The 224,839-nt window shown below is 43.3% G+C and overlaps 3 protein-coding genes across 8 annotated transcripts; all 3 read left to right on the forward strand.

Annotated features, from left to right (window-relative positions):
* The first annotated feature begins 16,351 nt into the window (after window positions 1-16,351).
* On the forward strand, window positions 16,352-25,935 carry LOC130479411 (ferritin light chain, oocyte isoform-like). The gene is made up of 3 exons (XM_056851811.1): window positions 16,352-16,525; window positions 22,586-22,732; window positions 25,540-25,935. Exons 1-3 carry the CDS (start codon window positions 16,352-16,354, stop codon window positions 25,933-25,935), a joined length of 717 nt encoding a protein of 238 aa, XP_056707789.1.
* An 18,468-nt stretch (window positions 25,936-44,403) lies between these two features.
* On the forward strand, window positions 44,404-51,076 carry MYOD1 (myogenic differentiation 1). 2 transcript variants are annotated; one of them, XM_056851294.1, is made up of 3 exons: window positions 44,404-44,952; window positions 49,487-49,565; window positions 50,501-51,076. In XM_056851294.1, exons 1-3 carry the CDS (start codon window positions 44,404-44,406, stop codon window positions 50,776-50,778), a joined length of 906 nt encoding a protein of 301 aa, XP_056707272.1. In that variant the 3' UTR covers window positions 50,779-51,076. The 2 variants fall into 2 exon arrangements, with proteins under 2 accessions (XP_056707272.1, XP_056707273.1); XM_056851295.1 differs by having other exon boundaries at window positions 50,525-51,073.
* Window positions 51,077-87,104: 36,028 nt separating this feature from the next.
* On the forward strand, window positions 87,105-219,003 carry KCNC1 (potassium voltage-gated channel subfamily C member 1). 5 transcript variants are annotated; one of them, XM_056850870.1, is made up of 5 exons: window positions 87,105-87,725; window positions 199,697-200,630; window positions 215,040-215,228; window positions 216,096-216,165; window positions 218,530-219,003. In XM_056850870.1, the coding sequence occupies exons 1-4, from the start codon at window positions 87,156-87,158 to the stop codon at window positions 216,134-216,136; spliced, it is 1,734 nt and encodes a 577-aa protein (XP_056706848.1). In that variant the 5' UTR covers window positions 87,105-87,155; the 3' UTR covers window positions 216,137-216,165; window positions 218,530-219,003. The 5 variants fall into 5 exon arrangements, with proteins under 5 accessions (XP_056706848.1, XP_056706849.1, XP_056706847.1 ...); XM_056850871.1 differs by lacking the exon at window positions 218,530-219,003 and adding an exon at window positions 216,338-216,624; XM_056850869.1 differs by lacking the exon at window positions 216,096-216,165.
* The last annotated feature ends 5,836 nt before the right edge of the window (window positions 219,004-224,839 follow it).

Here is a 224,839-nt window from a genome sequence, read left to right on the forward strand (position 1 = left end):
AGCCCATAATACATATTTGTGGAAGACAGCATAGCCTGGAGCACCAATATGCTTGTCATTCCTCTTCCCCTACTCCCTACAGCATCATATCAGGTCTCCCATTTCTCTTACACCGAGCAAGAATGAAGATGGGCAAAGGAACAACTGCATCAACAGGTTGGAGGCACCACTGAAGTCCAGAAACAAAGGGTCTGCATGTTCTGTTTTTGACTGCAACTAACAGAGTTAGTCTCAGTAAACCCCCCTCACACTTTGAATTGATAAAAGAATGCCTGGTAGCTTTGCAAGCATTGGCCTGGACACAATTCACCATTTACAAGTTAATCCTCCTTGGTTAAAGAGCGCAAGGCCTGATAAAGCTTCTGTGCCCACTTCTCTGTTTCTTCATTGTCCACACTGTCAGGGAAAACCCGAAGAGCTAATCAGTGTGTAATTCAACTGGTGGCCAGGCTGTGTGACAGTACAAAGCTTAGATTGTGGTGCCATGGGTTAAGTCAGCCAGCTACTGTTATACTCAGCAGCAGGTGTGAAGAATGTCGCTTGGTAATAATTGTAAGTTACCACTGAGTTCCATCAGAGATGCTGCTTCACTCAACACTTAATGAATGTGTTTCCTACAGATGCTGAGCTAATTGTAAACTGCTAACTGCAAAGGGCTCTTCAGAAATTTATGATATTGCGTTGGGAATTGCTGCATGATATAAATGGGGGCAAAGAAAGTAAATCTCATTTTGACGGACGTTGCCCAAACCTTTCCAGTTGCTGTAAAGCTTCATTTTCTGCCTTCAGACCAGTAAGTCATAACATGTGACGGACTTTGGTGTGTGTGCCATTCTGGAAATGTTTTGTCTTTATTGTTCCTCTGCAGGAAAATGATAATGAAGTTCAAAATGCGATCTGATCAAATATTGGGACACAGGGTGGTCATAGCTGTACAACCTGGCTTCTCATTCACTATTTTAATGCATGACAATATTTAAAATGTGATCTGAGCAGTTTCCAATCAGCTGTAATGAGAAAGGTACATTTTTCAAAGCAGAAGCCACCTTGCTAATGGAAAGAGTTTATTAAATCTAATACTAAATGTGACATGTTAGAAAATAATATATGTCCGACAATCACACGCATGTGATTTCCAGGTTAATTAGATAGTGTAAGAATAAGACAGTGGTGATAGGGGCCCAAGACACCAATAGCTGTCCAAATGGCTCTGCATCCTCTATTCATTTGAAGGGGCTGTTTTGCTCCCTGCCCAATAATTTATTTTAATTTACTTGATTTTGGAAAGCTTGGTTTTTAAAAATTAACTTTTAATTAACATTGTTCTAGAACTTCAAGTTTTTTAATTTGATAACTTCTGGATCTTTAAGAATAAAAATCTAGCATGTTTTCTCAAGCTCCTGTAACCGCTATCATCATACCAGGAAAAGCTGTCTATGTGTTAGGCTGCTAACAAATGCAGAAGAGTACGGTCAGATACTTTTGGCAGCTTTAGTTGTACTGGGAGCTGAAAGTTTGGCATACACTTAAAAGAATCTGGTTTTAACTACTTCTATGGTTTTTTCATTGGGTTTTTAAAAATTGTCAATTGAATACTGTTATAACAATTTGTGTATCGAGTTCTCTGAGTTCCCAGCTTCTGTTCTAAAGCCAATTATTCTCTAGACTGTTATCTTACTGAGCTATGCCTTTCATAGAATCAGAGTGGGAAGGGGACATACAGGTGATCTAGTCCAACTAGGGTTGCCAGGTTCCTCTTCACCACTGGCGGGAGGTTTTTGGGGCAGAGCCTGAGGAGGGCGGGGTTTGGGAAGGGGAGGGGCTTCAATGCCATAAAGTCCAATGGCCAAAGTGGCCATTTTCTCCAGGGGAACTGATCTCTATTTGCTGGAGAATAGTTGTAATAGCAGAAGATCACCAGCTACTACCTGGAGGTTGGTAACCCTAAGTCCAACCCCCTTCTCAATGCAGGATTAGCCTAAATCTGGGAATTCAGAGAACTCTATATACAGATTGTTAGAAAATTATAATAATCTTCAACTGCCAATTTTTCAAAAAACAAAAAAGCCTCCCAGTGCCCAAGGGAGAACATGGCCCCCATGATGACAGGCATAGGGAAATGGCCGAGCAAATGCAGCAAGCCCCGCCACAGTTGCCAGGCATTGGGCAATGACAGTCATTTTGGCAGTTGGGTACAGGTGATGTTCTTGCATCCTTCCCCAAGCACTAACCTCCTCAGCCTCATCCATATTTCATACAACTCGCATACAAGCACACTCTTACCTTGGAAGTTTGAGATCTACCACTTACTTATATGACCTTTGACCCTCCTGTAGGGTTGCCAGTTCCCTCTTCTTGATCGGTGTGAGGTTTTAGGGGCTGGGGCGGCCTTGTGCGTGCACGGCCGTGAGGGTGCGATGACGTCACTTCTGGGTTCCCCCAGAAGCGCTGCATGGCCACGGCTGCTTTAGCACTCAACCCCCCACATTTTGGGTGTTTGAGTGCTAAAGCAGCCGTGGCATTGTGGTGCTTCCAGGGGTGACCCCGGAAGTGACGTAATAGCGTGCACATACACCGCTGCTCTGGAGCAGCTGGATGGATTGGTGGGCAATTGCCCGCCGAAACCACCCACCTGACAACCCTACCCTCCTGACGGATTAAATCTGCTGAGGGGCCTGGTGGACAGGGCCCGGGAGACAGAAATTGCCTCCCTGAGAGGAAGGGGGGGTCACTCCTGACTTGAAGCAGGCAGTGGTGTATCCACTCCTAAAGCAACCTACTCTGGATCCCGAAGAGTTGAATAACTACCATTCAATCTCAAATGTACCTCCCCAGGGATATTTGTCTGCCTCCCTCTATCAGTGTCTTCCACCAGTGGAGGGAGACTTTTGTGTTTCAGTTGGCATTACCTCCAATAGCGGTTATTGGCCCTCCTCCCTAGTTCTAGTGTTGTTTATGTGTTTTTATTAAATTATTTTATAATTTTAAATATTGCTTTTAATTGTTCAAATGTTTTAACATTTTAATGTGTGCTGCCTTGGGGACCCTGACCGGGCAGGAAGGAGGCATAAGTGTTTTAAATAAATATTAAATCATGCTGCAGAAGACTGACAGGGGGGTGGGAAACGAAAAGCTCTCTCTCACACACATACATCTATAATATCTGAGTTTAACCTAATTTACCTAACAAATCTTATCCTTACACCAATTATTCTGTTAATTTGCAATTTAAGTAATCAATGAATCTACTAGTTCTAAATCTTATTTCTCAGCACACAGAGTATTCATCTTTAGCAAGAAGTCATGGGCCTGCCAGGGATTACAAAGCAGCTATGTCCACAGTTCAATAAGAAAGGACCAATGCAAGAAAATATACCAGCATTTTATCAGTACTTTGATTAGCAGCTGATAATCAAGAGGTTTGAATGCACTCTTCTCTGCCCACCTCTCTAGAGAGCCAGCATGGTATAGTGGCTAAGAGCGGTGGTTTGGAGTGGAGGACTCTGACCCGGAGAACCGGGTTTGATTCCCCACTCTTCCACATGAGCGGTGGAGGCTAATCTGGTGAACTGGATTTGTTTCCCCACTCCTATACACAAAGCCAGCCGGGTGATCTTGGGCTAGTCACACTCTCTCAGCCCCACCTACCTCACAGGGTGTCTGTTATGGGGAGGGGAAGGGACGGTGATTGTAAGCCAGTTTGATTCTTCCTTAAGTGGTAGAGAATGTCGGCATATAAAAACCAACTCTTCTTCTTCTTCTTCTTTTTGCATGCATGACCTAGCTTGGACCTCGCATTTCTTATTGACTTCATTTTACTGTGTCTCTCCAATCACCTTAATAATTTCTTCCACAAAAAAAGAGAAATAATAAAACTTCCATTCTGCAGAAAGTCGAAGAAGAGACCTGGGCATCTCCCTTCTAACTATTCAATGGCCCAACTATAAGCAGGTATGCCATGACTATCATTTCAGTGTGCAGGTGGGGCCCATAAGAAGTCATATTTCATAATGAGAAAAATAATTTCTATATGTAAAAGACCAGCTAGGACCCCCCCCTTTTCCTGACATTTATGGTGCAACTCTAATCAGAGGGATGCCCTTCTAAGTCCACTGACTTTAATGGACTAGAAAAACGTAGTACTACAAAGGATTGGGCATGGGCACTGTTCGTTTTTTCCTTGCGCAACATTTTTTTAGAATGGAGTAGGCATCCATTACGGCAACCCCCCCCGCCCACAGCCGAGAATGGTACTGCCCAGACTCAGGCTTACCACCTCCACGAGACACATTAGGGGGATATAAAAAGCCGTTAATTTGGACAAGGGCCGGGCCCTTCCTATGGATGATAACAATGCCATTAAAACAGCTGCCAGAGGATGGATGAAGCACCTGCTGTGGAGAGCAGCAGCTGGAGTTCATTTTGGGTCCAAGGGTTAGGGCCAAGCAGACGGGCTGCGTGTGCACTAATCCAGCACCATCACCACCTCCACCAATGACAGGTGTGCCCTTGAAGAGGGAAAACTATTTGGGGAGGAACCCAACTTTTATAAGAAGGGCAAATCCCCAGCTGGCTTAATCAGCAGAGCTCCAGTTACTTCAAGGGAATTATAGTGACTTTCACCAGTAAAAGGTATGACCCATTCCCCTCCAGTTGCTGCCTTGCCTCATTGCTGTTCATTTTACTATATTGTTTCATTTACCTCTTTGATCTGAATTGTTTTTTAAAACATTTAATTTCTGTAAACAGTCCACTCTGTTTTACCACTGTTTTTTAGTTTAAAAGAATCACATTCTACACTAGAATTACTGCATTTGCTTTTCAATGAATGTAGACTCCAATTATTGGCTTCTTTACCTTTAAATGGGGAATTCAGTCTCTGATTTTGCATCCTAGCCTGATTATTGATATGTTGAAAAGGAGGTTGAGTTAGGGCGAAAACGCATGGTCGCTTTAGCCTCCTTTATTCCCTATTTCAGCCAGGATCGAACACACGCGTTTCGCCGAACGTACGTTCGATCCTGGCTGAATCCTGGCTGAAACAGGGAATAAAGGAGGCTAAAGCGACCATGTGTTTTCGCCCTAAGACAAAGAGCTTTGGAGTGAAATACAGAACATCAAATATTCCCAAAGAAGAAGGGGTGGGGGTGTAAGTTTGCTAAAAATGTGAATAGAACATCTGCACATACAATAAACTGAAACTCATGAGCGAGAAACAAATCATAGAGATCTCAGCTAGCCATTGGAGCTGTGCTTTTAAGTGTGGCTTAATCCGCAGCACTTCATAAACAATGCAATTAAATATTGACCTCCATACATTAAAAAGTTTCAGCCAACCGTTAATCATTATCTTATAGTGGTGGAAAGTGCTCCCAAGTTGCAGCTGACTTTGGAGACCCAATTGGGTTTTCAAGGCAAGAGAAAAACAGAGGTGGTTTGCCATTGCTTGCCTCTGCATAGCAACATTTAACTTCCTTTGTGGTCTCCCATACAATTACTAACCTGGGATGACCCTGCTTAGTTTCTGATCTCTGCCAAGATCAGGCTAGCCTGGGCTATCCATGTCAGGGCAGCTTTATCTTATAGATTTTTTTTTTAAAAAAAGGGATTAGACACATTCATGGAAGATAGTTCCATAATAGTGTATACTTAGTCAAGGCAAGTGGGGTGAACCTCCACATGCAGAGGCAGTAAACCTCTGAATACTACTGCTAGGAGGCCATATGACGGGAAGGCCTTGGCTTCTAGGCCCCTGTCCCTCCAGGACAACTAGTTGGCCACTATGAGAAATGGAAAGCTAAACTAGATGGTCCACTAGTCTGAGCCACAAATGCTCTTCTCGGGTTCTTGATTAGTCTATCTTTCAAAGGCACAAACACAGAGGGTAGTTGAGAAATTTGCAAGACTAATTGGTGGATGTTGTTTTGGGGATGGCACACTTAGACAAAGGGAACACCATCAATTAGCAAGTCATTATACCCCCTGGCATGTTTGCTGCAGCCTACCATGCCCATCCCTCTCTGATAAAGACTGCACAGTTCTGAGTAATTTGGAGAGATTAGCAGGTTCCAGGGGTTAACTGAGGGGTAAAATGTCACTCCACTTTAAGTACTTGATCTGGAGTATCCTTTCCTCTTCAGATCTTGGTCTTCCTAATTGCCAGTCCACACCAGCTGTTGCTCTCCCCAACTTGCCAGCTGTCTACCTCCTACATCTATGCCACTATTTGACTGTTAATGACTTTTTTTTTTCTAGAATGCTCCCCCTCACCTTGGACCTTCCCAGTTTTGCTTTGAGCAGAAATGCTTTGACCTTGCCCATAATCATTTCTACATGTAAAGTGAGAGTTGCAGCAGTTACTGGACATTAAGGAGGAATAAATCATGACATTTTTGCAGCAGTCTGTAGTCTCCAATACCTTCAAGGCTGGGATAACAAGCTAAACAAAAACTTCTACACTAGGAAAATGTTTGGTATGGAAAGTTTGCAAATGAAAAGAAGTATATCTGAATAGATTTACAAATGGTATTAGAAAAGAGGATCTTAAAAACAATAGACCATCTCTTAGTTACTAAGGGGCTATCAATCCCTAATTCACATCTAGTTGTAGTCATCAACACACTAGAGGTTGCCATCCTATACACACTTACCTGACGGTAACCCCTACTGAATATTGTGGCACTTACTTTTAAGTAGGCATTCCTTGGATTGGTTTGCAGACAAGCTTTGTCAATAATTCCCATAAGTCCCACCTTCCTTCCCGGGCTCTGAACCAATCCCTGTCATCTTCACCTTATTCAAATCCAAGTGCTTGTCAGTCAGTCAGAGCTCAGCAAATCCCACTGGATGGGAGGGGCTGAGCAAGCTTTATTTTTAAAAGGGAGGGGGAAAGTTTCTCTCCCCAGACAAGGAATTTGAGGCTCCGGATAAGGGTTTTATTGGGTTTTTAAGTGGGATTTGGGGTCAGTTTAGGGAAAACAGTTTGTTTTATTAAGACAAATAAACATCCTGTTACGGGCCCCACATACCAAACCCATGTGTGCTGTTTCTAGGGACAAGAGATCTGTGAGTTGAAAGGGCAACCTTGAACCTGAAGAGGATCCTGTTGGTTATGGTAGTGGGGTTCCACTGAAACCTTGCAAACTGAGGTAAACTGTCTGGAGAAAGAACATCTGGACATTTTTTAAAAAGGGCCCATGCACATGCAGATGTACCTGAGGTGCATCACTACAATATGGCAATAAAGATAATAAATCCAAATGTCTGACATATTGCTTTAATGAGTGGAGCTTTTGTAGTTATAAAATAACATCACCTCATAGTTGCTGATATTGAAGGCACACCTAGAGGGACCAGTTCAAAAGTTGGCAGCTCTTATCCCACATATACATAATATTACAAAAAAGATATTGTAATACTGAGTGTTTTATAGATAAATAAAACCCACCATACAGGACTGTAATAAGAACGAATAAGGGAAGGTATATGAAGCCCTTTGAAAAGTCTAAAGCCCCAAAGTATCTACATTTCTCATTCTGAACAAGGACCCAGCGTGCAGTTCAAAAAATTTGCACAATAGGCCACGTACGGATAGGGAGGGATTTTTCTACAGACTTAGGGGAATTGCTCAGTTTGCAGAAAAATCTGAAAAGTGGGAGGTGAGGGCTTTAAAAAACAACAAAATCTTGTGATGTAGCATCACAAATTCTTGGGCGTCACCTGGAAGGTTGCCTAGCAACCCAAATAAACATTGCCTGGATGGGTGTGAGTAAAGGTGGGTGGCTGCAGCAATGGGAGAAAAAGTAAATGGTGGTGGCGGCCAGGGGAGAAGATTGGAAATTATTCAAGAGGACTTTTTTGCACAGGTAATAGGACTGTACTGTGATGGAATGGTTCAGAAAGTTGCATTGGTTAAGGGATCAGTTCAGGACTGTGGCCTAAACTACTGTATTGTTGCCTGTCACTGTAAGTATGCTCCAACTATGTAGCTTCTGCACTATTTAGTGTGTCATGATTAAATGCTTATGCTTTCTTTCACGTTTGGTTCAGCTCTGTTTTAGATTTCGGCTTGCTTTCAGATATCTGTATTCCAAATCCTGTTGCACTGTTCATTGGACATCCCATCCTGTCGATTGTATTTGACTTGAACTACAGGCATACCTCATTTTATTGCACGTCCCTTTATTGTGCTTCACTGATATTGCATTTTCGAGCATGTCTATCAGCGCCATTTTTCCAACAGCATGTGCTCACTTCGTATGTCTGTGTCACATTTTGGTAATTCTTGCAATATTTCAAACGTTTTCATTATTATTACAGTACATTTTTTTACATAATGCTATTGTACACTTAATAGACTACAGTATAGGGTAAACATAACTTTTATATGCACTGGGAAACCAAAATATTTATGTGACTTGCTTTATTACGATATTTGTTTTATTGCAATGGTCTAGAGCCAAACCCACAATATTTCCAAGTTTTGCTTCTACGTAATCCACCTTGAGTCTCAGTGAGAAAGGTAGATTATAAACAAACAAACAGAGAGTACAAGGAGCCTTCCTGGACAAAAGAAGCTTGAAGAGTCTTTTGCTTCTGAGGAAGCGGTGGGTTGGTAGTGGTGCCACCGTTAGAAGAACGGCTCCCAGGGCTCCAATCCATGGTTATTAACTGAGAAAGGATATTGAGCTTCAGTGCAAAATAACTGAAAGAGAATTTGTTTGCCTGATACAAAAGCTGTTGTGGCCTTGTCTTTGGGGTATGGGTTTTTAAATCAGGCTCCTTCATTTTGTCACGTTTGTAACATTGAGCAAGAACATCGAATGGTTCAAGTTTCACAGGTTTCTATATATAAACAACAGGTTTCAGATTATCCAGCAAGGCTTGTTGATGAGGAACTCCAGGCACGGTCCACCAGGAACGTGTCCTGGGCATTGAAATAAATGAGAGAAAACCCCACAATGAACAATATAAACCCCCTCTCAAACATCAGCCCACCCACCCAAAAGTCCCAATATGGAAAATAGTAAAGGAGGAACAAGGAGATAAAAGGGACATCCCATTCATTCTACCTAATAGGAACACAAGTCTGACTACCTCTAAGAAGAAGATATTGTCTGGGTAGTGTCTTCAGTGTGTCAGGGTGCCCTGCTGGCTTTCAGAACATAAAACCCCAAGTAAAACAGAATGTCCTGTGAAGGCAGCAGGGCAGTCAACAGAGTAGCAAATAGTTCCTGTCCTGGGACAGAAACCACTGTTTGTAACATTACTATTTCCAGTTAATCTGTTCCTGAAACAGTTCTAAACCATCCTCAGCCCACAGGCCACTGCATCCAAAGCAAAGGGAAAAATCTTTTAGTACTTGCCCTGCGGTGCAGAGTGGTAAGCTGTAGTACTGCAGTCAAAAGCTCTGCTCGCAACCTGAGTTCTATCCCGACGGAAGTCGGTTTCAGGTAGCCGGCTCAAGGTTGACTCAGCCTTCCATCCTTCTGAGGTCGGTAAAATGAGGACCCAGCTTGCTGGGGGTAAAGGGAAGATGACTGGGGAAGGCACTGGCAAACCACCCTGTAAACAAAGTCTGCCTAGGAAACGTCAGGATGTGTCTTCACCCCATGGGTCAGGAATGACCCTGTGCTTGCACAGGGGACCTTTACCTTTACTTGTTTTACACATGGACTAAAACCACAACTTCTCCTTGTAAGTCACCTTGGGCCTCCTCTAGTAGAGGGGAAAGGTGGATTAGAATTTATTTAAACAAATAAACACGCTACCATGAAACAATCTCAAACTGGAAGCCCTCATGAGCATCTGCCTTTGTGAGTTGTTGTTCAAACGGAGCAGGTGCATTCAAGCTAGGGTTGCCAGGTCCCTCTTCGCCACCAGGTTTCCGGGTTGGAGCCTGAGAAGGGTGGGGTTTGGGGAGGGGAGGGACTTCAATGGCATAGAGTTCAATTGCCAAAGCGGTCATTTTCTCCAGGTGAGATGATCTCTATTGGCTGGAGATCAGTTGTAATAGCAGGAGATCTCCAGCTAGTACCTGGAGGTTGGCAACTCTACTCCAAGCCCAGATGGCAGTTTTTGGCTATAGTGGCAGAGACGTTCTCCTAAAGTATTTGTACTTCAAGGTGTGAGCTGTCCCCCAGCTCAGCACCCCTGACTCTTCTCTCCAATGGATTCTGGCAGGAATGAGGCCAATGATGTATGTAGGTGAAGAGGATGAGTGAAATGGGTACAAGAGAAAAGCTAATTAAGGCTTTCTTTCTTTGATCTTTATTGCAGTAAGGTGTAGGCCAGGGTCATAAACGTAGAGGTCAACCAAAAACTTGCTTCTCGCATAATGGTCAGAAACAGGAAAAGGCTTCTGGCCCTTTGGAATTTTGGCTACATCTTCCTGAACTTTCCCCCAAGCTGACCTCTTTGCTGCCTATACAAATATGATACTGGAACAGATATTTTAGGGAACTGCCTGACATAATTGACATAGTCACTCCCAAACTATGATACAAGGGAGGGAACATGGAAAAATTCACACACAAGACTAGGAAAATCTTTTCTGTTGCAATTTAATTGCCAGATTCTGGGTCATTTGTAGTACATATTGTCTACCTTATCAAATCAATTCTCATGTCTTTATTACAGAAAAAGCATTCTAACGTCCTAAAGTGATTACAAATCTGGTGATTCATAAGACTTCACACTGCTTTTGACTTTGACTAAGAAACAGTCTCTGCACCACAAATCTGAGCTTTGTAGAGCAGCTGCACATCTTCAGTGCCAAGTGGAGATGCGGTAAATAATCCAGAAAATGGACAGAACAACCATCTTGCAGCATGAAGAACTTCTTGAAAACCGGCAGCAAGTTCACATGGATTCTTGAAAGAAAAAAAAAGATTATGAACTATTTATTTTTCCTTTGCCTGGATATTATCAAGATTTGCAGCTCTCCTGATCAACGCTATTCTGCAGAATAAACTTTAAGGAAAACTTGTAAGGCAAAATATGATAAACGTGGGAAAGGTGTGATGGGGGGCGGGCGGGGGTGACCCAGTATTATCAGGGCTTCATCCTCACTACAGCAGAAAGACAGCAATAGCAAATGCTTCAGTTTGCCACCTGGATTCTGCGTGAGTTGTTTTTGCATTTGCATGAGAACAAAGTACAACTCAATCATATCCAAAGTGCGATATTTAAAAGATTTGGTCAAGCATTCCAATATGCACAATGATCCATAGGCAAAAACTCAGTGGAATGTAATGAGCTTGTACTAGCACTACCTTTTGAGGACCACACGTTAACTAGGCTGTGCTTCTCAGAAACTAACATAAAACTTTTTTTGAAATGCCTACTTCCAAAGTTATTAAATACCTGTTACTTTAATATACGTACGCATGTAAAACATCCATCCAGATAGCATATATGTCCTCGTTTTTTTAATCTCGGAAATTTCCTCAAACACCTGCCATTAAGGGTGTGCAAAACAAATTTTAGAAGGAGAATCTATCAGCGCAGTGCCAAGCATAGTTACTCCCTTCTAAACTCACTGACTTCATTGCCCTTAGGGGTATAAGGCTGTAATCATAAGAACACTTTCCAGGGAGTAAGCTTCAATGAATAAGTGAATATACATACTTAGGATTGCACTGTAAGATTAATATTTAAGTATTAAAATAGAACTACATACCTCTCATTCACTTTTTCCTATTTGAATATAAATATTTCATGTGATAGTTTCATGTAGTCACTGCAATAATTAAAGCATGAAATGAAATACAGATTTACACAAAAATAATTATGAATAAACTGGCAGGGAGTAGTATTTTTAATACAGCAAAAGGTTCAACTAAGTAAAAACTAAGTGAAGAGAAATTTATCAGATCTGAAAGCTACTTGGATTAATCACACTTCTAGACCAGTGGATTCTGAACATGCCTAAGGGGTTTTCCTTTTACCAATTATATGAAAACGTCAGTCATTATTACACATGATGAATTAAATAGGTTACTTCAAAACGTAGATTCTCAGCTGTTTCATAATGCACCTCTCCATAAGTATGTAAAAAGATATCCAAGTCCCATCAAATGTGTCAGAAAATTTTTCTGTAACGCACACATGAGGTTTCAGCTTAAGAGCAAACAGGCCAAAGGGAAATGAACGATTGCATGAGCCCACAATATGAGCTAAGCTGCAATATTTGATTGTCTCACTGTTCTAGTCCTGAAAGTCAACACGATTCAATTTTCTGACCAACAACCTAGTTCTAGAACAGGGTACTTAGAAGCTGCTAATGTCTCCCACTGCATCCATCCAGATCTGAATAGGGAGATCTGTCTGAGAACTTATTAGGTGGTTCTAAGCAGCAAAACCCCCAGAGATTGCTATCCTGATTTGTGTTGCTGTAACCACTAATGATCTGCCATCATGCTAGCATAGCTGCTGCTCATCATTATACATACGTACGTACATAAGTGTCATCAAGTCACAACTGACTTATGGGTCATTTTTTCACGGAGGTTAGGCACAGTTTCGCCTTTGTTTTGGCCAGCAGCAAATTTTTGATTATTCATGAACGCTTCGAGTTTTAGAAGAAAAACCGCGTCAACTCCACATCTTCTCAAACCTGTGTTGGTCCGTTCTTTGTGGTTGCTACGCGTTTTTTTTCGCTCCATGAAAAACGTTCCTGGGTTCGGACCAATTGTCCCTGCCCATGTCAGCTAATTTCTCCTCCCCTGTGAATGGTGATTGGCTGGGAGAGTTTCAAGCCCGGGGGACAGCCTCCCTCCAAGGCAGGACAGATCTCCCTCCTGCAAATCCAAGCCAAAACTCCCGTCACCCTTCTAAAGAGGGGCAGCCAGTCTGCTCTGGGTCTCCCTCCTGCCGGTGCGATCCTGTGTGTGTGTGTTGGGGGGGGGGGCATCCTGAGAGCAGCAAATCCAAGCCAAAACTCCCGTCACCCTTCTGAAGAGGGGCAGCCAGTCTACTCTGGGTCTCCCTTCTCTTCCTGGCAATGGATGGCCAAAGCTCTACGGGGGGGGGGGCACAATGATGACCGTCTGTCAGTCTGGGAAAGGGGGGCGTGGCCAAGTATGGGGGGGAACGGGGAGCATGGTAAATAGAAAAATTATATTAGGAAACCAGAGGGACTGGTGTTTTTTTCGGGCTGGGGCTGTGTCCAAAGAGGTGAACTGCACTGGGTAATCCGCTGGGTGGAGTTGGGGCGGAGTTGGGGGCAGGCATAAACCATGAGCTTTTCAGAAGGGTACAGACCAAACCGTTGTAGAATACTGCTTGCTTTGTTCCCATGAAAAACCAAAACTACTTCTGGATTGACGGGGATATGAAAACATGGATTTAAATCGCGCCCATGAAAAATAAATTTAAATAGCTTTTTTTTTTTGCTCCGCGGCAAGAGAGCATCAAAATCTTCCGTGAAAAGTGGGCCGTGGCAACCCTAGCAAGGGGCATTTTGCCTTCTCTCTAGCAACCCTCTCACTGTTGGGAAGTTTTATTAATCACAGTCATGTCAGTTTGTGGAAAATCAGAACAAGAACTGGCATAGCTACAGAGTGGGCTGGCTGTCAAATCTGTATGTGTATGAAATGGTTGCATATTATTAAGATCACAGAGACCCTCCTGATTGGTCCATCATCAAAGAAGCTTGTTTGGTGGGTACACAAGAGAGGACCTTTTCAGTGGCAGCCCCACGATTATGGAACAACCTTCCCAGGGAGGTGCGCCTGGCCCCTCACTTCTATCTTCAGGAGGAAGTTAAACACGGTTTTATTTAGGACTGCATTTAGTTAAGTTATTAGCAGCCCCGAGTAGTGATTTTAAATTTTGGTTTTATGTGTTTAGAGTATTTTATAATATGTGTTTCATCTATGCTTGTAAACTGCCTTGAACTCCGTAAGTAGGGTTACCAACCTCCAGGTAGTAGCTAGAGATCTCCTACTATTACAACTGATCTCCAGCCGATAGACATCAGTTTCCCTGGAGAAAATAGCTGCTTTGGCAATTGGACTCTATGGCATTGAAGTCCCTCCCCTCCCCAAACCCCACCCTCCTCAGGCTCCGCCCCCAAAATCTCCTGCCAGTGGCGAAGAGGGACCTGGCAACCCTATCCCTAAGGAAGAAAGGTGGCTAATAAATGTTTTAAATCAGGCTTGTCCAAACTGTGGCCTAGGACGGCTATGAATGTGGCCCAATACAAAACTGTAAGCTTATTTAAAACATTATGAATCAGCTATCGTTCGTGTTAGTGTATTTTATGTGTGGCCCAAGTTAGTGTTAGCGTATGTGCAGCCCAAGACAATTCTTCTTCCAATGTGGCCCAGGGAAGCCAAAAGATAGGATACCCCTGTTTTAAATAAAAATAAAAAATGTGTCCACATAGGCCCATAGGGGCTGTGTGGTGTTAAAGGGACAGGGAATCTCTGGTTATGGCCTCGCGGTAGCTTTTGGTACCCTTGCTGCAAGTGCACCAGGCAACAACACTACAGAAGTCTAGTGCCCAAGTAAGGCATACTAATATGGGGGGTTACCGCACTTGTATTCCCAGTGATGTATTGAGTTTGAAAAAGTTATAAAAAATACTGTTCGCACTTTCTATGTATTCCCAGCGATGTATTAAGAGTTTGAAAACGTTACAAAAAATACTGTTCGCACTTTGTTTGGCCCCTTTAGCTGTTAAGACGTTTTCCAAACATTTATAAGCCGTAGCATCCAAAAATCCTTTTAAAGCGATGTTTTTTTATAACATTTTCAAACTCTTAATACATCGCTGGGAATACAAAGTGTGGTAACCCCCCATGGTTTAGGAAGAGGGGAGGGAGAATAGTGAGGCTCATGCAGGATGCTAATCTAAACACGTCTCTTCGAGCCCTAGAGAGACTGGGAATTACCGCACTTTGTATTCCCAGCGATGTATTAAGAGTTTGAAAATGTTATAAAAAACATCGCTTTAAAAGGGTTTTTGGATACCACGGCTTACAAATGGTTGGAAGACGTCTTCACAGCTAAAGGAGCCAAACAAAGTGCGAACAGTTTTTATAACGTTTTCAAACTCTTAATACATCGCTGGGAATACATAGAAAGCGAGAACAGTATTTTTTATAAGCTACAAACTCTTAATACATCGCTGGGAATACAAGAGCGGTAACTCAAACTCTGTCCAGGACTATTATACTATTTATGCATGGGAGGTTTTGCCTTGGATTTGCCGCTGTCTAGATGCACATTAAGAGCCCCGTGGCGCAGAGTGGTAAGCTGCAGTACTGCAGTCCAAACTCTGCTCACGACCTGAGTTCGATCCCAACAGAAGTTGGTTTCAGGTAGCTGGCTTGAGTTGACGCAGCCTTCCATCCTTCTGAGGTCGGTCAAATGAGTACCCAGCTTGCTGGGGGTAAAGGGAAGATGACTGGGGAAGGCACTGGCAAACCACCCCACAAACAAAGTCTGCCTAGAAAATGTCGGGATGTGACGTCACCCCATGGGTCAGGAATGACCTGGTGCTTGCACAGGGGACTTTTACTTTTACTTTTTAGATGCATCCAAATTCTCAAAACTCTGCATGGGGGGGGGGGGCTTCTTGTTGAGTTCTGAGAATCTGGATGGGGGGAAATGTGCATCTAAAGAGCGGCAAATCCCAGGCAAAACCTCCCGTGCAGAAAAGGCCAAAACGATAAGCCACACACCCCCATGCAGAGTTTTGAGCATTCGGATGGGGGGGGGGGGAAATGTGCATCTGGAGTTCTGCAAAACCTCCCGTGCAGAAATGGCCAAAACGATAAGCAACCACCCCATGAAGAGTTTTGAGAATTCGGATGGAGGAAAATGTGCGTCTGGAGAGCTGCAAAACCTCCCGTGCAGAAATGGCCAAAACGATAAGCAACCCCCCCCCCCCCAAGGTGAGTTTTGAGAATTCAGATGGGGGGAAATGCGCATCTGGAGTTCTGCAAAACCTCCCGTGCAGAAATGGCCAAAACGATAACCCCCCCCCCCCAATGCAGTTTTTTGAGAATTCGGATGGGGGGGGAATGCGCATCTGGAGAGCTGCAAAACCTCCCGTGCAGAAACGGCCTTAATCTCCTCTCCCGGCTAGGGGGGGGGGAAGGGGGGGCATTTGCGGAGCGCCCGCGGCCAGGTGCGCAGCAGATCGGAGCGGCCCCGCCCCGCCTCCGCCCGGCGACCCCGCAGCTCCCTGGAGGGAGCGGCCAGGCGCGCTTCTTCCTCGGCGCGCCGCTCCCCAGCTCGCCTTCCGCGGCAGCCCCGAGCGGGCTGCGTTCCTCGCCAAGGGGAGGAGACGGCGGCCGGGGAGGGGTTGGTAGGGGAGGCGGGCCGGGAAGCCGCCGCCGCCATGGCCGAGCCCAGCCCGAAAAGGCTCAAGAGCGGCCTGCCCCTGTGCGCCGTCCACCGCCGCGGCGGAGCCCTGGGCCGGCGGGTGCGGCAGAGCTTCCCGGCCGCGGTGGAGGAGGGCTTGTGCGGGGTGGCCGCCGCCCTGCTGGAAGCCGCCTACGCCTTCCGGATGATGGTAAGGGTCGTCCCGCGCCAGGGCGAGAGCAGCGCGCGCCGCTCGGGGTTGTGGCCGCGCGCGGACCCCTCCTCCGGCAGCCGTCGGGCAGCGGGAGACCCAGGCGGCCTCCCTCGGCCTTGCGGCTGGCCGCTTCCTCTGACGGCCACCTCGCCTGGGAGACCCTCTCCTCCCCCCCTTTTTTAGAATCAAATCAAATTTATTGGCCTTTATGGGCATAAAAAAATGCATTGGCATAAAAAAAAATTAGAATCAAAAAAATTAGACTCATAAAAAAATTAGAATCAAAGCAAAGCAGACCTTTATGGGCATAAAAAAATGCATTGGCATAAAAATAAAATTAGAATCAAAAAAATTAGACTCATAAAAAAATTAGAATCAAAGCAAATCAGACCTTTATTGGCATAAAAAAATGCATTGGCTTAAAAATAAAATTAGAATAAAAAAAATTAGACTCATAAATTTTTTTAGAATCAAGTCAAATCAGACCTTTATTGGCATAAAAAAATGCCTTGGCATAAAAATAAAATTAGAATCAAAAAAATTAGAATCATAAATTTTTTTTAGAATCAAATCAGACCTTTATTGGCATAAAAAATGCATTGGCATAAAAAAAGAATCAAAAAATTAGACTCATAAAAAAATTAGAATCAAATCAAATCAGACCTTTATTGGCATAAAAAAATGCATTGGCATAAAAAAATTAGAATCAAAAAAATTAGAATCATAAAAAAATTAGAATCAAATCAAATCAGACCTTTATTGGCATAAAAAAATGCATTGGCATAAAAAAATTAGAATCAAAAAAATTAGAATCATAAAAAATTAGAATCAAATCAGACCTTTATTGGCATAAAAAATGCATTGGCTTAAAAAATATGTATGCATATTGAGGTTAAAAGGAGGTTTTAAAAAAAATTAACAATTGTTTTTAATTTTTATAGTATAAGACAAAATAAACAAATACAATAATAACCAAAAAAGAGATAAAAATAAAATACAAAAGAGGATCAATTCTAAAAGTATCAATTATAATTATACAAGATTAGAACATTCGACAAACCAAAAATACCCTTTTGACCCTCCACCCACCTTAAAAAGGGACCCTTCGCCTGACTTCCGCGGAAGTGTCTAAACAGTATTGTCGAAAGCTGTCACGGTCAGAGTTCATCGGTTCTTGTAGGTTATCCGGGCTGTGTGACCGTGGTCTTGGTATTTTCCTTCCTGACGTTTCGCCAGCAGCTGTGGCAGGCATCTTCAGAGGAGTCACACTGAAGGACCACGGTTTAAATTTCTTTCATTTAAAAGAAATCTCACTAGCTCCTTACCGGTGCCACCTGGGCAACCTTTCAAAAGGGGTTCAGTGATCTGTTCCCATAAGGGTGAGCCATGCTCACAGTGTAGCAATACATGGGCCACGGTTTCGACTTGTCCAGAGGCACAGGAACATAGCGTTTTCTCGTAGGAGACCTTGGCCTATCTGCCCGTGGTCCAGGCCATGGGGAGGAAATTTAGGCGAGCTTGCATAAAAAGGCGTCTCAAGAAAGGAGAGGTCAGAGTGTAAAAGTAGCCAGGTAAAGCGCTCGGGGTCATATGGATACCATAGGTTAAAAGTGTGCAAGAGTTTGTAGCTCTAGCAAGGAGCATTTGTTTCCCAATTCTAAAATTCTGAAGGCTTGTGCCTCATTAAAGTTTTTTTAGAATCATAAAGTTGGAAGGGACCACCAGGGTCATCTAGTCCAACCCCCTGCACAATGCAGGAAATCCACAATTACCCCCCACACACACACACACACCCAGTGAGCCCTACTCCATGCCCAGAAGGTGGCCAAGATGCCCTCCCTCTCGCAAACTGCCTAAGGTCATAGCATCAGCATTGCCGACAGATGGCCATCTAGTAGGCTGACCATATTTCCTCGAGACAAAGACGGGACATTGGGATGGCAATGGCTTATGTAATATTAGTGTATCCCTATCGGAGCACCTTTTCTATGAGAATTTACCCAGCCGTGCCTGCATGCAGCATAAGAAATGTCAGAACTGAAGGAAACAAACGTTGGAAGTGTGATGAGGTGCAAAACGGGACAAAATTGACACTTTAATTAAAAAGACGAGACGGCTGTGAAATACGATAAAAACGGGTCTGTCCCATTTAAAACGGTACGTATGGTCAGCCTACCATCTCGCCTCTGCTTAAAAACCTCCAGGGAAGGAGCACTTACCACCTCCCAAGGAAGCCTGTTCCACTGAGGATCCGCTCTCACTGTTAGACATTTTTTGCTGCGGCCTCCTTTACAAAGCTATGTGGTTCACTGGGATGCTTTCCCAATTTCTTTAATTCCTGTTCGGCACATAAAGTGATGCACATCGCTTGGTTTGAAGGGTTGCCACCGGGCCTAGAAAAAAGAATGTTCTGTCTTTAATATGTGATGGTATTTTCCAGTTCATCAATGCCATTAAAAGCATCAAGTGCCCATTTCCACATGGCAAGCCTCTATTAAATGGGCAAGATATTTTTCTCCAGGTTAGTTGGCACCCCTGCTAGTGAGGCGAAAGCATTCATAGTATCTAGGGTTGCCAACCTCCAGGTACTAGCTGGAGATCTTTTCTATTACAACTGATCGCCAGCCACTAGAGATCAGTTCACCTGGAGAAAATGGCCACTTTGGCAATTGGACTCTATGGCACTGAAGTCCCTCCCCTCCCCAAGCCTCACCCTCCTCAGGCTCTGCCCCAAAAACCTCCTACTGGTAGCAAAGAGGGACCTGGCAACCCTAATAGTCTTTCTATCAGGCAAAAATCCATGTAATCTTGTCCACACATGGCACATTTAAACTGGGCTCTCAGCTGCACGCTTTAACACAGTTAAAGGTTCAGATAGGTGTTTGTGCTGGCATGCTAATGTTGCATGAGAGCCGGCGTGCTGGCCAAATCAGATACTTTGCATGTTTTCATACACTAGAGATCCATAACCTGGCAGGATTGCACAGCTGCTTTGTGTGGATAGCAGACCAATTTAAACAAGATGCTGGTCAGTGCAGCCCCATGGACAGGCTTCTTTGCCACATCGGCATTAGGGTTTCCAGGTCCCTCTTTGCCACCGGTGGGATATTTTTGGGGTGGAGCCTGAGGAGGGTGGGGTTTGGGGAGGGGAGGGACTTCAATGCCATTGAGTCCAACTGCCAAAACGGCCATTTTCTCCAGGTGAACTGATCTCTACTGACTGGCGATCAGTTGTAACAGCAGAAAGATCTCCAGCTAGTACCTGGAGGTTGGCAACCCTAACTGGCATCATGTTTAGGGTTGCTAACTCCGGACTGGGAAATCCCTGGAGATGTGGAGGTGGTGGGTGGGGTTTGGGGAGGGAAGGGACCTCAGAGGGTATAATACCAGAGAACCCACCCTCCAAAGCAGCCATTTTTTTCCAAGGGATCTGATCTGGAGATCAGTTGTAATTCTGGAAGATCTCCAGGTCTCACCTGGAGGTTGGCGACCCTAATTCATGTTTAAAGCAGCCCGTCCTTTTTTAAAGTTACGCATACAAGGATGCAGACAATTCCAACCCTCTGGCCTAGTAGGCTTACTGTTTTTGCTAGCTTGAACTTTATCAAAGGAAGGTGTTTTGTGCATGCCAGCAGACACTTTTATTACTTCCATGTTCCAAGGCTCAGCCGTGTCCTGGCACTGAAAATAGGTTCTGGTCTGTCATAGCCCTGGTGAGTCATAGCTTCCATCTCCCATGACTTTCGTACATGATTCACAGCGTAAACTGTTGTGGTGGTCCTTCTTTTCTCATCAGCAAAAAAGCTGACTGGACATAAGGTAACACGTGTCTGCAAAATTAGTAAGCAAAGGCATAATCCAAAAATGCCAGTTGTGTAGCCCACCTGCTGTGCTGATAGTTGTAGAGCCTTTGCACAGTGTGAAGCAGTTGTCCCTAGCTCCACTTTAAAGCAATACACTATATTTAAATAATGTTTGTAACGTGCATGTAAAATAATGGGTCACCAATTTCTCTAAGGAAGTTCATAAACTGATAGAAAGTTCCTGCTTACTTGTGTATTCTTGTAATTTATGGTTTAAATACCTTAATTTTTGCGAAGTTCTTCACTTTTAAGAGATGATTCCTAAATTTTCCGTAACTATAAGGATTTTAATAGTGGCAGTTTGGGTAGTTGAGCTAATCCATCCTTAAGATTTTCCTTTGGGGGCACAAATTGAGTCCTTTTTCCAGTGAAGATGACTTAGATTACTCAGTAGGTGATAAGGTGACTCTGTTTCCATAAATATAAGTGCTGTCTTTGCAGAGTTACTGAAGTCTAAGTCCATTGATGTCAGTGACAGACTGGAGTTACTCTATATTGGATTGCACTACATATTACAGGAAAGCAGGTGGAATGAGAATGAAGGAGACTAGGAGTGGAGTTAGCTGGTCTAGGAGGGCCAATTAGGTGGTGAAAGAATTGTTGAAGCCAAATTCAGAACAACCAGAATGCAACATGACACAACTGAAGTAGTAAAGGAAGCAAAACTAGCACCAGGCTGAAGGGTGGTTATAATGACATCATTCAGCTTTTATTATATTCCTTCTTAAAAGAGAAAAGGAAGACTGTTGACAACATTCCACTGATTAAATATTAGTTGTTAATTAAAATGTCTACAGTCTCGGAATATGAATACATATTGTGTTCCCACAAACAGTGAGGAAAGGGATGGATTTTTATTTTACATATCAGCTGTTGAGTCTCTGTAGTCTCTCTTAGCCATTGGCTAAACTGCTGAGAGATCACAACTGCTGAGAGATCTGTAGTCTCTCTTTAGCCATTGGCCAAACTGTTAAGAGATCACAAAATGAGTATCCATCTTCTACTATATGAGAAGAATTGGTTATAGATTGGTAGTAAATGGTATAACTTCAATGAAGGAAGTGAAAAGTGTGTTTAGCTGAGAAAAAGTCTCTATAGGCGGTAAGTTTTGTTAGGTGAGAAGTCAGAGGAAAAGAAGTGGAATATTGGATTAGGAAGAGGGTGTGTACGAAGTACTGTAAAGTTGCTGCTGAGTTATGCTGACTCTAAAGGATTTTCAAGGCATGAGATGAACAGAGGTGGTTTGTCATTGCCTGCCTCTGCATAGCAACCCCAGTCTTCCTTGGTGGTCTCCCATACAAGTACTAACCAAGGCCGACCCTGTGTAACTTCTGAGAGCTGATGAGATTGGGCTGGGAGCCCAAGAGGCATGGTGCTTAAGGAGCGAGAACATAGTAGGCTGTGTGTTGGGAAGTGGGAATTTGAGGGATCGTAGCAATCTGAGTCCTGTATCTTGCATTATGGGAGTGGCATGGTTTATTCATGTATTTAATTCATTTATACCGTCTTTCTCCTCTCCACCATTTATCTTCACAACAACCCTTGAGGTAGATTAGGCGAAGAGAGTGTGACAGGCCAAGGTCACCCAGTGAGCTTCTATGGCACAAGTGATGATTCAAACCCAGGTTTCCCAGGTCCTAGTCCAGCCCCCCTAACCACTGCACCACACTGGCTCTCCTTGGTTACTATTGTCCTCTGGTTCCATCCTTCCAGTGACCTATGAATGCAAAAACTGTGTATGAAAGGCAAGATCTCATGAGAAGAACCACAGAGGCTGTGGAGGATGGGGAGGGGAGGTAGAACAAGCTTTGTTTACCCTATGTGTACCTAGCTTTCCTATGTGGGGAAAGCTTTCTGCTATAACAAGGAGTTGCAAAGGATGTAGCCATAGTGAGTTGCAGCCATGTAGCCTGATTCTTCTAATTTTATACTCTCCTGCTTCTTAGACATCTACATGTTTTGCAACCAACACTATATCTAATTATATAGCTGTGGCATCCTTCGCCTTCACAAAAATTTGCTGTTGAAATGCACCCTGATTCAGCAAGAAATATCTATATGCGTAAGCAGCCTTGTTCACTTATTGCCAATACAGCTGATTAAATATTCCAGGTTTTCCCCCCAGTGTGCCTGTGTCCTTTGTATATGAGCTGCAGTGAGTGTTTTTATTTTGTTGTTTGTTTGCAAAATACAGGGTGAAATCTTTGATCTCTCTGATATGAGTCTACCAAACGTTGCAAAATTCTTCTGGGAACAGGAAAAGGAGGAAAGGGAAGCAGCAGAAGTACTGATACAATACCTGCATGACCGGGGAGGCCTGTACTGTACCAAAGTTATCCAGGTATGTAGCAAATACTGGTTATCAAAATAGTATCTTCTTTGAAGACTATTCTTTCAACAGCTGGTAAACATCTTATTCTCTAAGTTTAATGATACAATTATCCTCAGTCAGTGCCTTGTTGATATATTATGTTTCATTGATATATTATAATGTTTCATTGTTAACACTTTTAACTTGTCTTGCTTTCTCCGCACAAGAACACTGATGTGCATAAAGAATAACACATGCTCTCTCTGTCTTTCTCTCTCTCACCCTGCTGTTTGAAGTTGCTGTTTACCTTGATAGATAGGGAGCCAGTGTGGTGTAGTGGTTAAGAGCGGTGGCTTGGAACGGTGGAGTCTGATCTGGAGAACCAGGTTTGATTCCCCACTCCTCCACATGAGCGGCGGAGGCTAATCTGGTGAACTGGATTTGTTTCCCCACTCCTACACACGAAGCCAGCTGGGTGGCCTTGGGCTAGTCACAATCTCTCAGCTTCACCTACCTCACAGGGTGTCTGTTGTGGGGAGGGGAAGGGCAGGTGACCAAGGTCCATCAAGTCCAGCAGTCTATTCACACAGTGGCCAACCAGGATGCTCTCTCTCTCCCAGTTCAGCCCAGACTGAAACCTTCCCCAGACAAGGTGTGTGCAGGGCCCACACATGTGGAAGGTTCTTGCCCTGTATTTATGTATCACCCTTCTCCCAAATAGCTCAGAGTGAAGTAAATGCTTTTTTACCCACTTATTTGGGTCCATCTAAGTAAGTGTTGTATCAATGAGACTTTATTCAGCTTCATAACAATATGACTTGTTACAAAACGGCCTAGAATTTCATTATCAGAAGCATACTTACTGAAAGATGCTTCTTCCTGTACTTTTATATATGTAGTTTAGTTCTCATTTTAATTATTTTTATTTTTTAATTGAATTTTATAGGGTACAGAATAAAAAGGGGGGAGGGAAAAAAGAAAATAATACAATATTGACAAGTCATGATCCGTGTCCAGGATAGTTCATCCTTCCCGTCCTACCCCCAGTATTAGCCTCTAAACCTTGTGGTCCTAAAATACTTATGACATTTATGCTTATTAACCATTCATTTAAGTTACAGTTCTTAACTGTCTGTCTAACATATCTCTACTTTATCTTAACCTCTTAATCTTCACATCTTGCTTAAAACTCATTTATGCTTAAAAACTGTTATACTCTAAAACTATTGTCTTCTTATACTGCTTATGTTTCTCCTAAATTCTTTTCCATTTACTATCACATCCACATATTCCATTCAGTCTAATGTTATCTCACATTTATAACTTCACTCTAACTTTAAAACTTACTATGCACACATATTTTGTCATCTGTATCTGTCGTAGAACGGTTGCCATCTTTGATTGTAGTCCTTGATCGTCTTTCTTTGAAGTAAGTTTGTTAATTTTGACATGGTTGCGAATTCATGCATTTTTGTAAATTATTCGTATAATTTTATAATGCTTTGGTTCTCGTAGGTTATCCAGGCTGTGTAACCGTGGTCTTGGTATTTTCTTTCCTGACGTTTCGCCAGCAGCTGTGGCCGGCATCTTCAGAGGAGTAACACTGAAGGACACTGTCCTTCAGTGTTACTCCTCTGAAGATGCCGGCCACAGCTGCTGGCGAAACGTCAGGAAAGAAACTACCAAGACCACGGTTACACAGCCCGGATAACCTACGAGAACCAATGAACTCTGACCGTGAAAGCCTTCGACAATATTTATAATGCTTTATTTTATCAGTTAGCCACCTTGGTGGCCCTGAAGAGGACTGAAAGACAGGGTATAATATTTGTTTTAAAATTTTACTTTTACAAAATGTATCAGCATCAGATCTTTGGTTGCTTGGTTGTCATAAAGCAGGGGTGGGGAACCTTTTTTTTTGCAAAGGGCCATTTGGGTATTAACATCATTCGGGGGCCATACAATAAATAAATAAATAAATAAAATCATTATTAGATATTTGTGCATCTTATGCAGGTCTACTCTAAATCCTACTCAAGTCCAGTCAGTGGGCTTACTCATTGGAAAGTGTCAGTAAGTTTGTCCTGCAGATGTCTAGTATCTTAACCTATTGGTGGCCTACCGGCGGCGGTGCAGCCAGGACGCGGGCCAGGGGGATTGAGCGGGGGGAGGGCTGGAAAGGGGCCCTTGGCAGGCAGGCTGCGGGCCAGATAAAATGACCCCTCCGCCGGTGGCGCATTCAGCACAGGGGCTGGGGGATCAAGCAGGGGGGAGGGCTGGAAAGGGGCCTTCCACCGGCGGCGCGTCCAGCACACTGGCTTTGGGATCGAGGCGGGGGAGGGCTGGAAAGGGGCCCTCCGGCGGCGGTGCGGCCAGCGTGCAGGCCAGGGGGATTGAGCTGGGGGGAGGGCTGGAAAGGGGCCCTCGGCAGGCAGGCTGCGGGCCGGATAAAATGACCTCACGGGCCGTAAAGGGCCCGCGGGCCGGAGGTTCCCCACCCCTGTCATAAAGCATAGAAGTGACTATAAATCTGGTTAGTATCCTGTGTACATATATTTATTTGTTATATTGGTATCCTTTGCTATCTCCAAAGTGGTAGCCCAGCTTTTTAATAACCTTGTGAGATGGGTTAGGTTGAATAAAGGTTGAATAGAGAGTGTCATAGCTGTACAGGGATCTGAGCATGGGTTTTCCAAATCTAACATTTTAGCTACTGATGTTCACTAGCTTTGTATGATGTTAATCAAATATGTTGGTAGGGGGAGAGTAACAATATGGGGAGGTGCAGTTGCTTTCTTCCCCCATTTGCAATTTTATTGTGCTATTTGTAATTCCAGAAACCACCCAATGTTCATATAAATGGTGTGGCAGCCGCTCTGGAAGTTGCCTTAACACAGTGGAAGATGCTGGCAGGCTATTTTGAGGACCTTTATGCTATGAGTATCAAGAACTCAGACCCCCACACGGCAGGCACAATTAAGAAGCAGTTTCTAGCACCCAAGATCCAGAAGATCAAGCTGATGGGAGATCTAATTACCAATGCTCGCAGGCTTAGGAGTGCCCAGGATGGCAGAGGTGACCTTGAGAACTATCTTATAGACCGCTTACAAAAAGAACTAAGGGTTGAGCCAAATTCAGAAGCTCACCGCCGTCCCCGTACACCACTTCAGAAATGTGCAGGAACTGCAAAGGGGGGTGCAGCTGTTGCCAGAGGACTTGCCACAGCAGAATAACAACGTAAAGCCAAAATACTCAGGGATACCTTGCTACCCCTCTCAGCCTCAGTGGAAAGGCTTGAGGGAAGCAGATCAAAGGCGAGAAAACAAATGGCCTCCCACTGCCTAGCAGTGCCTACTGCAGCCCATGTGCAGCGCACAGTCTGGAGTGTAATGTACATCCAGTTTTAATCAAGCAACTGCATTCAGGCCAATGGCAATAATGATACAAAATGACCTTTTAATAAAATATTCCTGTGAAATCACAAAGCCGATTAGATTTTATTCTTGTAATGATTGTTCAGATGGGCTTTATCTATATGGTAAATTCTATTTTAGTATATATAGTATATATTTAGTATATATTTTTATGCTAGCAAAAATGATTTTGTACAGTCACACAGCATAATATAAGAATGAAATTGTTTTTTTCTTTGTAGTTAGATGTTTCTATAAGGGACTTTTAATATGAGGGATTTTACTGCATATATGTCTGTAGTAGAAATAATGATGTTTAAGTTTTTAAAATCTACAATAAAGTTTTTTTATTCTGTTCTTCAAGAAGTGTGTATTGTTTTGTTGATGTGGATAAAAACACACATATAGGAACAAATGAATTTGGTTCACTTCGAGCAAATGTAATGTTTAGCCATGCTAAACCATGGTTAAGGAGAAACCACTATCAGGATGTGGAACCATGGTTTGAGATGGATTTGCAAATCATGGTAAGGTGTATTTGAACTAAACCAAGAAATCCAAAATACAATACTTTCCCCAGTATCTCTGCTTGACAGATGACAAACTGTGGTCTAAATAATGTATCTTATATCTTGTCCTAGCTTTGCCGTCACTGTATATTTTGGATCTTAACCAAGGGTTAAGGCAACACGTCATGGTTAGCATGAAGTATTAGATCGCTTTGTCAGCCAGAGAAATGAATTCTGATAGGTACATAAATTATATCTACAGCCTATACAACAGGCTTTACATATTTTAGCTAAAAGACACAGCTAAGGTATTTGATCACAACTCCCAAGGCATTATTTCCTGTGCCAGGGTCAGCCCTGGTTAGTATTTGGATGGGAGACCACCAAGGAATACCAAGGTTGCTGTGCAGAGGAAGGCACTGGCAAACCACCTCTGTTAGTCTCTTGCCATGAAAACCCCAAAAGGGGTAGCCATAAGTCGGCTGCGACTTGATGGCACTTTACACACACACAATGAAATATCAGCTCTGCCACAGTTTTGTGCGGTCCTTCCTTCAAAGAGCTCATGGTGGGTACCTGGTTCTTACTTCCCTTATTTTATCCTCACAGCAGTCCTGTGTGGTAGGTTGAACTGACAGATAGTGACTGGTCCAAGCTGGGTTTGTAATGAGGATTTCAATCTGGGTCTCTGCAGTTTTAGCCCAACAACTACATAAAACTGCCCCCAATCTTTTAACTGTAATAGTCTAGCTACATGTTATTGGTTCCTCTATAAATTCTATTACATACAGCACAAAAAGTCTCATAAAGTTCAATGGCAATAGACTGAAGGATTGCTTGAGACTGCAGTCTTGGAAATATATCCATTGAATGAAGTGGTACTTACAGACCAATTGAATTTTTGAAATGACTTTTACATTGCTGTGAAATGGAAGTAGGTTGTAATTCTCACATGGCTTTAGAATTGTGTTTGGATGATTGCCATGGTCCTCAGGCATTTTTAAACGTTTTGCATTCATATGCATACACCACTTTGCCAAGATAGTTGACAAAACAACAACAAAATCTGTATATAAAAAAGACAGTTGTGTGTTCTATCAAAACATGGCATGGCCAAGAAATTGAGCCCAAGATGAGGCTCCAAACATGAGAGGGCCATATAGATAGTTTGCCACTCAGTGGTTTTCACTGAATTCCTAAGGAACAATGTAAATATACTGTGATTTTGGATAAAGTATCGGAGGGGTAAAAAGTAAAGTAGGTGGCTCTTGTATGGAGCAGGGGGAGGCTGTCCCCCATCCCTAAATCTGGGTAATCAAATCCTCAACAGAGGAAGTATGCAGTAGCATACAATATATTTCTTTACCTGTAGATGCATCCCACTGACATAAAAGGAACTCTGAAGTTATTACCAATTCCTGGATCATGTTTACTGTAAACTCATAATCAAAATGATTACGGCACTTTAAAAATTAACATGTTTATTGTCACAAGAGCTTTCATGAACCACAGTTCTCTTCATTTGATGCAGGAAGTGCTACTTTAAGTTGGCATAATGATATATACCCAAAGCTACATACAACCGAAGGGTGGCCCTTGGGGAAGGGGAGAGTTATGGCAAAGAGGGCCAGAACACCTTAGTTTCTCAAGTCATAGGTGTGTTATGTTATATCGCAGAGTACATATGAAAACAACATTCAGCAAAATGTTGAAGACGTCCAATCAGAGTGGATGTAGCTGGTAAGGAATCAACAAAGCAGGATGACTACCAATTCAGCATTTTCTAGTGCATATTTTAAAATCTTACCCTCTGGGATAGCTGAGGCTGAAAGTATATAACTGACCCCAAGTTACCCAATAAGTCTCAAAATAGAATGGTCTTCCATACTCAGGTTTCTCTTATTTATTTATTTATTTATTTATTTATTTATTTATTTATTTATTTATTTATTTCTAGTCCACCTTTCTTGCAGGGACTCAAGGTGGATTACATATAGTGAGTCATAATGAGTCACTACAGTCAACAAAATGAGACATTCAGCAACAAATACATTAGGATTTTAGAAATCTGGAACCAACAGAAACAACTGAACCATAGCATAAGTATTCATTTGACACATTAAGCGGTAAAGAAATTACACAAATAGGATCCTACTACAAAAAGCTATACACAGCAGTATAGACCACAGTCCCAGTCATCTATCCAGGTAAGTTTGTCACCCATTTTGTACAGTGCAACCCTATTACCTGTACAGAAAAGCCCTCCTGGATAGTTCAGTTTTGCATAGTTTGTGAAAGGCCAGGAGAGTGAGAGCTTTCCTGACCTCAGGCACGCCATTCCATAAGGCAGGAGCCACAATAGAGGAAATGTGTATGGGCAGTTGTTGATTTTGCCCATTTTCCAGCTGGCACCTTCAGAAGCCCCTGCTGACATGAGAGAAGTTGTCATGGCAGAGCATAGGGCCGCAGATGATATCCTGATCCTACATTCTAACCACAGGCTAGCATAGTACAAATAAGCCTGACCAAAGTGATAATTACTTTTGCAGAAAGCTACCACAATTTCCTAAGTTGCCCAAGACTGATGGTATCAAGTCTGCATATAAATTCCAAATCAAGTTCTCGCTGAAATCTTCCTTGGAAAATCTGCTGAAGTGTATTGTTGAATTCCAGAGAGGTTGAATTGCTTCCCCACTGGTTTCCAAAGGTTTCCATTTTTAATGTTGGCTTTGTAACCATGTATTTTTCTGCATACAGACTAACCTCTTATCCAGTAAATGTGACACTGTCTAAAGATCCAGCAACATCAACCCTACCATCAGGGGTTCATTCATCTGCTCATCCCATGACACATGCTTTCATGTGCCAGCAGCGCTCTTCTGCCATTGTAACACTCCATGCATCTGACAAAGTGGCCTGTGGCTTACAGAAGCTTACGCCACAGCAAGTTTGTGCCTCAAGACTCATTGGCCATTTATGCACGGGAGGTTTGGCCTTGGATTTGCTGTTCGATAGATGCACATTTTCCCCATCCGAATGATCAAAACTCAAAAATAAGCCCCCATGCAGAATTTTGAGAATTCGGATGGGGAAAATGTGCATCTAGAGAGCAACAAATCCAAGGCAAAACATCCCATGCATAAATGGCAATTGTCATTTAGCTGCAGCAGATTAACACAGCTACCTTCTGGAATTTATCATAATCAAAACTCCTTTGTGAGTATTTTATTTGTTCACAGAAGTAATTGCATTTCTGGCACAGCTCAAATGTATCTGATGCAAAATATTTCCTGTAGCAGTGCTCAGAGGATTCAATCACATCAAGGCTCCACTATAAACAATATTGTATGAATATTATAATTAAGTTGTTCTAGACCAAGGACAACTTCTTTAGAGCTGGCCAGATTCATCCTGGCCAAACTGCTTAGGGGCTGGCACACCTCCCGGCACAAAATGAGAAGAGGATACCTCTGGGGCCTTTTTGTTATTATGGAGACCTCTGGGGTGCCCTCTTCGCTTCCCAAGGAATGCTTGCCAAGTTTAAAGTGGCACTTCTGATGCTGCTAAGCATCACATAGATAGCTGCTTCTGACTTGGCTGAGTTCCACGCAAAAATAAGACAACGTGCCTGTACATTAATGCAGAGGCCTCTGGGGTTCTCCAACAGTGCCAGGAGCAGCTCCCACCAAGTTGGTGGTATCACCACCGCCTCTGGCAAAGTCACTTGTGAAGTGCATGGTAGGCCAGGCACTTACAAACCAGCGAGAGAAGAGTGAACTACAAATATAAGGGCTGAGAAAGATATAGCCTGGGGAATGCCAGGTGGCCACATCCATGTTCTTGACCACATATCTATAATCTAAGCAGTAAAATAATTAAGAACACACACAATTTCAGATCATGGAACATCAGATCAGATGTATTCATGCAATACAGATTTATAAATACACAGAATGGGGTGTCTAAGGAATGGTTCTCTCACAGAGGAGGCACAGGGAAGCATAACAGCACTGGTGTGGGTTTTTTTTTCTCCATCTTCCCCCGGATCCCTAAGAGGGAGGCGGATCATTTAATCAAAAACAAAACAAAACTGGAGAACACAAATGAGAAGTGATAACCACACACACACGCTGTTGCCTGATCTCCCAGCACGTGATTGACTGAGGACGAATAAAAAAGTACTGGAGTAAAGAGCAAGAAAGGTGGACTATAAATAAATAACATACACAACAATTTCACTTGAATTAATTACTTTTGAATTCCTTTTAATCATGACACTATCAAGGAAGTTAAAGCATTATAAAGGGGCTATTTTCCCACCCATTGGATTTATGTAATGCTTATACAAAAAGTTGAGATAATAATTAGTATGAGAAGCAATACAGATGTGCTTTTGAAAATGTGGTACAACCACACTTTGATTAACAAACTACGTGGCTTATGCAACACATAGGGTTGCCAGGTCCCTCTTCACTACCAGCAGAAGGTTTTGGGGGCAGAGCCTGAGGAGGGCGGGGTTTGAAGAGGGAAGGGACTTCAACGCCATAGAATCCAATTGCCAAAGCAGCCATTTTCTCCAGGTGAACTGATCTCTATCGGCTGGAGATCAGATGTAATAGCACGAGATCTCCAGCTAGTACCTGGAGATTGGCAACCCTACATGTCATCCCTGGGTATCTCGGTGACAGATTCTTGACAGCAATAGTCCTATACACGTTACCCAAAATGGAGGATTAAGCCATCTGTTGTATTCGCACTGTTCACATTACAATGAATGTGCATACACATCTATTTGTAAGAAAGAGCTTACATGTATTCACTTGTTGGCAAACCTATCAATACATATTCAATATAATGTTCTCAATAAGCAAGGATTTGATACTTTGCTTAGTGTATTGATAAGGGAGTTGAATTTATTCATTACATTTATGTCTAGGCTTTCTTCCATGGAATTCAGGTGGTCTCCCAGCCTCCTGGGCCCAGGCCAGACCTTGACGCACTTAGCTTGAACTGTTGGAAATGGTGGTCTCGTTTACCCATGACAGTGTATAAAGGTAATAGTTAAATAGCATAGAATGCCCAAAGTTGCAGCATCATGTGCCTTCAGACCATGTTCAATATAGGACATGCCCAGCATGTCTTCATGAGACTGGCTTCCTTATCTAGACCACAAGATGACTAAAAATATCAATAAAAATAGTTCACAGTGGGTAGCCGTGTTAGTCTGTTTGTAGTAGTCAAAAAGGGCAAGAGTCCAGTAGCACCTTAAAGACTAACAAAAATATTTTCTGGTAGGGTATGAGCTTTCGTGAGCCACAGCTCACTTCTTCAGATCTGAAGAAGTGAGCTGTGGCTCACGAAAGCTCATAATATTTTTGTTAGTCTTTAAGGTGCTACTGGACTCTTGCCCTTTTTGACTAATAAAAATAGTGATCACCTAGAATTACTTCATGGTGGTTTAAGGATTATAGCAGGGGTGTTGAACTCATTCATTACGAGGGCCAGATATGACATAAATGTCACCCGAGTCAGGCCATGTGTACCATAAAATTTGATGCCAAGTACCAGAGATACAAACTTTATAGAAAACATAGGCAAAGCCAATTAATTATGTTACTTTTACTTAAAATACAAACATGCTTAAAACAATAACACTCTTTCAGAATTTTCTTTTATTTACCAGTCTTTGATAATTGACACCTTGGGACTGGGATGGGGGGTGGCTGCCTTGGCTGGTTCGCGGGCCGGATAAGAGCCTTCAAGGGGCCATATCCGGCCCCCGGAGCCTTATGTTTGACACCCATGGATTATAGTTTCAACAATTGCCCCCCAATTTGCAAAACTCTATCAATTGTTCAAACAGAACGACTTTATTGCATGGCCTTTTTACTAATGGGGGCGGGGGGAAGAGAAAAAAATTCCAGTCAAGTTCATAGTGATAAATCGGAGGTTATCAAGTGTTTGACTCACTGCATATATTACTGCCTTTGCTCTACAGAGCAGCTGGAATATATACGCATTATGGATATGTTTGGGGAGTCAACAGCAGACCACACTGGTCAGATCACTTTTCAGCACTGAGGCCCAAACAAGGTAGAGGGAGTACAGAATCAGAATTAGGCTTAGTCTAGCTAGAATTTTCTCTCTATTTAATAAATTAGTTCTTTACGATTGTTAACGTTTTGAACAGAAAAAAGCACTGCACAAACCCTTTATATTAATATTCATCAGATCCAATATTAAAATCTACAGTTAATATGCTGCATTATTAAAATGTGATGTATCTTTTGATAGCTGAATGAAAATGCCGGGGTCTACGATCTGTAACTTTTATTTTATTAAATTGATTTTAATTCTAAAAACATAACTCTGAGGGAGGGGGGAACCATGTAGACCACCATGGGGTTCTTGGAGGAAAGGTGGGATAAATGTAATAGATTTAAAATTCAGTTTTGTTTTGTTTTCTGTTGACCTTTTAGTATTAGGCAAGATATCTCTTGATATGTCTTCAAATCTTTTGAAATATAATTCTGTAGTAATAAACAGGATTTTTAAAAATACTTAAATTCAGTTGAATTAATATTGTACATAGGTTAACACCATCTGCTGAACTGCAGTGACTGATCATGAATCCAGTTTTGAATAATGTTTTGAATAATTACAGTGATGAGATTAAAAAGCTTAGGATATATACATCACAGCTTTAAAGCAACTTGTTCATATAGAAGAGGGCAATATAGCCAGAGGGGTTCATTGTAAGTAAGAGATTTTGAGGTTTTAAGGATGAATGAAAACTGCCCTCCTATGCTAGCAATGTTTCAACAGTTACTGTGAAGTAGGGTAGTTAATATATTGTGAACAGCCATATGTTAATAATCTTTCACTGCTCTCTTCCTTCTTTCTTAATAGCGGACTCATAGGCTTTACCATATGGACAGGAGAACACTGAACTCTTGATCTGACATAATGAAAAGAGAAATTGATCCCAATCATTCTCAAATAGGTTGTGCTAGCACCTGTTGTCAGGACCAATATGCATCCATTTTATTAGCATAACCCCCTACCATTTTGGTTTGCACTTGGCCAGACTGCCTTTGCTAGATCAAGCAAGATTTTATAGAAACTGTGCCAGCTTTTATGGAAACTCAAGTCAAAAATGGAGGTTGGCTTTTACCAGAAATGTGAGGAATGGGACAAGCCATTCAGCATGTCCGAATCTGAGCCCCCGAGACAACGGCTGGCTCCTCAAGGAAGGAGCCAGGAATGATGACCTTTAGCCAGATTAAGACCTTTAGGGGCTCTAAGCATTGAAAAGATTCTGGTCGTCTCCCCATATGCAACGCAAAATAAAAACAATACTGAATTGTAAAATAAGATGTAATTTTTCGAAATTACACAAAACCTACAGGTATGCTGAAATTAAAATAGGGTTTTTTTTAGATTTTCTTGATAGCAAAATTCTGAATAAGTACATCAAAGCTGACTCGACAAAGTTTGTCCGCTTCCACACACAGTAGGGAAACTGAATTCAGTCTGTCCTGGCACATTCTCTGAAGATTTTTTTTTCTTTTCAACTAAGAAAAAGATATTTTTGGGGAGTTCGTAATAATCAATGTTAGAAAAATATGTAGTATGATTAGGGTTGCCAGGTCCCTCTTTGTCACCGGCGGAAGGCTTTTTGGGGGGCGAAGCCTGAGGAGGGTGGGATTTGGGGAGGGGCTTCTATGCCTTAGAGTCCAGTTGCCAAAGGGGCCATTTTCTCCAGTTGAACTGATCTCTGTTGGCTGGAGATCAGTTGAAATAGCAGGAGATCTTCTGCTAGTACCTGGAGGTAGGCAACCCTAAGTATGATCTCTGCATTTGGAAATACAAACTGTATTCCATCTTTCACTATTGTGTCATGAAGATCAATGTGACTGAATTTTGTATTTCATTACATTGTGTGTATATTTAACAATGGAACTGCTATAGTTATCCACAGAGATTCATGCTCAAGTCAACAGGGATGTCAACTGGCTTTTGGGAACCTTGTGAATATTGTTCGTCATATAAATCCATTTTATTTATAAAAGAAAATCTACCTGGTAATTGTTTGTACACTTCACCTCTCCTCTTCATATGAGCCTGAAGTGTATCAATTACAGCATACTTCCAAAGGGTAGCTGTGTTAGTCTGCAGGAGAGCAGGTAGATTTGAGTCCAGTAGCACCTTAGATACCCTGGACTGCCAAAAAAACAAATCAGTGGGTTACAGATCAAATCAAACCTGAACTGACCCTAGAACAGGGGTGGGGAACCTTTTTCCTGCCAAGGGCCATTTGTACATTTATAGCATCATTCGGGGGCCATACCAGGTGTAGATCTCCTGGTGGGGTAAAGAGGCTAGGGTTGCCAGGTCTCTGGCCACAACCTGGAGGTTGGCAACCCCAGGGGAGGCCACGCAGAGAAGGCCTGGAGGGCTCCCCCGGTTCCCCCCCTTCCTGGCGGGAGGGCAGCCAGCAGTGGACCTGAGCAAACAAGGCGCCAGGGAGGTGCAGCCTGTGGTTGATCGGCAAGGGAGGAAGGAAGGAAAACAGAGAAAGAGGAAAAGGGAGAGAGGGAGAAAAAAATGGAAAGAGGGGATAAAGAAAAGGACGGAGGGAGAAGGACAAAGAAAGAGACAGAAAGAGAGGGAGAGAGAAAAGCTTTCCCCACACACACACACACACATGCCGGCCCCACGTGACCTGACACCAGGCTCCATGCCCTCCCCGCCCCAGAGTCCACAAAAGGCCCCCTGAAGCCCGATCGGCTCCTGCGTGCATGCTCTGCCACCGGGAGCCGCGGGCCTCTTCCCCCCCTCGCTGCCCAACAGCCGACAGGCAGCAAGAGGGGCTTACAGTGTGCCACAGTGGCTATAGGGGGCAACCTTGGGGGAAGCGTCCCTCTCCCTCCTCTCGCCGGCCAACAGCCGTCAGTCGGTGAGAGGAGGTCCAAAGGGCACCACAGCACCCCTGCAAGCCATGGCCCCAGGAACACCCTCAGGGAGGGCCGCCCTATGCTGAGCCTCCATGGCGGGGCCCCAGAGTCCCAAGGGCCACAAAAAATGTCCTCGGGGCCGCATACGGCCCCCGGGCCTGAGGTTCCCCATCCCTGCCCTAGAAGCTAAAATGACTAAACTGAGGCTGTCGTTATTTTGGTCACATTATGAGAAGACAAGAGTCACTAGAAAAGACAGTCATGCTGGGGAAAGTTGAGGGCAGCAGGAAGAGAGGAAGACCCAACAAGAGATGGATGGACTCAATAAAGGAAGCCACAGCCCTCAATTTGCAAGACCTGAGCAAGGATGTCAAAGACAGGACATTTTGGAGGACATTGATTCATAGGGTCACCATGAGTCGGAAGCGACTTGACGGCACTTAACACACACACAGCACCTTTTATGTAGTATACCTAACAAAGGGATCTTTGACTCTCAAGATTATACCTCAGAAATCTTGTTAGTCTTGTTGGACTCAAAGCTAGCAATTACAGCGTAGGGAGAAGGTAAGTGGAATTGTCTCTAAGATTCAATGCTGTTTCTGGTGCACTGCCATCATTCCTGATTTGATTGCTGGACTGGGCTTCTTCGCAGTTAGTATCAGGCAAGATATCTCTTGATATGTCTTCAGAACTTTTGAAATCATTCATCAAAGTGTGTATGTCATCTGCTGATGATGGACAGAGATATGCACATGTTTTCAAATCCAATTCTTTTTCTTGGAGCTCTTGACTTGTGCAGTGAAAGTGTTATAAAAATTTCACTCCATGTGGTCCGCATGAATAGAAACTCTAGTTCTTGTATCTTGTCTGCAACATTTTCTGCCTCTTGGATAGCTTCTCTCTTTTGTGATTGCTTCAGCTATACTTGCTAATGCATCCACAATCTTTGAGCAGGACTCCAGAATTGCACTGGTTAACACTACATGTGCCTCCCACCAAGTACTAAGGAGAGATTTCAACACATGATCCTTACCCAAATATGTCTTAAGAACTGCCCATTGGTGTGCTGAGGCAGAGAAAAATCTGTAAAGTGACTGAACTGCTGGGGGAAAACATATTGCCGCCAGATAACAATCAACAGCACTGTGGCCAATGCCATATAAGAAAAAAGACAAATCAAGTACATATAACTCAGAAGAATATAACAATAATAAAACATACATTTATTGCAACACATGATAGAATCTGATTTCCTCGCATCATTTGGATGATTGGATCTTTGTTAGTAGAACAACCTGCTAGTTTAGGTGGGGACAAGTAATAAAAAGAGAACAGAAAATGGGGGGGGAGAGAGAGTACAGTGTAAGGAAGTCCAACAAAGCTCTGATTGTCCCCATGATTTCTACTGTGATGCTTTTTTTAAAATATCAAGAGAGAGCCAGCGTGGTGTAGTGGTCGGTGGGATCTAATGTGGAGAACTGGGTTTGATTCCCCACTCTCCCACATGAGTGGCCAACTCTAATCTGGTGAACCGGGTTTGTTTCCCTGCTCCTCCACATGAAGACAGCTGGGTGACCTTGGGCTAGTCACGGTTCTCTCTGAACTCTCTCAGCCCCACCTACCTCACGAGGTGCCTGTGGTGGGGACGGAAAGGGAAGGCGATTGTAAACTGGTTTGAGACTCCTTAAAGGTAGAGAAAATCAGGATATAAAAACCCAACTCTTCTTCTAACCAAGAATCCAGAGATGCCTTAAAGACTAACAAAGTTTATTCCAGCATGAACTTTTGTGAGTCAAAGCTAATTTCTTTCGATGCACAGGAGTGTCAAGAAGTGAGCTATGATTCATGGAAGTTTATGCTGAAATAAATTTTGTTTATCTTTAGGGTGTTACTGGCTGCCAGTTTAATTCTGCTGCAACAAACAAACCACAGCTACCCTGCTGGAACTGAAAACTGCTTTCCTTAGATGATCCTTCTGGCCAAAATTCATCCCGGGCTATTTTAGGATATTGTTTACTGCGGAGAAGCACACATCTCATGTTGGTCCAGTATTCCCCCTTTTAAGCTTAAAAAGGCAAAGGTAGTCCCCTGTGCAAGCACAGGGTCATTACTTACCCATGGGCTGACATCACATCACAATGTTTCCTAGGCAGGCTTTGTTTACGGGGTGGTATGCCAGTGCCTTCCCCAGTCATCTTCCCTTTACCCCCAGCTAGCTGGGTACTCATTTGACCGACCTTGGAAGGATGGAAGGCTGAGCCGGCTATCTGAAACCGACTTCTGTCGGGATCGAACCCAGGTCATGAGCAGAGCTTTTGACTGTACTGATTAAATAGACAAGTAAGAAATTACATCCAAATCACAAAGTCTTGTATGATATTGTATGGTATGTTCTCAGTTCTTAGGACACTGAGAGCCAGTGTAGCGTAACTGACAAATGGTTTCACTCATACTAGGGAATCTTGAGTTTAAATTTACACAGATATCACGTCATGAAACTCACTGGGTGGCCTTAGGGAAATCACTTCCTCTCAGCCTAACTTTTCCAAACAGGCTTGTTATGACAATAAAATGGGGGAAATCTGTTATAGCTACCCTGGCATCCTTTGTATCAGACAGTTCTATTACGGTATATTAAATTTAAAAACAAAACAAAACATGCTTATTTAACATGTTTATACTTCATCTTTCTGTGGGCACATTTTCAATGTAACTATTCTGAATACTATTAAATCTGAATTGGAACATAGGAAATACACCCATATATTCACCCATTTCAAATTTCACCAAATTTAAAAATAAAGCAGATAGGGAACGGGAGAAGCTGTTTAGAAAGAGTAGGGCAGCATCCCCTAGTGGTTTATAAGTAGAAAGCAGTCTTAAACTAGTGCTGAAAATGATAGGTAGGTAGGTAATAACCAATTTTTATAACCTACAAAAAGGAATGAAATCGAAGCTTTTCCTCCATTTTCCCATGTGTTTATGGATCATTTAATTGTTGGCATTTTCATATAGATCACTCAAGTTTGTTCCTAGAGTTTCTGTTCAGTACATATTTTTGGACCACAAACATTGGCTTGCTTATATATACTCTCTATATAAGCTGATTAGGAGCCCCGTGGCGCAGAGTGTTAACCTGCAGTACTGCAGTCAAAAGCTCTGCTCATGACCTGAGTTCGATCCCAATGGAAGTTGGTTGCAGGTAGCCGGCTCAAGGTTGACTCAGCCTTCCATCCTTCCGAGGTCGGTCAAATGAGTACCCAGCTTGCTGGGGATAAAGGGAAGATGACTGGGGAAGTCACTGGCAAACCACCCCGCAAACATAGTCTGCCTTGGAAATGTCAGGATGTGATGTCACCCCATGGGTCAGGAATGACCCGGTGCTTGCACAGGGGACCTTTACCTTTTATATAAGCTGATTACAAAACAGTCAGCGGAAACACAACACTGATAGGCTATTTCCATGTATACATGTGTTGACACTTGCATATGCTGTACAAGAAGAGGATGGTCAGTGGAAAGTTGTATCTATTTGCACCTTCCTTGACATCACTGTGACTTCCTATGTCATTTTGACTGAGAATACTAGGGAGACTACTGCTTTGATATACAGTCAGCGTTGCACATCATGAGTCAGAGCAGATTAGCGATTAGCCATTTATTGCAGCAGATTCTTTTCTACATCTCCTTGTGTAGGTATGGATTCTTAGGAGACATACGTTACAAAAGCAAGGCTAAAGGTAACTAACGTAGTCAATCAACCTTAGCTATGACAATCATACTTAAGGACAATATTCTTCAACATGCAAGTGTGTCAAAAATAACACAATAGAAGCAAATTAGATACAGAGGAAGGTATCAAGAGTCGAAGACCACAAATGGAACACAAGAACATACCTTCCTCTGTTGTGTTATTTTTGACATACTTGCATATTGAAGAATATTGTCCTTAAGAATGATTGTCACCGCTAAGCTTGACTGACTACGTTAGTTGCCTTTAGCCTTGCTTTTGTAACGTATGTCTCCAAGTGTGATGTGTTTAGCCCTACTTTGATGGTATTATAATTGTGACATTATTATATATTGTTGGCCACTGTGCTGTTTTCATTTCATTGCTATAGATCCTACTCGCCTCCAAACATCTGGGAAAGTACCTATGCTGGTTTAGAAGTGCTACCCCCCCCCCAACCGGCCTGAAATGTCTGAGCCGCCGAGGGCACTTTCACACAGGCCAAATAATGCACTTTCAGTCCACTTTCACTGCACCTTAATGATCGTTTGCAAGTGGACTTTGCCAGTTCACACAGTGAAAGCCACCGTCAAAGTGGATTGAAAGTGCATTGTTTAAATGATTTTTTCCTTTTTTCTTTCTCTTTATTATCAATATTACATTATTATTGCTTATCAAAATATATTAAATGAGGGGAAAGTATAACACTAATTAACATGACATTAACATTAATAATAACGACTTATAAGGATTAGAAAATATTAATACAAAGGAGATACTAGATATTTGTAGGGAGGGAGGAAGTCGGTGGGGAAGTCAATTGTAACTAATTATATTTAATACTGAAGACATACACCTGATAATTTTTTAATTCTTTATTGACTCAAAGATTGGTATATAGGATGTATTGTCAAATGAGATGTACAGCAATTATTGGAAAACAATAAAAATATATATATATATAAAAAGAAGAAAGTGCATTGTTTGGGCTGTGTGACAAACAGAGCGAAGCCACCTGTTAACAAGTGGAGGGGGAGGGCACGGAGAGAGATGGGACTCGGGGTGGGGGAGACGCGGCCGGAGGAGGGTCCGGCGGGGAGGCAGCTGGAGCGCCCTTGAAGCCAGACCCGCGTCCAGCGCGCAGCGTTCTCCTCCGTCGCGCACGCGCGGTCGTCCCGATCCGTGGCCAGCCCCGCTTCTATTCCCCGGCTTCTATTGCCCAGCGCTGGCGTGGACGGTTACTTCCGCCTTCGTCCAAAGCCTCCCCCTTTTATTTCTCCCCAAGGGTTCAGTGGGGTTTCGACCCTAAGCGTGTTTTGCATGGAAATCCCCCCACCCCACCCCTTGCATTGGGCTTTAAAGAGCCAGAGCCTCTGGTTCAAGTGTAGGGTTGCCAACTTGCAAGTACTACCGAAGAAAAACGAGGCTCTGTGCTGTATAGTAATGTTTGCAGTGCAATATGATCTAAGTGTACTTACCTTGGAAAGAAGAATCCATCAGTCTATTTTGTATATTTGTGTATATATTGTGTGTATATATATATATATTGTTTGTTGTTAACTTAGAGTTAAGTATTCACTTGTCACCTTGCACTTTTAATATAATTGCATTGCATTGAGATTTGTGTGCTGGTTTTGTTTTCTAACTTGCAGGTACTAGCTGGAGATCTTCTGCTATTGCAGCTGATCTCCAGCAGATAGAGATCAGTTCCCCTGGAGAAAATGGCCGCTTTGGCAATTGGACTTTATGGCATTGAAGTCCCTCCCCTCCCTAAACCCCGCCCTCAGGCTCCGCCCCAAAAGTCTCCCACCGGTTGCCAATGGGGACCTGGCAACCCTATGGAAGGGGGGGGGGTTGTGCCATCTTCTGGGCATAGAGTAGGGGTCACTGGGGGTGTGGGGGGAGGTAGTTGTGAATTTCCTGCATTGTGCAGGGGTTGGACTAAATGACCCTGCTGGTCCCTCCAAACTCCCCAAACCCCTCCCTCCTCAGGCTCCGCCGCAAAACCTCCCGGAGGTGGCAAACTGGGACCACCTTTCAGCAAAGTGTGATGTCCTGTAAATTATGTACAATCTGTAAAACTGTATTTTTATTTTTTCTAAATTAGACTATCTTGGGAAGGGGGGGGATTATATTCTGAACAATGGTGAAAGGGGATGGGAATGGAGCAAAAAAGGTTGGGAACCGCTGGTTTAAGGCTGGGAAAGACATGGCTTTGGGGGAAAGTTAGTACCCGAAAAGCTGCCATTCAACTAGCAGCTTCTTCCACACGGGAGAGCCAGCTTTACTTCCACCCAAGCGCTGCTCCCTCCCAGACTAGGGGGATCTGTCATCGGAACGGCTGGCTCCTGGCCTGAATGGAGGTTCTTAATGCTCCGACCTCCTGGCAAGGAACCGTATGCGATTTCAGGCGACTTTTTGGCATTTGGCTGTCCTTTCCTCCTCCTAGGCTAGCGCAGTACATTTGGAAAGCCTCCCAGGTGGAGATTTGTAGGATGGCTGAATACACACGCTCAAACCGCAGACTCTCTCTCTCTCTCTCTCTCTCTCTCTCTCTCTCTCGCACACACACACACAAAAGAGTTTATATGCCAAAAGAAACACTAACTCAAATCGGAATTTCTTTTTTTATATATAAATTTTTATTATTTTTCTAAGAAGAAAAAACAAAACAAATTATAAAAAACAAAGAAAACAATAACATCAAAAACACAAAAATACAAACAAAGCACTTATACAACATTCAAAATTACCCCATACCGTATGAATTATAAAATACACAGTGCTCTAATACCCACCACCCACCTTAACAGTGTGTCCCACCACCAATAGACTTCCGGAGAAGTGTTTTGACAGTGTTTAAAATTATCTGATGCTATTATTACCATAAAAAACATCACATTGTGTCGAAAACCGGAATTTCGATGTATCGTCATCGGATGCTGGGGTCTGCAAAAGGCGTCGCCTCAACATTCTTGGAATCTCGTCCCAACCTGGTTTAAATCCAGCCACTGCGTTTTAATTGCTCGTGAACCGGTTTGACTCCCAATTTCCGTTTCTCGGTTTAATCTGGCGTCGGCGAAGCACTCAAGCGCCACCAACCGAAGCCAAGCTTTCGGACCGGGGAAACGACGGGAAAAATCGGCGTCGGGCAGGAGGAGAGTCCTCCCTGAACACAGATCAGGAATTTATCTGCACAGATTTTGTGTGTGTGTGTGTCCGAAACCCTCCCGCAGTTTGTCCAGACCGATGGCTGGGCATACGATCCTCCCAGAAGGTAAAGCCATTAACCAGAAGTTTAGAACGACAATGCTTTCATCTCTTTGTAAAGCGCTGCCGTCTGGAACCGGGCGGGGCTGGGGGCTGCACATGTTGACCCAGCCCTCCTCAAATCGCAGCAGCTTCACTGGTTTAAAAACAAAACAAAAAGCCCACAATTGCCCGGGGAGGTTTCGCCTTGGGTTTGCCGCTCTGGAGATGCACATTTTCCCCCATCAGAGTTCTCAAAACTCAACAATAAGCCCCCATGCAGAGTTCTGAGTTCGGGGGGGGGGGAGAAATGGGCATCTAGAGAGCAGCAAACCCAAGGCGAAACCTCCCGTGCATAAATGGCCAAAGCACCTTTGAGCTTCACTATTTCAAGAAACGTGGGGTAAAACGTAAGCACTTGCTTGACTCTGCCACCGAAATAAAAGTGCTTAAATACAAGCCGGCAGGGGCGGGTTTGCACACCAGCCGGCCGGAGAGGGGTGGGGGGAACCTTCTATACTTGAGGGGTTTCAGTTTATGCATATTGATGTGCAGGGCAGCAAATTCCATATATTTATGGAAATTCGATAGATAGATAGATAGATAGATAGATAGATAGATAGATAGATAGATAGATAGATAGATAGATAGATAGATAGATAGATAGATAGACACATATAAATATATATATATATATATATATATATTTCAAATTTTTGTTGTTTTACAAAATAGAAAACGGAAATAAAACAAAATCATTCTACAAATGCGATTCCTCCAATGGGAAACTCCACCAGGGGACCCTTTCAAACGAAAAAAAAACCCCTGCTACTTACATATTTAAGGAAAGAAATATTCCCTTAAAACGACTCAACAAATTGTTCGACTCGGGTTAGTTATTGAAAGCTCCACCGCCACAGATTAGGATTTTTAAAAAAATCAGTGTCGATTCCCACCCTTTGCTGCGTTTGTATTTTGCAAAAGATATTTTTCTTGACATAACGTTTTAACGAATAAAAAGCGGGTTACCTGTTCGGAAAATTAACGCTAGCCTTGAAAATATCTCCTAACGGTGCACAGCGGCATTCATTCATTCTGTAAATTATTCGGGAAGACTCAGGAGGGGGGGGGGAAACCCACACGCAAGGGAGGTTTTGCCGCTCTCTAGACGCCCCTTTCCCCCATCCCAATGTTCAGAACTCTGCCCGGGGGCTTATTGTTGAGTTTGGAGATGGGGGCAAATTCGCCTCTAGGGAACGGCAAACCCAAGGCAAAACTTCCGGGCATCCACGGCCCCGCAGGGCTCGAAAAGGAATTAAAATGCTGCTCGAATCCACTTTAAGGAGCCAAGAGGGGGGAAGCGCACGCGCGCACCAACCCCGGCGACGCTCGTCCTCCGGCTGCAAAACGTCCCTGCCCCTTTGGCCCGACGGGGGTCTTTGGACCGCCGCCCAATGGGGAAAGGGCTGCCCCCTCTCCCCCTCCTCTCCGTCCCGCCCCTTCGAGACCCCAGCCCCCGGCTCGGGGGGTCCGAGGGGATAGGCCGGCCGGGGGGGGGCAGAGGTGGCGGCGGAGGCATGCCCACCGTCCCTCCCTCCCCGGGAGGATAAATAGGAGCCGCGGGGCGGATGGCAGCGGGGAAGGGCCTCGGCCGCCCGTTGCAAGCTGGGCTCGAGGGGACGCGGGGCGATGCGGCCCCGGGACGAAGCCCTGCAGGCGGCGCCTCTCCCCTCCCCGGCCGGCCCCCCGTCCCAAGAGTGACTTTTGCCGGAGGGAGGCCTCGCCGCGGGGAGGGGACCCCGCCCGCCTCTCCGGCGGCGTCTCCCCCGGGGCCGGCCCCATGGACGTGCTGGGCCCCCTGGAGCTGCCCGAGGGCTCCCTGTGCTCGCTGGCGGCGGCGGCGGCCGACGACTTCTACGACGACCCCTGCTTCGACACGCCCGACCTGCGCTTCTTCGAGGACCTGGACCCGCGCCTGGCGCACGCGGGGGGCCTGCTGAAGGCCGACGAGCCCCCCGCCCGCGGCGGCCGCGAGGACGAGCACGTCCGCGCGCCCAGCGGCCACCACCAGGCCGGCCGCTGCCTGCTGTGGGCGTGCAAGGCGTGCAAGCGCAAGACCACCAACGCCGACCGCCGCAAGGCCGCCACCATGCGCGAGCGGCGCCGCCTGGGCAAGGTCAACGAGGCCTTCGAGACGCTCAAGCGCTGCACCTCCGCCAACCCCAACCAGCGCCTGCCCAAGGTGGAGATCCTGCGCAACGCCATCCGCTACATCGAGAGCCTGCAGGCCCTGCTGCGCCAGCAGGACGACGCCTACTACCCGCCGCTGGAGCGCTACGGCGGCGACTCGGACGCCTCCAGCCCCCGCTCCAATTGCTCCGACGGCATGGTGAGCGGGGCGGCGGGGGAAAGGAAACGCTCGCCCTTGACGCCTGGGATTGGCCTCTCCCGAGATGCGCGTTTTCCCCATCCCGATCCTCAGCCCTCTGCCGGGGGGGGCTTATTGGGGAGTGCTGAGGATTGGGATGGGGAAAACGCGCATCTCGGGAGAGTTGCAAAACCTCCCGTGCGTAAATGCCCCCCCCTCTCTCTCTGGCCATTCATTCATGGAAGGTTTTGCATTGGATTTGTCGCTCTATAGAGGCGCATTTCCCCCATCTGAATTCTCAAAACTCTGCACGGCGGCTTATTGTTGAGTTTTGAGAATATGGATGGGGGAAAGGTGCATCTAAAGCACTGGTTCCCAACCTTTTTTTTTGACCAGGGACCACTAGGACTTTTTTGTTCGGTGCAGGGACCCCAAGGTTCAAAATAAAAATTCCGAGAATTTGAAAATAAACTTTAATCATAACTGTTAAACATTAAACTTAGAATAATATTTGAATATATATTTTTATGATAGATAACTTTTAATTGAAAATATTAATTTATTATGGGTTTATAACTTTGTTTCGTGGACCTTAATTAGGTTCTCACGGACCCCTGGGGGTCCATGGACCCCTGGTTGGGAACCAGTGATCTAAAGAGTGGCAAATCCAGTGCAAAACCTTCCATGAATATCTCTCTCTCGCCCTCCCTCTTTCTACCTATCCCAAGCCCAGAGCGGCTGTCTTGGTCCTTTTATGCAGGGGAAGTTTTGCCTGGGATTTGCCGCTGGCTAGATGCTGACCTGGATGGCCCAGGCTAGCCTGATCTGGTCAGATCTCTAAGCAGGGTCAGCCCTGGTTAGGCTTTGGATGGGAGACCACCAAGGAAGTCCAGGGTTGCAGTGCAGAGGGAGGCGCTGGCAAACCAGCTCTGTGAGTCTCTTGCCTTGAAGACCCCATAAGGGGTCGCTGTAAGTCGGCTGCGACTTGACGGCACTTTACCCACGCACAGATGCTGTTATATTATTGCAAGTACTAACGTGCTGCCCTATCACATTAAAAATCCTGGTATATTGTCAGAGAAATGCCACTACAGGCTGGTTCACCTGTCACACTTCCTTTTGCAGAAATCACTGTGAACTTTAGAAAAGAAATACTTTACTGCCAATTTTCTGTTTCCTGCAAAGGAAGTGATCTCCATGTAGACAACTCTGTACAGAGCAGCCTTAAGGCTAAGAAGCAGGGCCTAAATTAGGGTCGCCAGGTCCCTCTTCACCACTTCCAAATTCTCAAAAACTCAAAAACAAGCCCCCATGCAGAGTTTTGAGAATTCGTTGTTGTTTTTTAAATAATTTTTTTTGGTGTTTTTTTAATAGGGTACAGAAAAAGAAAAGAGGGAAAATGGGAAAGGCAGAATCATTGGAATATAGCTGTTTCAGTGTCTGGATTGAGCCCCCATACACATTCTTAACCCCTTAATATCTGTTATAGCTAATCTTGTAGTGTCAAAGCTATTGGGGCTGCTAAATTAATCAACAATATTCCAAGTTTGTGATCGTTCTCTCACAATCCATTTTTTCAATAAAACTTACAATAGTTTGGGTTAATATACTCTCTCTTTGGTCTAAATCGACATCTGATTCTTTAGTCACTTATATGTAAGCATTTCTACTAGAGTTAAACATATCTGTCATAGAAGAATTGCCACCTTTGCCTGTGGTCATCCGTCCGAGTTTTGAGAATTCGGATGGGGAAAATGTACATCCAGAGAGTGGCAAATCCAAGGCAAAACCTCCCACACATAAATGGCCTCTCTCTTGCCCTCCCTCTTTCTACCTATTCCAAGCTTAGAGCGGCTATCTTTGTTTCTAGCCAAGCCTCTGTTCATAATGTGTGTGTTGTGTTAAGTGCCATCAAGTCGCTTCCCACTCATGGCGACCCTATGAATGAAAGTCCTCCAAAATGTCCTATCTTTGACAGCCTTGTTCAGATCTTGCAAATTGAGGGCTGTTGCTTCCTTTATTGAGTCCATCCATCTCTTGTCGGGTCTTCCTCTTTTCCTGCTGCCCTCAACTTTCCCTAGCATGATGGTCTTTTCCAGTGACTCTTGTCTTCTCATAATGTGACCAGAATATGATAGCCTCAGTTTAGTCATTTTAGCTTCTAGGGTCAGTTCAGGCTTAATTCGATCTATAACCCACTGATTTGGTTTTTTGGGCAGTCCACGGTATCCGTAACACTCTCCTCCAACACCACATTTCACAGGAATCTACTTTCTTCCTATCAGCTTTCTTCAATGTCCAGGTTGATTGTCAGGAAAGGAAACTCTCTCCTGCCCTTCCTCTTTCTACCTATCCCAATCCTAGAACGGCTATCTTTTTTTTTTCTAGCTGGGGTACTGGGCCTAATGTGTAAGATCAAGTTTTACCAAGTCTCCATGCTGGAAAAAGAATAATAGAATCCTAGAGTTGGAAGGACCCACCAGGGTCATCTAGTCCAACCCCCTGCACAATGCAGGGAATTCACAACTGCCTCCCACACACACACCCAGTGACCCCTACTCCATGCCCAGAAGATGGCCAAGATGCCCTCCCTCTCATGAACTGCCTAAGGTCATAGAATCAGCATTGCTGACAGATGGGGCACCAGTTTCTGCCAGCCGTTCACGAGTTAAAAGAGGGCAACTAATACGCTTGGTGGTATTTTCCTTGCTATTTGATCCCAGCAAGGAGATTGAGAAATTTTCTTCTAAGCGTTTCCTTGAACTTTAATTTTGGCTTCAGAAGCTAGTTTCACTGTGAGGAGTAAACCCGCTGACATGTGCCAAATTGCTCTTCTCTCACCTCTGAGTAAGCGAAATCCGCCAGCTTGAGAACCGGGCCCTCAGGTCAGATGGTGTAATTTCTAGTAGGCTTGAGCTCCTGTTGTTTTCTTAAGACCTTAGCAGTCCAATCCGATGGGTTTAGCCAGGTGTAACTCTGTTTAGGATTGCGCTGTAAACCACCCATCCATCGAACAGAGTAGGAGTTGATTTGTGTGAATACGCATGCAATTGTACTTCAAGGAGATTGCGCACTAGTAGGCAAGGCTAGGGGAAAAGGTAATTTTATTCTTAAGCCAAGGAGAACAGGGACTGCTTCTTTCTGTCACCTGAGACTGGAATTCTGTTCTGCCCCCAGGAGAGAGGGGGACCCTCTCCTGCAGCCTGGGGAATGGGAGGGCTTTTTGGTGTTCTGAGTTCTAGAAAAGAGATGCCCTAATCTTTGTTCCTGAGACATGCAAATAAGAGGAATAGTTAATTCCTTGTGAAATTAGTTAGAGAAGCAAATGTACTTACATTTGTTTGTCATTCCTCTCCTCCACGACAGCATGTTTAATAAAGATGGATTTTTTGAGACAGTGGATGATAGTTAATATTACATCCTGATCTCATTTCTTCCCTCCATTATATGAATAGAGGTAGTCCACAAATGGTTATTATATCAGTGCATAGCTGAAAAGGACAGCCTTGTGTAGGGAGGACATACAATAGTTTGGTACAAAGGCAGTGTGGAACAGGTGTTATTTGGTCATATCTTTGGGACTATAGTGGAGTTGTTAGAACTGTGTGTGTGTATAAAGTGCCGTCAAGTCGCAGCCGACTTATGCCGACCCCTTTTGGGGTTTTCATGGCAAGAGACTAGCAGAGGTGGTTTGCCAGTGCCTTCCTCTGCACAGCAACCCTGGTATTCCTTGGTGGTCTCCCATCCAAATACTAACCGGGGCTGACCCTGCTTAGCTTCTGAGATCTGATGAGATCAGGCTAGCTGTAGGTAGACTTTTTTGCAATTGACCCTAGCTAGATCTGAGCAAGGCTGTCAAAGACAGGACATTTTGGAGGACTTTGATTCATAGGGTCGCCATCAGTCGGAAGCGACTTGACGGCACTTAACACAAACACAGCAGTGAAATACAAAACAGTGAAGCTTATCCCTCTATTGTCTTTGTGGTTGGAGAAGCATTGCCACAAACAGCGCATGTGTTAGCTGGGGTGGAGAAAGCCAAAGATGGATGGTGTATATGAGCATGTGCATGAAAGAAAGATTGGGGGTAGAAAGAGATGGGCAGGTAAGGAGATGTAAGAGAGAAAGAGGGAACTGAGTCTGTTCTTTGGGAGGTCCTGGGGAAGGATTGTGTGTGGTACACTTCAGCAGTCACAGTGTGACCTGTGGACCTCTAGTTTCATTACATTCCTTCTCTTGATGAATAAGCACGGCCAGACATTGTGGCTGACAAGTGCATTTAAAAAGCAAATAATGTGCAGTTGCTGAAGAGAAAACATTTTAACGGTAGAAAGGTGAGGGGTATTATGCCAGGAAGGCTGCATATCAGCAAATAGGCTGAAGGATCATAAAACTTTTCAGGTGACTTGACTTACCTTGACATGTGATATTTATTGTTACACTGGGCTTTTGTGCAGGACAATGCGTGAATGACAAGTGCATGGACTTAAATCCCCATGTACACACATCTGGTTAGTCTGATCTCATGTCTTGTGTTGTTGGGTTTTGCTTCCAGCTGGATTACAGTGGACCTCCATGCAGCTCCCGCAGAAGGAGTAGCTATGATAGCAGTTACTATACAGAAACTCTAAGTGGTACGTATCTGACTTAGAAGTAACGTTTAACTCACAGTTGAGATCTTTGCAGCATACCTGTGTGTGCTTTGTGCTCCAAGTTACTCATCCATGAGTATCCAGAACTTTCTATTTTATATGAACCGTATTTGCTATTTTATATTACAAGCTTGGAACTCACAATTCTGGGAGGGTGAAACCACTTGAAAATCCCAACACTCCCCCTCCCCCCAATCTGGTCCCGGCTGTTATAAATTCTCGGGGCCTTGAGTAGGTCGATTTCCACTGCCTTGTTCCCCATTAACTGATTTTCATCTGCTGCCCCAGCATTCTGGCTCTCCTGAACTATTTTCAGCCCTCATCAGGCTGTTTTTACATTCTTTTTCATTGGTCAATTTATCAAGTCTTCCAAATATGTAGAAATTTTCCTGGAGAGCCCTTAATAAATAAAAAGTTAGAGGCTGCTTCCTTAATTTATTCAAAACATTTTTTATGCTGCATTGCCCGTCACTTAGTCTGTAGGTGGCCTGGTTTTGTGATTTTTGTGTGTGACTTTTTTAGTACTTTTACATATGAGTTTTCCCAGGAACTGTATTCTTTATGGTAAACAATAATCAAAACATTGATTGGCCAAACTTGGATCTAAATTTTTAAGTGACCTGGCCTGTGACTGCTTTCCAAGGCTTTTATTAATATCTTCCTTGATCTTAAGTTTCATGGGGTTGCTAGAGAAAAATGTTCCTTTAATAGAGGTTTAATATGTAGAAATGGGCACCTGGTAAATAACATCCTACTAAGCCTCTGTTAAAGCAACAGGGCGTCTTTTTCTCCAGGCATTTGGCAACCCTAAAATTTCTCCTGAATTGCTTGTGAAAACCGCATTTAGATATTAGTTTGTGTGTGAACATTTTGGGGTCCTGTGAAAAAAACTGCTTCTCCTTGGTGTTGCTTCTCAGATTCACTGATCTCCTTGTCCTTAGATGCAAAGCAAGGGAAGAGTTCGGTTGTTTCCAGCCTGGATTGCCTATCGAGCATCGTGGAGCGGATTTCCACGGACACCTGTCCCACCCTGCCCCCAGTTGAAAGTGGAACCGAGGGGAGCCCTTGCTCACTCCAAGAAGGGGCCAGCCTGAGCGACACTGGGGCCCAAATTCCTTCCCCGACTAGCTGTCCTCAGCTTTCCCAGGACTCTACCTGCAATAGTGCCAGCAATCCAATCTACCAAGTGCTATAAAGCCACAGTAGACACAGCGATTGTGACATTGGCTCAGAGGCAGCCACCAAATCAACTGGAACCTGCCTTTGAAAGACTGAAGAAAGACAATACAGTGTTATTCTAACCACTTTTAAAATGTATCTAATAATTCCTAATTTCAAGCTTGTATTACTTTTAAACACACTTATTTATTGGTTATAAACAAAAGTTATTTAATTTGTATAGAAGGCAGAAGTACGTGTATCATGAAATGGCCAATGTTTAACCTGTGCTTTTAAAAAAAGGGAAACCGTGTTCTTGAGGGTATCCTGAGACCTTTTGGAAAGAAAGTTAAAAACGGTCTTTCATTGCAGTCCTGTCCACAATTAGGAGGTTTCAATTCTATTGACTTAAGCGGCACGTTTGCGGCTCTTCTCTCCAGTTCCCCTCAGAACCATACACATCCACATGCATAAAAGGTTGTGGACCATTTTTTTAAATACTTATTTTGTATACTTGTAAATAAGAGTTGCTTTGCAAAAAAAAAAAAAAGGACTCGAACAAAACATTTTTATTGTATTTAATGTTGCTTGGTTTGTCGTGTCAAAACTTTAACTTTATATATTTATACAATGTGAATGCTGAGAATGTTTGCAACAGTATTCTAAATAAAGATCCTTATTTATAAAACTGCTGGAGTTATTCTGACTTTGGCTATGGATTCTAGTGTTGCATTCAGTATGGTGACAGCAAAATGCCTCTTATTTAGCTATGCTGTATGTGTATAATTGCTGTAAGTTAAGAGTCTGCAACTTTCCATAATCGTAAAGTAGATGAGGGAGAAGCATAGGTGCAGATGTAGCATATATTTTCAATATTTTGATGGCAGACAACCAGCTGAAAGAATAAGCAATCTGTGGGTTTTAATTAGAAAATAGCCCCACTGATTCCACTGGTGATAGTTGCAGTCCAAACTTCCAAATATTTTGACTGTCCACATGTTTCACTCCCATTCGTACCATGTCAGTCCAAGCCATTTGTTTTTCTTCTTTGCACTGGAAACCCTGGGTTAGATCTAGCAGCTTTCTCACTCATTCTCGGCCAGTTCACCTCCTTATAACAGTTCTAAAATAGCTTTCTTCATGTAGGTCCCATTATCCTCAGCATAGCCTTTTGGGTGTATGGTCAAAGGGGAACCAGTGGAAGAGTTGGTTGGATCCAACCCCCTTACTTTTCTTTTTGGCCAATGCTAAGGGATTCAAGGTAAACATGCATATATAAGTTTCTTTTATCTTAATCCAAAACCTGTTTACTCAGAAGTAAATTCCATTTTGTTCAATAGGATTACTTAAGATTGCAACCATGTAGCATGACCTTCTCAAATATAAGTTCAACTGACTTCAGTGGGACTGGTATTCTAGTCCGTACACTTAGGAATGCTGCCTTACAGTGCATTCCTAAGGAGAGTTACTCCAGTAAGCCCGTTCATTTCAATGGGCTTTGACTAGAGTAACTCTCTTTAAGATTGTACTGTGAGTCACATTTTAACAGTCATAAATGTATATATTTTTAAATGCAAGCACAAATGACCATTTGCTCCAAAGAGCTGATAGTGTAAGAGTCATGTTTGTACTAGTGAAACCTGCCAGCTTACCTCACACTGCCTCAGGACCCATTTTTGGGTATAAATATTGGTCCTTTAGCCAGTCGTAGTTTGTGTGTGTCTTGGATCACTGCATGCACACTTGCGTGTGGGTTTTTCCGTTTGCTCCTGGAAATGCTGGTCGTTTTCCTTTTTAGCACTGATTTCCCTGGACGTCCCTTCAAGACTGGTATTCACCCATCCCTGAAACCCTATCCAACTTCCTCCCTTTTCTCGTAGTGAGCTCTTATATGTGCTGGGTGTGTATGTTCATTGGTTGAAGTATATTGTTTTACAATTCATTATTTTTTAATGAAACCCATTCATTTATACAACTGCCTGCTCATTTGAGAGTTTTCATCCAGGACTATCCTGGTATACATAGTTTATAGATCCCAGTTACCCGCTCCCGCTCTCTGTCTCCAGCTAATTCTCCCAAACTTGTGGAGACTGCCTGCTTAGCGTAATGAATGGAACTGGCAGGAGGTTGATCTATATCACATCTTTTTTAATATATACATTTTGACTTGAGCAAAAGCAAATATTCTCCAATACCCAACATTTGCCAAAGCATTAAACTTTTGAATGTGAAAATTAAAATTTAAAATTCAAACTTGTCATTTGAGAAATTTTAAGAACTTTAGACTTACTGGTAACTATTGATTTGCTAGGTATTACATGCAAAATCTCACAAGATAACAAATGCCATAAGATACCATTGCATATCAATTAAATGCTTCAAATATGAAATACTGACATCAAATATCATTGGATACAATATCAAATATTAGGGAAATATTCAGAAAATATTTCCGCTGGAGTGTATTGGACGCCAATATTCACAGAAGAGATTTTGGGCGGGGCGGGGTGGCGTCATTACAGCTCTGCTTGCAATGTAGAATGCTCCATTCCACAGTTACATGGACATGGGTACAGATGATAGGTAACCAATAGCATGATGTTGTGAGAATACTCAGTTCCAAATGTGGGGGGACGGGGTTGACAAAGCCACCCAAGCGCACTCACAATGCAATACTAAACAGAGTTACACAAATCTAAGCCCACTAACTGTTTAAGATCGCACTGTCAGCTCTCACACCATGCTTGCATGCTTAGGATGGGGTGTACAAATAATTTATAGTTTATTCGGGGTTTATTTAGCATATCAAGCATCTTCCAGTGGTGCTTAAGGTGGCAAAACCTTTTGGAATATCAGGTTTTCAAATACTTTTTTCTTAAATATAAATCTCTGGTGCCATTCTGGGTGAGAACCAGGCTCTGCGGAGGTTATCAAAAATGTTTTTGGCTATAGTGGTTAAAGGATCGATTGATTTACCTACTTTATGCTCCACTTTTCTCCCCAACAGGTAGGTCTGGTTGAGAGTGTGTGACTGGCCTAAGGTCACCCGGGGAGCTTCCCTGGCAGAGTAAGAATTCAAACCTGGGTTTCCCATATCCTAGTCCAACACGCAAACCACAACACTATGCCGGCTCTCCGTGACTGAGCATAAAGATTTTTGCCATGATGGTTTACATGTCTGCCTCCCTCCCTATCTATGTCTGTCTGTTTATCTAGCCCACTCTTCTTCCAAGGAGTATGGTGTAAATGGTTTTCTGCTCCTTGGTTTTATCCTTACAACATCCCTGTTAGGTGGGCAAAACTGAGAAAACAAAATAGGTTAGACTTGTACCGTGTGAACATTGAGTGGGGGGGTTGAACCCAGGTCGTTCCTATGTCCAGATTAACAGTGTGTTCATGTAGTGTAAGAATTTCATTGATAATACAGTCATAAGTACTTTCACACTATGCGGCATGTTATATTCAGTGCTAGTCAGGGTTGTTTTTTAATTCATAAATAGAATATTTTATTGCCTCAATTCTTATTATTTGCTTTTTTCCCACCACAGCTACATGGATTGGTCAGGCAACTGCACATCTACTTGGCTGCTGCCAGAATTCTCACATTTCACATTATGACAAACTTATATTTTCCTTCAGGGAGACAATCTTCTACGGCAAAATTATAATGCATGGGATGGTCATAAACTGCAGAAATACCTGGGTTTGACACTTGAATCATAACTGCATTGTTTTCCTTTTTATTCTAATGTCTCCAAAAGCAACAGAATAAGAGAACTCCACAGCTCTGAGTCAGAATATTTGTGTTCGACAATGAACAGCCTTCTGCAAGTATTCCTGGATATTGAATTTCAGTGATTTATTTTAGCAACCTAAGATTCCACCGGCTGCTTCTAATGTTACAACAGAGAACATACACTTATCACATCCCAAAATAGGCTCCAAGTTAAAACACAAACGGACAGCTTCATATATACTTGCGCAGACAGAAAAAGCATGTCTAATATCACATATAAAATGCAGGGCGAGAGCTCATTTTGTCCCGATTCAGCTCTGGGCAGTTACATTGTTTGTTGCCTGAACCATTTGTGAGAAAATGTACTCTCGTCCACTCTTCCTAAATGAACTGCACCCACATTGCAAGACAGCACAGAAAATATCATTGGCAAAGTCCCCTGTCTCAGATAACTGATTGGTGGTATTGAGAATGTCTATGTGTTAAGTGCTGTCAAAATGTCCTATCATTAACAGCCTTGCTCAGGTCTTGCAGACTGAGGGCTGTGGCTTCCTTTATAGAAACAATCCATCCCGTGGTGGGTCTTCCTCTTTTCCTGCTGCCTTTGATTTTTCCTAGCATTATTGTCTTTTCCTGTGACACTTGTCTTCGCATAATGTGACCAAAGTACATTAGCCTCCGTTTAGCCATTTTAGGTTCCAGGGAGAGTTCAGGCTTGATGTGATCAAAAACCCACCGATTTGTCTTTTTGGTGGTCCACAATATCGTAAAACTCTCCTCCAACACCACATTTCGAATGAATCCACTTTCTTCCTGTCAGCTTTCTCCATTGTCCAACTTTCACACCCATGCATAGCAATGGGGAATACTATGGCATGAATTAACTTGGTCTTGGTCGCCAGCAACACATCATTACACTTAAAATTATTTTCTAGCTCCTTCATGGCTGCCCTTCCCAGTCTCAGGTATTGAGAATAGGGATTTTAAAACTTTTTGGTGTCAAGGACTGTTTACTTGGTCCATTAGGATCTTAAGTTCAACCACTGAGCTTCAAGCTGTAATAAATCAGTAACTTGTTAGATTCTGCCTCTGCTTCTTTTTCTTCCCTCACCATTCTACCATGCTGTCTGATCTTGCTTTCTTTTCACCTTGGCTTCCTGCTCTGATCCATTCTTTTTCCTGCCTGCCCCTCACTGTGAGTGTTTCTCCACCTTTTTCATCCTTCCTTGCCTTTTACATCCTCCACCTCCCTTGTGCCTGGCACTACTTTCCTTAGCTTTCTCCAGGCCATTGCTCCTGTACCCAGCCTCCCCATGGCCTTTCTTATAGATGTAAGTACTTACTCTTAGTAGCTGTAAGCCAGTGTGGTGTAGTGGTTAAGAGTGGTGGTTTGGAGCGGTGGAGTCTGATCTGGAGAACCGGGTTGGATTCCCCACTCCTCCACATGAGCAGTGGAGGCTAATCTGGTGAACTGGATTTGTTTCCCTACTCCTACACATGAAGCCAGCTGGGTGACCTTGGGCAAGTTACAGCTCTCTTAGAGCTCTCTCAGCCCCACCTACCTCACAGGGTGTCTGTTGTGGGGAGGGGAAGGGAAAGTGATTGTAAGTCGGCTTGAGTCTCCCTTAAGTGGTAGAGAAAGTCGGCATATAAAAACCAACTCTTCTTCTTTTTCCTCTCTCATTTACCTGCTTGGGGTGGGAAATTACCAAATCCTCAACCCCAATTTCCTGAGGAATTTAGTAGCTGGAGAAAAAATAGCCTCTACTAGTGATGCTCTAGGAATTTCTTCTAGTCTCTATGGTAAAGATTGTAGCAACTATGGAAGGCAGCCTAGAATGTCACCAGGAAGTGACATCACGTCTCCTTAAACTTCGCTCTCCCCAGACACTGCCCCTCAAACCTCCCAGCATTTGCCGTGGCAGTGTTGGAAACCCTAAGGCAAGTCCCTGAGCACCACTGCTGTTCACTGAATCACTGATTTAGAGTATCCAGCTAGAGATGTGTGTGGTCCACTTTGATTCCTGATCAGGCAGAGCAGACATGGGGCAGGCTACAGTTTATTTATGTATATATTTCTTCAGAGCACTTATATTTTACCTCCCTCCCCAAATGGACCCAAAGTGGCTCATGACCATATCAAAAACATTGTTTACTTGAAAATAATACATTTGGTTTTGTGGCTCTGGGTGGTTTAAAATACCTTTGGGAGCCTTTGCAAACATTGCTGCTAATATTCTACTCTGTGTCTGGCACTGGGCTATCCAGCTAAGAGGCACTCCTTTCAGAAAGGTACAGTTTAGAAGCATAAGAAACCTCAAATCTTTGACACAGCACTCCCCCACCCACCCCAAGACATGAATTAAAATATGTATGGTTTAAACGAGGATTATGGAATGAACAGACCGATCTGGATTACCAAAATATTCACTGCACTTTCTAAGGGTGCATTGCAGTGACAGCTAATCTCTGGCACCCTACTGACTTGGCCTACTCCACCCTGGCTCCAAACTTGACTAGTATTACCGTTGGCTTTGTTTGTCTTAATTTGTATGTTAACTGTCCTGGCAAGTATCAAGTAGGGTTGCCAGCAGGCATGGAGGAAAGTTCCTTCTCCTTTTTTGAAGACGCTTAAAGCGTATAGTTGTGCAGCTGAAGTTTTCATGGTGTGGAGGTGGATAATATCACATGGTAAATAACATCCCAAGAAGCCTCTGTTAAAGGGACAGGGCATTTTCTTTTCCTCCAGGCAGTTGGCAATCTAGTATCAAATTGCCTTCCCTCCAGTGTGCAACTCCAGTAACTTGGCTGTTGCTTCTCAGCACCACCACTCATTCCTCCATTCCAGAGAATAATAGGCTATTTTAGGAATGGCCCTTCATTCTTCGATGCCCATCTAACCCAATGAAGTGGCAAGTAACCTACTCCTTTTTATTCTTCCAACTCCCCTCCCATACAAGGGGTCTGATTGGCTGCTTCTGGCTTCACCAGTATACAAAAAGGGTAAACAGATGGTTGGCAGATAAAGGTAAAAAGGGACGTATTTAGTCTTGCCTATCACACCTAGGCCTCAAGAATATAATGAATGTTCTGGTAACAGCAGCACTGCCCTCATCTAACCTCCAAGCTGAAGATCTGTGAAGACTCATGTCAATCGTTTTAGGTACTTTTAAATTTCAAAGTTCGATGTTTTCAGCCCAGTCACAGTGAAGATTCACAAGATAAAGTTGTTTACAATCACAATGATTCATAAGTAAAATCTACCATTTTACTTTCAGAAATGCTAGCCTTTCAATAACAGTATAATAGTTTACGAATTGTATTTTGAGTCGACCCATCGTATAACTCTTAATCCACTGACAGATATTATGGCAAAATTGGGGTGCTGGAAGGGAAGGGGAAGAATCACAAGGTTAAAAAAAGAAAGAGAAGATGTAGTGTGTAGGGCTTAAGGACTAAGAAATAGAATGGACTAGGGCTAGGGTTGCCAGGTCCCTCTTCGCCACCGGTGGGAGTTTTTTTGGGTGGAGCCTGAGGAGGGGAGGGTTTGGGGAGGGGAGGGGCTGCAATGCCATAGAGTCCAATTGCCAAAGCGGCCATTTTCTCCAGGTGAACTGATCTCTATCGGCTGGAGATCAGTTGTAATAGCAGGAGATCTCCAGCTAGTACCTGGAAGTTGGCGACCCTAGCTAGGGCAGAGAAGCTTCATTCCCTAAACATATTTATTTTATTAAAATTTATATCCTGCCCTCCCCAGCAAAAGCCGGCTCAGCTGGGATACCTTCTACAGCCTCCACTGGTCTCTGAGTCTTCAGGAACCATTGGAGAAACTTTCCTCCCAAGACATGAGGACTCCCATGCTACTTTAATGCCTTTACAATATTAACTGAAAGCCAGACACCCTTGAAACTGGGCAACCATTAGCAATTCCCAGTCCTGAACATCACCTCTAGAGCATGGTAGCCAGGAGGCTGCTGGCAGTACGCGTTCTGCCCACAATATTATAATGAGTCACTTCATAATAATTGCCTAAGTGTTTTGAGCTTAGTAAAGGAGATTAGTCAACTTTAGAAACTGCAACAACACTCAGAGCGTTCCTGGTAATAGATTTAGCACGGGATTTATCCTCACATTTTTTTCCAAAGGTCAGGAATGCTGTCATATTCTGTATGAATATGATTGAAGCTCAAACGAGTATAGCGTTTTATGTAAGCCCCAACAGATGCTGCCAGTGTTGCTGAAATGTTGTGTCAGTAGGCCAGCAAAGGATGAACAGTAGGTAATGCCGTGTGCTATTTCGAGGATCCTGTATCAGAAAATCTGAAAGCCTGTAAAACCCTTTGCAAGTAGAACAAATTATCCCCTAAAACAGTGGGGGCCAATTATTTCGGCACATATGTTCTATTCAAGTCAAGTCTAACATAAGAGATTATGCCAGTCTAATGTTGTATTACAGTACATACCCCCTTCCCACACACACACATTTTGAGGTGGTTTTGCCTCTCATCTACGATCCATGGTACAGGTAGCAAACTAGCACCATGAAGTAGGCAGGAATACAGGCCTGACCGAATAACCTAAAGCCAAATCTTTTTGCTTTCCAAACATGCCACAAACGTCTAGATCCTCTGTCATTTGCCACTGTTATTCTACATGATAATGGCCTGTAGCCTAACATTTCAAGGCCAGAGTGATTTAGGGTTGCCAGGTTCCTCTTTGCCACCAGTGGAGCCTGAGGAGGGCGGGGTTTGGGGAGGGGAGGGACTTCAATGCCATTGAATCCAATTGCCAAAGTGGCCATTTTCTCCAGGTGAATTGATCTCTATCGGCTGGAGATCAGTTGTAATAGCAGGAGATCTCCAGCTAGTACCTGGAGGTTGGCAACCCTAGAGTGATTATATTCATTCAGGCAGCAATGCCAATAGGGCTGTGCACCTATGTTTCGGGTTCAGGGGGTGGGGGTTTGAGTCAAATCACCAGCGCCTGCCCTGTGCGAAGTCTGTGGACTTCAGAGAAGGCAGGCAGTGGGAATCTGAGTCAAATCACCAGTGCCTGCCCTCTGCAAAGTCTGTAGAGATTGACTCAGCCAGCAGGTAAATAACATAAGTATTGGGGGGGGGGGAGAGGGGAGGGAGGGGAAATGGCGGTGGGGCCAAAGCGGCCCCGAATAATGCCGAAAAAAATCAGCATTGTTTGGGAATCCGCTTTTTCAGCTCCCTTTTATTGCCGCCATTTTTTAAACCAGTAAAAAAACCCTGAAAAATACCAAAAAGGTGTTTTTCTTTTCCAGTTCAGCTTTAGCCAAATGCACACCCCTAAATGCCAATAGGCCACACTGGCTGTCATCAACCATTTTTGCACACAGAGACAGATTGGATACTGGAAAATATGCATGCAGCATCTTCATGGTAAGGGCAGTCTTTTTATCTGTACAGGGTGAAGGAGTCCTAGAGCGGAAAATAACTTTCCTGTTCCCAGTTTTGTGACCTGTCTTAGATGTTAGTTAGTTACAGCCCATTTCTGAGCTGAAGGTGGACGGACATGGCGGGGAAGAGGCGCAGCTGCGCCTCCTCCTAAGCCGTTTCGCATACGCCGTTAAACAAAAAAAAAAAGCCGTTTCGCTAAAAAGCAGGCGCAGCACCACTGTTCCCGGCGCCGGCGTACTGGGCCGAACTGGGATAGGAAACCGCCTAACCGGCAGCTCCTCCCCCTGGCCTTCCCCCGGCCCGCCCCCCTGCGCCAGTGCGCCCACTGTAAGCTGTGGCCTGCGCCATGGAGAGGCTGCGCCGATGGAGAGGTGAGATGCGGTCCCGCGGTGCTCGCCCGCCGGTGGGACTGGCCTCGCCACCAGAGTAAGTGCATGTAAATCCATGATTACACGCCCTTACACTGGCGGTGAAGTCATGCTGCCTCCTAAGAGGTTTTGGCCGGAAACCTCAGGAATGCACTGTTAATTAGTTAGTTAGTTAGTAGGAAGGAAGGAAGGAAGGAAGGAAGGAAGGAAGGAAGGAAGGAAGGAAGGAAGGAAGGAAGGAAGGAAGGAAGGAAGGAAGGAAGGAAGGAAGGAAGGAAGGAAGGAAGGAAGGAGCTGTGTATGAATATGTTGACCTTTCATATAAAATTGTATAAGTCTCACATACTATTATTAAAGTATGGTGAAATCACAAAATTCTGTTTCACCACACTGAGGATGGCTTCCAAAAGCATGGATTTGTTTTGTTTAGATATTTATGCTCCAAAGTGGATCCAAGGTGACTCACGACACTGTTGTGTTGTGCATTCCTCCATTTTATCCTGACAACAACAGCCCTGTGAGGTAGGTTAGACTGAGTAAAACCGACAACATCATCCAGTGAGCTTCCGTCTCCGAGTGGGGGTTTCAAAGCTGAGTCTGCCAGGTCCCCGTCCAACACTCTAACCACAACAGCACACTGGCATATCCGGTGAAATAGATGTGTGTTCATTTTGGTACATAATAATCTAAATATACACAGGACACATGGCAGGCCCCTGCAGGAAACTGCATCCTGTGTGAAGCCCTTGTAAAACTGTTTGGAAAGAAATGTACTATGATGAGAACAGCATAACCAGTCTGACTTTTTAATAGGGCTATAAAAACTGTACAACTTCGCCCTCTGCAGGATAAAATGTAGGATGCATCTGGGTTACATTATTTATAGCAAGTACCGGAAGACTTAAAAAATTATAAATCACTATGAGCACATTCATTCGTTTTTACAGGTTGGATCTCTCTGGAAAGCACCAGCTTCCCTCCTTTTAATTGCAACTAGTATATCTACACACTTTAAAAAAACGCATTTAGTCACATCTAAGGATAGGCAGAGATGGATAGACAAAGAAATTACCTCTGCCCCCCAATGCAGCCAATTACAAATATTGTAGAAGGCTGTGTATCCTGTCCTAAAATGCGAACTGTACAACCTATGTACATTTTTAAATTTTAAAAAGAATTTAAAAATGTACATAGGTTGTACGGTTCGCCAGGTCAGATTACGCATTGGCGGACATAGAGCCAGGGTCAGGGCTTGCACACAGAAGCGCCCATTGTAAGCCATTTTATCACCCATGGCCATTCTGATCATGACCTTAAATTCTTTGTTTTATGGCAGTTTAAACCCAGAGCATATCAAGCGCAGGATGTTAATAGAATCTTGAACTGCCAAGAGAGAGGCTTTATTTTTCTTTTCAAAACTTTGGCCCCTAGCGGCCTGAATACGGACTTCGACCTGTCCTGCTTTTTTATAGCTAGCCTGGCACTTTAAGATTCATTGTTCAATGCCGGTTTCAGCTCACAGCTGAAAGTACTTCAATTCGCAGTTGACTCACTCTCTCACTGCGAAGAATTTTCTGGATAACCCACTGGTCTTTTCTATCAATTCTTTTACACTCTGCATTCTCAGAATTTTGTTAAGATTCCTCTATACCATTTCTTTACTATTAATTTTTCTGATGAGATGTCTATAACGTTGCTCTGTCATATTTTAGAAATGTTTGGAACTCTGTGAAATCCTCCGGGTGCGGTTTCTGCTACCTTGAAGCAGTGGGTAAGCTAACTATGTCAGTTTCAAGCTTTTTAAACTTACCTTGAATGTGGTGATGTATGTATTCTCTCAACTCGGGTTTTGATTTCAGGATAGTCATGTTGCTTATTGTTATCAATTTTAGATGCACACTGCACCCGAATGGGATTAATCTATTTGTGATGGTCTTCTTAAATATCGTTGGTTCAGCAAACTGATGAAGATATTCGAAACGCATCTTTGCTACCCAACTTTGCTACCCAACCTTGCAATTGACTTTGAACTTTTGCTTTTGACCTTCTTCGTGATCATATGTAATTTACCATTCTGGAATTTCCACCTTGCCTGTGTAAATATTACCTTGCCTGTGTAAATAGTATTAGCCCTATTGTCTGCAATGAATGTTTAGCATATTTTTGCTTTCTTTGTTTTTTTCTTTTGGTTCTTAAGCCCTGCGAGGCATATTGTGTGAAATGAACACTTGTCTTTTAGGTTTGGTTACATAAATGAACATAATTTACTAGTAAGAGCATTGCTTTTCTTCTTAATTTTCACTCTGTATTCACTGAGCCACGCGCTGCCGCCTCTCCCTAGTTACAACCTGGAGGCTGGCAACCCTTACTGAAGCCTCCTGCAGCTCCACTAATGCATATCCCAAAACTAGTAACAAATAGAACAAATACACCATTAATTTTATTAAAATTTGAAGAAGTTTTTAATTGTTATACTAAGCTTGCCAACCTCTGGGGGAGCCTGGAGATATCTCAGAATTACAGCTGATCTCTGGGCTACAGTTGATCTCTGGGGAAAATGGCAGCTTTGAAGGGTGGACTTTATGGCATCACATCTCTGTGCAGCTTCCTCCCCTCCCCAAACTCCTCCCTCCCCAGGCTCCATCCTCAAATCTCCAAGAATTTTCCAAGCTGGAGGTTGCAACTGTAGCAGAAACCGGGATTCGTGAGGGGGGGAGAAAGAGACCCAAAACCGTTATCAAGAAAAACAGTTTTTATTCGCAGCTGTGGCTCAGTTACTCTAGCAAGCCAAACACTGAGCCCCGATTCTACTGGGGATCAGACATTTATCCAAAATTCACACTCTGACGAGGCACATCAGCATTCTGTGTTTATCTGGTTGTTTTACATTGTCTGGAGTCTGAGAGCTCCAGCAGTTCTATCCAGTTCCAGTTCTTGTTATTGTTCACCATGACTTTCCATGACTTTCCCCCCACTACCTCTAGCACACACATAGAGTTATCCTGCCCAGCAACAAGCTATTCCCTTGCTCTCTTAATACATTTCAGTACATCTACAGAAAGGAAAAGAGGTTATCACAAACTATTAAATCAGACTGCTTAAGTGGATCCTCCGCATTCAGGGGAAATCCATCTTGCTGTCACACAACCGTATGTTATACCCATGTGATGACAACATAGGCCACCAGATAGTATGTAGAGAAGGGGTATCAAACTCCATTGTTACTCGGGCCGGATATAGGGTTGACAACCTCCAGGTACTAGCGGGAGATCTCCTGCTATTACAACTGATCTCCAGCCGATAGACATCATCAGTTCACCTGGAGAAAATGGCTGCTTTGGCAACTGGACTCTATGGCATTAAAGTCCCTCCCCTCCCCAAACCCCATCCTCCTAAGGCTCCACCCCCAAAACCTCCCGCCGGTGGCAAAGAGGAACCTGGCAACGTTAGCCGGATTTGACATAAATGTCACTTGGTCGGACTGGGCCATGCCTTGCCAGCCCAGATCGAGAGTGGGGGCGGGGGGGGTGGCTGCCTCAGTTGGCTTGAGGGCCGGATAAGAGCTCTAAAGGGGCTGGATATGGCCCATGGGCCTTATGTTTGACACCCCTAATGTAGAGTCTGCAGGAATGCAAATGAGTGCCAGATAGGGTTGCCAACCTCCAGGTGGCGGCTGGAGGTCTCCCACTATTACGACTGATCTCCAGGTGATAGAGATCAGTTCCCCGGGAGGAAATAGCTGCTTTGGCCATTGGACTCTGTGGCGCTGAAGTCCCTCCCCTCTCCAAACCCGCCCTCCTCAGGCTCCGCCCCCAAAATCTCCAGGTATTTCCCAACCTGGAGCTGGCCACCCTAGTGCCAGATTGCTTGCTTGCACCCTTAAGGGCCTAAGGGCCCAGGAGGAGATGGTCAAGTTTTTCTCATGTGTGCAGCAGCACAGGCTTCTTTTAATGTGTGGCTGGCTAGGCTGGCCTTGTGTGTATCAGAGGATTTCATTGTTTCAAATGATTGCATGGGAGTTGGAAGGAAATGCATACATGAGAAGCTGCAGAAAACGTGCTCTGCTGATGAGGATTCACAAGACCATAACCAAGACACCAGTCATATCTTCATAAATCTGTGGAGAAATGGCTGCAGTGGGGTCTGTTCTAGGTGCGTGTTTAGAATCTAATGCACAAGACGGTGGCATGAATCCTGACAAGGCTGTGCAGACTCCCAGAATTTTCTAGACATAATTTAGTGTGCCAATTTAGCCCTAAATGGGTTGGGGCCACATTTATGTACCACTGCTAAGATCAACTGAAAATATCCCTTGATTATACATTTCATGCAAATCCAATACTAAAGCACTTGAACATTAATAGGGCTATATACATGTTGTTAATAATATATATGTATGTTGACTACAATCAATATATTAATGTTAGTATATTAATAATTATTCTAAATACAATATATATAATAAAATTTATATTTAGTGTATTAACATTTAATTAATGTTTATTACATTAATTTTGCTGTTGTTGTTAATAGCATCATTTCATTGTAATATTCTTTTGTTTTCCTGATATCCTCTCTTCTTACAGCTCTTGTCCTTTCTTTACCACTGCCACCCTTTTTACTTGGGTTTTACATATCCTCTCTTTTTGTATCCTTTTTTTCTCAAGAGATTTGGTGGCGGCGTTATATTCTGTTCTAAAATTGTTACTCACTTTAAGGAAATGTGACAAGCTAGAAATTGCAAGTACTTTACTTCGATTATTTTAGGATGTAGGGAATTGATTAACCAATGATTAATGGTCATTGATTGATTGACAGAGCAATGGTCTGGCTCATTTTGAAGCAGTTTGATAGTTCACTGTGTATGCTTGACAGGTCTGATCCAATTAGGTGTCCACTATCATAAAAGAATCTGGGAAGCCCTCCGTAACCTTCTGTAAGAAGGAAGAGTGGACTTTCTCTGTGTTAAGCACAAATACAGCTAGATTATTTTCAGCTATGCAATACAGGCTTTGCAGTTTCTCCTCCCATCTCCTTCAGAATGGATGAACACAGATGAGACTGTCAAAGGCCATGTGAAAGTTGACCAAGCCGGGTGATGGAAGGTGCTTTGTTCTCTGTCACTCTTCTGCAGAATGGCTAGTGATGGTGGAGTCTGACTAGATTGAGCGTAATGGTTACTTTGAATAATAAGCACTAGATGGCAGCTTTTGCATATAAAAATGAGATTCCCTTTAAGAATTCACTTGCACCTTTTGAATAGTGCAAGGATAAAATACAAAACAAAGCTGACAAGCAAAATTCTCCTGTTGAATTTTCCTTATAAGGTCTTGAGGCGATACAGAGAATGGAAATTATTATCTCTATTGCCCAAAGCTATTCTGGCAGGCTTAATTTCCTCCTTGATCAATTCTTTGAAGTCACTCTGTCTCTCTTAAATAATAGGGATGTGTGCAAATTAATGAATCCTCACTAGAACCGAGTTCTGTTACATTGAATCAGATGGTCATAACCTCCAATGATGAACTTCCTGCGCTGTTGGCAACATAATGCGTCTTGTTAATTTGCCACTGAGGAAAAGGACTTCACTCTGAGAAGGTCTGCTTTCCTCACTATACAAGGACTACAGGGTTGTAACACTTGGAATCAGTGGCGGACCTACATTTTCGAGACCCTGAAGCTTGAACGTTATGGGGGCCCCTTCACAACCAGCAACAATAGGGCAACATCCAACAAGGTCCAAAGGGCCTTGTTGCCCTTGCAAGGACCTTGAGGCCCAAATGATGGAGAGCAGGGTGGTGGGGTGGAGTCCTTGAAAATGGGCCATACAGTGAGCCCCTTCCCACCAGCAATGAGGTCTGGGTAACCGCTGTTATCTTCTTCAGTAAGGTTGTTCTGTGGCAGATGTATTGGTTCATTCTCAGGTAGAGAGGTAGAAGGTCATCAGAGGGGGCTCGTTCGGATAAAGAGGTGGAAATCTGATTTAGGGTGTTAAAATGCACAAGTGAGGTGAGTGCAGCCTGAATTGAGAATTCAGATGCCTTTTGTGGTTCTGATTGGCTCTAGCCTAAGGGCTGAGCTATAGAACTATGAAGCCATGCACCGACAAAGGATTTGAGGATCCAGCTGCCAAAATGTAGGCTATGAATAGATTCTGGTGAGCTCAGCAAGCCCATACAGCTGGGGGTTCCGGTGCTGCAAGCCCCTGAGAAAGTTTTGAAATTTGACCAGTTACAGGGACATTTTGAGGCCATATGAAATGGGTATTAGAGCATATTCTAAGGTCAATATTAAGTACTTCAGCCCATTGGCTTATGATTGTATCACTAAAATAGCCTGTTTTAAATAACACCAAAAAACCCCATTGATTTTGTTGAAAAATTCACTCATTTTTTTTAAAAAAAAGTTGCTTCAGGGCCCCTGTGGGATTAGGGGGCCTGAAGCTTTAGTTTCATAGTAAATCTGCCACTGCTTGGAATTATAAAATGATATAAAATGCTAAGTGTTATTATTGGGCTAATGTGGTGCTTCCTCCCTAGTATCTTGCTCCATTGGTCATGCTGGTGTCAGACTACTGAATGTATCTGATGTTTCCAAAGCCTTTAGTTGTGGTTAGAAAATGTCTCAAATTATTTACAGTACATCGGCCTTCATCTTCTGTCTCATATACCACCTTTTATGGTCACAGTTATGCCCCCTGGACACAGTACAGTCTAACATTATACTTACACAAACTCAATTAGCAAACTAAGCAAGATCACAGGCCTTTAATTCCTCCCTTTTTTGTCACAGGGTATGTGCTCATGTAAACCATGGCAGGACAGTTAAATATAATTTGTAATTCATAAATTCATAAAACTAATATAGAAAAAGGGAAATGGATTGGATCCCCATAATCTGTCAGTGGAAGGTCCTGGCAAGTCTGTATTTTACTCTCTATAGAAGTCTCATCTGACCTCAGAGTAGGGTTGCCAACCTCCATGTGCTACCAGAAAATCTCCTGCTACTACAACTGATCTCCAGCCGACAGAGATCAGTTCACCTGGAGAAAATGGCCACTTTGACCATTGCACTCTATGGCATTGCCCTCCCCTCCCCAAACCCTGCCCTCTTCAGGCTCCACCCCAAAAACCTCCTGCCGGTGGCGAAGAGGGACCTGGCAACCCTAAGAAAATAAGAACATGAGAAAGGCCCTGCTGGATCAGACCCAGGCCCATCAAGTCCAGCAGTCTGTTCACACAGTGGCCAACCAGGTGCCCCCAGGAGGCCACAAACAAGACAAGTGCAGCAACACCATCCTGCCTGTGTTTCACCGCACCCAAAATAATAGGCATGCCACTCTGATACTAGAGAGAATAGGTATGCAGCATGACTAGTATCCATTCTAACTAACTGCCATGAATACCCCTTTCCTCCATGAATATGTCCACTCCCCTCTTAAAGCCCTCCGAGCTGGCAGCCATCACCACATCCTGGGGCAGGGAGTTCCACAATTTAACTACCGGTATGCGTTGTGTGAAAAAATACTTCCTTTATCTGTTTTGAATCTCTCACCTTCCAGCTTTAGCAGATGACCCCGTGTTCTAGTATTTTGGGAGAGGGAGAAAAAACCCTACCTCAGAGAAAGTTGATTTCAGGAATGTGGCACCATGTACTTAATACCCATGTGGGTGAGGGGATGCACAGGAGAGGGGAGAAGAGGGAAATTACCCTTTCCCCTCCTCAGTGAAGCCACCTAGCCCACAACACTATTACTCAGTAAAGGAACTATGACCCTAGCAATCAACATTCCTGAGGTTGAATGAGACTATTGGGGGAGTGCAAAGCTGGAAAGATTCCTTGTCTTTGGGATCAGAGATGACAGGATCCAACCCAATGCTGCATGTATCACATGACCCTCACCTTGAATGTGTGTAAGCAAGAAGAGCATGGTGACTGACTAAATTAGGCAGATTTTCAGGGAGAGGAGTGATACCTGACATGCACTAAACACATTCATCCTATTTGAACCCCTTCAGTCTAATGAATGGAGGACCCTTGTTATCAGGAAAGAAATTGATTACAAAATAGCCACTTAGGCAGTTGATGGATCTGGCAGGATGGAAGAACCACAAAACCAAGCCACATGTCAGATGACCTGAGAGAGATAGCCAACAAGTCCATAGGTGTGGCATAGGTGTATCAAGGGTCAAACAGAATTCAGATATCTACAGAGCTGTCCAGCACAGAGGCAGGGCACAAGATCAATCAGGCAGGAATCAGAATCACTTGAACTAACAGTCTTCACAGTATGGACCAGCCAGGCAGAATGAAGATCCTGGAAGCAGCAACTTTATACCTTTAGGTGGAGTCTTATTAGACCTTTTAGTCAAGTGTTCCCTGTAGCTCTTACTGGGCCTTCCAGGCAGGTTGTGCTTCCTCTGCTGGGCATCTTGGGGAGCATGCTGTAGTGCAAGGGACATTAGTCCAGCAGCTCTACCTGAAAGCATGTAGCTCTACTAGCACATAGGCCAAGACTCTGGAGCTGCTGGTTTCAGGATCTGAGCTCAATGGCCTCATGGCACCTGTCACGACTACCTTTCCTTCGCTAATAATAACTGGTTCTCAAATGCATGATTCGTGGCTGCAACACTCAGGGATGGTACGTGTGTGCGTGTGGGACATTATGGAGGATAGCAGCTAGCACTTTCATTATCATAATGCTTATCAGTAGGGTCAGTGCGCGTTCATCATTATGCCAGATATAAATGGTGCAGTCATCAAGTGTAGATAAATCAAATGATGTACCATCATGTGTGAAACAAGCCTAAGATACATGGAGTATATTTTCTTTAAAGGGAAAATTAGCACCAGAAGCAGCTCATGGTAAGTGTGAATGATCTCAAAATAGTCAGCAAGAGAGTGTATTTGAACACACAGGAATTCCTCATTCAAGCACAGTGCTATTGATTTTGTTCTTCTTGACTTCAGATGCCATTTATACTTTGATGATAGCACCTCGGGGAGAGGCAAAGGAGGGTGCCCTTAAATGTTCTCACATTCTAAGACTCAACAGAGCAATCATAACGATCATTATTTCTTTCCTCTGGGTCCTGCCAGTTCTCATTTTCCATGTTTGTCATACTGAAGTGACTACGTATCTAAAGCATCACATGGGAAAAGCTACAGCATGTTCGTATTTCTGAGTAATTTATTTCACAGGGTCAGCCACTCCAGAGTCCTTACTATATCCATCTATATGTGTCTAACGGCAATCCTAAGCACGGTTACATGCTCTGTCCATTTACGTCAATGAGCTGCAAAGGCCGCAAATCTGCTTTGGATGGCACAGTATCAGTACCAGTAGGGGCAATGGGCAGGCATGGCCAAAAAAGACATTTTGGAATTCCAGAGAAAACTCTTCTTCCCCAACCAGCTCAGAAAAATAGTGCAAAGTTATCAGATCACCAGCAAAATGTTGACTTTCATCAAAGATGTAGTCCTATGTACACATAGATGTACAGGGCAATCCTCAGCAAACTTACAGCCTTGTAAGCCCATTGGTTTAATTTTTTTTCATGATGACTAAATTGCTTTAAAACTTTAGCCCCTCACCAATCTATCCTCTCATAATCATCCTAGACTTCCAATGAGTTTCTATTAAAATGTATTTGAGACAAAAACTGTACAGGTGGGGCTTTCAAGAGTTTCATAAGAAAAAAATAGATGGATCTCTACTCCAGAAGAGCTTATTGATTGATGCCAATTAATAGTTTGCTATTCTCTTACAAAATACATTATATTGCGAAGTAATTAAAAGAGAAGAGCTTATGATCTATAATTGGCGGAGGAAGATGAGGGGAAGAGATAAGAGTACCAAGGAATGCATGTAGGCAAATGTTTTTCTGCAAACCTGGGGGGCTTTTCAGGTTTGTAGAAAGATTTGTCTTGCTCATTCACAGCTCCTGTCACTAGATATAAGTATCTATTTGGCCGACTTGGCTATTCTTGTATAGACTTGAGGAGGGAAAGCAGCATGATATAGTCCAGTCTTATCAGATCTCGGAAGCTAAGCAGGGGTCAGTAATTGGAAGGAGTCCACCAAGTAAGACTCTGCAGAAGAAGGCACTGGCAAACCATCTCTGCTTCTCCTTTGCCTTGAAAGCCCCTTGCTGGGGTCACCATAAATAGGTTGCAACTTGATTGCACTTTACACACACACACACACACACACACACACACACACACACATTATTATTTGGAACCCAGAATGGCCTTATGAACCCTGCATAGCACCACCTCCACTCCATCTTCCAAGCTGCTGTTTAATCTTCTTTCTCCTAAGCTTGCTCACCGTTTTGTGACATTTTGTTAATCTTAATAATAGTATAACCCTCCTCATGGTTTTCCCCCCAAAAGATCCAGATTAACTTTACAACTAATAGCTACCTTTCTATTGTTCCATTCATTGCAGGAGATCCCAATGCATTTTGCCAGCTGTATATAATAGAAGAAACAGCTTTTCCTACCCAGCTGTACCTTGTTGAATGAAATGCATCCTGCTAGGAATGAGTTTAGTAAATGTTTTAACAGTGGGATGTAGTTAGGCCAAGTACATCCATTTTATTAAGGAATTTCCATTATCAGAAGCAATTGCACTATACAGAAGGAGCAATCAGGTTTCTTCTGAAAGAAGAGACCTCAGGTCACCTTCCAGAAAACTCCAACATTTCAGTCCACTCATCTTTCCCCAGGGCGACGTTGTTCCCCCACAGAAAACCTTTAATGAGCCACTTCTGATACTTCTTGAATTAGTAGTGGGTATTTCCTCAAGATAAGTGGGTACTCCCTTGCGTACGTTAATCCTCTTTTTCAGTACATTATCAAAATAGTTGCAATGACTGCAGGGCAGAACTCCCCCGACCCCACCCACCCACACACCTATTTCAGAGTACCTGGTGGGTAGCTGTGTAGTGAGCGTGTTTTTGTTGGTCACATTCCACACTCTGCAGCATCAATAGGGTTGGCAGGTCCCTTCTCACCATCGGAGGGAGTTTTCTTTTCAAATCTTGTGTGTGAGCGTTTGCACGTGAGTGCCACCTCGCAAGCGACCCTTTGCCACTCAAACTAAGAGTTTACAACCAGAAGTGCCACCTCGCAAGGAGCTTTAGACCACTCAAACTAAGAGTTTGAGTGGTCTAAAGCTCCTTGCGAGGTGGCACTTCTGGTTGTAAACCAGAAGTGCTGTGTCGGCGCGCGCATACACGATTGCCTGCCAGCCCTCAGCTGGTCGGCGGGCAGAGGGGCACGTTATCTGGGGTTTGCCCACCACCAGCGGGCACCTAGCAACCCTAAGCATCAATCTGAAAAAGTGGCAAATACTGTGTCCTGGTCTCAGTAGTGGCACTGCTACTACAGTATGCAGAGTAATGCTATTCGGTATCTCAAGTTGCAGAGGATTCTTGGATTTGGCATTTCTGCACAGCGAGAAAGCTCCCCTGTTTCCCTGACTCGTGCTGTGCTAAGGAAACGTTCAGAGTTGTGTAGGGATTTTAGCGGCATTCAGCAAAAAGAGCAAGAGAAGCTCAAGCTCACACACTGATTCATTTTTTTCAGCCCGATGCTATTCCTGTTTACTCAGAATGGTGTTCCCTTTTCATTCTTTCCTTCTGGTGTTTTAAGAGGATTGCACTTTTGTTTGTGCCTATGACTGTTTCTGTGTGCCTCTGTTAGAGCAGGCGAAGATGGAAGGAAACTATGAAGTTCCGACCAGGTTGTCCTGGGCTTCAGGAAAGGGCTCAAGAGAGAACATAAGAAAGGACCTGCTGGATCAGACCAAGGCCCATCAAGTCCAGCAGTCTGTTCACACAGTGGCCAACCAGGTGCCTCTAGGAAGCCCCCAACCTCTATCTATTTTTGTCTGGTGTTGAAAGGAAGATGCTTAAAGAAAGAAAGTGGGTCCGTTCAAATGATGTCCTAAACCATATAGTCCATTATGTTATTTTAATGTTATATTAATGTTTTGTATGATGGATTGTGATGGCCTTTGGCTGCAGACAATAAACTTTATCACATATAGTCCATTAACACAAAGGAAGCATATCATTTTCTCCGGACTGGTTGGTTTGTTCATGGACATTTTCCACTAGATTATAGCAGCATCAAACAATGACTTAGATGTGTGAATAACTCCACAGGCTGGGCAAACACTTGTCAGGGATGCTTTAGGCTGATCCTGCATTGAGCAGGGGATTGTACTAGATGGGCTGTATGACCCCTTCCAACATTATGATACTATAGAATCATAGAGTTGGAAGGGACCACCAGGGCCATCTAGTCCAACCCCCTGCACAATGCAGGAAATTCACAACTACCCTCACCCCACCCCCAGTGACCCCTTCTCTATGCCCAGAAGATGGGGGGGAACCCTCCAGGATCCCTGGCCAATCTGGCTTGGAGGAAAATTGTTTCCTGACCACAAAGTGGAAATCAGCATTATCCTTGGCCATGCAAAAGGGCATGAGAGCCAAACACTGATGCAACCCTTCCTGCCCTCCCTCTCATGATCTGCCTAAGGTGGATCATTCCATCTACTTGCATCATCTCAAACATGGTGTTCTTCATGGAGTCTATTTGCTCATTCATCTGTAGACAACAAGCACACAGTAATCAAGAGAAATCAGGAAACGAGCAGGCCTGAGTCTGAGCCAAAGGTGGCTGAGATGTGTAAGCCCCATGTCCCAGAAGAAGCAGGGAAAGCAGAAGCTCAGCTTGTTCACACTTCCGCTTTCCTTATTCCATCATATGCCATACAAACTGGCCCCAATATATTAGCAATTGATGCAGCACAAATAATATTTTCTCTCCTTCAATTCAGGTCAGGGTGCAACTGTCATTTATTCCTCCACTGTACTAAATATAGTACATGATCTGTTTGCAGGAAGGATTATAACAGTACCAGGTTGCATCAGGTTGCAGCAAGGAACAAAGAAATTAACCTTGGAAGCAGATTTAATTTCAATGAATCAAATGTCTCTCTTTAGAAGAGATTTTATTGTGGCCACAAGTTTAGTTCTTTCCCCATTTAACTCAAAATTAGATGAGTTGATAAAAATGTTAGTAAAACTGAGAACAGCCAAGCTATCAATTTATGATACCTCTTTGTTCCTTTGGTATATTTAACCCCTGATCTAACAGAACATTTAGGAGAATTTTGTCCTTAAGATGAAATCTCATTGAAATCAACAAAACTTCTCAATTACTTCACAGTCCTGGACTTAGCTGAAAAAAAGAGTTTCCTTTGTTTTCATTGTAAGTGCAAATTTAATATTTACTTCCAGAAAATAAAAGAAAGCAACAAGTGAACAAGGAATATTTGTAATAACTAAAATAATAATACTGTCAGCAACCAGTTCCATTTTTTTTAATTAAACTATGAAATTGTAAGTATTAGATGCCCCTAGAAATCCCATAGTTCTAGGACAAGAACATGCATGTTATGATTGAATTCCATATCAACTTATGACCTTTAAAGACACAAACTAAAGCCTATGGTAACAACATTTTGTTTTGCATGCGGGATAACATAGATTAAACAACAATAGGAGGCTGAAGGCTGATCCTTGGTTGAGATGGCGACTGTTGCAGACATCTCTCCGAATCTTATTGACTGTTGTACTTTTCTTACTGAGTAGTCTCCAAGAAGACAACATTACAGTTGTTATTTATTTGCTCTTATCTCTGGCGCTCCAGTGGGATTTTAGTTAAGCCTTTTGAGGTTTGGAGGTCTGGTTGAAGATAATTGCCCAGACCCAATTGGCTTTGGAGTTGCCCTTTGCTGGTTTTGGCCCTTTCTGTCTGATTGGTAGCAAACACTTGCTTTTGAGAGGCAGAATCTTTAATAATTATCTGAGACCTTTGAATGAGATCATCCTAAATTTTGGAGTGGCTTGACATCAGTATGCAGATGACATAAAACTGTATATTTCTCTGTATAAGCCTCCAGATGCTGCTGTCTCTGTCCTAAACCAGTGTCTGGATGCAGTGGTTGGGTGGACAAGAGAGAACAAATTGTATTTGAATTAAGACAAGATGGAAATTATGTTGGTCTGGAAAGTGGATGACCTTGAGGTGCTGGATTAGATGGTTCTGTTGTAACTGTCTGACCAGATGAAAGGTTTAGGAGTGCTGTTAGATCATGCACTACTTTTAGAGTACCAGATTGATGCAATTGCCAAAAGTGCCTTCTATCAATTGCATCTGATTAGTAAAATTTCCCCCCTCCTTGACTATTCTGACCTGGCCACATTGATCCATGTTTTCATAACCTCCAGATTGGATTACTGCACTACAGAGCTGTCCTTGAAGGTATCCCGGAACCTTCAACTTGTACAGAACGCTGCAGTGTGGCTGTTAGCTAGACTATGGTGATATGCCTATATTACCCCTGTTCTACAATTACAATGGCTAGCAAATTGTTTCCAAGCACAACTGATAGTGTTGCTAGTTTTAACCTTTAAAGCCCTTCACAAATGAGACCTTTATACTTGAAGGACCACTTATGTCTGTATAGACCCATCTACCCACTTCATCCAACCCAACCATTTTTATTGAAAGAGCACTCTTATCAGGATCCATAAGATCAATGGAATTCTTGGTGACTGCCCCCATTATGGAATGATCTGGTCAAGAGGGTAGGTGCTCAGGGCACCCACCCCAGTTCACTTTTATAAACTGTGGAAAGCAACAACTGTTTCAGCAACTTTTCATTTACTCAGTCCCAAATGAGATTCAGTATATTTCTATATGGACTTCTTTTTGGAGCCAAAAATACTGGAATTTATTATGTACTGTCTTGATAGGTTTTGAATTTTAGCTCGGTTTTCTGTATATTTTCTTTTTGTTTGTAAGCCACTTCAAATGTGTAGAGAAGCAGCCTAAAATCATTTAAATAAATAAACAATAGAACACAGAGGACTATTATTTTGCTTCCTTGCTTGTTATTATTGTTATTGTGTCATTCCATTGTAAACCGCCATGAGCAAATAGGAAAAGTGATATATAAATGATTCAAATAAATAAATCTCACACAACCCTCCCTGAAAAATACCTTATTGGTATGGGGAGGGGGTTAACCCATAAAAAAAATAGCAGCAATAAAAGGGAACTGAAAAGTGGATTATTTGGGGCTCCTTTGCCCCCACTGCCATTTTTCTCCCTCCCCTCTTCCCTTTCCCCTTACTTACCTGCTGGCTGAGTCAGATGCTCGGTGCCTGGCCTCTGTGAAGTCCGGAGGGGGCAGATGGCGCAGAAGTGACTGCTGGGCTCTACAGAGCCCAGCGTTCAGTTCTGTGGAAGGGATCTTTTTCAGGTTAGGATTTACTAAATTTGAAAAAAAAATTCAATTATTCAAAAAAGCCGTATTGCTTATATTCAGCTTTTTCGGCTTTTTGAAAATTTCCAGGTTTATTAAACCCGAACCTGAAAAATTCCGAAAAAGGTGCACAGCCCTAAACAAATCTACACAAATAAAGTTTCAGCAAAATAACAAGGAGATCATGGCATTAAAAAGAGATTCCAAGAATAAGCCTTCTAATCAAGGGGCTAAGGGGGATTGTTGGATAGTGGAGCATATAATGCAAATTTTATACATTTATAGTGGGAATGCAGCAGAGTGGTGAAATTCTGGAGTGTGATTGCTATGGTGATCTCACAAGGTATAAAAAAAGAATTACCTAAGGTTTTCCTGTCGAATTGCGTGGATTTTCTTCCGAAAGAAGTCCTTGAATTTGTGCTTAATGCAGTAACATCAGCAAGGTTAATACTTGCCCAACATTGGAAGAAAAGTATAATCCCAGAGAAGGATGAGTGGCTGGAGAAGCTGTCAGAGTATATTCGTCTGAGTAAACTAACCAGTCTTTTAAAAAGGTAAAGGTCCCCTGTGCAAGCACCGGGTCATTCCTGACCCATGGGGTGACATCACATCCCCATGTTTCCTAGGCAGACTTTGTCTACGGGGTGGTTTGCCAGTGCCTTCCCCAGTCATCTTCCCTTTACCCCCAGCAAGCTGGGTACTCATTTGACCGACCTCGGAAGGATGGAAGGCTGAGTCAACCTTGAGCCGGCTACCTGAAACCAACTTCCGTTGGGATTGAACTCAGGTCATGAGCAGAGCTTGGACTGCAGTACTGCAGCTTGCCACTCTGTGCCACAGAGCTCCTAACCAGTCTTTTACATGGCCCAAAGTCCAAAAAGTTTGAAAAATTGAATGTTTTTTGTCTAGAATGTGCAGTTAGTTTGAGCCTGTATATTTTGTTGTTTAAAAAAGAAGACTGAGAATTCCACCAAGTACAATATGCTTGCAGCAAGTTTATCATTTAGTTCATTCCCTCATTGACAATAGGCTTCATCCTGGGTAAATGTAAAATACCTGTATTATGTCACCTTGAAATCTGTAATGTTTGAATGATCCAGGAAGAATAGGCGTTTATTTTTGTACACTGGGATACAAGATACACCTGTCACCTTTATCCTTCTAGGCATCAATGTCCCCTGAGAGTAATTATATCCCTGCTGTGATACACAGCCCAAATGTCTGATTGGAATCTACCAACTATTGTACAGAAAAACAGCCTCACGTCTTTTCATTCAATCTGCTGCATGCTTTTGATGATTTGACATAATTAGGCATTGGCTTGAGATTCAATGACATTGTGCACTGACTGGAATAATTCTCCACTTAAACATGTTGCATCACTTAGCACATTGTCCGTAGGTCCATTCAGGGCCTGGTTTTTGATAAATCCCTATTCACTTTATTTGAACATGTATAATGTTTCGAATCAGTGTATTGATCAGTTCCCTGAGTTTATTCCTTGTCGTTTAAAAGGAGTCTTACTGCTAATGAAACATTCTGAATCCATGGATACATGGGAATTAAGCTTTGTGCCATTAAAGCAGAAAAGCAAGACGTAAGATTTTCTGGGATGTCTCGATGTCCTTGGAAAGGATGGCCGGAAGCAGCTCCAAACACAGGAATAAGTGCCAGTTGTGATCTCTCAGGAAGACATTAAGTTTGATTAACTCGCAAATTATTACAGGGAGAGGGAGCAAGGCAAGGCAGAAGGTGGGGAAGCCAATGTTCAGCAATTTGACACCCAACCTCCATAAAAGCAAGGATACAAATGATGAGTTGCAGGCTCCTTATTTGTTTCAGATAGTCGTGTAACCAAAACAGCCAACCACATTCTAAAGCAGGGATGGGGAACCTTTTTTCCGCTAAGGGCCATTTGGATATTTATAACATCATTCGCGGGCCATACACAATTATCAACTTAAAAATTAGCCAAAGCCCCAAGTAGGCAGCTGCCCCAGATGACCCCCCAGCACAGGCAAGCAGGCAGGCATCCAACCGGTGGCGCACTTACCCACCTGGTGGCACAGGATGGTCTGTTGCACCAGCCTGGCGTAGCTGTCCAGCCGCACGCCAGAGTTGCTCCTGCTCTGCATGGTCGGGGCCAGATTCTACAGCAGGCTGCTGCTACCTCTGCCTGCAGGGATGAAATGAGGACATGCTGGCTAAGAACTCCCCCCCCCCCCCGTGCATTCTGGCTCTTCTGAAAGGGGGGGGAGGTTCCTTTTCTCGGCAAAACAAAATCACATCCTCCTTGAATAAAGGGTATTCCTGTCCACAGGAGGAGGCGTATCACCAGTCTTAGATCCTTCTGAGCTAGAGATCTGCCAGGACTCACGAAGGGCCAGACCAAATGATTTTGCGGGCCTTAAACGGTCCCTGGGCCTGACATTCCCCACCCGTTCTAAAGATTAGCCAGTCAGACTGGGGACAAGATGGCAACGGATGAACAGCTTCCCCTAGCTGCTCCGTGGTTTTTACTTTTTAATTACATGTTAACTGATTAGGCTACTTTGTCTTCCTTGGATCTCTGGATATTTTGGATTAATTGGGTTATCTGTATCTTTATATGAGTTGAACGCTGGCTGGACTGCCTAGCGACACTGGTAAATTTCACAGCTGCTTATACAAGATTAGCCACTCAGAACACACGGAGTGACTGTCTGGGTTCAATAATTCGGTAAACTGACACTCCACAAGAATACTATTGACATTCCACAAGAATATTACATCCAATACACTTATTCAGTCTTACGGCCTGCACTTGAATAATATACTGATGACAGTTTCAGAGATAATTCACAGGTTCAGAACAATGAACACCCCACCCCAACTGAATATGGATATAGGATTCCAGTGTGGTGTAGTGGTTAAGAGCGGTGGTTTGGAGCGGTAGACTCTGATCTGGAGAACCGGGTTTGATTCCCCACTCCTCCACATGAGCAGGGGAAGCTAATCTGGTGAACTGGATTTGTTTGCCCACTCCTACACACGAAGCCAACTGGGTGACCTTGGGCTAGTCACAGCTCTCTCAGCCTCACCTACCTCACAGAGTGCGTGTTGTGGGGAAGGGAAGGAGATTGTAAGCCGGTTTGATTCTTCCTTAAATGGTAGAGATAGCCAGCATATAAAAACAAACTCTTTTTCTTCTCACTAGATAAGCTAATTTTCTGCCCCTGAGCATTTCCCCTCTGCTCTAATCAAACTGATTACATTTTGCATTGCCTAATTGATTTTTATTAACAGCTGATATTGTATCGAAATAAACTTGATTGATTGATTTTGCATTGATATAAATCATAGTTTTATATCAGTTCAGGTTAGAAAGATTATAAGCCCATTCCAGTTATTCACAAACAGTAACTTGTCCTAGAGATGTATTGACAGGCAGAATTGTTATGTCGTGTGGTTTGTATGCCTTTTGTTGTATGTTGTTGTATGTTTTATAATATGTTGAAAAAAATTAATAAAAATAAATAAATCATAGAGTTTGAAGGGGCCATCCAGGCCATCTAGTCCAACCCCCTGCTCAATGCAGGATCATCCTAAAGAATCCCTGACAAGTGTCTGTCCAGCCACTGCTTGAAGACTGCAAGTAAAGGGGAACTCACCACCTCCTTTATCTTATCCTTATCTCCTTATCCTTATCTCCCTGTCAACTTTTTAAAATGTACCTTTACAACTCCTACCTTTCTCACAGAATTTCCCCTCCTAAATAACTGGCCCTATTCAGGCTGTGTTTAGCTGGGGAAGCAGCCACTATTTTTACTCTGAGAAGACGTTTCACAGAGAAGGCCTGGTTTGCCAAACCCAGGTGCAGCCATGACTTGCCCTCCCTTCAATGATAATTGGAGAAGAAATTTTGAAAATCCATAACCATACGTACACGGAGCTATCCTATTGCTGCCTGTCAGACAGAGGCCAAGCCAAGGTAAGTAAGCTGAGCGGGAATAGGAACCCCCCTTTCCAGCACACTATCTGGTACTTCAAATTGGCTGTCGCATTCAATGTTACAAAAAAGAAGAAAAATTGCCGCAGAGGAGTCTGAACACCCTTTTAAAAAGGATCCCTCAGAGTACCAGTCGCTTGAAATGTATAACCGACCCATTCTTGAGCCACAATGAACTTAACTGTCCATGCTGCCGTCACTAAGAAGAAAGAGCCACAGCCTGGGGAAGCCATATCCATTCAAGTGAGAAACCAGAACAACAGAATATGGTCAGGAATATGACACTGTGGGTTGACTCCAAACTAAATGGGCAATTTCCACAGATTCCCCCTTCCTGCTGCAGACCTCTCTTATGTGATTCCTGACCCCCAGGAACAGCCTTTTGTGGAGACGAGTGGACTGCAGTGAACATAAGAACATAAGAAAGGTCATGCTGGATCAGACCAAGGTCCATCACTCTCCATACCACTCTCTCCATACCATGAACAATTTTATAGACCTCTATCATGGCTCCCCTTAACTGCCTTCTTTCCAAGCTAAACAGCTCTAAGCGTTTTAGTGGGAGGGGTAGGCAAGAAAGTTCCATTCAGCCTTCAGAAAATTTAGTTTGGATCTAACCCCATGGCAATATTTTAAATGGAGCTTTTTAAAATGAATGCTTACAATGATGGATATAATTTCCGAAGTTTGACTGGAGAAAGTATTAGGGGGTGGGGGAAGCAACTGTACAGTGCGTTCTTCTTTTTAGTGTTGTTTTTCAGTACTTCTCTTGACTGTGCAGAGGAGGAAGGAAAGAAGGGAGGGAGAGAGATTGATTTTCCACTTATAACTATCCTGTTTCTATTGCTCTTAAGACGGCTTTCTGTCCAGCAAGCAATTTTTTGTTAGATTCCACAACTCTACACTGTAGTCATTAATCTTTGATGTGAAATATTGTCAAATGCATTTGGTAAATCTAAATGTCCTAGGCTATATCCGCTGGATATCTTTGTTAACAGTAACGTCTTTAAAATCTTCTGTATGCCACTTGAGTCTGACCACTCCTGCCTGTAATATCTTTATTATTCATTTTAACGTAATTATGTATTTTATGTACCATACAGTGCAATCCTGAACAGTTGCACCCGCCTAAGTCCATTGAAGTCAATGGGTGTAGGAGGGTAAAATGTTTAACCCTGTTTCCACAAAACCTTTCCTGAGCAATGCTAAAGCTGAGAAATGTTCCATGCAGACTCCCAGTATAAAGGCTGCTTCTCCCTTGCCAGTTCAGGATTGACATTTCTGTCATTCAAGCAAAACCTGTGCATCAAGAAGAAACTAACAGGACAAAGATGGCCCAGCGGACATTTTTCTGTCAAGTATCCATTTCCTCACTGAGCTGTAAAGGTGGATTTTACTCTGCCTTGCCTGCAGCATCAAGACTTTTCTCGAGGCATTTGGGGCCTCAACAGTGCATCCACCACAGGCTAGAGTGCACAGCCATGTGACACCCACACACATATCCTTGTATATCAGACATGAAAAAGGGGAAGCTGAATTCTTTTTTTTTTTTAGATATTTTATTAGAATTTTAACAAACATACAAACATACAAATACACATACATTCACACAGTTTATACTTCTTCGGGGAGTCTATTTCATCTTACATTTTCAAAATCTTCAATAACAAACATAATCTACATATTAACAATTATATTCTTTTTAATCTAAATGTTAAGTTTCATATTCTGAGATTTATTTCTAACCATCTATCTTTTTTGTTCAACATAGTCAAAGTATCCTTTCCATTTTCGTTGGACTTTTTCAATCGTCTTTTCTTTCATCAAACTAGTCAGTCTGGCCATCGCAACGTATTCATCCATTTTTTTGTTGCCACTTTTCCAAATCTGGGGTATCTTCCAACTTCCAAGATGTTGCCAATGTTACTCTAGCCGCCATTGTCATATATCCAAATAGTTCTAGGGGAAGCTGAATTCTGACAGTCGACGTTGTTACATTTATGTGTAACCTGATTGCCTTATCCGGGGTGCATTGGAGCTTCAAGAGGTGTCTGCGTGGGCCTGCCCAGGTACCCTCTGATGCATGACCCCCCACTTTCCCAAGCAGCAATGAGTCCCAACAGCAGCCCTGCCGTGTTCAGTTTCCTGTGTGAGAGACAGCACTACAGATTTGTGGCATGTTGATAATACCTGTTTGTGGCATGTTGGTAATACCTGTTTAATTTACAATATTTACCTCACATCAGATACCAGAGAGAGAGAGGGAGAGCGGGAGGGAGGAAGGGAGGAAGGGAAGGAGGGAGGGAGAGAGGGGGTGGGGGAGAGAGGGAGAGAGAGAGAGAGACCTTTTAGCCCACCCTCTGCTTTGGTGCCTTTTACAACTGGTCATTCCCATGCGCAGCCACACCATCTTCCGATCCAGAGACCACCCCTGCAAGTAAATTGCTCACCAGGAACTTCTACAGCCCTAAAGGAACCTTCATATTCTTCAGTCATCCAGACTGGGGATGTGCATTTTTTTATTAACAAATGAAATAACAGAACAAAAGATCCTATTCATTATTAGGCCGAAAACAAATGCAAAAACATTCATTAACATTCATTAATATTTGTTAATCTTTTGCCTGGCTGCTTGGTTTAGAGAGATCAAGGAGATTTTGGTTTCAAAGGGGAGAAGAGAGAGTCTGGAGATAACGAAAATGACAGGGAATATTTCCAGTTAGCAAACAAATGAGAGACCCCCCCCCCCCGCCCCGGCAAAGTAGGTTTTTCTTTCTGTAGAGTGTTCACCAATTAGTTGGGGCTTGGGAAAGGCTTTCTTTATTCTGTATAAGCAGTGGCTTCCATTTGCATTGGCTGCTTTATCGGATGCTTTGCTATTTAAGTGGGCTTTCCCCCTTCCTTCCTCTTAGTAATCAGCACTAGTACTTTTAAATTGCCCCAGACATTGAGGCAAAGGCAGCAGAGAGGTAAAACTGTTGCTTGCGCTACAGATGGACAGAGGGAAAATGCCCCCACCATAAGATGCCAGGCAATGTTTCAGATTTAGGGAGAGTGGCCTAGGCAAGCAAGAAGGATTTGCTGATCTGGTTCCTGGGAAGGGTCGATAGCAGTAGCAAAGAGCCAGTGTGGTGTAGTGGTTAAGAGTGGTGGTTTGGAGCGGTGGACTCTAACCTGGAGAACCGGGTTTGATTCCCCACTCTTCCACATGAGCGACGGATGCTAATCTGGTGAACTGGGTTGGTTTCCCCACTCCTACACACGAAGCCAGCTGGATGACCTTGGGCTAGTCACAGTTCTATTGAGAGCTCTCTCAGCCCCACCTATCTCCCAGGGTGTCTGTTGTGGGGAGGGGAGGGGAAGGTGATTGTATGCCGGTTTGATTCTCCCTTAAGTGGCAGAGAAAGTTGGCATATAAAAACCAACAGTTTACCACGCTGCACCACGGGGCTCTCCCTTCCCCCATACATAATTTCAGAGCAAGATGCAACATGTGAGTGTTGCTGCAGCCAAATCTGACAGGTTTCTACTGCAAACACAACTGTAGTTACCAGTGGGGTCATTTTTCTCAGCACACTTCTCTCAGATAGATAGACGTGAACGTGTCCAGTGCTATTTTGCCCTAAGATCACATAAGTAGCCGAATAACATGCTTTTTTAACGGTTAAAAATGTAACTGGCCCTACTCCAGTTGTAAACTCCTTTACAACTATAAGAGCTCATTGAACTGAACAGAAAGGTATTTGCTGTTAGGAAGATTACTACCTCCTAAGTCAGTTTGAGCCCCATGGCGCAGAGTGGTAAGCTGCAGGACTGCAGTCCAAGCTCTGCTCACGACCTGAGTTCGATCCCGACGGAAGTCGGTTTCAGGTAGCCGGCTCAAGGTTGACTCAGCCTTCCATCCTTCCAAGGTCAGTCAAATGAGGACCCAGCTTGCTGGGGGTAAAGGGGAGATGACTGGGGAAGGCACTGGCAAACCACCCCGTCAACAAAGTCTGCCTAGTAAACGTCGGGATGTGACGTCACCCCATGGATCAGTTTGAATGGATGGTGGATGGGTACCCCAACCATTGTGGTATAGAAGAAAAATAAACCCAAGTGATAGCAGTGGAGCTGCCTGCAAGTGTATTACAGTTTGTGAGCTTAGCATGTTTTCCTCTGGACATTTCTGGTTCTTCTTGAGCTGCACTTGCAGTCTTTGGTTTGGTTTTGTATTTGTCTCGCATTTCAGTACTTTGATTCTTTCTAAAGCGCATTTAGGAGCTTTTAAAACGGTCCATAAATTGGAGGGAAAGCTAGGGAAACACCTCGGAAGGAATACAGGTTTCAGATGCCCAGAGATCCTTTCTGTAAACAAGTCATCTCAAGATCTATTGGCTTTATGTCCTTTTGTGTGCAAACGTTGGTACCATTGCAAATGAAGCAACGCCTGCCTGTTTCTCTTGGCTTCCAGCAGGCGAGGCGTGATGTACAAGCAGGGCAATGTGCCTGCCAAGAATGATGCCTCGTGGCCAATTGCAGCACGGCCATTGCCGCCGTTGGCCTTTGTGAACAATTGCCCCTACTGGTGAGACACAACTCCCATCAGGAAAAAAAATCCTGCTGCTTACCCACCTCGGATTCCTGTAGTGATGCCAGCGAGTGCGTGTCTGTGTATCTCACGCTATATTCAGAGGCAGAAGAGAAATGCTACATAGCTGATCTCTAGGGTTGCCAACCTCCAGGTACTGTCTATCAAAAAAGAAAACAGCATGGTGGCCAAGTTGATTAAATGTACTATGCTAATATAAAGTCATATACATGCATAAGAATAACAAAGGTATGAGCAGCAACATACAAATGCAGCTGTTGCATAAATTCAAATCCCACAAAATGACAAGAAGCCAAATGTAATGGTGTTAAGGGGACAAATATTAAGTAGAAACAGTGCAGCATGTGCAAAATAGGCAATTCCAGCTGTGATATAACAAGGGTGTCAAACTCAATTGTTACTAGGGCTGCCAATAGGGTTGCCAATCTCCAGGTACTAGCTGGAGATCCCCTGCTATTTCAGCTGATCTCCAGCCAATAGAGATCAGTTCACCTGGAGAAAATGGCCGCTTTGGCAATTGGACTCTATGGCATTGCAGCCCCTCCCCTCCCCAAACCCGCCCTCCTCAGGCTCCGCTCCCCAAACCTCCTGCCAATGGTGAAGAAGGACCTGGCCAACCCTATGATTTTTGCTTTTTGCTGGTGAACCGAGAGGGAGGCTGCTCCTCTCCCTCCCCTCGGCTTGCGTGGAATCGAGGGAGCTCGGCGCGGCCCTTCTCTTCGCCTCGCAGATGCCTTCGCCTCCCTGCTGTGTCGAGAGGCCAACAGAGCCAGCAAAGCCCCTTCTCTAACCCTCGCTATAAACCTGTACACATGCCTGGTTGGGTCTGAACTGTTTGTATATGTATGTATGTATGTATTTATTTCTATAAATGTGTGCAGGCTTAACATGTGTTTTAATTAACCACTGATGAAGGCCCAATAGGCCAAAACGCATTTGGTATGTGGTTACAGAGATCAACCCTAGGAAATGCCATTGTGCTACATACATACATACATGCACGCACACACACACACACATACATATACACAAACATACATATATATATATATATATATATATATATATATATATATATATATATATATATATATACACACACACACACATATCCACACACACATACACTCTCTCTCTCTCTCTCTCACACACACACACACACACATATATACACACACACACACACATACACACACGCACACACACACACCTTGGGTACCCAGCTTCTGTTTTCAGCTTGGGTTTTATTCCCCTCTTTTTTCTTCCATTAATCACAGTGCGCCGCAAGGCCGATAGGCACCCAGCTCCCCCAACCCGCCCACCGCCCCTCCTTTGTCCAGCTCAGGCCCCCCGCAGAAAAGCGGCAGTTCCGCGGGGCAGAACCTGAAGGCCGGCCGAGAGGGCGGGCAAGTCCACCGCCAGAGCCTGCAGGGGCGGAGGGGCTCGGGAAGGGAAAGGCTGGCCGCCCATCGGGGTCCTTGCCCAGCTGGGACGCCTCGCCCAGCCGTCGGGCTCCCTTCCCCCGCCCGAAGTCCTCCAAGAAGGCTGGGGGAGGGGGAGGGGGAGGGGACGCTGGCCCCTCCGCGGCCTCCCCAGGTTGCATTAGGACCCGGGGAGAGCCGCTGGCCTCCGGAGCCCCCCACTCACCCCCGCGCCTGCGCGCTGGCGAGGCGTGCGGAGCCCGGGCGGGCTAGGCTAGCGCGAGCCGCGAAGGCGAGCGGGAGGAGCGGCGGCCAGTCCTTGGGCAGCAGGCAGAGACGCGCCGGCGCTCCTCTCCCCCACCCGAGGCTCCGGGGTGGACCGGGCCAGCCTTAGCCCGGGGCCGGCTGCCGTCCTGCGGCGGGGAGGAGGGATAAAGGCGCGCCCCCCGCCCCGTCCCTCCCCGCCCCGTCCCTCCGGCCGGGAGGAGCTGTCCGTTTCAGCACCACGCGGCGCGCCGCCGGGTCGCAGCGAGGAGGGGGCCGCCGGGCCAGCCTGGGGAGGGGGAAGCGGGGAGAGAAGGAAAGGCCCGCGGGGGGACCGGGCGCTGCAGCCGGATCCCGCGCCCCTTTTGTCTGCGTCGGAGAGCTGCAGCCGGAGCGAGCTTGCATTGCCATCCCTTCTTGCCACCGCGTCATCACTACTCCTTTAGAGGCACTGGGGTTTTTTTTTGTGTGTGTGTGTGCATTTGTTGACCCCCACCACCAATTTTTAAATCCACCCAAATCTGAGGATTGCTGCGTGCCTCTTCACCCTTCCTCCTGCCTCTGGGACCCACCTACAGAACAATTGATTATTATTTTTTTGTGAAAAGGCGTTCAGCATCCTCATCTCCGCTCGCTGCGGCTGGGTATTTGCCCCTCTGTCTTCGTCCCGCCGTGTGTGTGTGTGTGTGTGTGTGTTTCTGGGTGGTGTCTGTGAAACCCTGCTCCGTCCCCCAGTCTCTTGTTGCACGCACCCCCCCCCCTCCGCCAGCGTCCCCCTTCCCATCCCTTTTTGTAGGTCAGTGGTGTGCCGCTGGATTCATTATTGGCAACCAAGAAAACAACCTTGCTCCCTGATACCCAGACGTACCTAGCTGACCAAGTCCCACAACCACTATTATTGGTGTCTGTGGCTACATTGCTTGTGTGTGTGTGTGTGTGTGTGTGTGTGTGTGTGTGTGTGTGTGTGGTGGGCTCCCAAACTCTTATTTTTAAATGATGCTCTCCTAAGAGTTTTGATTTGCCAATAAAAGGATATAAAGAACCTGGATCCGTCATTCACTCTCGCTGGGACTCGAGCCATCGCCTCGCCGGGCGCGAAGGGCACGAGGGGCCACGACCGTGGCATGCCCTTGACCTGGGCAGCTCTCGGCCAAACGGATACGGGATCCAGTTAGTGATTGATCGCCGGCGAGTGGACACCCCCTTATGCTCTTGCCGTGCGCTGCGCTCCTTTGGATGAGTCCACGACATGCCTGATAAGAGACGAGATGGGCCAGGGCGATGAGAGTGATCGCATCGTGATCAACGTGGGAGGGACCCGGCACCAGACTTACCGCAGCACCTTGCGCACCTTGCCCGGCACCCGGCTGGCCTGGATCGCCGAGCCGGATGCCCACAGTCACTTTGACTATGACCCCCGCACGGATGAGTTCTTCTTCGACCGGCACCCGGGGGTCTTTGCTCACATCTTGAACTACTACCGTACGGGGAAGCTGCACTGCCCGGCAGATGTGTGTGGACCTCTGTACGAGGAGGAGCTGGCCTTCTGGGGCATCGATGAGACCGACGTGGAGCCCTGCTGCTGGATGACCTACAGGCAGCACCGGGATGCCGAGGAGGCCCTTGACAGTTTTGGAGGGGCACCTCTGGATTGCAGCGCCGACGATGGAGACGCAGATGGCACTGGTGACTCAGGTGATGGCGAGGAGGAGTTGGAGATGACTAAACGCCTGGCGCTGAGTGATTCCCCAGATGGAAGGCCCGGGGGCTTCTGGAAGAGGTGGCAGCCCCGTATCTGGGCACTCTTTGAGGATCCGTATTCCTCCAGATACGCAAGGGTAAGCTGTGTGATCGATCGACACTCCTGATACTTTCTCTGCACACCCTCCAGGAAGGTCCTTACAATCCAGAGCTTCTTGCCAGTCCCATTAATGTTTGCATTTCATGCCTTGGATAGTCATGTATGGGATCCTGCACTTAAGAGGAGACAGGGAGGCATGCATCTTTTATGGCAGGCTCCACATGGGGGGCAGCACTTTGGAGAAAGGGCAGATAAAAGGGCAGAAACATTCTTTTCCATAAGGAGACAAAAATGTAGCAACGAGTGAACATCTCATTCCATTTTAGTTGTGTGTGCATGTGTATCTTGAAATATCCACTGAGATGCTTTCCTAAAAAATGGTTTGTTGTCAAGCTTTCTCTCTGATGCATACACCATTTCTTCTCAACAAGGTGAAGAGATATTTATTGCCGAGGCCACCTGATTGAACAAGTGAGCCTTGTATTTTGATTCTGTTGATTGAGACAGAAGGACATTCTCTTTCTAGACTGCCAACTCCAGTGCCAGATATGACACTCCAGTTTAGCCTTCAGTTTGGTAATTGCATTTTTTATTAGAATGAAGTGACCCATATTGGGGACATACATTTCTTATAGCAGAGCACTCACTCTCCATACCAGCAACTGGGGAGAGTAGAAAACTATTTCTATGCCAGGCCATGTCCAGACCATGGATCTATCAAAATGGGTACCTTTGTACATTAATGAAAGAAACTCTTGTGCAAAGCTAGGGGTGCATTATACTGCCTTTGATGTCTCCAGAAAAACAAACACAGATGTCACTGGAGACAGGACCAGTCTCACGATGCTGTTGTATAGATAAGTGGAGCTAATTGAGAGGATGGGTGGAAGAATGGAGGGAAAGATGGTCCAACTTTATGTGGTCAAAGTAATTATATACGTTTTTGAGGCTCAGTAAAAGATTTTCCCCCCCTCCTGATTAGGAAAATTTTGTTTCTGTGTGTAATGGAATTTTATTATATGGAAAGAAGAGAGAGCTAAAGGACATTTGGGAAACAGTTGTGTGGATGAATAGGAGCAAATTTGACGAGACCATCTGGACGAATAATTGGGTGCAGTGGTAGTGACTGAAAGCCTCAGGCTCAGCAAATATCTCAGAAAGGGAAACCATGTAAGGTTGGCCAACACATGAATGAGACATACTGGTGGACAGCCCTGGGACACATTCTAGACACACTTCTAGATACTTTCTCCCTTTTTTGGCATACGTTTCTGAGATGTCTTACTGAATTAGCAAGTTTGCATTGAAAGCTGTGGGTGCTTGAATGCTGTGTAGCAGAAAGGAGTAATGAAATGTTTACTGGTATATGGAACAATAGTATGGTTGAGCAGCTACTGTCAGATCCCAGAGATCTTTGCTAAGGGAACATGGAAGGGAACATGGAGGGAAGGCTGGAGGGTTCCTTCTGATGTCTGATTGGCTTTCTGTAATGAAGACAATTGTGAACATACATGCCGTATTCTTAGGAGCAATTCTGTTGTTGTTTTTCCCCGCTACCAATTTGTACAGACTAGCACTAGAGATATTCTGTTTCTATGACCAGTGCCTTGCACAATGATCTTTCATCAAAACAGATGGTAACTGTGGAGGGGCAAATGTCTTGCATACAGAAGGATCACTCCTGGCTATCTCTGTCTGGGATGATGCTGGGATGTCCTGCTGTGAAAGAACTCTGCCTGATACCCTAGGCAGCCACTGTCAGAACAGGCAATACTGAGCTAGAATTACCAACAGCAGCTTCTTACTATCCTCTGACTATAGATCAACCCAATGAAACAACTGTTGTGGATTTTGAAAGAGCCTTGCACGGGAGTTTGAAATGGGTTTTTGACAATGCTTGGCCTTGAATTCTGTTTATATGTACTATTGGTGAAAGAACTAACTGGGTCATTCTTGTTCTCTAACATTTATATTTTAACGTTCATAATTCAGATGGTTTTTTCTCTTGTAGGTGTTCTATTGAGCCATAATTTAATGGCAGATGTTAAGATCATGGATGTCTTCAACATCTATCTATTTAGAAAGCTATTATGAGGTTGGAGACTTCTGTTTAATTCATGACATTATGTAAAGGCTTTTCACAGTGCAAAAAAAATCCTTACCATAAGAAGTAAGAAATGAACATGTTTTACATTTAAAGCGTATAAACATTTCTGATAAACATGTTCACATGAAGCCTATTAAGATTATGCTAACAGGCAATTTACATCATAATAAAAACATGAAGAAATGGGGAACGCTTGGATCTAATGTCATAATTTAATGGCAGACATTAAGATCAAAAAGACCTCAAATATACTCTAGTTAGTTAGCCATGGGAAAAAAATCAATAGGCTCATTAACTTATAGACAATTTTTAAAACATCATGTTCAAATCATAAACGGTTAATCTAGCAAAGATATATGAGTATGGTACCACATATATGAATATGGCACCACCACCTTTCTGTATGGCACTTAAATCCTTGTATTAAGCTTCTTCAGTTTGTTACAAACAACTTAATATATAGCTACAACCAATTTCCATGTAGGATCCATTTGACTGTGCAGCTGAATGTGAGTCTCCTATTTATGAAGACTTTGTGGGTTCTGAAGCCCTTTGTGGGTTCTGGGGCTCTAGAACATCTATACTTTCTTTTTCTGGGATACAGTTAAGACCAATGTTTCATTAGTTTTAGATTTTTCTTATGCTTTAGAATTGTCAATTAAAAACATACCAGGTTATAGAGGAAGGTGTTTGACATTGAACAGCATACATTTTTTTTCCTTTCCTCACACCCCAAACTGTGGCCCTACAATGAACGAATGCCTTGTTTAGTCAGTGACACATATTAATGTGCAGATATGGTTCTGGGAACTGTATGTAGAACATATTTCAAGTCTTTCAAATTTGCTTAATGATCGATTCAACCACATGGGCCTGTTTTTCATCTCACACTGGGTGACCATAAAAGAAGGCAATAAGATTTAAAACTACTATATTACAAGTGTGTTTGGCTATTGAGAAAAGGTGTATTTTCAGATAGGCCAGATGGGTGGACAGGGTTTAATTTTAAGACCACAAATACTTTTCACATAGTATGGATTCACTAAAGTCTAGAAATAAGCCAATTCCTGTAATTTAATGAGTAAAAAGAAACATTGCAAGCAAGCACCTATAGAAGAAATAAAAACAAAAGGACTGATATTTTGGACTACCAGAAGGCCTGATTCTTCACTAGTATCAACCAGATCCCAGCTAGTGGAATTATTGGTTAGAGATGCAGCATACAATAAAAGAGAAATCTAATGAAATCATCATGGAATCAGGAAACCATATGCTCAATGCAGTGAAGTTCAAGACTTCTACACAGTTCTGCAACATCAAGATCCCAGTCTGCTTTGATGGTTTTGCAAACTGGAGGGCACCACTTATTTCGTTCAGAGTTCATAGTTGTCTTATTTTTGCAGGACTCTTTGGTACAAATGCTGAATGGTTGGTCTGAAATTTGTTTGTATAGAGAAGCGACTGGAAGCGACAAATGTTCCTCCTTAAGGAGTTTCAAGTGCCTTGCAGGTGCCAATGCAAAAGCAAGAGAGGGGTGTGAGGGGATGGAAACTGACCTTGCTGGCAGACCTGCCTGTGGTGGCTTAAACAAATAAAAATAATAAAAACAAAACATTAAAAGATATTAATTGAAATCGAGCATTAGGGGGGAAAACCTAACCCAGCATAAAAATGTAGACCATAAAAACAGACCACTGACAGCTTAAAATAACAGTTTCCAGACTATAATAGTATTAAAAGACCAACCCCTTAATTTAAAGCACATTAGAACATTGCTGGATGCCAGTACATAGTATCTGCAATGGTTTCCACTACGTTTTTGAGCATAATTAAAGGTGCTAGCATTCAGTAGAGGTGTGCAGTCAGAAATTAAACTCCAACCCAAACAACGCCATTGGCAAGCCTAATGCATGGTCTGAAGCCAAACAGATTTATCTCTGATATTATGGACCAGTCAGAAGTCTTCCAATCAGTTCTTCTGGTGCCTCGCTATGTGATTTCATTTTCCCAAGTAGTGGGAAGGGCGGTAAGGAAAGACAATGACGCAGAAAGTATATGTCTACCAGGTGGACCATCCAAGCCATTCTTTCTGTCAAAACAGGATAATCACGACAGGCTTCTTTGCAGTACATTTTCTATATCTGACAATCCTTGTACCATCTCACTAATTTTGGGAGGGCTTTCTGATTCTGTATACACGTGGATCTTTTTTGTGAGCTATGTTGTCCTCCAAACAAACAGGTGTTGCTCCAAACAAACAAGCTAACCCCTTAATGGGCTGTTTGGTTGCCTGTGAGGGGCCCAACTCCATTTGTTGGGTCTCTCCTTGAGTGCAACATGGTACAGTGCAGTACATGTAAGGACTGGACAGCAGCCCCCCCCCACACCTCCCTAGCCCCTCTCCAGTCACCCCCTTTACCTCCTGAGTCCCCCCACAGATCTGCCACCTCCACTCACCAACTGCTGAAATAACTACTCAGTGAATAGTTATTTCCAAAGTTTCCACTCCTTTAACTATCTTGGGCCAAGGACATAAAGGACATTAAAGATAAGCAGCAGCACCTTAAATTGAGTCCCCCACAGATCTGCCACACCGTTGCCACCTCCACTCAGCAACTGCTGAATGCAAACTGGCGTGAGTTGGGTAAATCTGAAGCTTGGCCTATAGGTGGAAGCTTGGCCTATGGGTGGCCACAAGCAGAAGAAGAAGTATTGGTTTTATACCCCACTTTTCTCTACCTTTAAGGAGTCTCAAAGCGGCTTACGATCATCTCCCCTTCCCCTTGTGAGATAGGTGGGGCTGCGAGAGTTTGGAGAGAACTGTGACTGGCCCAAGGTCATCCAGAAGGTTTCATGTGTAGGAGTGGGGAAACAAACCCGGTTCACAAGATTAGAGTCTGCTGCTCAAGTTGTGGTTTCTAACTGGTTTCACCTGCTCTGAGCTCATCTGGGGCCTTCTGCTCTGAAGGTCTTTTTGTATAGTATCCTCTCTGTGCTTGTAGACACTATGGTGTAGCTAGGGGAGGGGGTTGTGGGGGGCCTGTGTCTAAGTGGAAGAGCCTCTGTTTTACATGCAGAAGGTCCTAGGTTCAATCCCCACCATCTCCAGCTAAAAGGATCAGGTAGTAGGTGATAACGGAAGACTTCTGCGTGAGATCCTGGAGAGCCACTGACAGTCTGAGTAAACAATACTGACCTTTATGGACCAATGGTCTGATTCAGTATAAGGCTATTTCATGTGTTTTCATGTGTGTGTGTGTGTGGGGGTTAACCTGCTAGGGAAATCGTCTTGCCTTTGCATTAGGGTCGCCAACCTCCAGGTACTAGCTGGAGATCTCTTGCTATTACAACTGATCTCCAGGCGACAGAGATCAGTTCCCCTGGAGAAAATGGCTGCTTTGGCAATTGGACTCTATGGCATTGAAGTCCCTCCTGCCCCCAAACCCCATCCTCCTCAGGCTCCACCCCAAAAACCTCCCGCCAGTGGCGCAGAGGGACCTGTCAACCCTACTTTGCATAGAAGGATGGCCCTGCTCACCTTTGTTCTAGGCCCCAGCTTTTTGAATGGGGTAGGTTAAAAGGCTAAATACTTACATAGATCAATATTAAGTAGCTTGTGTACGATCTGATTACACCCCTGCAAATAATATCTGTTATTAACTCCTACAACTAGCAACAACAGCACCTCTGGCTGTTTTCATTCGTGCTCAGCACACGCTCAATCATTTCTGCATTGTTTACATTGTGAACATTTCATCAGGGTAATGTGTACGAGCAGATCCTTTTCTTCCCTTTGCACATTTTCAGAGCCAAACCCAGAGACCCCTCTGCTCTGTACATACAACATTCATTAACACCAAAGGGATTACTCCATGGGAAGGATTTGAATGACTGGGCAGCTTTGAAGTTGGAGGAGCCACTTCTATAAGAACAGGAACAGGGGACAGAAATGGATCCAGAGCTGGAAGAATATTCCAGTTGCCATTTGTGTCATGGACTCATGGCATGCCCTTGGGCAACTTACTAGCCCTTGGGATGGTTCAAAGCTTAGTATATAAACCTGGAAATAATAAGGACTTACAGTGGTATCCTAAATAAAGTTTCACCCTTCTAAATCCATTGTAATTAATAGGCATAACTCAAATTTGGATTGCAGTTAGTATCAAAAGGATCTTTTCACACACCACATTTTTAGATGAGATATTTTCAAAAACTTAAAGATGTAAAATATGCAGCAAACATGTGTTTGCGTATACCAGTGTGCTTGTCAGGGAGTTATGATGAGCTGCAGCTCATTGTGGCATGCCACATTTAGTTGCAAAGTTGGGTTTATTTATTTATAGTCCACCTTTCTCACTTGGAGTCAACCTGGATCACACAGAGTGAGTCAATACAATTGACGGATGGGACATGCAATAACCAATGCGATAGGATTAGCGTTGTAGAACCAACCAGAAATCTAAAAACAGAGCTGAAGCAAAACATTAATATTAACATGGCATATTAAATAATGCAAAATTCCATAGCAGTATCCTAGTTTCAGCAAGCCATACATAGTAGTATAGACCACACCCCCTGATAATTTTTCCAAGTAACTTTGTGAATCGTTTAGTATAGTGCAACACTGTTGCCTGCATATAAAAACCCTCTTGAATAATTCAGCTTTGCATACTTTATGGAAAGCCAGGAGAGTGGGAGCCTTCCTGATCTTCTCAGGCAGGCCATTCCACGAGATGGTGGCCACCTTGAGAAAGGCACGTGTATGGGTAGTCGTGGATTTTGCCCATTTTCAGGGTGGCACCTGCAGAAGTCTCTGCTCCGATGAGCAAAGCTGTCGTGGCGGTGCATAGGGGGAAGAGGCAGTCTCACAGATATGAGAGTGCAAGGCTATGAAGGGCTTTGTAGGTGATAGCTAATACCTGAAGTTGACCCCAGTGACTTATGGGCAGCCAGTGAAGCACCTGCAGGATGGAAGTAATATGCGTGCTCCATCTAGCACCCAATAATAACCTAGCTGCAGCATTCTGCACTAGCTGGAGTTTCTGAATTGATTTTGAGACCATTGCAGTAGTTTAGTGTCACTGTTACTGTGGATTCAGGTAGCTAAGCTGAGTTGAAGAAAACCTTTTTTGCAACTGCATTAACTTGCTTCTCCAGTAACAAAGTTGGGCCCAATATAACCTCAAGGCCCTTAACTGAACTCCATCAAAAGTGTGGAGAACAATGTCCTTCAAGATCTCTACCTTCCCTATCAGCATTACCTCTGTCTTTTCATTTGTACATGCATAAAATGTGAAATGGTGATTTCTTTATTTGGACTGCATACAGCCCACTTTTCAGCAATAAATGTCTCTACATAAAGCATAAAATTGCCTAAAAATTATTAAATGATCAAGTCAACCAATATAGAAAGAAACAAAATCGCAGCCCAGAAACCACCTATTCAGTTTGGACACAAAGACCTCAATAGACAATTCCCGTCTCTGAAGAGCCAAGACTCTGGAGACCTCAGTGAGTAGTTATTTCCAAAGATTTGTGGGCTGGAAAATATTTGCTCAGCAGTGGCCACAAGCGTAATAGCAGGTTGGGTCACTGAAAGATTCTCAGTGCCAGATTTCGGTGAGAGAACAGGCATGTACTGGAGAAGGCATTCCTTCAACTATCTTGGGCCAAGGACATAAAGGGAATTAAAGATAAGTGGTAGCACCTTAAATGGAATCCAGAAGCATATTGGCAGCCAATAGAGCTCATTCCAAATCAGTGTTACATGTGACCACCAGAAATTAATTTGTTTGCCACATTGTGGGCCAGTTGTCATTTCCAAACAGCCTTCAAAAGCACCCCCACATCGATTGTGTTACAATGAGCCAAATGGGAGGTCCCGTTCCCAGAAACGAAAGCAGCTCTTGAATCGGCCAAAGCTGAAAAAGACAGCCGGTGTAGAGGCAGTGGTAAAAGTGCTGAACTCAAGCCAGGAATCACTGGGTTTGAATCTCTACTTTGCCCATGAGGCTCACTGAGATGAGTTTGTTCCGGTTGTTCCCCTCACCTTCAGCATTTCAGAAAAACCTATTTTGAAGCTTGTTGAAGCATGAAACTGAATGCCTGAAAGTCTTACAATTTGCTGACTAAAATCACTTGCAAATAAAGGTTTTATCAAAGAATTCTGGATCTTCACATTTTGCTTCTTATATACTGGACCCAGAAGCTGTTGCTGATAAGTTTGTATCGCAGCACCTGGACAGAGGGAGGCATCTCATCCCTTAGAGATAGGGATGGGATTCATCCCCACCTCTGTGCAATAGTAGCTCTGGAAGTAGCCAATTTGAGACACAGCAAACCTGAAGCTAGGAGTCTTAAGGGGAGGAGAGGGTGGCCATCGAGACAAGCCAGCATTTGACCAGAATCAGAGGCAGAGGTTTGTACTGCAACTAGGGCTGCCAACCTCCAGGTGGTGGCTGGAGATCTCCCGCTGTTACCTCTGATCTCCAGGCGACAGAGACCAGTTCACCTGGAGAAAATGGCCACTTTGGAAGTTGGACTCTTTGGCATTACACCCCGCTGAAGTCCCTCCCCTCTCCAAACCCCGCCCTCTTCAGGCTCCACCCCCAAATTCTCCAGGTATTTCCCAACTTGGAGCCGGCACCCCTAACTGCAACCCATGCCAGTTACTTGCTCTTGGCTGCTTTGGCTTAGAGGAAAAGGCTCACTTAAGGGATGAGAGGCTTTCTCACATCTTCTGCCTCTTCATGCCTTCCTCTTGGGCATGTATTGTCAGTCTTTTATTTTACATTAAGTCTGTAGCTTGTATTTTCTTGTAAATTTAACTGCCACACACATTTCATACCTAGTAAAAAAGTTTCATGATTTTGCTATCTTTCTATTGTCTTATTTTAGTAAGGAATATACTTCTATACCAGCCTCAGTTTTAAAAGGCAATTAATTACTCAACAGCTTATATTTATGGTACTAGGAAGCAAGCAATAAACAATCATCAAGAGTACATGCGTTGTCTTTTTTTTTTTTTAACAATGTGAGAATTATGAGCCAGTCCTATTATCATGACAATTGCTGCCAACATCCCCATTAGAAGAATATGTGTCTCAGGGAATAGAGCAGAAGATTAGATCAATTGCTGTGAAATGGTTCCTTGAAAGATAACAGGCTCTAGGTTTCCAGTAAAAATAAAACTCTTTTTGTCAGGTAATCCAGAGCAGAAGTTAAACTTTTAAAAATAAAACAGGAGTCCAAAGGCAAATTTTTTTTAAAAAAGTATACATTTAAAATATTGTTCTATATGTGTTTGGTAAATGTTGACATTTATTGATGACTTTTTACATGACCAGGGAAATGTCAGGAAATTCTTACATTCACAAGGAGAACAATTCTTTGAGATAATTTGAGAACTGAAGAACAGTTACGATAAAACTGGCAGCCCATTCCTGAAGGGGAGGTGGATATGCCAACTTTCTCTACCACTTAAGGGAGACTCAAACCGGCTTACAATCACCTTCCCTTCCCCTCCCCACAACAGACACCCTGTGAGATAGGTGGGGCTGAGAGAGCTCTAACAGAGCTGTAACTCGCCCAAGACCACCCAGCTGGCTTTATGTGTAGGAGTGGGGAAACAAATCCAATTCCCCAGATTAGCCTCCACCGCTCATGTGGAGGAGTGGGGAATCAAACCCGGTTCTCAAGATCAGAGTCCACCACTTCAAAAAAGGGGAGGGGATGCCCCATAGGGAACAGTGAGGCTATGCCACCAAAAAAGGTGGTGCATCCCCACCACCACCAAAAAAGGTGGTGCATCCCCACCACCACTCAAGGGAGTGTTGCAGGGGCGAAAAGGCTCCACCCCTGGGAACCCCCCCACCCCATGCCGGCAGGAGCTTTCCCTTCTGAGAAACCCCTGCCGCCATGGCTGTGCTGGTAGCAGGGGCCAGTGGTACCCAGACACCAGCATGTTTGCCCCGTGCTGGCATAAGTGCAACATTAGTCTGCAGGGTCACACCACCTACTAAGGAGCTTTAGGGGCCCCCTTCAGGAATGGGTTCTAAGTGATTTGTGAATGCTGTCAGAATATTCTTATTAATTTCAGAAAACTCTGACGTTTATCAGTAACTCTCAAGAAATTTAGGTCAAATTTCATTCTCATTGGTATCCCAACTATGCAGAGGTTACCATTTATCAAGGCACAGTGGTACATGTTCAGAATAAACCCAACATTTATTGACACTGCCTACTGGCAAACACCAATATTCACCGAATTTCTGTGACATTCTGCATATGCCTTGACAATTTTTTTAATAAGAACATAATGTGCGGGCCTTCAGTTTTAAACTGTCCTCCAGGACCAAACTCCTTAAAAAATCCAATGAACATTTAATCCTTTTCCGTCCAAATCATGACCCAATCATGTTCTTCACAAAAATACTTAATTTTACCACTCAAGAATTTTTACCACAGCATGTTTGGGTGTTGTATTTATTCAAGAATAGGGAGCTGATAAGAAGGTTGAACGTAGAGGTTTTCAACCTCCTTGCTAGTACTAAATGCAAATACTCATTACCCTTAAAATATAATTTATGTAGGTAGAATATAACCCTTCATTTATTCAGATTTAATTTTATGATAATCTACTGATTTTTTAAAAAGTAAAAGCAGAAGAAAACTGGAGATCTCCTGCTATTACAACTGCTATCCAGCCGATAGAGATCAGTTCACCTGAAGAAAATGGCCGCTTTGGCCATTGGACTCGATGGCATTGAAGTCCCTCCCCTCCCCAAACCCCGCCCTCTTCAGGCTCCGCCCCAAAAGCCTCCCACCAGTGGCTGAAGAGGGGCCTGGCAACCCGACTGCTGGTGCGTTGTCTGTGCATATGTAGATAACACTATTTTGAGGGGATTTAAACCTCCCAAGTTTGGAGAAAAATCTCCTTTGTCATTGTGGGGCTGATCCGTGAATTTAAATATCCACAGACCGACCCTCATAAGGATATTAGTGCTATGATCTGGGAAGACTTTATATTACTATTAGCTACAGGACAAAATCCTACACGGGAAGCTCATTCCTGTGCCTAAAGGACAAAAGTCCTTTGGAGGCCAGGAAGGGGCTGCCCCGGCATTCGGGCCCCCTGCGCCGGCGTTGGCATTACTTATGCCACCCAGGATGGGCCAGATGCCGGCACAAAGGCCCACCGGCACAAAGGCCATGCCGGCGTCTCAGGGGGCGTTCCCGGGGTGTGCCGAGGGGGCAGAGCTGCCAGTAGGCCCGGCATGTTGGTGGGGAAAACGGCATTGCTCTCTGTTCCCAGTGGGGCAAAATGCCCCATTTAAAATTTTAACAGCCGGCGAAAGGACAAGTGAGAGCTACCACCTGTGTTCTCATCCTTTGCCCTGCCTGGTTGAGAAAAGTTGCCAGAGGGGGACTGCTTGAGCAGGTAAGGGGAGTGGTAAATCCTTAATTGAGAGCAGGAGTTACGCCACCCATGCTCAAGGAGTCGGTGACTGGACCTGTTCTGAAAATAACCCTCCCTGAGACCTACTGTGTTGGTGATCATGTAATTCTCCTATTTTTGTTGAGCTGGTCAACACTGATAAGGGCAGAAGAAGCCCAGGTCCTTGTTAAGTCCCTGTGAGTTGGTGTGCTGATTAGCCAGTCATCCCTCCCTTAAAAAACCCCTTTTCCAGTGCATCAAGGTTAAACAGTTTGTCTGCGTTTTCAAACTCAGAGTTCAGGTTCAGCAAGGAGGCAAATTTCCCAGGGAAGAGGGATGAAGCCATACTAAAATCTGAGTTCTGTTTGGATATAATAACTGAGCCACCAAGCAGAACAACCTGTGAGTTATTTCCACCAGCCATTTCGAATGATCCCTGAATTCCCTCATATCCAGTGAGAGGGAGAGCCCTCCCCCAATTTCCCCCCTGAAAAATTCCCCCTGGGGTGACTTGGCAAAAAAATCTATTAGAGGCGACTCCAAACCATGGTTTTTCATTCTGTTCCTAGCCCTCATGGCAGGAGCAAGGAGGGGACTGAATCCCAATGTTTATCCCTTTGGCATACGGTCTGTTCGATTGCTAAGGAATGTGCCAAGTTAGCTGATGTCTTTACGCTTTTATTTTCTCTTTGTCTTCGCAGGTTATGTCTGAATCATTTGTTTCTTCCCCGTTAGATCTGTATGTATGCCCAATTTTTTTCCGGTTTTTGTAACCAAAGAGATGGTTTTGCATTAACTCAGAATAAGTCATCCTCAGCATTACTACTTCAGGAAAATGAGGAAAGGGTAAAAATTTCTATCCCAAGTATTTTGTTTGTTTTTGGTAACATTAGCACATGGGCTGCTGTCCAGGGTCCTGGCTGACTCAAGAAGTGGACTGCAGCACATTTATTTGTAAAAATATTCTACAGCGGGCGACAGCAGAACCGCCCACCCACCCCCTTTTATGTGGTTCGCAGCTCTTTTTACACGACCACACCTAACGCAAAAGGGGACAATGTGGTGAATCCCTTTTGTAATTAAAATTACACTTAGGCCATTTATGCTTGGTAATTAGCATTGGGTTCCAGGCTTAATTGCCCTGCATATTTTTTTGAATTTTTCATGCTGAACTGTCATTCCAGAAGTGACCGCGAAGCCAGCGCATACCTGCTTCGCATTACTTAAGAGCCCCTTTAACGCGACCTTTGGTGTTTGCTCTGCCCCCGCCCCGAAAAATCCCCTGAAGGAACAATGCAAAATAACAGCGGCTCGTTAGCTATGCACATGCTAATGGCTATGCAAACAGGAATGAAGGAGCAGACGAGTGGGGAGGTGGACTTTCTCCTTTTGCATCGGGACCATGAATAGGCATTTTTAAGTCGCATTTTTAAAAAGAGCTTTGAGTGAGCATCAAAATCGACCATGCATAAATGGTCTTAGATACTTTTCCTTCATTGACCGGTATAAAGTTTCACTGGTGAGGCGCTGGTTTCATTCGGCTGCTCAGAATGCTTATTATCATGATTCATGCAATGTAAGCATCCTTTTGGTGGTTATCTGATAAGGAAACCAAAGAGCTGTGCTCATTTTTCTTCAAAAAGAAACAAATGAGTGTGTTGTACTACACTTAAACAGTAAAGACAGAAAGTTGCTGGACTGATTAGTCTCAGGAGTTTATTCTTTTGAAAAATCCCCAGGATATGCATAGCTTTAATAAAAGACCTAATGTAAATTTAAACCTGTATAGATTACTTGAAATGCTAGCTACAGCTAAGCAACCTAACAAACAAAGTAGGCTCTATGCTGTGGGGTATTGTTAAAAAACAAAACCAGCACACACAATTCAATGCAATACAACTATATTAAAGTGCAGAATAACAAGTGGAAAACTTAACTAAAGACATTCCAAAGGCCAGAACGGCTCATTACACTTTGAGCCGTTCTGGCCATTGGAATGTCTATGTCTGAGGATTGTTTTTCTGTACAACTATTTTGCCTTGAATGAATTTAATCAGCTGATGAAGCTTCCGGCGAAACGTGGATACCGATCTGGACGACACGTTCTAGTATCCCCTTCTCAGCTGTCTCAACTTGGACTGTAACCACTTACCTGTAGCATTGCTACACATATGCAATGCTATTAACATATGAACAATATTGGAAATACTTACCTAGAATGGATGTTGCTCCTTGCACTTTTGTGTATTTGTATATATTGTAAATATTAGTGTCTTTAGTTAAGCTACAGCTAAGCAGCAATAGATCAATATCTAGAAGTGCCCTGGAACTTCTTAATAAATGGTTATTTGGAAAGACCACACAATTTTTTCTTCTTTGCAAATAATTACTTCTGCCACCACCCCCAAGTATGAAAGCTGTGCTTCCGTTCAGTCCCTTATTCCTCATAAATGCAAATACGCAAACCAAAAGTAAAATGCAACTTTTAAAAATAATTTAATAATATTTAATAATTTAATTTAACAAATAGTGAAAGATCTTACACAGGTAACTTTGGTTGAACACATGAAGCTGCCTTATACTGAATCAGACCCTTGGTCCATCAAAGTCAGTATTGTCTACTCAGACTGGTAGCGGCTCTCCAGGGTCTCAGGCTCGATTAGCAAGATACCTACCAAGCATTGGGAATGTTGACTCACCACTTGTAATTTTAGATACACAAATAAGAATGAGGGAGAGGGTTGTTCTACTGGTGCAATCCTGCCCTGAATGAGTAGTGAATGGAATATTAATGAATTTTGTGATGGAATGAATTTCATGATGGAAACAGGGCACAGCCTCTGAGCTTGTTAGCTGGAGCAAAGACCTTCTGCTCTTTAACCATCTCTGCTGAGTCACTGGTCCTTTTTTTCCTGCAGTTATTCTGTTGAGACCAGGGCTGGTGCCTGGGTCGTGAGTCCTTTGTGTGAACTGAAGGGTAAGAACCAAAAGGCTTTTGGCCTGTGGCTCTTTCCCTGTTGGTCTCGCAGCCTGTGGCTCAGCTGTCTGGAAGATCCAGCAGCCTGGGTGTAACAGGAAGAAGCACTGAAGCAACATTGCTTGGCCCCCTTCTGGTACACATAAACACATGAAGCTGCCTTATACTGAATCAGTCCCTTGGGTCCATCAAAGTCAGTATTGTCTACTCAGAGCGGCAGCGGCTCTCCAGGGTCTCAGGCAGAGGTCTTTCACATCACCTCCATGCCTAGTCCCTTTAACTGGAGATGCCGGGGATTTAACTTGGGACCTTCTGCATGCCAAGCAGATGCTCTACCACTGAGCCACGGCCCCTCCCCCATGGTTAGGGCCACAGCATAAATTATGCCATTATCATGTTTACCAGTTGTCCACTAACATCCATGCAGATATTGCTGAATCATTGCATTTTATGACTCAGCTAAACCCAGCGTTTCTCAGAATGGAACAGATACATATGACTCTTCACGGGGGCAAAACTAGGTCCAGATTATGTGAGGAGATCCTTTGCAGTCTTAAGAAAGGTTTGAAGAGAGGTTATCAATAATCTAAAAGGTTTGTAGCCTTGTGGTGCTTATAAGGTTTATGAATATAGATAATTTTCTAAAGGCATGTGCGAAGAACTATGAAATTCCAGGAAGCTGTTTGGGTCTTGGAACCACCTGATTGACAGCTGTGCAATTCTGGGAGTGGCCATTGGAACTGTAATAGTGTAGAACTGAACTGAGAATCAGTTAAGTGAAGACAGAACTTGAAGCAGCTAGGTAGATCGAGGAGGAGGGGTTAGTAAAAAGAAATTTTCTGGTAAATTTCAGGTTCCGGTTTATGGGCCCCATCCCCCCCCGCCCCCCCGGGTAAATCAAAACAAGCCAAATACCCATACTGGTAAATGGGTATTCGGCTTTATTTCCAGGTTTCCTGAAAAAAAAAAATCTGGTCCATTATAGTCTATGGAATTTATTTACAAGGCTCCAGGGGGCCGTTTTTCGAGGTAGAGTCACCAAATTTGCAGCATAGCTGCAAGGGACTCTCTTTAGATGGACACCAAAATTTGATGAAGTTTGGGACAGGGGGTCCAATTTTATGGGCCTGCAAAGGGGTCATCCCCGTCCTCCAGGCCTTTGTGAGAGCTGAGCCATCAATCGGTTTTCAGGTTCAGAAGGTGAGCATTGCCAAGGTCTGGCAGAAAGAGACGGTTGGCAGGCTGGTGCCTCATGCTTTTCTATGGAGAAGGGGGCGACCCCTTCGGGGGCCCATAAATTTGGACCCCCCCGGACCCAAACTTTACCAAACTTCAGGATTCATGCAAGGAGAGCCCCTTGCAGCTACCCTGAAAATTTGGAAACCCTACCTCTAAAAAAGCCCCTGCAGGGGCTTTAAAAAGACTCCCATAGGCTAAAATGGACCTGGGCTTTTTCAGGACAACCTAAAAAAAGCAGGAAATCCCATTTACCAGTATGGGTATTCGGCTTATTTCAGCTTTCCTGCTGAAAATTGGGTCTAATAAACCCAAACACGAAATATACTGTGTTTTTTTTTTGTTTTGTTTTTTGGCACAGCTCTAGTTCAGGGACCTGTACAAGTTGGAGCGGGTTTCTTCCCCACAAAACAGAATTCTAAATTGGGATTAGACCGTTTGTCTGCATTCATATAAAGGTAAAGGTCCCCTGTGCAAGCACCAGGTCATTCTTGACCCATGGGGTGACGTCACATCCCGACATTTTCTAGGCAGACTTTGTTTGTGGGGTGGTTTGCCAGTGCCTTCCCCAGTCATCTTCCCTTTACCCCCAGCAAGCTGGGTACTCATTTGACCGACCTTGGAAGGATGGAAGACTGAGCCAACCTTGAGCCAGCTACCTGAAACCAACTTCCGTTGGGATCGAACTCAGGTCGTGAGCAGAGCTTTGGACTGCAATACTGCAGCTTAACCCTCTGCGCCACTTACTTCACAGCAAACTGAAGCTTGATTGAAGCCTTTCCAAAGCAAGGGGCTTTCAATAACACACTTAATACATACCCAAGGAAATCGGAGTGGGGAAGCAGGAGGGAATGCACAAGCACAGCAACAAGCTGTGTTTGTGCCAATTACAGACAAAACAGGGGTTTGCCATGGTGTCTGAATGTGGTCTTAAGAGGATTTTCAAGCTGAAACAATGGGGCTGTGAAATTTGAGAGCATCTTTCATCTGAACATCTTTAGCATGTCAGTACTCAGGGAGAGGCAAAGGGTTGGAAAGGCTAGTCATCCCTCTTGGCCTTGAAAATGTGCATACTAGTCAACTCAGAGACCAAGATGACCAGTTCTGTGAGGACACCCTCCATGTTCTGGTACAGTTGGTTTGCCAGCTTTCAGAATTGCTGCATATAAAATGCAGTTTTTCTTAAAACATTCATTACTTTTAAAATATTTAAACAAGAATTTTCTGTTAGTCAAAGTTCATATATTTTTCATAACAAATGGAGCTTCTTACTGGCTCCCCAAAGCACAAAGTGGGAATGTATCACAGGCTTATCTTGCGAGTGTGTGTTTTAAGAGCCATCAAGTCACTTCCGACTCATGGCAACACTATGAATCAAAGTCCTCCAAAATGTCCGATCTTTGACAGCCTTGCTCAGATCTTGCAAATTAAGGGCTGTGGATTCCTTTATTGAGTCCATCCATCTCTTGTTGGGTCTTCATCTTTTCCTGCTGCCCTCAGCTTCTCCTAGCATGATGGTCTTTTCAAGTGACTCTTGTCTTCTTATAATGTGACCAAAATACGATAGCCTCAGTTTAGTCATTTTAGCTTCTAGGGTCAGTTCAGGCTTGATTTGATCTATAACCCACTGATTTGTTTTTTTGGCAGTCCATGGTATCCATTACACCTCTAACACCACATTTCAAAGGAGTCTACTTTCTTCCTATCAGGTTTCTTCAGTGTCCAGCTTTCACACCCATACATAGTAATAGTAAATACCATGACATGAATTAACTTAATCTTGGTGGCCAGTGACACATCCTTACACTTCAGAATCTTTTCTAGCTCCTTCATGGCTGCCCTTCACAGTCTCAATCTCCTTCTGATTTCTTGGCTGCATCCTCCCTTTTGGTTGATGATGGAGCCAAGGAATAGAAAGTCTTCAACAATTTCAATTTCCTCATTGTCAACCTTAAAGGTATGTAATTCTCCTGTAGTCATTACTTTTGTCTTCTTGATGTTCAACTGTAGTCCTGCTTTGGCACTTTCTCTTTTTACTTTCAGCAGTAGTCGTTTCAAGTCTTCGCTATTTTCTGCCAGTAAGGCTAATCTTATCCAACTCTATACCTGAAGCATGATAGATACTTACTTAGCATCCTCTGCAAACCCTTCAAAGAAGGATACTTCACAGGTTTTCTAGGTCATTGTCTCTATTTTAGAATTCCTAATATTTAAATCTGCACTACTGAAAATCAAACCTTCATCCTTTCCCATCCCTCTTTACCATTCTGGTCAGTAGTTAGCTGTACCAGTGTGTGTGTGTAAAGTGCCATCAAATCGCAGCCGACTTATGGCAACCCAGTAGGGTTTTCAAGGCAAGCGAGTAATGGAGGTGGTTTGCCACTGTCTTTTTGTGGTGTTCCTTGGTAGTCTCCCATCCAAGTACTAACCAGGGCCCTACTTAGTTTCTGAGATCTGACAAGATCAGGCTAGCCTGGGCCATCCAGGTCAGGGCACTGACCTGTAGAACAGTAGAACCTGTACCAGTAGAACAGTCCTTTGGACTTCCATTTCCATTCCAAGTGCTTTATCAATGTTTGTGCTGTCCTCCCAATCTTCTTGACATTTCTTTGCTCCAAGGTGGATACAATACTTAAACTTATCACTTTTTATATCACCATTCCTCCAAGGAGCTCAGGGTGATGTACAAAGTTATCCTTTTCTCTGTTTATTTTCACAGCACACAATACAACACAGCACAACACAACACAATACAATACAATACAATACAATACAATACAATACAAATACCTTTAATGGCATAATAGTTTTAAAATACAAGGAGTGAAATCAGGTTAAAAATTGGGATGTAGTTCATTCCTTGTGGTTATAGTCTGTCTTCTGACTGAGTTACCATTGAGTAGCAGCTATCAGCAGGAATCTAGCCATGTTTCCTGTGATCTCAGGATCCCAATCTGCTAGTAGATTATGTAGCATTTTCTTTTTGTTTGGGGCAAAGTTTGAGACTGAGGGTTTTATGAGTTTTTCTCTTGCAGTGTCATATAGGTGACAGTCCAGGAGAATGTGGGACAAGGAGTCAGGGCATCCTCTTTGGAGGAAAGCTAGGCTGAGAGGCAGCCATGAAGGAACTAGAAAAGATGCTTAAGTGTAAGGATGTATTACTGGCAACTAAGATCAAGTTAATTCGTGCCATTAGTATTCCCTGTTACTATGTATGGATGTGAAAGTTGGACAATGAAGAAAGCTGACAGGAAGAAAGTAGATTCCTTTGAAATGTGGTGTTGGAGGATAGCTTTATGGATACCGTGGACCACCAAAAAAGACAAATATATGGGTTCTAGATCAAATCAAGCCTGAACTCTCTCTAGAAGCTAAAATTTACTAAACTGAGGCTATCATACTTTGGTCACATTATGAAAAGATGAGTCACTGGAAAAGACAATCATGCTAGGAAAAGCTGAAGGCAGCAGGAAAAGAGGAAGACCCAACATGAGATAGATCAACTCTATAAAGTAAGCCTTAGCCCTCAGTTTGCAAGACCTGAGCAAGGCTGTTAATGATCGGATGTTTGGAGGCCATTGATTCATAGGGCCGCCATGAATCGAAAGTGACTTGACAGCACTGAACACACAGGCTTAGAGGAGGGAGGGAGGGAGAGAGAGGGGAAAAGAGAGAGACTGGGTCCATGGTTAGCCTGTGAGCTTCATAACTAAAGTGAGATTTGAATCTGGGTCTTTCCAGTTGTAGTGGAAGACTCTAACCACAACACAACTAGCATTTACACCAATAGGTGTTAATGGAGTTCCACAAGTAAATTTCACACAGAGTGCCAAGGCCTGGATATATATGCTTAACTTTCCAAACAGGATTCTAGTATTGGTTGAGTAATTTAAACTGAATCACATATTTGATGAATTATTCAGTATTACAATTTCCTGGGCAAGATTTTCAGAGAATCTGTCTTCCGTTGCTGCTTTAAGCTTAATGAGGTAATCCATTAACAACACCATCCTTAACACTGCCTGTTTGTAGCATAAACACCACTTAAGTGACCATAACTTATAGTGGTAGAGTACTTTGAGTGCAGAGGATTCACCAGCAAACCGGATAGGAACAATTAAATAGGGCACGAAAAGCTGTCTGGACTTAGTCAACTAGCTGAATTACTGGTTGATTCACCAGTACATTCATCCCACTTTATTGACATGGTGCACCGTGTTCTGAACAAAAGAAATAATGAAATAATTTGCCATGTCACGAGTTTTACTGTGATACTGTGGGTGCGCTTATCATTATGTTTTTTTTTTTCTTTGACTAGCCTGATAGCTAATGAGAAGCTAGATAGCCTTACTGGCCTGGAATTGAGATGGAACAGAATAAAGTATCGATGGAACAGAATAAAGTACAGTGTCCAGATCGTGTGAAGTAATTGTATTTTTAACCTGAAAATTACCCCAATTATCCTCTTTGGTGTTGCCATCTGGATTACAGTCATCAATGAATCTATAGATTGTCCACTGCTTCAGTTCTTACGAAAACTTCTAAATGCCCCTCGATGTGTTGCTGGCGTTACTCTCCGTTCCGAGTTTGGCCAAATGTCACTTGAAGCTAGGGCGTGGTTGGCCGCCTTTAAACTACACCTTAAACTGTGCTTTAGCACTGAGGGGTTCCTAGCTTCTCTGAAGCATGACCCTTTTAAATCCTCATGGCAAAAAATCTTAGATGAGAAACTGTCGTTGTTGGGCTTCTCGCAGGATGTCTTATTAGATCTTGGGAAAACTGAAGCTTTTACCAAAATTAAAAAGTGCATTAAAGAGCTCGATTATAACAGCACTATTTTTCGTGCTCGTCGCGTCTGTTCATCCCACTTCTTCGGAATACCCCCTCCACGTGGTCTGCCTGCCTATACATATTATCTGACAACTCCTCGTCGCTGTAGAGCTTTTTGCTTGGCTAGATTGAATGCTAACCTTTCTATGGTAATGCAGGGCAGAATTCTGAATATACCATAATCAGACAGGATCTGCCCTTGCTCTTCTGGCTCTATTGACTCATTAGCCCATGCCCTTTTGGAATGCCACTTTTACAAGGAACTTCGATCGCACTATATTTCCCCCCTTTTAATATACAAATCCAATGCCTCTGTGACTGACATAATGTCTTTTTTACTAAGTGATAGGGACACCAAGGCTACATTGTCAGTGGCAAGATTTGTTTCAGTCCTTATATCCCTCCAACACTAGATATATGCTGCTCAAGATCAATTGATCAAGGAGCTTCTAAGGGATAAAAGGAAAGGTAATTGTATTCCTTTACTATGCTCTGGTTAAACCTCACCTAGAGTATTGTGTTCAGTTTTAGGCACCACAATTTAAAAAGGATGTAGACAAGCTGGAACGTGTCCAGACAAGGCAACAAAGATGGTGAGGGGACTGGAGACCCAGTCCTATGAGGAAAGGTTGAAGGAGCTGGGTATGTTTAGCCTGAAAAGGAGAAGACTGAGAGGGATATGATAACCATCTTCAAGTACTTGAAGGGCTGTCATATGGAGGATGGTGCCGAGTTGTTTTCTGTTGCCCCAGAAGGTTGTACCAGAACCAACGGGCTGAAATTAAATCAAGAGTTTCCATCTTCCATTAGGAAGAATTTTCTAACAGTTAGAGCAGCTCCTCAGTGAAACAGACTTCCTCGAGTGGTGGTAAGTGCTCCTTCCCTGGAGGTTTTTAAGCAGAGGCTAGATGCCCATCTGTCAGCAATGCTGATTCTATGACCTTGGGTAGTTCATAGGAGGGAGGGCATCTTGGCCATCTTCTAGGGGTCACTGGGGGTGTGTGGGGGAGGTAGTTCTGAGTTTCCTGCATTGTGCAGGGGGTTGGACTAGATGACCCTGGTGGTCCCTTCCAACTCTATGATTTTATGATTCTGTCATTCTATGATAAAGAAATAAATGAAGGAATGCCCATTAGAGTTTGGACAGGGAGACTGCTGGAAGGACACATTATGTTTGAATAGTTTCAAACCACAAGGTGAAAGGGCTTAGGCTTTCTAAACCAACTAGCCATTCTGAATGCTGTCTACATTTCAATGAAATGAGTGGCATAATGATTCCCATTGTTTTCAATGGGTAAAGTTTACAAATGCTACATGGCTAAGTCCATGAGTGGCTATTATTATCCATGAAGCTGCAACCTTTTGCAGAGCTCAATGTCAGTGAGCTTAGATGCACCTAATTCTGTTGGGCTGAAAAACCAGAAATGCAAATTCCATGTGCAGGAAGTAAAATGTATTTATTTTTAATTATAAAAGGCTGCATCACTATAATAAATTATTAATCCCCATTTTACAGAAGTATCACCAGCACATGGCTTTCATTTTATTCGAGAAATTCAAAACACATAATTCTGAAGCTACTTTGGAAAACAGGTAAAGATAGTCCCCTGTACAAGCACCGGGTCATTCCTGACCCATGGGGTGATGTCACATCCCAACGTTTACTAGGCAGACTATGTTTACGGGGTGGTTTGCCAGTGCCTTTCCCAGTCGTCTTCCCTTTACCCTCAGCAAGCTGGGTACTCATTTGACCATCCTCAGAAGGATGGAAGGCTGAGTCAACCTCGAGCCGGCTACCTGAAACCGACTTCCGTTGGGATCGAACTCAGGTCATGAGCAGAGCTTGGACTGCAGTACTGCAGCTTACCACTCTGCGCCAGATGGCCCATAAAGCACAATTTGTAAGGCAGCATACAAGATGATGCCGATAAGGCTACCAAAACAACCATACAGTCAGTACTGAAATATGTATTTGCTCCATTTAAAAAAATAATTGTATCCTAAACATTTTCTATGAGTGATAAGACCACTGATGAGCCTATTAATTTTTGATAGAGAGGGAAGGTGGGAGGAAAGAGAGAGGAAGAGAGGACAGAGTGATGGGAAATAACAGAGGAAGATCCACTTACGTCCTCATAACGGAGTAAAGAGAGATTTACTGCCACTGTAGGTAGATATTTTAATCCAAGGCAGATAAAATAAGGAACAGCCGCAAGTCTTTAATCTTGCAGTGTGTCATCTGTTTTCATAGCTGTGGTTGAGCTAGAAATCATTTAAAACTGGAGGCAAATTGGACTTGTTATTTAAACATTTGCAGTTCAAAGCCAGTGGGGAAACTGCTGGGTTTCTGGTGTTGCAAAAATACCATAAATGTTCCCTGGAAGAATTAAGGTATTTTAACAGATTATAAAACAGTGCGTCCTGGATGGCCCAGCTCTAGGGATGAGGGAATTCCCTTCATTCCACCACTGTATTGTTCCAGAATTTCTCTCTGGTCTGCATTCTGGTACTCCTGAATTCTGGTTTAACTAGGAAATATCTAAAAATTAATTCTGGGTTTGGATCATGCAGTTTGCTGCAACTTGCAGTTTCCTCGGTTCCTTTACATCTCTATCCCCTTCTCTGTGTTACAGACAGGGAATGTGCACATCGATAAAACACTACAGAAAAGCAATCTTGCTCTAACCAGATGATCAGATGTATTACTGCATCCATATTCTTTTTGAATGTTTTTACCGATGTACACATGCACTCATATGCATAGGCAAAACGCAGCATGAAAAGATAATTGATAAAATGGCACCTGCAATTTCATCAAGATAGCTCCCCACCCTCACCCCCAGTGAGCTTTCAATGTACTTACGTGCACCAATAATGCAGGAGGGGGAGAGACATGTGAACTGAAGAGCTGAAGGCTAAAGGATCCTGACTATATACCATACTCTATTCAAAATGTGGAATTTTTTTAAAAAAATTGAATTATGAACAGCTCCTATTGTATCACCAGCGTGATGTAGTAGTTAAGAGTGGTTGTTTGGAGCAGTGGACTCTGATCTGGAGAACCGGGTTTGATTCCCCACTCCTCCACATGAATGGCAAAATCTAATCTGGTGAACTGGGTTGGTTTCCCCACTCCTCCACATGAAGCCAGCGGGGTGACCTTGGGCTAGTCACAGCTCTCTCAGCCCTACCAACCTTACAGGGTGTCTGTTGTGGGGAGGGGGGGAAAGGTGATTGTAAGCCGGTTTGATTCTTCCTTAAGTGGTGGAGAAAGTCAGCATATAAAACCCAACTCTTCTTCTTACTTCTCTTTGAAAGCAAGACTAGGCAATATGGAACTCCAAAATCCTGGGGAGCGGGGAGTGATGGATAAAGAGCATTGCAGATGTTCCTCATGCCAAGCCATCCTCATAGTGGTAACCTGGGTGAGTTTCAGCGTTATCCTATACAGAGTTTCTCCAGACTAAGCCTGTTGATTTCCATAGACTGAAGTAACTCTATAAAGGATTGTTCTCTAAATATGTTCCTGATTTTTGAACAAGCCACCCACTATCATATATACTAGCTGCTATTTTCATGTAACAAAATCTGCAATGGGAATGTCTGAGTTGGGTCCAGCTTTTCTGCATTTCTGAATGTACCCTTTGATTTTATGACATTCAGTTTACAGCTTCATGGCAACATACTACCATTCTGGTTGTTTTCAGAAACTACATTATCTGCTCAGAAATGACATTATCTGCTCACTCAGCCAGACAGCATTACATAGCACAGAATGAATTTGTTTCTGAGAAGTGGCTAAGGGCAATAAAGGGAAGTATGAGGCATAAACAGGTTGCCAACTCTTCAGTTCAAAGATCCTGCTACCTCTGTAGGCCCAGAGGCAGACTTCTTTTGGTTATATCAGATGCAAGCCCAGAAAAGGATGAAAGATGCTGGATTCAATCCACACAGAACTGCAGGGAGAAGAAGTGGTCCATTTTGGAAGATGCCTTAGGACAGAAAGATGGCTTAGAACTGAAAGATGGCTCATCCATTGGTTCCTCGCACAAAGTGGTAACAGAGCAGGAGGAGGCAGTTGACGAGCCGTCCCTGATCATCATTGGTGCTGGAGGGTCCAAGCCAAGAGGCCCCTGAGACACTGGCTTGGCTCTGCTCGCACCTGGCCACCAGTGGTCCTCTAGGGTAGTGGCCCACCAAGATATTTCCCTGGATGTTAAATGGCCAGTCTGCCCTGGCACTGCCTGTACTCCCAATACACATGAACACATGAAGCTGCCTTATACTGAATCAGACCCTTGGTCCATTAAAGTCAGTATTGTCTGCTTAGACCGGCAGCGGCTCTCCAGGGTCTCAGGCAGAGGTCTTTCACACCACCTACTTGCCTAGTCCCTTTAACTGGAGAGGCCAGGGATTGAACCTGGGACCTTCTGCATACCAAGCACTGCGCCACAGCCCCTCCCCAAAGTCAGTACTGTCTACTCAGACCGGCAGTGGCTCTCCAGGGTCTCAGGCAGGGGTCTTTCACATCACCTACCTGCCTAGTCCCTTTAACTGGAGATGCTGGGGATTGAACCTGGGACCTTCTGCATGCCAAGCAGATGTTCTACAAACTGAGCCATGTAAGGACTGGCAGTGTAAGGATGAGCCACCCATAGCAAAGGAGCCTGTGGCAGACCAGGGGTGGGGGCCAGGACTCCATGCCCAAGGACGTTTCCCTGTGGTCACCCCCGCCGGCTGCTTCGGGGCTTCCTTTTGATTATGCATGCCTTTTCTGCCGGTCAGAGGTCGCCTCGCTCTCCCCCATGTGTTTTGCCCATGTTGCATAGATTTTCAATCAAAGCTCAAATAATTGCTTCAATATTCTGGAAATGAATTTTAAAAAAGCAAAATGAAACTTGAGCCCCCTCCCTTCCCCTGGTTCCCTGACCCAGATTCAGATGGACATTGATAGATATAGTCTGTATCTAAATTATTCAAACAGTTTTAGGAAATAAACAAACTCGCTTTATCAGCCTTTGACAACTCCAGACATCTTATTAGATTGCACAGATGTAATAGAACCAAGGAAAAGGGTGTTCAGCAGTAGAAACTATATGCGTTGCTCTAAAATTTTCCCAATAGCTCACTTAGTTGTTTGTCTTTTTCTTGCCTAAACATAGTGAAACAGTCACAGCAGGCAAACCTTTAGTATGCATTCAACTCTACATTTCTTGTTCTAAACAATCAGGAACAAATACTTCTAATAATTGGTTCCTTTCTGTTGTGGACTTAACTAGCAATATATGGGGGGGATAATGTCCTTAAACACCTATATTTCTTCAAGTAATTAGAATTGTATCTGGCTGGCATGAGTGTTTGGGCTGGGAATGAAGCTGCACTAAGAAACTGGGTGGCATAAAACCCAACAGAAGCAGACAACCACTGTGAAAATACCTACTCTCCCCTGAATCGTTGTTTAATGAATGCGAATCTGCATGCAATTTTCTGAATTTATTCCGGGGAACCTACTGGCTGACCTCTGAGAACCCTAGCTAGAGATGCCTATAGAAAGTCATGATAGTCCATTGAGATTAGGGTTGCCAGGTCCCTCTTTGCCATCAGCGGGAGATTTTTGGGGTGGAGCCTGAGGAGGGCGGGGTTTGGGGAGGGGAGGGACTTCAATGCCATAGCGTTCAATTGCCAAAGTGGCCATTTTTCTCTAGGTGATGTGATCTCTATCGGCTGGAGATCAGTTGAATTAGCAGAAGATCTCCTGCTACTACCTGGCAGTTGGCAACCCTAACTGAGATGCAGCAGGCTTTGGATTGCTCCATCAAAACTGTTAGGCCATTTACGCAGGGCTGTTTCCCTCACGGTAACCCCCGCCGACTTCTTAGAGGCCACCTTTTGATTATGCATGCCTTTCCCGGCCGTCAGGAGTTGCCTTGCTCTCCCCACGCATTTATGCACATTTTGCCTGTGTTTTCTGGATGCTGTTTTAGCCAGAATCCAGAAGGCGGGGGCAAAACATGTGGAAATGCACAGGGAGTGCGAAGCAACCTCTGTCGGGAAAGGCATGCATAATCAAAAGGAAGCCCCGAAGCAGTCGACAGGGGTGACTGTGGGGAAACAGCCCTGCGTAAATGGCCTTAGTATTTTTTGGAAAATCTTGGGATTTCAAAAAGGTGAGAAATGTTTGATTGAGACTCATCAGAAGCAAACAAGCAATTTTGAGAACAAAACTCAAAAGTGAGGCTGTGATACCACAGACACATGAAAACTCCAGGCTGGGATACTATCACTATGGAGGGATATGGTGGGATTTGTGTTGCTTCTTGGATTTGGAGAGAGGGGGGAAATTCTGCTTCTAGAATCAGAAAAGTCTGGGTTGTTTTTTTGTCTACAATGTTATGTGGCCTATTTGTTTGAGCCATAGACATCTAACTTAGCATGAAAAATAGGGTTGCCAGCACTGCTTTGGCAAATGCTGGGAGATTTTGAGAGGGGTGCCTGGGGAGGGTGAAGTTTGGGAAATGATGTGATGTCACTCCTTGCCAGCGTGGTGCAGTGGTTAAAAACGGTGGTTTGGAGCAGTGGACTCTGATCTGGAGAACCGGGTTTGATTTCCCTCTCCTCCACATGAGCGACAGAGGCTAATCTGGTGAACTGGATTTGTTTTCCCACTCCTACACATGAAGCCAGCTGGGTGACCTTGGGCTAGTCATACTCTCTCAGCCCCACCTACCTCACAGGGTGTCTGTTGTGGGGAGGGGAAGGGAACGTGATTGTAAGCCAGTTTGATTCTTCCTTAAGTGGTAGAGAAAGTCAGCATATAAAAGCCACTTCTTCTTCTTCTTCCCCTAGGCATTTTCCCTAATCTTTGTGGTACAGTCCAAGAGGAAATTTCTAGAGCATCACTATAGACCCCGTTTTCCAGCCATTTTTTCTCCCACTCCTTGATTTCTTGAGGGCAGGGGTTTACCCACTATGGGCAGGCAAATAGCAAGCATAATGGGAAAGGTTATCTTGATAACAACATTCTGTCTAGCTTAAGTTATCCAGCAGATGCCTGGGGAGCGGGGATTCACACAACAAGGCATCTGTAAGATACCCATCCCTTATTATTAATAGACTGCCTCTGAAAATGGAGGCTGCACTTTCGGTTAGCAATAATAGGTCTATCTTCCAGGAATAAATCTAATCTTTAAAAAAAGATTAGTTCCTTGCCTGTCGTGAAAGCTGCTTATTACAGTGATCAACAGGTAAATTGCTATTCATGTAGTAACTGCTTTATAATATATATAATGACAACACAATACAATCAAAAGAAAGGTGAATGCAAGAGAAAAGCTCCCTAATTCCCCTTTATTGAAAGAATATGCGTTTATCTTGGGAAATAAACTCAAAGCAAGAGGCCAAAGTGAGTGAGGCAGGCACCCAAATCTAAGGCGGGGCAGTCATTTGATCTCACTAATTTATGGTGATGTGGGAGGAGACATAACCTGAACCAACTAAAGTCAGAAAACTAATTCAAGTGTAATTATCACCATCACAGTCTAGACTTTCTTTTACATATTTGAGCAAGGAGTCAAATATGATCATTCAAAATTACCTTTAAAATTCTATACCAAGTCATCTTAACTTCTTAAATTATATATGTGTGTGTGCTCTCATGCTTGTTTTAAACAAACATATGCTTAATTATAAAACCCAGTCCTTGCATTTGAGCAAAAAGGATTATGACCCAAAGGATGGGAACAAGTAATTGCTCAGTTTATGGATAGGATAATATAGCCATGCGTGGAATACTGTGTGCAGTTCCGGCCACCGCATCTCAGTTGCTACAGAATGCCTCAACTCAAATGCTGTTAGGAGTTAGACACCCGTTTAGCTGTTACTTCATTGGTTACCAGTTAGTTTCCAGGTTTAATTTGATTGCTGGTTATTATTTACAGAGTCCTGTATGGCCTAGGACCCACCTATAAAAAAACACTTCTCCCAATATGCCCCGCTGTGACAGCTGTGTTTTTCTGAGCAAAGCCTTCAGGTGCCACCTTTCAAATAAGTAACAGAAACAGCTGCCTGTACCCAAGCATTCTTTACTGAGGCTTCTGCATGGTAGAATGACATGCCTCTAAAGGTCAGAGAAGCTCCCACACTTCTATTTTTCCACAGAGTGTATGAAACATAATTGTTCAAGAGGACATATTTATACAGGGTTGTAGTAAAGGGCTGTAGTAAGATGGAATTGTTCAGGAGGGTGCTACTATAAAGAGTATAGGCTTGTAATTTGTTGCACTGTTTATTGTTCATATCATCTTGTCTTCTAATTCTTGGAATCTGGTTATTGCATTGCTAATGGTTTATGTGTGTGTGTGTGTGAAGTGCCGTCAAGTTGCAGCCGACTTATGGTGACCCCTTTGGGGGTTTTCATGGCAAGAGACTAACAGAGGTGGTTTGCCAGTGCCTTCCTCTGCACAGCAACCCTGGTATTCCTTGGTGGTCTTCCATCCAAATACTAACCAGGGCTGACCCTGCTTAGCTTCTGAGATCTGACAAGATCAGGCTAGCCTGGGTTTTATACTACACTGTTATCTTTATTGCATTGTTTTCTAATTTTGCAATCCACCTTGAGACTCAGCAAGAAACACAGGCTATAAATAACAAAGAAAGGAAGGTTTTTATCTTTGTAGGGTATGATGTGGAAAGAAGCCTCCCCATTGTGGTAGAAGCCATCAGTCACATTGGAGACTTCTCCTTAAAATCTCCCTTTCCGCCCTCTTCTGACCATGCACTTTGGGACAAGCATAAAACTACCCTTGTTATTGCCCTTATGGCTGGTAGCAGCTCATTATATTTTTACTACAAGGAACAAGGCATTCCTTTCCTGGCTCAGTTTCTTGGTTCCCTTTACCAAAAAGAAGCAAGGTGCCACACTGCTGTTGTGAGTGTTAGCAGCTCGGAAAGCACAGAAGAAGGGTAGAAGAAGAAGACTTGGTTTTTATATGCCGACTTTCTCTACTACTTAAGGAAGGCTCAAACTGGCTTACAATCACCTTCCCTTCCCCTCCCCACAACAGACACCCTGTGAGGTAGGTGGGGCTGAAAGAGCTCTAAGAGAGCTGTGACCAGCCCAAGGTCACCCAGCTGGCTTCATGTGTAGGAGTGGGGAAACAAATCCAGTTCACCAGATTAGCCTCCGCCACTCATGTGGAGGAGTGGGGAATCAAACCTGGTTCTCCAGATTAGAGTTCACTGCTCCAAACCACCACTCTTAACCACTACACCACGCTGGCACTGCTACCTTTGGCTTCTTTTAAGGAATAGTGATCACTACGGCAGTTGGGAAGCTTCTTTTCATGTGATGCTCTTAGCCAAGGTGGTGAGGTGGTCAATGTTGGATGAGCCGCCTGGGATGCAAATCTCCACTGAGACATGAAAGTCACTGGTGACCTTGGGTCAATCACTATCGCTCAGCCTAACTTAACTTGTAGGGTTGTTGAGAGAATAAAACGGAGCAGGGAGGTGCCATGTATGTACCTGAACACCTGAACCCAGAGCACCTTGGAGGAAGGGCAGGACAAAACTGCAATTGAATAAATAGATTTTCTGTTTCCATCTCAATGGTCACTTTTGCATTTAAATCAAAGCCAAAGCAATGCAGATTTTTATTTGGTTTTTGTTGGTGTTGTTGTATAAGACACAGACACTAGATAGAGACTGCAATCCTGAGAAAAATTTCCTGGGACTAAACCCCACTGAGTAAAATGGGACTTACTTCTGAGAAGACCTGCTTAGGACTGCTCCCTTACAGTGCAATACTAAGCAGAGATATACCCTCACAGGTTTATGGACTTCAGTGGACTTAGAAGCGTATGATTCCGCTTAGCACTGTACTGTTAGTGTTGAAATTTTACATGATCCCTAAGACTGTGGTTTTGAATCAGCCTTTTTAAAAGAAAGTAATCACAGTGACATCACGTTGAATCCCAAACAGCTTCTTCAAGGTAAGTTGTTTGAGTTCACAACCCATCTTGAAATCAGGGCCCTGAAATACATGCAATTAGTTGGCCTCTGACTTAGCCTTTCTTCTTTGGGAGTTTTATTTCTTACATCTGGAAAGTGCTGTTCCCGTCGCCTCGGGGGAGGGGGTATGTCATGTAGCTCTAGGACCGATCACAAGATGTCACCACCAGAACGGCTGCAAGGCTGTAAGCATCTTGTAGCCAGCCAGCCAGCCAACCATCCCTTTAATGGGGGATGTACCCCCCTGCAAGGCAGAGAAGAGCTCACGAGCAGATGAGCAGCTGTTCGAGTGACATTGCCCAGAGTGACTCTGACAGCCAACAGAGCAGAAGCAATCAGCCTACCCAGCACTGCAAAGAATTGGCAAACACTAGAAAGAAGCTATGCCCTGTAGGCCAAGCTAAAGATGTCCCCTGTGGAATACGTTTATTCTAAGCAATTATAATTACACATCTGCCATATGTCAGCTGGGACTGGAATGCCTCCTTAGTTTTCTCCTGTGTGGCGCATGCCATCTCTTCCCTTCTGTTCCGTCCCTCTCATTCCCAAACCACATCCCTTGGTGCTTCTACCAAACAATATTGTTTTCTTTATGCCTATGTCTTTCTTGCCCTTTCTTGCTTTTGTAATAAAGACATTCAAATTCCATTTGCGGAATTGGCTTAGCTTCCATAGTACAAGACCAAAAGCTCTAAGGAGAGAAAGAAGGCGTGGAACAGCAGGTCTAACACAGAGAACCTGAATCCTGTGTAAATCCTAGAACAAGGCTGTTGTGATAATATAGCGAGACTCCCAGAAGAGTGGCAAGAATCCAGCATAAATGTTCCAGCATGAAAAGCCAGTTGTACTGGCAATGTTCCAGGTCAAAGACTCTAGAAGCACCAAGGGTCTTCTATGACTTAACAGCCACATAAATTGATGCCTAATCTAAGATCTAATAGTGGTTGGCAGGTTCTTACAGCAGGGAAAAGGCGCTGAAGTGAGAACAGAGAGTACTATCAAGTCATTAGTTATTTAAGACAGAGCTAAAGAGAGGGAGAAAATTCAGACTGGAAAGCGCTTAAAACTAGCTTTCTTCCCTTTATATTTATGGCATCAATAGCACCATGTAAACTGGCTTCTAGACAGACAGGCCTCCATGTAACCCCACCTACCTCCTTTGCCAAGATGGTTTAATCTACAAAAACATGTTTGTCTGCTGGAAACCATCCAATAAAAAGCACTGAAATTCTTTCATGTGTGTTTGTTGAGTTGGAAGGGCTGGAATTGCTGCAAATGCATGAGGAACTCAGTATACAGCCCGGATGGGGCCAACAAATGCATCGCCCCATCACATACATTCATTTTACCTTATAAAATTTTCCCCAACTCTCCCTGTTCCCAGTCTTAGTAGTTTAGGGTTTCCAAGCATGGCCTGGCAACCTGTAGGAGACTGAGAGGGCAGAGACAAGGGGCAGCTGTTAGTGGCATCATGACATCACTTCCAGGAAAACCTGGAAGTTACATCGTTCCTCTCTAGGAATCACAGGACCATAGACACTCCAGTGATTCCTAGAAAGGACTGCTATCACTTCTGGGTTTGTCCCAGAAATGATGTTATACCATTGGCCTGCCAGCCAATTTTTCTCTTGCCACCACGGCAGGAGCCATTGGCAGGGGTCTGGCAACCCTCTTGTAGTCTGTAACATTTCAAAGACACTAATATATATATATAGATCTTTGGGCTGGCCAGAAGATTATCAAAGTTGTCCCTCCTCTTTTTTCCGCCATGGAAAAACTGGTTGGATCTAAACTATTTATCTGAAGCTTCCCCTGGTAATGTGGCAGCTCCACCAAGTGAGGAAGACTGACTATAGTCCTAAAGGAGTTGCTTTGTGCATATGGTGTCTCAGTTGAAGTGGCACCCATGCAGTTTTCTTTTTAATTCCTAACTTCACCACAAAGTGGTGGAATGCTTCTTAGATTTACTTCTGAGACTCATCCAGAATTATTCTTCCTGAACATTTGATTTGGCCTCTTGTGTACTCAGCTTAATGCAGGGAGAAACTGAACAATCTTTTGGGAGGGCTCAAAATGGAAGTATGCACCATGCAAACAGCTCATCCCTTGCTCATTCTGGGCTTACTACTGCCTGTACGGTAAATGATGCAGGACAGGTGTAGGGACTGATGCAGTTTAAGGCAAGCATATTGTGAACTGTAGCAATAGGGTATGTTGCACATGTATATTCACCACCCTCCCTCAAAAGGCTTTTGCTTGGCTTAACCTGCTAAGGATATAAATGCCACCAAGGCATAGTGGTAATAATGCTGGACTAGAATCTGGGAGACCCATGTTCAAATCTCTGCTTGGCCATGGGTGACCTTGAGCCAGTCACTCTCCTCTTATCTCACCTACATTACAGGTTTGTTGTGAGGATAAAACGGAGGAGGTGAGAACGTTGTAAGCCACTTTGGGTGTCCGCTGGGGAGAAAAGTGGGGTATAAATAAAACTGTGGTGAGGTGAGGACATGTCTTGGTATAAGGCTAAATTAAATGATCATCCTGACACATCTCCTTAGATGCCTAGAAAGGTCCAACTGATATGTGAAGCCCAGAATGCCTTCATGATACGTGAAGCCCAGAATGGCAAATCCAAACAAGCAGAGGCTAGAGAATAATTTGATATGCTACTAATATGACTGCCTCGAAACAGAAATGCAGTTCTTTGACAGTACCTGATAGTGATCTGGCACTTCATTCTTCATTAAACTGGGCTTCTCAGATGAGAAATTATGGAGTTGAATGATTGGAGGGGATTTTCTGCCGAGATTATAAATAATGGCACAGTTGTGTGGCAGACAGATTCAAGAGAGTGGTTTAAAAATAGCACAAACATCATGCCAATTATGTCTTACAAGGGCATGCTGTATGCCTATCAAGATCATAAAGCTACCTAAAAGGGTTGCTAAGCTGCAAATTTGGTGCACCTACTTTAACAAACAGCCCCCCCAGAGCCCCGCAAATATTTCCCATAAGGTTTAATAGACCCTCAAATTTTCAGATGTTCGAAAAAATCCAGGGAAAAAACCCATATCAGTGTAGAGATTCAGCTTTTTAAGATTTTTTAAAGATTTTCAGGTCCATTTAACCCAAATCCAAAAAATACCAAAATACTTTTAGTGCACACCTGAATTCCAATTCCAAATAAAGGTCTAGTTCTAGTACAGAGGGGAATATAGCAACCCCCACTGTCCAGGCATGCTGAGTCACCTGTACTCCAACAGAAGTGACAGACCTTGATAACAGGAGCAGTGGATGTGATATACCTTGACTTCAGTAAGGATTTTGGCACTCTGGCATAACTTGCACCCAATCAAGCTGAGGAAATGTGGAGTGAATGTTGCCACTATTAAGAGGAATGCATAATAGAACAGATAGGGAAATGCTATGCAAATAGTCCCTGTAAATGATTTAGCACCTATCCAAAATGAATGATGTAACAAGTGGGATACTGCAAAATTCTGTTGTGCTACTGCTGAGATGTAATATCATAATGAATAATTTGGAATACCCTTCTAAAACTGTGGAAATTAGGAGGATCTATGAATATTTTGGAGGGCAGACTAATACTTCAAAATGATCTCAAAGGAATGGAAAACTGAGCAAAAATAATTAGAACCAACCCTTGAGTGAAAACAATTAAAGAAGCAATGACTGCCTGAATGCAAAGCAGTAAGAATACAACAGAAAAGGTTCTAGATAATTGATAAGAAACTGAATATGAGTCAACAACGTATGCTTCATCAGGTCCCTCCTTGCTCTCTCGTTTAGACAAGGAGAAAGATTCTGTCACAGAGGCAGATCTGATCCTTCTTTCTTTCACTCTTTGATTTTCTTTCTTTCTTTCTTTCTTTCTTTCTTTCTTTCTTTCTTTCTTTCTTTCTTTCTTTCTTTCTTTCTTCCTTCCTTCCTTCCTTCCTTCCTTCCTTCCTTCCTTCCTTCCTTCCTTCCTTCCTTCCTTCCTTCCTTCCTTCCTTCCTTCCTTCTGTTATAGATATAAGTATTGGCTCTATGAAGTAAGTAGATGGGGGAGGAGAATGGAGCAGGGGGTGCTGCTTCCCGTGGCAGCATTTTGACCTCACAGAAAAAACGCCGTTACCTCTTTCCACAATAGTTTCAGGTGGCAAGCTTGAGGGTGGGAACAGACAAGGACAAAACCTTTGTCTCTATACGTCCTTTCTCTGATTTCTCCCAACAGATGTTGACAGATTGTGATTTGTCCACAGCCACCCATTTAGTTTCTCCCATGCCTACATTCTATCCTATAGAATTTTCTAACAGTTAAAGTGGTTCCTTGGTGGAACAGGCTTCATTGGGAGGTGGTGAGCTCTCCTTCCCTGGAGGTTTTTAAGCAGAGGCTAGATGGCCATCTGACAGCAATACTGATTTTATGAATTTATGCAGTTCATGAGAGGGAGGGCATCTTGGCCATCTTCTGGGCATGGAGTAGGGGTCAGTGGGGGTGTGTGCGGGGAGGTAGTTGTGAATTTCCTGCATTGTGCAGGGGGTTGGACTAGATGTCCCTGATGGTCCCTTCCAACTCTATGATTCTATAGGCCCTGTATCAAAGTACATTAGACTAAAGAACAATTCAGATTAGTTCAGGTTAGCAGCTGGACTTTGCCCTGATTTAGTAAGGTATAAATAATGATTTACTTTCTCGGTCAATCATTAAATTAATTCAGATAAATTTAGAACGCACTTTTCATGCTAGAAATCCTATATAGAGAGCCGGCGTGGTGTAGTGGTTAAGAACGGTGGACTCTAATCTGGAGAACCGGGTTTGATTCCCCACTCCTCCACATGAGCAGCAGACTCTAATCTGGTGAACCAGGTTAGAATCATAGATTTGGAAGGGACCACCAGGGTCATCTAGTCCAGCCCCCTGCACAATGCAGGAAACTCCGAACCACCTCCCCCCCCAACACCCCCATACTTCATGCCCAGAAGATGGTCAAGGTGCCCTCCCTCTCATGATCTGCCTAAGGTCATAGAATCAGCATTGCTGACAGATGGCCATCTAGCCTCTTCTTAAAACCTCCAGGGAAGGAGAGCTTACCACCTCCCAAGGAAGCCTGTTCCACTGAGGAACCGCTCTGTTAGACAATTCTAATGGTTGGTTTCCTCACTCCTACACATGAAGCCAGCTGCGTGACCTTGGGCTAGCCACAGTTCTCTTAGAGCTCTCTCAGCCTCACCTACCTCACAAGGTGTCTGTTGCGGGGAGGGGAAGGGAAGGAGATTGTAAACTGGTTTGAGTCCCCCTAAAAGGGAGAGAAAATTGGCATATAAAAACCAACTCTTCTTCTTCTTCTTCTTTTCTTAATAATGATGATGATAACTGTTTATAGTATAAGAACCCTAAAAGTTTAAGAAAATTATGCTATAGCCAAGGTTTGAATAATTCAAACTAACTTCACGGTTACCACATAATGATTTAGAATTTTTATGACAGCTATACCAAAGTGCTCTTTTCCCTTTGACAGTGGTATGAAATCACAACCTACCTATATCTTGCTCGATCTCCACCGCCAAAAGAGGAACACAATAACTACACTTGAGACCACAGCTCACTTTGAGGTCATTATTTGTCACTGTTTATCAAAGAGGAAGTGATTAATTTTTTATGCCAAAAAGTCAATAAACCAAGAACTTTTTTTTTCAACATGTAGGAGCTTTATGAACTGCTGGGAGAAAACGCGGCGACTTGCTGGGCAGCCAGGAACCATGAATTTCCATTTTCCATACAAAATGCCAACGTCTACATCCCTAATCGTTAAAGGGAAATGTAGCCTAATTTAACAGGGAGAACAATGTTTGGAAAGCCCAGTTATATCATTTTTCTTGGGGATAAATTGTACAGCTAGAAGTAGCACATACAAAGCTGAAAGATCTTTCTTGTTTTTCTTTTTTTTTTAATTATTTATTCAATAAAATAGACAACAGCAAAATAAAACAAACAACACAAAAACCATACAGCAGTCTTCATAATTTAAAATACAATACATATATGTAAACTTTTTTAAAAAATATTTAACCAAATTTCTATATTACAGCTTATTTCAATATCCTCATTCATACCAGCACACCAAATACATGGTTTAGTCCTCTATAAAGTAGCTAGACTGTCATCACAGCACATTGTTCTTTCTCACCCTTGATTATAAGATTTTCCATTTTATTTACAGTTTGTAACCATAGCTCATCTAGGCTCATTGTATCACCATTTTTCTGACGTATTGTTAGCTTAATTAATACATACATTTCTTTTACTTTAACCAACCATTCCTCTATCTTTGGAGTCGTTTTTTGTTTCCAATGTCTGGCAAAAGTCATTCTAGCAGCAGTTATCATGTGTAACCCCATACATCATTTATCTTTAGTTAGGTTAGGGGCTCTTGTTTCTTTTTTTAATTGCCTAGCATTACCTGCCAGTGGATGTCAAGTCTTATAACAAGCTGTCTGCAGTTAACCAAGTCAGTTAAATTTCACTTTTACAAGGCCAGTTATCCAATTAACCAATTCTAGAACAAAACCCACACCACAGGTAAAAAGCATTCCATAAACTATTGAACTGTTCAACACTTCTTGAAATAATGAGTTAGTTCTCTCTGTGGTGTTTTGAGAACAGTGCTGAAATCCCAGGTAAACAATTCTGGCTCCAGAGATGAATCCATATAACATCTGCAGTGCTTTTTAAAGAATGTTCTGATGTGGGAACATTTGCCTAACTGTTCTACAGGTCTGTACTTCTTCATGCATGGGGGCTTATTGAACATTAGGCAATGGAAGCAAAGCTACTGAAGGCAGGAGTATATTCCTGAACAATCCTACAAGACTGTAAAAAAGGCAAATTCCATGCTGGCCATAATTAGACGAGGAATAGAGAATAAAACTGCTGATATTATACTGCTGATATTATATATTCCTGAACAATCCTAGACGAGGAATAGAGTATAATTAGACGAGGAATAGAGAATAAAACTGCTGCTATCATACTGCCCTTGTACAAATCTATGGTGAGGCCACACTTGGAATACTGTGTACAGTTCTGGTCACCACACCTAAAAAAGGATATTACAGAGCTTGAGAAGGTGCAAAAAAGAGGAACCAAAATTATTAGGGGACTAGAGCAACTGTCCTATGGGGAACAGTTAAGACGCTTAGGGCTGTTTAGCTTGGAAAGAAGGCGGCTGAGGGGAGACATGATAGAGGTCTATAAAATTATGCATGGTTTGGAGAGAGTGGACAGGGAGACATTTTTCTCCCTCTCCCATAGTACTAGAACATGGGGTCATCTGCTAAAGCTGGAGGGTGAAAGATTCAAAACAGATAAAAGGAAGTATTTTTTCACACAATGCATAGTTAAATTGTGGAACTCCCTGCCCCAGGATGTGGTGATGGCTGCCAGCTTGGAGGGCTTTAAGAGGGGAGTGGACATATTCATGGAGGAGAGGTGTATTCATGGCTATTAGTTAGAATGGATACTATGCTGCATACCTATTCTCTCTAGTAACTGAGGAGCATGCCTATTATTTTGGGTGCGGTGGAACACAGGCAGGATGGTGCTGCTGCAGTCGTCTTGTTTGTGGCTTCCTAGAGGCACCTGGTTGGCCACTGTGTGAACAGACTGCTGGACTTGATGGGCCTGGGTCTGATCCAGCAGGGCCTTTCTTATGTTCTTATGTTCTTATGAGTATTTATTTTAAGGGCCTTAAAACAGCTCTTAAAATTGTGCCCAGAAATAGATTGGTAACTGCCACAGATCTTTCAGCACAGGGATTCTACAATTCCTGTAGCCAGCCCACAACAACAGCATGGCTGCCACATTTTTAACAAACTGAGGTTCCGGTAGGGTTGCCAGGTCCCTCTTCACCACCGGCGAGAGGTTTTTGGGGCGGAGCCTGAGGAGGGCAGGGTTTGGGGAGGGGAGGGACTTCAATGTCATAGAGTCCAATTGCCAAAGCAACCATTTTCTCTAGGTGAACTGAGCTCTATCGGCTGGAGATCAGTTGTAATAGCAGGAGATTACCAGCTAGTACATGGAAGTTGGCAACCCTAGGTTCCAGGCAGTTTTCAAAGGAAGCCCCATGTAAAACACACTACAGTTTTCTAACTTGGGCTAGCAAACTAAGATAAAAAGAGGCAATTAGGGCTGTTGAAAAAAAATTCGGTAAAATTTGGATTCGGCAAAATTCAGCCCGTTTTGATTTGGAAAATGGTGACGTCCGAACTCCCCCGATTTGGATCCATGCAATTCAGCACGCAATTTGAAATTCGGGAAAAAATTCAGCCGTTTAAAGCCATTAAAAACACATTCACGGCTTTCCGCAGCTCCTAGGGGGCATTTTTGGAGGCAGAGCTCCCAAAATTTCAGCGTAGCTTGAGGGGACCCCCCAAGTTTTGTAAAGATCGGGTCAGGGGGTTCCGAGATATGGGGCCTGGAAAGGGTCCCCCCCAAATCGCCAATTGGAATAAAGGCATTAAAAACACATTCGCGCCTTTCCGTGGCTCTGGGGGGGCATGTTTGGAGGTAGAGGTCCCAAAATTTTAGCGTAGCTTGAGGGGACCCTTCTTGCAAAAAACCCCAAGTTTTTTGAAGATTGGGTCAGGGTCCCCCGAGTTATGGGGCCTGGAAGGGGTCCCCCATCTGCCCATTGGAATAAAGCCATTAAAAGGGATGGACTAAAACGAATGACAAGTCAGCCCATTGGAACCAATGGGAGAGGCTGCCCAGCCCATTGAAGATAATGGGAGAGGGGAATGTCAGTTGACTTGCATTGACTCCACTGAAATACATTACAGGGGATGTACTAAAACGAATGACAGGCTAGCCCATTCGAAAAAACAGGAGCGGCTGCACAGCCCATTGGAAACAATAGGAACCAGCCAGAGAGAGACTCACTGACCCACAGTTAACTCCACACAAAGTTGGCAACCGGTGAAAACAGTAGAAAGCACAGTCCCACACAGAGGCAATCAAGCCCACCCCCCAGCAGAACAGGTAAACCCACCCCCCTTTGGCTCCCCCCTCTCTCTCTCTCACACACACACACAGAATCTCACCCCCCCTCCACATTATAGGAAAAAAATTATAGAGAATTATAGAGAAAAGCCCCCAAATGGGTCTTATTGTGGATGTCTTCTTCTCTTCTATCAGGAGCAGGGACTGGGAGTCAGGACTCAGGAGTAATCCAATACAATTCTAGCAGACTCACACACACATACTCTCTGGCACGGGAGGTTTTGCCTTGGATTTGTCGCTCTCTAGATGCACATTAAGGATTGCCTGCTCCCATTCATTCCAATGGGTTGATGGGGGGGACCCCATAACTCAAGATTAATTGCCGTTTAGTCAGATCCCCAGGCCGGAGTAATGGTATGGCCCAACTGATGAGGCAACCAGACCCTCTGGTAATGGTACAGCCCAACGCGAATATGTTTTTAAAGGCTGTAATGGGCAGATGGGTGGGGGACCCCTTCCAGGCCCCATAACTAGGGACCCCCTACCCCAATCATAACCAAACTTGGGGGTTCTTGCAAGAAGGGTCACCTCAAGCTACGCTGAAAGTTTGGCACCTCTACCTCCAAAAATGCCCCCCCCCCGGAATCATGGAAAGGTGTGAATGTGTTTTTAATGCCTTTATTCCAAAGGGCAATTTTGGGGGGACCCCTTCCGGGCCCCATATCTCGGAACCCCCTGACCCAATCTTTACAAAACATGGGGGTTCTTGCAAGACGGGTCCCCTCAAGCTACACTGAAATTTTGGGAGCTCTACCTCCAAACATGCCCCCCCAGAGCGGCGGAAAGGCGCAAATGTGTTTTTAACGGCTTTAAATGGCCAAATGCTGCTAGTTGCTTACTAACTGACAGTTATGCTGCTGATTCAGAGCCCCCAAATTTGCTGAATTTATTCGGCCATCACCCCGAACTCACCAAATTCAGCTCATTGTTTTCCCTCCTTTTTTTAATTTGGTTCCATCCGAACTAGAAACCGCCGAATCGGGGAAAATTCAGCTGTTTTTCGGTTCGGGACAAACCGAATCGACAGCCCTAGAGGCAATGTGGCTCAGTGGTAGAAGCTGGATCAATCATTTCAATCTACACTTTAAAAAATTAGGAAGCAGATAATGTAAAAGGTCCCCCCCTGGAAAGCTGTTGCCAGTCAGAACAGACAATATTGACCTTGACAGATGAATGAATGGTCTAACTCAGTATAAGGCAGATTCATATGTTCAAGATCAATATTGTGACATTTCTGCCACGACTCCAAAATTTTGCTTGGCACAGAAGCCAGTTATTATTTTGAACAGCTCAGATCTCTTACTTCCAGCTCCAAACAAGCAAAGTAAGCATGTCCTTCTTGTACTTGCTTCATGCTGATGTAGTTTTCAGGGAAAATGGGGAAGAACTGAGTGTGCAGGTTTGCAGCAACACTATGACATTTTCTGCATTCTAGCACAAGACGCAAACTGGTGCCGCTTTAAAAGAAGCGCTCTGCCCTGCTCCATGCTGACAGTATCTTTTAGTTGTTCTTGCAGCAGAATATTATGAAGGCTTTTCCAGAATTAAATTTCTGTTTGCTGCTGGTAATCGTCTTTGTAGATCCTGATATACATGTCCACTGCAAGATTTCTCAGAATATGATACGAAGTTCCCAAAAAAGGCTTTGCTAATTGCTAAAGGTAGTAAGAACTCCTCCCAGAAACCCCTTTCTTTTTTCTGTGTACAATTTGATTGAGCCAGAAAGTTGAGCATAAACATATTGTTGCTGGACTTCTAACCCAGTATAAATTCAGCAGGGTGTTAGATTGACCATATTGAAGGCCAACAGAAACATATCTTTGCTGTTATTTTCTTGCTTCTCTCCAGGACTCAAAAGTTGATAATACTTACATGTGTCCTTCCTCATCTATCTCTGTTCATCTTGTATGTCACACGTATACTAGAATAATTGCACCAAAAATTCCTACCACTAGCATCCAATGAAGTAGGAGCAGCTCAGCTTATAAAGGCTCATGCGGTGCAATTTTTGTAAAGTCTCAAAGGCGGAACTGAATGTTTTTAAGGTTGTTACCAGTCAAGTTATCTTTGGGCACTTTCACACATGCAAAATAATGCACTTTCAATCCACTTTAATGATGGTTTGCAAGTGGATTTTGCCATTTCATACCGTAAAGTCCAGCTTCAAAGTGCATTGAAAGTGGATTGAAAGTGCATTATTCGGCATGTGCGAAAGTTTGTTTCATTCAAATATGGAGACTATGATAATTTGGTAATTTGGTGCAGTCTGGGATACTCTGCTAAAAAATGGTAAGAATTTAGAAATATCATTTGCCATTTTTACAAAACTGATGTGGTTATATGGGTTCATTGTGTGTGTCTAAAGTGCCGTCAAGTTGCAGCCAACTTATGGCGACCCTTTTTGGGGTTTTCATGGCAAGAGACGAACAGAGGTGGTTTGCCAGTGCAAATGGGTTCATTAGTCAACAATAAATATAGTTCACATTTGTTCCCAGTGTAATTCAGCTAAGTCATATCTAGAGGCTCTGCTACAACGTGAATAGGACACATCCTATTTACTGTACTTAGAATTCTAAAGGGATTATGCCAAGCTTAGCATAAAATGGACCAAACACACACACAAGGATTTATGGGATCCTTATTGACTTCTCTATAAGCTTAGTTTCATCCTAATGAAATAACAAGCACTCGCTGACCTTATGAGCCATTGTAAATACTATTGAATCAATCATGAGTGCATACTCCAGAAGCAAAATCTCTAAGCCAGTTAGCTGCTCAGAGACATACGAACCAATGCTTGGTTTCAAGAAGAGGATATAGGGCTTTGTTGAGAGTACTGATCTTTGAGAAGATTTGGTTTGTGCATATCAACCCTCTTGTGTTGGGGGGTGGGGGTGGCAATTGCTGACTAAAGGGTACAAAATGGTGTAAACCTTGCTCCACCATAATCTTTTGCAAAAACACATGGGTGAATCATGCTGTTCTTTCAACCTCCAGCCTCCTGTTATGCTTTTAATTTGAGAATGTCACTTAAAAAAGTGCTGAGGATTGTTTACTGCAACTAATATGAATGGGGGAAAGGAATCACTGCGTATTCATAGTATTGGGGGGGGTCTAACTTGATAACAAATTGTATTTTATGTTGTTTGTTTAATTGGATGGTTGCTATGTGGAGATATTTTAAACTTTACAGTTGTAGGAGAACTATTTATACACCATCTTTCCTATAGCTCTAGGCGGATTGCAAATCCAAACGTAAAACATGCAAATATGATAGAAACCCACCTAATATCCCCCTAACATGTCTGCAGTCTAGGCCGCATTAAAAGCCCTAGCGAATAGAGTAGCCCATTTCATAAAGTGAAAGCTACGATGGAAAATGCATGGCCCAATTAATGGGCGAAAACGCATGGTCACTTTAGCCTCCTTTATTCCGTTTCAACCAGGATCGAACGCACGTTCAGCGAAACACATGTGTTCGATCCTGGCTGAATCCTGGCTGAAACAGGGAATAAAGGAGGCTAAAGCGACCGTGCGTTTTCGCCCGATGTCAGCCGGGCTATGCTAAGTAGGGAAACTACTAGCCGGAAGCAACCAGTGGACTGCCACTGGGGCATGCAGACATATTGGAGGATACAGTTCTTCAGATGTGTGTGTCATAGGTCATTAAAGGCTTTAATGGGCATAACCAGCATCTTGAACTGAACTCTGAAACAAATTGGCAGTCAATGTAAGAATTTTAAGTTAGGCAAGGTGTGTTCTTATTGCTAGCCCCTGACAATGGCATTCTGAACCAGCTGCAGTTTCTGGGTTGTCTTCAAGGGCAGCTCAATGTAGAACACATTGCAGTAATTCAGCTGTAAGGTTACAAAAGCATGGGACAGCGTGGCCAGATCAGCTGAGTCTAAAAAAGGAATCAAAAATAAGGTCCATTGGCATCACTATAGATTCCCTTTTTCTACTTACTGAATCTGCGGCCTTTTCGATTATAAGAGCCAATTTACTTCAACATGAGCTCCATTTATTATATGAGTCTGCTACTAAGACATGCTCACCTCTCCACCATGGAATATTCCCTAAATCTGGTGAAACTGCCACGTATTTATATCAACTGTATACTCCAGAAATGCGCAGGACTTTTTCTCTAGCCAGACTTAATGTATTACCATCAGCCTTATTAACTGGCCATTATACTGGTGTCCCCCTTCCCGATAGACTGTGTCCTTGCTCTATGAAAGAGACAGAAACTATTCAACATGTTCTTCTTCGGTGCCCTCTGTATCACAGATTACGATTAAAACTCTTAAATACTAGTCTGATTCAGTTGGAGGGATTTTCTAACTGTTCAAAGGTTCTCACCCTTCTTAATAACCAGGACACTAAAATCATAGAAATTGTGGCTAATTTTTTTGTTGGTGTGATGGCAATTCGCTCTTCCTTTTAATGTTATGTTATGTCCTTACTGTACTTGGATGAATGTTGGATTTGCCAATAAAGGTATCTGAACTGAACTGAACTGAGTCTTAAAAAAGGAGAGAGTGGAGATGCAGCTGAGGCCACACTTACCATACAGAGGTGTCACATTTCCTGACTGACTTTTTTCATTTATACTTCTAGGTGGCTTTGGCTTGGGGAGATGCACACATCAGGGCACAGTTACCAGCTCCAGGTTGGGAAATACCTGGAGGTTTTGGAGGTGGGGCCTGAAGAGGGTGGTTGGAGAGGGGAGGGACTTCAATGCCATAGAGGCCAATTGCCAAAGTGGCCATTTTCTCCAGGTGAACTGATCTCTGTCGCCTGGAGGACAGTTGTAATAGCAGGAGATCTCCAGCTACCACCTGGAGGTTGGCAACCCTACCTCATGGTTAGTGAGTCACACACCCCCTCATAGAAATGAACTTTGAGGTCTTTACATGCCCCAGCTACTCTTTAAACCCTTGTACCTAAATAATTATCCATAAAAAAATTTCATTTCATTTCCCCTGTAATTTGAAATCATGATGTAAAATATCTTATTATGCAATAGGTCTCATTTTTCATTTACTTGAGGTTTAGCTGCTTTCCACTACAAGATTAGTGAAGTGTGCTTTTGAAGTGTCTGATAGCTGGGCAAGTGGGGGTGGGGGAGGATGGGAGATTCTGGGAGAGCTGATGCATACCTATTCTCTCCAGGATCAGAGGAGCATGCCTATTGTCTTGGGTGCGGTGGAACACAGGCAGGGTGGTGCTGCTGCAGTTGTCTTGTTTGGGGGCTTCCTAGAGGCACCTGGTTGGCCACTGTGTGAACAGACTGCTGGACTTGATGGGCCTTGGTCTGATCCAGCAGGGCTTTTCTTATGTTCTTAGGATGTAGGGATGCCAGCCTCCAGGTGGGACTTAGGGATCCCCGGAAATGACAGCTCATCTCCAGAATACAGAGAGCAGTTGCTTTGGAGGGTGGACTCTATGGAATTGTACCACTCAGAGGTCCTTGTTTTCCCCAGGCTCCTTCTCCTAATCTCCAGGAGTTTCCAAACCTGGATCTGGCAACACTACCCCCTCTACCCTTGCTGGCAGCTGGGGACCCAGCAACCCTAGGAGGATGTCAAAGAGCAGTTACACAAAAAGGGGTATCTATATCTGTATAAAAGTCATTGTATTCCCTATTACTATGTATGGGTGTGAAAGCTGGACATTGAAGAAAGCTGATAGGAAGATAGTAGATTCCTTTGAAATGTGGTGTTGGAGGAGAGTGTTATGGATACCGTGGACTGCCAAAAAAACAAATCAGTGGGTTATAGATCAAATCAGGCCTGAACTGACCTTAGAAGCTAAAATGACTAAACTGAGGCTATCGTATTTTGGTCACATTATGAGAAGACACGAGTCACTTGAAAAGACCATCATACTAGGAGAAGCTGAGGGCAGCAGGAAAAGAGGAAGACCCAACAAGAGATGGATGGACTCAATAAAGGAATCCACAGCCCTCAATTTGCAATATCTGAGCAAGGCTGTCAAAGATAGGACATTTGGGAGGACTTTGATTCATAGGGTCACCATGAGTTGGAAGCGACGGCACTTAACACACACACACACATATAAGAGCTTCCTGCACATTGTGTGTAGTGCTTTATTTCTAAACCAGCAGCACGGTAAGAGTACTAGTACAGTGTGGTCTGAGGGAACCCTGTTCAGAGACAGTTTATTGGTAATACCGCCTGCAGACATGCCGGAGAAACCAGGCAGAAGTCAAAAAATCATGAGACCGGCAGGGATGGGTTACATTGAATAACTCCCTCCAGTCCCTGAAAGAGGAAGGCTACAGTATCTGGCCTGAGGGCAGCCCAGGTCTGTGGGTTGGAAGCAGCACAGAGACAGTCAGGGGTGGCAAACAGCAGAGCAATGAGTCAAAGGCAGAAAGCTGGAGATTCTGGGAGAGCTGATTTAACAGATGCTGATCTGACAAGAGCCAAAGCTTAATTAGGCCTGTAAGTAAAAGAGCAGGCCAGATGGTTGCCAAGCCCTGCACCTCAAGGATGAGCGACAAAGATCTTAAAGGGACACCGCTTTTTACACTCCAGTTTTTCGGAGCGATAGCCAGGTATGCAGGCCGGTGGCATCTCATGCATGGTCACTTAGGAAAGGAAGGGGGCTATAGTGGCCAGTCTGCTTGTGGAAATCTGGGTTCACTTCATTGCTTGAGAGGTCTGGGAAACAAATAGGCACAGGGTCTGATATCCAGGCCACTTCCTCAGAAGGCTCACACAATTTGTACTCTCTCAGACAGTGCATTTGGAAGGCTTGGGGAAGATCGAAACTGATAAAAGGAAGCATTTCTTCACGCAACACATAATTAAATTGTGGAACTCCCTGCCCCAGGATGTGGTGATGGATGCCAACTTGGAAGGCTTTAAGAGGGGAGTGGACATGTTCATGGAGGAAAAGAGTATTCATGGCTACTAGTAAAAATGGATACTAGACATGATGCATACCATTATCTCCAGGATCAGAGGAGCATGCCTATTATCTTTGGTGCTGTGGAACACAGGCAGGATGGTGCTGCTGCAGTCGTCTTGTTTGGGGGCTTCCTAGAGGCACCTGGTTGGCCACTGTGTGAACAGACTGCTGGACTTGATGGGCCTTGGTCTGATCCAGCAGGGCTTTTCTTATGTTCTTATGCCTGACTGCAGATATTTTTTTTTACTTCTTCCTTACACACATTTCGGGAGAACAAGCAGGGGAAGTAGCAGCCCTTATGCATTCTTGACTAATAATAGCAATAGCAAGATTTTCTTGTGATTCTGTTCAGCTACAACATATTCCCCACTGTACAGTGTAGATTATGTGGTGATGGATTACATAACGTAATCCTTGGCTAAGTACAGTTTTCAAAGAAAATTTGCATAGGCTATTTATTTAGTGCATCAATCCCTGCTTTCTTCCAAAAAGTGCAGAGAGGCTTACATTGAGTTACCGAATTTTATCTTTGCATCAGTCCTTTACGTATCAAGTACCCGAAGAAGAAAAAGAAGAAGAAGAAGAGTTGGTTTTTATATGCCGAATTTCTCTACCATTTAAGGGAGTCTCAAACCAGCTTACAATCACCTTCCCTTCCCCTCCCCACAACAGACACCCTGTGAGGTAGGTGAAGCTGAGAGAATGTGACTTGCCCAAGGTCACCCAGCTGGCTTCGTGTGTAGGAGTGGGGAAACAAATCCAGTTCACCAGATTAGCCTCCGCCACTCATGTGGAGGAGTGGGGAATCCAACCTGGTTTTCCAGATCAGACTCCACCACTTCAAACCACTGCTCTTAACCAGTACACCATGCTGGCTCCCCAGGTATGTTTGGCCAGAGACACCTGAGCTTTGTGAACATAGGAAGAGCTCTGCAGGATGAAAGCAAGATGCCACTGAATTCAACATTGTGGCTTGGATCCAGATTAGCACTTCTATAGATGCCAGCATTGCCACCTGGAAAATGAGACTCTCTTGCCTCCTCCTCCTCATGGCAGCCTGAAATGTCTCCTGAAATTCTGTTCTGGGGGAGGGGCAAACAGGAATAGAATTGGGAAGGTAGGGTGACTTCAGACTGCTGTGGGAGGGTGAAGACAGAAAAATGTGCTCTGCAGAAAGGCATCCACCCACCCATGGAAACACTAATCTAGAACCAAATTTGTGTTTCTAACATGGGTCACCCCGAAGTCAGCATGGTGTAATGGTTAAGAGCAGCAGACTCTAATCTGGAGAACTGGGTTTGTTTCCCCACTCCTACACTTGAAGCCTGCTGGGTGACCTTGGGTTAGCCACAGTTCCCTCTGAACTCTATCTCAGCCCCACCTACCTCACAAGGTGTCTGTTATGGGTTAGGTGATTGTAAGCTGGTTTGAGACTCCATAAAGATAGAGATAATTGGGGTATAAAAACCAACTCTTCTTCTTTTTTGAAGCCCACAAAATGAAGGCAACAGCATTCTCACAGAGATTGTCTGAACCAATAGTATTCAAAGATACTCTGCCTCTAAACTTGGAGGTACTTTTTCACCATAATGGTTAACAGATGTTCACAGACTGCACACCCTACTAAAGAGAGAAGGAAAGAGAACTAAGGCTCTCTGTGGCTTGTTTCCAAAGGTGGTTGGATAGAATCACATCCTCCCTTGCTAGGATCTGATTGGAAGGGAGAAATGCCATTGCTCGAGAAATCAGTAGAATCAAGGAAGTACATTCATGCATGCTGTAGCAAGCTAGCAGCACTCGAACTTGAAAACAACTTGGATTTCTTCGAGGAGGGAAGTTTCATTTTACTAAGAATTCCTAATACCATTCTGGAAAATCATGGTAATTGCATGAAACAGCAATTTCCATTAATATCTTTGTCTCAGGTATTTAATTAATCACACCCCCACAAATAAGGTTTCCAGGTCCTTCTTCACCACCGGCGGGAGGTTTTTGGGGTGGAGCCTAAGGAGGGCTGGGTTTGGGGAGAGGAGGGACTTCAATGCCATAGAGCCCAATTGCCAAAGCAGCCATTTTCTCCAGGGAAACTGATCTCTATCGGCTGGAGATCAGTTGTAATAGCAAGAGATCTCCTGCTAGTACCTGGAGGTTGGCACCCTACCTACAAATGATACTAAAATGTGCTTAAGGTGCATATGCCAGATCCATCAATAATGAAACTGACATTTGCAATTTTATTAATAATTTTGAGAGGTTGAATCAAACTTTTTCCACATTGATGTTATATGGGTCCATGATAATGGTGTTTCAGGGAGAGAAGATTAAGATCACAAACACCAAATTGACTCCTGTTTGATTTTGTCAATGATATGTGGATTGTGTTAACTGCACCGAACTCCGATATGCAAATCAGGTTCAATTCTGTGGTTACTGTCATGTTTTCAATTGTGGTGTTGGGCACAGACAAAATCGCCCAGCTCTCTATAATTACAGAGATTACTACTTTTCTCTGGAGCAGTTTCTGACTTTTCCATTTTGATGAATAGGCCTGCCTTTTGCCCACAGGTGCAGAAAGATGCAAGATATAGGCATCAAAAGCCATCTGAAAGAGACAAGGAACTCCAACTTTTTTTAAAAAAACAGCTTTCGGTGATAAATCATTGGTTATCATTCTTGGAAACAAGTTCCCAGTGTGAGCAAAGAATTGTATTTGCTAACTGCTTATTATAGCCTCCACAGAATCTAAGTATATCTTGAACGAAAAAGAAAGGCCAGAGTAATAGAAGGAATTTGGTATTTCAGATTCTTGCCAATAGAATAAACAAATGATTATCCAGTACATACTTTGTAGCATAACAACATTATTAGAGTGTCTTTCTATTTTTAAGAAAAAGATCCTTTAAGGGTATTTGCTAGTAAAAAAAAATATGTATCATGCCTTAAACTCAAGAGTTTTTGATCCACCTTCCCTTCCCAACTACAATGAGATTTGCTCCCCTCCACATGTCTTCATGCTCCTTCCAAGAACAATGTGTGTGGCTCCTGAGGTTTTCACCTTTGGTAAAGGTAAAGGTAGTCCCCTGTGCAAGCACCAGGTCATTCCTGATCCATGGGGTGACGTCACATCCCGATGTTTCCTAGGCAGACTTTGTTTACGGGGTGGTTTGCCAGTGCCTTCCCCAGTCGTCCTCCCTTTGCCCCTAGCAAACTGGGTGCTCATTTTACTGACCTCAGAAGAATGGAAGGCTGAGTCAACCTTGAGCCGGCTACCTGAAACCAATTTCCATCGGGATTGAACTCAGGTCATGAGCAGAGCTTGGACTGCAGTACTGCAACTTACCACTCTGCGCCACGGGGCTCTTTTTCACCTAGAGCAGGAGCAAAATACAAAAATACACCCGGTTTACTCTAGTTCAAATGACACCAATCACTCCTGCCCCACTTGGTTGGCCTGTTTCCACCTGTTGACCAGATGAGCATCGGTGGGCAGCAGGGAAGGTTCCTGGGTGTTTGCGTGACACCCAGGCAAGCCTATGTACACAGCCTATGCAGGCACCAGGCAAGCCTATGTAGCCAGCACACAGCCAATCTGGGGTGGTGGTGCAGCTAAACTCCATTTATCTCTCCCCCACCCTCAGCCTTTTAAGGGATTATTTATTTCTAAGCTGTTGATCAGCTGTTATGGGGAAAGAGTGGGAAAGGGGACTTGCTGGTTCATGGTGGGGATGGCCTGCTCCAACATGGCCAAGGGGAAAGGATGGCAACAGCAGCGAATGGCACAGGGATGTGGCATGTGAATGCCATCCTCATGAGCCTCCACCACCTCACTCCTGCTGCCACTGCAGGGGTGACTTTTCCCATTCTTGTGTGAAAGCAACCTATATCTGCTGATTGTTCTTTGAAATAGGTTTTATTTTCCTGGGATTTCAATGGCCGTTTTTGCATGGTCACTTTTGATGCTCGCTCAAAGCTCTTTTTTAAGATGTGACTTTAAAAATGCCTTTTCACGGTCCCCACGTGAAAGGAGAAGTTCCCCTCCCCCCCCACACTCGCCTGCTCCTTTGTTCCTGTTTGCATAGCCATTTGCATATGAATAGCTAACGTGCCTCTGTTGTTTTGCATCGTTCCTTGAGGGGGATTCTTCATGGCAAACACCAAAGGTCACGTTAAATGGGCTCTTTGGTAATGCGAAGCAGGTATGCGCCAGCTTCGCAGTCACTTCCACAATGACAGTTCAGCATACAAAATTTTAAAAAAATATGCGGGGCAATTCAGCCTGGAACGTACTGCTAATTACCATGCAAAAATGGCCAATGACTGCTCAGACCGTTTAGGTGTAACCCATCCACACAAAAGACTGAGCCTGTGATCTCGGAGCCCTGTCCAGGCCAGGCAGAAGCTTGCAGGTAACACTGAGGCTGCTCCTTACCCTCCTCTCCTTTTGCATCAGAAACAGTGTTGGAAAGAAGGCAGAGATGGGTGGGCCATACTCATTCACCCGTCATGCAAATGTATGAGGGCCACAGATCATGAAGGGTATTAAATATGGTTGCCAACTGGCCTGGAGAAAAATATCTTTGTCTCTTCATAGAGGATTGATGAGTAGAAGTGGACAGGTAAAACTGTTCATAGGATAGAGATAAATAATATCACCTGCTAAATAACATCCTATTAAACCTCTATTAAAGAAACAGGAGATTTCTGGGGGGGGGGCTCTAGGCTAGCATCTTGAACTGAACCTGGAATAAAACTGGAATTGCTTCAAAATCATAGATTTGAACATACTACACCAGACTCAAGTGTGCAGACAAGCAATTGCATTTTGTACCAGCTGAAGTTTCTAAGTTGTCTTCAAGGGTAGCCCCATGTAAAGCACTTTACAGTAAGCATGTTTTATGATAATGGTAGCCTATATCAGCATGGCCAGATCAGATGAGTATGAAAGGGAAAACAGTTTCTTAACTGAATGTGTCTGGGAAAATGCACTGTTTGTCACAGCCTGCGCCTATTTTTCAAAGTTCATTTTGTATTGATGCCCTTTAGAGGTGTAGAGTGACATTCACTATGCAGCTCCTTGGGATTGAACTGTCCTGCCTGCAATTCTTGGGATTTGAACATGAAAGAGAGGCATTGTCTAGGTCAGGGGAGTCGAACTCATTTGAGAGGAGGGCTGCAAGTAACATAAATGTCAGTTGGTTGGGCCATAAAAAATAAATAAATAAATAAATGCATACATACCATAAAATGCCTGTGTCTTCTATAAAGTTAGGATCTTTAGTCCCTCGCATTATTTTTTTAACATTTTAAATAGGGGTGGGTGTGGGTGGCTGCCTTAGCTGGTGAGCCCACACCTGACTCGCCAGCCCAGAACTGGACTGGAGAGGGTGGCTGCCTTGGCCAGTGTGGTGTAGTGGTTAAGAGTGGTGGAGTCTGATCTGGAGAACCGGGTTTGATTCCCCACTCTCCACATGAGCGGCGGAGGCTAATCTGGGGAACTGGATTTGTTTCCCTGCGCCTCCACACGAAGCCAGCTGGGTGACCCTGGGCTAGTCACACTCTGTTAGACCACTCTCAGCCTCACCTAGCTCACAGGGTGTCTGTTGTTGGGAGGGGAAGGGAAGGTGATTGTAAGCCAGTTTGAGTCTCCCTTAAGTGGTAGAGAAAGTCAGCATATAAAAACCAACTCTTCTTTTTTTTTCTGGTGAGCCTGTAGCTGACATGCCAGCCCAGATTTGGACAGGGTGGTGATGTCTGGGTGAATAAAATAAAAGAATAAAAAAGAGGGAGAGAGAGGGAGAAAAAAAGAGGGATGGGGAGGGTAGGTGGCTGGGGTCGCAGGGCATTGCAGCCCTGCTGTGCCTAGAAGGGGATGGGGGTGGCGAGGCGTGGAGAGTGAGCATGCCAGGCTGCTGGTCCCTCCTGCACCCAGGAAAGGTGCAGCAAGTCGTGGAAAGTGAGTGTGCCGGTCCGCTGGTCCCTTCTGCGCCCACGAAAGGTGCTGCGAGGCGCGAAGGATGAACCTGGGCCGCTGGGCCCTCCTGCGCCCTGGAAAGGGGAGGGGAGGCGCGGAGGGCAAGGGTGCCGGGCTGTTCGTCTCTCCTGCACCCTGGAAAGGGGAGGGGAGGCGTGGAGGGAGAGCTGGCCGGGCCGCTCATTCCTCCTGCGCCGTGGAAAGGGAAGGGGAGGTGCGGAGGGAGAGCGTTTCGGGCCCCTCATCCCTCCTGTGCCCTGGAAAGGGGAGGGGAGGTGGGGAGGGAGAGCGTGCCGGGCCGCTGGTTCCTCCTGCGCCCAAGAAAGGTGAGGAGCGGAGGGTGTGCGCGCCGGGCCACTCGGGGCTCGCAGCACCCGGAAAGGCAAGCTGTGGTGGGGAGGGTGGGCGTGGCATCCCACTCAGCCCTCCTGTGCCTGGGAAAGACAGGGCGAGGTGCGTGGGTGGGAGCACGGAGCCACTCAGGCCGGAAAGGTCGGGAGGAGGATAGGAAACCCAGAAAGGGAGGAGGGAGTGGGGGCTGGCTGCCTCGGCTTGCGGGCCGGAGAAGAGCCTTCCGGGGGCCGGATGCGGCCCACGGGCCGCATGTTTGACACCCCTGGTCTAGGTGTTTTAGAAGAACAAAGAACTGTGGGTTATTTCTTTTGCCTGAACACTGTTTTTGACTGGGCTCCTTGCTGGAAGAGAACAAAAAGATCTGATAGAACCTGATGAGGCTGATGAATTAAGATCCAAATTAAGCCTCATAAATTGTTTCATCCTTAACATCCTGTTCCATCTAAAGGATCCCAGAGGGAATTTAGTGTTGAAGAATACCAGATAGTGCATAGTTCTCTTTCCTACTGTGCTCCTGAATACTGTGTGTTTTTCCTTAACAAATATCTTTCAGTTTAAGATATAGAATGTTGGTCTGAGGCTCTGAGGGAATCATTGCATCTGTGACCTTGAACCCCTTTGAAAGGGGTTCTTTCAGTTAAAAAGAAAAGAAAAATGTGTCTGTAAGGTGGTACTAAAGCACTGTTCTCAAAGAATGGTGCTGATAGTAGTAGTGATATCCCGGTGCTGTCCCCAGAATGACTACTTGTGAACTTATGCCACACTACTGTGTGGTGTAGTGGTTAAACACGGTGGTTTGGAGCAGTGGATTCTGATCTGGAGAACCGGGTTTGATTCCCCACTCCTCCACATGAGCGGTGGCGGGGCCTAAACTGGTGAACTAGATTTGTTTCCCCACTCCTGCACATGTAGCCAGCAGGGTGACCTTGGGCTAATGACACTCTCTCAGCCCCACCTACCTCACAGGGTGTCTGTTGTGGGGAGGGAGAGGTACGGTGATTGTAAGCTGGTTTGATTCTTCCTTAAGTGGTAAGAAAGTCAGCATATAAAAGCCAATTCTTCTTCTTCTTCTTCTTCTTCTTCTGTGCATATGAAACTAAGGGGCTGTAAAAGAGAATCGTTAGCACCTTGATCAAACTTTGTTTCTTTGGGTTCTTTGGGGGAAGCCATGATAGGTAACCTAGTATAAAACTGAATTTTGTAGTTCAAGTATACAGTAAGTCATAGGGTTGCCAACCTCCACTTGCCAACCTCCATCTTTGTCCTTTGGAGTACTAATAACAGCATGAGGAGCCTTGTTTCGATTTGTGAAACCAAGTGGTGGTTGAAGCATTAAATCCCCTCTCCCCTTCCTGTGCATCCTCAATCTGAAGCGTGACTGTATACACACACAGTTTACCTTTGACTGTGATGGAAATCGTTGATCTTCGTCATGAGAGGGTAGCTCCTGACATTTCCAAGCTTCCCAACAGACTTGTGATGGATACACCCTGAAGACTGACCTCTGCAGCCACTAATAATGAAATGGAGTTTGATTTGGCTTTCATTGGGTGGCAAAAAGCCAGACTACTCGCTCTTCAGCTAAAAAAAATATTCATATAACATTAACATCTCAAAGAACAAGTTTCTAATGTAAGGAAAAGGACTTTAGAGAGGACTTTGCGCCAAATACATTACCCATGTATTTGGCACAAAGCAATTGTAATTAATAGCACAGGAAATTAAAGGCTGAAATCAGAATGAGATTTTAGACAATGTGTGACTCCTTCAATTTAAAACTACTAAGAATGCAATTGAGAGCTAAGTGGAATCAGCAATAAAGATAGCCTGACACAGGTCATCTCTGTAGGCAGAAGCAGATTAAAGCTGGCATTTCAACCTTGCAATCCAGAGGGTTGTCAAACAACAGTAAAGCCTGTTAAAGTGATTCCTTTGCACAGACAACCGCGATAGTGTTTGTGTCCATGAAATATATCCATGGCATTAAGCAGTAAAAATAAAGGAGTGTCTAAAAGCAATATTAGCTATATAAAACCAGAGAATTGTCTGTGTGAATAGAAACAGTGTTCCATACCTATTTCATTTTCTTCATTCCGTTTCATAACAATGACCCACACACTGAAGCATCTGCACCCCTCTCCTGCAGTGACTTTTCCTCACCACTGATAATGCTATGAATCTGGTCCTGGTTGCCTCAGGGCCTCAGGGCCTCAGGGCTGTACTAGTCATGATGGTGCCCTTGTGGCTGCCAGAAAGACACTGCTGCTGTTTTAAATTCTTTTAAAATGTTTAGAGGGCCTGATCCTGGTTAGGTTCCCAGTGTGGGGTCCATATCCTCCCCATGCCATTCCAAATTAGGGTTGCCAATCTCCAGGTACTAGCAGGAGATCTCTTGCTATTACAACTGATCTCCAGCCGATAGAGATCAGTTCCCCTGGAGAAAATGGCCGCTTTGGCAATTGGACTCTATGGCATGGAAGTCCCTCCCCTCCCCAAACCCCTCCCTCCTCAGGCTCCACCCCAAAAACCTCCCGCCGGTGGTGAAGAAGGACCTGGAAACCCTATTTGTGGGGGGGGGGTGATTAATGAAATGCCTGAGACAAAGATATTCATGGAAATTGCTGTTTCATGCAATTACCATGATTTTCCAGAATGGTATTAGGAATCCAAGATTCTTAGTAAAATGAAACTACCCTCCTCGAAGAAATCCATGTTGTTTTCAAGTTCGAGTGCTGCTAGCTTGCTACAGCATGCACGAATGTACTTCCTTGATTCTACTGATTTCTCGAGCAATGGCCCTCCTCAGACTCCACCCCCAAAACCTCCCGCAGGTGGTGAAGAGGGACGTGGCAACCCTATTCCAAATGCCAAAACAGACATGGGGGCGGCCTAGGGTTGCCAGGTCCCTGCTGGCCCTCAGTGGGGGATGGGGCATCCATTTCAGCACTTGATAAGATGTGATGCATGGCGGGTGGGGGAGACAAAAGTGCCTCAGCCTGCTCCACTGTGGGCAGTATCCAGATTAGGCACTCAGAACATTTTAAATGACTTTAAGATGGTGGTTGGGTCCTCATGGTGGCCCCATGGATGCCATCATGTCTAGTTTGACCCTCAGAGAGTGGAGTTGAGACACTGAGCAGCAGGAACTTGGCCTAGACAGATGATTCAAGCATCTACTAGCAACACAGGCCTGTGGTCTGTGACTGTCCAAGCCTAGATCACATTACCAAAAGCTACCCTGCTTTACAAGAGGGATGCAACTAGAAACTTAAAAGATAAAGTTTGTTGAACCATGTTGTATATGGCATTAAATGTATTCTGGAAGTTTTTCGTCAAATTTGTATATTTTGCAAAGAATAACTTGTTCTTCATACTGTATAATATAGTAAATGGTGATTTTTTAGATCAGTAATAGAATGTCCTGGAAGATTAAAATGTGCTTTCTGAATTTTGCAGTTTTTAATGTCAGACTTGTGTCCATTTATTCTTTAGTTTAGGGATTGACCAATATTCTCCTATAAAACACTTAACAGGGAAAATCCAATGCAAAAATTGCTGAATAAAAATTCATCAAGAAATGTAATGCCATGTACCTCTCAGGTTGATTTCTCACTCCCTATAGTCCCGCTCTGCCCCATGGCGCAGAGTGGTAAGCTGCAGTACTGCAGTCAAAAGCTTTGCTCATGACCTGAGTTCGATCCCAACGGAAGTTGGTTTCAGGTAGCCGGCTCAAGGTTGACTCAGCCTTCCATCCTTCCGAGGTCGGTCAAATGAGTACCCAGGTTGCTGGGGGTAAAGGGAAGATGACTGGGGAAGGCACTGGCAAACCACCCCGTAAACAAAGTCTGCCTAGTAAACGTCGGGATGTGACGTCACCCCATGGGTCAGGAATGACCCAGGGCTTGTACAGGGGACCTTTACCTTTATCTTTATAGTACAGATACCTTGCAAATCCCACCTCTTATAGTTGTTAGTTAATTCATCTTTAACTTTCTAACTGGGTCTGCCTTTAATGTTTCCTTCTGTACTATCCCATGTAGAGAACAGAAGGGCATTGCTCACTCCTGATAGTGTATATTACACTGGAGGATCAGCGAGTGAATGTCCAAGATGGCATAGCTGATGTTATCTGATCATGTGATTGTGTTGGTTGAATATATATGAGGACAAAATTGTCATCAAGGTCTCCTCTCCGCTTGACCTTAATTTACCTTTGTATACAACTCAAAGTTAGCCAACAAGGAAGCGAAATTTGCATAAATTTCCATATATTCTCATATTTAAAGGACTTCCTCCAGAGGAGTTAGCAAGTGGGTTACTTAGATGCTTCCTTCATTCATTGCTTGTAAATGTTTGGAAGATTGTGGTCACATGGAAGGATCTTAGGCTGGGGCTTCTTTGTGTTCTAATATTGATATAGGCTTTGGGAGGAAAGGAACTCTTTCGATGGGTTTCTGTATCATGGCTGGGATTTTCAGCATTATCAGAATAAAACAAGCTGCAGGAACACTGCTTTGAATGTACAAGGGGAAAGCAGGTTGTAAATATTTTAAATTAAATAAATAAACTGCCAAGTTAATGTTACAGTGGGCCTTCAGTTGTTTCCCTGTGCAGAAAATGGTCTTAATTTTTTTTTAGAGGCAAGTACCTAGTCCCACTATGGTTACACTAATTGTTAGGGTGCCTGACAATTAACAGTCTTCTCCATGGGTTATATTGGAGTTGACTGCTAAGTGAAATGTGTTCTAAAAAGTGCTCTCCTACAAATGCAGATGGGACATCACTCTTCTTTCTGTTGATAGTTTAAAAGGCCATTAGACTTGGAGTTGAGGATACCACAAACCACACACATTTAAGTTATGAGTGCTCTAAAGCTGTGACATGAAATGCAGTGCACATTAAAGCGGGAGGGAGGACTAAGACAAAGAAGGAAGCAGAACAAAAGACTGGAAGCAAGTTGACTTTGGACTCAGAGGTGAAAAAAAATGGAGCGATTCTGCTTTATGCTTTCCTAATTTTTTGCTGAAATGTAGGAAGGGAGATCCACATAATTCAACAGCACATGTAATGTGCAAATTCCAGAATTATTTGGGGGTTCACAAATGTGAATATGGAAAAGATCTGCAACTTATAAGTGTGGAAAGAAATACAAGCACATTGTTTCCCTTGCACTTCTTGTCTAGCTCATGTGAACAGACAATGAGTACATCTGAACTACAGTCCAAGTTCCTAGAAGACATCATAGGAATTAGCCAGAGTCATCTTCAGAATGCCAAGTCACTCAAATTCATAAAGCTAATTTGGATCAATCTGTTCACAAGCGAAAATGAATCATTTACACGTTTATAAACCATAGTACAAAATTAGGGAAAACGTTAATCTTTTAATAAGGCAACAAATTTTGCCTCTTCCTTCAGAACATCTGTGCAATTCTAGGCAATTAAAAGTTCCCTTTTGGCGTAAGTTATCATTTTAGAAATAATGGCGTCTCCTTTTTCAGCTCTTTTCCATGGGATCCTAGTTTTCAATGAAAGTAGGGGTCTCAATAAACCCCACCATTGCCCACCAGAGCCTCAGAGGCTGGTGGAGGAAAAATGGGGGGAATAGGGTGGGCGCACTGGCATCATGTTGGCAAACAATGTCACTTCTGCAAAAAAAAAAAAAAGAGGGAAGTGATGGCATGATACCAGGGGCGACACTCTAGGATTTGCCAAAAATTCTATGGCAGTGATATCACATGCTGACATGATGGCAGCACATGTCCCCCCAACCATCCAAATCCTCCTGAAATGGGTACAGGAGATACCAGTAGTTGCATTGAGCCTTCATATAAAATGTGAATCTCCTGTTTGGAACTGATTAGTGTTGGCGTACATTGGCTTGGGAATATAATAAGAAAATTAGATTATTACGTTTTAGTAAACAGGTTCCACTGCTTCTTTACAATGAATTGACCCCCCATCAGCTAGTTCCTTTCTAGTTTATATAGGCTCTAGTACAGGGGTGGGGAACCTTTTTCCTGCCAAGGGACATTTGCACATTTATGACATCATTCAGGGGCCATACCAGGTATAGATCTCCTGGTGGGGGGGAGAGGCTAGGGTTGCCAGGTCTCCAGCCACCACCTGGAGGTTGGCAAACCCAGGGGAGGCCACACAGAGAAGGCCTGCAGGGCGCCCCCGCTCCCCCCCTTCCAGGCGGGAGAAAGAGAGGGAGAGAAAGGAGGAGTGACAGAAAAAGAGGAAGAAAAGAGAGAAAAGCCTCCCCCCCACACACACACCCATGCACGCAGGCCCCACACCGGGCCCCAGTCTCCATGCCCTCCCCCCCCAAAGTCCACAAAAGCCCCCCCCCCCCCCGAAGTCCAATCGGCTCCCGCATGCATGCTCTGCCGCCGGGAGCCACCGGCCTCTTTCCACCCCCCACTTTGCTGCTCAACAGCCGACAGGCAGCGAGAGGGGCTTATAATGTGCTGTGGCATTCCTGCACGCCGCGACTGTAGGGGACAGCCTTGAGGGAAGCGTCCCTCCCCCTCCCCTCGCCGACCAACAGCCGACAGTCGTCGAGAGGAGGTCCAAAGGGTGCCGCAGCGCGCCTGTAAGCCGCGGCCCCAGGAACACCCTTGGGGAGGTCGCCCTGTGCCCCGCCTCCATGGCAGGGCTCCGGAGCTCCCGAGGGCCGAAAAAAATGTCCTCGGGGGCCGTATGCGGCCCCCGGGCCTGAGGTTTCCCATCCCTGCTCTAGTACACCTTTGGTTGGTTAAAATAATCCACTTTGGGGTTGCTCCATGACCTCATTGTCATATGTGACTCAACATTTTACTAGAAATGCCACTGTATACTATTCTGGATCCTTTGGGGTTTTATTCATCTTTCATCTTGTAATTTCATTTTAAGCTCCAAGTCATAAATCTTGATCCTAGAAAAGCTGGATTCGTGCTGGATAAAAATCTAAGCTCTATGCTTCAATACTGTGGACTCATTGTATCCATGAGCTGGGATAACATGGAGACCAAAGCCTATGAGGAAAGGCTGAGGGAGTTGGGAATGTTTAGTCTAGGTTGAAGGGGGTACATGATTGCTCTCTTTAAGTATTTGAAGGGCGGTCACTTAGAGGAGGGCAGGGAGCTGTTCCTGTTGGCAGTAGAGGATAAGACTCGCAATAATGGGTTTAAATTGCAGGAGGAAAGCTACTGGCTGGATATTGGGGGGGGGTTTTACAGTAAGGGTTATTCAAAGAACCCCGTGGTGCAGAGTGGTAAGCTGCAGTACTGCAGTCCAAGCTCTGCTCAAAACCTGAGTTCAATCCTGACGGAAGTCGGTTTCAGGTAGCCGGCTCAAGGCTGACCTTCTGAGGTCAGTAAAATGAGTACCCTGCTTGCTGGCTCTGGGAAAGGCATTGGCAAACCACCCCATAAATGTAGTCTGCCTAGTAAATGTCAGGATGTGACATCACCCCATGGGTGAGTAATGACCCAGTGCTTGCACAGGGGACTACTATTACCTTAAGAGTTGTTCAGCAGTGGAATCAGCTACCTAGGGAGGTGGTGAGCTCCCCCTCACTGGCAGTCTTTAAGCAGAGGCTGGACAAGCACTTGTCAGGGATGCTCTAGGCTGATCCTGCATTAAGCAGGGGGTTGGACTAGATGATCCTGTATGGCCCTTTCCAACTGTGATTCTAATATTCTGTTCTGTATATGTGTGGTTTCTGGATTATGGTCTGAGTCACTGTCTTTGGCACAGAGTTTTCCAAATGATATTTACTCTGACCCATTTAGGTATATGATACCTTTTAGCATTGGACTAAAACACAAGTGGGGGGCATTTATCAGTGGAGCGTAAGCATGCTGAGAACATCAATATGAACACATTCACCAGATGCTCGAGACCTTTGGTCATGCAAGCTTAATGATAAAAGGAAGGGACCAGATGAACTTGCCTTGAGCAAACGTCCTTGTTTACACACAACACAAAGTTTTGAATGGACCATCTTGATGTTTTCTGTCAGTATGTCCTGAGCGTAGCACTGTGCTGCGAAGCTTTGCTCCTGTGCAGTTGCTGCTTGTGTTACATGGCCAGGTTTTGCCCTAAGAAATTGCAGTTTGCAGTGGTTTTCGCCCAGTCTGCAAACCAAATCATTTCATTTACCAAAGAAGAAGCATGTATATCCCAAGATCACGGTTGGATCTGCTGAAGCAAGCAAGATTCTCCATCAGTGTAGCTCACATACAGCATTATTAGGGTTGCCCGGTCCCTCTTCACCATTGGCGGGAGGTATGGGGCAGAGCCTGAGGGGGGCAGGGGTTTGGGGAGGGGAGGGACTTCAATACCATAGAGTGCAATTGCCAAAGCGGCCATTTTCTCCAGGTGAACTGATCTCTATCGGCTGGAGATCAGTTGTAATAGCAGGAGATCTCCCGCTAGAACCTGGCGGTTTGGCAAAAAAAACAGTATAAGGCTCAATGATTAATGTCCAAATGCTAATTGACAAATCTCAATATATTTACAAAATAGTGACAATGACAAGGACAATGTGCATCACTAATACTCACAATCTAATCCACAATACTATATACAAATTATATACAAAAAGCTAACTGAATGTAATCCCTGAAGAGAGATAATACAACATTCTTCAATAGGTAAGTCCAAACAATTTAGGTAGGATGTTATTCTACAGGTAAATCCAAAAAGCTTCATTTACTTAGCTTGAAATTGGAAAGTCATTTTCTTTCAGTTGTAGACGTCTAAATAGACTTGAAGCTTGATGACTAGATATATCCTCAGGATTGAAAAATGCATATCATAGCATATGCGTGCTTGAAAATGGTCTCCGGATTGATTTTCACGCTTTCAGCACAAATGTGGCTTCTTCAGTCAAACACTTTTGGAAAACTTCGCTGACAGAATTTCTACGCCTCATGGGCTGCTCTGATTTTAGCGATCCTGTAGGATCAGGAAGTAACCCTAAGCATTATGCATGTTTTCTTGGATATATGTCCCACTGAATTCAATATGACTTACTCCCAAGTGTGCATAGGATTGCAGCTTTAGACAATAATTGTACTAACAATGAAGATGTTGCAGTGGAATCACTAGGACTTCTGGCACACCCTTTTGTTCTCTCCGAGCTTTCCTCTGGAGGTCTGTTTGGTCCCCATCCTACTGTCTTGCAGCATCAGGTAAAGACAATTTAATTTTCTGGGGACTTTAGCTGATCCCCCCCCCCCCGACCAGTTTTACTTACAGGTTGACCTGGGTTGTTGCATAGTTTATTTTAACAGTTTGGTCACATTTTTGTGGACCATTGCTGCTGCTATTTTATTTTATTCTACCTTATTGCATTTTAAGGTGCCATTTATTACTGCTGTTCATTTTTGGTTTGCGTTCTTAATTGTTTTATTATTTTAATTTCTTCTTTGTGAGCTGCCTCAAGGAGATGACTGCCTCAAGGAGATGACTGGAGAGGCGTCTAAAAATAAGCTTAATACGTACAAAATATTCAGGTGAAATATCCACGAATTCGAAAACAGGAAGGAAGCTCTGTACTTTTGCAAACTACCTGCAAAGCTGTAAGGAAAGCTGTGTTTGAATGTAGTCCGTGTTTTGAATTTAACAGTGAATGTTTTACACAGCCCCGGAACGAATCATCTAACAGTTTAATTAAGAAGTGCACGTGGTTCTATCAGAAGACACTAAATATAAACTACACTTTATATTCTTAATGGATGCATCACAATTTGCAAAAATGCCATAAAATGGTAATGAATTTAGTGCCTCAGTAGCTATTTTCAAAGCATGCCTGAAGAGACAAATACATTCACTAAGAAGCTTTGAGCCAGCATGGTGTAGTGGTTAAGAGCAGTGGTTTGAAGCAGTGGACTCTGATCTGGAGAACTGGGTTTGATTCCCCACTCCTCCACGTGAGCAACTGACGCTAATCTGGTGAACGGGGTTGGTTTCCTCACTCTTCCACATGAAGCCTGCTCGGTGACCTTGGGCTAGTCACAGTTGCATTACGTTTCATGCAGTCTCCTGATTCCAGAGGAGCAACTGTATTCATGTGTTGAAGCAAAAACAATACATAGTTAAGTTCTATAGCATCTTAATGCTTGCTTGGTTCAGCTACCTCATTATGCTCTACTAAATATGGAATAGATCCATACTCAGTCATGGGATTCACATAGATATAGGGGATGAGAACATCCAGAGTTCATTTATAATATTTCTTCAGCTATCAAAAGTTCAGTGTAACTGAGAAATAACATTTTTTGTACTTCTTCAATTGCATTAAACTAAAACTGTCATTTAAAGGATTTCCTAGACCTAGAAAACAGACAACCTAGAACATATCTGAAGAAAGATTACTAACCCCTTCAAACACTAAGTTTCAAACCTTGAGATACTCAGAATGGGTATTTCAAGGAGATTTCTTAACTGCCGCCTTTCATATAGCAATTCAGAAATAAAGAACAGAAGCCTGAGAAATTAGGATGTCCAGTGGAAAAGGCAGTACAATATTGTTTTCCTAGTTGAAGAATAGGAGTCCCGTGGTGCAGAGTGTTAAGCTGCAGTACTGCAGTCAAAAGCTCTGCTCACGACCTGAGTTCGATCCCAACGGAAGTCGGTTTCAGGTAGCCAGCTCAAGGTTGACTCAGCCTTCCATCCTTCCGAGGTCGGTCAAATGAGGACCCAGCTTGCTGGGGGTAAAGGGAAGATGACTGGGGAAGGCACTGGCAAACCACCCTGCAAACAAAGTCTGCCTTGGAAACGTCAGGATGTGACGTCACCCCATGGGTCAGGAATGACCCGGTGCTTGCACAGGGGACCTTTACCTTTTTACCTTTGGTTGAAGAAATAACCATAAAAATTATAATATACCAACTTTAGGCATTATGAAAGCCATACAAAACCTAATAAACCTAATGCATAATTTTTATAATTAAGGAGAGGATTTTCAGTACCTTTGTTTTAATCAAAGATAATAGTAAAACATGTTGACTTCTGTGGGAGTCATTTGAATGATCACTCATGCTACGCGTTTACTACTGGAGATGAAAATTGGCCAAACCTTCAAGCCAGCTTGAAAGATCTACTTTCAGTTATATCCATTTTGATTTGCATTGTTTTATTATCTTGCATATTATTAAGGTATTAAGAATACTTCCATGATTTACTTAATAAAAAAACTTCTCTTAACACGCTTTTCAATTGTCCCTGTTTGTGACAAACATCTTCTCATCTTCTCATAACTTCCATCTTCCAGTCTTCCAGCTGAGCTCCAATAACTGAGCAGACAAAGAAGACTTCTAAACTTACACTGCCATCCTAAGCAGAGTTATACACTTCTAAATGTTTTGAAATCAATGGGCTTAGAAATATCTGTTTATGATGGGACCATAATGACTGTATCTCTTTACCATACAGATTATGTGATTCTGTAACTAGATTGGGTGAAATTTGTGCTCTTACCTTCTTTCCTTCCTCCTCCCTGAGGAATGTCCTCTTTAAATGTTCAGAAGTATAAGGTTGGATTCCATGCCTCTTTATATTTTGGAGGACACTGGCTCTTTTGCACCATTCCGCAGAAATTAGTTCAAGCTTCTTACTGGCCAAGATACTCCAGCAGTTAATTTTGATTGAAAGCAGTTTGTGTCCTGCAGTTTTCTTATACAGCTTTAGTTCATCATATCTTCAGGAGACCTCTGCAACCAAAGGACATGGCAACAACCATAGGTGATAGAATTTCAGTTCTCTGAAATCAAGAACTCCTTTTGTGTATTGTTGGAGAGAGAATTATATCATTTGTGTGTGTGTGTGTAAAGTGCCTTCAAGTCGCAGCCGACTTATGGCGACCCCTTTATGGGGTTTTCAAGGCAAGAGACTAGAATATATTAAAAAATCAGTTCTCATCTTTTCACAACTTCCATCTTCCAGTCTTCCATTCATCACATCCAACTAAAACATAAATAGAACTGAAGTAGGACTATTAAATTAGTTGTGACTAAGAGATCACTGGACTCACCAAGGGCAGGTGAACTGCTTTGTAATCACTTCAGAGTTGTCCCTGGGTGTAGTTTTCATTTATTTCCATATAAGTAAATAGCTATCATTCACTCATATGAAGAAAAAGCACTGCATTTGGAGGCAACTCTGATGTGGGGCACAAGCCATCCCTGACCATCCCTGAAATCAAGTGGCTTGGCCTTAAGAAAATAAGAACATAAGAGAAGCCATGCTGGATCAGACCATCAAGTCCTGCAGTCTGCTCACACAGTGGCCAACCAGTTGCCTCTAGGAAGCCCACAAACACGACGACTGCAGCACCATCCTGCCTGTGTTCCACCGCACCCAATATAATAGGCATGCTCCTCTGATCCTGGAGAGAATAGGTATGCATCATGACTAGTATTTATGACTATGCCTTCATCAGCAGAGATCCCATGCAGGAGATGCAGTGCATCTCTGTCTGAAGTGTACATTGTACCCGTCTCCCCACACAAATACAGATTCCTGCAATGTATGGTCTACAATACTCTGGCTATAGTTATGGGTTTTGCTCGTCATATATAAAAGATAATTATCCATGTCTGTCTTTTGGTTATGCTGCCCTACTGTGGACAGATAAAAGAGCTGAAATGTATTTCATATGGCTCCCCATTCCACCCAGTATTGCCACTCTAATATGTCTAAGCCACAGACAGCTGACTTGGCCTCGAACTGGAGATGAAAAAGGGTTAAGCTGCTTTCAGTGCAATCCTAAACATACTCAGAAGTCAGGCCAATGGCCTTAGAAGGGCTTAGGACTTAATTGTTTGTCTTTTTTGGTGTTCTATTAGAATACGTTCTTGGAAAAATTAGCCATCAGGACTCTTGTTTCCATACTTGTTTTTATATCACTCTGCAAAGATAATTTTTGAGCATAGGAGCAACACTTTGTTAAAGCTATATTTCAGAAAGTTCCAGTTATAGTGTATACAGGAGGGAATATAATCAGAAGCCAAATTATTTTAATAGATATAATCAACATAATTAAAGCATAATCAATCCATCAAGCCAATTATAATTTACGTGCACTTAAAGTTCTGTATATTTCCGAGTCTCAGCTGCTTGATGATATGATGATAGTTATACTAAAAAATGCACTTGACATAATATTCTCGTCTTCCTTAACTTTCATGTCCCCATCCCCAAATCTGAAGAGAAATTGTGAACTCTGTGATACTACTTTCCCCAAAAGGCTTGATTGTATTTCCAACATCACAACAGTGTTACCCATACGTAACACTGGTGAATGGTGCCGAGTTGTTTTCTGTTGCCCCAGAAGGTCGGAACAGAACCAATGGGTTAAAATTAAATCAGAAGAATTTCCATCTAGACATTAGGAATAATTTTCTAACAGTTAGAGCGGTTTCTCAGTGGAACAGGCTTCTTCAGGGGGTGGTAAGCGCTCCTTCCCTGGAGGCTTTTAAGCAGAGGCTTAATGGCCATCTGTCAGCAATGCTGATTCTATGGCAGTTCATGGGAGGGGGGCATCTTGGGCATCTTCTGGGCACTGGGGGTGTGTGGGGGAGGTAGTTGTTAGTTTCCTGCATTGTGCAGGAGGTTGGACTAGAGGACCCTTCCAACTCTATGATTCTATGTGGGTTGGGAGGGGACAGACCACAAGGGTTGGTAATAGGGAGACCCCACCCCACAGGCAGGAAAGGCAGGAATCATACATAGATGACCAGTGTAAAACTTTATGGAGCCACTGGTGCACCCTACGTCACCCCTTTGCTGGGGGTGGTAATGTCACCACCGCATGGGTGCAACTCCCACATCAGGAGTGTGCCTTGGAGTCATAACTACACTGTCTGTCCAAGGGGCCACTCCAAGGGACTCTGATCCTACAAGGCAATAGCCTTCACATTGCAGTGGGCTGGTGGGCATTCAACCGGGATTGTCCTTGTGCCCTCTGCATCCCTCATCTATAGGGGTGATGGCATACCAGTAAGACAGCATGCTACTATCGAGTCACCATGTCTCCCATCCCTTAAATACTGTCCACACCTTCTATACACATTTGTTATCTGAGACAATGCGCAGGGTAGGTATACGTGGATGGCTCAGGGACATAGGTGCAACAGTTCCAGTGTGAGTCAGACACCCCTGCTTTGTTTACCCATGAGGAGTACATTGTCCTTGCAGCTGTAGTTGGGGGGGGGATGTCTCCCCTTCCCTATTTGTCTTCTGACCTGGAATATCTGTAAGGGTTCTGAGCAGAGCTGTGTTAGGGAAATGCTGCAGCAGTGTCTGTTCTCTCACTGGGGTGTGTGTGTGTGCTCAGTACCATGCAGGTGTCTTTCCCACCACCTAAGTGCAAGGGTCTAAGTGTGCATGCCATGGCCATGAGAGAGACAGCCCATTATCACGTACCCTACCATCTGAGCTCCCTGTTTCTTGGTTGGGGTTTATATGGTGCATAGTGGGCTATGACTGGGTGCCTGTCTGCTGGGGAGGGCTGTGATTGGCTGCTCGCTTAGTTGGCATGGCAGCAGGGCTGTGGCGGGGGTAGACCTTGTATTTCTCCTTCTACGGACCTGTGTAGGCGACACCATTGTTTTCATTTCCACTGATATCGGTAGAGGGTCCATTGTTTGAGCACTTTGGGAGTCAATAAAGTCCCGCCCTACCCATGGCATGACCCCACTTGATAATCACTCCAGACTTTCATATCACTTTGTGACTGTGTGATTTGGATAGGCTGTAAGCTTTACTTGTAAGAGTGCCTTTAACAGACTAAGAAGCTCTCCAGCTCTATATTTATTAAGAACCTGCCAGTACAAGGCCCCAAAGTCACAAAGTTTTATATAATTTAGTCTTTATATAATTTAGCTAGTGTCTTTTAGACCACTGAAGAAGGCAAATATGCCAAAACGCGTATGGTCTATATGTGATTGTTTATTTATGGTTTGTGTATGATTGTATGTCTTATTGTATATTATGCCTATAGTGTTATTTTAGTATATGTGTTTGGAAGGCTTCTTGCAAGGCCATATAGGAGTTATTAGCATCATTTGGATTTTAACTGGTATTAAACATATGCATTCAGAAAACGTTTTAATGATTTAGCTTTTAATCATATTGTTGGCCTCGTCAGCTGTTTTTTGCTTGACCTTCTAGGTACTTAATTCCGTTTATAGGCTTAAGGGAGGGGAGGGGCTTTGTCCCCCCCCCCCGTTTTTTTGGACCCAGCATTTCCTGAGCCTATGCAGTGTGGCAACTATGCCAGTATATCTCTGAGCCACAGTGGCAAGGCTTGTAGCCAGATTATCTCCAGGCATGCTGACATATCTTTAAAATATGGCAACATAACTCTAAGATTTTCTGGTGTAACACTATGTCTCCATTCTAAACACTTTCAGCTCAAGGCTTAGGCTTCTGCTGTTAAAGAATCTGTCATTCTTCATTGTTGTGGATGTCATTGTGTATTCCTCAGATTCTTGAGGTTCTTTTCAAAACTGCCTCTCTTCTTCCAATATCCTCTCTCTGGCTTGCTTCATATCTGGCATCCTTAGTCAAGTCCTAATCCTCTATTCTTCAGAACAGGGCTTCTAATATTTTCTTTTGCCATTCATTTTAATAGTTAAGGTTGATTGTACCTACTAAGCTTGATACCCTCATAGAAGTCGTTTTACAACTTTTGAAAAAGTAATTTCCTAGCAGGATCATTTGTAAGCTACCTTTGAAGTCCATTATGAGAAGTATAAAAGTGTTTCACTTTGTTTGTAAGGATAAGCTTGGCATTAATTGCTAGAATTGATGGAAATAATAAGCCTGCATGGGACAAGTCAACACATTTTATGGATGCCAAAATTCTTTGAAAAGAAAACTGATGATGGTTAAAATGTCACAAGAGTCCCTTGCTTTAGGAAGGGTATATTTAATGTGACAGGTATCTTTATCTCACCTTTGCGAGATTCTAGACCTTTGAAATGCTTCTATGGGTCTGATAATTTTGTTTTGGTTATTTTAATCTCAGTAATGAAAAGGACTGCGGGAAGGCAGCATGGTACAGCCCGATCTCGTCAGATCTCGGAAGCTAAGCAGGATCAGCCCTGGTTAGTATTTAGATAGGAGACTACCAAGGAATACCAGGGATGCTGTGCAGAGGAAGGCACTGGCAAACCACCTCTGTTAGTCTCTTGCCATGAAAACCCCATAAGGGGTCGCAATAAGTCGGCTGCAACTTGACAGCACTTTACACACACACACACACAATGAAAAGGACAATGGAGAACTTCAGATGTCATGTAGAGCAGGAGTAGGAGCAACTCGTTCTCTTCTTTCACCATAATTTTGTATCTCATCCAGGGACTGCAACTGTATGTAACTCCCCAAGATTCTTCAAAACATATGGTGAAATATGCATTTGCCAGTTTTGGATGGCTTGGACCTAGGAGCAGAGGAAGGAAACCTGGGTTCATACTCCTGCTTTTCATTATGTGCCAAGCCAACCAATTATTGGACAGGCATGGTGGCTCCTCCACATAGTATTCCCATACCAAGGGGTCCTGCATCTTTAGTAACAATCTGCCATAGTGAGAAGTCAGTGTGAACAACTGCAGATAGCTCAACCACATTTGTAAACCACACATCAAATGCCAGTGCAGTCAGATCTTGACAATTAGTCCATACACAAGCAAAACAGAACTATCGTTTTGAAACAAAGATTGTTTTCACCCAAGGGTCACTTTGTTCTTTTGGTCTCTTTCCTAATCCACGAAAAGCAAAATTATGTGGTCAATTTCTGGCTGCTTTCTTGACTGTAACGTTGTAGTCAATTTCAAGCAGCTTCACAGATACTTCTAATTTTAAAGTGATCTATCACTAGTGACTTTATTTCGGAGTTTTGCTGTATAGTACTGAAACTTAAGTAAGTGCTTACCAACAACAGAAATAACCATGCTTGCTTTTCTGCCTGGAGGCAAGGTATGCGTGAGATAAGGAGACTGGCAGATGAAGGATCATGGTTCCCATGGTCGCAGGGCCAAGAGTCTCTGTTACATGAATATTGGCCCCAGACATCATTTTCATTCTTTGACCAGGAGAGAAAGGCACACAATTGAATCACCATCTAGGATAGGTGTACCTAACCCCAGCAGCAAAATACTAAGCAAGAGGCCTCTGTTTTATATCTCTGCATTTAACTTATGCAAATTCAGCCCATACATTTATGTTGCCTTAAACTTTTATGTTGCCTTAAAGAGAACCAGAGAAACCCGGAAGAACCGCATCGCAAGTGTATAAGGCCCCTCGCGAGGTGGCACTTCCGGTTGTAAACCGGAAGTGACGTGCCGCGGTGTGTACACACGCGTGCACGTTTGCCCACCCACCCTCTGCTGGTCGACGGGCAGAGGGGTGAATTGCCGGGGATTTACCCGCCACCACCGGGCACCTGGCAACCCTAAGTAAAACTTTTATTTACCTTTTAGACATGCAGAACAGTTAACTACAGTGCAGATGTTTCTTCTGGTCTGCAGCAAATCCAGCAAGCATAAAACAATGGAATAAGCAAAACAGAAACTAGGAGATGAAACTTCTAGGCCTCCATGAGTTACTAGGCAACATCAGCCCCCTCAATGTACTGGATAACTTTGCAAGTAAATTAACCCTTCAAATATCCCTCTACTTTTGTATTGTGTGATCCATTGGTATTGTTATCCAAAACCCCTTCTCATTAGCATATGTCTCACTCTATGAGTCTCATTGCCTTTACAAAACAGTTCAGTTAACATATCTGCAACTAGCTTCTTCCCAACACAAACTTTGTGCCACATAGGAGAGTTTGCAGGGTGCTGTGCCTTGGCTCCACCATCAACAAAAAAAGAGACTGCAGCCAAGAAATCAGATTGAGACTGGGAAGGGCAACCATGAAGGAGCTAGAAAAGATTTTGAAGTGTAAGGCTATGTCACTGGCCACCAAGACTAATTAATTCATGCCATCGTGTTCCCTATTACTATGTATGGGTGTGAAAGCTGGACAGTGAAGAAAGCTGATAGGAAGAAAATAGATTCCTTTGAAATGTGATGATGGAGGAGAGTGTTACAGATTCTGTGGACTGCCAAAAAAACAAATCAGTGGGTTATAGATCAAATCAAGCCTGAACTGACCCTAGAAGCTAAAATGACTAAACTGAGGCTATAGTGTTTTGGTCACGTCATGAGACGACAAGAGTCACTGGAAAAGACAGTGATGCTAGGAAAAGTTGAGGGCAGCAGGAAAAGAGGAAGACCCAACAAGAGGTGGATTGTCTCTATAAAGGAAGCCACAGTCTTCAATTTGCAGGATCTGAGCAAGGCTGTCAAAGACAGGACATTTTGGAGGACTTTCATTCATAGGGTCGCCATGAATCGGAAACGACTTGACGGCACTTAACACACACACACACACACACATGCCTTTTGTAAACCTACTTGACCTTCAAAGTACAAGTTCTGAGTCCTGGATAGACTCATCTCAGTCTTGATCTTTACAGTAGTTTTGTCTCAATCATGTGGTCTGCATCATCACCTTTATCCTACCTTTCATCTATACTCATGGCAGTATTCCTTCAGGGTTCACTGGTACCATTGTGCTCAACCTGGAGCTTTTATCAAAGTAAATACTATGGCTTACAGTCACTTTACTTGTTTCAGATTGGAGATTTGGAGAGGCCCGTTGCAATACGGCACTTCCAGGTAAACGCATCGCAAGGGGCCATTTACTACTCAAACCACTCCCAATTTGAGTGGTAAAAAAGGCCCCTTGTGATGTGTTTACACCCGGAAGTGCTGCATCGCAAGGGGTCTTTTACCACTCAAACTGGGAGTTTGAGTGGTAAACGGCCCCTTGCAATACGGTGCTTCTGGTTGTAAACTGGAAGTGCTAGGGTGTGGTGGGCAGGCATGCGTGCGTGCACGCGTTACCCGCCAACCCTCAGCTGGTCGACGGGCAGCCAGGTGGATTGGTGGGGGTTTGTCCCCCACCACCTGGCACTTAGCCACCCTAGCTTCAGGGTATCTATGCCCTAAGCATCTGTGCCATAAGTGAATACACTTGTGGGAGTTTTGAGTCACTGTTCTGGCTTGATTATTTTCAGTCACAAGTTTATATAAATGATTATTTGCGATTCCCTTTGCCAGGATGTTTCAAACATTGTGGATAGTGCGCTCTTCCTTATAAAATGTGCTGAAAGGACTTTTTTTTGCTAGTCTTTTTACTGACAGTAAACCCCCTTCTAGTTCTGGCAAGTAAAAACATTCTTTACAGGCATGCTGCATTTGCACCCCAATGGGGTAATACAATTCCAAAATCCCTGTCCTACTCTTTCAACAGAGATCCTTTTTCCATTGGCGAGGGAAACTTTGTCTTTCATTGTATAATCAATCTAGTCATGTGACTAGAGTTGCCAACCTCCAGGTACTAGCTGGAGATCTCCTGCTATTACAACTGATCTCCAGCTGATAGAGATCAGTTCTCCTGGAGAAAATGGCCACTTTGGCCCTTGGACTCTGTGGCACTGAAGTCCCTCCATTCCCCAAACCCCGCCCTCCTCAGTCTCCATCCCAAAAACCTCTTGCCGGTGGCGAAGAGGGGCCTGGCGACCCTACATGCGACTTGTGGCTCCTGAGTCCACACACCATCCAAGTTTCCCTTTTTCTTGGACAACTGTGAAGCAGTCAGCCCATTTTTGCTCTGCAGTCTCATTGGTAGATTTTGGCCTTTTCCTTTACTGCTCCAGAGACGTGTTTGCATTGCTCAGCTTTCTAAATGAAACTGTCTTTCTTTAGGTGTCCTGCTTTCTTATATTGAAAACACATCTTGACTTCTGTTTTCTGCTTGTTATCTTCATTTGTTTTAAGTGCTGTCTCTGCTGTCCCATCCTCCTTTCCCATTCTAGCTGCCTTTCTGTGGTTATACTCATCTATGAATTTGTGTTTAACATATTCTAGAGCAGGGGTGTCAAACATAAGGCCAGGGGGCCGGATCTGGCCCCTTGAGACCTCTTATCTGGCCCGCGAGCTGGCTGAGGCAGCCACCGCCCCACACTCTTGATCTGGGCTGGCAAGGCATGACCCGGCCCAGCCAAGTGGCGTTTATGTCATATCCTGCCCTCGTAAAAATTCAGTTCGACACCCCTGTTCTAGAGTGAATTCTGATTCTGGTCTTGTTTCAAGAATGTTTATTAAGGCACAGTATGATTCAGGGAGACTACATAACAGCAATGCAGCTACATCATTGTCTTCTCTAATTTCTTCTCTAATTCCCCCGAGCTGTTTCACAATTTCCATCATAGAGTTCACATGCTCTGGCATTTCCTGGCTCTTTTGCCACCTCATCCCATACAGCTTGCATAGCCGATACAATTTGCTGTTTAAGTTTGCATGTTCAAGCAGTCTTTGTCATGCCTGCCGCATACATTTTACTGTTTCTTCCTTCCTAATGTGGATGAGCTGTTCATTTACTACAAGCAGGCTGATACCTTTTTTTTTTTTTGCTTTCCTGTTCCTTTTATCCCAGTTTGCTGGGTTGTCTGTTGGTCTCTCTGCACTGATTGCTTCCCAGAGGTTATCCTCTGAGACAAGCATTTCCATTTTGAATTTCCAGAGTTAGTAGTTTCCACTAGGGGTGTGAAAAGCTCCCCAAAAATACCTCATCAGTATTGGAGGGGGGTACCAAAAATGTTGGCGATGTAAAGGAGCCGAAATTCGGATCCTGAATAATGCCTCATTTTTTTCGGCATTAGTTGGGGCCACTTTGGCCCCGGCACCATTTTTTTTTAATCCCTCTCCCCATCCCTCCCTCTCCCCCTCACTTACCTGCTGGCTGGATCTGTAGCAGAGCCGCCTCCAATGTCCACATGGACTTCGGAGGCGGCAGGCAGCGCAGAACTGAACTCTGGGCTTAGCTGAGCCTGTCATTCAGCCCTGCACCACTTATTTTCAGGTTCGGGTTTAATAAACCCAAACATTTTTTTAATATTAGAAATAAACCAATATTGCAATTCGGCTTTTTAAAAGATTTTTCAAAAAATTCAAGGTCTATTAAACCTGAAAAATACAGAGAAAAAATGGTACACGGCCCTAGTTTCCATTGTCCAGCTTTGCAATTCCCAGTCTAAGGGCCCATTCCTGAAAATTGGGCCCAAAGCCCTTAGGAAGCCAACTACAGCCTCCACCGGCGCAGGGGCCCACACCGATGGAACCCGGAAGGCGCACGCTGGTGTTAGTGGCCCCAGCACCGGCGTGCAGGGCTGGGTGCCACTCCCTGACCGCCACCACTGACCGCCGGCCTCTGGCTGCCGGCACAGGCCGCGGTAGCGAGCCAGGAGGTGTTCCGACGCCCCGGGAGGCGTTTCCGGGGTGTAACGGCGCCGGCAGCGGGGTGAGGCCGACATTAGTCGGCCTCCTGAGCACTATGAGGGTTGCACGGGTTTTTGGTGCCGGGCAGAGTTTGCCTCCTAAGCCTAGCCAGTTTGCCTCCAGTTTGCCTCCTAAGCCCGGTGCGGGCATTCCTTTCAGGAATGAGCTGTAAGATCTGGGCTGTCAGCTATTTTTCTGGAGACGTTTCTCTCTTTGGTTGCAGCGTTTCTCTAGTTCTCTTTAGTTGCATTGTTTCACTGGGCCTGTAACCTGAAAGATGTTGCAGTTTTGCAAATAAATATGAGTCCATGCTGAAGATTCTTTCAAGAAGTAAAACCATTGCTTAACTTTCAGATACACAGAGCAAATAACTACACAATGGCAGATCTGTCTTTTTCCTTCAGATGGCTTCCTTTCACTTATCACCTTCGCTCAGGCCTCTGCTTCTAGAGGACACTAGCCAGCACTGGGATGAGGTGGGCGTAGTTCTCAATCCCACAAAGGAACACCTGCTCGTTCAGGAATTTAATGTGGTCATGCAGCAGTATAGGGGTGTGGTTCATGGGGGAGAAGCCAACTGCGCCTGCCGCTCTGATATAGCGACTGTCTAGTGGCGGATCTACTATGAAATGAATGAAGCTTATTCTTCAGGGGCCCTCATCCCAGATGGGCCCTGAAGCAACTTTGTTTTGAATGAGTGAATTTCTCAACAAAATCGATGGAGTTTTTTAAAGTGTTTGTTATTAAAATAAGGCTATTTTAGTGATAGAGCCATAAGCCAATGGGTTGAAGCCCTTAATATTGATGTTAGAATATGTTCTAATACCCATTTCATATGGCCTCAAAGTGTCCCTGTCATTGGTCAAATTTCAAAATTTTCTCAGGGGCTTGCTGTGCTCGAACCCCCAGCTGTAAGGGCTCAACTGAGCTCGCCAGAATCTATTCATTGCCTACATTTTGGCAGCTGGATCCTCAAATCCTTCGTTGGTGCACGGCCTAGTAGTTCCATAGCTCAGCCCTTAGGCTAGAGCCAGTCCGAACCAAAAAAAAGAAGACATCTGAATTCTCAATTCAGGCTGCACTCCTCTCACTTGTGCATTTTAACACCAAAAATTAGATTTTCACCTCTTTATCCTAACGTGCCCCCTCTGATGACCTTCTGCCTCTCTACTAGAGAATGTACCAATACATCTGCCATAGAACAACCCCACTGAAGAAGATAACAGCGGTTACCCAGACCTTGTTGCTGGTGGGAAGGGGCTCATTTTCAAGGACTCCACCCTACCACCTTGTTCTCTGCCATTTGGGCCTTGAGGTCCTTGCAAGGGCAGCAAGGCCCTTTGGACCTTGCTGGATGTTGCCCTATTGTTGCTAGTTGCGAAGGGGCCCCCATAACAGTTCAAGCTTCAGGGTCCCGAAAATGTAGGTCCGCCACTGTAACTACATAGGTATAATGCAGACCTCGCTCCCGGCCCACAGATGATCTAGCAAGCAGAAAACAAAGGAATAAGCAGAAAACAACGGAATAAAACAGAAACTAGGAGAAGAAACTTGTAGGCCCCAGTTAGTTACTAGGCAACGTCAGCCCCCTCTATGTACTAGATAATTTTGCAAGTAAACCAACCCTTTAAATACCTCTTCACTTTTGTAGTGTGTGATCTATTGCTAGCCTAACCAATATAACATTTGTGCGCCCTGAGTGCAAATGTACAAATTCTTTATAGCTAGGATTGCCAGGTCCCTCTTCGCAACCGGCGGGAGATTTTTGGGGCGGAGCCTGAGGAGGGCAGGGTTTGGGGAGGGGAGGGACTTCAATGCCATAGAGTTCAATTGCCAAAGCGGCCATTTTTCTCCAGGTGATCTGATCTCTATCGGCTGGAGATCAGTTGAATGAGCAGGAGATCTCCTGCTAATACCTGGCAGTTGGCAACCCTATTTACAGCTCTGTTCTCAAGCTTGGCACATGAACTGCTGAACATGTGATTTAAATAGGGTTGCCAGCTCCCGGTTGGGAGATACCTGGAGATTTGGGGGGTAAATCCTGAGGAAGGTGGGGTTTGGGGAGGGGAGGGCCTTCAACGGGGTATAATGCCATAGAGTCCACCTACAAGTAAACTGACCTCTGTTGCCTGGAGATCAGTTGTAATAGCGAGAGATCTCCAGCCACCGGCTAGAGGCTAGCAGCCCTAGATTTAAACCATACATTTAATTAGGCACCGATCCCCAGTTTCATTTATAAAGTGAATACATGTAAGCTCTTTCTTACAAATAGTTGTGTATGTGCATTCCTTGTAATGTGAACAGTGCCAATGCAACAGATGGCTTGATCCTCCATTTTGGATAATGTGGAGAGGACTATTGCTGTCAAGAATCTGTCACCAAGATACCCAGGGGTGACATGTAGGGTTGCCAACCTCCAGGTACTAGCTGGAGATCTCCTGTTATTACAACTGATCTCCAGGCTATAGAGATCAGTTCACCTGGAGAAAATGGCTGCTTTGGCAATTGGACGCTATGGCATTGAAGTCCCTCCCCACCCCAAGTCCATAGAATTTGAATCCTACCTCACCAGTCTGGATGGAGGTGGAAACAAGTTTTGAAAATGCATGGTCTGAGTTCTAGAATCTGCTAAGACATTTTTTTTGCAGGCAGAAGCATCACCTAATGTAATAGGACACTGAACTGAAGTGTCCCAGTTATCTGGGGGAAAGGTAGGCTTATAAACATTTTAAATAAATAAATATGCTGCTAAAAGACTAGGACAGTTTGCATACATGTTCATTTCCCATCTGTCTAACTTTCCCTGATCTGTCCTTACAGCAGGGGAATGTATTCGTGCGAATATTGCACAAGTGTCCCCATTAATAAATAACATGTTGCTGAAGGCTGACTTGTACTTGTATCTCTCTTGCTATATCGCAGATGTGGATCACAATCCATGTAACAAACATTGATCTATATGATTAGCATGGGAAACTTTATGTATAAAGAATTGGGTTTGAACATGGGAAAGCCAGCTTCACATCACCAATTAGGAACTTGTAAACCACGGCACTTTACACACACACACAAACCTCCAATATAAAATGAAGGTAAAGTGAGCAACTCTTTCAAAACCTGCACGTCTAGTTTGCACACATATTTGGCACTCATGTTTCATAGGGTTTCATAGAGTTGTTGTGAGGGTAAAATGGAGAAACGAAAAACATTTGCATTGCCAGTTTCTTGAAGGGTAAAAGGTAAAGGTAAAGGTCCCCCATGCAAGCACCGGGTCATTCCTGACCCATGGGGTGACGTCACATCCCTACGTTTCCTAGGCAGACTTTGTTTACGGGGTAGTTTGCCAGTGCCTTCCCCAGTCATCTTCCCTTTACCCCCAGCAAGCTGGGTCCTCATTTTACCGACCTCGGAAGGATGGAAGGCTGAGTCAACCTTGAGCCGGCTACCTGAAACCAACTTCCGTTGGGATCGAACTCAGGTCGTGAGCAGAATTTGGACTGCAGTATTGCAGCTTACTGCAGCCACAGGGCTCCTGCCTTGAAGGGAGGGATAAAAATAAACACACACATATGTATCTGTAAGTTCTACAAGTTCTATGAGTGATTCCTCTCTTAATACAGACGGTTATGCCTTGATTATTTTACCACTCTTACAGTGCAATCCTGAGAACACTTGCCTTGGCATAAGCTAAGCTGTACTACACACATCTAAGTAGTTTTGAGGCTTAGAACGATGTTAGATGCGTTAAGGATTGCACCGCCTAAGATTGGGCTGTTATTTATCAAATCCACTGCATTCACTCTCAGCAGAACCAGTGTAAGGATTCTCGGAAATATATTTATATCCATTATATGGTCCAGTAATTACAGATCGGGCAACAAAAATCCAATTTTCGTTATCGTTTCTGCTGCTGAAGCATCTAATGCTTTCTCAGATATGTTCAATATTACAAGGTGGTTTGCTTTGGGGGGGAAATGTGATGTGTTCATCACCCTCTCCAAACAGTGCAGCACAAGGCTCTAATTAGCAAGGCATTTGGAAAGTGCCAGCACTGAATTTCTATTTCCCATTCTGAGGAATTTCCTTGCCTCATAGCTGGATGTTGAAAGCTGGATGCAATGAAGACAGAACTGAACCGGGTATTAAACCACAGGGATGCCTTTTGAAACAGCGCTCACCTCTGGCAAGTACAGGCCGTGTGTAAATATGATCTTGAACAATGAAGGAAGCAGTTTTAAAAATACACTGTGGTTTGCAAATGGTTTCACGGGGGCTGGCACAAAAGTCACAGAAGAAACACCAACGAGAATTTTAGTCAATGAGAATAGTTTGTGAGTATACGGTGAGATAAATTTACTACACTATGCTCAGCGTGATTGAGGGAGGCCTAGCTTCGGGACAGAAGTGTCAAAACCAGTATTTCTATCCATGTTCAAAGATCAGTAGTGAAAAACAAGGGCATTTAATGAAAAAAAGCATAGTGAAGGTGCTGCTGTCTGGAATGTGGACACCCAGTTCAGTGTATAGAAACAGGAATTCCAGAACTTGTTGGTATCATTCTAGGAGAGTAGAGATGAATGGAAATGGGAAAAGAAGTTGAACACATGAAGGTGCCTTATACTGAATCAGACCTTTGGTCCATCAAAGGCAGTATTGTCTACTCAGGCCGGCAGTGGCTCTCCAGGGTCTCAGGCAGAGGTCTTACACATCACCTACTTTCCTAGCCCCTTTAACTACAGATGCCGGGGATTGAACCTGGGACCTTCTATATGCCAAACAGATGCGCTACCACTGAGCCCCGGCCCCTCCCAAGAGCACTGTCAGAATATACGTACCAACTCTGGCTCATACATAGCAATTGTAGTCAATACATATAATTGGTTTCTGCCATCTGTCAGAAAACTGATACTTCCCAATATGTACTGAAAGCCAGATTCTGTATGTGGCAACAGGTGTGCATCATTGACGTGTTAGAACCCACATGCAGGCAGTTAAATTATAGCCATGTGCTAACACAGTCTTGAAAATAAAGACAACACTTTCAATTTTGGATGTTAGTCTGTCTACCTTTAAATAAATCCCACGAGGTATTTTTGCCCTGACCCTTGAGGTGACACAGAAGCCATTTATGCTTGGTTAATTAGCCTCATGATCCTTGCAGGACTGCTTCAGGGTTTCCTTTGGATTATTCATGATTTTTCCAACCTTCAGAAGTAACTTCACAACCACCACGCACTTGTCCTGCATTTTCAGGAACCTATTTTATCACAGTTTTAAATTTTGCTTCCATCCCAAATTGAAGCTGACTGGGGCAATTTCTATGAATAGTCTTAACTTAATGTTTCTCTTCCCCCACCCATTCTCACTGGTCCCTCCCTTATCCAACCCCTACCAGAGAAGCCATTTTGGTCAGTTACAGCAGCGAGTGTAAAGATCTCAGGAACAGAGCCACTGTTCCCCCGCCCCCAGCACCTCACAGGTGTCCTCTCTGGTCAGTTTCAGCAGTGAGTGTAAAGATCTCAGGGAAGAAACTGGCTTCCCCCTCCCCCAGTGCCTCATAGGCTTCCTCTCTGGTCTCTTTGGTCAGTTTCAGCAGTGAGTGTTAAGATCTTGGGAATGGAGCCAGCTGACGACCCCCCCCCCCCGGAGCTTCATTTTTGTTAACTATTTTAGTGCTTTTTCACGAAAATAACACTTCAGAACATTTTAAAAAACATTTGGGGCAAAAAGCCCCCATGCATACAGTTTTGAGAATTTGGATCAGAAAACTGAGTCTGCAGAGCAGCAAACCCAGCGCATATTCCCCCTGCATAAATGGCCAGACAGTCCTATCAGGGTTTTATTCAGACATTTCATTTTTGTACTGATCCTTTTTTTTTCCTGCTTTAGCACTCAGTTCTCAATTAAAAGAGCGACCAAAGGAAGCAAAATGATTGCCTGTAATCGGAGGCCAACAAAAGCTACAAAATTGCCCCAGCTCATCACCTCATGAGAGAACAGTCAAAATAGCATCCTTCACCCAGATGGTTGCCCTGTCAGCAAAAGCCTTTCCCCCCTCCCAGTTCCTCTTCCCACTGAGACAGTATTGTTACTCTGTGGCAGGCAAATGTTAAAACAAGGACCTTTCCTGCACTTGCCCCAAGGCAGTCACACTGTTGACAGGAATCCTGAAGGAGGAAGAGGTGATTGCCTCCTCCTTTACAGATTGCTACTCAGCTGTTGAGGGAGCTGCTGAGCCCTGGGAATACTTTCTTCAGCCCTGATGCAGCCCAGTCTTCCCAGCACAGGCTGTCAAAATGAGAGGCACTCTTAGCTATATCACTGGCACAAGTGCACGTTTTATAACTCAAATGTTTCTCTTAAATATATTCAATGAACTGCTAATGTGATGTTTCCTCACACACGCTGCAGGGCTAAACCTTGTTTGCTCTGGAATTAAACATCTTATTTATTTCTGGTGGAAGAAAAATGGCCAGCAAATGTTTTACTGGCACTGATAGTCCCAAACAACTCGAGAAAATAAATTTAATTTCCCTGGGGATATTTAGTTAAGCTTTTGCTAGAGAAAATTTATCTTCCTAGACTGAAACTAAATGCCACTATGTGTGCAATTGTCCATTTCTTCTACCCTTTCCTCTACATTGGGGTATTTTACTGTAAACGTGAAACACCAGGGTTAGTAAAAGTGGAAGAGTGACAGATATGAACATAATCAGTGCATTCCTAAGGAGTGTTAGTCCAGTCTAAGCTCATTTCAATGGGCTTAGACTGGAGTAACTCTCCTTAGGAATGCAGTGAATGAGACTTTAGTTGACAAAGATCTTTCTAGTGAAATGGATATCAACTTTAGAAAAGGATTTTGTCTTGTAAAACATTTAAGCTGTTCCGATTATTTGATCACTATCAACAAATGCAACCAATAGCTTAGTTTTGGTTGTTTTGATGTACTTTCGTCATTTTAATGGCAGGCTGGAACAGAAAATAAATACATTGTCTCAACCTTGTTTAGTTGTATTTCTTTCTTTATTTCACGTATACCCTTTCCTCCCAGAGGGGACCCAAAGTGGCTTACATAATTTCCCTCTCCTCTATTTCATCCTCAAAACAGGCCTGTAAGGTGGTTTAAGCTGAGAGTGTGTGCCTGGCCCAAGGTCACCCAGCAAGCTTCCGTGGCAAAGCAGGGCTTCAAAAGTGGGTCTCCCAGATCTAGCCTGACAGTCTAACCACCGCACTAAGGCAACTCGACCCCATAATACAATCTTTCAAATGCAGATTTAGAGAATGGAGCTGCTACGAGTGCGCCTATTAGTTTAGTTAAGTCGCTGGGATGCTAAATTTATATGTGGGGGTGGAGAGCTTTATTTCAAAGCGTGGCACTATTTAGCACCATAGGCAGTTTCTGCTCAGCTGCTTCAGGACAGGAAAAGTGCAGCAATTACAGATGACTGCCGAGTGGCTCACTTGCCGTGTTTGCATTCCGGCATAAACTAAGTAGTGCTTATTTCTGGCAATCTTCCCCCCCACCCACCCCTCACAGCAGCCAGGTAGGGATTCTCTAATTTGCCATTTAAGGTATCAAAGCACTGCAATAAGGCCACTCTCTTTTTGTATGTGGAATTTCCGGTGCAATTCCATGCATTCCCCATCCCTGCGAAGCTGAGATACGTAGGCTTTTATGATCGTATGGGCTTACACTGGGGAAGGAGAGTGAGAAATCTATCACCAACAGCAGCAGCTTATTCAGCATAGTGCTGATACAGCAAAGAATCCCCAGCTAAGCGTCAGTGTTTAAAACGAGAGACGCATCCATCAAACAGCACTGCAAGTCAGTGGAAAAATTCTCCTGAGGACCTTCAGTTTTGACATATCCAATTCTAGAAGGGAGGGATGGAGAAGATGGTCGTTCATGATGGCAACTGATACAACTGGCAGGAAAGAGGTCAATGATCTGAATTCTGGTGGGTTGGGTCCCAGTTTTCCAAAAATATCTTTTGATCTTTCAAAATCTATTGACGCCTCCTCTCCATTGTCAGCTAGGCAGTGGTAGCGTTTATAGGGGAAGAGTCATGGCTCAGGGGCAAAGTGCATCCTTTGCATGCAGAATGTCCCAGGTTCAGTCCTTGGCACCTCCAATCTAAGAGGTGGCAGTTTTTGAGGAAGACATTTCTCTGTCTGAGACATTGGAGATCAGTTGGCAGTCGCAACAGATGGTGCTGAGCTAGATGGACCAATGACCCAGTAAGTGTGTATGGCTTAAGCACTTTTAAATTACCTGCTTCCATCCGTAGAATAGTCAAATGTATGAGGTCCAAAGCAAAACAGTATCACTGATGTTGTAAAATTGCTTGCTTGTGTGCAAGGCTTTTTAACGTCTAGGGCAGTGGTTCTCAACCTTCTCCCGACGGTGGCCCCCTTCCGACCTTGTTTCCTTCCTGTGGCCCACTGTCCTACTGGTAGAAAGACAGCTATTTAAATATTTTGTTTATAAATAGCAAAGAAGCATAAACAGCCACACAAAATGCACACAGAAGTTTTCACCTGTGGCCCCCTTGGAATATCCTGCCCCCCCCCGGGGGGCCGTATGGCCCCAGGTTGAGAACCACTGATCTAGGGCACAATCCATTGATCAGCCCCTATGGGTACAGCCACTCACATACAGGAGGGGAACATCACAAGGCTCAAAGGGGCGTTTCTCACTCCCTTGGTAAGTCCTTCCCCAGGAGACCTTTGGCAACACATGCGCAAATAGAAAAGTCGCATTTATTTTCTATAGGACATCAGCTGTGCACTTTCCATCTATATAGCCAGCCACTCTTTTCCTCTCCAGAGACTCGCCCCCAAGATACTTTGGTAGTGAGTGCTGTTTCGATACATAGAAGGTCTGATGGGTTTCTTGTGCAAAATAATGGGTGGCATGCATGGCCAAGCACAGAATCAAGGGCCAGCCAAGGTGGATGAAGGAAGAAGGCTATTTTGGCCCCCGTACCTATTTCCTTCAGTGCATACAGCTGGGCCTTCAGGAGAACAGAGTCTCAGGAAACATTAGATAAGCTGGTTGGGCATTTCCAAGATGATGATGATGATGTAATGTCAAGTCACAATCGACGCAAGGTGAGGTTTTCAAGGCAAGGGATGAGCTGAGGATGTTTGCTGTTGTCTTCCTCTGCATAGCAGCTCTGGTCTTCCTTGATAGATTCTCATCCCAGTACTGACCATGGCCGACCTGCTTTGCTCTAAGGTCTGATGAGCTCAGGCTAGTCTGGGCTATTCAAGCTAACCTTCTTTTAGTACTTGTCAACTCAAAACCTCCATATTGGGTCAGCTGTCTACTGAATTCCTATTAAATAAGGCATGACCATTACTGTAATTGTGCCCATAGTCTGAGGTGGTTTATTTTAGAAATGTTTGCTTACAAGTTATATGTCCATATGGTTCTGAAAGGTTTTGTGATTTTAATTTCCCCCCATAAAGCAGAGGAGGCCAGTTGGTTTGTCTTTCAAAAACAGAAACACAAGCCTGAACTTGGTAGCATGTAAAGTGCTGATTCATGAGAACAATTTTATTTTTAAACTCATCATATGGTAAAGAAATTGATCCCAGCATGTTTAAATGTTCCTGTCATAACTTAATTCCATGCTATTTTTAATGGTAGTATTTCTGGAAATACCTTTTAAATGCTCTGTAAAAGATTAATAAATGTTTTCATTATGTTGTAGACATTACTCACAGCATAGCCACAAGTATACCAGTGGAATCAAATAACAGTAGCTTAAAAACATGCGTAGGCAGGCTGTTCCTCCGGTGGGCTGTGCAACAATTTATTCAGCATTTGATACATCATTTGTGAATCATTTTTCAAGATCAAGGTTAGCCCAATCTAATACAGAAATATATGCATGTAAGTAGACTACCACATGTACATGGGGAGGGGCCATGGCTCAGTGGTAGAGCATCTGCTTGGCATGCAGAAGGTCCCAGGTTCAATCCCCAGCATCTCCAGTTAAAGGGACTAGGCAAGTAGGTGATGTGAAAGACCTCAGCCTGAGACCCTGAAGAGCCGCTGCCGGTCTGAGTAGACAATACTGACTTTGATGGACCGAGGGTCTGATTCAGTATAAGGCAGCTTCATGTGTTCATGTGTTCATGTACATCTTTGGGACTGAATTGGGACCCTCACAGGTAAAAAGGTGTTTCCTGTCCACATCCTGGCATCCAGGGACTACACAAAGCCTATTAAATCACCACTGGTGTTGGAGTTGACCATACCAACTTTTTAATCAGTGGATAAGTGTAGGTGAACATGTGCATGTAGTTGTACACAAAAAGCCCACTATTGCACATACATGCCTCTGGACAAAGGATTTTGAATTTATTGGGAGATGAAGTGAATTCTGGAGGACCAGGGTTGTTTCTCTTAATGATTGGTTTTGCTTCCATTTCTTCCTCAGTCTTGTAGATGGTTGTATTTTTTTAAAAAAAAAATCATTAGATTGACAGAGGACATGCCTCACAAACAGTAGGAGGGAAATGGTGGGGAAAACGAGAAGCAAATCAACAACAAAGGAACGTTCAGTGAGTAGGTGGTACTTTGTAAACCAGTAAATGATTATCAGCAACAATGAACACAAGCAGCCCTTGAAAAAGCAACAAAGGATGAAGAGAATCTTTAAGGGTCACATTCATGGGGCTTAGTTATATAAATGGGAAATGTATATGCTGCAAACAAGTGGGTTCTAGATCAAATCAAGTCCGAATTCTCCCTAGAAATTCAAATTACTAAACTGAGGCTATTGTACTTTAGTCTCATTATGAAAGGACAAGAGTCATTGGGAAAAATAGTAATGCTAGGAAAAGTGGAAGGCTGCAGGAAAAGAGGAAGACCCATCATGAGATGGATGGACTCAATAAAGGGAGCCATGATCCTCAGTTTGCAAGATCTGAGCAAGGCTGTTAATGATAGGTTGTTTTGAAGTTCATTAATTCATAGGGTTGCCATAAGTCGGAAGCGACTTGATGGCACTTGGTGCACGCACACATATGCCGCATCTCCAGAAAACCTCCTTGAGGTCGAACATGATAAAAACAAAAGCATAAAAATCATTAAAAATTGACATACCGTTGAAAACACAGCCAGAGCATTAAAAACACATAAAACATTTAGCAGCCTAAAATGAGTCTCATAAAACAATTCTCAGTCTAGAAGCAGACTGTAAAAACAACTTTAAAAAACCACGCCCATTAATTAAAAGCCTGGATATTGGGAAAGGTTTGGGGCTGGCCTGGTACCTAAAAGAGAGTGGGATAGGCGTGAGGTGGAAAGGAATTCTACAGGTGAGGTGCCACTACTGAAAGGCCCCAGTGTTTGGTCACCACCCACGAGGGCCTCTTCACCACCGGTGGGAGGTTTTTGGGGCAGAGCCTGAGGAGGGCGGAATTTGGGAAGGGGAAGGGACTTCAATGTCATAGAGTCCAATTGCCAAAGCAGCCATTTTTTCCAGGTGACCTGAACTCTATTGGCTGGAGATCAGTTGTAATAGCAGGAGATCTCCAGCTAGTACCTGGGGGTTGGCAACCCTACCACCCCCTCACCTCTTAAGCAGTGCTTGTGAGGATGTTCTAAAGTGGTGGTCTGGATTCAGCCCACCTACTGTGAAGTAAACCATCCCCCTTCTTTATTAAACCATTGGTAGAGGAAGGGGAGTGAGTGTGGTGAATTTCCTAGTAAGCGGCAATAAAACCAGAAGGATCAACTGCTAGTTCTGGTCTTCTCTAAAGAACAGACCATGAACAACAACCCAGCAGCCTACCTGGCCTGTTACTGTGGCCTGCCAACAGGGTCTTCTTCTTCTTCTTCTTCTCCTCCTCCTCCTCCTCCTCCTCCTCTAAGAGTAGCATAAACAGGAAGTTTATCAAGCCTTTGGTGTACTGCATAAAGCATTGCAATCTGCATGGTATGTCATGACTTGTGCAATGGCCAGGTCTAAGCCAGGGAGGTACCCCTCTTGGTTTCCATGAGTCCAGAATTTCTGCCAAAGTACCTTGTAATGAGAACCACCTGACAAATGGTCATAAATATGCTTTTCTCATTGTTACTCAACCTGCAACTCATGGGTAACATGTGGGCTCATCTCTCTTTTTGATCCTTGCATTTGGACCCTGTAAATATTTGCAACTGTCGCTTCTATCTGCATGCAATGTCCTGTGCCGCTTCCAGCCATCAACTAACTACCCCCCCCCTTCAGGAATGGGCTGCCCCTACTTTATCACCTTTGGAGAAGTCTTCTGTTTCTGACAAGCATTTTCTTGCACGGCAATAGTACGTGGATTTCCTGAGAATGACATCAGAGCTCTAACATTAGTTGCCAGGTGTGTGTACCAAGTTATCATCACGACTCTACAGCTGCTAAACATAACAAAGCCTCGATACTTTATTGTTTTTGCCTGTAAGTAATAGAAGCAAAATTAAACACGGGCGCCATCCGATTTTGAATGAAACAGCTGGCATTTCTTTGTATCGCGGGAAAGAGAACAGTCCAAACTATTTCTTTCATTTAGAGTTCAATAGAGTCTGATTTCCATATTTCACAATGGCACAAGCAGGAAATTTGGCACAAATCCATGTCCAAACTCTACAGTCTAAAATGTCCTCACTCTCGGCACACCAGGACATTCTATATCGTTGACAATTCTGAACAGTGTCTCAGGAGAACAGGGGGATGCTGCTGCAATTATCTTGGGAAATTAAGGGCACAATCCAGCAGGTGCAGCACCCCTACATGGAATACTCCCATATGGCCCAAAACAGCCCTGTTCCCTTCTTTCCACTTCTCAGCATGTGCATGCGAGCCAAATCAAATTGAAAAGATGACTTTCTTCATGCCATTCATATCTCCATCCAGTACCTCCTCTCTGCATGATTCTCCAGAGTAACATGATTAGATTGTGCAGTGAAGGTCTGCGCAGGCACATGGGAAGTTCACAGAAGCATCATTAGTTCCCAGTATGGCGTTTGTGGGCTCCATGGCACCCATAGATTTTTTCCCCTGCCATTCTCTAGGAAAGGGACCCACCTCCCTCACTAAAATCTCTTTTCCCTGCCTAAAGGAGAGCCAGTGTGTTGCAGTGGTTAAGAGTGGTGGTTAGGAGCGGTAGACTCTAATCTGGATAACTGGGTTTGATTCCCCGCTCCTCCACATGATAGGCGGACTCTAATATGGTGAACCGGGTTGATTCCCCCACTCCATGAAGCCAGTTGGGTGACCTTGGGCTAGTCACAGCACTCTTGGAGCTCTCTCAGCCCCACCTACCCCACAGGGTGTCTGTTTTGGGGAGGGGAAGGGAAGGTGATTGTAACAAATCTTCTAAAATGGAATTGTGTGTCTGGGTCACAGAACTCCATATTGCTGCTATAGGTAGTAAAAAGCTGCATGGATGGGCTCTCAGGCAAAGTAGCACAGCCCCCTGCCCCATTACATTAACAAATTATCCTTACGGCCCAGAATCATATTTTTGTAATTAACATTGACGAAGCCCACCCTTTAAAAAAAGCTGGAATCCCAGCTCCAGTTTGCCTGAACTTTGACCACTTTTGCGCTGAATAAAAGATCCCATTACAACAGAGGATTTATCTTCAGTCCTAGTTAGGATTGTTTTACTGGGCAAGAAGAGTTCACCTAATTCAGGTATCACTCCAATGTGGTCTGCAGAACTGTAGAAAGGCATCTGGAGGGGAACCTGAGATGGGCTTCAAAACGAATGTGGGGGAATAGCATATTTGAATGCACATCATGTTAAAATCCAATGCATGTGCAAAACTAAAAGATTATGGTTAAGGTGACGGTCATTACCTTCTTCTTGATGTGCAAGCTTTACACATGCAGGAAGATATTTCACAGCAGGTATATTTAATTTTGCTGTCTTTCATGTGCCCTTTGAGCTAGTACAACCCTTTCCCTCATTATTTAAAGTGCTTTTTAAAAAAATCCCAGGGGAAGAAATTCCTTACTTCCCTAAACCATTCTTTTAAATCTGTCAATAGAGAGTTCCTGACATTACTGTATCTACCAGTTTATAGCTGATACACCTCTGGATAGTTTGGATCAACACATGTGTACCTATACCAAACATTAAGACTCCAATCCAGCTAATGTCAGTCATAATTAAGAGCCACTGAAGCAACGAGGCTTCAGATATTTGTGGCAAACTTGTTTCTTGGTTTCTGCGGAAATCAGTCTTTATTCGTTTTATCTGGATTAAGGCTGCAAACTTGTCAAACGTGTCCCAGCTAAAGCACCAAATGGATGGTTAGACAGATTACTCTGCTTCTCCGAATACTTCAGATATCTATTTTTGGTACTGCTGAAACCCGGTCCTGCCAGATTGATTAAGGGTGGAAAAGATCAATTTTCCATACACTATAACTCAATGACAAATGTGTCAACAAGAATCTGAGAAGAGAAAAGGGTATTGATTGATTCAAGCTGTATTGTGAAAACTCGATAAAGGTTTGTGACCATGCCAATGTCCACCTGACTTACAAAAAGGGAGGCAGAGGGCAGTAAAATAAAGTTTATTTTTACCATGTAGAAATTAGATCTTAAAATAAATTACTATTACTAACAAGCAAAAATGTTGATGGAGATCTAAGCGTGTCTCTCAAAGTAGTGGAGATCTGAGGTCATATTCCACTATATGAGAGAGGGTGAATTACTGTCCACTTCTGTGAACCCCGTTATCTAGATTTCTTGGCTAGGCCAACCATCAGAGGACAGATGCCCTTGTGATCATTAATGGTAGGGACCTGAGAATCAGGGCACTGGATTCAGTTTCTCTGCCAATCCAATCTCTTATGTGACTTTTCAAAATGGCTGCTCTGATTGAATTTACACTGTACATAACATCACCCCCCCACCCCGGCAATGTGAGAATCATGAGGTTGGAAGCACAAGCCAGATGTTAATAGAATGTTTCAGTCTTTCCATGCGCATTGTTTTAACCCTTGAATTCTGACCTGTGCAAATGGGGTCAGGACTGTCAAAGGGCAGATAAAAGGACTGAAAGGAACTCATAACATTTTTGTGTGTTAAGTGCTGTCAAGTTGCTTCCAACTCATGGTGACCCTATGAATCAATGTCCTCCAAAATGTCCAATCTTTGACAGCCTTGCTCAGATCTTGCAAATTGAGGGTTGTGGCTTCCTTTATTGAGTCAATCCATCTCTTGTTGGGTCTTCCTCTTTTCCTGCTGCCCTTGACTTTTTCTATCATGATTGTCTTCTCCAGTGACTCTTGCCTTCCCATAATGTGACCAAAATTACGATAGCCTCAGTTCAGTCATTTTAGCTTCTAGGGTCAGTTCAGGCTTAATTCGATCTATACCCCACTGATTTGTTTTTTTGGCAGTCCACGGTATCCGTAACACTTTCCTCTAACACCACATTTCAGAAGAATCTACTTTCTTCCTATCAGCTTTCTTCAATGTCCAGTTTAACATTGCAGTCCAGAATTTCTGGTGGTAGCATTCAAAGGGGGTTAATTGAATATATCCTCTATGTCTGATGGGGGGGAATGTGCTGCACATACCCAAAAGATTATGATATTTTGCTATAATGAGCCTCCCAAATTGTGACTAATGCCCTTTTGAGATAACCTGCTAAAACACTAGCCACATCCACTCCAGCAGCAAAGGATAGTGTATTTTCACCAACTTACAACGGATAGCGTTGTTGCTGCAGTGCCTGAACCACACAATTCAAGAGTTGTTTTGAAGGTCATTGTCAAAGAGAGTAGTGGGATTTGGGGACAGAAATTGATGCTTCCCAGCATCCTCTGTAATACTTGGAGTCCTGTTAAGGGTCACTTCCTAGGGTTGCCCAGTATCTCTTCACCACCGGCAGGAGGTTTTAGGGGCAGAGCCTGTTTGCTGGCCACCCTACTATTTTTGTTTTCAATTTATTAACTATCAACTGTTTCATAAAATTTTTATTAACTTTAACATATAACCACTTTATTAATTTTTCTTCTTCTCTTTCACTGTTATTCTCCCCCTCAAAGTCTCTTTTTGCTTTCTAAGCAGCAGTGTTAGCAATATGCCTTAATAATATTTTCTCCTTGACTGTGCAGTGTTCCCTTTTTCTAGTTCCCATCATTAGACTCTTCCAGTGTTTGTTCTAAGTGTGCACAGAATGAGGCCAGAGAGATGTAGCATATGCTGTACACCCTATAATCTGAGATATGGGTCTCCTGACTGGGGTTACATGGTGCTTAGGTAGGATTGCCAGGTCCCTCTTCCCCTCCGGTGGGAGGTTTTTGGGGTGGAGCCTGAGGACGGTGAGGTTTGGGTAGGGGAGGCACTTCAATGCCATAGAGTCCAATTGCCAAAGCAGCTATTATCTCCAGGTGAATTGATCTCTTTTGGCTGGAGATCAGTTGTACTAGCAGGAGATCTCTTGGAGGTTGGCAGCCGTATGCTTAGGTGTGCTGCGATTGGCTGCAGATTTAACTTAAGCTGTTTCATGGCTGTTTAGCCATGTAGGGAGGACTTAGGGTTGCCAACCTCCAGGTACTGTGGTAAAGAATAGTATGAGACTCTTAGAACCTTACAAATAATTATATAATTATACAGCTCGACATCTGGCTTATGTTGGAAATGCCACAAAGTTAGAGGCACTTTCTATCATTGTTGGTGGACCTGTAAATCAATCCAGAAATTTTGGAAGAAAATACACAAGAATGTAGAAGGCATTATCGACCAAAAGATAATATATGAACTATATCTATTGAATAAAACTCTGGATAACATCAACAAGGACCAACAAGATATGCTAAAATACTTAATTACAGCTGCAAGAGTAGTTTTAGCATCTCTATGGAAAACAAATAGAATACCACAAATCGAGATCTGGATTGATAAAGCATACGAATATATAACAATGGCGCAATTAACTGAAATACTACAGAAAGACACTCAACAACGAAATAGAGACAGAGGGAAATCCTTCTATGAATACATAAAAACCAAAAAATAATAATAAAACCTCATGAGAAATTCATATTTGAGATCAAATTCAATCAGTTAATAACATAATGTATTATGACATTTTACAAAGGGGAAGTACTAGATATATTAACGCTGTACAATATCTATATATATATATATATATATATATATTCTTTTACTCCCTCACCCTTCTTTCCTTTTTGTATCCCATTTACTACTAAAAACCAATAAAAATATTTATTAAAAAAAAAACAAAGAATTATATAATTTTAGTGATAAAAGTGTAAAGTGCAAACATACATCAAAGGAAACTTATATACACATAATAACGTAACACAAAACGAAACGAAAGCTACAAAATGTCACTATATTACAAAAAGTTTAAAGCATTACTGGTCTCACAGGACTCCTAAAGTATTTTTTAAATATTTATAATGTTCATTCATATACATTGATACTTTAGGAGTCCTGTGAGACCAGTAAAGCTTTAAACTTTTTGTAATATAGTGACATTTTGTAGCTTTCGTTTCATTTTGTGTTACGTTATTATGTGTATATAAGTTTCCTTTGATGTATGTTTGCACTTTACACTTTTATCACTAAAATTATATAATTCTTTGTAAGGTTCTAAGAGTCTCGTACTATTCTTTACCGCAGCTTGACTAATTTAGTACGTGTGCAACTTTTGCTTCAACCTCCAGGTACTAGCTGGGTGTCTCCTGCTATTACAACTGATCTTCAGTTCATTCTGTAGTACAGGAAAGTAATACTTTAGATTCAGCCAAACCAGCACATTGATATTTATCTGGTAGGAAAGCACAAATGAAGGTGGAGAATCTCTAGAATGCTAGAAACAAGAACATCTTGTGCTTGAGCTGCTCATCAAGGAGATATAGAAGGTAGACAAGCTATCAAAGTAATTAGATTTTTTTTTAAAAAAAGAATAAAACTCAACAAAAATGTACTGAAAAGTTGCAGTCCTTATAATAACCTATCCTTACACACACAACTGTAAGCAATGCTCAAATTATTTCTAGAAAAAAATATCAACCAATTAGGAATTCGTTTTAGAGCAATTTTTAACTATGGGTAGGGTTGCCCACTCCAGATTGGGAAATACCTGGAGATTTTGGGGGTGGAGCCTGAGGAGGGCGGGGTTTGGAGAGGGGAGGGACTTCAGTGCCAAAGAGTCCACTTGCCAAAGCGGCCATTTTCTCCAGGTGAACTGATCTCGATCGGTTGGAGATCAGTTGTAATAGCAGGAGATCTCCAGCCACCACCTGGGGGCTGGCAACCCTAGCTACAGGAGTCATATGCTCTAGGAGATTTGTTTTGCATTCTAAGATATGAGAATATTAAAAACCATGTTAAGGGGTGTTTTCTGCATATTGACATCAGAAAACATAACACGGCTTCTCCTCAAAGCTGCTGCATCAAAGCACCCTGTGAGCCTAGTCAGGTGTTACCATGGAAATGTGCATTGTCTGCTTCCCTGAGCACTGAAGAAACATTTTTTTCATGCTTCTTTCATCAAAACAATAGGTTTCCAATGCCTTTTAATTCTGAGCGCTGTTTTGTGACACCCTTGTCACAAGGCTTTAAGAGGGGAGTGGACATGTTCATGGAGAAGAAGATTATTCATGGCTACTAGTCAAAATGGATACTAGTCATGATGCATCCCTGTTCTCTCCAGGATCAGCCCATTATATTAGGTGCTTTGAAACACAGGCAGGATAATGCTGCTGCAGTTGTCTTGTTTATGGGCTTCCTAGAGGCACCTGGTTGGTCACTGTGTGAACAAACTGCTGGACTTGATGGAACTTGGTCTGATCCAGCACGGCCTTTCTTATGTTCTCATGTTCTTTCATCTGCACTCTGGTGCACGTTCCCACATAGACCCTCATAACCTCCAAATGAAGATCTGCCCTTTGCAGTTAATATGCTATCCACAGTCAGTCACTTACCACCCTCCAGAAAACAGTCATTCAGCGCAGTGCACCTGGTTTATTTCAAGGGTACTCGTGGTTCTCCGGATTGTAGATATTGATTACCAGCATGGAGCGAGGTGAATGAAACCGACAGCTTATATGCATGTTGTGGTTGATCTTATTCAATAGTACTATAAAGGCACTAATTAAGTTTTAAAACACAAAATCGATTGTAAATTTATTTAGACCAATTTACCGGCTTTCCTGTTGTATATTATTCAGCTGGTATTGATCGTGTGAGATAGAACTCATTCCAAAATTGTATTGATGTAAATTCATCATTTGCAAATTTTTAGCAAAGCCTTTTTTTTTTTTTTTTGCACAGCATGATGATAATGTAAAGCTCTGTGAAAGGTATTCAGGAAATTTTGACACTAGAATCTCGTTGAGGATTTCTTCTTATGTAAGAGTCAGATTTTGCAGCCAAACTATTCCGAATTCATTTAAGAGCCAGGATTTTTATTTTTAAAACGTTACTAGTAGAAAGTCAAGAAACCTTGAATTCACACTTTTGCCAAAAATAAAAATGGCATGAATAATTCATGCCCAAGAATTATGCAGCATATTTGAAATTTTAACAGGCAGTAAATTGTCCTTGTGATTTATGGATCTGGGTGGCTAAAAATAGTTGAACAATTTCGAAGACACCTTCTCAAATCAACAGAACATGAGTAGGTTTGTCTGACTTTACAGCAAACAGTATTACTCCTCCAGTTACCTTGGCAACTGAATGAAACTCAGTGTTGCCTTGGTTACAGCTTTCAAAAACAAAACCAGAGGGATAGCTGCGTTAGCCTGCCGCAGCAAAAACCCCAAAGAGTCCTGCAGCATCTTCGAGATGAACAGATTTATCGAGGCGCAAGCTTTTGTGGATTGGAGCCCATTACTTCACATGCTTCTGACAATGCGGGCTCTAATCCACAAAAGACTGCCTCACCAAAAAAATCTCTTGCTGAGCAGAAGAACATAAGAAAAGCCCTGCTGGATCAGACCACGGCCAATTTCATTTTCTAGGATCTTAAATAGTATCCGTTCTCCTCCTAAATTTATTTTTAAGATCTAAGCTTAATGGGCTTAGTATACATTAATGTAAAATGTTTGGAAATGCAAATTCCAAGATATAATTGCAGCATGATGATATTGCAGTGATAGTATTTTCCCACTCCTGTCACTGTAAAAACCTTTCCATACATTGTTTAGCACCAAAACTAGGCTTATGATTGAGTATATACTTAAAGTATACACTTATTTGAGAGCAAACTTGGTGTAGTGGTTAAGAGCAGTGGTTTGGACCAGTGGAGTCTGATTTAGAGAACCAGGTTTGATTCCCCACTCCTCCACATAAGCAACAGAGGCTAACCTGGTGAACTGGATTTGTTTCCCCACTCCAGTCCTACGCACAAAGCCAGCTGGGTGACCTTGGGCAAGTTACAGCTCTGTTAGAGCTCTCTCAGTCCCGCCTACCTCACAGGGTGTCTGTTGTGGGGAGGGGAAGGGAAGGTGATTGTAAGCTGGTTTGAGTCTCCCTTAAGTGGTAGAGAAAGTCAGCATATAAAAACCAACTCTTCTTCTTCTTCAACATCAAGTCTGCTTTGTTCTGCTATGTTACTACTTTGTTAAAAGTATTCGCTATCGTTGGCCATTTATGCAGGGATGTTTCCCCACGGTCACCCCAGCCAACTGCTTCGGGGCTTCCTTTTGATTATGCATGCCTTTTCTGACTGTCAGAGGTCACCTCGCTCTCCCTGCGCATTTTGCCCATGTTTTTCAGATGCTGTTTTAGCCAGAATCTGGGAAATGTAGGCAAAACACGTGGGGAGAGTGAGACGACATTTGATGGTTGGAAAAAGCATGCATAATCAAAAGGAAGCCCCGAAGCAGTTGGTGGGGGTGACCATGGGGAAAAGCCCCTGCATAAAAGGCCTTCATCATCCTCTCTTCTCTCTTCCTCTCTCCCTGCAAGAGGCCATTTATTCATGGTCAGTTTTGATGCTCGCTCAAAGCTCTTTTTTTTAAACGCGACTTTAAAAATGCCTATTCACGGTCCCGATGCAAAAGAAATTTCACACACCCCACTCGCCTGCTCCTTCGTTCCTGTTTGCATAGCCATTAGCATGTGCATAGCTAACGCACCGCTGTTATTTTGCATGGTTCCTTGAGGGGATTCTTCGGGGCAAACACCAAAGGTTGTATTAAATGGGCTCTTAAGTAATGCAAAGCAGGTATGCGCCGGCTTCACAGTCACTTCTGGAATGACGGTTCAGCATGAAAAATTCAAAAAAATATGCAGGGAAATTCGGCCTGGAACACGGTGCTAATTACCATGCACAAATGGCCTCAGTCTCAGCAAGAAAGGCAGGTTACAAATAAATAAATAAAAGGTGGGCCACAATAAATCAGTTAATCTTTAAGTTGCTACAAGACTATTTGTTTTTTTACGGTTTCTTAACTACTATGTGTTGGATCCAGTAATCCGGCAGTGGAAGGTACTGATGGTCTTGGATCTTCCCATTTTCCCCTCTCCCCACCCAGCCACCATTTCTAACCCAGGAAAATCGATTCCTGGGGTTGCAGGACCCATGTGCAGTAACAGCCAGACAGGCTGGTGGCCTGCAGAGAGGGGAAAGGGGGCAACATTTACCTTTTCTACCTGCAGATCCCAGCTGAAGGAAGAGTTGGGGAAAAGAGAGCCCTGCTTATCTGAAAACAGAGCAGATATAATAAAGATGTTATAAGTCTTCAGTGTCTTTGGATCTAACCCTGTCCCTGAAACTTTCTACCTCACAGAGAAGTGGATACACTGCTTCAACTGAAGATGAAAACTGGGAATTAATCAAAGAGTTCATGAAAGGAATACATTCAGAGAAGAGATCAGAAGCAAGGAAGGAGGAAACTGAGGCAGCACCACATTGGTTTCTAGAAAGGAGACAATCTTTCTCTGAAACAGGTTCCCCAAAGTTCTGCTATTTGATAGTTTTGTTTAATGTTTTTATATCATTCTTTTTTTAGATTAGAATTTTAGAAGATAAAGAGCAAACATTATAAAAAGATCCAAATACAGCAGAAATTTTCAGAAGAAATAATTGAATCTAGGATTAGCAACTCTAGATTGGTAAATTCCTGGCGAGCTGGGGGTGGAGTGTGGGGAGGATCGGGTCCTCTGCGGGGTATAATGCCATAAAGTCCACCCTCTGAAGGTGCCATTTTCTTCAGGGGAACTGATCTTTGCAGTCTGGAGATCCGTTGTAATTCCGGGAGATCTCCAGGTCCCATCCGGAGATTGGCAACCCTAGCAGAATTGTTTAAAGAATCAATAGTATTTTTAAATAATGAAACAGATTTAATTATAACAGCCGTCTTCACATAGTCCTAATTTTTACTGTACTTCTCAAGCTGCCCTCATTATATGGAACATTAACCCTTTTTTGTTCTGCATAACCAGTTCCATTCTGTTGCCATTTGTTTGTTTGTTTATGCAAAATAATTTTAACTACTCTCTGAGACGGCTTACAAAAATTAAATGTCAAAAATGTCACAAACAGATTTGATAAGATGCAGATCAAATATTCAGAACTGAAAAGGTGCTTTAGGTGCAAACAATATTCGAATCTTTAATTTTAGTCAAAAAAATAATCTCATGTGTGTACCAGTCGCCCTCTACTGGATTCCATGATAGCAGACTAATTTTAGTGTGCCAGTTTTAGAAAAGAGGATCAGGTATAGTTTGGACTAATCAAGTCTGCTAATAGCTACAGAAGTAACACACCTGGATGGAGATGAGTTTCTTTTAGAGCACCTAGCCAAATCAATAGGGTCTATCAAGCATAATAATGCATATTTGGACATAAGATGTGCATGTGGAAGCCTTGTTCTGCATGTACATTTCTCTTGCTGCAGATGTACATGCGTAGAGCACAAGTTCCATAATGAGAGCCATTGGTTTTATGGACATTTGTTGTGCCTTTCAGAAAGGAGCTATTGAAAGGCAGACTGTACAGGCTTGGATATTTGTTACTTTGGGAATTGCAGAATGAAATGAGATGTCTGACATTAATTACATCATTGGATGCATCCAAAAGAGACTTCAAGTAGGGATTCAAACCCTAATAATTTGTTGTTAATCTGTTTCAGCTCCCATTGAAGCCCCTTCTGTGTGGGATAAATGCACATCTTAAGGTCACAAAATGGCATATACATGGTGGGGGACAGAGATGTGTTGCTCATTATACTGTCTGAGGGACTCCCCAGTAGAGGCTGTGACATGTGTATAAACATTCCAAAAGGTGTTCCAAGTTACAGTACAATGTACTGAATGGTACACTCAGAATAAATTGTATTGTGGTTTGTATACTAGGAAAATGTGATGTTCCAAAAGCTGTGCTTATTTGGGAGATCCTATGAGAAACAAATCACCAGAACAGATATCAATGGAACTATTCCAAAGCCACGGAAACTGAGTCTTGCAAAATCTTAACAACAATATGCCAAAATTTGGAACACAAAACAATAGACCGCGGACTGGAAACAGTAATTTACATTCCAATTTTTTAAAAAGGAGACATCAAAGATAACAGCAACTATTGAACCATTGCATTAATTTCTCACTCGAGTAAAGTGATGCTCAAAATCTTACAAGGAAGACTGTTACAATATATGGAATGAGAAATGCCTGATGTTCAAGCTGGATTCAGAAAAGGAAGAGGCAATAGAGATCATATTGCAAATTTGACCAATTACAGGGACATTTTAAGGCCATAAGGTCAATATTAAGGTCTTACACCAATTGGCTTATGATTCCATCACTAAAATAGCCTTATTTTAATAACAAACACTTTAAAAAACTCCATCAATTTTGTTGAAAAATTCACTCATTAAAATCAAAGTTGCTTCAGGGCCCCTCCGGGGTAAGGACTTCAATGCCACAGAGTCCAATTGCCAAAGCAGCCATTTTCTCCAGGTGAACTGATCTCTATCAGCTAGTACCTGGAGGTTGGCAACACCATCTCAGAGAGATGATTTCAGTGTATAATGTAGCTGGAAAGAAGCCTAACAGTAGTGCTGGGTAATGCTGGTTTTGTGGAGCTTTTCTCTCTGGCAAAGAGAACACTGAACATTTGGGCAGGGGAGGCTGCGAACTCTTTGTGCCCCACATGGAACGAGTGCCGGACTATATTTAGCTGTCCATTCTTGCAGATGTTAGCATGAGATACAATGGCCACAAGCTGAAGTTGCAGGCTTGCATCACACGCGCTCAAACACACACATACACCCAGAACAGATGGCTAAATCACACCATGAATGCTTACACAGATCTGGAAAGATATTTTTACAGCTTGTTCTTTAAAACGATTAGGATAAATCGGTTCTTGTAGGCTATCCGGGCTGTGTGACCGTGGTCTTGGTATTTTCTTTCCTGACGTTTCGCCAGCAGCTGTGGCAGGCATCTTCAGAGGAGTAACACTGAAGGACAGTGTCTCTCAGTGTCAAGTGTGTAGGAAGAGTAATATATAGTCAGAAGGGGGTTGGGTTTGAGCTGAGTCATTGTCCTGCAAAGTATCACATTACCGTTGATACTTTGCAGGACAATGACTCAGCTCAAACCCAACCCCCTTCTGACTATATATTACTCTTCCTACACACTTGACATTGAGAGACACTGTCCTTCAGTGTTACTCCTCTGAAGATGCCTGCCACAGCTGCTGGCGAAAACGTCAGGAAAGAAAATACCTAGACCACGGTCACACAGCCCGGGTAGCCTACAAGAACCGATGAACTCTGACCGTGAAAGCCTTCGACAATATGATTAGGATAAAGTCCACTTTCTGAACGTACAAAAAAATAATGCTAAAGATGAAGGTGAATAATTGAGAGAGCATCTCTCACAATTGTAACCCTTCCCATCATGTCGGAAGAGATGGTTCATTTTTTTACCTGGGTTGCTAAATCATACTCACGTTTTGTTAGAACCTACAAGCCATTAACGTAAGGATCTTGCAGAGGCTGATCTTCTCTGCCTTTCCCTTTTTCCAGGAGCCCTCTGTAACCATAAAAAGCCAATGCTGAGGACTGAAGACACTCGTGAACAAATGGCCTAGTGGTATGAGGAGTTGAGTGTGGGGGAGGGGAGTTTAGGAAGAGCCAACTTTGCCTTGTTTCATACCCTCCTCTCTGCAGCCTGCTGTACTGCAAAGCATTTTGCAAACAAAGGTGTTTTTTTCCTCCATTACCATCGTTGCTAGCCTCCACCTCCTCCTAGGGTTGCCAACCTCCAGGTACTAGCTGGAGATCTCCTGCTATCACAACTGATCTCCAGCCAATAGAGATCAGTTCACCTGGAGAAAATGGCCACTTTGGCAATTGGACTCTGTTGCATTGAAGTCCTTCCCCTTCCCAAACCCCGCCCTCCTCAGGCTCCGCCCCAAAAATCTCCCGCCGGTTGCCAAGGGGGACCTGGCAACCCTATGGAAGGGTGGGTTGTGCCATCTTCTGGGCATAGAGTAGGGGTCACTGGGGGTGTGAGGGGAGGTAGTTGTGAATTTCCTGCATTGTGCAGGGGTTGGACTAAATGACCCTGGTGGTCCCTCCAAACTCTATGTTTCTATGATTCTATTTTATTTACTCCAGTTATATTCTACTTTTCTCTTCAATGGAGACCCAAAGTGCCTTACATAGTTCTCTTCCATTTTATCTGCACAACAACCCTATGGGTTAGGCTGAGACCAGGTCCCCCCTGGCCATTGGCAGGGGATGGGGGAATCAACGATTCCACCAGGCTTAAAATGAGGCCTAGGCCTTGATGGCCCCTGCACTTCCGGAAGTGATGTCATCACATCAATGTCAATGAGGGAGAATGCGGGGTCATCTGCTGAAGCTGGAGGGTGAGAGATTCAAAACTGATGAAGTATTTCTTCACACAATGCATAGTTATATTGTGGAACTCCCTGCCCCAGGATGTGGTGATGGCTTCCAACTTGGAAAACTTTAAGAGGGGAGTGAACAGTAGACATGTTCAAGGAGGAGGGGGCTATTCATGGCTATTAGTAAAAATGGATACTAGTCATGATGCATACTTATTCTCTCCAGGATCAGAGGAACATGCCTATTATATTAGGTGCACTGGAACACAGGCAGGACAATGCTGCTGAAGTTGTCTTGTTTGTGGGCTTCCTAGAGGCACCTGGTTGGCCACTGTGTGAACAGACTGCTGGACTTGATGAACCTTGGTCTGATCCAGCATGGCTTATCATGTTGTTATGTTCTTCTTAAATATTGTGGTTTTTAATTTTAAGCCACCTTGAGCAAGTTTCTGAAGAGGTTGCATAGAAATATTCTAAATAAAATAAATATTCTAAATAAATAAATATTCTAAATGAGTGTCAGCGTCTGTTTCACTCTTCAGTAAAGAGCTATTGTTGTGTAGTGGTTAAGAGTGGTGGATTCTAATTTGGAGAACTGGGTTTGATTCCTTACTCTTCCACATGAGTGGCAGACTCTAATCTGATGAACCGGGTTGGTTTCCCCACTCTTACATATGAAGCATGCTGGGTGACCTTGGGCTAGTCACAGTTCTCTCAGAACTCTCTCAGCCCCACTTACCTCACAAGGTGTCTGTGACTGTAAGCTGGTTTGAGACTCTTTAAAGGTAGAGAAAATCGGGATATAAGAACCAGCTCTTCTTCCTCTTCTTCTTCTTTGCTGCTACTTTCCTTCCCTATCAGGTTTCATTCACAGGTATCTAGGCCAGCCCCCATCACAAAGGCAGGACTACCCATAAACACCCCCTCCACAGCTTATCCTGTGAAATCCAGATCTGAAGGAACCACTCCAAATGAGCAAGTGTGCTGCAGAAATATGTGTGTAGACCTAGTAGTTCCTGATTGTTCTTGTTGTCTATTAAGACTTTGATATATGAGAAAAGGATATGACCGATTCTTAATGCATGGCCCTTTCAGCTGAATTTTTATGTTCTGTGAAACAAATAACAGGAGGTCTGAATCTACAGTTCTTTAATTGAGAACATATCTATTTGTCTTGTATCTAGCCTACAGGGAGTCATTTGGATTACAGCAATGCACATAAAATGAATATTAAAATTACCAGAACAGATCAATAGTCTGTCTAGTATCCTTTTTTATCCAGTGCCAAATAATTCAGTGTCACAAATGAAGGAACTATCTTCTGGAATCTTCCATTTCCACTATGTACTAAATTATGGTCTCCCAACACTTCCAACAGCCAATGGCCCCTGTCTTCTCAACATACATATGCCCTGGCATTTAAAAAAAAAAACACAATTTATGTCAGAAACCGCCCAGGCCAACTGTCTTCCATATCTGAAGCAACTGAAAACACCAAAAAAGAGGTAGCAGTCTTTCCACTCATTCCAAGAGGCTTAGGTTCTGATAAATTACTTCAAAAGATTTTCAAAAGGAGTTTGCAGGTTTGGGTGAATTCAATAGTTTTGGTACCTTAAATGCATGTGGTATGTGTGGAATGATTTTTAGACTTTCTGTCTTCAGGAACCCTTTTCTCATAAACCTATGTACTGAGGAATCCCTTCGTATCTCCCAGGAAACCATATGTATTGTAAAGGATTCTGGGAACTGTCAAAGGGAACATATTTGGTTCACACAGTATGTCAACTAGTCCTGTTAAACTTGGTTGTTTTTCGCCAAGCTCAGCTGCCCAGCTGAATATTTTAGAAGTCAGTTGTTAATGGTGCAAAAGTGATTTTTTTAATGGAAGTTTGTCCAGTAGTGTTAATTTTAGTGCCAAAATCGCATTAAGCTTACAAGGGACTCAAGGATTCTCCAGAACATACTCTGAACGTGACAGGGTGACTACTGCCTGTTGTGGTGTTGTCTGAAAGCTCATTTGGACAACCTTTGAGATAGACAACAAAATTCTGTAGTCAGTATAAGTTGTAGTAATGGTAGTAATTGGTAGGGTGACTATTGCCTGTTGTAGTGTTGTCTGAAAGCTCATTTGGACAACTTTTGAGATAGACAACAAAATTCTGTAGTCAGTAAAAGTCGTAGTAATGGTAGTAATTGGTAGTGTTATGGTACGGTCGGTGTTCAGAAATTTCCTAGGAGTTCAGAGACTGGTATGTACTATGTAGCACACAAGACAAAGAACTACTGGTTGCAAAATCTTTTTTAAATTTGTTCTCAGTACTGGATTGTTACTAGGGTTGCCAGGTCCCTCTTCGCTACCAGCAGGAGGTTTTTGGGGCGAAGCCTGAGGAGGGCAGGGTTTGGGGAGGGCAGGGAGTTCAGTGCCATAGAGTTCAATTGCCAAAGCGGCCATTTCTCCAGATGAACTGATCTCTATCGACTGGAGATCAGTTGTAATAGCAGGAGATCTCCAGCCGCTACCTGGAGGTTGGCAACCCTAATCGCTACTGTAAGATGGATCCTTGTGATGGTAGCAATTGTCAACTTTTTCAGATAGGATTCTGGCTGCAAGGAGTGTCACCAAAAATGCCCTTGCCCATGTAAGAGCTCTAAGTGTCTAATTTCGTGTTTACATTATTCATATCTCTTGCCCATATTGGTATGAGCGCTTCAAGCCAATGCATTCACTTGATGAGGAATTACTGATGTGTGCATGTCACATGAATACAGCTGGACGCATGTCACACCAGCAGTATAGAACTCCAACACAGGTAAAGCTTTTTGATAACAGTGCATAGGGCCAGCCTACCGGTAAATAAACCAGCCTGTTTGGGCTGTTAATACTTTAATAGCTATTTGCCATAAAAGAATAATAGCTATATCCAGCTAAGCAATTTTCAGAAATAGGTGATACATATACATGTATAGACAAGTTAATTTCTCACTCTTCACAGGCTCATATTCCACCCTGCAAACATATTAAAAGCTGCTGCTGATGTGACCCGCTGTTTCATTTATTTTGTCACAGTATCACCTGAATAGCAACAAGGACTCGGCACAGAAACCAAACATCATGACTCATGCACTAAATCGAAAATGTCAATCGTACTTATCTTTTTAGAAGTTTCTAATTTTAGCACAGACCTTGCTGCATATATAAAATGTCCTATTCAGAATAATTTCCAACTGTCTCACACACTATTCTCTTTTAAAAAAAAAAATCCCAGGTGATGTTATATTACAGTAGACGTTAGACACCTGTCACCCTAGTTCTTTGTAGCTTCAGAGCTTCATGAGTACTCCTCATTTTAAAAAGAAATACTGGTCAGTGCTTGATCTCTAAGCCAGGTGATTTCGTTCCTGGTTCCCCATTCCTTGCAATTCCCAAACTGGACAATGCTTATTATGCACTAAAAATTACTTGTAAATGAGGGTTACCATATTATTAAATTCCCAAGAACTGGTCAAAAGTACGTCCCTTTTAACCACATCAAAAAGTTAGCAGAAGAATTATTAGGCATTATTTTGTCTTTTGTAAGCAAAGTTTTCCGATGAAAAATGTAAATATGATCTCCAGTTGGATCTCCGGTAGGTTCATTCACACATAATTTCTCAGTTGACCGCTCTTTCCCAAGGGCATTACCAGATAGTTCTTGGATAGTGCAATAGCTTTTCACTATTACATAATCATTATGTCTATTAACTTCTATGAGAGCAAGTAAATGCTCCCATCTCTTCCAGAACAAGCTTTATCTATCTTTGTTATACCTCCCAGCTGGGTTACATAAATGTGAACATTGCTGTGACTGAAATAACTACGTTCTGTGAAGTGAACTTTTCTATGGATTGCCTTAATGTCAGTTCACAACATTAGCAATGAGAAACACAAGAGTAAAGTGCTCATTGCTACATACTTATAATCTGTTTGTATATTCAACCTCTGTTTTTGAGTTCAAGGCCCCATGCTTCTGTAAAACTCAACATTCAAGAATACAACAGGAATGCTTGCTTCCATAAAAAAAAATACTACCAAGGTGTAATTCACAGAACAGTTTGAATATTCTATATTAATTTTGCTGGGTTTATGAAACTGAAGTTGGCTTTAATAAATCTTTACTGTATTTCCCTTTCTGACCGTACAGATCTGTAGTCAGCAATTAGTTTAGCCATGAGAACAACAGTGCAGAGAAAGAGAAGCCAAGCAGCATGCCACCTGTCCTAGGAGTGGGGGGAAAGACTGGAGGAAACAGCATTTTAAGCATGCTATATGTTTCTGGCACTCTCCCCTCCCTCTCGAGGTAAAAACTGGAAATCTTCCATGGTCCACATTTGGCACATGGGCTGCCGGCTGCTTCTGTCACTGGCTTTTTTAGAATATTTGTGCAAATACATTTATAATATTTGCTTTTGTGCTTCCATTTACTTATTTACTTAAATGAAAGACTAGGTTTCCCACCCACCCACCCAGATAGACCATCAAAAAACAGGTGATCATCTTATAGTTGGGTGCTAGTTACAGGTAGGTCCAATAATAAAAACAACTTTGTGTGTATAAATTTGGGGGAGGAGGTCATCTTACATTCGGGGCCATCTTCCTTTGAGTGAATATGGTGGAATCTGTGTAGCGGTGCTTACACATACATGTTTTAGCATAAGTTGCTTGTATTGATAGGGTTGCCAACCTCCAGGTACTAGCTGGAGATCTGCTATTATGACTGATCTCCAGCCAATAGGGATAAGTTCACCTGGAGAAAATGGCCCCTTTGGCAATTGGACTCTATGGCATTGAAGTCCCTCCCCTCCCCAAACCCCGCCCTCCTCAGGCTCCGCCCCTGAAACCTCCTGCCAATAGCAAAGAGGGACCTGGCAACCCTACATATTGAACTGGTTTGTATAATGCGTTGTTACTGGTTTTGTACTTACACAAGCTCTACTGTAGCTTCAGTCCCCACACCCAATATTTCTTGTCTTTCCTGTGCACCCACTCCTTCTTCCCCTACAACTGACTTCCAGTTTCAAACAAAACTGTGGCAGCCATTTTGGATTACATAGGCAACCACACAGTTGCCAAACAGTCCAAAGTGGCTGCCAAGGTCTCATGAGATAATCTCACTAGGTTCTCAACATTTAAAAACGTTTTTATTTTATTTTATCCCCTCCTTTATTGTTTTCAGTTTAAAATGTGGCTGGGTTCCCCTACTTCGCATAAATATTTCCCCTACCTGTCCCTGGCCTTATTGTATGCATTTTTTTATCCATACTCTCAGGCCACATTCAGCATTAGATATATAGATGTTGGAAACTGCCTTGTGAATTTCTCAAAATGAGACGGTGGTATAGAAATACATAAATATTGCTGCTATATGGTTTGGTAACAGCTGTGTCTTTTATGCTTGTAACCGCTGGATTCATGAGCCATATTACAGTGAAGCAGGCATGAATTCCTATTGCCAAAATATAACAGATGTACAGTAAATGCTCTAGCACTAGTCACTACCATTGATGGCAAATGGGTACCAATTCTTGTCAAAGTCAGCAGATGCCCATAGTAAGGCAGTATTGGTATACAGTGGTTGCCCTGTATCACACGTCGACCAATGAAATTCTGAGAACTGGCAACACTAATTGTGCTGTTTCTTAATAAAGGTCACTTAGATGCAGAGACTGAATAAACAAGGACCATCTGGAAAAAATAATTATCCAAACAGCATCTTGATTAAAATCAAGGAGATATTTAGGTGTACAAAGAACAGGCCATGAGCTGCTCATTGCAAATAAGGAGCGCTTGATTTTATTGATATTTCTTGGATGCTAGGAACATCCTTGATTATCTAATGAATTAAAGGCACACAGGAAATGCTGAGTGACAGATAACAGAACTTCTCTCTGCACCTTGTCTTACTCCAAAACATGCTGTGGCATCTGCACATCTTAAGTTTGACGTTTTCAACTAGAAACTGTGAAGGAGTTATAATAAGCAATCAAAAGCCATTAGGACTGTAACATGGCAGCAAATGCATATGTCCAATAGTGTTGAATTTAATTTTTAATTTAAACCATTTGTAACTTGTGTCAACCCCTTTTGTGAGGCAGCTAACAAAGATACCTTGTCAGAAACCATAATACATTAACGCAAAACAAACCCAAGCGGCAAGGACGTTGTGCTCCACTGATGGAAATTTGAAGGACTGTCTCCTTCCATATGTCCCTGTGCACCAGCTGTGGTCTTCAGGCAGCCATCTATGGGCTGCCCCACCACTTAGAGTAGACCATCTAGCATCAGCCAGAGCCTTTTCCATCGTGGCTCCTGCTCTATGGAATGGGCTCCCTGAAGAAGTGAAGGGAGCTACCCTCCTTTGAGATCGTCAGGAGGCATTGTAAGTAGGGTTCCCAACCTCCAGGTGGTGGCTGGAGATCTTCTCGGATTGCAACTGGTCTCCAGGCGACAGAGATCAGTTCACCTGGAGAAAAGGTGGACTCTATGGCATCATAACCTGCTGAAGTCCTTCCCCTCCCCAAACCCTCCCCTCCTCAGGCTCCACCCCCAATATCTCCAGGCATTTCCCAACTAGGGTTGCCAACCTCCAGGTACTAGCTGGAGATCTCCTGCTATTACAATGGATCTCCAGCCGATAGAGATCAGTTCACTTGGAGAAAATGGCTGCTTTGGCAATGGGACTCTATGGCATTGAAGTCCCTCCCCTCCCCAAACCCTGCCCTCCTCAGGCTCCACCCCAAAAACCTCCCACTGATTGCAAAGAGGAATCTGGCAACCCTATTCCCAACCCAGAGCTGGCAACTCTAGCTGCAAGGTCTGCTTGTTTGCCGGGCTTGGGGGGGTGTTGAATGGTAGACATCTTTTAACGGGGGAGGGAGACATTTGGGGTTCGTTATTTTATTCTAGTTTTAACTGAAAATGAAAGGTGGGGTATACATGTATTAATAAAGTCTATCTCTGGAAATTACCAGGGCAATCAAGCCTATGTCCAAAAAGCATTTGGGGCACATGCCATAAGCATTGCTTTAGTTGGATGAAGGTATAAATTAACTACCATCTAGAAAGAGCATCATCTGATGCTGCAGTTTTGTAAAGCTTGTAAAGGCTTTCCTTTTAAAAGGGAGCACAAGGTCTTGGAAGTATCCATGCTGGATATTATCGGCCTTAATAAAGCATAGAATCATACAGTTGGAAGGTACCACCAGGGTCATCTAGTCCAACCCCCTGCACGGTGTAGGAAATTCCAAACTGCCCCCCACACACCCCCAGTGACCCATACTCCATGCCCAGAAGATGGCCAAGGTGCTTTTTATGTCATGTGTCCTGCACTCAAAACTGATTTAATTTCTCACGTGGGTGATATGTCAGTGGGCTGTAGGCAGAGGCACCGTATCAGAATGTTCATGGGCCCGTGTTAATCATCGTCATGTCCGTTTTGTCCTTGAGACTCTGTGAACTTCTGGAGAAAAGCCTGCACAAACTGATCAGTGTGTGACCCGATGATGATCCTAATTTGTGCCAATTTAACTTCAGAAGCTCTGCAGATGTCCACTGCAATCAAAAAGCCCAACTCTGTTATTTTAGCCCTTTGTCCATCAGTCTAAACATAACTCTGTCTCCGGGCATATAATTTTTAGTTTCCAAACTCACGATTTCTGGCTTTCTGCCTTGACTCTGTGACATTCTTGTCACTTTGAGTTTTGACTGAGAATGATGGGGGCTAGAAATTGTGTCTCTCAGAAGTAATGTTCTTTTTAGAAGCGCCCTTTTAAGCTTCATCAGAATATTTCATCGCCAGGAGTCACATTGCCTGTTTCTTCCTCTGCAGCCTTGTTCATGATTCCAGGCCAATTCACACAATACAAAGTCCATGAGGTGGACACGTGGACTGTCAATAAATGTGTGCTTGGATTTCCATGCTGGGCACTCAGTTGCCAGGCATATGGAGGTCTGATTCAGGTCAACAGCATGTGGGATGAAGGTGTTTCAACTCCCCCCCCCAAACCTAGGGTTCCCAACTGCCTGGTGAAGACTGGCAATTAGCCACCAACTCACAGGTCTGCCTGCCACCCCTCAGCAGGAAGTAGGCCAGATGGGGGTAGGATTGCCAACCTCCAGGTTCTAGCTGGAGATCTCCTGCTATTACAACAGATCTCCAGCCAATAGAGATCAGTTACCTGAAGAAAATGGCCACTTTGGCCATTGGACTCTAGGGCATTGAAGTCCCTCCCCTCCCCTCCCCAAACCCCAACCTCCTCAAACTCCGCCCTAAAAACTCCCACCTGTGACAAAACGGGACCTGGCAACCCTAGAGATTACCCCAGAAGTGCCGGCGATACTCTAGCAATCTCCCCCCAAACGTTATGGTTTCCATAGAGTTTTCAGAGGGAAATGGCTAGAGCATCCTCTGCACACACACAAATTGCTGCCCCTTGTCATTAAAGACATGAGCCTCCCAGAAGGTTGTCAACCTCCAGGTACTAGCTGGAGATCTCCTGCTATTACAACTGATTTCCAGCTTATCGAGATCAATTCACCTGGAGAAAATAGCCGCTTTGGCAACTGGACTCTATGGCATTGAAATCCCTCCCCTCCTGAAACCCCACCCTCCTCAGGCTCTGCCCCCAAAATCTTCATGTATTTCCCAACCTGGAGCTGGCAACCCTCGGCTCCTGCCAGACTCCAGGTAGGACCTGGCAACCCTACACCCCCCCCCCACACACACACACACCATTTTTATGACCTGAAATGGCCCCAGAAGCTGCTGTTTGTTCCACTGGAGAAACTTATATGTACTGATGGCTACATGTCAGTTTTTGCAGTGGGGCAAAGAACAGCTGTTCAGGCCATTAGGAAAACAGCATAGGGGGAAACTCAAGTCCACTCGCTTGGGACCTGCTTGAGAACTGAGTTCTTACTATGGAATTCCAGGCACATATTTGCTTCAAAGTCCTAGTGATGGCCACACAGCTCTCTCCTTTAAAAACATGCCAGGTGGCTCACAACAAATAATTAAAATGCAAAGCAATAACATTAAAAAAGAAAAAAAAAGTCCAGCATGAAAAGATAAAAGCAACTGAGGCGGCAGCGGAGAATAGAAGGCAACCTTTTATCACTAAAACAGAGCAGAAAGATCTAAACGAAACAACTTGAATTAAAAACCAGCAATAAACCACGGCCAAAAATGTAATACATTATATAATGCCTAGGAAAACAACAGAATGTTGCCTGGCATGTAAAGGTTAGCTAGCTTGGTCCAAACCTGGAGCAGGAATTACAAAGTCAAGACACAGCCACAGAAAAGGCACTGTATCCAGTTGCCACCCACCTGAACTCCGAAAGAGGAGGCATACTCTGTAGAAATTATTAACTAAAGATGAGCTAGGAGGTAGAAGGGAAAGATGGAAATTTTCAGGAGAAAATGGGAGACTTAGCGGATTCTGATGTTTGACATACTCAAGATGACTGAAATCTAGGGTTGGAGATTGGGGAGTGGAACCTGAGGAGGGCAGGGTTTGGGGAGGAGAGGGATCTCAGTGGGGTATAATGCCATGAGATCTATCCTCCAAACCAGTCATTTTCTCCTGGGAATCTGATCTCTGTCGCATGGAGATTGGTTCAAGGAGATCTCCAGGCCCCATCTGGAGGTTGGCAACTCTACTGAAATTGGACAAACTGAAAGGACACACCTTAGCTGTAAATGCCCAACTTGAACTGTACACTCAACGTGCCCTATTCCGAAGACTTTCTCTCCTGCTAGGCCTCCTGTAACCAGTGGGTTACCTCAAAATGGCTATGACCTTTGTGGGAATCCAAGGAGAAGATCAACACAGAATGAGGCATACTAATATGGGGCTCTTCCAGTCAGAAGGTGATACAAAAAGAGGCAATGATATATTGACTCACAAGAAAAACATGAGCGTGCTGCTGCTTATGAAATAAAACTTTTGAACTACCATAAATGCATTACAATTTGCTTTCAGCTGTAATGAATATTATGCATACTTATCAGTTCTCAGGTGATGGAATTGAGGCCTAGGCCTTTGTCAGGGGTTTGGGGAGGGGAGGGACTTCAATGCCATAGAGTCCAATTGCCAAAGCGACCATTTTCTCCAGGTGAACTGATCTCTATCAGCTGGAGATAGGGTTTCCAGGTCCCTCTTCACTACCGGTGGGAGGTTTTGGGGGCAGAGCCTGAGGAGGACGGGGTTTGAGGAGGGGAGGGATTTCAATGCCATAGAGTCCAATTGCCAAAGTGGCCATTTTCTCCAGGTCAACTGATCTCTATTGGCTGGAGATCAGTTGTAATAGCAGGCAATTGGGATTAATTGTTCCTTTCAGTCTCAAGGAGTTCTGGGCATGGACTTGGACTTTAATTCTCTTCACTTGTGTACTGAGAATATGACAGTTCTGTTCATGTAATGGTGTAAGAACTGCACGCTGTATTATATGATTGTATTTGAATGTATTTTTGAATAGTATTCAATTGACAACAAAGCTACACTGTTCACGTTGTTGTTTTCTGTAGTTTTCATAGCCAATACTGCTGTTACTTGGTTTGAGTACCTAGAGGTTGGCAACCCAAGCTGGAGATCAGTTTTAATAGCAGGAGATCTCCAGCTACTACCTGGAAGTTGGCAACCCTACACATTAGTGCTCTGGACCTGTGCAGAGATCAGTGTGTGAAATATAGGGTTGCCATTCCCCCATCGGGGGATTGATTAGCCATCTAACTACTATCCTGGCTGTTCTTTGGTTGTTCCCTAATTCTAATGCTGCCAAGAGCCATCGCTTACCCCCAGACAAAGATTTTCTCTGGGCCTTCCCCTCATACCACTCAGATCCAGCTCACCCAATATAATCATCATATGATTTTGTCTCCCTAGTTTGCCCCTCTCAGAAGCCTTAGCCTCACCCTAGTTTTCCTTCACCTGTTTTCTGTTGCTCTTCACATGTCTATCGATAAGGTGTTAACACAAATTAAGCAGGATATTGTGACTGGTTATTCTACAAACTGAACTTTTAATACTCAGCATATTCTCAGGATATTATGGGAGGTTATCATTTCATGTTATACTATGAAATGCAAAATGCTACCACTTCCCCCCACCTCCCCAATTTGACAGAGCTCCATGGAAGACTATATTCATTGCTGGCAAATGCTGATTGTCTAAAGGCAGCCATTGTACATATTTGGGCAAATAGGTTCTGAAAGGCATTATAGAATACAGAATGTATTGGGGTCCAACAGGAGATATGTTTTTCCTCTTGTTATGGCAGAATTTAAGCCTATGCTTTTTTAAAAAACAAATTGGAAGATCCAAAATCTCCAGGTATTTCCCAACCTGCAGCTGGCAACTCTACCCTTTTCAGCAAAATTTGCTCCAAAAGAGGCTCCCAGGAATTTTTAAACAGTCAATAGAAATGATATTAAATGTCTATTCATGTATGGCTCAATGGAGAGGTGTCTCACTGCTCAGGGGGAGGGCAAGTCTCTAATCTGATGAATCGTGTTGGTTTCCCCACTCCATGAAGCCAGCTGAGGGTTAGTCACAGCTCTCTTAGAGCTCTCTCAGCCCCACCTACCTCACAGGGTGTCTGTTGTGGGGTGGGGAAGGGAAGGTGATTGTAAGCCGGTTTGATTCTGCCTTAAATGGTAGAGAAAGTCAGCATATAAAAATCAATTCTTATTCTTATTCTTCCTCTTCTACCTCCTCTTCCTCCTCCTCTTCATTGCTTTCTGCAGTGGCCTTTGTATTTTTTTCCTCCACAAACAAGCTCCGTGCTCTAACCATTTTTTCTCTTGTCTTTCTTTCTACAGTATATTGCATTTGCCTCCCTGTTCTTCATTCTGGTTTCCATCACTACCTTTTGCCTCGAGACTCACGAGAGATTTAACCCCATTGTTAACAAGACAGAGACGGAAACTGTTGGGAACAGCACCCAGGTGCGCTTCTATCTGGAAGCAGAGACGGAGGCTTTTCTGACCTACATTGAAGGAGTCTGTGTCGTCTGGTTTACCTTTGAGTTCCTGATGAGGGTTATTTTCTGCCCAAACAAGATGGAATTTATCAAAAATACCTTGAACATCATCGACTTTGTGGCCATTCTGCCTTTCTACCTGGAGGTTGGACTCAGTGGCCTGTCTTCCAAAGCTGCGAAGGATGTCTTGGGCTTCCTGCGAGTTGTCCGGTTTGTTCGGATCCTGCGAATTTTCAAGCTGACCCGCCACTTTGTAGGGCTGCGGGTTTTGGGACATACCCTTCGTGCCAGCACAAACGAATTCCTGCTGCTCATCATCTTCTTGGCATTGGGCGTCTTGATCTTTGCCACGATGATTTACTACGCTGAGCGAATAGGTGCTAAACCCAATGATCCTAGTGCCAGCGAACACACACACTTTAAAAATATCCCCATTGGCTTCTGGTGGGCTGTGGTCACCATGACTACCCTGGGCTATGGAGACATGTACCCTCAGACTTGGTCAGGCATGCTGGTGGGGGCCCTCTGCGCTCTTGCAGGTGTGCTGACCATCGCCATGCCTGTGCCCGTCATTGTGAACAATTTTGGAATGTATTACTCCTTAGCTATGGCTAAGCAGAAGCTACCAAAGAAAAAAAAGAAACATATCCCACGGCCGCCCCAGCTGGGATCCCCCAATTATTGTAAATCTGTCATAAACTCGCCACACCACAGTACTCAGAGCGACACATGCCCGCTTGCCCAAGAAGAAATGTTAGAAATGAACAGAGCAGGTAGGAAACCTCTTAGAGGAATGTCCATCTGACCATTAATTGCCATCCTTTGTAGAGATTGGAAAGATTCAGCCAGACTGCTTTCTTAGAGCAATGGGTAGCACATTATCCCATAACCGTCCCACCATCATGCGTAGAATCATGTGTGGGACACAAAGGTTGCAGGGACACACAGTGCAGGAGAAGCTGACGAGCAAAACTTAGAGGAGTGCACGTTATAGGAGCCTTAACACTGGTCCTGTTTAAAGGGATGTTTAAAAGATTTTCATAGCGGGGGGAATAGATCTAATGAAAGATTTTTGTTGTCGTTGTTGAGTTCTACAGCCTATCTTTCTGGACTGCGCTAATGTATCGTGATGGCTCCTGAAAGCTGAATGCTTCCTAACACAGTGGGAGCCAAGGGCACAGATCTTGCGCCAAAACGAAAAACAGACATACACACACACAATTTTTCCCCAAGTATTTTTTTCCACTTGTTTACAGCTACTTTTAAAGTTGCAGAAAACCATGCATTTGGTTAGAGAAATATGGTGCCTACTTCAAGGATGTCTTACATCAGCACATGAAAATCCATGAAACAACCATATCCTTTGCAGGTGGCTAGCCACCCATGAGAATGAGAGCTTAGTTTTTCCACAGAAACACAATGTGATTCACAAGGGAACAAGGCTACATGTAAGGACATTTATTCCATAGCAGGCAACCCAACCCGTTTTATGACACCATCACACTGAAGCTTAGCATTTAGAATTCAAGAGAACAAGAGGAGTAACCATGCTTTCTTTTGAAAGCTTAGGTCCATACCTCCTCCAACCTTCTAGCATTAAAGACTGACTGAAAGGGGAGACTACTGGCCATTTTGGGGTAGACTTGTACTGAAGAGCCATGAGCGATAATCTCACAGGGTACTCTATTTTTTAAAAATAAAGATAGTGAAAAATGACAGCAATAAGAAAAGAATCCCAGTCAGACTAAACTGTACTTCATACTATTTCCATATTGGGGGTGGGAAAATGAAAATACTAGTCATCATGGAATATATTATAATATCCCATGGCTAGTGGTTAGTTATGGGACTATCTCAGTTTTATGAGACTCCTCAAAGAGCGCACAAAGTTACAGGGCTTTGATCTGATTAGTTCAACCCCATAAGCTACCTCTACCCATGGAATATCATTGACCTATTCTGTGGAAAAATAGTAATTTCAAAGTAAATAACTACAAATTATTTTGTCCAGTTAAATGAGCATAGGTTACTGCCGCGTGCAACCTTTTGCCTGTTAAAAATACTTCCCACCGTACATATTCTGATACAAATAATTTATACAGTGGTTTGTGCTAAACTTTAGTAGTAAGGGATATGTTGAAAGAACGAGTTTATACCTAATGATGGTCTTGCAGTATCGTTTTCTTATTTGTTTACTTACTTAACAATGAAAATCTAATTTATCACTTCATAAGGGCGAGAAAGCGTCTTTTCCCATTTCATGGCCATGCATGTGGATGCGATTGAATGAACACAAAAGAAGTGTGACTTTCCTTTGTGTGAGGCTTCACCAGTGCCAAATGCTAATTTCTAAGAGATGGGGAGGTGATGGTGGAAAATTAACTTTTAATTTTTGTGCAACTCTGTAAAGTCCATGTTTTTTTAAAAAAAACAACAACTTTGGTTTGAAGATTTTCATTGCACCAGGCTGCCACGATCCATGTGAATGACTTTTACCCTTTGCGCACACCTTTGTGGGTTTTCTCTGTCCATTCTCCTCAGGTTGCAAATGCTTATCACAAAGTCATCACCAAGCAATGAAATAACTTCTTCATGAGTAAATAATTACATTTATGGCTCTGTAAATCAGGAAGGATAAGAAGACACTCATGAAGCAGTGTGCCGCATTCATATTCTGCGCGGCAGATTGTGTATTCACGGTTCGGTGTGGAACCAGTTTGTTCTCATGAGTGCTGTGAAATCATATGCAATTTCTGTGCATTGATGGTCCAATTGACTACTTATTATCTCCTATGTGATTCTTCTTATATACGAGACTACATGAAGAAATCTCAACGTGAACTGAACTCTACAACTCCTAAGGCCGTTGTGAGGGCAGCAGGCAGTTCTTGTTGCGGTTTCACCATTCAGTCCCGTACATGAGAACAATCGCACAGAGAAAACAAGTAGCCAGCTTGCATGTATGAATCTTAATGTCAGCAATATGTTTCTGCTTTTCATCAGCTCCAGAGCACATTTGTACATTATAATAGAGTCAAATTACAGTACCTATTTATTCATTCAGTGCAACCAAAGCAAAAGTTACAAATTTTATTGGGGTGTGTGAGGATTGGGCTGTAAGGGGGTCTGTAAAATCTAGTGACAGCAGATATAATTTTTCTTTCTCCCGTTTGACATCACCCTCATTTCCTATGGGCAACCATCAGCCTTGGGCCACAGCCAGGTTTCTGATTGTAACAGGGGATGGTAATCCCAGACCCTGAATGAGAAAAGAAGCTAAAGGGAAATTTAATCTGTCCTATAGGGATGGTGGCTATAGGACAGCAAGTACCATGAAGTGTCTAAAAATCTTATCATAGGTCACCTCTGTAATCAATGGCTAAAAGCAAGGCCAAAATAATTTAATGAAAGAACATGCTCTCCTTCGTTATGATTGCTTTTGGAGTGATCAAGTTGTATTTCAATTCTTTGTGCCATATGGAACACATTGCTACGCCTGACAAAGTGGCTTGAGATGCTAACAGTGAATGTTTTGTAAACCCTGCAGTAGTATCTCAAGATCTGTGCAGTTACTTGTCTCCTAGGAATCCTGACTGCATTCTGTTGTAAAAAATACTGGCTTCTATTTTTTTAAAACCCTCATCACCTTCTCTCACTCCCAATTCCAGTTCAATTACAAAATCAATGTGCTTCCCCTAGCCTTTGTGATTTACCAAGTGAGACATCATGTTAAGTTATACATTCTCCCCCCGTTCTGTTGCAGATCCCCCACCCTTGTTGGCCTCAGGACCCACCCACCTGGAGCAGCATTTCATGGAGATCAGTGGGCTGTAGTGGGAGTGGGGAGGGATGAATATTCCCTTTTCACTCATGGAAAATTTAGTCTGGATCTATGTGTTATCTTGTGTGGTGCACTTTCCCGGTGCAAAGGAACATATTCTTGTCCAAAGCTCCTTGTGAGGCATACTGGACAAGCAGATGCAAATTCAACTCCCTGGTTAGTAATCTTATCCAGGTGATACAATAAATATCATTTCTGGCTTATACAAACAGGTTGTACATGCCGATTCTCCTCAGGTGAGTTGAATAATCTAAAAACAAGTGAACTATAACCCCACAAATTTATCTATGACAGTCTAGATCTTTTTACCTTTGTGGCTTAACAGAGACTGAATCAGCAGTGTAGCTATTACCTCACAGGGGAAAGATAGCTTTAAAAAATGAAGTGTTTTTCCATATAAGAAGTCATTTCTGTAATCTATTAATTCTGTAATAAAACTGTAATCTGAAAATACAGTTCTGAAATAATGGAATATATAACTTTTCCTGATGTCTCAATTAAGGTATATAGGAAAGAGGGATACCACAGGTACGGGGAGGGGCTATGGGTCAGTGGTTGAGCATCTGCTTGGCATGGCAGAAGGTCCGAGGTTCGATCCCCAGCATCTCCTGTTAAAGGGACTAGGCAAGTAGGTGATGTGAAAGTCTTCTACCTGAGACCCTGGAGAGCCGCTGCCGGTCTGAGCAGACAATACTGACTTTGATGGACCAAGGGTCTGATTCAGTAGAAGGCAGCTTCATGTGTTCTTAAGTCTTACCTGCTGTACATGCTTCTGGACACTTATAAAAGAGATAAGGAAAACTTAAGCAAAGTATTGTTGACTTGTAGCCACTGAAAAGATGATACAGAAACCTATGACTGTGATTCAGCTCCCTAACCCTGTCCCTGCTCTCCCAACAGGCAACAGCAGAAAGTGATACTTGGAGTAGTCACAGCCATTATGCCTTGGAAATATCCTAAAAAATGGCAACCCTGGGATGAATTCCTTCTCTATCGCCTCTGCTCTGATGTTAACAGAACACTTGCCATGTGATTCAGGCATCACATTGTGTGTCTTCTCAACCTATACTGAAAATAATCAGCTGGTGCTGGTGGGAAGGGGAAACCCACTATGTGATGGCACAACAAAACATGATGAGCATGCCTAAATGTTATGGGGGTTGGGTGGAGAACATGACTCAGAGATGCCATTTTCAGTGGTATCCTTGTAGCAGGCTTGATGTTGGCTCCAATTCTAACTTGGGTGGTTTGGGACGAAAGGTTGGTCCATTCTTATTTTAAAAGTATAATGAGAAGACAATAGAATCATACTTTGTCGCAATATATGAAAAATAAAGGTTTTATCCAGTTTTCAGTTCAGAATCAAATTTCAATTTGACTCCTGCTTTCGTTATGCCTGAAAATCAGGAGACAAAACATGATTGTGAAATGGAAACTGGACTGAAACTAATTTTTTCCATTATTTTAAAAGCTCTGTTCGGCTTGCACCAGATTGGCTCCCTGGAATCAGTCATATAACTTTTGCAATACAAATTCTAGTATCCACTTTAGCACATCCCATATTGCAATAGTTAGACGAGTCCTATAAGAAATTATGACCAGTGTTAACAGCCATAAAAATATCAGTGATATGGATCCAGATCTCTGGCATGTATTTTTTTTTCTTTCTCTGTAGTAGCTGATGTAAACTTTAGCCAACTCTTTCCATACGTGTGCTTTCCTAACACCAAACCATTCCTGCTGTCATGGTCCTTTGCATTCATCTCTGCTCCATGAATGGCATACATCTCATTATCTATAGATCATCATACTGTAGTCTCTATTGTCTCAGAACTAAACTCAAGAGTGTGGTGCTGTAAGCTCTTAAGTGGTTGTTATGAGAGGTGGTTATTGCAATGACTCTCTTGACTGTAGCAACTAGTATGCTGAGCCAATGCCAGTTGACCTGACATGTGCTTTTAACTATAGCATCCAACTATGAAACCACTATGATTTTAGCTTGATCTCATAAACGCAATGCCACTGTGAGCGAGTGTAAGTACTGCAAGACACCTCTAGTTCTGAGGTACGTTTTTGAAAGAAAAGTGCTTCTGGGAGCAACATTTTTTCAGGATTGCACTATTGCACCTTTCCAGAGACACCTGTTAAAGAAAGACTGCCTGGCCTTCACATGCTCATTTTGACCCCTTGTCTTCAGATGTCAGTAAACCAACACGTCACCTCACTCCAAGAAACAGTGCCTCTAAATGGTGGTATTGTCTCGGAGGGAGGTCACAGTGTTGGCCAATAAGGTTTGTGAGAGATTATTCACTGAAGTACCTTTATTGAGACCTACACTGCCTGGAGGGATCCAGTCCAACACTGTGGTGAGTAAATACTCACAGGTAGGTTGGGTTTAAGGGCCTCTGGGTTTAGCATGCTAAGCTAAATTCTACTAGCGTATAGTCTATTAGTATGAAGTTGATATCAAACTGCATTTTAAAGTAGATAATAATGCAACTATTAATATTATTTTAAATTTTTTAAGATACCACGGATTCAACAACAACAAAAAAGTATAGTATTCAAAACTGTAATTTTGGGACAGCCAAAAATCAACTCAGTTGCTATGTAGGAACAAATGGACTCGTTTACATGTTCTTTATGTTTTTCTCTCTTTTCTCTCTTTCTCTTTCTCACTATTTGTTTTTTTTTATTACTGTATGTTGCTTGCAACTTATATATGTTACAGACTGTCACATTTTATATTCTGAAGTTTTTCTTCAATTCCCATCAACCTGAGCTCCATATTGGGCAGCAGAGGACATTAGAATACAGTTGGGTAAATCCAAAACCACCTGGGATGTCACAGACCGTAGGTAAACTCCACTGAGGTTGTGACACACAAAACCTGGTGCTAAAGGTATTAATGCCAAAAGGAAAAGTAAGTACTTGACGCGACATGGCACTAACTGGCTAAGTTGCACTCTTTAGTACTGCCTGCATGGAAAACAACTCAATTTGCATTGCCCTCCAGCAGATTTCAAAAACATACTGGCTTAAAGAGAATTACACTCCTGGTTTCAAAATCACTTATGCCATAGCTTTTGTCAAACTCTAACTCTTCAGACTGTATTTACATCCATAATCTCTCCAAGCTGTCATCTTGTCATTTCATCATCAGTGGTCTGTGGTTTATTGCATCCCCCCTGTAATTCTTCTCTGTTATTATAGTTTAAGATAAATGTAGTCTTTGTATTTTGGCACCCCATCCTTAAAGATGTTTACTTGAACGTGAGTTCCACTGACATCAATCGAACTTCCTTGCAAAACTTTGTGGGCTGAATTCTGGAATGTATTGTTAACATTCCAAAGCTCTCTACTGAGCTTGGGATTCGACCGTTCTGAATCCAACCAAGGCTTCTTGGCACACATAAATGTCTGATGTCCATAACCAAGCATGGTCTCATGCAGAAACCAAATGGATATTTTGTTGAATTGGATCCTGCTTGAAAACACCTCATTTGTTTTCTACAAATTGAATCTTGGAGGACAATCAAAAGTGTCCAACAGGTAATTTTTGGGTTGCATCCAATGACTCTCTTCAGCAAAGTGAGAAGTCCAGTGGAGCAAGCCTTATTCCACTAGAGCAGATTCCTCAATTGCTTGCAAGGGAGTCATTGAACTGCATCCTTTCTATCCTAGTATAAATGTTAGGTTAATGGCCTTAATCTCCAAGATTTTACATTTTAAGTACAAAGTACAAAATTATGGATAAATCACATTATGTATACATAAACAATAAATCCCTCATAAGTTTACAACCTCACTACACAAGAGCCAGGTCAAACTTTTGTTAAATTAACTTTTAAACAATTTCTGATTATGCTATGTACACAGTGGGATTAGTATTTCTATTTTAAAATGGATAGCAAAAGAACCTCCCTTCAATTTTACATGACCATAGTATCATTATTATGAAAAATAATACATATAAAAGGAAATCCATTAATAATTTAGCTTATTATGCTGCAAAATTGAGTTTAAAAACTAAGACCTGTGTGCTTTCTCTAAAGAGAGATCACATGCAACTCGAATTTTGGGCTGAGAGCCTTTACACATGGGCTGTTGTCAATAAGGTGTGTCATTGCAGACCCAGACTATAGATGTCTTTGTGGAAGATGAAAGTCATTATTTGTACTCACAGGGCAAAAATGCATGGTCGCTTTAGCCTCCTTTATTCCCTGTTTCAGCCAGGATTCAGCCAGGATCAAGCGCACGCTCGGCGAAACGCATGCGTTCGATCCTGGCTGAATCCTGGCTGAAACAGGGAATAAAGGAGGCTAAAGTGACCATGCGTTTTCGCCCACAGATTCTTATCCATAGTAGATCCATGGTGAAATATGTTGCCTGCTGGAAACGTGTGTGAATTAAACAATCAGGTGGGCAAGTTTAATTACATAGATCATTCCAAACAATACCCACCTTGTCACGCAACGATCAGGTGGGATGGACCCATAGGATTTGCTTTGTCCATGTAATTAATCCTTTTATAAGATACTCCCTGGCAGTGTGGAATGACCCCATAATAGTTCTTTAGGGGGCACATCACAAGTGCTAAACTACGTTGTCCATGGACATTTACCCCTCTTTCATGAGGCAGGAATATTAGTGTCTGTGATAAGCACAGTCATGCTGTTTTCAGTGAAATGGATAACCAAGACTTATGCTTAGCATAGGATGCACTTTAGAGAAATTTCACGCCAGAAGCATACAACAGAGCTCTGATGCACAGCCAGGACTTTCCTCAAATGTCAATAGCGCCTCATCCTTATAGTTCCTTTTTTCTTTTGGAAACTGAAACCAATTCAGCTGTAATTACCGAATCTAATGAAACACCACAAAAACAAGAGAGAGTTGTGGTTCAAATCATTTCACTTTGTATAGGAAGAAAATCTATTATTCTCCACACTGATAAATAATCTAAATTTCAAATTAGCAAATTCTAATTAAATTCTACCACTATAAAGAAATTAACCAAACATGGCTATTTATTTATTTATTGAATTTATAGCCCGTCCTCATTCCCAGCCAAGGCCAGGCTTAGGGCGGGTAACAACTTTTTAATACATAAAATCATAGCAGTAATGAAAACCAATTATTAAAACATCATACTAAAGCCATAACAAGATGGTCTTGAAACAACTTAGACACCCCATGCAACTGGGTTTTGGGCAAGTCAACCCCATAGGTACCAAAATGGGGAGAGGGATGGGGAGGCCAGTAATGATGGATAAACTTGCGACTGCCCTCAGTTATAGGCCTGGCGGAATAGTTCTAGTTTACAGGCCTTGTGGAACTCCTTAAGGTCCCGCAGGGCCCTGATGTCACTAGGGAGACTATTCCACCAGGCCGGGGCCAGGGCCGAGAAAGCCCTGGCCCTTGTAGAGGACAGCTGTACACTCTTTGAGCCAGGGACCACCAGCAGATTGCTATTAGTAGAGCGTAAAGCTCTTTGGGGGGCAAACCAGAAGTTATGGCACTGATTCCAAGGCTTGTGTGGCACACATTAGGTGTCAAAGTGTGGTAATGCAGCTCCATTGTGCCCTGCTGTCCAGTGTGCCAAACATGGACCTGTATGGAGCAACAAAATCAAGGGTATTGTCGAAGGCTTTCATGGTCAGAGTTCATCGGTTCTAGTAGGTTATCCGGGTTGTGTGACCATGGTCTTGGTATACGTCAGGAAAGAAAATACCAAGACCACGGTCACACAACCCGGATAACCTACTAGAACCGAAAATCAAGGGTATTTGCAAGATTTGTAAGATTCATTTTCACTTTCTTGAGGAAAATGCATACTTTTGTTTACTACCGAAGGATTAGACTGTTCATTTTAGTTAAGCAAATGTAGAGGCCAGGATTGTTCATGATCACGAACATTCTCTTGATGAAAGTTAATTTAATAGATGATCCCACTTACCTGACTAAATTCGTGTTTGATTCATTCTAGCACTTCAATCCTATACTTTTACACCAGCATTATCAGCCTGTACATTTTCTAGATGTAACAAAGCAATAAGTACATGCCTTTCTGGGTATTTGTTCATTCAGGTATGGCAAATCAATAATCATAACCTTTCAGGCATGGTAAAACCACAGACATATCCCTCAAACTAATTTCCATTGAATAAGATATATATAAATAAAATTTGAATACAATTGAATACAATTCTGAGATCTAGAATAGCACATAATTATAGTACCATACAATTATTCCCTCAATCATAACTCCCCATCTAAATTTCTCCACATACACCTCAAAACCCACCCAAATATATACCAACCCAAAATTCCTTGCACAGCTAAGAACACAAGAAGAGAGACCAGTGGTCCATGTCGTCTAACTTCCTAGCTCAGAACTCAAACAGTTGCCTTAGAAGGCAGACAAACAGGTGTTTGATGCTTCTGCTGATGCTGCCTCCTAGCGTGGGTATTCATACGTTTGCTGCCTCTGTTATATGGAGATTCGTTTTAGTTGCCGTAGCTAGTAGCCATTGATGGACCTATCCTCCATGAATCTGTTTAACCCCCTTTTAAATCTGTCCAAGTTGTAGCTCTGCAAGGTGTATGAGAAGCTTTGCCCCTCCAAGGACTCTGCTTGGCCCAGATTACTAAGTGAATACAGATAACCATTTACAAAGTTGTGTCTAATCACAGGAAAATTACTCATGTATTGCTGGATCGTGGCACAGAGTCCAAGGCTTGTGTTGTACACATTATATGTCATAGTGTGGATATGCAGCTCCATTGTGACCTGCACTCATTTATCTGCCACCACGTGTGCCAGGTTATGACCTGGATGAAATAAGATTTAAATTGTGGAACTTCCAGCCCCAGGATGTGGTGATGGCTGCCAGCTTGGAAGGCTTTAAGAGGGGGGTTGACATGTTCATGGAGGAGAGGATTATTCATGGCTACTAGTACAAATGGATACTAGTCATGATGCATACCTATTCTCTCCAGGATCAGATGAGCATGCCTATTATATTAGGTGCTTTGGCACACAGGCAGGATAATGCTGCTGCAGTTGTCTTGTTTGTGGGCTTCCTAGAGGCACCTGGTTGGCCACTGTGTGAACAGATTCCTGGACTTGAGGGGCCTTGGTCTGATCCAGCATGGCCTTTCTTATGTTCTTATCAACTAAGATCAAGGCAGGAATAACATATATCACCATCTAATGGCCTAGACCACATATCTACCTAAGTCCTTTTGATTTGCATGGTTGTATGCATAGCTGATTTGTATGATCTCTTCTTCCCAATTTAAAAAGTAAGGATCTGGTGAATCACCCATAATGTATGGGGTAAGATTAGGTGTGGTTTATTCATGCACCTTGATATCTGCCTCAGGCGCCCCAGCCATAAACAGGAAACTTTGGGCATTCATGTGTGAGAACGAGAAAGGGGTTGGTTGTTCAGTCCAGATCTGTGGAAGACATATCTTTCAGCCATCATACCTTCAGCAGAATGATGAGACATGAACACTTTTGCAGAATGGGATGTATTTTCTCCACAGTATTCCTGTTTCATCATAGTGGTCTAAAACGCATGGTCGCTGAACCTCCTTTATTCCCCGTTTCAGCCAGGGTCAAAGTAACCCGGGCTGGGGGGGTGGGGGAACTGGATGCATTACCTTGAATGAGCAGGGATGAAACTGTGTTCAAATTGATCCATGAAAACAGAAAATGCAGGAGACGTGGAGTTCCTGTTTAGTTTGCCACACCCCACGCCCCCGGTGATTGGTTGTTTCAAATTGACCAATGACGAGCCAGGAAGAACGGTTTGACTCCGGCCAAAAGAGGAATGGGAAAAGCCAGGTTCATTTTGCGTCAAAACAGGGCTGAGCCAACAATCAATAAGGTAACGTTTGTTCGCAAAAATTTGATCCTGGCTGAAACAGGGAATAAAGGAGGCTACAGCGACAATGTGTTTTTGACCATACTGTCTAACCAATATCTAAGCTGTAGGAGTGGAATTGTTTTTCTTCTATGATCTATGTGCTAAAGCTGGATTTGTTTGTTTTAATCACCAGCCTAGAGGTGAAATACCTTGTAATCAATATAGTACTTTTAAAATATTGCCCTTCCTCCAAGGAGCTCAGGGTGGTGTCCTTCATTCTTCCCTTCTCTATTTTGTCCTGTGAGGTAGGTTATGAGAATATGGGACTTGCTCAAGATCATCCAGCAAGCTTCCATGGCAGAGTAGGAAGTTTAACTTGGGCTTTTCAGATCCAAGTCCAGTATTTTGCCACTACTCTATTCTAGAAGACAATTAGAAAATGGAAAAAGCTGAGTCAACATGCAATTTTTATTGACATAAGAAATAAGAACATAAGAAGATCCATCTAGTCCAGCATCCTGTCTCACATCTCCTCTGGATGTCCAACATACAGGCTGAGGTCTTCTCCTGATGTTGCCTCCTGGAACTGGGATTCAGAGGTTGACTGCCTCCAAACATGGAGGCCCACTTTAGTCACCATGGCTAGTAGCCACTGATAGACCTCTCCTCCATGAATGTATCCAATCTCCTTCTAAAGCTGCCTATGCCTGTAGCCATCACCACATCCTCTGGCAGCAAATTCCACTTTTTAGTCACTCAACGTGTAAAGAAGTATCTCCTTTTGTCCATTCTGAATCTCTTGCCCATCAGCTTCATTGGCTGTGTTAGTTCAAAAGCAACAGGGACACAAAGAGGGAGGGCAAAGAGCTCTCTGTGGGCCAGCAAAGGCCTGAGATGCAGCGCAAGGAGGGGGTTAACCACCCATGATAACTTCATGGCCTTTGCATTCACAATTCAGAAAGAAATCCAAACAGCTTAAAAGGAGAGGACAAAAAGATAGGAAGATCATAAAGAAAAATTGTTTTCGTTAAGAAATCTTGCTCCACGTGGATCCTAATTATAAATTTCTTTTCCAGGTAGGAGGATTAGTGCTTTGGTAACATAACCTGCAGGTGTCTGCCTCACTTTCTAGAATAAAGACTTTGGATATATTTTCTTTATTTGGGTAGTACACATGGCCACATCACCTTTACATGTAAGTTTAGTGGGAATGCACAAGTGTTTGTGTTTTGCTATTAAACTTTCCCTATCTCTGTGGAAGCTAAAGGTAGCCAGATGCTCTTTAGCTATGTCCACCTCAGTACTCAGTTATTCACCTGTAGTGTTGTGTTAAACTGTGGGTAAACATCATCTGTGATAAAAATTATGGGTTATGTGTCTCTGGAGCATTTTGATTTACTCTTCTAGATCATTCAGAAATGATGGGTGTCCATTAAGTGCTGTTGTTGTTGTTTTAAGGACCATAAATCACACCATATGGTTTTTATTAAGGGGGATACCTTCATGAAGATACAAATTTTACAAACACCCAGAGCCACATTTCTGTTTGAAGATAACATTAGCCCCAAGAATTATCCTCATTATCTATTTCATTATTGGTGCCAGAGGTACAATTGATGGATGGAGGTCAGCATAACTCTCTATTGGATTTTGTATGTCGCAGAGTTCAGTTACAGGCAGGCCTTTACAAGATCAGGCTCCTGGGCCTGTTAAGTGCACAACATATATGCCAACAAGGTGTGGGTGTGAACACACACACACTGTACACACAAGTGCACAACATCTTAAACCTGCTTGTATTAGAGGTCTTCAGTATAGAAGGTTAAGAATTGCACAACAGCATGGCCTGATATAGCACGTATAGCAGATATAGCAATGCTTCCATTTCCATAATATTTTTATCTTTCTGGTCTTAAATCTACAAAAGGACTATTGCAAAAACAATCATAGTTAATTTCTGCAATCTATCCATCTCGTTAAATTGTATCATGTGTTTCTAAAAATAATTTAGCACTGTGGATTTTTTAAAATCCTACCGTTTGAGGAAAGTAAGCATTTTGCCTGGAGGAGACGAGATAAAAATGTGAGAAACAAAGTCTACTTTGGAACATCTGCATGATAGTTTTGCTTTGAATGTGCAATTAATGCACAACCAGTTGTTAGTATTTCACAATCTCCCTCTATTTCCTCCAATCAGTCCCCATCACAGGAAGTAGCCATTGCATGTGATTTGTAGCCACTATGGCAGATATCGGACTATGAGAATTCGTGAACAAAAAGTTCTTTTGCAAGATACCAGCACCATCTTCTCTCACCAAATGGGAAATGCAGTTGCCTTGTATTGGTTTGAGAACTATTTGTAACAAAGGAGGAAAAGGACCTAGCAAAAAAACTTGCTGTGCTGTTTATATCTATAAACAGCACAGAATCCATTATATCTTACAAATTCTAAAGAGCCAAAAATGACTAATTTCTCCATTTGTATTTATGTAATAAGCATTGTGCAACCAAGGGTCTGAATACTACAACTACCTGTGCCATATCACTCAAAACAAAACAGAACAAAAACCATAGTCCTGGTAAATGGGTTCCCTTAATGCTTGGTGATTCTTCCTTGGCCAAAACTCCCCTGAAATGTGCCATATTTCAAGTATATTCTCAACATACTAATTTGCACTTTAAAATGCTTGGAGAATGTGAAGCAAGTCACACAGAGAAAAATGTCTGTTCTCATGGAAACATGTGATCAAAATGGACACATTTAACAAACCATTTCCATTATTTGCAATGTACATTTGTTTTCAAATCTCATTGGCTGCTTGGTTATCTTGATTACATGGCACCCTGTGCTGTCCGCGCAAAAGGCAAAGAAAAAAAAGTGTATCATTGAAGACATCTGCAAATGGATTTTTATTGTAAGGAATCCATGTTGTGCAGCCATATTTCCATTCTGTCCTCTATGTGTCTGTCTAAAAACACGTGCTGCCATTTTGTGTATTTCAAAGTGGAGACAAATCAGAAGCCACTTGTATATGGATTAATTCCCAAGAAAGGCATTGCAAAAGGTATAAATCAGCATACCTAGAATATACCACAAACCATTATCTATGCCAGTCTCCAAAGGGCTGCGAGTCCTAGGAAATTTCACGAGAAACAAGTAACTTGGGTGCCATCTTACGTCATGCTAAATATAACCATGTTTCTAATTGCAGACGTCTGCTCAAAGAGCTAGGAGCCGATGCTACCGTTTCTAACGAGCTAACATTCTGTTTCCCCCTTTCACTTTTTCCTTTTTCGAACACAGTTGTTTAACTTTGGTGCCACTGCACATTACCAAATGTGTCTAGGACAAACGTGCTGCTTCCCCCCCCCCCTTGATGTGTATCCCAACATAGCGGTCAAACCCTGCCGCGAAATTTCACCATTCTTAGTGTTTCAATAGCCTTCTGCTTGTATGTTTGAAGATCCGAAACTGAATGGGGAGGTGGCCACGGCGGCGCTGGCAAATGAAGACTGTCCCCACATAGACCAGGCTATGTCACCTGATGAGGGGCTGCCCTTTACCCGTTCTGGCACTCGGGAGAGATATGGACCTTGCTTCCTCTTATCAACCGGGGAATATCCCTGCCCGCCTGATGGAGGAATAAGAAAGGGTATGTAGATGAGGTCCTGAAATCACATAGATAGTAACTTAAGAGTTCCGGACCATGAAAACTTACGCTGGAATAAGCTTTGTTAACCTTGAAGGTGCCACATGAATCATGTTTATTTTTTCCCAACAAGTAATAAGCTTGTATGAAATACTAGACTGTGCTCAAAATAACCTGATGCCTGCATTTTAAGTTATCACTCAGTTTCTTGGGGCTAGTTACAGTGGTTCCCACGCTCTTTAACTTGTGTACCCTTTGCAAATAATTTAATCTAACATGTATCCACTACATGCTCATATATGCATTACCTTAGCTTCAATGTGGCTCATATTGAAGCTTCCTTCCTTCCTATCATTGGAGTTCCTGGGCTGCTATGGTCCCGTTGCCACAAACTTTTCAGTATTTAGGTTTTGCCACCCTTTTCTCCTTTATCCTGTTTCCTTGTGTGGCTAACAGAAAAGGGGAGGTACCAACAAGCTAAATAGAATTTTGGAGGTTATAGGAATCTTCACCAGTGCATCCCTTATGAGAAACCTGGTCCTTTACCAATAGAATGCATAATTATAACCTTTTGAGATGTGTACCCTGGCAAGTACCCATGTGCCCGTAAGGGTACCAGTAACCAAGTTTGGGAACCACTGAATTAAGAAAAAAGCTACAGCAACATCATGTTCTATCACATCAAGCCCTTCGGTCTTCCATGTTTGCTTATTTGCAGTAAGTACCAATAGTCAGCAGTATTTTAAATAATTATAGCTTCTGCACAAGACGTGTGGGGGACCCTTCTATTGGAATAGTCCATTAGCAACTGCGATATGGAGGGAGCAGGCATATTAAAATCATTATTTGGCCCCCTCTTTCTTTATACAGCACTCAAGTTAAAACTCCAGCACAAGCAGCAGCATAAATGAATGGAATGGCCACCACCCATGAAGAGGGAGTATGTTACCCCTTTTTTCTCTCCCATCATTATCTATATTTACCATCATTAACTTTTTGTTACTATTGCCTGTCGCTGATCTCTCTAAATAATTTGACTCTGCTTTTACGACAGTTTTGGACACACTCCTTTGTTCAAATAAAAGTTCCTCTTTTTTTTTCCTTCAACATAGCAGGCCATGACTTAACTATGCTGCTAAACCAGTGATGTCTACAACACAAGCCTCTTAAAAATATATCCAATAAGTTTAAACAGTGCTCATTTTGGATATCTGAAACATATGAAAACCCATGTGTCACTTCAGCTAAGTATACATATGCCCTGATCATTACAGCATGCGTCCAGAGGCTCCCGGGTGCCGATGGAGCTTCATGTGAGCAGGTGCTGAATGCTCAGTGGAATGTTGCTAGTCAGCACAGAGAATGGGGTAGCTCCTACTCATGCGGAGTTTGGCGGGCACTGCCTCTGAATTTTGGCCTGCAGCTATAGAATGTTAACACTGTATATTAACACATTGCAAAAGTCTGTAATGGCACAGAACATTACTCTACTGAAGCCCCATGTTATGTTGCATGATGGGGGGGAAATTATAGGATAAATGCCAATTGTAGAATTAGTACATATGCAATTATAATTTCAAAGATTATTATTGGTAAGAAAGAGTAGGATAACTGTACTTTCATGTGAAAGTATCTGCTAAAATTGACCTTTGTAGCAAAGTGTTTTATACCTGATTCTGTATTGGATAGGTTGGCCATTTTCATTCAACTTGAGCCTTTTAATGGTTCTTGCTTCTGTGCATTGTGAAACTGCTGGAAAATGGCACTTTTTGGGAATGACAGACGTGCAGTTCCCATGATGCACCTCAGCAGTACCAGGCTCTGCCTGTTGACTGAAAAGTAAGGCCAGCTGGCTAAAGAAATAATAAATGTCAGCATATTGTTGGCCTGTTTGGGAAAAAAAATACATAGAGAGCATCTTAAGCATTCCAACTGAATTTCATTTCATAGAATGTGTAACTGTGTCTATAACTTGCGGAGCTATTTTGTGCATGTCTAAAAACTGGCAAAGAGGGGGAAGGGAAAGAATGCATGCAGAAATGCTGTAAAGTGAGTAGTATCTCTATAGCAACAGAATAAATGCCCTTTGGTTCATGCTTTTTTAAGTTATAAGGCATCCGGGGAGGGGAGGGGGTCTGTTTTTTTAATTATACAATGACTACTTAGAGTTTGTATATCACACAGATAACACAAGCAGAATCTTGATTTGCCTATATTCATTATAAGTGCTTTAGGACACTTCCTACATCACAACGGTGTGTCTGTCCAAGTGAAAGGATTTTGTTGTCTCCATTGTTTTCTCACACGGCCATGTTGCAAGGGATACTACTCTTGGCATGTCAACGCATGAGGATGCTACTGAACTGGCTACCTTGTTGACCATTCTGTTGTTGATCCAATGCTGTATTTTTTGAATTTTCCCCCCTTTTAAACAAAGGTTATGAAATGTCACGGAGCCTTAACAGCATAGCTGGCGTAAGTGGGAAAGCAGTAGGATTATCCTCAAAGTCTGCACCCTACAGTTCTGCTAGCCCAACGAGTCATTCTTGGTCTCCCCTCCCATCCATTTTGTAGCATGGATCAGCAGCAGAGAATGGTCTAAGTAATTATTGTCATCATCATGATAATAATAAAAAAAGAAAAAGTAATTCTTTTTAATTAGCCTATGCATTGTCACATATAAGGCAGATGATGAAGCTTGAAGATGTCATGTCTCTCGGTAGCATCTCATGGGGATGGTGTTGCTACTGGCGCTAGTAATACTTACATTGGTAATATCCTATGGTAGAGCTGAAATGATTATAGGTGGGCATTAGTAGTTTGGTGGGCCATAACACTGCATGATATTGGTACATAAGACAATAAGGTAGATGCACCATATAGTTTATTCTAATGGTGCATCATGCTAGTACAACCTTTTCCTGGCTATTGGTGGATCCGCTAGCTTTTATGGAAAGGGTTAGGCTTTTAGCCCAATGCTGAAACTTGCCAACGATTGAAGATTTTGCTTTTCTCAGGATAATTTTGAGCCATAGGAACCCTGCAGAAGCTTGAGCAAAACACGTGCAGTAGGATGAAACTTTGCATGGGCGCCTATTCTAAGTTGAAAGCAATACTCAGATACACTGTAGAGAGGTCTCTAGCTGGCTGGCTGGCTGCATGGGAGAAAGTACTGGTGGAGAAGAAAACTGGCTGCCGCTGCATGTAGCTCTTTCTACCTTAGTCCTCCTTCCTTTAAACACCCAGCTTGATTTGAAAAACACAGGAGAGAAGCTCAAGTATTGATTATATTCTTTACATGCAGATCTTTGCAAAGAAAGGCCTGTCATTGCTAAATATATGCCAACAGAGGCAGTCAAAGTGACTTGACATGGAGAGAAGGAGATGGACATTGATGGCTTATAAACATCTGGGTGGAACTGTGCAGGCATAGAAGACCTCCTCATTTGGACAAAGTAAACTCACTCCATGCAAGTTTGCAGGATGATTCTGTGTGGTTTCAGAGATATAAGTAGAGATGCAGGCTTTTTCTATGGCCAAAATGTAACAAATGGTAGAATATTTTTTTGTTGTTCCATAGCATGAATTGCATGAAGAAGAAGAAAAACAAAAAACTCTGCAATTGTATGAGTAACTTTAAAGGGAGGGGGGAAAGGTAAAGTGATATATTTTCTTTCAAAGCTCTTTACTTTTACATACATTGTAGTAGCCAAAATGTAAATGTTCTAAAAAATGTACATTCCTTTGCTATTGATTGCTTCTTTTTGTATACAAGAGAGGGGTAGAATTAATGGTTTTTAAAGTGCAATCAGGCAGGTCATATTGACCATGCCTTCATAAATTCATCACAATGACATGAAAATCAAGAACTTTACATTCAACTAGAGTTGTGTAAAATGTACAAACAGCCTTCTTTTCTTGTCTGTTTTTGTTGGCATGCTTGTGAAACATGGGACCACTCTTGGACCTGATGGTAACAGCTGGTTTAGATTTATTTTCCAGCTCTGGTTATGTTGTACTTTATTGGTGTATAATTCCAATGTGAAGACCCTTCATGACAAATTGTTCATATTAGTAATCAGTAATGAATTTTAACAAAAAGGTGGTTTAAAAAAAAAAGGTGGAGACTTGCAGTACAGGAAACTGCAGAATCAGGAAAACGACTCAAATATAAACTGGTCTCAAAGTTTAAGAAACAAGACAATGGCATTGTATGCAATTTAGTACTTCTGGGTAAAATGCATGCACAATGTTATGCAAAACAATTCTAGCATGAAATAAATTTTGTATCATGGTTTCAATGCCTGCTGTATAGTAAATCAGAACTGTTTTCCGAAATGATCAGAGGTTCCCAGACATGTTTCTGAAATCAGGAATAAATAAGAAGACTCCCAGCAGAAACGTAAGAGTGGAAACTTGCTCTTGCTTCGCTTCCAAAATTGTAAAATTCATGAGCGCAAAATGAATGGAGCCCCCACCCCAACCTCGATAAACTCAAGTCTTCAGTCTTCACAGCACTAATAAATATAACAAATGGAAGCTAAACACCTAGAGATCTGTAGGTCTGTCTCTCTCTCCCCCCCTTCTCCTTTAATAATAAAAGTTTGGCTTTTTGGTTGAGAATGTCAATTTCAGTTTTTCTTACTTCTATGGCGGTTCTGAGTTTTCTGCTTTATAAAAGCAGACCACTTCCTATGACCTAGGGTTGCCAGGTCCCTCTTCGCCACAGGCGGGAGATTTTGGGGGCGGAGCCTAAGGAGGGCAGAGTTTGGGGAGGGGAGGGACTTCAATGCCATAGAGTTCAATTGCCAAAGCGGCCATTTTTCTCCAGGTGATCTGATCTCTATCGGCTGGAGATCAGCTGTATTAGCAGGAGATCTCCTGCTACTACCTGGCAGTTGGCAACCCTACTATGACCCTTTAAAAAGGGGCTAGAGCAAAACAACTTCAGAATGCAGGAAGTTATGGTTTATGGTGCCAAAAATAAGCATTGCAGATTCAGAGGATAAAACAATATAGATTACTTGTCAAAGCCGTTCTTGTAGCCGGAACGTTGAGGCTAAGTGCTTCGCAAGGCTTACAAATTCACCATTGAATCAGGGAGCATAATAGATCGGGCAGCTTTCTGCAAAGCTTCCATAACTGCTGATGGATGTGAAGAAGTATATGAACGGAGACCTTGACAGAATAAAATCGTGAAGAAATGGGCAAGAAGGACAAGGACAAAATGATCAACAGTAAAGGGGTTATCCAATGTAAAACCACAATATACGGTGCCTCTCAAAAGCTTCATTCAAAAAACAAAGAGTGTAATAGAAGTATAAACCTTTTCTGACTTTTTCTTATTGTTAAATAAGGACTGGTACCTGAAGCTGAATGTGTGCAACAGTTCCCATCTTTGTTCATCTGTCACCAACTACATCATTGCAATTTTAGCAGAGTTTAAAAATGCCACTCGCATTTTTACAGCTGATAACATTCCATTTCTTTTCTCCAGAAATAAATAAAACATATCACACTTGAAACGCAAGCCCCAATTTCCCTTTTGCTGTTTTCAGAAGGCTGTTGACCAAGGATTAAGCCATAGGTGTCTGCATTACCCATTACTTTTGAGGGGGAATTATACCGCTGTGATTTGAGAATGCAACGCAAATCTCTCTCTCTTCAGCATGGATAGTTCTGTAACTGAAACACAAAGTGATGCTCAAAGAACATGTGTCATGTATTTTAACCTAAACCCAGTCACATATGAGGTGGAAATGGTGGTCTGATGTTAATTCCTATCTGAAGTTCATTCCTAGAGAAAAGTGCTTACTGAGAAGGATACAGCAAGTACAGAAAGGACAAAAAGTTGCAGCAGCCGCTGCAGGAGTCACCACCTGTAACCAATGGGAACACTGATTTATTCATTTAGATGTTCTATCATGATCAATCTCAAAAGCATGGAGCAGAGAATGGTAATTTAAAGCAAGAAATAAAACTCTGGTTTATGATGGGATATGGGACTACAGAGCCATATTTACGCATTTGCTAGGTCTAACAATTGAACACAAAGTTATGAAAGGCAGTAGTTAATGTCTTCCAAAAAGTGACTACATATAGATTACTGGAAATATCAGAGGTAATATTATTAAGGATAATATATGAAAAATTGAAAGTGGATTCACTCTGTATCTTGACAGCTGTAAATGCCTGTTTCCACCACATGGAAAAACAAGGCTTATACAGATGTTGTCACCTAGTTAAAAGAAGTATGGAATTTCACATTTCAGAAAAAGTAACCTTTTTTACTAGGAATGAAGCAAACAAAAAATCACACAAACATGAAGTCAAAATGGCATCCCTTTATTAATTTTTTTAAAAAACTGAAGAACATGACTACAATCTGGTATACTAGCTGAAGAATTTAAGTATCTAAATATGTGCAGGAATGAAAGTCATGGGTTTCACAATGTTGAAATAGTATTTTATGAATTTATTTTAAATAATGTAACTAAGTTATATTTGTTTTCTTGCCTGTAACTTTCCTTGTCCAGCCTAACTGAAGAGAATAGATGCGATCATTTTATTTGTTTATTTAAGCAGAATCTAAGGCAGCTTACAGTAAATCACACCCAACCAACAAGACTCGGTAATGAAATCTCTAACAAATTTATTTCACTTGATCTTAGCAGATAGGCTGAGAAGTGACTCCCTAGCTCACATTGCTTTAGCATATTCCCAAAACAATACTGCACAACATATATATTCATCAGTGCCAGATTTACCTATAGGCTTGGCAGGCTGATTACAAGTATATATTTTTTTCAAATTCAAATAGCCCATATATGGCTAAAATAATATAATACACTACAAAGCTACCATAGGACTATTTTAATGTGTTAAATTCACACAAATAAAATGTAACAAAATTAAATCATTTCCATTCTGTAAATAATGAAAGAAATACCCAGAGGGTTAAATTCACCCTACTGAATTAAGGAAAAGTTCCTTGAATGAGTCCTAGTTAGTTCCATCCAAGTCGTTCTCGTCTGTGCTGCAGAGAACAAGCCGCTCCCGTCAGGATAATCTGTTCATCAATGAAGCTCCCGCCGGAGTCTCCGTAGAAGATTATCTAGTCAATTTCACATGTGCGCTTGATATCAGCATATAACTCGTGCCAAAAGCACTTTTATTTCTATGGCTCAAAGTGGGAGCCCCTCTTCCTTCCATGTCATTGTTTTGAGCAGAACCGGGCCCTGCGGCTCCTTAAAAGGCAGTTCCCCATAGCTCCTGTGTGATTGTAGGAAACATGAGTTGGGTCCTGAAAACTGGAACCTGGCTCATTAAAAGTCTTAACATCTAGTTTGAGCCTTACTCAGCCCTGCCCAAACACTCCCCTCAACAAAAATTATAACCTTAACGGCAGCAAATTTGATATTAAAGTATCTGGTTCAAGGTAATCATTACATTATGCAGCAAATAATACGTAGTATTCTAAAATAACGTGAGAGTAATAAAAGATGAAAAGTAGTAATCTAAAAAGTTGCCTCCTTTTAACCCTGCTATCAAAAGCCAGCTAAGACCTTTGAAAAGATGCTCGTGCTGAGAGCTTCAAAGATTTCACAGAAGAGAGGAAAGATATACAAGTTAACCGCTTTTTAAAAAATTCCCCTTTTTCTGCTATCACATGCAAAGCAGTAGTGAATTGAGGCCTTCCTCCATTGTGACATATGTAAGCCTCCCCTGACTCCAAATGATTCCTGGTGGGTAAGATCCACAAGTTCCTCTTCATGTCATACAGTAGAGGAGCTGGGTGGGGTGGGAATATGAAAGCATGACTCATTTGGCTTCTGCTCCACCTACGTCTATTGGAGTTGGCTCCAAGGTCAGTCCCAGAGACAATCTACACTTCTTGCTTAGACCACCGGTGACATTGGCAAGGAGGCACATTTCGCGTAAGTGATCCAGACCTGTTAATATTGAAGGGGAATCGCTTCCATGATGAAGTAAGCACAGAGTAATAAGGACAGACAGCAATACCAGCATCATGATTTATGTACAGAAAGCTGTAAGAAGCCCTTGGAAACTCTTAAGGAGTTAAGGGATCCTGGCAACCCTGCCAGTGCCTGCCAACCAGTACCCCATCTTGTTTATTTAAATATTTATACCTTTTTGTACCTGATTGGGCCCGAAGTGGTTCAAAACAACAAATACAGTAGAAAACAAAACAACAAGCTGCATCTTGGGCAACTGCTGGATCCAGTGGACCGGCTCATCCAAGGGTAAGATGGCACCTCTGGCTATGCCCAAGCTTTATTCCCTGGAACAGGAAGGGAAAATACAAGTCCGCTTAAGATGTCACGCAGCTGGCAAAGATGTTCCCCCAATTTTCTCCTTCCTGTTCCCATATTATTAACCAGATGCACTATAAGGACTGCTAGAAATTTAGCTCCATCTTAAATTAACAAAGCAAACTGTGTATTGTGGCAACAGTGTTCACAATTGCAGTTCCATAGCCATTACATGAGAATCTGTATCCCTGTTAAGTCTCAGGAGGTGCAGCTGGTCATTTGAAAACAGAATAAACTACCCTGCATGCAACATAATTCTATCAATCTTAGTGATTACCTGACTCTCATTAGGACAGAATATGAATGTCCTTGATGAGCCCTTACAGCACCACTGAGACTGTTAAAAGGCTTCTGGAAGACATAAAGAGACAATGTTGTTGCATGGAGCAAATTAACACCTGGAGCAACTTCAACTTAGAGGAGTCCAGTGGCGCAGAGTGGTAAGCTGCAATGCTGCAGTCCAAGCTCTGCTCACGACCTGAGTTCTATCCCAACGGAAGTTGGTTTCAGGTAGCCGGCTCAAGGTTGACTCAGCCTTCCATCCTTCCGAGGTCGGTAAAATGAGTACTGCATGGATAGTATTTAAACCTTTATGGCTCTGTCTTCAAATGAGCCTCTTGATACAAGCTGCACAAAATGCCTTCTTTGGCATTTAGCAGCTTCTGTGAAGTTGTCGACCACTGCATTCTAATAATGCTTGATGGCTTTATAAATAACTACTGAATTGTTTGCCCAAATTAGCATGGCACTCTCAAGGAGCTGCTGGGTTCTATGACATTTTGAAATCGACGAGCGAATAATCTGCTGTAATGGTTGCATCTAGGAGCCCCATGGCGCAGAGTGGTAAGCTGCAGTACTGCAGTCAAAAGCTCTGCTCACAACCTGAGTTCGATTCCGACGGAAGTCGGTTTCAGGTAGCTGCCTCAAGGTTGACTCAGCCTTCCATCCTTCCGAGGTTGGTAAAATGAGGATCCAGCTTGCTGGGGGTAAAGGGAAGATGAGTGGGGAAGGCACTGGCAAACCACCCCGTAAACAAAGTCTCCCTAGTAAACGCCGGGATGTGACATCACCCCATGGGTCAGGAATGACCCGGTGCTTGCACAGGGGACCTTTACCGTTACCTTTTAGCAACTTCAAACAGCAGCCTTCAATGTATTTTCCATGAACCAGCGCGACCCATGATACATGGCAGCAGAACTCCACAAAAGGCAGCTGGAAAAGTCACTTCTATTATACTCTCACTCTAGAAAAGATTCTAGCTAAAGACACTGTGATAAGAGT

Source organism: Euleptes europaea, chromosome 6 (genome assembly GCF_029931775.1).
Source record: "Euleptes europaea isolate rEulEur1 chromosome 6, rEulEur1.hap1, whole genome shotgun sequence".
In the NCBI taxonomy this organism is placed as follows: Eukaryota; Metazoa; Chordata; class Lepidosauria; order Squamata; family Sphaerodactylidae; genus Euleptes; species Euleptes europaea.

Bases quoted from the DNA above. Each gene is read 5' to 3' on its own strand.
- LOC130479411 (XM_056851811.1), top strand. From the start codon at position 16,352: ATGGCCGAGCCCAGCCCGAAAAGGCTCAAGAGCGGCCTGCCCCTGTGC. The intron at 16,526-22,585 runs GTAAGGGTCGTC...TGCAAAATACAG, and splicing joins CCTACGCCTTCCGGATGATG to GGTGAAATCTTTGATCTCTC. The intron at 22,733-25,539 runs GTATGTAGCAAA...TTGTAATTCCAG, and splicing joins ACTGTACCAAAGTTATCCAG to AAACCACCCAATGTTCATAT.
- MYOD1 (XM_056851294.1), top strand. From the start codon at position 44,404: ATGGACGTGCTGGGCCCCCTGGAGCTGCCCGAGGGCTCCCTGTGCTCG. The intron at 44,953-49,486 runs GTGAGCGGGGCG...TTTTGCTTCCAG, and splicing joins CCAATTGCTCCGACGGCATG to CTGGATTACAGTGGACCTCC. The intron at 49,566-50,500 runs GTACGTATCTGA...GTTGCTTCTCAG, and splicing joins CTATACAGAAACTCTAAGTG to ATTCACTGATCTCCTTGTCC.
- KCNC1 (XM_056850874.1), top strand. From the start codon at position 87,156: ATGGGCCAGGGCGATGAGAGTGATCGCATCGTGATCAACGTGGGAGGG. The intron at 87,726-199,696 runs GTAAGCTGTGTG...TTCTTTCTACAG, and splicing joins ATTCCTCCAGATACGCAAGG to TATATTGCATTTGCCTCCCT. The intron at 200,631-215,039 runs GTAGGAAACCTC...GTATGTTTGAAG, and splicing joins GTTAGAAATGAACAGAGCAG to ATCCGAAACTGAATGGGGAG.